Below are 288358 nucleotides of genomic sequence, written 5' to 3' on the forward strand. Positions count from 1 at the left end.
CTCTGCTAGTCATTCAGTGCTGCCCACACTAGCGATATAAAGGGCTCCAAGCAATCCCTAAGTCAGCTGGATTCACATTACCAAGGCTAAGTGAACCAGAAATCAAACTGCATGCAACATACGCTGCATGCCCATGACTACTACTCAGTCATAAAGTCATTTCCCAATTTATGGGGAAATTATCCCTTGCTCACCAAATACAGGAAACGGATCATATTTTATGGATGTTCCATGGCCAATTGCAGTGGTGACTCATGCAACGTTTCCTTTCTCCTAGCAGAGCTGGTCATGGAGAGTAACATTCACATTTGTTTTACAGTTAGTCATGAATAAATACTAACTGGTTCCTGGACCAATTGTTGCCGGTAAAGCCACACTCAGCCTGGGTAAAAAATTAGCAGCAAGATCAACCCCCACCTCACGCCCATGTCCACCCCCAGGTGGGAAAACTCACAGAAAGGGCACAGGCATGGGAAACTCTGGAAGGTTCCCTGGAGGGAGCAGAGTTCCCACCAATGGAACAGGCAGGGGTTTGGTCTCCAGAACTTGCAGGTTCTTGCTGAAGCCAGGGCCTGTGTGGGCTGAGGCCACGTGTCTCTCTACTGGTTCCAGGGCACCCTGGCGCTCTCTTGTGTTCGCTACAAGAATTGCTCCAAAGAAGCCATGCTGAGCGTACTTCCAGACACTGCTTCAGAGACTCCCGTTTAATGGGTAGGTCCCACTGTACAGAGGAGAGTTCCAAAAAGGGGTAGGGGACTATGTACATAGCATGGCTGTTCCCTTGGCATAGCCCCTGCCAGGCCCAGCCCACTCCCTGACTGTGAGCACTGGCAGACTCCTGATCCCACTGAGGAGCAGGCTGTGCTGTTGACTGACCACCAGCACTTCTGCTCAGGCAGGGGGAGATCTGCCTGCAGAGGGCCCCCTCTGAGCATGGCTCGGCACAGAACAATCTGGGCCCTGGGTGAGGCATGCTAGACCCTGTAGGTCTCAGCCTAAGGAAACCAAACAAAAAACTCCCATTGGATACTTCGTTCAGTGATGGAATGAGTCCTATCTTGTCATTGGAGGCCCCCAAATTCCCTGCAGCATTTATCTGGCAGTGGTTAAGAAGCAGATGGAAATTAACATCAGCCACAGGGCAGGTTTAAATCAGGAGCCCAATCCTATGTGGTTTTTATTGATACCTTGAACTGCTTTGCAATCTGAGTTTCCACCTTGTGCCAAGTGATCTTGAAAATTCCTGAGAGGCTCAGGACAGGCACTTCCAGGGAGTGCTTTTTTGGAGGGAGGTTGGGGGAGCAAGCAGGAAATTTCAAGGCACCTTTGGATGTAAGCCAGGGCATTGGGGATGGCACAAGACCTCCCAATGAAAATTCTTTCACAAGGGTGAATCAGTTTCACAGCAGAGTTTTCAGATAGATAAATTCAGGCTTAGAAAATGGAAAAACTGCCTCCTCAGTTCCTATTTGGATTTTGGGCTGCTGATCTATATATTTCCTTCCACAGATACTTAGGAAAAATCTCTGAAATTACAGCCATTCCTAGTGAGAGCTGAGTAGAAGTCGTGCCACTGGTTTCTCATGTCTGCTGATAGCGCCAACAAGGCCAGAGCTGTTAAAGACATCAGCGATTAGCACATTGTACATTTTCCATGCCATCTGATTCTGTCAATCTGCCTCCTCTTGCCTGGGAATCAGGCTGCAATGGCCATTTACTTTTTCGGCCCTTCAGAACAGGAGCATCATAGTGGTATAACGAGTGCTTACAGTGGGACCTGCGTGCTGGGAATCTACTCAGCACCGGAGTGGCTCAGGGTGCAGAAAAACTGGGAAAGGTGAATGTGAGCGTTACCAGGCACAGCAGGCAGAATGCTTTGAAAGTCTGGTCAGTTTGTCAGAGCCAGTTCAAGCCACTGCCCTGAACATCAGCGCAGTCAGTCGAACTATCAGTCAAAGCCTTCCTCAGATTAAGTTTCTACTCTTTTTCCTGGGTGACCTGGAGAGAATTTGAAGAGAAAAGCTGACAGGCCTGTTGTCGTGCTGGCGGAGGATATGGCTGTAAATCTCTCAAGTGCTCCCAAAATAAGCATCGTGTCTGAAAATGAGCACTGTATACTGGCAACATTACTAGGTTCACACTTCAGGGGCAATGCTGAGGGCAGGCTACCTCCAAGGCTCAATGCAGAAAATCAGAAAGATGTAATCTCGTCTGAATGTCTCTCACATGCTGCCATCACACACAGCAAGGAAAAGACGGGGGAGAAGAGAGAATCATTTAATGGGGTTGAACTGTCTGAGACCTCTTCAGCTGCTACTGTGAACTCCCCTAAACTTGCCTTATCTTGGCAAACAAGGCACTGCTGATCAATAGCCCAATACAGCTCCTATTAAAGTTAATTCAGAACTCTCGTAGACTTGGATGAGAGTAGGATCAGATCCCAGATATATACTACTGTAGCTGGGCCATCCTTTCTTGCAGTATGAATGCAGCCATAGGCAGTTTCTCTTGGTTGGTTTAGCGCTCCAGCTACGCCAGAACCCTGCCTCTTCCAGGGGAACCAAAATCCAAATTAACAAAAAAGTCCAAACAAACCCAGGTCTGCAACTCACCCTACCTCTCTGGGGTACTCCTGCACCACCCCTCAGACAAAAGGCAATGCTCACCCTTCCCTGCCCGGCGGCTCCAGCTTTGGGCCATGAGTGATGGAGCAGGTATCTGGTACAAACCTCAAAGTCACCCCATCCACCCCTCAGACCACTTCCTTCCTCTTGGAACAAGTCTATCAGGTTCTTGGGTCAAATGACAACTACTCCTCAGGATATGTTCCCCCAGTCATCTGGTGGTCTCTTCCTTGGCTCTTTCCCTTGCTTCTTCCAGAGCCATTCTTGGGTTCATTCCTGGGCCCCTTCTAGTCCCTACCCCAACAGCAGGTCCTATTCCCTTCAGGTCCCCCCTTCACCAAGCAAAGGGTGTTGCTCAAAACCCTGCCACCTTTCTCACTATGCTTTGTTGTGCCAGTTTCCAACGGCCAGTTGTTCCTTCAGACTACAAATGTGTTACTGTTGGAACAGAGTAGCGCTGGACCATAGGCCTGCTGTCCTGGGCCACTATACCTGCCTTAAAGGGCCCACTGTTATACCGCTCCTCTGTGTAGTCTGCAAAGCAAAATGATCTGATACATTTTAGTTTTTGGTACTGATTTAAAATAGAAACCTACCATAAATTGAATGAAAAGGATCGTTTGCTGTGTATAAAATGCACAAACATCATCTTGGATTTATAGCTACAGTAACATTTTTATACATCTTTTTCACTTTTGTGCACCCATTTAAAATCCATTTGACTGGTCTAGAGCCAGACCAAAAGCCCTTTGGAGACTGTGGGAACCCTTTCATTCATGTCAAGGAATTTGGATCAGGCTCTTAATTGTTAAATGGAAACTTTTTATTTCACCCCGTGCTGCCACCAGTACTATGAAAATGATGAATAAAAAGAAAAAAAAATTGAGGTTCAATAAAAATCTCACCCATATTTAGCAGCTCTCTCTGATGTGGCACCCTCTGCCAGTAGTGAAAAGCCAAGCTAAAGAGGACAAAATGCAAGAGCAGAGCAGAGCAATGATGTATGCTGCTAAAATTGATGGGTGCCTTATGCAGCCTCCCACAGTACCTGAACTAAACAGAATTCTTACTCAGCCTGGTCCTTAGATTGATTAAATTTGTTGTTGGAGCTATTAAGCAATAATAATAATGACAATTTAATTTTTAAACCACTCCTCTGACAAGGTACATGAACACGGTCTAAGTATTTAATAGAACAATAATAAACAAGCAATGATAATTTAAACATCACACACTGCACAGTCTAAAAGCAAAACAAAATATTAAAAGGCTAAACAAACCCACTGCAGTACTAAGAAGAACAGAAAGTTGTTTTTTAAATTGTCATAAAAATGATTTAAAGTTAAGACAAACAAGAGAAATCCTTTGAAGTTAAATGCATCATTCATTATAAGCATTGTCTTCCTCCATGGCAGTAGTGTTTACACTATGCCAAGGGAACAATGCTGAGTGTGGTCCATGAAAAAAGAAGAAAGAAGGAAGTCTGTGAAGTGGTGAAGTGTGTACACCTTTAAAATAAAAAGAAGGATGACAGGGGATTTGGAAAATACTTTCTTCCAGAAAATGAAGAGTATAAATTAAATTTTAAGTCAACTGTCAAAATAACTCTCCTCAGTTGCCATCTGTGCTGTGGTACATATCGTAGCTGAATCATAACACTTTTTAACCTGCAAGGGAGAGGGATGCTTATATTTGTGAAGCAAGAGGAAAATGCTTCTGAAATATGGGAGGGGGAGGCATGCTTGTTTGATTGTTTGTTTGCCCCCCTCAAGGATGGAATTTAATGATCAGAAATCAGTAGTGAAAGTAGATCAAAATAGAAAGTATGGTTATGTGCCATTGTGGGTGTTGACGTTTTGTGGTGGAATACTATTGCATCATCTTGTGTGACAATGCATCTGGAAAGGAGTAGAGACAACTGGCTAAATGTAGCCTAGAGGAGCCCATGTCTCCGAGAAGGCACCAAAAGAAGCCAAACAAAAGTAAGTGCGTGTGTGGTGGAGGGAGGATGGGTAAGGGAACAACACTTGTGCTCACAACTGCTCTCTCTGTCCCCACATCCATTGAGGAAATGCCAGGAGGGGAGAAGGAGCCAACTGGGCTGTTGTGTTTCCTCTGGATCCTGGCTTGGGCAGGGCAAATTTTTGGTAGGGTCTCTTTGCTCTGAAGGACAGGGTGGGCAGGAGAGCTGGAGGTAGCATCCTCTCTCTCTCTCTCTCTTTCCCTCCCCTGAAGGAAAAAGGAGGCCAGCACGGGACATCTTGTAGAAGAAAAGAGACATATTGAAGAAGCTGAGCTTGGACCATCCTTCTCCCATCAGGTGCTACTGCTGCTCCTCTTACTGGAAGTAGCTGAGAGCCCCCTAAATTCTCCAGCCAGACAACAGCTCCCCCTGCAGCTTTCACTTCAGATTCTGCTCCCTGAGTCCCTCAAGCCCAGCGTAATGCTCTCCCCAAAGTGACTGATACAAAGCACAGACCTTTGTGAGGTTGGTGGTTAAGAACTTCTATGGTAACATCAAGGCAGAGGCCTCTCTGAGGTTCTTGTCTCTGTCACACTGAGATGGTTATTAAAGTTCGACTCACTGTGTTGTCATGGTGTTTAGCAGGTAGAGATGGCTGGGACTGCTGTATCTACACCATTTAGCAGTTACAGATTTCTGGGTTGATGGCATCACTGTCTCAGCTTGCTGATCTGATGTCAGGAAATGGGCCAAGAGAGGCAGTGTGGTTTTAGTACAGTAGTTCTCAAACCTGGACCCCCCCCCCAAACCTCTTTTTCCATACTGGGACTGCCCTGGCACCATCTGCCTCTCTTGCTGGGGACCCCCTCACATACAGCAAGGACAGGGTGGCTGGAACTCACTGACAACTGTGTATGACCCTCCTGGGAATCACAACCCCCAGTTTGAGAACTCATCTCTTAGACTCTAAGACTTAGAGAGAAGCATTCAGAGCAAGCCAATGCTGGTCAGAGAGATATTCAGCAAGGGAAAACCCATATTCGGTGAGGAAATATTTGTCTTCTTTGAGCTCAAACAAGCAAAACTTTACCATGTGAAAGTCAATGAACTCAGGAGAGTAAGAGAAGCTGCCGATGCTGAGTGCCCAATTCTTCACATAAAATAGTGATGAGGTGTGTGCATTGGGCCATATTTTTGGAGTTTAATTTACCCATCCTACACAAATCCACATCATATATTATTTGAAAGCATATTTTACATGTGATTAGATCAGGTATGATGTGGAGCTTTCAAGTGGTCCTGTAAGCCTGTAGGTGAGGTGAAACAATGGTACCCAAAATGAGTATGATTTTTTTTGCACAGTTCCAGAAACACTGCACCATGACTACGACTACAGTGTTTGCAGTTTGTTAATTTCAATACCTTAATGTGGTGTTTATTGGTCAGAGCTACCAAACAATAATGTATTAACAAATTTTTATTGGTTTTGCATGGACAAGTATTTTTTTTTCAGAAATGATGAAGCTGGTTAGCATGTGACAAAAATGGCAAACAACAATATTTTTCTATATACTAACAGGAAATCTTTTCACATCGTATAGTCTTAATTGTCAAACTATTTGCTGGCCAGATCAGAAATTTGCTGGCCAGATCAGTCTCACGCTGAAGATTGTTCACCATTAGCAGTAGATTGCGTGCCCATAGTTTGTACTGCATAGTGGGTAGATAATCTAAATTCCTAATCCAATTCTTCTCCATTTGTCAGCTTCTATATATACAATGTAAAACATAAGAATGGCCATACTGGGTCAAACCAAAGGTCCATCCAGCCCAGTATCCTGTCTACTGACAGTGGTCAATGCCAGGTGCCCAAGAGGGAGTGAACCTAACAGGTAATGATCAAGTGATCTCTCTCCTGCCGTCCATCACCACCCTCTGACAAACAGAGGCTAGGGACACCATTCCTTACCCATCCTGGCTAATAGCCATTAATGGACTTAACCTCCATGAATTTATACAGTTCTCTTTTAAACCCTGTTATAGTCCTAGCCTTCACATCCTCCTCAGGCAAGGAGTTCCACAAGTTGACTGTGCGCTTTGTGAAGAAGAACTTCCTTTTATTTGTTTTAAACCTGCTGCCCATTAATTTCATTTGGTGGCCCCTAGCTCTTATATTATGGGAACAAGTAAATAACTTTTCCTTATTCACTTTCTCCACATCACTCATGATTTTAAATACCTCTATCATATCCCCCCTTAGTCTCCTCTTTTCCAAGCTGAAAAGTCCTAGCCTCTTTAATCTCTTCTCATATGGGTCCCGTTCCAAACCCCTAATAATTATAGTTGCCCTTCTCTGAACCTTCTCTGTAGCATCTAGTCTGCTTGGTTAGAAGGTTTTAATTTGTAATTGCCTATTTATGCAGGACTAGCCTTTGAAATATTCTAGAACCTAGCTTTTTAATTCAGTGACATTTATGCACAGGGCAGTATTAGTGTTAACAATGACAATACACAGCTTCATTCATATTGGGCTTCAGTCAAAGTGCTCACTAAACAAAAATGGCAATTTTGATACTAACATTAGATCTAATTTATATCACATTTAGCATAAGTCTGCATATTTGTACAAAATGAAAAGTGGTGGCAGTGGGGGTGGGAATGCTAACAACATACTTTGGGAATTTTACCTCTACAAGGAAGTTACAGTATATGAAGACATAGAGGATACAAGCCCCTTAAAGCTTGCATCCAATAGAAAAGTCACTCAATAAACTTTGAAAAATATGTTCTTTGTGAAGAAAATCAGAAGAATGCAAAACTGTCAAAGCCACCAGTGCTGGTCAGAATTCTGTGATCCTGGCAGCAGAACCCAGGAGAAATGAGTTGTATTGGCGGCTACTGGGTGAGTGTCCTAGTTTTGATGATGTGCTGCCAATACCCTAGCACAGGGGTTGCCTTCAGAACTACATAGGCAAGTCAAATTTACACGTCAAGAGTTGTATTGAACCCAGGAAAGAAAACAGAATCTGAGTCCATTAGCATCATGTTTGCCTGCTTCTATAGCCACCAGAGCAAGCACGTCCTCCAGCGACTGGTCCTAGTGAATTGTTCGCTTGAGAAAAGCACACAAAAAGGACAAGAAACTTCATAAAATAGAAACGTTTGAGAGAGCAACCATACAAGGGAGGCAGCACTTCAAAGAGGAGATGCTGATATGTTGTTCAGCATATCCGTGGAAGACTTGATTGCTAAGGATGCAGTTTATCAATCAACTTGCCTTGAGTAAAATGAATCTTAAAGCAAAACCATCTAGTTACACTGCAACGATAAGTCACCTTATGACATTTCATTTGATCAGCTGATTGAAAAGAGAGACAGTGATCTTGTGTACAAGACGTTCTTCTCCTCCTGTCCCTGCTGCTACAAAGGTATAAAGCCCACCTTCCCTCTGATGTAGAAACTATTCCAGTAGCAAATTACAGGCAAGATTAGAAAACACTGTGGTTCTGCAATTTCATTCCATGCACAGCAGGGACAAGGCAAGTCTACCATTGTTCTATGCAGCACAATAACATTAGCCAGTGCTATCCAAGCTGCTCGTAATCTGAAGCAGGAACTTAAATCAACCAAATGTTTTGTGGTTGTTCTTCTGCTGAGTGAGCCTGATAAACAGCTTTCAAATGAACAAGTGGTTTTGAATAATACCACTTCAATCCTTCGGTCTGAAATAGCCAAAATGAAAGCCTCAGAATATTATCCAAAGCCAGGTGATTGTAGTTTACAGAGGTCAGCTACTTATGTGCCCCAGTTGGTGCAGGAGTTTGTCCTTTGGTTGACAGATGGAGGCATATAATTCAGCCAGCAGTGAGTATCATCCTTCAGAAGACATTCAAAGAATGTGCCTCTCAATTACAGAATGCATAGTATTGAACAGTTCCAGAATTATCACACCACTGAAAGACTCCATGAGCTAAGAGCATGCAACAGAGAAACCACAGTGTACATCAGAGATGCCATGGCTGTCATACAAATGACGACTGGAGACAAATTCCACACATTTGATGAATTGGCTGCTGTGTACTTGAGGCAAGGCCCTAAAAGGAGTTGACAAAGCTAATTCTGTAATCTAAGTCTTTGACAGATATGACAACTATAACTCTGTGAAATTTGCAGAAAGCCAGCGCCGGACAGGATCTAAGGTTGGATGCAAGAAATGATTGCAAGTGATTGGTGGATGCCCTGTGCCTCCATTGTAAAAGTTTCTAAACATTGTATCCAACAGGCAGTCACTTGTAAAATTTCTCTGCGACTATATGGTTCAAAATGCATCTGAGAATGTAGAAGCCACCCAACACAAACACTCCTCTTTGCTGGAGGCTCTTCCAATGGTGAAGTAGAAAAGTCCCTCATCAACAGAGGTGTTAAAGAAGCACAAGAGTTGTACAGTACTCAAGAGGAAGCAGACACAAGGGTGTCTCTTCATCCTATACGTACTATTATGGCTTTGGGGTCTCTTTTTGTCAAAGGAACCATAGTAATTTGGTCACCAGATACAGATGTTTTGGTCCTTGCTGTTCACTACTTTCTAAAAAAATGGAACACATAGATAACATGTGATTTCAAATATACACCATTACAAGCACAACTGACAAGCATCACTTCATACCTGTGGATGCAATTTGTGATGCACTCACTCCCGATTTCTGCAACATACTTCCTGCTCTACACGCATTAACAGAATGTGACTCTGTCATCCCTATTTGATATTGGAAAAAATCTGTGTTTAATATTGTCAAAATGAAATGAATGTACTGCTGCAGAGATCTTGCCACATTGGAAGATAGTGCCGGACAAGCTGCAATTTCTGCAGCAAGGAAGTTGGTAGTTGTACTTTATGACCAGAGGGAGAAAGAACTAGAGAGACCAGAATTGCTTGTACCTCAATATAGCCATCAAAAAGGTCAAGTCACTGGCTAAACTCCCACTATGTGAGGACAGTCAAAAGAGCATTTTGGCAAACAAAGATTTGGGTGTGTTTGCACATTGGATAAACCAGATATTGGATCAACATTGCAACATGGATGGAAACATGTGGATGATGAATAACTTTCTGTATTCAAAGGCCCAATGGCATCTGAACTTCTACAAGACCTCATTTGTGCCTGTATCAATAGGGGTCATTGCACAATCAATTATGTGAGTAGTCGGAACAATCTTCCCTGCTCAGAACTGCGTAGGTGCCAGGGCAATGGAAACTGTGGTAACCCACGCAATCTCAACAGAGATCATAAGGATGAACAAGATGATGATAGTGATGTTGACTAGAAATGTCATCAGTGCTATTACATGTGAATGATACCTGTACAAATTTATTATTCATTTTTGTTTTACCTTTAGACTGTTGTTGTGGTGCTTTGAGGTCACAAATAAATCCAGTTGTATGTCTTTAAATAATACATAGAGTTGTTAAACTTACAGAAATGAATGCAAATATTTCAAAGTGGTCATTTTAACTTGTTGATGGTTCATTGTTCATCCCTATTTCTATGGTAACAGCATCCCTTGACTGCTCCACATCATACCACATCTTAAGTAGACATAATAAGCTCTTAAATGATGTATGATGTGCATGGGTAGAGAGGCTATATTAAGTTGACCAAATTGTTGATGTCTTCTGCTTGCATAGACTCATAAATTTTAAGGCCATAAGGGACCATCGTGATCATCTAGTCTGACCTCCTGCACATCGCAGAGCACAGAACTTCACCCACCCACTCCTGCAATAGACCCATAACCTCTGGCTAAGTTACTGAAGTCCTCAAATCATAATTTAAAGACTTCAAGTTACAGAGAATCATCCATTTACATTAGTTTAAATCTGCAAGTGACCTGTGCCGTATGCTGCAGAGGAAGTGGGGGTGGGAAACAATTTTCACGGCATCAAAAAGTCTCTTTTTTTTATTCTGACTGGTAACCTGTTTGCTGCCAAAGCTTCCCAGTGAATTACACTATGCACTCAAATGGCTGTGGATGCAACAGACTGGAATCTAGTCACAAGGGTCCTGGGTTTTCCTGTCCAAGCTCAGGCACCACCCTCAGTGCAAATACCACTACACTGGTGGCAATCAAACCCAACTGAAACAACTGATTGTTGGAAAGCTTCAGAGATTTTGTCCCCTATGTAGCACGTCCTGTCAGTGGAGAGTAAAACAGGAAGACCCCATCTATGGAGCCTTCCCACTCATACTGGACAAATGTTAAAAGTTGGCCAAAAGTAGACACTTCTTTAGTATCATCCAGTTGTATATTAAGTACTAGGTCTCCTGAATTCTTCCCAACAACTTTTGCAAAACATCTGCATCCACATAAATTAGCCAGCTGACTGCATCACTGGAGACAGGAATTTATTGGGCTTGGCTGGCAGCAATGGATCCTAAATACTAGTCTTCTCATTTTGTAAACCCATACTCTTTTTGCTTGAAGAGTTCACTAGGTTTCATTTGCAAAGAAAAGATAGATGCTTGGTTTCCAAATATTTCAGTGCCACCCTCCTTTTAATAGCCATATACATGCTGCAGAGTTTATTGCCACCTTCTGCAGTAACTCCTCTGAAGCACTGCCATAGCTGATGAGCATTCTGGTGTATGTGGTTTTGGTCTGAATCCACCAGAGAGGAAAATCAGTCTGAAGCCAATGAATCAATGAAGAAAGGGGAAGAAAGGGAGAGTAGTTGTGACTCCCTGGGTGCCAGGCTCCACAGAACAGTGCAAGAAGCATGCACAATAATCTAATTAACTTCCCTTCAAGAGATTGTGCTGACTGAAGCAGGTTACACTGCATCGGTTTGTGATTGGTTCACGTTTTCAAGGTTATCTCCCCAACTGTAAGCACTAGAAACATTATTCGTTACTTTAATGTAAATGGGTAAGAAAAAGAGCAAAAAGGTAAGGTAGTCTCAACCTACAGGCTGAGAGCCACTGCCTCAGTGCATAGGGTATAAGACTGGGAGTCAAAAGATGTGGCCTGGTTTGGCCATATACCCTGTGTGGCCTTGAGCAAGTCACTTCACCTTTCTGTGCCGCCGATTCCCCTCCAACTTCTTGTCATCTGCCTTGTCTGTTTATATTCTGAGCTCTTTGGGGCAGGGATTGTCTCTTATTATATGTCTGAGTGCCTAGCACTATGGTTCTTTAATCTTTGTTTGGGCCTGTAGGCCCTCAACAAATAACAATAAAACCTCTTCATTTTCTTGCACTCATAAGCCCCCTAGAAGCACTATACTTGCCCTAAATATGCTTGCTCTGTGCCTGAACAAAATAACTCTTGGTGTCCTGTATAAATATAGCCATAATTTTAGCATCATATTTCTTCCCTTGAGAGCTGTTGACGACGATGCACAAGCAAGTTGGTCAGTTTGCCAGGCATCTCTGGCATGAGCGTGAATGAGACAAATGTGTCTTGTAGCAACTGATTAAAAGGATCTGGGCCGAGGAAGTGGGGGGACATGCAACAAACAATGCGTGCGTACTCTGTGGAGTGTGCCTGGTGCTGAATGGTAAGAGTGTGAAGTGCCGCTGAAAGATAGGGTGAATAGGATCTGGAATGATTGGCAGGTGGGTGTCTTGGCAAGTTTAATTGGATTTGTTGAGGATGAAGACTATGATGTATTTCCTTTAATGAATTTCCCTCTCTCTCTTTCCATCTGTAGGATTGAAGTTCAATGAATATCCCTTTAATTGGCTGCATAGAATCGTATTCCCTCTTTTTTTCTGGATTTTTTTGCGGGGGTGGGGGAGGCAGGAGGATGGGGTGTAAAACAAATGTCAGTGGATTGTATTCATTACTTTTTTTTCATTTTCAGTAGGGTATAAGTGTCTTTTGGATGATGGAGAATTTCTGAGCCAAAATAAAATACTAATAGTTGGACAGATGCTGCTGTAATTTTGAATAAGTCCTCCTTGGGCTGTTGTTACCCACACTCTCTGACCAAACTTTCCTCAGTTTCTTTTTTGAGTGAGTGTGGATAACCATCCCCATTTGGGCTGGTGTGATGGGGTGTACCAACCCCACACTGGGTGAGAATTAAGGAGTTGCCCTGGATGCAGGAAGCCACCCCCCCACCCCCTGCTGGACATGCTCCCAGTGGAGGGAGCATTCAAAAGGAAGCAGCTCAGTTCAGTCTGGGTGGATGGAGCAGGAGAGCAGCTGGGTGCAGCAGCCTCCTGCAGAGAAGCCGACAGGGCTCCAAGCAGCTGGCACTGAGCCTCACAGCCAAGCCACTGCAGCCACTTCAACTGCAGGGACAGAGGGTGCCCAGTCACCACCGGCAAGGGAAGGGGCTCCGGATATTGACCTGAGAGAACGCCAAGAGGGAATCCCAAGGCAGACCTTTAGTACTGATGGAGGAACAGAAATTGGGGTAGGAAGTGACCCAGGGAACTGGAGTAAGGGGCCAGACCCTATGTCACATGTATGGACTATTGTTTTGAAAGGTCCTGGGTCAAAACCGGTGGAGCAGGGTGGGCCTGGGTTCCCCTACCCCCGCTTCCTCTCCCCTTCCCACCGACTGTAGCCACTAGGCAAGGCGGCCCTTGACTCTCACCAGTATAGTCCGGAGTATCACCACTAGGCTATACTGCTGGCCTTGGACACACAAACACCCCCAGATAGCTGACAGCAAGATTTTGAACCTGGGCCATCAAACTCCAAATGTATATCCTCTACTGCATCAGCTCCCCTTGGACTAGCAAACAGGCAAGGCCATGTCCACCAGGCCTCTTAGCCTCCTCCCCGCCATAACAAGCATGGTCAACCATTTCTTTTTCTTTCCCTGCCCAAGTGTCCCAGCCCAATTGCAGAACTTGGCCTAGCCACATTCCATGTATGAGCAGTCTCTTTTTACATGTCCCTGGCATCCACATTTGTAGCAGGAAATAGCACGAGCCCCGGACAGAGTTCTCCTGGGCTCTTCCTTTTTTCTATCCGGTTTTTTTCTGGTAGAAGTTTCCCCTGCCTGAGTTCCCTGGTTGCTCCTTGTTCCTAGAGAGGCCCGCCTCTATGAATTCTTCCATCATTTTAACAGCTGCATCCAGTGTGGCAGGCTGATGTCGCTTGACCCGTACTCGGGTGTTCTCAGAGAGGCTCTGTAGAAACCATTCAAGATCAGGGCGGCCATAATCTCCTCCACTCTTTGGGTGTCTGGGCTCAGCCCACACTGAGTGGCCTAGTCAGTCAGCCTCTAGACAAAAGCTCGGAGCCAGACTCCCACAGTCCATCTCACAGTTTGAAATTTCTGTTTATTTTTCAGTGGATAGCCCCACCCAATTCAAGCTGGTTGCCTTTACCAACTCATAGTTTCTCACTTTTCTCATTCATTAGGGCCATGTAGGCTGCCTGCACCTTCTTAGTCAAATAGGATGCTCGATGCAGGTCCCAGGTCTCTTTGTCCCAGCCTGTACCCACAGCTACCCTCTCAAAGGTGCCTACGAATGTGTCTGGGTCATCCGCAGGGCCCATCTTACACAGACCCATTCCCTGCACCTGGTTACCATTCCCTGTTGAGGGAATCACCATCCTTTTGACCAGCTTCTGCTGTATGTGTGGTTGCTCCCTTATAAAGTCTTGCAGGCTCTTTTGTTGCTCAGCCTGCTCAGGGGCTGGGTCGCTGAAAGGTTTGTAGAGCCTTTTGCATTTGTTTTTGCTGCTCAACCAGCCGTTGCAGGGTCTCCTCCATAGTCCAGGCCACCTGACCTTCACTGACTCCTTTGTGAGGTCCTCCGTCTGCGGGGGTAAAGGCAGATCCCAGATGAGCCCCCATGTGTGACAGGGTGATGTTCCTGAGGGGAATTAAATGGTGTTTAAATGACAAGGGTGCTGGCACAGCTGTTGGTTCCCAGCACTCTGACAACCAGCCACTTGAAGGGGGATAAAGACCCACCCAGAATCTAGTTTGAGTTATACGTGCAACTCTCAAGTGCCCTATACTGTTAAGCAGAACTGAAAGCTGATATGTTGAACCAACCATTTTCTGTCTAGGCCCCATTCTCCTCTCACTTACACTGGTGTAAATCAGAAATTCATTGATGTCAAAACCAGTGCAATGAAGCAGTAATGGGCTGTAATTGAATCCTGCAAAACATGGTGTTTTTTAAACAAATGGCTTTTATCACTTGTTTGATTCTGTTAGTGAACTTAGTGCTGGTAAAAAATCCTGGCCTGGCAGCTCTAGAGGGTGAAGTCCTCTAGCTTCCAAACAAGCACAGCATGGACAGCTGCTGTAAAAAGCATCCCTGACTCTGCCTGATATGTGACCCAGTCTTGGCCTAGAGGGACCCAACTCTAGTGATGAAAGGGCAGTTCAGTCACTATTTTCACTCAGTCCTTAGCCTTTCTGCTATGGCAAATTTGTGCGTATAGGAAGTCAGGACTTTCTGGAGTGCCCAGACAACTCTGAAGAGACTAGGCAGACTGTTTCTGATAGCAAGATATTTCTGGCACCATCGGTCTGTTTCCAACTAACAACCTTAATGTAATAATGTCATTGCATAGCTCCAAAAGCCAGGACCTGTTTTCACCGCAACACAACAGAAACCAAATTTTCAGTCAGACACCACATTTCCATTGTTGTAAAAGGCAGTGGCAGTGGCAGAAGAATTTCTGAATTCTCTTCAGTTACTATATTCTGGGCTGCTTTGGTAGGAGATGAATGTGTCTTCCTGAGACTGATTCAAAGAGTTCTGAAAAAGGCAGTGTACAGGAGCACATTCCTTGGTTGCTTTTTTGTTTGATCTGATTTGTTTCTATTAGTATATGTGCTAAATTCAATTTCTAAGAAAACATATTGATGCAAGAAACCTAGCATCATTTTTCTGCTATGGATGATGGATGTAGATTTTAATATGCCTCTTTCTCTATGGAAAATCTGAGTTTCAGAATAATAACTGAGAAAGTATTCACAAAGAGTCAACCAGCATCTTTATTACTCCTTCATTTACTGGTTGCTGTGAATCTGTCGCAGTATTCTAGGTATTAACTCTGGGGTCAATTCTGTTCAGTAATATTAGCAACCTCTGCTGTGGATATCTAGAATGTTTATTTCATTATTGTTGATTGATTTTATAATTATCAATATTTATACAGCCTCTTTTATATGGAAGGATCTGCAAATGCCACACAACTTGTATACAGACACCACCATGTAATTGCAGCTACCTCTGATGTGAAAGATGTCAGCCAAACAGTGCACAGAAGACTGCAAAGTGGTGGCAGGGGACATTTTGGCCAAGGAAACCAGATCTAATCCCTATTGACAGGAACTGCACCATGGCAGCTCTAACATCAATTCAGTGCAGAGAGACTTGGTTTTTAAGGACCAGCATCAGTATTTGTTGCACCATTGAAGGGAGGTACCTATTTTCAAGTGTTTTCTGATACTGTATGAATTGTCCTCAGACACTTTAAAGAGGTGATGTGTGAGGTACAAATAGTTTGACATGTTATAGATTAGAGAGGAGCTCAAACCAGACCCAATCTCCAAACTTCATGAAGGGGAGGGGGTCAGCTTGCAGTCTGAGGCTGGAGCCAACCCCCTAGGGATACACTGGCTTGAAAAGCCCTTGATATTCCACCAGCTGTGGATTGCTGCAATGAAGTGCTCTCCAGCCATACAGCTTCTAGCTTCTGGCATGCCCTGATGCTATAGGGAGTAGGAAATGGTGTCATAGAACTGCCTATGTCATCTTTACACCATCTATTGATTGCTGGCTCGTTGACTCAGGTCTCCATTTGTTTCAACAGAGCGAGGCCAGATCTGGACTATTATTTTTTTCTTAATAGTTGAGAGGTTGCAAAACACCAAAATAAATCAGAGATAAATATTGGAAAATACAAATCTGCCTAATTTACTGAGTTAAAGATTCCTGGAGTTATGCTCTAAAATAAATCTTTTTGTATTATTATTAGTTTAGTTTAGTTTAGTTTAGTTTAGTTTGTTACTAGTGTCAGGCTGAGTATCTGGATCTGTCCTTTGGGAGATGAGTCCTAGTTGTAATGCTAAATAAATAAAAGAATGAAACCCATAAATAAAAAAATGAAAGCATTACAAGCCATTCCAGTACAATTCATCCACATTAGTCTACAGAAAAAAGATTAATCTATCAACACCTTGCATGGTCATTGAAGGTTCTCACCACACAATATCTGAGGAGACCTCCAGCACCTATGCATCATTCAGTGTTGATAAATGCAAAGTAATGCACATTGGAAGACATAATCCCAACTATACATATAAAATAATGGGGTCTAAATTAGCTAAATTACCATTCAAGAAAGAGATCGTGGAGTCATTGTGGATAGTTCTCTAAAAACATCCATTCGATGTGCAGTGGCAATCAAAAAAGCGAACAGGATGTTGGAAATCATCAAATAAGGGATAGATAATAAGACAGAAAATATCATAGACTCATAGACTTTAAGGTCAGAAGGGACTATTATGATCATCTAGTCTGACCTCCCGCATCATGCAGGCCACAAAAGCTGACTCACCCCCTTTCCCTTGACTTAGCTGGAGTCAGATGGAGGAGACCCATGCTGCGGAGGAAGGCGAAAAACCTCCAGGGCCTCTGCCAATCTACCCTGGAGGAAAATTCCTTCCCGACCCCAAATATGGCGATCAGTAGAACCCCGAGCATGCAGGCAAGATTCTCCAGCCAGACCCTCATTGACTATTGATACTATTTACCAGCGATGGCACGCTGTTGATTAATTGACTAAAATCACGTTATCCCATCAAACCATTCCCTCCATAAACTTATCTAGCTTAATCTTAAAACCAGAGAGGTCTTTCGCCCCCACTGTTTCCCTCGGAAGGCTGTTCCAAAATTTCACCCCTCTGATGGTTAGAAACCTTCATCTAATTTCAAGCCTAAACTTCCCCACGGCCAGTTTATATCCATTCGTTCTCGTGTCCATTAGTACTGAGCTGAAATAATTCCTCTCCCTCCCTGGTATTTATCCCTCTGATATATTTAAAGAGAGCAATCATATCCCCCCTCAGCCTTCTTTTGGTTAGGGTAAACAAACCGAGCTCCTCGAGTCTCCTTTCATACGACAGGTTTTCCATTCCTCTGATCATCCTAGTGGCCCTTCTCTGTACCCGTTCCAGTTTGAGTTCATCCTTTTTAAACATGGGAGACCAGAACTGCACACAGTACTCCAAATGAGGTCTCACCAGTGTCTTGTATAATGGAAGCAGCACCTCCTTATCCCTACTAGATATACCTCGCCTAATGCATCCCAAGACCGCATTAGCTTTTTTCACGGCCACGTCACATTGCCGACTCATAGTCATCCTGCGGTCAACCAGGACTCCGAGGTCTTTCTCCTCCTCTGATGCGTCCCCAGCTTATAACTAAAATTCTTGTTAGTCATCCCTAAATGCATCACCTTACACTTTTCACTATAAAATTTCATCCTATTTCTATTACTCCAATTTACAAGGTCATCCAAGTCTCCCTGCAGAATATCCCGATCCTTCTCCGAATTGGCAATACCTCCCAACTTTGTGTCATCCGCAAACTTTATCAGCCCACTCCTACATTTGGTTCCGAGGTCAGTAATAAATAGATTAAATAAAATGGGACCCAAAACCGAACCTTGAGGAACTCCACTGGTGACCTCCCTCCAACCTGACAGTTCACCTTTCAGTACGACCCACTGCAGTCTCCCCTTTAACCAGTTCCTTATCCACCTCTGGATTTTCATATCGATCCCCAAGCACCCCAAGCACTATCCCAGGGGAGGCTCTAGTAGTTCTTTTATCCAGTGTGAGTATTGCCCAGACAGACTCCGTCTTATCCATTCCATCAGTTATTATTTCTTTACAGTTTACCTCATTATTGACATACAATGCTACCCCCCCACCTTTACCTTTGTTCCGGTCGTTCCTAAATAGCACATACGCTCCCATACCTGTACTCCAGTCATGACTACCGTTCCACCAGGTTTCGGTTATTCCTACGATATCCGGTTTCATTTCTTGGACCAGGAGCTCCAATTCCTCCATTTTGTTACCTAGGCTTCTCGCATTGGTGTATAAACATCTTAATATATGCCATTTAGCCTGTCTCCCATTAGTTATGCAATTTGGTACGGACCCCTTACTGTTCATCCCCCCCTCTCCTTCCTATGTCCAATCCCTTCCCCCCGGCTATATCTGTTCTTATCTCATCACCCTCCTTTTCAATGTTGGAATCTGGCGTGGAGATTAACTGGACATCTCCCAACCGTCTCCCCCAAATTCCTAGTTTAAAGCTCTTTTGATGAGATGAGCCAGCCTCCCTCCCAGAAGTCTATTTCCTTCCCTACTCAGGTGAAGTCCATCCCATGAGAACAGTTGTCTGTCCTCGAAAGCCTCCCAGTGGCCATACATCCCAAAGCCCTCCTTATAGCACCACTCCCTTAGCCAGCTATTTATCCTCACAATCCTGTCAGCCCTTTGCTGCCCTTCTCTAGGAACAGGCAGAATCCCACTGAAGAAGATCTGAGCCTCGATTTCCTTGAGCGTCTTCCCCAGTCTGGCATAATCTCCCTTGATTCTCTCTAATGAGAACCTAGCCGTGTCATTCGTTCCTACGTGAAGGATTATCAAGGGGTTCTTACCTGCTCCTTTTAGGATCCTTTTCAACCGTAGGTCCACATCCTGTATCTTAGCACCCGGTAGACAGCACACCCTTCTGTTCTCTGGGTCCGCCCTGGTCACAGGCCTGTCTAACCTCCTCAGTAAGGAGTCCCCAATCACGTAAACCTGCCTTTGCCTGGTGACAGTGCGATCTACTAATCTATCCTCTGTTCCCTCTAGTCGTAACCTGTGTCCGTTCCTATTTTCCCTTATACTCCCCCTTGTGCCATCCTGTATCCTCGCGGGGCCCAGATTTGGTGCTGTCTCCATCAACTCCTCCCCTCTCTCTATTGGACTAGCTGCTCTTCTCTTCTTCCTCACCCTCCCACCTTCAGTTACCACCTGCTGCCCCACCTCCTTGCTATCCAAACACCCAAACCTGTTCCTGAGTTCTATTTCCCCTTCACTAGCCCTCCTTTTCCTTGGCCTGCTTCTCACGGTCACATGCTTCCAGTGCCCTTGTTCTCCGTCTGATATTCCCCCCTCACAGACCTTAGCCCCTGCTTCCACCTGAACCCCTGAGCATTCCCCTTCAGCCCCTCCTTGCCTTTCCTCCATCAGTTGCTCGAACCCCCTTCTAAACTCTACCAGGGTATCTACCTGCATCTCCAACCCTCAGATCTTTTCTTCCAGCAGCTGTATTAGGCGGCACTTCATACAGACATACCTATGTTCAGGCTCCCCCGCTAGCACCATGTACATACCGCAGCTTCCACATGCAATCATCTGCATTGTGTCCCCCGCTGCTTGGCTCATGGCCGCTGTAGTCTCTGCCCACTGCACCTGGGGAAACACAGCACATGGGACACCGCGCCCTCCTGCCTCCCCTTCCACCTCCCCCTGTAAACTCCCACTCAAACTCCCCTGTTAGTAGCCCTGTTCGCTGGCTCCTGTGCCGCTGCTATCATATTGCCTCTAAATAAGTTCATGGTACGCCCACATCTTGAATACTGCGAACAGATGTGGTCGCCTTATCTCAAAAAAGATATATTGGAATTGGAACAGCTTCCATATGAGGAGAGATTAATAAGACTGGGACTTTTCAGCTTGGAAAAGAGATGACTAAGGGGGGATATGATAGAGGTCTATATAATCATGACTGGTGTGGAGAAAGTAAATAAGGAAATGTTGTTTACTCCTTCTCATAACACAAGAACTAGGGGTCACCAAATGAAATTAATAGGCAGCAGGTTTAAAACAAACAAAAGGAAGTATTTCTTCACACAATGCACAGTCAACCTGTGGAACTCCTTGCCAGAGGATGTTGTGAAGGCAAAGACTATAACAGGGTTAAAAAAAGAACTAGATAAATTCTTGGAGGATAGATCCATTAATGGCTATTAGCCAGGATGGGCAGGAATGGTGTCCCTAGCCTCGGTTTTGTCAAAAGCTGGGAATGGGCAACAGGGGATGGATCACTTGATGATTATCTGTTCTGTTCATTCCCTCTGAAGCACGTGGCATTGGCTGCTGTCGGAAAACAGGATACTGGGCTAGATGGACCTTTGGTCTAACCCAGTATGGCTGTTCTTATGTTCTTGTTCCTGTTTTCTCCCCACCATCCTCATCTTTCCTTTAGTACACAGAGCATCTTTGCCAGATGTGCCATTAGAACAAGAGGAACCCTGATAACATGACCACATTTCCAGAGAAACACCCTCACGACTAGCAATGATACCAGATAATCCATGAGAAGATCTCGGTGCTTGCAGTGTCCCTTTTGTAAGGGTTAGATGTTTACTATTCAGCCTCACTTGCATTGGCTATTTTGGCTTTTAAAAAGCAATATACCAGTAACAGCAGTGACAACACAAATCAGTCCGTTCCCTCTTTGCCCCTGCTGCTGAGCACACACATCAGATCTCACACAACAGAGCCACTCATGGGGATTGTCAAACTAGCATGCCAGATATTGAGAGCCTTCTTTATGAACTTCCAGGAGTGAATGGTAGCAGCGATGAGATTCAGGAGAGCTGAATATAAAATAGTAATGATCTAATAATGAATCTCAGAGCACTTTACAAACATTAGTGAATTGAGCTTCATAACACTGAGTGAGGTCTGTATGATTAAGCCTGTTTAGCAGAGGGCTAACCTGAGAAACAGAGAGGTTAAGTGATGTGACCAAGGTCAGTGTCAGGTTTCCTGATTTGCATTCCTGTGGCCCAAGACCATTCTTTCTCACAAAACTTTCACAATTAAACCTACAACTGTGAGAAACTCACCAGTTTGTGGTCTTGTTACAAGCTCAGAGCAGGGTTATGGAAAAGCTGGCTAAACTCAATGAGCTTTTTTAGTGTGTCCTTACCTGGTTTTGGCTGATGCTGGGCCAATTCTGAAAACAGCTGAAGCTGTGGTGTTGACTGAGTTTTCCTTTGAGATTTGGGCTCATATACTCTGTCCCTTTGGCATTGCTTTGGTGGCACAAAGTGGACAGAAAGCTTTCTTAACCAGTCAGATGGGAATTCCCCTTTCAAAGGGTAATCCCTGCATGGCATCCAGCTAGTGTCTTCTGCGCTACACCACCCTCCCCAGTGCAAAGTGAAGGAAAACATTTGCAAGGGCATGCACTCCAGTGATCCTAGCCAGTGTATTGAGCGTAGAGGGCTGGGACAGGTTAAAGCCAATGGAGCAACACTTGCATAAAACCAATGTAACTGAGTGGAGGATCAGGCCCACAGTATCTGAAATCATGTAGTGTTGTGCTGACCCAACCAGAGATGCTGGGCTTAAAACAGATGCCTCAGAGATCCTGAGATTTCCTTGGGAAGGTGTCCAAACTAAGGGCTATACTTACTCAATGGGTTTCATTAGAAAGAAAGGAAAGGAACTGAAAAAAACACACAGCTTAAAAGGAAACAACTTTGGCACAGTCTAAAAGTTTGTTCCACTTTAAATAAAAGAAGCAAATCCTGCCTTGAAATTCGGGTCCCATCAAAGTTCAAGGAGGCCCATATTGTTGGCCTGTTCAGTCAAAATGCTCCAGCCACTTATTATATGTGGATTGCACTCCAGGGATTGACTGAAAAAATATGATTTAGTGAAAGCTTGTACCCAAAACACATCATTGGCCTCTGATCTCTGAACATTTAAATATTTCAAGCTTACAAGCGGACTCTGTCACGAGGACAGACCCTGATCCCTAGCTGATTCTAGAACATCTGTTGAGGCATTTACCAAGTTAATAGATTAGCTCTGAGAATCAGGCAGGTGTTTTTCACCAAAGCCAGAAAACATCAAAATCAGATTGTCCTCCAAGTCTTTCAGCACAGGCAATCGAGTTAGAATGACTCATAGAGTCTAACAGATAATAAAACACACATAACATTTGCTTTAAGGTACAGGTGGGGCTATTTTGTACTGTGCTTAGGAGAAAGAAAAACTAACTCTATTTGGGAATAGAGTAATTGAATACAGATGGGAGGAGGCAAATGAAAGAATTTAGCAAATATCTCAGTGGAATAGCTAATGGGAATGAGACAGAATAGGAAATTAAAAATTATTCGAAGCAGATGGACCATTCTTTGAGTTTTTTAAAATTTATTAGGGCTGCGAAAAAAATGTGTCTGTTTATTTTCCACGGCCATGAAATTAATGACTTGGTGAGTTGTGCTTGTGCAATTTTATGACTGCCATGTCATTTGTCATAATTTGGGTGCTGTTTGATATGGATTTATGAATATTTCCTCTCCCCCCCCCAACATGATTTATGGGTGTTGGTCACATGTGAATTAGACTGTCAACTTTAGTCTGAAAAAGTACAAATGACAGATTATAAAAATACTCAAGCCTTTGGCACTGGAAAGCAGGGTTCACAATCACCCCCTCTGCTGCTTCTTTGGGAATTTTTGTTTGGCGCTGACAATAAAAGGTTTGGACTGGAGTCAGGCATATGGGAACGTTGAGAGGGCGTGAATAGATCTGAACTCATGTGAACTTCACCTGTAAAACTGAACTTGAGTCATCCTTTCACTGTACTGTGAAGCAAAAAGAACCATGTCAGACATCTTCCATAGGAACAAAGGACTTGCTATACTGGAGTAGGAGATTTGGTCCTGCAGGTTTGTTATCCCACTTCCAGTATGGCTAATACTGGATTATGCTTCAGTGGAGAGTGAAAACCACCATGATGCACCTATGCAATTATGCCAGGCTGTTCAGGGAGAAGGGATTCTTTCTGGTAACTTGCAAATATAATAATAATATCAGATGTTTAGATCCCAAAGCAATTTATGAATGGATCTGCAAACTAAACACTGGTATCACTTCACCTATCACTGCTGCTATGCAGTCAACACTGGCTGAGTGTTGCTTCCCAAGCTGGGGGCTGATAATATGCGGCACACTCAGCTCCTGGGATAATATGGATAACTTTAATTTCCTCAGCAATGACAATGGGCAACCAGGAACTGTGTTCACGGAGAGAGGAGACTAGTAATGCATTGACCAAGCTGGGGCGTTTACTTAAGGTGGGGAAATGGGGGAATCAAAAATCACATATAGTTAACAACGGGAAAAGTTGCTTTTCTTTGAGAAGACACAACTTAAACCAGACCACTGCTGCTGAGGCCCCAAGTTCATGATCCAAGCAGCTTGTCCCTGCTTGGGAGGGCCGTAGCTTGCAAGTGTTTTTTAACACAGCAGTAGAGCCAGATGGCAGTTGCACAGGGTTGGAGGGAATGCGCTGAGTCCAGCTGGTGATGGATGGGGTGGTGAAAATAGAAAACAGAAAAGGAAAAAGCCCCAAAGTTAAGCTCGCCTTGGAATGGCATTGAGCTGAACTTCTGAGCAATCAGAAATGGCTGTGGTCATTCTGTGCAGAGGGATGTTGCAAAGCATGGAAACACCAGTCCATAAGAACAGGTCGACGCATGGCACCATGTAGATGAAAGATCAGGACCCATATAGAGACATTAGAGAACTAGCCTGTTACTTCTGTGTGCATTAGATCCCATTTTGTATGGGTGTTACAGCATGAAACCACTTTAGCAAACCAGAAACTAGCACGTGTATTGTATGAAAGGCACCAATGCAATGTTTCCTGGGCATAGCACTGCTCCAGGGAAGTGAAGTTTCTTGCAACAATAAATCTTAACCCTTTCATCAGAGAGTTGAGTTCAGTAGTGACGTACTATGTGGCCTGAGCAGGGACTTCAGAGGACCAATGTCTGGGCAATCCTAGTCTGGTCTGACATCTCTGGTTGCGTATCCCAGCTATCAGCCACTGTAAATACGTTCATGGAACCCATGTGTTGATGGAACCCATTGCTTGTGAGAATGAAACATAGATCTTTTAAAATTTGAAAAGGGTATGCAATCAATTTATCCCCAGCTTCGGTTACCTCTCTATTTTCTTATCCGGTAGATACGAGTGCAGCTTTTTACTGTGTTCCTTTTTGAAATTACTAAACTAAAGATGAGATTCTTTGCACAAAAACAATTATAGTTGAGGTGGGGGGAGAGCTCTTGATGTTGGCTAAAAGTAGTCATCTCACTGGGCTTGGATCAAAGCGATTCTGATCATATCTGGCGTTTGAGAGACCAACCTGCTCAGACCTTGTTACCATAAAGAAATTTGCCAGGAAGGCAGGTGTCTAACTGTATAAGCAATCAGAATACAGAGCAAAGTCATCATGATTTCCTATTTTGAGCATGGCTCGACACATTAGTATATGTACTTTGGAAGAGAGGGAGAAGTAATCAGAGAAAGACGAGGACAGGGGCGGAGAATAACGGGGACAATGCAATTCTGTAACATGGTAGCCAGCCCCTTAAATGCAATTGGGCTCAGCTCTCCTGTTCCAGTCCAGGAGTTCAGAACCCCCAATGTCCAGATTCCTGTGAGACAGTCAGTGTGAAAGCTTTGAGGGAGAGTTTTAGAACCTAGAGTTAAGAAAAGAAACGAGTCCAGGGATCAGAGAGAGCTCAGAGGAGGATCAGAGCTGGGCTGGGAGCATCATCTCCCTGAATGAGAGAGCAGTGGGAGTCCTCTGTCAAGTTGTGGAGCCAGATCAGCCTGGTGAAAGTGGAAGGCAGTCATGGGGTACCTGCAAACGTCCCCAGGCCAGAGAGGGCTGACGGCTGAGAACAGTAGAGCGAGAGGCCTGCTAGCTGAATGAGACAGAGAGTTGAAAGGAGAGGGCTGAAGTGTGGGGAATGATGGAGGGGTGAGCCTGCTCATGTCTCCAGGCTAAGAGCTGGAGCCATACCTGGGAAGGAAACAGGGCAGGGAACATACCAGCTTAGGGAGCTGGGATGAGGTCTGCTGAAAGTTGCTGAAGCCATACCTGGGTACTGGCATGAGGCGTGAACCACCTGACCCATACGTGGTGTCGTACTGTTGGGATGAATATAGTGTTTGGACTGTGCTGGGGAGATTCTGGCTTATGGTAGTGGGATTGGGGTAATAAATTAACCCCACAAAAAGAGCTATATTTGCAGTTTGAACTGAGTTTATTTGCAGACTCAAGAGGGAAACTGAGGTAAGGAGCCACTTGCAAGGCTGCTGAGAGGCCACAAAGCAGTGGCCGGGAGGAGGCTGTGCATTTACAGTGGCATAGTCAGCAGGATGGTGTGACCTTCCCCACCCATCAAGGAGGGAAGCTAGGGAACTGAAGGCCAATTGAAGTGGAGATATCAATAGGCTCACCCCTCCATCATTCCCCAGCCTTCCCCCCTCTCTGCCTGTCCAGCTTGAGCTCTGCCTCTTGCAGAGCCCTCAGACATCTCTCTCTGCTGGGTCTCAGCCTTCAGCCCTCTGGTCTAAGCTCTCAGGCCAGGGAATGTTTGTAGGTGACCCCCTGACTGCCTTCTCCAGCCTGACCTAGCTCCACTGCTCAACCAGGAAACACTCACCACTCCGACCTTCAGAGTTATCCCTTCCCTGAAGCTCTCAGCCCAGCTCTTCCTCTGATCTCTCTTTGCTCTCAGGACTGTGGGTTTTGAACTTCTCATCTCAGGATTCTGAATTCTCATTTATAACTCCCAGGGGCAGCCTCTCCCTCCTCACTACACCAAACTAGGGCACACCTGGACTGGAACAAGAGAGCTGAGCCCAATTTCATTAAAGGGGCCAGCTGCCCCATGACAGATTCCAATCTACTAAGTTAATGTTGATTTTATTTAAATATTTTCTGTTTCCTTAAAAAAAATTGCAGTTCTGTTTAAAAAGGAGAAAATCCATAATTTTGCTTTCACATCCTGCTGATTTGTATTTGGGAGTTCTTGAAATGTAGTGCTGTGTTTCTCAGCAGGCACCAGTTGCACATGTCAGTGACTCTGAGCGAATCACAGCTGCAAAGGTTCTTTAAGGCATGCCTGCGTGGCTTTGACACCCTTCAATTTATGGGGAGCTTTACGTTTTTGTACCACTGGTGACGTTTCCTGAATGGTTTTCATCCAGATGGTCTTGAAGAGGAAAAGGTTTAGTAAGATTTATTCACTGAGGAGGGATGATGTGAAATAAAAATTACAAGGGGGTACTGCAGCTATGATATGCCTATCCCACTCACTCCTAGGACATAGGAAAATTCATCTTTTCTTCAAGTAAGAGAACTTAGAGCTTTCAGCATGAAATCTTTCTTCACTGAGCAGATATTATGGTCAGTCAGTCTTTGAGTGGCACAGTGCATCATGGGAACTGTTGGGAGAAACATCATGGCTTGAAGATCATCTCAAGAAGCAAAAGGAGATGCCAAATCCTCCAGTGGTGTAAATTGGCAAAGTCCGTGGGGCTATACTGATTTACACCAGCTGAGGATCTAGCCAAGGGAATTCAAACTCTGATCCTTATTTACTCACTACATTTGTGGAAGCTGGGAGTATTTGTCAAGCAAAAAACCAGGCACCACAGATCTTGTGAAGGCTCGATCCAGTGAGATGCTGAACACTCAGGCCTCAGTCCATCAAAGCAGTTACACACATGCTTGACTTTTAATGCATGTGAGTAATTCCCTTGAAGTCAACGAGGACTGCCCCTGTGCTTAAAGTTAAGCACATACTTAAGTGTGTTGCTGGCTCATGGTCAGAGTGCTCAGCACCTTACAGGGAACTGAGTCATAAAAAAGAACATCAAGCGAGTAACAGTGTGAATGCTACTGCATCAGGCTTATTTTAGTGCTACTTTTTAAAAAAGTGAAATTGGCTTTAATTGACGTGATCAGTTTCTTTGTTTGTTTTACTTTCAGATTGACTTTTCAGCTATCAAGTTACTAATCCATGTCCCTCAACTGTTAAAAATACTCAGATTTCTCTAGGAGAATCAAAGCTTTGACCTTGATCTTACTTGAACCAGGACTGAATCCCAGTTACAGAAGGTGAATTAATTTCCCCAGAGTACCATCTCTAGAGAACTTCACTAGCCTCAGTGACAACCAAACACTCACCATCTTATTACACTTCGGACTGAAGTACACCAGATGAGCATAATCAGTGATCGAGGTACTTTTCCCCTTTTGCATTTGACCTCATTTTATTTGTGTTTCCTTCACCAGTTGCCAGTTAAACTCTAGAGGCCACAACTGACAAAAGCAACTAGTGATTCAGGGTGCCTTGATTTCTGAGTGTCCAACTGGGGACCTCTTACAGGAGCCTCATTTTCAGAGGCTTGGTGAAATCAAACCCATCTCGAGTTGGTCACCCAGAAAGTGAAGCACCAAAAATCACTAGCCATTTTTGAAAATATCTGTCCTAGCATGCAGCACCTTCAAAATGGAACGAGTGAAGAGCATGTTGGTTGTCATTTATGGATAACAAGCGACAGAGCAAATAAAACATAAAAGGGTTAATTATGTAGTGAAACAGGGCTCGCTGTAGCGTTGCAAGTTAAAAATATGCCTGCTGCTTCAGGGCTTGCATTAATATTGTTTGAGGGGAGTAGCATCAACGTACTGTAATAGACTTGTATTAATAGGTCTAGCACAGTCATCAGTCTCCAAGGTGGTGGGATGGCTGTATACAACGAACGTGAGCATCTTGACAAGCAAGTAACAAAACCTATCCATCACTTTCAACACAGAGATGGTGTGATAATTATGCTTACAGTAGTAATAAAATAGAGACAAAGTGTTGAAACTCATGGAACTGTTATGGCCCAAGTGAAGATCATAAGAAATATAAAAGGTGACACCACTGTAAACTCAACTAACAATTTTCATTCTGAGATCATTGTTCCCTTGACCTGTTCTGGCCATTTTCAGAGTCAAATGTGTTTCATTCTCTATCCAACACTGTTCACTGGTAAAATAATTGTAAGTTTAAGGCCAGTCGTGCATTCCTTGCTCACTCAAATCACCTACAGAATTAGTCAGCCCTTGATGCACGTGTGCTGCTCCTATTGATGAGAATGGGACTGTCCTGCACTGAGGGGAGACTCTTTACTGTTTGTACTGCAGTAGGATCTAGAGGTCCCAATCAAGGATCGGGGCCCCAGTGTGCTAGGCAGTGCGCACACGCATAGAACAAGTGTCTTATCTTACAGAGAGCCATGCTAACATGAAATAGCTTGATTGCATCTAGCAGACCAATGTACATAGTTACCTTCAGTTGTCAGTGTTTCCTGTACAAATAGGTTTTGCTCCATTTACACTGATGTACATTTGTTCTTAACCCCATTTACTTCAGTGGAGTTACCTGGCTTTATGGTATAATGGAGAACAGATTCTGGCCCAATGGGTCAAATTCATGGGTTATAAAGTGGGTCAAGCCATAAAAGGTAGGACAAGAAGGGACCTGATTCTCAGTGACTCTAAAGCTACACCAGTCTGGCAGTGCAAAGGAGCCTTAAAGTTGGAGTCAATTATATTTACATTAAGCCCTTTCTATGCTGCTAGAGCAGTTTACACCTTAGTGTAAAGAGAATTGGGCCCAAGAGTCACCAGTGTGCTCTTCATTTGACAATTATTCTGCTGTGTGCACACTTGATAAAACTTTTCTAAAATGCCAGGTTTCAGAGTAGCAGCCGTGTTAGTCTGTATCTGCAAAAAGAACAGGAGTACTTGTGGCACCAAATTTGTTAGTCTCTAAGGTGCCACAAGTACTCCTGTTCGTTTTGCTAAAATGTCAGTGGATTTAGTGCCTGGGAAAGTTGCTATCTTCACACCCCAGAATAAATGTAACCCACGCAGTGGTGGTGGAACCTTCCCCTGCCAATGTGCCTCTCCTCTGGCCTCGGGGAAAGGGGAGAGAGAAGAGGTTAAAACAGTTCCCATAGTTCATTTAGTTCTTGGTCCCAATTGGGGCATGCATACTTACCTACTGAGGAGTGAGCCAAACCCATCAACCCATTTCACACAGGTACTAGCAGCAATGGGAAATCCTTTTGATTGGCATTTCACCTGAGCTGGATTTGAACTGAAGACCTAAAGGTGAAGGGTTTTGTATTTCAGGCTTAATGCCCTAATCCATCCAGTCCTCCTCATAAAATTTATTTTAAAACAAATATAAACCTGGTGTATAAATTGAAATCCAGGAGCAAAAAAAGAACCATGGTGAAGCCTGAGTCCATTTTCTTCTGGAGCAAGCTTCTTCACTAGTAGTGACCCTGGAAAAGTGTTCCCTGATTATTCTCTTGAGAAATTACTCTAATTTCTTGCTGCTATAGATGGCCATATGATCAATTGTCATCAGTCACTGCCTGATGATGGGTCATTACTTACCAGCACATACTTGGGGGAAAAGCACATGCGACTTCCATTAGGAGACAGAGTGCACCTACATCAAATATGAAGTATGCAGTAGTTTCTCATGAATAATATTTAAAGACAATCGTCCTAAAGATCTCTGCACAGAAGCTGTCTTTATAATGAAAGAACTATAATGCTGATACTTTAGAAAAGAGTTGCTGCTTATAGTCAGGAAAACTTGTTAATTTCATTTTTAATCATTCCGCCCAGTAGCAGAGATTTTTGCTATGAGACAGAAAAGGGAAGCATGATTCTTTCTGTACTTTGCAACCCCATCCAACCTTTAGAAAGCTCTTTCACTTGAAATTTGGATCACTTTAGTGTAAATGTTACATCCCTCTTATACAAAGTATTGAGCATGTGCCTATGGCACCGTGAAAACTCTTCACCATGTGGATTCTGTATTGATCTAGAGCTCCAAAATGTCTTCAAGAAACACAGACTGTCAATTTCTTGTGTTTTTTTTTTAATATATATTTTCTACATATCCTAGATGAGATCCAAATCATGGGATGGATCCTTAGTTCATGTAAATCAGCTTACTGACTGCAATCAAAGGAGCTATGCAGATTTAAACCAGCTGAGGATTTGGTCCCATGCTTTAAAGAGGTATGGTCTCTATGTAAGACAGGGACTTCTCTGTGGCCTACTGAATAAATTCTTTAGGGGGGTATTCCCTTTTCCAGAAAGGAGAAGGTGCTTTCAGTAGCTGTTTCCTCTTCCATGCTGAGCCAAAGGGCAGGGTTGGAGTTCTCCAAGTGAAGTCTGGTCAAATTGGAGGAAGGCACGTTAGACAAGAAGGGTGAAATGAAAAGAAGCTTGTGTTATGGGTGGTCCCCAGGGGATATATTTAGGAATTATTGGATGACATTGAACCTGATGGATATTTTTTCTCATTAAATATATTCCCTTTACAGATCTAGAGACTGATGTGGTCTGGATGCAGCTTTGGCATCAGTGCGTGTTACCCCCAGCACCAAGTCAATGCAGCTGAACTCTTCTGGAGAAGAAGGAGTAGTTCAGTTTCCATGGCATTTCCTTCAAGCCCATACCATTTTACTGTAGATTATCACAACCATAAAACACTATTATAACTAAAATAAAAAATGTACTCTTTGGAAGCATTTTATCAAAGCAAAATTCCTTTATAGCACCACCTAGTGATGCTGAGGGATCCACATTAGAACTAAGCTTCCAGCATCTAATGTATTACCATCGGACAGCAACAACTCTATTTTTCATTTGGCTACAGTTTACAACTTAGTTCAGTGCAAAAGCAGCACTCAGAAAATGAACTTGCTGTTAGTGCAATGGTGGTAAAGCCTGTTAGGAGAGTGGATTGTAGCATGGGTCTCCTACGAACAGTTTAGGTTCATACGTCAAGGCACAAAACTGCCCAAGCACATAAAAATAATGTGAAGATCTTGTCATAGATAGTTTATTATGGGAGACTCAAGCATGACTGGGAGATGGGGAGTGTCCCTTTTAGGATGGTCATAGTCTCTGAACATGTGCCATATTTCTAGTCCTGATAAAATATCTAAGGATAAAATGAGCACACTTACATTATAGAATGATTCAGGGCATCAGGTTGTTAATAATTTAGAGAAATGAGATATAAAAGCTCTCACTTGAACATACCCTAAAGCAAATTTAAGTAGAGCACACATCTATGATGCTGATTGTTTTCACAGGTGTTGGCACCATATGAATTAAATGAAGAAGAAAAAAAATGGTGAAATTTTTATGACTCATTAGAATTATGTGGTATTCTAGCCTGTCCTAACAACTGAAAGAAGGTGTAATTTACATCTGCAGCCAAACGGCATAAAGTAACGTTATATTTCATTGACATGAAGAAAAGAGACTTCCAGATGACTACTATGCTAAACTTCTGTAGCTCTCAAAACCTGGATTTTCCGTGTTTCATGTGACTTCTGAGAACTAAAATTATTGCCCCATAAAAACCAAAAGGATTATCGTAACTTTGAATATAGTCAGCATGTGGTTTCAAGGAGCTAAAACTATGCACTATAATGCACAGCACCTTCACATCCAGAATATTTCCAGTTTTCATTAAAGAGTACATTGGGTACAGACCGAGCCACTCCCGTCGTCTTTAGAAAATAATAAACCCCTGAATCTTCCTTTTCGTCTCTCCTTTTCAGAGTTTCAATTTTTTATTTCTGAACTGTTTTGTTGCAGATTTTAAATATTTACATGACAGAGGTATCCTGACAGGCTGATGGATAGCAGGAAAGTAACAAATAAACAAACCAACCCATGGCTACAACATTTCAGATTCCAGTTTCTTGAGCTGATTAAGTGTTTATTTTTCCTATTGTAAAAATCTACATTGAAATCCATTCAAAATGGAGTTCACATGGTAGCTTTCATGCAAAGTCTAATATTTTAACAAAGCCAAAGTGGGAGCCTCAGCTTCCCATATGCCACATAGTTGGCTATGAAAGAAAGCAGTTGATTTATTAGAACCCCTGTGCTATAGACCAGCCTTCAGAAAAAGAACATGTCGTACTTTTCATCTGAACCTCTTTTGCACACACCTAATAAACTAAAAAAAAAGAAAGTTTTACTGGGCTGCATGAGCACGTTTTTTCTCTTTTCACCAGAGCACCAAACGCAGTTTGCAATGCTGCATTCATTTATTTCATCTTCCCTGAAATTTCTCATAGCACAAGCCCAGGGTCAATTCTGGCTGGCTGATCTGCATCTCATGGCCTGCAGTATCTCTTTAGGAGGTGAACTATTAAAAATGCATTAGCCTGGTGTGGATGGTAACAGGCCAAATGCTGCCGATTTTGAAGACAATCTGGGAAGCCTTTTCCTCCCCCCCTCTCTGACTCTTGCTAGCTGTGTGTGTCAGTTGTTTGCTTTCACAATTGTCAGATTTTAAATGTGCTAATAACAGCTGGGGGTGAGGTGATTGTTCGGCTGAGGACCTGGATTGAGTGGGGCCCTTTTTTCTTGTCAAACTTGCTCTCAACTTTAAACTTACCCTTGTTTCCATCCTGCCAGAACTCAGGCCTTGAGCATCCAAAAATGTTACACAGAATTTTGGCTTGCTTACAAGAGATGATCCAAGCACTAACATTCGCCTTCTGCAGCTGAATGCTGAAAGAAGAAAAGTAATCGACATTTGAAATGTGAGACTTCGCTGCTGTCAATTTCTGGAGCTGATTATCAGGGCTGTGATTTTTATCTACTTGCTTGTCTAGTAATGATAAGCAATTCTCTCACCAGTTATCATCCTGTAAAGCCAGCTTTTAAACAGTGGTTGATGTGTGGTTTATTAACCTAAGCCTAAGTGGAAGGAAAGATGACATTGTTTAAAAAGTAAGAATGGGTGCATCATCTCAGGAGTGAAGAACAGAGTACAAAATAAATGGTAAACTAGTATAAATGGAAATGCGATTTTAATAGGTAGAGATAACAGTACTCACCTATTAGGCCAGGTTTAACCTCACTCTACCTAAACCAACAACATACTTAGCAGTAAATTTACAGGCTGTTGGGAGGTGACTAGCATGCATTTACAATAGCATGAAAGGGGAAGGATGTGACTGAATTGGGCAGGAACTCAGGAGATCCAGAGATCTACTGGAAAGAGCTCTGCACTGCGACTCAGGAGATTTTGGTTCTAGTCCCAGATCTTCTATAGGCCTGTTGGATGACCTTAGGCAAGTCACTTCACCTATCTATGCCTCAGTTTTTCCCGTCTGTAAAATGGGGCTAATGATACTGACCTCGTTTGTAAAGTACTTTGCCATCTACTGATGAAAAGCACTAAAGTATTATTATTTATTACTCCTGGCTCTGCCACAGGCCTCAGTCAAGACAATTATTCTTGCCATTGAAAACAGGGATAATAATTCCCTACTGCCCAAGATGGTGGTGAGGATAAATGTATTCGTGTATGTGAAGTGGTCCACCTAGTGGTGAGCGCCATATAAAAACCTATAAGTGAAGAAATATGTACTTCCCTTTGTTGTTACAAACAACAGAGTAACCTTTGGCATAATAGCCTGTGTGTGATGACTTGGAGAATCTATATACAACTTATGAATTCTGACCGATCTTATGAAATTACTGTGTCATTGAATGCCTCGGTCGATGTTGAGCCAGCCATTTGCTGTCAGGACTGTGTGACATGTATCAGGCCAGGGACAATGGAAAGTCATTAAACCTTGGTGGCTCCCAAGTATGAGGGTGCACTTTGGGAAAATGGGGTGTCTGAAGCAGGAGCAGTGCTAGGGGGTTTGCAGGAGATATAGCCACACCCAAATTTGCCTTAGCGTTCCCCCCAGCCACCCCTTCCAGCGCAAAGGTCAAAATAGTATGGCATTGCCACACTTACATCTATGCTGCTGTTGGCAGCAGCTGCTAGCCAGGCATCCAGCTCTGAAGGCAGTGCTGCCGCCAGCAGCAGTGCCAAACTGCAGAAGTAATAGTGGTGTGTTCCTACAAGATGTATAGCACAGTCTCCCTAATTTTCTGTCTAGCCTACCTCAGCCTCTCCACCGGGAAGAGGTTGGTGCTGCCCCTGGGCTGAAGTCTAGGGAAACCAGGCCAACCAAGTTTATAAGGCTGGGGTTTTACAGCAGTAGGATTTCCTTAGGAGCAGAGCAAAGAAATCAGGTGTTAACACTGGATCTTTAAAGCCACAGAGTGTGAGAGTCTTGGAGGAACTCAGAGGGATTCACAGAGACACACAGGAAGTTTGGGCAGGAGAGAAGAGCATGCTTTTGTAATAGAAGGGACCTTTTAAACTACAGCACCAGCCAAGGAAGAAGGAAACTGGCTTCAGAGGAGAGAGAGAGACTCCATGATTCAAAGAAGAAGAAGCCATGTGCAGGCTGGGGATCCTGTACGCCTTAGAGGACTCTGCCTTAAGCCCCAAAAACACTCAAGAGTGATGAGGAAAATAGAGGCAGGAAAATGTGTCTTGGTGTGTGATTGTTTTGTCTAGATTTGTATATTTCCTGTGCTAGATAGAGATTGGGTTTTGGAGCCTTTACAAACCCTCTGGGTCTGTTTGTTGCACTGTCATGTGTCCCTGAGAATTCTAATCCCTGAGTGCACACGAGGTTGGCGATCTGGGACAGTGTGTGCTTAAGCTACTGGGGAGTGTAGGTGGTCAGGACTAGTCCTGGAGTCCTATGGCAGCTGGGTCACAGGGGTCCCATGTCTGTGACAGGGGAACAGAAACAGAACCTGTGCTCAGGAAGTGTGCCAGAGAGGCCAGGGAAAGAAACAGTGATGTACTCTACTCAGACCTAGGGAAGCTTAAGAGCCTATGGGTCTAGCGTATTGGGATCTAGACACAGCAGGCTAGTGAGTGTCCAGCGGGGGAGCTCTACCAGGGCTATGGTCTGGGCCTTTAAGCCAGGCGACTGGTCTAGCACTGCAACTCACAGGTGGTCCTAGAATGGACTTCTGGGAAATCCCAGAGCCCAGGGGAGCTCTCAGCCTCCAAGACAGGCATGCTGGGAAGGAAAGCTGTGTACACCAGTGTGACGGGTTGGATCACAGAAATCCCCTTGGGGCTGCCAACTGATGTGCCAAGACTACTTCTGCCCCTGCCTTCCTGGCCAGCTTGGGACTCCAGAACCCTGCCTGGTTGTGCCAGACATGCTTGCCGGCCACAAACACAGACCCAGAGCTGAATCATGTCCCAAAAACAGCAAGCTTAACTGAAAGCAGCTTAAGAAGTGTTCCTATCTTTAACACTCAGATGCCCAACTCCCAGTGGATGTCCAAACCCCAAATAAATCCATTTTACCCTGTATAAAGCTCATAAATTGTTCACCCTCTATAACACTGATAGAGAGATATGCACAGCTGTTTCCCCGAACCCCCAGGTATTAATGCATACTCTGGGTTAAATAATAAGTAAAGAGTGATTTTATTAAATACAGAAAGTAGGATTTAAGTGGTTCCAAGTAGTAACAGACAGAACAAAGTGAATCACCAAGCAAAATAAAATAGAACATGCAAGTCTACACCAAATACAGTAAGAAAACTGAACACAGATAAAACCTCACCCTCAGAGGTGTTCCAGTAAGCTTCCTTTTACATACTAGTCTCCTTCTAGCCTGGGTCCAGGAATCACTCACGCCCCCTGTGGTTACTATCCTTTGTTCCAGTTTCTTTCAGGTCTCCTTTGGGGGTAGAGAGGTTATCTCTTGAGCCAGCTGAAGACATATGGAGAGGTCTCCCAGGGGTTTGAATAGACTGTCTCTTGTGTGTGGACACCTCTCCCTCCCCCTGTGTAGAATCCCAGCTACAAGATGGAGTTTTGGAGTCACATGGGCAAGTCACATGTCCATGCATGACTGAGTTCCTTACCAGCCAAGCCACATTCCTGGGAAAGCTCAGATGTGGATTGGCATCTCCAAGTTCATTGTTGGCTTTAGTGTTTCTTGACTGTGCACTTACTGAGAATAGTCTTTTCTCAGGAAGCTGACCAACTGCTTCACTGAGGCTATCTAAAATCAAGCAAGTACACAACCAATATTCATAACTTCGAGTACAAAAATGACACATATACAAATAGGAGGAATGTATTCAGTAGATCATAACCTTTACAGAGATAGGTTACACGGCAAAAGTAGCATAAAACATATTCCAGTTATGTCATATATACATTCATAAGCATATTCCCATAAAGCATTATGGGTTGCAATGTCACAACCAGATCCTTTTCTGCTGTGTAAGAGAGATCTGGCGGGGACAAGTTTTGCAGCAGGTCTGTCCAGGCAGATCCAGGAGAGGCTTTGAAAGAAGCTTAAAGAGACAACCAGCTGGCTGAGTACCCAAAGGAGGAAGCATGATTTGGCCTGACAGCCAGACATGGAGACATCCCAAGAAGAAAGTTAAGGGATAGTAGTAGATCCAAGGGAAATAGCCTTGGGGAGAGTTTGGGGGTGAACCTGAGTCCCACTTCACCTCCTGGGGGGGGGGGGGTCAACTCTGGAATTCCTGTTCGGCTTAGCTGAACACCTGGGGATTGCTGCTGTATCCTGAAGAGCTGGAGAAATAAACACCTTTCATTTGATCTCTTTTTTCATTTGGACTCCCCTTCACTAGATTGGGTGGAGTTTTTTTGTTTGGCTGGAGAGCTGAGACGGCGTGCCACAGGGAAAACTGAGGAAACTGCCACATTTCGCCTTGAGAAGGTAAGATCCAGTCACACCCTGCAACTTCAAATCTTTAATCATGCATGTACCTGTATAGCAGTACTGTATAGAAATATGCTTTGTATGTTTCAAATTGCTTTGGTTTCATTAGCATCATTCCTGTGAGAATCTCAAAGCACTGTATAAATGTTAGTTAAACCGCACAAATACCTGGCAAGAAATAACTGTGCCCGTCAGTAAAGTGCGGTCACCTCTGATGACTATTTAATATCATGCAGCAACCTGACATAACAGGTCAAGAAAGTGGAGTAATTTAGGGGATACATACTTTAACAGTGTTGTGTATATACTAGAGACGGTTTGGCATTTTTTGTCAGAAAATGCTGAATTGTTGAAACCAAAACTTTTTGCAGAAATATATCTGTTTAGATGAAACTTTCACTTGGAAAATTTTGCAGGTCCAGAGAGAGGGAGGGAAATCAGAATAGCCAATAGCCCAAATTTCTGCGCTGCTTGATTCTCCCTCTGGCCCTAAGTAGAATTCTTGTTTTCTGGTCTATCTTAATGTAGGCAGTGTTTCTGCTGAGCCAAATGGTTGAAGGTACCATTCAACTCACCACAACACCTCCTTTTTACATAGGGCTCCTTGCCTCTACCTTGCTGCCCAGTGGCACCTGTTGTCCTAGACAGCATGAAAGGAGCTGTGCTTTCACGTTCCTGAGCTCCAGGCCCAATCAGGGGAGGTTTCCCCAGTATATGGAGGAGGAAGCAACATAAGTTGCTGCAGGCTCCTTCCTCAGTATCTTGCTGCTTGGCCCCATGGGCGTGTTTCCCTCCCACAGCCAAGATCCCCAGGCCTCATCCCCCACCCGTTTGAGGAAGCAGTGACCTGCATGGGGTCCAAGTTAGAATCTTCAATTGGCCCAATTAAAATAATCAAAATTCTAATTGACTTCAATGGGATTGAGCTTGTATTCTTTGTATTTCTGCCAGCCCAATCTGGAGGAACAGTGTCTGTGTGTGGTTTATACACCAGGCTAGGATCTTCACAAATATGAATGCCAAATATCAGAGGGGTAGCCATGTTAGTCTGTATCCACAAAAACAATGAGGAGTCTGGTGGCACCTTAAAGACTAACAGATTTATTGGGCATAAGCTTTCGTGGGTAAAAAAACTCACTACTTCAGATGCATGGAGTGAAAATTACAGATGCAGACATAAATATACTGACACACGAAGAGAAGGGAGCTACCTTACAAGTGGAGAACCAGTGTTAACAAGGCCAATTTAGTCAGGGTGGATGTGATCCACTCCCAATAATATGAATATGTTGCACAAGCTTGAGTCTTTCCTATTAGTGGGCAAAACATCCTTTTAGTTCTGTTTTCATATCCTTTCACTTCTCATCTCTTTGGGAAGCAATTGAACATGGATTTTTTTTTTGACATCGTACCATAAAATTATATTGTGCTTGTGTAAAACAATGTGCAAGCCATTAAGTAGAATAATGAAATGCTGGAAGTTAAAACAATAAGCTCGGATGATTTAAGTCTTGTTATGTTTTAAATCTGCAGTATGTTTGCAAGAGTGAATTGGTCTTTGGGGCTGAATATATAGTGCAGATATTCAGACCATTTTGGAAAGAACAAATAATACCTGGGATCATAATTTAAACCACTGTTGTATTAGCTGATCATTTCACATCACCAGAGTTTTGGTCTTGGTGTTGTAGGTTTATAAATGTCCAGTATAATCTTTTCCTAATTATACTTGATGTTTTTAAAAAATATCTGTCTGTAGGAGGATCTTTCCTTTGGCAGAATAGCAAAGAGTAAATTACTTAGATGGATTATGTTGTGTGTTCCCCAGTAATACACTTTGGTAAGCCTAGTTAAAACCTCCAGGACTGGAAGCTGTGTTCCTTTTGCAGTACTGTTGAAATATCATAATTCTACCTGATTTCACTCCCCGAATGGGAAGGAAGTCAGAGTTTTCAATAAATCACAAACCATTACACACTCATTTGGTAAGTAATGCACATTTGTCCTGACTTGAGATGACCCAACTGTGTCCTTTGCAAGCACCTCTGTTGGTGCGACTCAGAAATAACTCAGTTGAAGTCCATGGAATTAGTTGATAGAGGTGAATCAGGCTTATTAGATAAAATCTGTGGAACTGGTCCGTCTGCCCCGGCACAGCTCAGGAGGTGGGCTGGAGGCTATCTTTGTGCCACCCTGATCCCAGGGCTGGTAGGTGGTGGTTCAGTCCTGAGATGTATGTTAGAGCTGTCCTAAGCTGCTATCAGTTTCACCAGCAGGTAACAGCCCCCAGTGGGGGCTATCATGGCAGCCAGAGTTCACAGAGATGTGACTGCTTCCCAACCACAACTCTCTTCTGCAGCTAAGCCCTCTATAACAAGGGCTGTCAGTGGGGTGTCATCAAGCTGCTGTGTCTGTTTGTCCCTTTACTAATGTGGGAATTTTCGTGTAGCTGCTCAAGCTGACTTTGTGTTCGCTTCACTCCTGTGGACCATTGCAAAGCTGCCACAGAGGAGGTCTAGGTTCCCAATATCTCTAGGGATTGTGCAGCAATGTAAAAGGATCTTCTGACTCACTAGCCATGGTTACATGCTAGGTTCCAAATGGAAACACCACAATGGAATCAAGTTTATATTAATCTTGTTTTGTAGATTTCATGACCATGTGTTTTCCTCCAGAGCAATTACAGCCTTCTGAATGCATTGATCTCAGCCCCTCTAAATAGCCTCGCCTTTTCACCCTCCCATAAATTAGAAAGGAAACCCATGGACTTTTGGTATCTTCTTGGCCTATTACCTTGAATGCAGGTCTGTGTTAATATTACATATTTCCTGTAACAAACATATAAAGGGGAATTAAAAGTTGGGGGTGAGAAATAAAGAACAGATAGCCTTGGATGTTGGAGAGAAAGAGTCAGATCTGCCATCTCCCCTTGAAGTCACCTAGGTGAGGCTTTTTGACACAATGGAGGCATCAAGGAAATGCTCTTGATTAAATGCTTGACAAGTTGACACTATCCCCGTGAACAGGAAGGCCTGGGTTGAAAGAAATTTTGAATACAAACAGAATTTCATTAATATCACAGTTTGCTGTAATGGGGGTGAGGTGTTTTTTTTTTTTTTAACTTCCCACTGATATTTTTTCCCAGTGGTGTCATTCCCTTTTTAAGGGGAAAAAGACTCTGGTTAAGTTTTGCCTTAGAAGAAGTGTCACACTAATAGAGTAGGGACTTTCAGAGAAAATGAGAAACATGCACGAAATAGTGCTGGTCCTTCAGGCAGCAAATAAACCCATTTAATGGCCTCTAGCCATCAAGCCTATGTTAAATTGGGGAAAAAGAACACTGGAATTCATTAAATAATATAAAATAATCAGTATAAATAGAATATCAAAAGGGCATTACACCTCCCAGGATCCAAAAATCTAGTTTCACTTCACTTTATTTATCTTCTGGGAGCGTTTTTCTAGTGTGGTGACTGTTAGAGTCTATCTGCTCTGTTCAATGTTAGGGCTGTCACGATGAAAGTGCATAAACAGTATAAATAATAGCTGTTGGCACATGAAAGGAACTTTGAGTGGATTGTTCTTTGGGAATTCAACCACCAGGTTTTTTTGTTTGTTTGTTTTTTGTTCCATCCACAAATTTCTTATAATCTCAAATTGATTCTGTGAAAACTGTAATTCTTTTAATATTTACACTGGAGTTTAATATTTATAGCTGGATGGCAGGCAAAGATTTATACAATTTGGTAAATATTTATTAAATCAGACTCACGTTTTGAGCCTTATAGTTTTGTAACTATTATTTAGAGCTAACACTCTTTGAAGTGGAATATCAGCCTGCACCAGTCAGTTTCTATTTGTCTTCCCATTTCTTGTCTGCAGTGATCCTTCGTGATTTCTTTTTGCTGCTGAATGGTTGTATGGTTCCATCTAGCCATAACTTCATAACATTGATGGTCATACAACCTCCTACTCCATATCCAATCATTACCTCCAAAAAAAGCATCTTACCGCTTTGCACGTGGCTAGCACTTCTCATTCAAGATTTTCAGAGGTCTTTGCACCCATTGATTAAACTTCAGAACCTACCTATTGGTGATGTATTTTTAACTTCATTTTGCAGGTAGGCAAATTATTTCTCAGAGAAGGTAATGCCAGCATTTTTCAGGAGTGTCTGTTAATTTGGGGGTTCCTCTGTTTTTGGTTACCCAACCTGAGACATGAAGCACCTGCTTTGCAGAAGTGTTGACCACCAGCAGGAGCTGCTGGTGCTTAGTACTCTTGAAAATGAAGCTATAGGGAGTGTCAAGGTGGGCACCCCAACATTGAGGTGCCTAAAATCAGGGAAAGCTATGGAAAATGTTGTCCTAAATGCCTTTCCCAGGATTACATGCTCATGGGAAGAACCAATCAAGGAATTCAGGTATCTGCTTCACATAAGCCTGCTTTCACTGTTAAGCCTTCTTCTTTCTCTAAAACAACAATGAAAGATTGAGGGGAAAATAGCGGCATGGTGGGGTGGAAAGGAGAATGCTGAAAACAAAACAATTCACAGGATTTTATTCTTTCCATTCAAGTCAATGGCAGGTGTTCTACATCTCATTACAGCATTGATGGTGTGTTATGTTGCATCATTTCAACTCACTTGCTTTCAGACTGGATACCTAATTTCAATTCAGATAGCAGGTATCCAATCCAAATGGTCCACAGTGGATGGTAGCAGGTGAACAGAGAAGTGTCCAGTTTAGGAGTGTTCACGGATACTTTATACATAAAAGGTTGCAAATACTCCAGGTTTTAGTTAATTGAAAGAAGCAGATGCAGGAAAATTTTCCTATGGTTTTTATCTTTCTTGCATGATCGATTATGAATCTGTAAGTTATGAAGAAGGAAACTCTACAGAATAAATATATATGAGCTGTCCCATTTATCCATCTTGCCGTCTATTGACATAAAATGGGCAACATAAACAAAAAATGTTTTGCCACATTACAAACCATTTCTTTGCTAAAACACCCATGAAATCAGCCTCTTGACATATTCTCCAGCAAGTTAATCTGATTGTGATTGGCTCTGAGTGAAATGGAAATGAGAAAATTCCACTAAGCATGTGAACATGCAAACTGATTTTCTATCCATTTTAAACACAGGTTGGCTGAAGACATTACTTGTATAGACCAGTAAGTGAAAAGCTGAAGTGCATCTGAATGTAAAAGCCAAAATCAATTTGATTTTAAATGATTTCCAACTGATTTTAAAAGGCAATGGTGTGGAACTTATGTGTAAGGTTAAAAGGCTTCAATTTTATTCCCGTCAGACGAAGGCAAGCTTATTTTTTCCCCTTTATTCAATTTGTTATTTTTTTATCCTGCTACTGTTTTCCAAGGCCCCTGGTATCACTTCAACAATTTTAGTCAGAGTTACTGGACCAGCAGTGCAAAGTATTTTTATATATGGAACTGAACACCAGATGGGACTTGATGAATATTGTATTTTTCAGTGCCATTAGATTAGCGGTGTCCTATGAAAAAAATATTTGGCCACTACAGTATGGTGCCAGCAGTTAACCTCCCACAAATATCCTCAGGTAACTTGTGCTCCCTCTCTGCCAACCTATTGAACCACCCAGTAGGGGCCAGATCCAGATTCCATTAAAATAGTGAGGCAAAATCTTTTCCATTGATTCTAATGCACATTGGATCGGGCCCTAGAATGTCAAGATTCATGGGGCTACAGAGCAAGGATGGCCAGGGGGTTAAGGAAATGGAGATCTCATTCAGTTCCTGGCCCTGCCATAGACTTGTGTGAGCTTGGGCAACTCACTTAAGACCAAATCCACAAGGGTATTTAGGCTCCCAACTTCTGGGCCTTAGTCTCTTTGGTATATCTACACTACAGCTGGGAACAGCCCGGTTAGACAGACTGAAGCTAACAAGCTAAAATTAGCAGCATGGACATTGGCTAGCTGTCTGAGTCCAAGCCCACCTGACCCCATGGGTCTGAGCTCAGGTGGCTAGTCCAAGCTGTCACCAGTGCTGCAACATCCACACTGCTATTTTTAGTGAGCTAACTTGAGCGAAGCTAGTGGGAGTCTGTCTGCCTAGACAGGCAGTGCAGACCTACCCTCTGTGTCTCAGTTGCTCAGCTGTAAAATGGAGATAATAATCCTTCCTTTCTTCCACATTTTATCTGCCTTGTCTATTAAGACTCTTTTGGGGGCAGGGACTCTCTCTTAGGCCTGGTCTACACTAGGCGTTTATGTCGAAGTTAGCGCCGTTAAATCGAATTAACCCTGCACCCGTCCACACTGCGATGCTATTTAGTTCGACATAGAGGTCTCTTTAATTCGACTTCTGTACTCCTCCCCGACGAGGGGAGTAGCGCTAAATTCGACATGGCCATGTCGAATTAGGCTAGGTGTGGATGGAAATCGACGCTAATAGCTCCGGGAGCTATCCCACAGTGCACCACTCTGTTGACGCTCTGGACAGCAGTGCGAGCTCGGATGCTCTGACCAGCCACACAGGAAAAGCCCCGGGAAAATTTGAATTTGAATTCCTTTTCCTGTCTGGCCAGTTTGAATCTCATTTCCTGTCTGGACATCGTGGCGAGCACAGCAGCACTGGCAACGATGCAGAGCTCTCCAGCAGTGATGGCCATGCAGTCTGGGAATAGAAAGAGAGCCCCAGCATGGACTGATCGTGAAGTCTTGGATCTCATCGCTGTGTGGGGCGATGAGTCCGTGCTTTCCGAGCTGCGATCCAAAAGAAGGAATGCAAAGATCTACGAGAAGATCTCTAAAGACATGGCAGAGAGAGGATACAGCCGGGATGCAACGCAGTGCCGCGTGAAAATCAAGGAGCTGAGACAAGGCTACCAGAAGACCAAAGAGGCAAACGGACGCTCCGGATCCCATCCCCAGACATCCCGTTTCTACGAGGCACTGCATTCCATCCTCGGTGCTGCCGCCACCACTACCCCACCAGTGACCGTGGACTCTGAGGATGGGATACTGTCCACGGCCGGTTCCTCAGACATGTTAGGGGACGGGGAAGATGAGGAAGGAGATGAGGAGGGCGAGGCAGTTGGCAGCTCTCACAACGCTGATTTCCCCGACAGCCAGGATCTCTTCATCACCCTTACAGAGATCCCCTACGAAGCGTCCCCAGCCATTACCCCGGACACAGAATCTGGTGAAGGATCAGCCAGTAAGTGTTGTAAACATCTAAACATTTATTTTTAACAAAACAGGAATATTAACAATTAAAAGAATGGGTTGTTCATGATTAGTGTGCCCTAGGCGCTTAACGGTTTAGTAAGGGGCAGTGCAAGTTTTGAAAAGAAATCTAGCAATGTCCGGTTTTCAGTGATTGTCCTGCACAAGCCGCTCTACTGTGTATTCCCTGCTACTGCAGCTACAGTAAAATGCGGTCTATATGTGCGGGGATAGAGCAGTAATCCTCCTGGGACATCTCGATGAAGCTCTCCTGGAGGTAACTTGAAAGCCGTTGCATGAGGTTCTTGGGGAGAGCGGCCTTATTGGGTCCTCCGAAGTACGACACGTTGCCGCGCCACGAGATTATCAGGTACTCGGGGATCATTGCTCTGCACAGCAGGGCGGCATACGGCCCTGGTCTTTGGAGGCTTTCCCGGAGCATTCTCTCTTTGTCGCTCTCGGAGATCCTCATCAGGGTGATGTCGGCCATGGTGACCTGCTTTTAATTAGGTAGGGGAATGTTAGTGTTGGGACTGCTTTCCCGTTCCTTTACAGAACTGTAACCGCTGGTTTGCAGCCACGCGGTGGAGGCGGGAGAGGGGCAGCCGAAAGGGATCGTTCCCGGGGACAGCCGCGAGGGGGTGGGACAGGGGCAGAGTTCCCGCTTGCCGGATTGCTGGCAGCAGGGACTGACATTGATTTAAATGTGAAATGAGGCCAGTGGTAATATAAAAGTTTTAAACTGCCACAAGTGTACGGCTTACCATGTCTGCCTGCAACAGAAATTCCGTTGTGCTGCCTCGCTTCTCAAATGTGCTGTTCAAGACCCCAGGCACAGAATGCGAAGGCCGAGAATTCGACCTTGTGCTGAGTGCGCATGTGAAAGGTGCTGTGCATGGTCTTGTTCACAGAGAAAGACTATGTTCTTTGTTCACAACTACATTTATCTTTCAGAGGAATTCACTCCCTTTTTCCCATTTCCACAGCCCCGTCTGCGACTGTCTCACAACCTAGCCTGGAATCACACTCCCAGAGGCTAGCGCGGATTAGGCGTAGGAAGAAGAGGACACGGGAGGACATGTTCTCTGAGCTTATGGCCTCTTCCCAAGCCCAGGCAGCACAGCAGACCCAGTGGCGGGAGAACTTGACCCGAATGCACCAAGCCAACATGGATCGGGAGGAGAGGTGGCGGCAGGAAGACCAGCAGGCGACTCTAACGCTGCTTGGACTACTGAGGGAGCAAACGGACACACTCCGGCGCCTTGTGGATGTTCTGCAGGAACGGAGGCAGGAGGACAGAGCCCCGCTGCAGTCCATCTCTAACCGCCCTCCCCCGCCACCAAGTCCCATACCCACCTCACCCAAAGTGCAAAGAAGGAGAGGCGGCAGAGTCCCTGCTAACTCTCACTCCACCCCTGCAGAGAGCTCTAGTAGCAGAAGGCTCTCATTTCCCAAAATTTGAAAAGTTCTTTCCTTCCCGCCTGACACAAGCCCACGTCCAAGTTTCACCTCCCAATGCCATGTGTAGTTGATAATAAAAAATTCGTTTCTGTTAACTACTGTTTCAATCATGTTCTTTTGGAGGAGGAGGGGAAAGGGGGTTGGAAATTGGACAGGACAGTCTCCTTTGGCAGGGTACATAGTCGGGGGCAGGCACAGCAGCAGGGCACATACACAGTGCAGTGATGCAGTGACTAGTTGCCCCGGTTAGTCTGGGAGGTTGTTTTGATGTAATGTTGGGGGGGGTGGGTTGCTCTGTGACTTTGTGGCGGGGGAGGGCAGTTACAGATCTTAAGCGCCGGTCCTTAGACAGGATCACAGAGCCACACAGCATGGGATCTGTAACCGTCCTCCCCCTGCCACAAAGTCAAATAGACCTCCCATACACACAGTCCCGATCAGGAGGGGTGACAGGCTCCGTTGAAACAAGCATCCCACCGCAGCGGAGCCTGTCAATCCTTGAGTTTAGAAGCTGCATTCGCATCACAACACTAGACCCGCCCCGCACCACAGTCTGCGTCCCAGTTTTAAAAAATTCCCGCTAAAACAGTATTAAAGAAAACGGTGTGCTTTAACAAAGTAGAACTATTTTTATTTCGACACGTGTGTTGGAGGGGGGGTGAAGGGGGTATGTAACTGGATAGGATAGTCAACATTACCTGGGTAAAGAAACGGGGGCAGGTTTAGCTTCTCAGTACACAAACTATAAAATCACAGGTTACCCTGCTCACTCAGGAACTTTGCTTTCAAAGCCTCCCGGATGCACAGCGCTTCCCGCTGGTCTCTTCTAATCGCCCGGCTGTCTGGCTGTGAGTAATCACCAGCCAGGCTATTTTCCTCAACCTCCCACCCCGCCATAAAGGTCTCCCCCTTGCTCTCACAGAGATTGTGGAGCACACAGCAAGCTGCTATAACAATGGGGATATTGGTTTCGCTGAGATCACAGCGAGTCAGTAAGCTTCTCCATCTCCCCTTGAGACGGCCAAAAGCACACTCCACCACCATTCTGCACTTGCTCAGCCGGTAGTTGAAGAGTTCTTTTTCAGTGTCCAGGGCGCCAGTATAGGGCTTCATGAGCCAGGGCATTAGCGGGTAGGCTGGGTCCCCGAGGATGACTATAGGCATCTCCACATCCCCAACAGTTATTTTGTGGTCCGGGAAGTAAATACCTTGTTGCAGCCGTCTAAACAGACCAGAGTTCCTGAAAACACGAGCGTCATGAACCTTGCCCGGCCATCCCACGTAGATGTTGGTAAAACGTCCCCTGTGGTCCACCAGTGCTTGCAGCACCATGGAAAAGTATCCCTTTCGGTTAATGTACTGGGTGGCCTGGTGGTCCGGTGCCAGGATAGGGATGTGAGTTCCATCTATGGCCCCACCGCAGTTTGGGAATCCCATCGCTGCGAAGCCATCTATGATCGCCTCCACGTTTCCCAGGGTCACTACCTTTGGCAGCAGTACATCAACGATTGCCTTCGCTACTTGCATCACAACAACCCCCACGGTAGATTTGCCCACCCCAAACTGGTTCGCGACTGACCGGTAGCTGTCTGGCGTTGCAAGCTTCCACAGGGCTATGGCCACTCGCTTCTGTACACTCAGTGCAGCTCGCAACCGGGTGTCACTGCGCTTCAGGGCAGGGGACAGCAACTCACAAAGTTCCAGGAAAGTTCCCTTCCGCATGCGAAAGTTTCGCAGCCACTGGGATTCATCCCAGACCTGCAGCACTATGCGGTCCCACCACTCAGTGCTTGTCTCCCGTGCCCAGAATCGCCGTTCCACGGCATCAACATGACCCATTGCCACTGTGATGTCCTCGGCGCTGGGTCGCCTGCTTTCTGACAGGTCTGTGCTACTCTCAGACTTCAGGACATCACCGCGGTGCCGTAGCCTCCTTGCCTGACTTTTCTGCATCTGCCTCAGGGAAACCTTTATGATAAGCTGCGAGACGTTGAGAGCGGCCACAACTGCAGCGATGGTCGCAGCGGGCTCCATGCTCGGAGTACAGTGGCGTCCGCGCTGTCAATGACTGGAAAAGCGCGCGAACTGTTTTCCCGCCGGCGCTTTCAGGGAGGGAGGGCGGGAGTGATGGACGGATGACGACAGTTTCCCAAAAGCACCCTCGACTCATTTTGTTACCCAGAAGGCATTGCCGGCTACACCCAGAATTCCAATGGGCAGAGGGGACTGCGGGAACTGTGGGATAGCTGACCACAGTGCACCGCTTCGAATGTCGACGCTATCACCGTTAGTGTGGACGCACAAAGTCGAATTACTGTCCTTAGTGTGGACACACACGTTCGACTTTGCAATATCGATTACAAAAATTCGATGCAAGTAAAATCGAACTACTCTCGTAGTGTAGACAAGGCCTTACTCTGTGCCAATACAGTCCCCAGTGTGGGCCCCTAGTTGATCCATCTGTAAGGTGTGTCTTATCATGCTTACAGTGCCAATCCTCCTGTGATGTTGTGATGCCTCACCGGTGTCTTCAAAAACATTTTGAGCTACCGGCATACTGAGTGATAGAGAAATACCGAGTATTATTAGAATAGATGGCCACATTATCTTTGAAAATGTTGCCTAATTTGGGGTCTGACCCTGACATGGTCAAACCTGGGGCCAAATTCCATTGGTGTAAACCCTCAGTAACTAATAGGGAGTTATTCAGGTGGAAAGAAAGCAGTATTTGGCCCCCTGAGAACTTTGCCCAAAAATCCCTGACAGGAGATGGTGACAAACTTATATCTAAAATTAATTTTAGAACTCCCTAGTGCAATCCAAGAGACACATTTTGCTCTCCCTGACAGCATTGTAAGTGGGGAGTAAATTTATAGGTCAGTTTCTGCTCTCATTTTCACCAGTGTAAATTAAGCTAGCCTTTGCCCTAGAAATAAGTCTATGTAGATTCTCAGCTAGTAGACTATTTGTAGCAACTCCTGCAATCTCTCTTCACTCCAACCATGCTAGCTTCCCTCCATAATAGTGTATGTTGTTTAGATGTTGGGTTTTTAGCTCTAGTATTTTTTGTCCAATTCAAATATAGAAGCAAAACACACTTGCAGAGTACAGAAAGTCTGAGCCAGTCCCTCAGCAGTCAGTACATCCGTAGCAAAGCAAAATGACAGATCCTATGCCTGGAGGGGTGAATTCAAGTCAAGCTTTTCAAAAGCAGGAGCCTGAGTTAGGCTCCTAAATTCATATTTTGCTATTAACTTCACTGGAAGCTCTTGGGTGCTCAGCACCCTGAAAATCAGCCTTCTTATTTAGGAGCCTAAAATCTCAGCCCAAATAAATATCCCCCTTTGGGAAGTCTGTTGGAGCTCAAAATATCAACTCAGCCATCTGTGCATTTTTGATTACTGGTTGTGAATGTATGCTATTGTTTTATACTATTCATTACTTTGATCACTTCTCTCTTTCTAGGTAATAGAAAAGGCCAGTTGAGAAAATAATATACTAGTGTTACCACCTTAGAAACCCAGCCTCCCACACAGGAACATGTCAATTCCAGCTTTCTTGATGATGTAAGTTTTGGTTAAAGTTAAATTTGGATTTTCATAATCTCCTATGCACAAATGCTCAGAGGTTTCTGAATAATTCTCCTTTAGGACTCAAACTTTGCTTGTTTGCTCTTAATGCCCACGGTGAATTTGCCTGGACAGTTGGTGGAAAAATCCTTTGAGTGAGTGGAGGATGCACTTTATTGCTTTTCAGGCTAGATACTTTGGGCCAGATTCTCAGCTAGAGTAAATAATCGTAGCTGAACTGACTTCAGTGGACCTACACTGATTCACACCAGCAGCAGATCTGGCCCAATACCATGTACAAAGTAGGTGAGTTAATGTGACTATTGCTCTTACTGATATTTTTGTGCATTTACTTCTAAATATAGAGTCTTCTTAATGTTGCATTAACTTTTTTGCACTTCACGGTGGTCATCCTTAGAAACTTGCCAGTTGTCTTAGAGCTTGTCTAGGGAAAAGCACAACAGTGTAACAACATCAATATAGTTACACCAGCGCAAACTCTAATGCAGGCACATTGCAGCAGGGCCCTGTGCTGCCCTCCTGTTCAATATGGTGGTTCAATCCACAGCGAGACCAAATGCCCCAGCGTGCAAACCAGCTACCTCAAGTTGAGCAGCATGTTGGGACCTGTCACGCTTACATATAATAAAGAGGAGAACATTAGAAATCTGTTTCGTTTTGTGGAAATGAGTAGTGTCCCTTGGCTGGGCAAAAGTTTGGACACTTGGAATAATGATACGCAACTTTGTTCTTGGTGCAGTTTATTGTGTTGCCTTGAAATCAAACTGATGCCCTGTCTGTCATGGCAGAACAGAATTAGTTATTCATTACTTGACTTTTTCCCAGGACCAGTTGGAGCTGGCAAGCCAAGCCGCCTGGCTCCATACCATCTTGCACACAGGTAGCAGAATTATTTAATCTATCCAGGCAGCTCACATTGAGAGACATGGTCAAACGTTTCCCCAAACCAACTCAGCCCATCTTTTACATTAGAAAGAGTTGACTGGCTGATCAGCCATGTAAGTGCCACTTGATCTCATGACTACTACTCTCTGTGCCCTGGCACTGTTTGTAAAACATTAGCTCAAAGAAGTAGCTGGGGGGAGACATTTGAGAGCCTTTTTAATTAATCTTCATGCTTCAAGTCAAACTGTCAGACTCTGGACATGCTTCATGAAACAACAGACTTCCATTGTGCCAGGTGGCCAGGAATGGGCTGCTGAAAGATGATAAACCTGAATGAAGCTGTTAAGCTGGTATCTCTTGTGTTTGGTTTTCTTAAGTAAAAATCATCAGCCTTGTCGGTCTGATTACCCACCCCCAACCCAGAGAGGACAACAGGCATTCCAATTAGCCAAGCCATCTTACTGAAATATTTTCATTAGCAGACTCAACAGCAACAATAATACATGGGAACCTTGTTCCATTTACACATACAGGAGGGGAACACTCAGAAGCCGAATGGTAAGCCGCAGTCTGCTTTCTTGCTTCATCTTTGAGTTCCCCTTTACTGTAGGTGAGCACCTGTAGAGGCCAACAGCATCTGGAAGTGATTGCCTGACTAAGCGGCACTCGTGAGTTCTAGGCTTTGAATCAAGGTGGGAAGTTTGGGTGCATAAATATGCTGAGAAAAAGCCTTTCTGTCAAATGAAATGTTCCTCTGCTTTATCACCATTATTTTTAGAGATATTTTGCATTATGGTACCTTGAGTTTTAAATTAAATGTCAAATATAATTTGGCACTACAAGGAATGAATTATGTGACTGCCCTTAGAGAAAATCAGAAAGCTTAGTCTGTGAGTTAAATTGGTATCTGCCTTCTAGTGAGCTGATGCAGGCTAATTGATTAGGATCTGACAGGATACCATATTGCAAATTCAGCACAATCACTCCTTTTTAAAACAATGGAGCTTGGATACCTTGAGAGAAAAGCAAAAATTCTTCTGTGAAACAAAATAGAGAGAGGAAAGGGAAAGCTCCTCCCTCAGACTGACTTTTGCATTTGTATTGTGGGGTCTCTTAAAAAATCCCAATTTCTATGTAGTGAATACAGGTATTAAAGGATCTCAGGTTACTTTTGGAACCACTTTGTGCACTTTGTCTTCTTCCTTAATTTTAAAGAGGAGGAAAATATCTTACAGGAGAGCTGGCTACATCTATATCCATAAGAAAGAAGATGACAAAGTGCCAATTTAGCCCATTGAAAGGAGGTGATACATTTTAATCAGCAGTAATATAAAGGACAAACCCAACGTTGAATTTGCAAAATGACCGACTCGTACAGCATTTGTGACACCCTCCCCTCCAAACAGCATGATGCCATTTCCTGGAAATATGGGCCTTAAAAACGATCATCAAGTGAGCAAGCCTTGTGTTTCTCACAGCCTACATGTCTGTGTAGTCTGGGTTTAATTTTCTGTTAAGTACGGGCAGTGTTGGGGGGAGGGTTGGAGAGAAACTAAGTTTGAAGTTCTAATGTAGTCAGGCTGGAATCTGTCACTCAGCTTATTGCATGTTGATGACTCAGTGCAGTTTCAGCTGTAAGCAGACCATGATTTATGGACACCAAGTGAACTCCTGCGGCAAAAACCAGCCATGAGATCAGAGCAGCAATAGGGCCCTTTTTTTTTTGGCAGGAGACAGCGCCTGCATTTTTCTCATTCATGCCAAACTGCTTTGCACGGCAATTAGCTCTGTCCTCATTTAGTCTCCAGTCCCAAAGGGTAATGAAAGTCATATATCATCTTCAAGGCTGCTAATTATCCAGCTCAGTTACAGGTAGGCTTTGGAACTGTGAGAAGGGCCTGTCGGCTTGATATTTATTGCTCTTCCAATAAGCAAGCAAAGAAGAAGGGGGGGGGGGATGGACTTTCTTGAAAGGTTGCCCATATCCCTTGCCTCAGATCCTTGACATACCTTCTGCAAATGTGCTAGTCAAAGGGGAAATGTCTTCATTCCACACATCCATTTTTCATGCTGTAACTAAACATTCTGCAAGAATGGAGCACAAGTGCTTGAAACATGAGACACCATCCATTTTGGGGGGTCAGCTTGTCTCTAATCATTCGCTTGCAGAAAGATGATACTTTGAATGCACAATAGCGAAAACGGGCAGAAACGGCAACAGGAGACAGAGAATGAGGTACTCCTTCCCCTTACATTCTCCCTCCACCTCCAGCAATCTTGTGGGAAGGCTAAGGGTTTGGAAACATGTGGCTACTTTTACTAAAGGTATGCTGGAGGGAGATTAAAATTAAAGGAAGTGGGGGAGCCTGAAACACAAGATCTGAACACTCTTGAAATATGATAACATTCAACTCTGGATCCAAAATTTGGGGCTGCCCTACTCTTCTATAATGGGCTGAATCAAAACCCTATCTCCCCCCCTCCCCCAAGCTTTGGGTAGTAGAGGTCTGGCAATGGGTGGATCTGAGTTTTGCAGTTCAGAGCCCTCTCACCTAGTTGTTGTTTCAATGTGAGGGCTGTAGCCATAAGCACAAGTAACCCAAAGGAGCCAGATCGAGTGTGCTAGGTGAGTGATGAAACTCTGCGCAGGCAGGAACAGAAGCCATTCTGGCCTTTGAAAATGTCTGGTGAGCGTTTATCCCTTAGTTTAGTCTCTTTGAGCCAGTGGGCATACAAGGTGCAGGGCTAGCGTGCAGTGATTTTGGAGGCATTCTGTTGGCATGCAGGCAGCTGGGAGAGGAGGAACAAGGGCAGTGAGTGCAGCTGGGCAAGCGAGAAGACCCTATGGTGGCCTATCTGCAGGAGGAGCAGAGCTGCATACTATGTATGCACCACGCAGCAGCAGTGTGCCAGCACAGGGAGACGGGAGAGCAGAGATGGGCCTGTTGGCAGTTCAGTCTTTGAGTTAAGGTGAGGCATTAGGCATTACAGGGCTCAGAATATAGGGAGGGGCAGATGCACAGAGTCTGTGGATATCTTCATTGGGTTGATCCCACTCTGATTATTTTTATTCTTTTCCCAGGTCTGGAAGTGCCCAAACATTCCAGAGAATCTGTTCTCCTCATGTTCCTTTTGGCCTGACGACAAGCACAGAGCACCAGAAAGCTGGGTCTTGGGACATCGCCAGCCCTGGTCCATAGACCCAGGAGGTTCGGCTAGTTAAGATTCGGAAGAGCATTCTAGACTGCCTGATGCTCAGCTGGTGTTAACTGGCAAACTCCCCTTATTTCAAGGGGCCTACACTGATTTATACCACCTGAGGATCTAACCTGCAGACTTGGGGGCATTTGTGCCAAATCTCCAAACCTTTTGACTTTTTCTATCAATAGCTGTCATTCCAAGTGTGTTAAGCCCTCTCTGCCCTGAAGTATCTGCCCAAGCAGCTCCTAATACTGGCTCTTGGAGTTATGAGGATATAGCTGATGGCAGAATGGAGTCCTATGTTTCTATCCAGTCTACATATAAGGCCAAGTCCTGAAGCTCTGACCCAGGCAAAATCCCACTAGTGCCAATGAGTGGGGCAGTGGGTTTGTCAGAGAGGAGGACATGCCACAGTGGATCAGACCAATCATCCATCTACTCTAGTATCTGGCCACTGACCTTGGCCTGTATCAGTTGCATTGGAAGACGATGCAAAAACCTCCTGGAGTAGATACTCCCTGACATTTAGGATCAGATCAGCTGGCTATCTAGAGGGGCTGTATTCAGGGTGAGGGAAGCACACTGCACTTGCTGGCCATGTTTGCAGGCCAAGCAGCCCATTGGAAAAGCTGTGCCAGATCCCCGTTGGTGGGGGGTAGGAGGTAAAGACATTTGCCACTCTGCTTTGCAAGGGGGGCAATGAATAAGGATCATCCAAGGGAAAGGATAATCAACATCTGTGGCAGGAGGAGTAGAACACTTCTGGTGGGAAAGTAATGGATTAGTCCTGCTTTTATTAAAACTTGCCATCACTCATCTGTGGGGTTCATATTTTCCCCCAGAATCATTGGTCACAAACTCACTGCTTGAACAAGGAGAGAGTGACATTTTTAAACTAGCAGCTAACAGAATTTTTAGAAAGCAAGGAAAAGTGGGTAGACAGAATCCGCTACTATGCTTGTCAGAAGTAAAGAAAGCCTGGCAAATTTTTCTCTGTAAAATTACTATTTTGATTGTGGCCTGAGTTGCACTTGACAATGTGTTAGGCACTTGTTATAGAAAATGCAGTGAAAAGGGAATTAAGAGTCTCCTATTTTTAAAAAAAATACAAAAGGATTTCTGATTTGGAGAAAGGTTCCTCTTACCCACACGCTGTCTACAGCCTCTGCTGGAAATGGTCGAAGGTTACCACATTCTGACTCCGGGTTCCTGGATTTAATCCTTGAAATCCAGTGAGTGGGGAGAAGGTAAGTGTGAAGAAAATTACCTGGACCTACCTCTTCTTCACAATGCTCCAGTGAGTAAAGTAGGGATGTCTCTTTGAAAACCCTATCCCATTACCTCACCTTGCAGCCCAGCAAATCTGGCTGCAGAAACAACTCCTACTTGCAGGTTTGCAGATTTGGGCACCAGCCCTGTGGCCCACGCATCTTTCTTCAGTTCTCGTGGCATGTACCAGTCACATTCTAAGAGCATATGTAGCCCAGTCCCACTGAGTCATCACAGGCCACCTCCACACCCAGCAGCATGTATCCTCCTTCTGCTGAATGGGGACACAGGCATCATAGAGCAAGAGACTCCAAAAAAGAATAGAGCAATTAAAAAAAGAGAGAGAGAGAAAAGCAAAGGGAAAAAGACAAAGAACAGAGACAATAGGAGAGAAAAGGGGCAGGGGAAAATGAGGGCAGCAGCTGTCTCAGGGCATGGCCCAAGGGAATGTAGGTGGGGAACGCCAATGTGCCAATCCATTGCAAGAAAACCTCCAGCAGATGTAGGGAGGACACTCTGTTTGAGCGAGGGTGGATTGTACAGTTAGGTCTCCCATTGAAAGGAGCCATCCCACTCTGCGTTTCCCACCTCCTGGTTGTGGCAAGGAGTTCTCTAGCTGAACAATGATGTTGTTTGGTTTGTATGCATAGGTCATGGGCGAGCTCACAGGTTATATGAAAATGGGTCTTTACTGATTTCTGTACAGTTTAGCTCTCCTTCAAATGCAAGCAGAATCGCTCAAAAATAACTAAGTGCCATGATAAATGTGGTGGCTCTTCCTTATTATGGGACACACATTAATGTCAGAGACCAATGGGAGGTCTACAGATCTGTTGGGTGAATTCCTCTAGCTTCATTCTTGTTTCCCATATTCTTATGGAACTAGAGCTGCTTCACACGGTATTTCTGTATTTGCCACCTTTTGACGTTTTTTAGAGCTGTTGTTCTGGACTCTTTCAGTCTGTCCTGGAGGGAGGTGAAAGAGAGAAGCATCAAGGTCAGGGGAAGAGTGGGTGGGGGGGAAGAGAAAAACACATTAGGGGCCTAGTCCTAAGCCCACTGAAGTTAGTGGAGTATATTCATTGATTCCAAGGGTATGTCTACACTGAAGCTGAGGGTGAACCTCTCTGCCCAGGAAGGCAGACTCGCACTAGCAGGGTGCAAACTAGCATGCTAAAAATATCGGTGTGGACGTTGCCGCTTGGGGCCTGAAGCCTCGGGCCTTGGGTGGGCTTGAGAGCCCAACCTTCTGCCTGAGCTGGATCATCCATGCTGCTGTTTTTAGCATGCTAGGGTGAGTCTGCCTGCCTGCCCTGGGAGGCTCACTCCCAGCTGCAGTGTAGACATACCCCAAGGGGTGTGGAACAGGCCCTAAAACCAGTTTTTCATGTAGCACTAATTGGCATGACACCAATATTAAATACAATCATGGAAGTATATTCTTTGAGGTGAAGTAGTGACTATAGTGAAAAATAAATGCCTGGCCCCGATGACTGTCCTCTCTACCCCCAGACAGTCAGAACTGACCTTTGAGTTTTATTTCACTAGGTTTAATTTTTCCTGTTTACTGCCCTGGCTTCAGAAAGACACATTTGTCTTACTTAAATCTATTGCAATTCATGCTGGGGATAACTGGGTTCCTGTAACAGCAGACATCCCAATGGCCAGTGCCTGCTGCCGGATGCTTGTTCTTTATCAGTAATGGGCTGTGTAGTGAAGCAGTGAAGAACGGCGAGGAGCTACATTCTTCCAACACCAAAGGAGAACAAAGGGTGGGTAGTGGCTAGATCCAGTTGCACTATCTCTGTAAATTCAGATCTATCGGTTTGCTAGATGACCTGTTCAGTTTGCTACATAGGTTGGCAGGTAGTAGAATGCAATACCTTTCCATCCATCACAGCACTCCATCTGCAAAAATGCTCCTGTTGTACACTTGGAAAGCAACCGATTGGTTCTGTTACAAATAGAACACCAAGATTCCCTTTGCCTCCAATGTGCTTTGGATCAAGTAGAGTTACCCTTAAAAGGGTAATACTAATTTAGTATTTGTAAGCAAAATAATTCATTAGGAAGTGGTAAGGTTGAAAGGGCATCTCAGTGGAGTCCACCTAGCTGCAATGACATAAAATCAATTACCATTTCCATAGAACAATTCTTCTACCTCAGACAAACTCCCCATCACCCCTTGCATACACTCCACACAATATATTCTGCACCCTACATGTCTCTCTCTAACCAAACCCTGAAAAGAGCTGTCAGAGAATTCAATCTTCATGGAATATTTTTTTCCTCTGATTTTGAGAGAGGCTAAAAAAGAAAATCAGAAACCTTTCCAGTGTGAATCCTGTATTAGGAGATAAAGGCCCAGATCCTCAAAGGCTCCTAACTCCCATTGATGTCATTGGGAAACCCTCTTGATTTCAATAGGAGTTAGGTACCTACATACCTTTGAGGATCTGGGCCAAAGTGGCTCTGTGCAGGAGTATTTATTTCTCAAATATACTTAGAGTCACTATCTCAGCAGATTCATTTAATTTAACAGAGCTAACTGTGTGGCAGTTAAATTGTGGATTTTCAAAACTGTTTCAGAGCAGGAGTTTATTAAATTGCCATGGGAAACTCACTATGCTCATTCCCTAAGGCAAACACAACTGCAATAAGTCTCCTTGTTAAACAGGTTGGACTGTAGGAGCCTTCCAAATGGCTCCTGGGGAATTCTCTGTTCAGCAGTGTGTGAAAGCTCACCCAGAGCCCTCAGTCTCACCAAAGAGGGAAAGTAAAACTTTCCTGGGTGTTAAATAGGAAGCATGGGGGAAAGTGTGTGTTTTGTGATCTCTTAAGAAGGTTCCTTTCTGTGAAGAAATTCTCAAAGCACCAACTGGCTCGTCACAAAACCTGGGAAACTGGGCTGGACGAAGCACTAAGCAATATACTCCAGGGGCCAATCATGCAATTGGCCGGGCTTGAGCATGGGGGGTTGAGGGGTGAAGGACAGAGAATTGTGGGCAAGAGGGACTATGACCTGAAAAGTATTTTCTGGCTCTCCTGATTCTACGCTCAGCACTAAGTGTTACTGCTCCTCTTCTTGTGGCTATATCTACACCAGGAGTCGGCAACCTTTCAGAAGTGTTGTGCCGAGTCTTCATTTATTCACTCTGATTTAAGGTTTCGCGTGCCAGTAATACATTTTAATGTTTTTAGAAGGTCTCTTTCTAGAAGTCTATAATATATAACTAAACTATTGTTGTATGTAAAGTAAATAAGGTTTTTAAAATGTTTAAGAAGCTTCATTTAAAATTAAATTAAAATGCAGAGCCCCCCAGATCGGTGGCCAGGGCCCGGGCAGTGTGAGTGCCACTGAAAATCAGCTCGTGTGCCGCCTTCGGCACGCGTGCCATAGGTTGCTTACCCCTGGACTAGCATATTAGAGAACAAACCCAGGTGCAGAGGAATGGGCTCCAATCAGACAAATCATACATAGTAAATGGTAAACTCAACTCTGACAGAATTCACCACATCTTTGGTGTGGGGGAGGTAATGTTTGATCCCGCCTGCTGTCTGGTACCCATCCACCATCCATTATGTGGAAAGCTGATTTTATTTGTAAGGCACTGGACTAGGACTCAGGAGAGCTGGGTTCAGCTGCTGCCTCTGCCACAGACTTCCTTGGTGATCTTAGGTAAATCCCTTCTTTTCTCTGTTCCTCAGTTCCTCATCTGCCAAATGGGGATAAAAAGGTTCATTTCTTCCACCCATTGTCTCTTTAGACTGGGAGAGGTTTGGGGCTGTCGCTCATTGTCTGTACAGCACCTAACACAGTGGGGCCTGGATCTTGACTTGAACATCTAGGAGCTCTTGTACCACTAAGACTAGAATTTCCCACCATTGCCCCAGACAGTAATCCTATAATAACTGCTTTCTTCTTTGGTGTGGTGGGGATGGGATGTTTGTGGGGGTAAAGTGGGCTGGGAGGTCTGTACAGAATGTCCATTTCTCCTGTGTGCTCTCCGCCCACCAGCCCCACAGAGAAGAGAGGACTGAGCCCCAGGCACAATCTCTTCTCCATTGCAAAACCCTTCCCACCACCATGTCTGTTAAACACACCAGCCTTTCGTGGAAGTGCATGTTATGTAAGGCTGTCTGAGGCCTTGCAAGACCTAGGGCAGAGCGCAGAGAAGAACTTGGCTATAGTCCTGCTGCAGGTGTCAGATTGTACCACTCACCCCACTCCCAAACTCCCTCCAAAAATGGTGGTAGCTAAAACAGTAGGGATACAGTTAGGAAAGCTAAGGCAAAACATTGGTGCTTTCATTGTGGCTGGGTGGCTCACAGGGCCAGCTCCAGGTTTTCTGCCACCCCAAGTGGCAAAAAAAAAAAAAAAAACCGATTGGCAGCACTTTGGCGACAGCTCAATCGTGCCACTCTATTCTTTGGTGGCAGTTTGGCAGCGGGTCCTTCACTCCCTCTCTTACTCTTCGGCAGCACTTTGGCGGCAGCTCAAAGAGGAAGAGAGGGACTGAGGGACCCGCCGCCGAATTCCCGCCGAAGACCCAGACATGCCGCCCCAATAGCGGACGGAGTGCCGCCCCAAGCACCTGCTTCTTTAGCTGATGCCTGGAGCCGGCCCTGGTGACTCAGCTTGGACTGAGCTTCTCAATTTGGGGCTTGATCCAAAGCCTGTTGAAGTCAGTTGAAAGACTCTGATCGACTTCAGTGTGCTTTGGATCACACCCTCAAATAATGCTGGTCCTATTTCTATGAATAATTGCTGCAAAGTCCAGGAAGAGATTCTACATCTGATCCTCCAGGAGAACAAGAAATGCTGAGTATAATTCCTACATATCTATGACTCTAGGATACATCTTTGCATGATAAGTTTGCCTACTTATTGGACAAGAGGGACTTTCATTGAGAGAGTTTTATTTACTATTGCAGTAAGTAAATTACCAACATATTTATCTGCTTAGTTGGTGGATCACAGGGGATATGGTTTTCTTTCAAACGCACAAGTTAATTATCACATTCCCAGAAAGAAGCAGTTCTTTTACTCTTTGCTAGCTTCATAGATCTGGAATCAGGGCAAGGCAAGGCAACCAGCTTGGTATCTCAATTTAGAGCAAATTGGAACGCCTCTGTAACAAGCAAATTGCAGTAGTTAGTCTGGTTTAGGCAGATTTTTATGTGGGGGGGAGAGGAAGGTTGGCTTTTTTGTTTTGGGGTTTTGGGATTTTAATACCATTGTTAAGAGAGGGACAAGCCTTGGAAAAGCTCCTATATGACACTGGAGTACCAGGATCTGATTTACCATGGCCCCACACCTTGTGTAGTCAACGAGGGACTATAAAAACACCACCAGGTCAGAATGGTCGCATCTGACAACCCACTTCTGTCATTAGCTACACAAGATGCAGGGCAATCGTGGATGAGGCCCTCGGTTGAATTGTGGCTTGCCAGAGGTAGGTGTTATAGAAGGGGGACAAAGTAAACAGAGCTCTTCTTTCCTCCCTTCTCCCTCCAAGTTTCCTCCAATACATACTTGTGATCCTGGTTTCTCTTTTCCCTGTGCCAGATATACCATCAAGGTTACAGCCAAAGGGAGGTGCTAGGCAGAAGTTATGCAATGAATCAGTGAGACTACGTGGCTGTAGGAATAATACTGATTTCCTTATTCTAATAATGTTCCTTGTTCTGTTATGCATGTGTGATGAGGTGCATTAGACATTTGCTGTCCCTTGCTGAAGGCCCTGCCACTTTGGCACACCATGCCCAAAGAAAATATCCTTTTGGAGAAAAAGAACAGTGAGTTCAGACTTCCAAAAGCTGCCCAGAGAAGTCACACAGGAGCAGGTACTGGCAGTACCAACAAGAATTGTTCCTCCAGCAGCTAGACAGGCTGGGAGCAAGCAGAAGCCAATGAAGTCTCAGCAGGCAAGATAAAAAGGGCTGGCGGCTTCTTCTAGAGACCAGTTCTGGGTGAAGTTTGGATAGAGGAGGAAGGATTTCCCTTGTCTTAGGCCCCTGACCAGGCCAGATTTATTGGGTTAAACTCTGACTGCACCTTTTTCATTGGACCAGGAAAGGACTGTTGTTTGGTATGGAATTTGAAGCCCAGATGGCCATTCGGAGTTAAATATCAGTTTATTGTCATAAAATTAAGGGAAGCTTGCTTTGCAAGATGCCCATGGGCTCAGGCAAGCCGGTGACAGCATAAAGTATCACTTTCTTTTAAACCCCTATCTCCAAGCCCCTTTAACATTGTTGTTGGTTTTTTCTGAATTCCGTCCAGTTTGGCTATACCTTTCTGGCATTCAGGTGCTCAGTGCTTTGTGAAATGTTTCCTTCACAATTTCATCAGCGCCATACAAAGGATTATCTCCTCCCTAGTCAATGCCATGTTGAGTATACAGTCTCAGACAGTCGATTTCATTGTAAACCCATATCTAGTTTGCTGCCGTCCTCGAAATCAGTGGGACTCTACTGATTTTATACCAGCTGAGGATCTGACTCTCTCGTTTGCAGCATTATGACTTCCTTGGTATTGCTAGTCTACTGAATGTGTATGTGTCAGGATTTCCTATAAGTGACAGACCGCAAGTTCAGCATCCTTCCTCCAAAATTAGCCAGTGCCTGATGCTCAAAGGAAGGAGAAAAACTCTTCATAATGTACCTTACCAGTGGAGTAGTGCTGCGTGGTGGTAAGGTGAAGGATTTCACTTCTTCTGCAGGCAAACGCTTTACACCTTGAAAAGCAAAATCTGATTACTCTTAGTGTTGAATTTTGAAATATTTCCTCCACACCTAATGGATGGTATGAAAGTAGGAATGAAGTCTGTCGTGAATAAAGGAGGCTATGGCACCCGACAAGGAAAACCTAGGTAGCTACTTAAAGAGCAGAAGGGCTGTAGGAAGTAATGAGGGAAGAGGTCTGAGGGCAGGGCTGCACAGAGCCAAGAGAGTAAGGACTAGTATTTTGAACTTGATGCAGAAGTAGTACAAGTCAAGGAACTGAGAAGGAAGAGAAGCCTCAAAGCAAGTGGAAAGGGAGAGAGGTTCTAAGTGGTTACTGGAAGAAGGGAGTAGTTTAGATATGAGGAGACCAAAGAAGAAGAGGATATTGTATCTGAGGCAACACATAACCAGTAGCGATGGAGAGAAAAGGAAGAGTTTTGAAGAAGTTTTCAGTCCCAGTTCCTGTGCTCTCATCTAAATCAATTTAAATGAATATTTCAAGTAAGTTTCCATGAGATCATGTATCAAATGCTTTACTAAAGTCTAAATACAGTACATCTAGTGTATTCCCCTGGATCCACTCATTTTGCAATTCAGTCATAAAAGTGCCTGGCATGTTGTCCAGCATCTTCTTTATAAAACCACACTCTTCATTGCTCATACCTTTGTCTCCCTCTAGGTGCTTACAGATTTCCCCTCGCTTTATTTGTTAGACTTTACCAGACATTTCTTACTGGACTAACTGACAGGGTTCTTCTTTCTCTCATTTTTTCATTAAAAAAAAACATTCTTCTATTGAAGCAAGACAGCTACACAAATAGCATATCCATTTCTCTGTGATATTCATCTTGTGTTTAGAGAGAAATCTACGCCTCCTTCGCTTTCCTTTTTATTATTTTCTACACATTTATGACATTGGAAACAATACAACATAAAGAGAGATTCCACTGGCATTTTCTAACCATAATATGAGCTATCTCTCAAAGTCTTGGGTGGTTTATTTTTGTTTGTTGTTTCGAAGATTATGTTAGACTGGGTTCCCAGTTACATCTTCTAGGTAATGGATCCGATTTTTACATTATTATTTATTATTTGCACTGCAGTAGTGCTTAGGAGCTCCCATCGTGGATTATGACCCTGTTGTGCTAGGCGCTGTGCAAACACACAACAAAAGATGGGCCCTGCCCCAAGGAACTTTCAATCTAACCTTTGCTCCACCCGTATGGCACAAATTGAGCTGTTAAATGTGCAGTGATAACCTTTATGAAAAGCAGTTAGTTCACTTTAGCGAACAAATTGCCTCAACCGTTTCACATCCACAGGGGAAGGAACCTAACTCAGCATTCACAACTGATAATGTCATGTGTTGAGGGTCACTTCGTGTTTTAAATTAAAGCCCCTCCAAACTGGAGATTGTAATGAATATGTAGTGGCAGATCTGACACAGAGTGGCTAAAGGGCACCTGGATAGTGAATTAAACTGAAACAAAAATTCTAGCCAGTAAGGAAACGGTTTAGGTGGGATGGCTGTGCCCAGTTAGCACTGGGTCCTGTGGATACTAGGGCTTATCATGGTATTGGAAACCATTTGCAGGTAGTGTTATAGCCAAACAACTGAATGTAAAACAGCTTGTGTCCATGTACACCAGGACTGTAAACCATGGGCCTCATTGTAAAGGCCCTTGCTAGAGAGTATGGCACTTGCTGTCATGAGAAGACACACCGACTTCAAAGGGACTGCTCACCACAGTAAGCACTACTCCATCCAGGAGTAACACTTTTATGGGTTAGACCCAATGCAGGAGAATCAATGTGTGTGTCGTTCAGGGTCAGATAACAGGCTTGTTTAATAAAATCTCTGTCCCACTGGGCTACAACTGTGCTAGCTACAATACAGCTGGAAGATGGGTAAGTACAATTCTGCTAGGACCATGCTCATCGTCTGGTTTTGAATATAACTGTAACTAGCTCATTTTAAGCCATACCCGGGGCAAAGCCTTAAAAGCACTCAGTCATGCCATGTGGTTTATAACAAATATTGCAGATCATTGATTTATTCCGTAATGGCTCCCTGTCATGTAAATGAGAATGTGTGACAGTGTGTGTGGATATTCATGTCACATGCACAGGTCCTGAGTCATGAGATGAAAGACCAACTGCCTACAGTCATACTTATGGTGTGTACATGACACTGACGCTGCACAAACATACCCCTGCCCCTTCCATCCCCGAGTGAATTGTGTAATGGTAATATGAATGTTTTATCGAATAAGATCAGAGCTGCTGGGTGGATATAATCTTATAATTAAATAATTTCGTATTTTCACCAGCTTCTCAGGTTGTCTCAGTAATTTTTAACATCTTCAGTAATTCTCCATTGGAAAAAAAACCTCAATTCATGGTGCTTTCTATACATATGCTCTAATCTATACAGATCTAAACTAAAAAAACCCACACAGTCTGAAAACGCCACTAATGGTACATCAGCAACATAGGCTGCAGAGTAACCTCATTCTATTTTCCCACAGCCAAGAGAAGGCCTCAAGGCCAAAATGTCACCTCAGCTCTCCTTTGATCTCAACATATTTTATTAACCCATTTTACACCACAGAGAGGTTGCAAGGAAACATGTATGTTCTCGTTCACATAAAACACATGTGGTTCTTACATCTTGCACACAACTCTGTGGACAATTTTCATACAAAGAGTATTTTAGATATAATTTGTATATCTTCTGAGTTAAAAGTAAGAAGGGGGCAGATAGGCAGGCAGCATTTATTGTGCAATGTTTATGATTTATTATTCCTCCTCCTCCTCCATATTTTCTCTTCAACTTCATTTAAAGACATTTATGAGAATCTAGTGAAATATAATAATACCGTGTTCCTCTAATGGCACTTTTTTCATCCCATAATTGCAAAGTGTTTTACAGAGTTTAATTAAGCTTCACAACACACCTGTGAGCTGGGTGTACATTTGCTGCAACCATGCTCTTTTTTTACATACATAATCTGGAAATTGAGGCAGGAAGAAGTGGTTTATCCAAGGGTACGTGGCAGAGCCTGGAATAGAACCCAGAAGTCCTGATTAGACCTGTGTGAATCCGGCAGGTTTGCTTCTCATGGGTTTCACCAAAGGACCATACAGGTGAAGTCTGCAGGAGCTGCCAGGGACCCTTGTGGATTCATTAGTTTCTCCCCAACAAGCCGCCAGACCCCTTCCTTCCTTTAGCTTTCTTTATGAAGGCCTTTTTGGGCAGCTCACTCCCCAGTCCATAGTTCTGGAGCCTCTCCGGACCTCAGGCATTCTGGGTGTCTGCTCCTCCCTCCCTTAAGGTCTTCGGGGAAAACAAATGGATGCTTCCCATCCACAGATTCTTCACCAGCATGATGAACCCCATGGTATGGTTGCTACAGAAATCGGGACAGGGAGTCCCGGACTAGCCAGCTACGCCAGCAAACTAGGGGCTGTTTAGGTGTTTCTCAGTCCCATCTGAATGGCTGGCAGTGGAAGCTCTACTGCTGCACTGTGTGGGACGGGAGGGCTTGTGCATCCTGCTGTCTCCTATCAAGACCCTTTTATGGAGTAAATCAGCAACTGTTTGTACCTGGAAGTGGTTCCCTGGAGATGCTGCAGAGTAGGAACAAGAGGCTATACCTCACCACCTGGAGTCTAGAGAAAATGCAGCGGGGGCCACTCAGCCCCTAGACTGGAGCAAAAGAGGGGCAGGCTGTAGTTCCTGAACCTTCAGTGACCATGGGCTGAGAATTATATATACACTGAACCTCTCCCCTCCCCTGCCCCGAAAGTGAATGGATAGGAAGCTCCCGATGAATACTTCCCACATCTCTAGTCCTGACTCCCTGCCTCGTGTGCTGATCCGCAGAACAGACACTATTGTCTAGTGTGTATAACAGCCCTGGAGCTGGGTAAGATGTGCATTGGAATTAAAAGGAAGGGTTTGACTGACAACAAGAATGATAATGTGCCTGAGAGCTGAGAATGCCACTCACCTGGTGGTATCCACTATGGTGAATACAAGTTCCTGGGCCAAGAAAGGGTCTCTGTAAGCAGAATCCAATGTGTCAATATTATGGTTATGAGAGCTCATCATTGGGAAGCCAGTGGCATGAATTTGTTCCTGAGCACTAGTGTTCAAAAGTTGCTACTTCTCCTCTGGGAGCCAATGCAAAATGACATGCTGGGCTCAGCCCCCTTCCTAGTGAACAGCTATTTATACCTCCGAAACAATCACCACAGCTGGTATGCCTCGACCTTTGTGGTGCAGAATATCCATACCCCAGAGGCAGCCGATCTACTGTTCCCTCCATTGTAGAGACAGGGCTCAGGTGTAATAGGCACAGAAGGGGCTGATTTACTTCACATGCTTGGAACATGCAGCACCTGTAGTTTTTTGGCTCTCTGCCTCACAGACTGAGACACAACTTGTACTTCATGAATGCCACCATGGATTAAGCAATCACAATTGCTGACTGCACTACCATCTCTCCAGGTTATGCACATTCCTCCAGTACATTCATAGGCTGGTGGGAAGCTGGCCATTGCTTCTGCTGTACCTGTTCATTAGCTAAAGAGAGGGTTTCAGTTGCCAGAGCTGTCAGTCTGGCCTCTCATGAACACTGAATCTGCTTGAAAATAAAATGGCTCCCTTTTTCTGTTTGCAATCTGGCAGAGGCAAATGCTCCCTTGCTATCATATGCCCCTCATCATGCCCCAGTATGGCTGCAAACTCTCATACAGGCTCTGCATGTTTGTCTTTTTACCAAAGAAATATAATTAGACCACAAATGAGGCATGCAATCTGAATGCTGAACAGTTTCTGCATTTTGCTGTTGCCTTCTTCCTAGTGCCTCTCCTCGCTCCTTTGCATTGCCCTCTTCCAGCAGTGAAATCAACAGCTGTGGCCACATGCACAGGACATGTTCTGACAGCAGCTGGACACAGATGCCGGACTCTGAAATATGTGACTTCAGCAGTGTCATCTGGGTCTATGACTGGCTTCTCTGCTCATTGTACTGGAGGTTTCAGGGCTGCTTTTGGGCTTGTTTCTGGGTCTGATTCTCCTTTGAACAAAGGACCTGTGATGAGGATGTACCTGGCCTTCATGGCTCCCTGCTGGAGGCCACCCCAGTCCTACTACACTCTAGGAAAGGAGCAGCAAAGGTGGGTCCTCCAGGCCTGCCTAGAGAGGCTGCAGGGAAGCAACCAATCAGAGCCCAGCTCGCTCAGATAAAAGGAGCTGCAGGACCTTAGTAGGTCAGTTTCTGGCTCAGATTAGAGAGAGAGGAAGGATATATTGTTGGCCATAGGTGATTGAGTGGGTAGTTGGAGTACGGTTCTGGCTGCATTTGGTTAAGCTGGGAAAGAGAGGACCTGAGAACCTTAATGCTGAGCTAAGGGGTAAAGCTAAAGGGGCTAGGTGCAAAGAGGCCCAGCAGCAATTAAAGTGAGCAGTATGTGGGTGCTATTTATAGGGTCTTTGGCTTAGAACCCAGAGTAGTGGGTAGGCCAGGTTTCCCCACTGGTGAAGTGGTGTAAACTCCAAGAAAGGGACCAGGATTGTTGGGAAGCCTGAGGGAAAGATGAATTGAAAGAGTCCAAAGCTGGGGTTGAAGACCCTGATGAGGGCAGATTGACAGTTTCTGTTGGACTCTGCTGTGTGACTTGGCTGGAGGACTCTTTGCTACTCTGTGTGATGTGGCTGGAAGGCCAAGGCACTTGAAGACCTGCCAGGAGTGGGAGAAGGACTGCAATACCACATGCAGGAGCAGGAGGTGCTCAAGCGGTGGGTGCCCCTCACTACAATACTGCTCTGGCATTGTGAAAGGGCTTGAAACTGAGTGTAGCAATCAGGCCCCAGTGCAAGACTTTGCTTCAGTCTTTGAAATCCAGCTCTTTTGATGAACTTTAGATTCAAAATGAGTTGTCAGTTCTTTTTTAGACCTAGCTGGTTCTGTGTAAGCCAGTTTTACTGCCTTGCCCTTGGGCTCTGCTCACACTTAAGTATAAGAGCTATGTTTTATTATTTATTTAGTACATGAGCTGTTTGCACCAGAGAGAGAGGATGTATTTTGTCATTATAGAAGCAAAAAATCAATGTCTGTGAAATCAGGCAGCCAAAGACCTGATCATGCACCTTTTGAAGTCTTGTTATTGACTCTAATGGTGCAGCATCAGGGCCCAAATGCTTGAGCACTTACTCAGGGCCAGAAATTGCTCTCCGTTACATTGGTATAAAACTGGAATGATTCTGGTGTGGGTGCAGTAACTCCACAGTTACACCAACGTGTCTGAGCATAATGTACTTTCAGTCTTCATTCAGGTGATCTCCCTAAAAGGTGCATAGCCCCCCTGCAGCCTCCTCCTCGACCCCTCTTGGGCTTTGCCTCATTGACTTGAGTCTTGAGGATTGAATACAATTTTGGCTCTGAGGTCCAATTCTCCCATCGCAAGTCACTCCCATTGACCTCATTGCTCATGTTCTGCAGCAATCAGGAGAACCATGGCACAGGGAATTAGAAGAGCAGCAAGCTCCAGAAAGTGGACCTGATCCTTCTTGCCCACTGGCAGAAATCAGCAGGAACTCCACAGTCAGTAAAGCCAGCATCTGAGAACAGACTTAGGCCCTGAGTTTTCATGCAGAGTGATTCCCAGTCGTGTCTAAGTGTTTGTGTTTCCAAAGGATGAGCTGCACCTTTCATTTGTCCTTTGAAGATTATTTTTGCTCTTTTGAAAGGATTTTTTATATATATAAAAAAAAAAGAAACACAAGGTTACAGAATGGAAGCTGAGATTCTATCTGTTTTACTGAATGATTCTGGAATACAATATAACAGGGACAGTTGCACACTTAATCATCTCACTCTCACAAGTGGAAAGGCTGCTTGACGGGAGAGTGCAAAGATATGAATGTAGGAGCTGGGGCAAAGGGAAAAAACCTCAGGAACAAAATAAGTATAAAATGTATACAAATTTCTGCTAGGAGTATTTGTAGTGACAGATGGTTGGGCAGATAGGGCAAAAAATATATATTCTCTTCTCCTAGAGGGAAATAGGTGGAAGTCCATCAAATAAACTTTGTCCTGGCATATTTTATATTCACATGGAGGAAAAGGAAAAGATCTTTTTCGTTGTGGGTTTTTCCCTCTGCTGTTTTTTCCCCTTCTCCCAGGCCAGAAATAAGATCATAGCAGATAAGCCAGGCACAAAAAAAAAAGGAAAGGGGGATGGGAGGGGGAAGGAAAAAAGGTTATTCCGAGTATCAGAGAGGGGGCTAATTGTCAAGGTTATATCTCCAAAGATGATTGATGTGAGGCTGGGTTTTTCTGTCAGCCTGTCACAAAGCAGGAATGTTTAATGTTCTCATTATTGGTTACGCTGTTGTGTATATTTCTCTGTCAGCACTGCGGACCCATCTGAACTGCCAAGGCACTTCAAAGCCCTGCAGGTCATTTATCATCCTCCTGACGCTGTGAATGTTCAGCCTCAGCTGAGTGCCAGGGATTTGTTATGACTTGAGAGCCAGCTGACAGACAGGTCTGCTGCAAAAAGAATTCCTTTTTGTCACACTGCGAAAACATCAATGTTCCTATAATGGCCTACAACTGTCAAAGGGGACTGCCACCTGACAGTTGTGTGGTCTCACTAATTTGCAGCCCGGTGACTTGTTTCCTTGAGTTTAGATTCAGTTACGGTGTCACATACAAACAGGTCACCATCTGTTGTCCTGTGCCAGGGGCCACATGGTATGGGGTGGAAGAGAGCGGAGAGGAGGAGGCAAAGTATACGTGCTTGAAGGAGGTGGGGGAAGCAGTGAAGAAAATCAAAATGGCTATGCCAATTGAAGCCACATCTTTATTTTGCAGCCCATCTTTCTGGCTTAATGCTATGTGAATCTCTGAAAGTTGTGATGAAAATCGAGACAGGGAAAGAAAGGAACTTGCAAACAGCCAGAGCTAGTGAGAGAGAAAATATCAGGGCTTTGTTTTCTTTCCCAGGCCATGACATGATTAATCGTTTTCTTCTGATCTAATTTTGGAACATGAAAAACAGCACATTTGTCTTGAAGAAAAATGATGTGCCGTACTGCGCAGATGGAAATTTCGAGCAATGAAAAAGATTAAAGTGAAATTCCACTCCTTAGACCTAATCATGAGTTGTAGATTATTCTGTCGTTCTAACCAGATGGTAGGCTTGATTCCACAACCCCCTTCTTATATTAATGAATACTAGACTGTTATATTTGACTTAGGTAAGTGAAATGTCTATCAAGCCTAATGGACTGCCAGCCAGCGTAACACATGTTGTACCACTGAGGGTCCTTGCTGCATTTTTCATGTTTTATACTAATGTAGAACATTTTGTTTCCTACTGTTTTCCATCATTGTCACTGTTTGCTAAATATTTTCACATGTAGGGGGGGAAAGTGGAAGGGGGGAAAAAAGCTTGTGTCCAGAGCTAATTTCCTCACGTTGGTCGCAGCTATAATTCTACAAGTAAAACAGTCACCTGAAGCAATGCATACAAGAACTCAATAGTAACTTGATTAAGTTCCCAGTCAACAAGCCTGCACTAGGCTGTATGTTAACAAACCTAATTATAGGCAGCATGGTGATAGATTGTGCAGAGTGCATGTAGCACATCTGAGGTCATGTCTAGAAAACAAGTTTTGCCCCAGGGGACAGGGATGGGGTGTCATTTCTAAATAAAATAAAATTGGGTTCACTGATGTTTTCCATTGGGTTTCCTTCCACTTACTGACAAACATTTTTTTTCCTAGGAGTATCCTGAGCGATCCTCAGGAGAATATAAGAATGGAGGAGCAGAAATTAGAGCAAATGGGGAATTCTCTTTAACCTTGTCAATTGCACAGTCCTGTGACTTACGTAATTTCTACCAATTTAGGCTTTGCAGAGCTATGGGTGCTGATAATTGTATGCTAGGATGGAGGTGGCTGTTCATGTTCAGAACCCAATATTTATCACTTCAAGGGTTTCGCTGCACTGGATTAGCACTTTTCATATATAGTGATTTGGATGAGAGTAATGGAACCCTCTTATACAGAAAGTAAAGGGTAAAAATCTCTGGTTTCTCCTCTTCTCAAAGCAATAGTTAGGCCATTGTTACACCCAGCATTTGTATTTGTGTATACAAATGAGTCTGTCCTAGAGAATGCTACCAGTCAAAAGAAACTCTTGTATACAGAGCTAATTTTAGCCTTGGAAAGAGTCAACAGGATGCACAGACCAGGTCGCTCTTTACCCAGAGAAGGAAAGAGTAGAAATTTAAGCAAGGTGGCAAGAATGATCCAGATCTGGACTTAGTCAAATGTGATATTTACAGTAAAATTGTAAACCTCAGAGATCCAGCTATGCTGAACAAATCTTCCTGAGCAAGAAAAGCAAGGAACAGAAAGGAGACCTTTTTAATCAGGTAACTAAGGTTTTATGGCTAAAGAAGAAAACTGTTGGAGACTCGAAAGAATTGCAGGCTTATTCCACTGTTTCAGGATTTTTCTTTCACTTTTCTTGTCTAGTACTATTTCTTAAGGGCCAAATCCTGAAGTTACCTACGCATTCCTTATGCAGCAAAAGTGCCACTGAAGCTAATGCTGAGTAAGGAACTTAGAAATAAACTCCAAGCAAAACCCCAGCTAAGAATAATCTGCACTGTGGAGCATTCAGACGCAGAGCCAAGTCTGAACGTTGTGGCATTCGCCTGCTGGTTATGGGCCTATTTATATTGGGGGACAGCATGAATCTTTGCCCATAAGGAATGTCTTCCAAACTCAAAGCAAATCTTCTGGGTGGGTCAAAAAAGTTCTTCTTGTGACATTGCTCTCTGTAATTAATGTTGTTCTCACCCCATGTCTTTGCACTACTTGGATCTATCCATGAATAGAAGCTGAAGACTTTCACCACACTTCCGGTTTGGCTGGATGTAGGTGCTTTCTTTAATCTCCCCCAAGCTTATTCTCAAGAGATGATCACTATCGCTGGTGACCATTTCTTTGCAAAGTTTTGCATGAATACTTTTGCTAATTCATTTGAGGCAAGGCTCTGACTTGCCCTGTGCCCTCAATCAGGGATATAAGAGGGAGCAAGACACCTTTTTACTTGTCTGTGCAGGCTACCTCTTTTTCCGGTCAATAGAAAGGGGAGAACATGTGTTTGTGGGAAGTTGCTCTCTCTCTGTATGGGGCAAGCTGAACTGGTTCAGCATGGAGGGGGAAGTGATCTGTATGGTGTATTGGAAACTATCACTTTAAGGGTACGTCTATACCCAGCCGCTAGTTCGGCGGCTGGCAATCGAACTTTTGGGTTCGACTTATCGCGTCTTGTCTGGACGCGATAAGTCGAACCCGGAAGTGCTCGCCGTCGACTGCGGTACTCCAGCTTGGCGAGAGGAGTACCGTGGAGTCGACGGGGGAGCCTGCCTGCCGCGTGTGGACCGAGGTAAGTTCGAACTAAGGTACTTCGAACTTCAGCTACGTTATTCACGTAGCTGAAGTTGCGTACCTTAGTTCGATTTGGGGGTTTAGTGTAGACCAAGCCTAAGTGTCAGGGGTTTCCTGGCCCTGCTTGCAAGATAGGGGGCTCTGTAGGGAAGTGTGCAATCTGTCTCCTCTGCAATCAAGCTGCAGAGAGCCAGCCTAGAGCAAGATGGGTTGAGTTAGAGCCTGGCAGCCCAACCCAAACCTGATGGAACCCAACTACAAGGGTTGCGTTCAGATCAGGTCAGAAAACAGCTTGACCCGCTTGGGACAGGGAGATGCTGATCACAACCTCCTGCCTGTGGGGCCACGCCAGTGGTGTAGTGGTTTTAAAAAAGTGAGTAAACTAACCAAAACTAAACTCCATGTTCCCCAAATGAAAATTAGTAAATTCTAGCTCAGGCGTAGGCAAACTTTTTGCCCGAGGGCCACATTTTGCCTCTCGCTCCTCGATGCATGCAGCAGCAAGATGGCAGTAGTCAGTGGGAACAGAACACGCAGCCCCTGCTGCGCCAACCCCCCAGGGCAGGAGATGGCTGGAGACAGATCCTGAGCATGTGATGTGGGGAGCGGGAAGCCCCCACCAGGATGAGTCCCAAGGACAAGGCAGCAGCACTGAAACAATTTCAGGGGGAAGGGAGGGTTCAGGTCAGGACTGGTCTGAAAATGAGGTTCAGATTTAAAATGAGCCCTGATCAGCTCTCTAGATTGAGTTGCACCTCTCTACTTTAGGGATCCACTTGCTTTTGGGTTCCTGTGTGGGTTCCTTTTGGGTTCCTGTCTTCCTGTTTTGGGGTTCTTGTGTGTTTGAGGTGCTGAATTCTAAGAAATAAAGTAGTGTTACATTGAAACCTTCCAGAAAGATAAAAACACAATACTCTGACATGCAGCACATGAACGTAACAATCTGCTCCGGTAAGGGCCAATGGCAGATTGTTTCCCCATTGGAGCAAAGCGGCAGAGAGGGAGGGAGTTGTGACTCTAGGAGCTCCTTCCCGGAACAGCTCCTTACTGTGGCCACGTTTCAGTCTCACCCTTAGCATGTTTCCTGAGCCTCAGGACTCTGCTTTCCCCAATTACAAAGAACCAGAACTTCCGCAGCTGTTCATAGCTTGTGAAATTCAATCCTTGTTCTGAAGTTCATGATGTCACAATTTTTGCATGAAAGTAGCACAGGAAACAGACCTGGATCCTGCCCCCGTAACTTGAGGAGGAGTTTAGCTTTAAACAAAGACTTTGGGGCAGTGGAAAGTGAGGGTAACAAGTTTGAAACTGAGGGCAAAATTTCTTGTTGGTGGCGCTTTAAAGTGACAGTAGATAAGCCAGCTGGTTTCCCACTAGTACACCCAAAGTATTACGGCACACTGTGGCTATACGCAAACCCCAGTATTAACCTAGCTAAACTACTCATAGAAGCACCTGGTGCAGTAGCCTTACTGTCCTATGATCAGGTAACTGTTACCCATGTCAGCTGATGGGACCAGGAAATGAAGCTCAGCACTCCTGTTGTTCACAGCCATGAGTTGTGTTGGGGTGGGGACCAAGCTATATGGAGCAGCAGATCAGAAAGTAACCTCACTACAAGCAAACTGAATATAAAGGTAAGATGTAAGCCAGCTTCCATGTGGCCAAACCCCATATGAATTTTGTGATGGGGAAATGTTAGAGGATTAGAGTTTGGAGGCTTATCTGAATTATCCAAACCTTTAAAAAAAATCCCACTAGGCTACACATCTTTCTAACCTGCACAGTCCCCCTTCACCTCTGTCTGATAACTTCTTGCCAGGAAGGACCAGCAACCTCCAGAGTCTCTCATATATGGACCACTCACCCATCAGGTGTCTAAAGGGTGCTGCCCCTAAAATCTGGATTCCACCCTCCTCCCCCTGCCACACACCCACTGCAACAGTCAGCAACACACTGGGCCACTCTTGCTTGCCTTCCTACTGAGAAGATGCCTCTAGTAACTATCCTGACCACGGGCTCCACCCGCTAAGTACCAGAACCATGATATCACTCAAACCAAAGGGAGAAAGGAACATAGTGTTTCTGGGTCACCCTGACAGTGCAAAATTTTTACATGGAATTTTTCATTGGAGGGGGAGAAAAAGTCAGCGTTTGAAAAGATGTTTCCGTTTGGCACACACTTTCTCCAACTCCAGACACAAGCATGATTGTCAATTTTCCATACACCACTTTCTCTCTGTATCTTGCATCAATTTTCTTTCATAGGCACTCATGCAGCAGCTCTATTTGGTGTGATCTAGGGCGAGGTCCCCCATTTACCATACTAAGGTAGTGCCCTGGATGTTCACTCCTATTCTGTCATCACATGCCAGCTATGGATGTGCTTATTTCCTCCAGGTCCTTCCCTCTGGTTTCACTTCCCCCAGGAACTAACCGTTTGAAAAGCCAACAAATCCTAAAATCCTGAAAACACTTGAGAATCAAGCTGATCTTGGGCACCAAAAGCAAACAGTAGCCAGAAAGTTTTATTCTCCCGTATTGTCAAGAGAACAGATTCTTGAAAGAAGCGTGTTTCTGTGTACATGCGAATTCTCTCTCATCAGGGTGCCAGCTAACTTCTAAATATTGAAGGATTCTTTCAGAAGCCATTGTCTTCGTTTACACTTCAGCTGCCGCTTACATTAATTACCCTGTAATCTGCCCATAAGTGACTTTCTTCCCATTTTTAATGGGAGCTAAGTGGGTTAGGGAGTAGCTTAATCCTGGGGGTAGCAAAATTCCAAATGAAAATTATTCTGTTTTGCGAGGGTTTTTTCTACTTTAAATATTTGGCTTTAACTTTCTCATAAAACTAGACATTCTAAAAAACAAAAACAAAACAAAACAAAAACCACCCAGAGCATGGATACCCAGTATGGTGGGGAAAGGAAAAACTCCCACCGGCTTCAGCAGTCATACCTCTCAAGCTTTGCTCACCAGCTCTAACATAAGTGGGTTTGGGTGGGGTCATTGTGGGTTGAAGACTTCTGTGCCAAACTAGTGTTGGTAACTCAGTAAGTGTCAGTCTTTCTGCTGGGTAAGCATTTCAGCATGATATTGGATATGGGGGGTGCCCTTTTCACTGTGACGTAAAACGAGCAGCACTTTTCACTAGAGATGGGTTGTAAAACCCCAAAGCCCTTCTCAAATTTATCAGATTGATCCTCCTTTTGGGCCAAGATCGCACAGACTCTGCCTCGTGCCCAGGTACAGCAGGGGGCAGAAAGCACCTTGCTCCTTCTCACTTTTGATTCTGTACAGACCTAAGCATGACTTAGCCCTCTGGATTTAACCCTTTAGTTACAGCTGGGTATGGAATTCTTCACTTGGCCTAAGTGGTGCTGATACAAAATAGCTTCACCATTTGCCAGTGAAGGAGGCAGAGTGTTCGTTTTTGCAGTGTTGAGTTTAGAAAGCATTTAGGGATCCTTCCAGATGCGATGCTGCAATGTATAAGCCATAATTTCATCATTATTTTATTTGGGATATGTAGCAATAAGTTGGCATCTGATAAAAGGGAATCTCGTTTGTAAATGAAACAGCTGAGACTAGCCAGTAGCTGAACGCTTTCTATGAAGAAGCACATGTTCCCAGCAAAACTCTTTAAAGAAGTTACCAGAAGAGGATTTGAAGGAAAGAAAGCCACATGATTATTAGTGAACCACTGACATTAGTTGGAAATAACAGAATTCATTGTTACATTTTTTTGTTGTTCTGAAAGCACCTAGTAGCTATTTGATTTACATCAGTGATTAACTTCATCCCTATAGTTTCATCACAGAACAGTCCTCTTTTTGGACTTGAACAGTAGCCATTGGATCTGGAGTCGGGTGCGGAGGGTGAGGTACTTGCTTACTTCTCTCATGTGGCATGGGTATTAGCCTTTAGTTAACTCTGGCCCGTATCAGGGACTGGGGCCAGGAAATAAAGCTCAGGGTTGAGATTTTCAAAGCCAACTAAAGGATTTAAACACATTCATCTCAATGGCAGTTGTGTGGCTAAATGCCGTAGTCATCTTTGAAAATACTAACCCAGAACCATGCCTTTACTGTAGGGACAAAGGCCCAGCTCCTCAAAGGCATTTAGTCTCATGACTTCCCCCTAAGCTGGTGTTGAAGTTAGCAGCCTAAATACCTTTGGGAATCTAGGCCAAATTTCCTAAAGCTGATTTTAACAAAACAAAAACACGTAGCCTGGTAGCCATGATGAATTTCAGTAAAAAGTTGGGAGGACAGTTGATTAGATTTTCCCGTAGTTGGACTATTTTCATACAAAATGCTCTCCAGTTTTTTGAACACAGTTTCCCCAGAAGAAATACAGTGGGTCTAAAATTCACATAATGATAAATCCATGAGTCTAATACTTGGTATTTCAGATTTGCTTACTTCCTTAAGTTAATGTGACTTCAACATGTTTCCAGTTCTTTAAACCTGAACTGATAGTCACACTTTAAAAGGTGATGATTTGCAAATGATGATTTCCTGCCTACAGTGCACTATGTATGTACAGCTGAATGTCCATCAAGGTGCCACTAGATGCCATTACAGTGTAACAGGTATCATTCAAAATGCAGTCTGACAGCATTTCAGTCAGGGCACTTTTCAGCACCAGACATCAAATATGTACATCATATACCCAGAACATGTTCTTCTCATGAGAAGAACACTAAGTAGGTTAGACCTAGGGCCTTGTGAATAGAACTTATAGACTACACTCTGGAAGTCCTGAGTTCCAGAAATGATGCTCCTGGACTCTAACACTCCATTGACAGTGCAGATCTCAACCTTCAATGTAGTGTAGCCCCTCTGTGGTTCCCCTCTGTGCTCAGTCTAGATGATGAGTCTGGGACAGTCTTCAGCTATAGAGGCAAGTGCTTTAGTTCAAGCTGTAGAGACTCTCATGTTTATAGCTGTGGAGGTTCTCGTTTGGTCGTGGGTGTTGTCCAAGATGGTGCTCTAATATAAACAAGAGCTTGACCACAGCAGCTCAAATCCTGGACCTCAGATGGTTGGGAAGAGCTTCCTCTGTCAACTTGCTGGTTAGTGTGTAATGTTCCCTCCTCCGTGAAAATAGGAGTCTGTTGCAGCCCTGGCTACAGAGCCTGACTCATGCTTAGGGATGTCCCCGGCTTGATCCCTAGTGTCTGCCTACATGGCAACTCTCACGCTAGCAAGTCCACCCTGCCCCCAGCTGAGGATTTAGATTCATAGCTCACATTGGACAGTGCCTTCTTCGTAGCATGGAAAGCACAGCAATTACGGCTGCCGTTACATGAGCCAGGGATGTGGCGTTTGGCGTGAGGGAAATGGTGGCTCATAATAAATGAGAGGATGAAAACCTTGACCTGCCACTTAGATTGGATAAATACATACTTTAGTCTCAGTTGTGGAGAGGTTAGGGCCTGCTTGTTATACATCTTTTTGCCAGTGCTAATTGGACATGGAAAAACCTACGTTGGAATGACAGGAGCCCTTTTGTCACAAAAATAGGCAGAAGGAAACATGGCGAGATTGTTCTCTGAGCAGTCTGGTGCAATGACTCTGCAATCCTGCCGTCTAGCTATCAGAGCAAGACTGTCCAGCCCTGCATGGATGCCCCAGGGGAGGAGAAGGCACCTCAAGCTCAGGGACTGCCTACAGTGGTACGACAGAGCTCCCCTGAGTGCAAGACTGTCTGAGATTATTGCTGCTGAAATTGAAGCCCCATTGTGCTAGGCGCTGTACAGGCACACAGAGATTGAAGTCCCTGCCCCCAAAGAACTCATAGCCCAAATAGACAGGACAGATTTTGGGAGGGAGGAGAGATAATCCCCATTTTACAGATGGGGAGTTGTGACAGTGAGACCCCACTGCACATCTGTGATGGAATTGAACCATATTTCCTGAATCCTAGCCCAGTGCTTTAATCACAAATTCAGCGTTCTGTCGGATCTACTTCCACTCCCATTGAGTTTAATGGGAGTTTTGTCACTGTGAAAGGAGGATTGGGACCATAAGAAGGTATATTAGAGCTCTAAGTATTATTAATAGCCTTGTCCCACCACCAATCAGGTAAAAGCTCTAATTACAAACACCAAGTTAAATAATTACTGGCTATTTACTAAGAATTGATGAAAATGAATAAATATTTTTGGAAATCACTTAGTGTTTAAATTACTCACACTAAATTAATACAAATATTTCTAAGTAAAGAGAATAGTCATAGAAAAGTACATTATTCAGTAAAAGAATTCATTAGTATTTAATTACAAGAAATGGCATCAATTATTAAACATTACTACAACTTGCTTGGAAAATTGATACATTCTTCTCACCACTATTAATAACTTCAATTACCAATGTGATGTACCAGTAACTCTTTTTCTTTGGGTGCTAATTTTCATATAGTGTCTATAATACAGTATTATGTTTGCTAGCCTTAAACATTTTTGCTTTGAGTTTCACTCTAGTGCAGATTACCTTAATTTTCCACAGTTTATTTCCTAGTTGAAATACACGCTCTGGGTGTCTCTTAATCAGTTAAGATCAGGCTCAGGATGGCTGGTGTGTTTCTTGTAGCACAATATACACTCCTCCAGAGTTTTCTAAATCATAACCAAAGAATGAAGACTCATTTAGGCCTGCATTCCCCCTGCCACTCTTTTTCATGTTCTTTCATGTTGTCACTAGAACACTCTTAATAGTGGCTTGTTTGCCACTACCTCCATCTCACTAACCCTTAACAGATAAGAGATCTTGCATTCTCTGGACAATGGAAAGCTACAGCCTCAGCTGTCAAATACTTTTACATGTAAAACAAATGCAGAATCTGAACACTGTGATGTTGTGCCTGGGTATGTCTACACAGGGATAAAAATCCCTTGCTGACCTCAGGCTTGCATGGCTTGGGACCGGAGGCTGAAAAATCGCTGTATAGATGTTTGGGCTGGAACCCAAGGTCTGGGACCCTCCACTCTTGCAGGGTCCCAGAGCTCGGGCTCCAGCCAAAGCCTGAATACTTGCATAGTAATTTTTTCCCCTGACCCAGGCCAGCCTCGGCTATGTCATGGATGTTTTATCCCTGAGTAGATAATGCTTGACGTCACCAGCCAAGCCGCCGAGTGGATGGGCCTCTGCTTCAACCCCAAAAAGTGCGCCTCCCTCCACATTGATGGTGGCGTAGGAACTGGTCCGGCCGTCATGGTTCCTGATCCAGGGGGAGCCCATGGCCTCCCTCGAAGAGGGAGAGGTATACCAACACCTCGGCACATCCACAGGACTCCGCGTCCGACAGACCCCCGAAGACACCATCGCAGAGATCCTGCGAGACGTGGCCCAAATTGACTCCTCCGTGCTCGCCCCCTGGCAAAAGATCAACGCCCTCAATACTTTCCTGATCCCCGCATCTCCTTTGTCCTCAGGGGATCGGCCATAGCCAAGGTGCCCCTGAACAAGGCCGACAGTACCATCAGGCAGTGGTGAGGAAATGGCTCTACCTTCCCCAGAGGGCCAGCACCAACATCATCTACATTTCCCACAGGCAGGGTGGTGCCAACGTACCTCGGATGGGTGACCTGTGCAACGTGGCAGTGATGACCCATGCTTTCCGCCTCCTGACGTGCCCCAACCCGATGGTGAGGAGCATCGCGCAGGAAGCCGTACGGGACGTGGTCAGGAAACGCATCGCCAGGGCCCCCTCCGAGCAGGACATCGCCACTTACCTCAGCGGCTCCCTGGAGGCTGAGTTTGGGAGAGAGGGGGGAGACCTGTCCTCTCTCTGGTCCCACACCCGCAACGCCTTGAGACGCCTAGAAAAGAGGATCAGCTGCTGCTGGAAGTGGTGCGAGGAGCGCCGGGAGCTACTGGTGCCACGCATAAAGACCCCAGACCACACCATCATCACCCCGACCGCCAGAACAAGCAAGTGGGACGCCAGCAACCACTTCCTCCCTGGGGGCAGCTTCACCAGGTTCGCTGACTGGCGGTTCGTCCACAGGGCCCGACTCAACTGCGTTCCCCTCAACGGAGCCATCCGCCACGGCAACCAGGACAAGCGCTGCAGGAAGTTCAGCTACTCAAACGAGACCCTGCCCCATGTCCTGTGTGGATGCAAACAGCACTCCGGAGCCTGGCGGCATCACCACAATGCCATCCAGAACTGGCTGGTGAAAGCCATCCCGCCATCCCTGTGGAAGATCACCCTCGACTTGGCCATCCCTGGGACAGACAGCAGACTGCGACCCGACATCGTCGTGACAGACGCAGAAAAGAAGAAGTACTCATGGTAGACGTCACAGTGCCATTTGAAAACAGGTCACCAGCCTTCCACGAGGCCCGAGCACAGAAGGTGTTGAAGTACACCCCACTGGCCGAGACCCTGAGAACCCAGGGCTATGAGGTCCAGATACACACCCTGATCATGTGAGCGCTGGGCTCGTGGAACCCCCACAACGAGCCAGTTCTGAGAGCGTGCAGATTCGGTCGACGCTACGCCTGGCTCATGAGACAGCTCATGGTGTCCGATACCATCAGGTAGTCCAGAGACATTTATACAGAACACATCACAGGACACCATCAATACTACATTTAATAATTGAGACCACCAACTCAATTTCCCTGAGAAAGAAATAACCCACTTTCTTCCCTGACGAACCAAGGGATGCACCCCACCCATGTACTTATTCACTACACCGATACTGACTTGGACTCTTTATACATTCCATGGGTGGCGTACTTATCCACTGACACTTTAAAAACTCTTGCATCCCAATCTGGGTCTATGCTGGTTATGCGATATGTATGTATCTCTTCATCCTTGCAACCGATACCTGTAATCCCTCATAACTCAAGCCTGACCCCAGATGTACAGTACTTTCCCTCTTAACTTGTGTATATTTAATTTTAAACATTAACTTTAATAAAAATGTTATACCTTCTGTGACCAGATAGCATTTCAGAGGATTTTACCTAGTGGATCCTGGCTTGCTGTACGAACAGGCACAACCACAATCAATCATTGACCGGTACACTGGAAATATACCACGCTCTCAAACAGTTGTAAAAACCTTTGGTGCTTCTCTCCCCATTTCCCAAACTGTGTATATGGCCTGCCACAAATATATGCAGCAACCCATAAAGGGCTTCAAGCCTGATCTAACCACACAGTTGCAGGTTTCACTGAAGGTGTGACTTTTTTTTTATAAGCCAATTTAGTTAAGCTGGTACAAACCTCTGTGTGAGACACTAAGGCATTCCAGAACCAGTAAGAACTTGTTTAAACATCTTTTTGCCATATTCATCCCTGAATTCCTCACTGACTTAATGGGGTAACATCAGGGAGGAATCTGACACCTTATTTCTGGTGAGGGCCATGACCAGTTACAATGGAAACCTATTAAATTAATCAGCTTTATTTTTTCTTGCATTCTGAGTATAGGGAAGTAAATGCATTGCTTGTGGGAAAGTGTATGCATGCAGCTGGACAATCCTTAGAGACCACTCTAGTTAGCCACAGTACAGGAGTGGCAGGAGAGCAACAATGCAAGCTTTCCTGGTCTGGCCTCACCCCTGGCCTCTCATCTCTTGGCATGAGAAGGTAGCTCAGGCTCCATCCATACTAGTTCTCTCCCACACTCCTCTGTACAGGCAGCTAGCTAGTTGCAGCAGGGTTTTTTGCATAAGCAATCCTGGACACTGGGTAGAGACTACCAAATCATGTCCTAGAAGTTAGAGAACAGCCATCGAATGTCAATGACTTTTGCTAATTAACAAATTCTGAATTTCAACTGATGCTATAATAATCTTTTTTGCACCAAAATATTATTCTATTAATTGGGATTTGTATAAAAGCTCCAGGAATTTACTGTAATGAGTTGTGGATTGGTGAACAATATGCATTGATTCATCAGACAGCCACACAGATTCAGCAGACAGCGGCACAGGAGCCAGCAAATGGAGCTGTAAACAGGGGAGTTGGAGTGGGACTTTGTAAGGGGAATTTGGGGGAAAGTCTAGGAGAATCAGGCAGAGGAACAGACAGGCTACTGAAGGGAGTGTGTGGTGCTTTTTGGGGGTTTGTTTTGCTGTGGGTGGTGGTGTTTTGGTTTGGTTTGGGTTTCCCGGACTAACAGGATTTAGGTGGGAAGGCTATGACAAATATAGAGGCAGCAGTGGTAGTGACCCAAGCAGTGGAAGACACAATGAAGATGACTGGATGTGGAAACTGCGGTATGTACATGATCCTGGAGGGGGTACCTGAAAAGAGTTTCGTCTGCATGAAGTGCCACCTGATAGAGCTGATGGAAGAAAAGATCCGAGACTGGAGATGCAGGTGGAAACTCTGGTTGAGTTTAGAAGGGGGTTCGAGCAGATGATGGAGCAAAGACATGAGGAGGCTAAAGGGAAAAGCTCAGACTTGCAGATGGAAGCAGGACCAAAGAACTCTTTGCTGGGTGAGGAAAGTGGACAGTGGAAGCATGTGATTAAGAGAACCAGGCAGAAGAAAAGACGGGCTAGTGAAGGAGAAATAGAGTTCAGGAACAGGTTTGCGGAGTCGGAAAATGAAGAAGGGGCACAGCAGGTGGTCACTGAAGGTGGGAGGGCAAGGAAGAAGAGAAGAGCAGCTAGTTCTATAGGAAGAGGGGAAAAGTCAATGGAGATAACACCAAATATGAGCGCCAGGAGGATATGGGATGGGTTGCAGAGGATTGCAAGGGTGAATAGGAATCGAGAGGACTTGCAGCCAGAGAGAACAGGGGATAGACTGGAGAATCACACCATCACCAGGAAAAGGCAGGTCTACATGATTGGGGACTCCTTACTGAGGAGAATAGGAGCCTGTAACCAGAGCTGATCCAGAGAACAGAAGGGTGTGCTGTCTGCCGGGTGCTAAGATATGAGATCTGGACTTGAGGTTGAAGAGGATCCTAACAGGAGCGGGAAAGAATCCACTGATTGTCCTTCATGTGGGAACAAATGATACGGCTAGACTCTCGCTGGAACATATCAAGGGAGACTATACCAGGCTGGGGAAGACGCTTAAGGAAATCAAGGCTCAGGTGATCTTCAGTGGGATTCTGCCTGTTCCTAGAGAAGGGCAACAAAGGTGTGACAAGATTATGACGATCAACAGATGGCTTAGGCAGTGGTGCTATAAGGAGGGCTTTGGGATGGATGGCCACTGGGAGGCATTCATGGACAGAGGACTGTTCTCTCGGGATGGACTTCACTGAGTAGGGAGGGAAATAGACTTCTAGGATGGAGGCTGGCACAACTGATTGAGAGCTTTAAACTAGGAATTTGGGGGAGATGGTTGGGAGATGTCCAGGTAATCTCCACGCCAGATTTTAACATTGAGAGGGAAGAAAACAAAGTAAGAAAGGATACAGCCATGGGTAGGAGAATGGACATAACGAGGAAGGGTAGTGTAGATACCAGTCTAATAGGTGATACTGGCGTTAGAATGTCTGTGCCTAATCGGGTAAAGGATGTCAGTGAAGCCAAACAGCAAAAATTAAGATGTTTGTACACCAATGCGAGGAGCCTAGGTAACAAAATGGAGGAACTAGAGTTACTGGTGCAGGAAGTGAAACCAGATATTATAAGGATAACAGAAACATGGTGGCATAGTAGTCATGACTGGAGTACAGGTATTGAAGGGTATGTGCTGTTTAGGAAAGACAGAAATAAAGCCAAAGGTGGTGGAGTAGCATTGTATATCAATGATGAGGTAGACTGTAAAGAAATAAGAAGAGATGGAATGGATAAGACAGAGTCTGTCTGGGCAAAAATCATATTGGGGAAGAAAGCTACTAGAGCCTTTCCTGGGATAGTGCTTGGGGTGTGCTACAGATCACCGGGATCTGATTTGGATATGGATAGAGACCTCTTTAATGTTTTCAGTGAAGTAAATACTAATGGGAATTGTGTGATCATAGGAGACTTTAACTTCCCAGATATAGACTGGAGGACAAGTGCTAGTAATAATAATAGGGCTCAGATTTTCCTGGATGCGATAACTGATGGATTCCTTCACCAAGTAGTTGCTGAACCAACAAGAGGGAATGCCATTTTAGATTTGGTTTTGGTGAGTAGTGAAGACCTCATAGAAGAAATGGTTGTAGGGGACAACCTTGGTTCGAGCAATCATGACCTAAACCAGCTTAATGGGACTAAATAGGGGGGCCCAGATAATCTTCATCCAAGAATATTAAAGGAACTGGCACATGAAATTGCAAGCCTATTATCAAGAATTTTTAATGAATCTGTAAACTCAGGGGTTGTACTGTATGACTGGAGAATTGCTAACATAGTTCCTATTTTTAAGAAAGGGAAAAAAGGTGATCCGGGTAACTACAGGCCTGTTAGTTTGACATCTGTAATATGCAAGGTCTTGGAAAAAATTTTGAAGGAGAAAGTAGTTAAGGACGTTGAGGTCAATGGTACTTGGTACAAAATACAACATGGTTTTACAAAAGGTAGATCGTGCCAAACCAACCTGATCTCCTTCTTTGACAAAATACAACATGGTTTTACAAAAGGTAGATCGTGCCAAACCTCCTTCTTTGAGATGGTAACAGATTTTTTAGACAAAGGAAATGCAGTGGATCTAATTTACCTCAATTTCAGCAAGGCATTTGATATGGTTCCACATGGGGAATTATTAGTTAAATTGGAAAAGATGGGGATCAATATGAAAATGAAAGGTGGAAAGGAACTGGTTAAAGGAGACTGTAACAGGTCATACTGAAAGGTGAACTGTCAAGCTGGAGGGAGGTTACTAGTGGAGTTCCTCAGGGATCGGTTTTGGGACCAGTTTTATTTAATCTTTTTATTACTGACCTTTGCACAAAAAGTGGGAGTGTGCTAATAAAGTTTGCGGATGACACAAAGCTGGGAGGTATTGCCAATACAGAGAAGGACCGGGATATCATACAGGAAGATCTGGAAGACCTTGTAAACTGGAGTAATAGTAATAGGATGAAATTTAATAGTGAAAAGTGCAAGGTCATGCATTTAGGGATTAATAACAAGAATTTTTGTTAAAAGCTGGGGACTCATCAGTTGGAAGTAACAGAGGAGAAGGACCTTGGAGTAGTGGTTGATCACAGGATGACTATGAGCCACCAATGCGATATGGCCGTGAAAAAAGCTAATGCGGTCTTGGAATGCATCAGGCAAGGTATTTCCAGTAGAGATAAGGAAATGTTAGTACCATTATACAAGGCACTGGTGAGACCTCATCTGGAATACTGTGTGCAGTTCTGGTCTCCCATGTTTAAGAAGGATGAATTCAAACTGGAACAGGTACAGAGAAGGGCTACTAGGATGAACCGAGGAATGGAAAACCTGTCTTATGAAAGGAGACTCAAAGAGCTTGGCTTGTTTAGCCTAACCAAAAGAAGGCTGAGGGGAGATATGATTGTTCTCTATAAATATATCAGAGGGTTAAATACCAGGAAGGGAGAGGAATTATTTAAGCTCAGTACCAATGTGGAAACAAGAACAACTGGATATAAACTGGCCATCAGGAAGTTTAGACTTGAAATTAGATGAAGGTTTCTAACCATGAGAGGAGTGAAGTTCTGGAACAGCCTTCCAAGGGGAGCAGTGGGAGAAAAAGACATATCTGGCTTCAAGACTAAGCTTGATACGTTTATGGAGGGGATGGTATGATGGGATAGCCTAATTTTGGCAATTAATTATCTTTGACTATTAGCGGTAAATATGCCCAATGGCTTGTGATGGGATGCTAGATGGGGTGGGATCTGAGTTACTACAGAGAATTCTTTCCTGGGTGTCTGGCTGGTGAGTCTTGCCCACATGCTCAGGGTTTAGCTGATCGCCATATTTAGGGTTGGGAAGGAATTTTCCTCTAGGGCAGAATGGCAGAGGCCCTGGGGATTTTTTGCCTTCCTCTGCAGCATGGGGCACGGTCACTTGCTGGAGGATTCTCTGCACCTTGAAGTCTTTAAACCATGATTTGAGGACTTCAATAGCTCAGACTAAGTTAGGGGTTTATTACAGGAGTGGGTGGGTGAGATTCTGTGGCCTGCATTGTGCAGGAGATCAGACTAGATGATCATAATGGTCCCTTCTGACCTTAAAGTCTATGACTCTATCAGCAGATCTGTTAATTTACACAATAAGTTTTTTTGTTGTGCTCTTAGTTTTGATACATCTGCAATACTGTTTTCCATCTAGCAGGGCTTCATTGAGATGGGATCCATTGCCATCCTTTGTAGTAATTAAATTAACCACTTATTTTAATGTATTCCCTTTGTAAATCTAACACTAATTACTTTTTGTGAAGCACTTTGATCTGCTCAGATGGAAGATGCTAAAGATCGTTGCTTAGTAGATGCTACAAAGTTTTCTGTGAGTAATCACTTGAATTAGAAATCAGTTTGCTTCAGCTGTGTTCATGGCCATTATTTTATTGTTTGTATTGTGGTAGTGCCTGGGAGCCCCAGTTATGGACTGGGAGCCTATGGTGCTAAACAACAAAGCTGGAGTTGTTGGTGTGTTTTATTTTGGTTTTTTCCTGAATGCTCATGGGAAACCAACTTGGAACTCACCTGAGTATTCACTGATTGAGGTTCTAGGTTACAATATCTCAGGTGTCAAAATCTCGTTGAAGCCAGTGGAAGTCCAGCCATTGATTTCAATGAGCTTTGGATCAAGCTCTCAGTCCTCTGCTACCATTGACTCTTTTTTCTTCACTGTGGTCTCAATCCATTTAAGCATGTGCTTAAAGGCTTGGCTGAATCTGACTGAGGCCAAAGAGCTGATGACCAGTAAAGGCAAATAGTATTTTCTATGGAACTCTGCTTCGCACAGCGTGAGGAGTGTGGCAGACACCTATTGAGCCCTAGCACAGAAGGGTTCAAATGAGCCAGAAAAGGATGTGGCCGCACCCTTCACAGCTAGGACGGGGCTTGTACATGCAGATACTTTGTGTCAGTGACTTTGGTGGCCATATCAGGAAAACTACAGTATTCTACTCACCATAATTCCTTTTACAGAAACACCCAGCAGCTCCAGTCAGGGTCCAAGACCCATTGTTCTAGGCACTGTACAAACCAATAGGAAGAAACGGTCCCTGTCCTGAGGAATTTATATGCAGCACATCTTGTAGGGATACTGTACATGTTCTAAGACACTGCTTCCAGGCACAACAGGGGGCCAGGGACCCCAAGCCCTTTTGCCAGAGCTCTGGTGTGGAGGCGGCTAAGGGTTTGATCCTGCACCACTGCAGTCAATGGGAGTTTCGCCATTCACTTCAGTGGGAGCAGGATTGGAGCCTCAAGGAGCTAAAACCTTTTCCAGCGAGGACTACGCACACTTCCACAATTATTAGCTGTGGATGTGACAGGAGCCAGCCAACTAATTAAAACAGTTTAGTTTGGTTTTGTTTTGTTTAAGAGAAGCATTTAACTTCTTGAACTCCCTAATCCTGCTTCCCTTCCCTAAACAGCTTCCTCTCCCTGAAAGCTTCAATAGCTACCTCAATCAGTGACAATACCCTCTGCTTTGTGACCAGTCATAAGTAGCCAAAAAAGCTCGAATAGTGGTGACCATTCACTATCAATCCAGGAAGTAAGATAGATATAGATATCTATATATATAGATATATAGATATATATATAGATACAGATACTGATTTAAAAACAATTGCACAAGAGCTCTTGCGTTGTGAAGGAGCCATGATCTGCTTGCAGACATTTTAGGAGCCGTAAAAGAATCCAAATCTTAGCAACTTAATGCATTTGGATTGCATGTTTTCTTCCCCCTATAGCAGGGACCAATTTACAAAGTTTTGAAGATGTTAGGATGCAAGGATTTTGCTCATCTCATTATGGCATTGAATACTACTGAATTACTGGAGTAAATTATTTGTTGAGAAATCTACACACAGCAGTAATCTGTTTTGGTTCAATGCACAGAAAATGTATTCCACTGAACAAATCTATCCCTGCAACATATGTTTCATTGGGTTCCACTGTATTTTCTTTCACCCATATCCTTTAAAATTAAACAAAGTAAAATAATGCGTCAGTCCCCTAATGTTCTTGTGACCTAACCTATCTCTTTGAATTTCCTTCCCTTAATGGTACTGCAGGTGGATAAAGCTTTCATTTAATCCTTTAGCCACCCAAGCTAGGCACTAAGACCTCCACTAGTCCCAAGCTTTGTTTTTGTTTTTAACTTAAGTGTGAACAGATTTCATGCCTTACAAGTAAATACATAGCAGCTGCAGAGGCCTAGGGTATAAAAGGAGGAGCAGAAAATAAGAGAAAAGACGATGAAGCTGATGAATTACAGAAGGAGGATAAGGTAGCATTATCAGTGATGTTACTGAAACATGAGAGTGAGAGAGACTCTCAGCTTCAGAGTCAATTTTATTCACTTTGCCCTGGCCCAGGCTATGATTCCACCTGTTGCTTTCTGCATCCTGTGGAACCCTTTCCCCAATGCTGGCCTGCATATAATCTAAGCTCTATGTAGTCTGTGGGTAATATTTCAGCCTTGAATTCTTGGAGAGGCTTGTTGTTGTTGTTGTTGTTATTAATTTTGTGATTTCACTTTTTGGTGGGTTTGTACAGATGGTGAGATAGGGCTAAGACAGATTTATGCTTAGATTTATTAGGTCTATTTTCTGCAGGCCAGTTGACATCAATAGAGTTGTGTTCCATTTATTCAGAAAGTGCACCCTGAGAAAGTATGAAGTGGGTCCTGATTGCAGATCTTAGTTCTTACAGGTCACAATTCTATTGTTCTTGAACAATAGAGACTTATAAACAAAGTCTGACTAGAATCATTGTGAATTATGACACTGCTAAGAGCCATTTCAGAAAACAAAATGGGCCAGAAGAGTCTTACACAGGCATTTGAATCTTTGAAAAGCACTGGGTTAAATCCAGGTCTAATGTGAGGCAGAGATCCATTCACTGCAGTGGAGATATGCCCCCTGCATCAGAGATGAATTTGGCCTGTCAGGTTGTTTTTCCTCCTCATACAGCAAATAGTCTTAGTGATGACTGAGAAAAATAAATTTGCATGCACAGAGAGTGAATGATGTGACTTGTTACTGATTAAGGCCCTGATTACTGTTGACTTCAACAGGCCTACTCCCATGCTTCAAGTTAGGCATGTGCTAAAGTATCTTGATTTAGGGCCTAAAAGATGCAGTGGATGGCCTAATCCCATCTGGTGTGCTAGGACTCCTACTTACAATGTAAATCATTTTCATCTCGTGGTTATCTTGCTCTCCCTGGGTCAGTCTATCTGTATCCATCTGTTGTCTGCCTTCAAAAACTTAGGCCCTGATCCTGCAAACTCATATACATGTAATTCTAGTGGGACTACTAATGGTAGTAAACCTAAGCATAAGTGCATTTTTGCAGGACTGGGGCCTTGAATGTAAACTCTCTTGAGCAGGAACTGCCTTTTCATTATGTATATGCAGCACCTAGAGGCCCCAGTCAGCGATCAAGGGCCTATTGTGCTACAAATGAATAACAATGTGTTGCATATCATGGGGTTCAAAAGAAAGCCCCTCAAAGTCTAAAAACCAACCGATATTTGGAAGGATTTAGATGAACGGAATAAATTTGTTTAGGGAAAATTAAAAAGGTCACTAGGATAATCTTTGGTTAACTTATTATTTGTGCACACATACAGGATGTGTACATGTTTACACAGTCTCTTGATATAAAGATTATTCAGTGCATTTGTTATCAGCACTCTAATCCCACCTCTTTGAAAACAAGAAACCTCCCCTACATGGAGCTATTCTGCAGGTTTTTTCCACCCCCTTGGAACTGCAGATCTCCTAAAACAGCAGACTCATATTACTTCGTTATATGAGCTGTTAAGGTTTTTAATTTTGGCTGCTTGTGCCCAGAGGACAAGTAATCAGCTATTAAGTTAATAAGCATTATGCTGTAGTACATCAGACTGATGAGGTTAGTGTTAAAAATCTGGCATATGTAGGTATTTGGAAACTTCCTATGTTAGTGGAATGAATGCTTTTCCATGAGAAGATCAACTTAACAAGCCAATTAATCCTATGGGGGGAGTGGGAATGGAAACTTTCTAAGTATTAGACCTCCACCTCTGTAATAATGGCCTATAACTTACATAAAATGCGGGATTTGAGTTTCTTACAGTTAAACAGGTGGTCAAAAGCAATAACAATTTAGAAGTTGAGAATCTTCTGCTCTTTTTTAATGCATCTATAACGAGCATCTAAAAAGTCTGTGTGCAACTATTTAGAGAATTATAATTAACTGTCTCATTTGTTAATGATTACGTAAAATATAAAAGTATTGACTAGCTGGTTGGGGTTTTTATACCAAGTGAATGCAGACAGGGACTTGAAAAATTAGTTAGTATGCAAAGTCTGCTCACAAATGTGCCAAACATGTTTTTAAACAAAAAGCAGAAAACCTTGTTAGGATTTTAAAAATATATTGTACTGAGCAGAAAAATACTACAGTACAGGCCTGTGCTTCAGCAGAGCCAATGCCAAATGAAGTAGTCATTTGGGAGTACATTAATTCTTGCTGAGAATTTGTCCGGTGTTTCCAAAAAAAGTGGATGTCAAAGTTTCCACATGCCGAGTTTGTACTGGTGCGGGGAGTGGAGGGGAAGTTCGGGTTTATCAAGCTAAAGTTTGCCTTCTGCGTCCTTAATCAGTCTGAAGCTAATTAGCAGCCTCCACACAATAAGGCCACAAGTCATTAATCATAGGAGATGCAAGCAGTCAGCCTACCCTCCCCCTGTGCGTGACATTTCAAGAAAAGTTTTGGTTTTTTTTTTTTTTTTTTTTGATGGGGCTTCAGAAGTCACAAGGATTGCTTTTCATGGTCACTAGTGTGTGAAGTATAAGCCATGTCTGGATGTGACAGACAAGGGACCACTGTTCAAGTACCCAATGGACACTTTTTTTAAAGCTGTCCTCTCGTAGAGTGGAATTAACTGACTTGATTTGCTTTGAGTTGAAGCATAGTTCAGCTGAGAATAAAAAAAGTTTTAACAAGTATGATTTTTGTTAAAGGAACATTTTGTAGTTTTGGGGCAGAAGGGGTTTACAATCCTTTCTTAAGCACAGCTAATTAGGAATGAAAGTCCTTTCACATGCCTAATACAGTTTAGTACAGTGTGTCTTTTTAAATCTAATGCTAACAGCCACAGATTAAACAGTATTAAAGTCCTGGAAAAATATAGTTTTCATGAGATTATCAATCAAATTTCTTCCAAACAATTTTGATTGATGTTAAATGCAAATAGTCTCAAGTGACATTTAAAAAATTGATTAAGCATTTCACTTTATTTTATTTTAATCTGTTTAGGTTCCTATAATCATGCCTATCTCCACAGTATCTGAGCATCTAGATCTGCTAGTGTCTTCTGACAAACATTCTCCTTGGAGACCATTCTGTTTTCTGTATTTCTCTTTCTTTGGTTTTATTACTAGGGATATCTATATGAAAGCTCCGAAGTAGTTCACATGATCCTACTTCTTATTCATCATTTGTGGCCAAACTCCATTGTTGATGGTGTCAAAGTTAGAGGCTGGGTAAATTTTAATGATGGCAGAAACAAGATTATGATCTCTGGTAGGGAACAGTCAGCAGGAGGAGATGAATGTCTAAGTAACAATGATATTAAATTCAGGCAATGTCTCTTTTTTAGAAAAGTTGATGTACAGTACAAGCGCAATTGTTTTAGTGAGATTTCCTGAAGGCATCACTCTACAATAACCACATGGATGTCATTTTGGCCTGTATAGTTTTAGATTTTGTCTTTTAGCATTATAAAATACGTTAGCACTTGAAACTGATAATTGATAGCCCTTCTGTCTCTCTTCAGTCCCTCACAAGTTCTCCACATGCTACACTGCAGCTGCTACTGCCCACAAACCCACTCCCAATAGGGGTCAACACTTAGAGGGAGACATGGAGAGAGAGAGAGAGAGAGACCATCTAGGCTTAGCTAGCATGACCTAGTCAGGTAATTCACATAGCTTTCTGGTTAGACAGTGCTTCAGAGCAGCCAGCAGCCCATGTGAATGCTGACCTCTCCCCTCCTGACCTTTGGAGTTCAGTTCCCACAATGCATGTTCATAGGGGTTACTGAGGGAGTTCAAGTGAACAAGCTGCTTTTAAAAAGTAGAGCTGGGCCAGCCCCATTCAAGACTTCACAAACCATTCAAGTGTTGGGGGAGGGAGGGTTGTTGGGCTTTTTGATTTTATATTGGTTTCTTCGTGGGTTTTTTTTTTTTTTTTTTTGTCTTATGGTATTTGGGGATGGGGGGAGTGCTATAGATTTGCAAACTTAATTTGTGCCTACAAACCACTTTCCTCTGTAATTTAAACCCATTATGCTTCTCAGCGTGATCCTGTTTATATATTAAAAAAGGAAAGGAAGAGAAAGCCATTAGCTAATAGATGGAAACAAAGGAAGCCAGTGCTCTATACTAGGAAGGAAGTAGTGTGTCCTGTATATGGTAGTTTGATACATGTATTTCCTTAAAAGCACTCTGGACGGGGATGAGACCATCCAATAAGAGTCTGACCCCCCCCATCCCCCAAATCCTCCATCTTCTATGCTTGTTGGAAGGATTTAGGGCAGGGGTGGGCAAACTTTTTGGCCTGAGGGCCACATCGGGGTAGTGTATTAAATTGCTCCACGTAGGAATGTGCTACTTACAGTGTACTATTTAAGGCTGCCAGTCCTGCTGCTCTGAGCAGCATGGTAAGGGGGCGGGGTGTGTGGGGGGGGTTGGATAAGGGACAGGAGACCCTGGGGGAAGTCAGGGGACAGGGAGCAGTGGGGGATTGGATGAGTCAGGGGTTCTGAGGGGGGCAGTCAGGGGGCGGGAAGTGAGGAGAGCAGATGGAGGCGGGGGCCAGGCTGTTTGGGGAGGCACAGCCTTCCCTACCTAGGCTGTAGTATATTAAATTGCTCCCCGTAGGAATGCGCTACTTACGGTGTACTACAAGGCTGCCAGTCCTGGTGCTCCATAGGTAGCACATTCCTACGGAGAGCAATTTAATACACTACACCCGGCGGCCCTTGCAGGTGCACTGCCCAGCAGGAGCTCACAGCCCCACTGCCCAGAGCACTGGCGGCACAGCAAGCTGAGGCTGTGGGGGACGGGGGGACGGCAGGGGAGAGGCCAGGGGCTAGCCTTCCCAGCCAGGAGCTCAAGGACTGGGCAGGACAGTCCTGCGGCCCGCAGGCCATAGTTTGCCCGCCTCTGATTTAGGGACTAGCCAGGAAAGGTTAAAGGCTTGTGAGGGCAAGTCAGCTGAAGATCATTGAGCAACCAGAGTTTTATATGGCAGGTAGAAAAAGGATGCTTTTGTGTCAGAGTGGGGATGAGGCTGACCTGATGACAGGAGAAGGTGTCTGGGTTAGCAACTCAGTGAGGTCTATTTTTGTTTATTTTGGGACTTGGAGTGAAGACTTCATTTGGAAACCATGTTTGTTTCTGGGAGGAGCGTCTGGGAAGCTGGGCCGGCTCAGGCGTTTTTGCCGCCCCAAGCAGCGAAGGAGAAAAAAACAAAAAACAAAAAGCCGCGCCGCTTCATTCCTTGGCAGCAATTCGGCAGCGGGTCCTTCGGTCCAAGAGGGACTGAGGGACCCGCCGCCGAATTGCTGCCAAAGACCCGGACGTGCCGCCCCTTCCCATTGGCTGCCCGAAGCACCTGCTTGGTTAGCTGGTGCCTGGAGCCGGCCCTGCTGGGAAGGTGAGCATGGAGGCCTGTAAGCACCGTTTTCCTACTGGCTTTTCTCCTCTCTGCTCCTTTCCTCATAGCTTCCTTTATGTGGAAGGTAAACCCCATAACGGTTCAGTTGAAATGGAGCTTTCAACATCAGGGTCTGAGTGGGTTTCAGAATTAGACAAAACAAGTTCATGCATCTGTAATATAAAGCCCCCACATATAGACTTCTACAAGAAGCCTTAGGAACACTGAAAGAGCCATTAAGTTCCTTCTGTTATGTCGATGTAATAAGACACTTCAAAAAGTCGTCCCCCCCCCCATATATCTTTAAACCACAGATCATAACAACTCTGAAAATGGTGGTTGTGGTCTATTGTGTTAACTCATACGTTTCAATGAGGGGATATTCTTTCTCTTTCCTTTTTTCAATGCTTCTGAGGGGGTGAAAAAAGATGACATGCAAACCACACACAAAAAATGTAATGAAATAGCATTCAGGGTATGACTAAGCTCACACAAGCACGGAAACAGCGTTAAGACTGAAACACCATCATTACTTCAGCTCATTACCTCTTGGTGTTGTTACTCATATAGTCTATTAGATCATCCATTGTCTGGGAAGCCTTGTATTACCTGGCCACAAAGAGATGTGTTCTGCTTCAGCTTTTAAGTCTGTATTTCCTTGTTTTACCAGGTTAATGCAAAACCTTCCTCCATGTTACTGTAAAAGTTTTTGGTGACTTATGTGTATTAATGGCATTAATTAAACTATCAACACAACTCGATGGGAGAAAATGTGTCTTCTGAACTTGTTTCTTGAATAGGAGTAAATGCCTCATTAATCTTAAACATCAACCCAAGAACACTGTTTGTTAGCTAGAATAATAAACGACTTTACAGGAAATACACAATAGCAGATGCTGGAATGCATCCATTCATTAGTCACTCTGCATAAATATGCCCTTATTTCCATGAAGAGAGAGTTAATGGAGAACCAGACTGACAAACATGCACAAGCCTTCTCTCGCTTACTGGCAAATGGAAGGGAGAAAATGTCATACACATTTCCCTGCTGTATTCAAAGCATCACACACCTTATCACATGTGTGTATTCTGTGTTGCTTGTCTTGCTTTCATCAGGTTGAAATGCAGAGAGGGTAAAACTGCCAGTCACTGGTGTTTGTGGTTTAGAAACCCATTAAGGCATTCTAGTTATTCCTGTCTTTTGGCTACAAAGTCTATCTCTGTCACCTCAAAGTTAGGGAATCACCAAGTAACCTCACAGTGCTGCAGATTTAGGACCATTGATGCCAAGTGAGCTTTGGATCCATTACTTAAAGATATAGTACTATATATTTCCCGATAGTGGTAGGTGATGATTCTAGCCAGCATCTCCTGACACAGTTACATTCTGTTTTCAATGGATTTTTAAAATAAAATAGTTTCACGTGTATTCATTTTTCCCCTCTCTTCTGTGGACTTTTATGTCTGTCTATTTAGTTTATAAAAGAACAAGAAGAACCTACCTGAACAATCTAAGCACCTCTAACAAATACAATCAGTCAAAAACAAAGAGAGAGGAAAAAGAAACAGCAACTCAAGAATGTCTAATAGCAAGAAAACAGGCACCACAATGACCAGCCAAATTCCTCATTTCTCTCTGAACATCACTCCTGCAGCACCTCTGTTAAGAAGTCTTTCAGGAATATTGAGAGAATTTAGTTTGTGTGGATACTGCCTATCACTTGTGATAGTATGTGTTAGTGAAGTTGGATTGAACTATTAAACTTCAAGAAAAATATCCATATCAAGAGTTCTCACACAGTTTCAGCAGGTCATGATACACCCTTTTGAGTCTATCTGCATTCTTGGGCCAAGATTACTGATGAGAACAAGGAAACTTTCATGCCTTAACCAAGTTCCTAGGCTCACTTGATAGCACTGGTACATAATTCAATCAATCTTCCCACAACTCTTCCCATTATGGAGGATAACGAACTACCACTCTCTAAACATGCTTGCCGTTAAATTATAATGTTGATACATTCTTCAAAGGTGTCATTTGGCCTTTTGTGTTTTCTTAATGCATTACTGTTTTGCCACAATAAACCAATCAAGTCTTTGTGCTTGTCAAGCAGTCCAATTTACAGTGTGTGGGAAAACAAAGTTTGATTTCCTACCATTGGTTTCTCTGAAAAATTAGAGAGATTATATGCTAACTTTTGGGAATGGGGGGTAAGGGGTGAATCATGGAATTGTAGGAATGGAAGGGACGTTGAGAGGTCATCTAGTCCAGTCCCCTGAACTCATGGCAGCACTAAGTATTATCTAGACCATCCCTAACAGGTGTTTGTCTAAGTCCTGCTTCATTCTGTGGTGAATGTTCCTAGCAGAGTTAAGAATGTATCCCTCCCTTTTGTGATCATGTCAAATTTAAATGTTGTTATTAAAATTAAGCAATGGCAGAGAAAAACCAACCTGAGTGACACTGAAAGTAGTACTTTTTTCTCTATGGACCTAATTCTGCAACCTGAAGCAGACCTGTTGAGTGGGCAATGTGAATAAGTACTACTCAGGTTGCAGCATTGGGGCCCAGGTTGGCAGTGAAACAGTATGACAACATTGTGCATGGAAAGCAGAATATGCTTCAGAAAACATAAGAATACTTGATGATAATGGCCTACATTTTCAAAATGACTAGTGATTTTTTTTTATGCCTCTATTTGAGCGCCCAGATATCTGAAAAGCACTTGACTTTTGCATGTGCTGAGCAGCTGCCCTCTGTAAACCAGGCCCCTTTAGTGATTTTGGATGCCCAGGTCAGGACACCATAGACACATTTCTAAATATTTAGTCTGATAGTTTATTATTAGTGACAGATAATAGTAAAATCTTTGCCTAGTAAAATGGGATGCAAATCCAAGTGTCTAATGATTAAAGATCCTGTGGCACTTTTTGGAAAACTACGGGTGTTAATCCTTGTCATAGCCAAATTTCATTTTTATGGGTTGACTTACATTCAACCTGCTCAAATTTCCAGTGTGGTTTCAAGTCGGGAAGGTGCTCAGATACTGTGGTAGTGGGTATAAGAACCTAAATACACAGCTGTTTGTCTTAAAATCCCTGTACTATAATATCATGGGCACATGATAGCTACATTTGTATCCTGGGGTGACTGCATTTCAGTGATGGATTGAGACCTCTCAGTATATACTGATCCAAACTCTTCACTGACTTACACCCTGTGCAATTCTTCTGAAGTCAGTTGGATGGCCCACAGTTAATATTCCCCAGTGTGATCCTTTGGGGGTGAAAAGTGCAATGCAGAACAGTAACGAGAAAGGATCACTTCTACTGCTTGTTCTGTCTAGTCCTCCACTACTTGAGGCAGAAAGCTGCTTTGGAAAAAGAGGACTGAGTCGGGCTTTAAAAATGGAACATAGGGTTGGGAATCCCCAGCACACCCTCTGCATCAGTTTTGGCCAAACAAAGAACTTGCATCCGCTTTCAATAAAATCAAAGGGAATTTTGCCATGAGAGCAGGATTTAGGCCTCAAATGTGTGTATAAAATAAGACACACACAAGCTGCCAGCAAAATTAGCAAATAATTCTGTAAATATTTGTCCTGTTGCTTTTTACCCTCCTTTTTTAAAGAAGCCTTTCTCCTGTCAAGAGTGAGAACTAGCAGTAGTTCCAACTAGGACCTAGATTCTCTGCTGTTTCTCAGGAAACAGCTCAAGAAAAGGGGTGGGTGAAGGTGGCTTTAAGCCAGTTTTGCACCTTCCAGTAGGGTGACCAGATAGCAAGTGTGAAAAATCGGGATGGAGGAGTTATAGGGTCCTCTATGAGACCAGTATATTGGGATGGTCCTGACTATATTGGGACATCTGATCACCCTACCGACCATATTCTGAGCTGCCTGAGGAATAGTGGTATAATTTAGATCATCCCCAAGAGTTTCTCCTGCAGCCAAGAATTGCTGGAATATAGAGTCCTCTGGCTGCTCCTTTTCCTGCTACCAGCATGCTCCTGTGCCAGGGGCTGCTCAGGGAGCAGCATAGGGCTATTTATGCCAGCTGCCCCTGCAATAGGGGAATTCCCTTGGGACCATTCAGCTCTTTTCATGGCCCATGCATATCCCTGGAATAGTCTCTGCAAAAGAATGGTACTAAGAAGGCACAGTGGGGGGTCAGAATCTAGATCTAGGGTCATCTAAATAACTGTGCATGCTCTCATAGGCCCCCTCTAATGATAGCTTCTGAGCAATGGAAAAATCTCTCTAGCACTTAGTATCCTGACACGTCCACTCTTGAGTTCTGACCATGTGCCTTAGCTGCTAGCGTGCCAATATTTTACTTCCTCTAGGGAATATGCTCAAATTATTCTTCTTAAACTGTTTTTCATGAACTAGCTTTGCAAATCAGAATAGCCTCAAGCTAACAGTCAGGAAGAAGATGACAAAGTAGACTTCTGAGGCTAAATTCTTTGCTTCTTAAACAGTAGATTCTCTGGGACCCATGCTGTGGCTTCCTGTATGTTTGGACGGCATGTGTAGACCATTGTGGATTCCAACTGGAATAAATAATAGGAGAAGGGTAGGAAGAATTGACTGACTGCAAAAGAACTTTCCTGAAAACAAAGAATGAAGTGTGTAGACAGGAGGCAGTGGACAGATCTGCTTAGTGAAAAGAATTAATAGAATAGTAAAAGCATGGAAATCCTAGTATTAAACACATCCTACAACTTTAGGGGCCATTCTTCGCTATTGGTGTCAGTGGGAGCAACACCAGGTTCTCAAGGTGTTTTGCCATAAGCATAAGAGGAATAGTGTACAAAACAAACCTACAATATAGTAGAGGGATTGGCTTGAATGGATCCTTCTGAAACAAGAATAGCAAAGACCTCTATGCTTTATAATCTCCTTATGCAAGTAACCCTTCTATGCTGACCACAATCAGAAAGTCTGAGTTTGGGAAGTGGAATTGGTGCTTCATGCTCAGTCATGTGAAGAGTGATATTTGTCCATTTAATGTATAAGAAGCTGTCTGGGTAGAATATGTCATCCTGAGTGTGTGGCATTGTCAGAGCAGTCCAAAGACCGTTTAGGATCATGCAAAGGTTTTACAGAAGAAAGCCAAAAGGTGAAACTAAACTTTGGATCTTCCCTCTCATGGCTCAAAGTATATTCCAAGGGAAATGCAAGCACTCAAATGGCTGTTGGAGGTGCAGAAAGCAGCATTATTAGAAAGGCAGATTAAATTTGGCTGGTTTCTAATTCTATAAAAGGGAAGAAGAGAATTGTAGAAATTAGGAGCCAGAGTCTCCATTGCCATGTGCAGCCATTTATTTACACTCATGGAAACTAGAACAATATAATACTAACATGGCGCACGTTAGATGGATTAAAAGATGGCTAATTGAATGGTCTCAGAGTGTAATTGTAAATGGGGAATCGTCAAGCGGGTGTGTTCTAGCGGGAAACCACAGGGATTCGTTCTTGGTCCTATGCTATTTAACTTTACCAATTACCTGGAAGAAAACATAAAATCATCACTGACAAAGTTTGCACGTGACCCAAAAATTACAGGGGAGTGATAAATAATGAAGAGGACAGGATTCTGATTCACAGCAATCTGAATTGCTTGGTAAACTGGGCACAAGCAAACAATATGCATTTTAATATGGCTAAATAGATACATCTAGGAACAAAGAAGGCAGCTCAGGTTTACAGGATAGGGGACTGTACCCTAGGAAACTGATTCTGAAAAAGATTGGGGAGTCGTGATGAATAATCAGCTGAATGCGAATGGCCAAATGAGCTAATGTGATCCTGGGATGCATAAACATGAGTCTCAGGTAGGAGTAGCAAGGTTGTTTTATCTCGTATTAGGCATTGATGTGACCACTGCTGGAATCCTGTGTCCAGTTCTGGTGCCCACAATTGAAGAAGGATATTGATTATTTGGAGAGAGTTCAGAGAAGAGCCATGAGGATTAGAAAGGATTAGAAAACCTACCTTATTGTGAAAGAGCTCAAGGAGCTCAAAAAGAGAAGGCTAAGGGGTGACTTGATTACAGTCTATAAGTATCTACATGGACAACAAATATTTAATAATGGGTTCTTTAATCTAGCAGAAACAGGTCTAACATCCAGTGGCTGGCAGTTGAAGCTAGAAAAATTCAGATTGGAAATAAGGCATAAATTTTTAACATTGAGAGTAGTTAACCATTGGAACAATTTACCAAAGGTTGTGGTGGATTGTCCATGATGGAGAATCCACCACCCTTTTTTTTTTTAAATCAAGATTGGATGTTTCTGTAAAAGACGTTCTAGGAATTATTTTGAGGAAGTTCTATGGCCTGTGCTATATAGAAGGTTAGACTAGGTTATTGCAATGGCCTTGGAATCTATGCATCTATAGAATGTGGGTGTAAAACACTATAATTCAAGTAGGCTTTACACCAACTTTGCATTCACTTTTCACTGGTACGAATGATGCCACAAGTGGCAGGGCAAAGGAATATATATCCCCATCCCTATTACTATTAGATCATCTAGTCCCTCCCCTCAGTGCCAGTGCAGGATTGTTCAGTGCACGAAAGTTTGATGTGGAGTTGGCGAAGGTCTCCATAAATATGGAATAAACTTCATGAAGTAGGGGAAGGGCGTTTGCTGATTCATTCATCTATCCTCCCCCTGTTGTCTGAGCAGAAGATTGTATTTGCTACTTTCATATATAAAACATTTGATTAATGAGACCAAACAAGTTTGACATTCATTACTCTGTGGATCCTTTTCAGTACAAGTGTCAGGGCACCCGGAGAAACCCGCCTGTGGAGTGATGAAGTGAAAGATCTGGGACTGTACTATTGACTTTAGCCTTGTTTATTAGTAAACTGTAGAACATGAGATCCATGTATAGTGCCTGCAGGCACTGGGATGAACATAGGTTTCGCACTGTTCCTGTTTACAGTTATTATGGGAGTGTTTAACTATTTTCCAAGTGGCTGAAATGGATGTTCGTTGCTTGGATGTATCTGGGAGTGCTTTAAGAGACAATGGATGGAGCGGAGGTCTAGGAGTCACGTTTCCTGGCTTCCACTTCTGGATCTCCACTGTGACTCATTGTGTGACTTTGATCACCTGATATGGAGCCACATTTTCAAACCTGCATGTATGCAAATGTGCATTCAGATAGGGTACACATTTGTGTGTCCCGTTTGCATGGTCCAACAGCATACCATTTTGATGACTTCACATGTGTGACCATAGAAATGACCAGTTATTGCAACTGTCCTTGGAATGACTTTTGACAGTGGGTGCAACTGCAGCCATTGCACATGTTTATCCACACACAGTTCTGAAAATCTGGCCCTGGCCCTCTCCAAACCTTACAACCCGAGCCCACGGACTAGGGGCTTCTCCTGCTTAAGTTGTGGCCGAGCTCCATTGTTTGCTATATAGTGACATAGCCATGGCCCTGCTCCCCTTGCTCCTCTCCCCGCCCTGGTGTTAAAGCCCCCTGTCCTTGAGCTTTGGTTATACAAGGACTGGCCCTCTACCTACTCCCCATACTACAAGGGGCGATGCTTCTTGGTCACCCCCCTCCTCCACCCTTGTAGATCCACACAAGGCTGACAAGCTAAGCCTCTGTTTGACTGTAATTCAGCAAAGTACTTAAGCACAGGATTTACCTTAAGCATGTGAATAATACCATCCCTATTCAGAAAAGCACTTAAACGCATTGTCTTCAATTTAAGCATGTATTTGAATGTCTGGCTGAATCAGTGCCTTTAATAGTAAAATAAGCTTGTCCCTGATTAAAAGTATGAACAAATGCTTTACCTACATGGTTAATGAGGCTGCAGCCATTACTGTGCATCCTTGCAGCTGTACATCAAAGTGTGATCTTAATTAGAGTCTAATTATCTTTTCATTTATTTTCTTCAGCATGTGAATTTATACCTTGCTAGAAGTTTTCTTGGGACTGTAAATTACGCTAGCATTAATAATATTACATGGGTCCTAATTTGTGTATCTGCACTTATTTATCTGGTTTTTATTAGTCATAATGAAGTAAGTTTGGAGGAATCAGGCAACTAATCTATTTGTGGAGGGAACTAATGTTAGCTAATACTATTATAATAAACAGAGATTGCTGTTTCTGATTTATTGAATAGGAATAATTATGCCATATACATCGTGGTTAGGGTGCTTTTTTATACAAAAATAATGGTTGTTTTTTGAAAGCTCCCTTTGTAACAAAGGATTGAGGAGAAAAGTCTGTACTTGACACTGGAAATGGAATTGTTCATAAATGAACACATGCACTCTCTGTTCAAGTATCACTTATTAATGGGGTTGTGCAGACACCTCATCAGCTTAATTTACAGTTCATTAATGCTTTGCTTCATTATAACAATTCATCTTCTTTGAAAACTTTAGCTGGAAAAAGGTTTATTTTTAAGCTTATAGAAGTTTGTATTGTCCAAAATCTGATGATGACATGCACTATTTGTGGTGTATTTGTCACAGAGTACATATCATCAGAATAACTTGCACCTATTCTGGTATACCTTCCTTCCATCCCAATAAATGTGTGCTTTAAAATCATTAATTAATCCCTGCAACATCCTTGTGAAGTAGAGAAATATTATTAACCCCATTGTATAGATGGGGAAATTCAGGTGTAGACGACTAGTTCTACAAAGGGGCTTCCAGCTGCCACTGTAAGTCCAACATTTAAATACCACTGAGATCCTCAAAAACTAATCTGCTGCCTAATTCTAGCCATGCTGATGTTTCTGCCAGAAAAGGTTCCTGAGGCAACTAAGTTTCAACCGGTGAACATGCACGAAGCCACCTAAGTCCTTATGCTACCAAGCTGCTTGGTGTCTAGCTCCACCTGATCCCTAGGAGAAGGAATGCTTATTGTTAGGATTGTGGTATCTTGCCTAAGAGGCTGATCCAGTAGACGTTCTCAGAGCATGCCTACCATTTGGGGTCTTGCACACAAGACAGCCAGATGGGGTGGGGGTTCCCAATACCCAGTAACACAGCTAGGGTTAGGGTATTTACATGAGATGTGGGGGAAATTGTTTTTTCTAATCCCCTCTCTGACTGATTTGAAGCAAGAACTTGAACTCAGGTGTCCCTACATCCCAGGTGAGTCTCCTTACCAGCACACTATCTTGTATTCTGGACTGGGTTTTTTCTCGCTCGCTCCTGTTTGAAGCTGTTCCACTTTGTATTAAATATTCACTGGGTCAAGGAGAGAGCGATTGGATCTATAACTTGGTGGTTAAGGCACTCTCTGGGCTGTGAGACCCCACAATTCAAATCTCTGAGCTAATGAATATTGATTCCCAAAATGAGGGAGGTGCTTCCCTCTGGCCTGGCGTTAAGTGCCAGGTCATGCCCCTTTCTTTGGCCTTTCCTACTAGCTAGCTCAGCTCTCCACTCAGCTTGCTGGCTTATGTGAATTTCTTACTAGACTAACTCTCCCCGCACATTGTAAAGGGAGCCATGGTGTCTAACTCGGAGCTGAAGATGCCATTGAGTGGGGAGGCACCTTTATTTAAAAACAAAAAGGCATGGAAATGCTGAGCCCACGTCCCTTTGGGAGCTAGCACAGAAGGATTAGCTAGGATGAGATTTTCAGACATGACTGGTAATTTGGAATGCACCAGTTTTTGGGGCTTCACTTGACACATTAAAGGGGACTGGTTATCAGGTGTTCAGCTATCTCTGAAACTCCTACTCCTTTTAGGGTGCCTTATGTGGAGCACCCAAAAATTAATCCACTCCAAAGAACTCATCTTTTTTGTAAATCTCCACCTTAGTCATCTCTGGCAGAGCTGGAAATGGAGCCGAGGTCCAGGACTCTGAAATGTCTTCCATTTCAAGTGTCATTCATTTTAGTCCCGAAATTACAGTGCTCCACACAAAATAGGCGTACCCTCTCTTTTATTATTGACTGTCAGAAATAAAGAATCCTAAAACTGAAGCTCTACAAAGTTATCTACATTGCAAGGGTAAATCCCACTGCATTTAAAGTTTCCTTCATGATATATATATTACATCTCTCACTTTGGACCTTAGTTACACATTGTGTCTCACATTTGGGCTTGGCAGGATAGCAGGTATGCCAAGGACTCTTGACTCCCCACCCTGTACCTTAACAAAAGGACCCATCCTTCTTACCCTTTTCCTTACTTGCTTCTGAACCTTCCTTTTCCTCTTTTCCTTTATTTTATTTGGGGTAAGGAAATGATTTGGAATGGGAGCATAGATGGAGAATGCATTGTTCTGTCAGGTGGTACTGATATACGTAGTTTTCCAGTCCTTTCTCTTAGTGTGCCCAGCAGAAGTTCAGGCCTGCTGGGGGTATTAGCTGTATTATGCAGAGTTCTCGGTAGAGGGAGCTGTGTGAGCTGCAGCGGAGTTTGTTCTCTGCCTTGCTCTCAGATTGGAGTCAATTCTTGAGGCAGAGTTGCTCCCTGGGAACCAGGCATTGGCATTTGGGCTGAGAACCCAGGAAGGGGATTGACTGCATGTTGTCTGTGGTCACTTCTGTTCCAGGTCTAGTGTATGTGTGTAAATAAAACTAGCTACACTTCAGCTATGTCTACACTATGGACCTTACAGCAACACAGTTGTACTGCTGCAGCTGCGCCACTGTAAGGTCTCCTGTGTAGCCGCTCTCTGTCGGCAGCAGAGAGCTCTGCCACCAACATAATTAAACCACCCCCCAGGAGCAGTGGTAGCTACGTCGGCAGGAGATGCTTTCCCACCGACAGTGCTGCCCACATCGGCGCTTTTGTTGGTGAAACTTATGTCGGTCAAACTGCGAGGCCCCAGACTAATGCTACCATGCCTGACTAACCTAATTGCCTTCTATGAGGAGATAACTGGGTCTGTGGATGAGGGGAAAGCAGTGGATGTGTTATTCTGTGACTTTAGCAAAAGCTTTTGATACGGTCTCCCACAGTATTCTTGCCAGCAAGTTAAAGAAGTATGGGCTGGATGAATGGACTATAAGGTGGATAGAAAGCTGGCTAGATCGTTGGGCTCAATGGGTAGTGATCAATGGCTCTGTCACGGAGTCCCCGGGCAATGCTCTGAAACTGCTCCCCACAAAGCCAGTTGGGACTTTGGGGAGCCTCCTCTCCCTCGGAGCAGACTGTCTTCAGGGCAAGAAGCTCAAACGGCTTCACCTCCTGGGTCTGATCTTGGAGCATTCAGCATATGCCCCTCCGTGCGCTTCTCACAGCGAGTCCACCCAGGCGGGGTCCTGGGGAAGCCAGAGAGTCCTGCATGCACCCCCACTTCGCAGTCAGACGTGACTCTCAGCCAGCCAGTAAAACAGAGGTTTATTAGATGACAGGAACACGGTCTAAAACAGAGCTTGTAGATACATAGAATGGGATCCCTCAGCCGGGTCCATTCTGGGGCCCAGCGAGTCAAACACCCACGTCTGCACTCACTTCCCGTCCCCAGCCAGCTCCAAACTCAAAACCCCCTCCAGCCCCTCCTTTCTGGCCTTTGTCTCTTTCCTGGGCCAGGAGGTCACCTGATCTCTTTGTTCACCTTTAGCTATCCCCTTGCAAGGGAGAAGAGCCCTGGTCATTTGTTGTTAGGAGACAGATTGTCAGCCATTTATGCACACTGGAGACTTAAGAAATGCATAGGGGAAACTGAGGCACCCACACAGTATTCAGAGGAAACATTAAGAACAGTCCCACTTCATCACAGGCTCCATGTCTAGTTGGCAGCTGGTATCAAGTGGAGTGCCCCAAGGGTTGGACCTGGGGCCGGTTTTGTTCAATATCTTCATTAATGATCTGGAGGATGGCATGGACTGCACCCTCAGCAAGTTTGCAGATGACACTAAACTGGGAGGAGTGGTAGATACGCTGGAGGGTAGGAATAGGATACAGAGAGACCTAAACAAATTAGAGGATTGGGCCAAAAGAAACCTGATGAGGTTCAACAAGGACAAGTGCAGAGTTCTGCACTTAGGATGGAAGAATCCCATGCACTGCTACAGACTAGGGACTGAATGGCTAGGCAGCAGTTCTAAAGAGAAGGACCTGCGGGTTACAGTGGATGAGAAGCTGGATATGAGACGACAGTGTGCCCTTGTTGCCAAGAAGGCTAACGGCATTTTGGGTTGTATAAGTAGGGGCATTGCCAGCAGATTGAAGGACGTGATCATTCCCCTCTATTCGACACTGGTGAGGCCTCATCTGGAGTACTGTGTCCAGTTTTGGGCCCCCCACTACAAGAAGGATGTGGAAAAATTGGAAAGAGTCCAACGGAGGGCAACAAAAATGATTAGGGGTCTGGAGCACATGACTTATGAGGAGAGGCTGAAGGAACTGGGATTGTTTAGTCTGCAGAAGAGAAGAATGAGGGGGGATTTGATAGCTGCTTTCAACTACCTGAAAGGGGGTTCCAAAGAGGATGGATCTAGACTGTTCTCAGTGGTACCAGATGACAGAACAAGGAGTAATGGTCTCAAGTTGCAGTGGAGGAGGTTTAGGTTGGATATTAGGAAAATGTTTTTCACTGGAAGGGTGGTGAAGCACTGGAATGGGTTACCTAGGGTGATGGTGAAATCTCCTTCCTTAGAGGTTTTTAAAGTCAGGCTTTAAAGTCAAGCCCTGGCTGGGATGATTTAGTTGGGAATTGGTCCTGCTTTGAGCAGGGGGTTGGACTAGATGACCTCCTGAGGTCCCTTCCAACCCTGATATTCTATGATTCTATGATTCTATTTCAGTAGGGCTACATCTGGAGTAAAGTGGTACCCAGCATGAGAACACACATTGCAGCGTGGCCCAAAGTGACTGCCTTCGGGCAAGCAATGCTAGATGAGAAGGGTGCAGTCAGATCCTGCTCTGCTTCCTTTAATTGCCTCGTGCCAGGGTTGGCAGAGGTTGGGGAACTCTGTACCCCTGCTGTGTTAAACAGAGTCTCATCCCATGTGAAATGTAGCAAGTGCATTAGATTGACTTGTCTGCAAGTTTGTGTCATTAACCCAAAATAATGTGTACACGCAGAGCTATGCCTTCTCTGGCTTAATGGCCTCTATGCCAGGGCCCTGGCTTTTGGAAACTGTCCTCATCTGCCAGCCAGTGTCCTATCCCATATTAAATAGGGAACATGGGGGTTTAAAATTCATAAGCACCTGAGTGGGCCGGGCTGTGCCTTGAAGACACTGGCTGTGCCAGAGGAGGGGGCCATGCAGTGGCCTGAACATGGCTAGACAGAGGGTATGTCATGGAGTGGCTGGCCCCTGTCACTGAAGTAGATCCAGCTCCTCTGTGCTGAAGCTGGTGCTCCCAGATGGGCCACTTAAAGGGGCGGGACTGCACGTGGCTTATAAAGGGTCAGAGAGTGGTGCAGTGAGAACAGCACTGGATGGGAGTAGGACCAATTGGGAAAAGGAGCTGGCTGAGGGGGAGTGAGCCACAGAGCTGCAGGAGCAGTGGGACTACCAGAGTCCCCTGGGAGGAGAGGCAGGGAGAGCCAGAGATGTGAAGGATGAGCTGTGGACCTGTTTTTGTTAGTTTTATTGTCCAACTTAGCCTCAGAGACTGTGGGCATGGCAGTGAGTCATTTAGCAGCTGAGAAGAAGGCCTGCCTTATCATAGGGTGTATATGCATGGATGGAGAAGAGTAATAGCAGAGCCTCTCTGGGAACTAGCACAGTGCCTGGATTTCCCTACCCAGATTGAGGTCAGACCTTATGCAAGGCTGGAGGCTGCTTGTACCTTCTCCTTTATCTGTGCATGCATGTTGAGCCAGTCATAACATTATCCTGCGTCTTAAAATATTTCACTTCCCATTTGCATGGTCCATGGATCTGTGTCTTTGCAAGAGGACTAAGTGAGGGAATGTACAGGTTTTGCAATGGACACAGCCTAAGGCACTGGAGAAGCACCCTTCTCCCAGATTTAAGATCCTGCACTGAAATAGCAGCATCACTTTAATGATCAGAAACCATGCTCTCATGGCCAGAATGAATGATACCACCTCAAAAGCCCAGGTGCTCTTATGATTCTAAACTAGTTACTGCTGCCTGCCAGCCCACACATAAGTACCCTGTACAGCATTTTCCTATTTGTTAATGAGTGATTTCAATGTGCTGGGCAACTGACTGCATCTGCTCTGCAACCCACATAGGAAAAGATCGCAACAGCATTCAAGGCAGTCTCATCTGATGGGGCCATAAGCCCAGAGCTGCCTGCTGCACTGCTAACCTTGTCGCCTTTCCATGGAATGGTTCTCTGAAATCAGCCCCTCAGTTTGTTTACCCCACAGAATTAGCTCAGAGAGCAGCAGGACATTCTAATGCAATTGAAAACATGAAGGATCCTTCAAACCGGGGCCAGGGGAGGACTGTTTGTAACCTCACTGTGTGGCTCTTCTGCACTTGAGATGCTTTATACAAAGATCTTATCATATATAATCTGCTCGCCTCTAAGATTTATTCAGTTCAGGTGGCTTAAAGTAAGTAAAACTGTGTTCTCTGTACCTAATTCTTTTCCTTTTGTCTTCCTGTGCAAATACAAATAACTAATGGAGGCGAACAGTAAATTGCAGCGAGCAGTGGAAGTGCTAAATGGTAGCAACACTTAAAACATTGCTGAAATTCAAAAGAGCAGCTGTTAGACATTTAAACCTATCATTCTATTCTGCACATAGATCAAATTTACTTCATAGCACTGTCATAAAAATGTATGAGAATGTAAATGCTTGAGTGACCCATTAATCTTTCAAGTAGTAAACATAAAATCTTCTTAACCCCGGTGATGATATAACCATACTTTATTTTGAATGAAGGCTTTATCATTGAAGTGAAGATGTTCTGTGTCTTTCTGTAGTATATAAATAAGAACAAATTAATATTAAAGTCTGATGTCTATGAAAAGTATATACCGTTATATTGATTGCAATATGAAGATATATGTAGTGAACTGAGCGACACTCAATTTCTGATGAGCACAGAAAAATCTAATAATAAATACAAAAATATGTAAGGTTATTTACTGAAAATAACCACCAGTAGTGGGATCATTATTATTTAACAACTATTCAATAATGACTGTTTGTTCTTACAAAACTGTCCAGAACACCTTTCTTTTTTGTGTCAAATTATGAACTGGTTTCTGAGTTGTCTTGGGAGAGTGGCGGAATTAAATATCAGAATGTTGGTCATTCAGTTCCACTTATAGGGCACAGTCCTATTGTCTTTATTCAGGCAAAACTCACATTGCTATAGACAGGATATCTGATGGGATAAGGATTGTGGAAACATTTCTTTTTGGTCCAATTTTGGTTTGAGTGTATGGTGAAACGTTCTGCATTATTCTCTTATTCCCAAATTCCCAGTTTCTGTCATTTACCTTCCACTGCCCCTTGAAAGCCTCCTTTGAAAAACATTGTGTCATGTTAATTTATACTTTCTAAGGCAAGAAATGTAGCTGTCAATGGACAACCAATTCCCTTATTCTCATAGAGCCAAATTCAGCTTTGGTATAAACAGGAACAACTCCATTTGACTTCTGTGAAGTTGTCCAGTTGAAAGCAGTGCATCCATGGAGGTATAGAATTAGAAGTCAGAGTTGGAAAAGATCTATTAGCTCATCAGTTCTATCCTCTCATCCAATGCAGGATTGTTCCTGGCTGTCCATTGAGACGTCTCAAGCAATGGGGATTTTATAAAGGGACGAAATTCCCCACATATGAAATTAATTGGAACATGCCCAAATAAACATGAGAAGAATTAAATTAATCTTTTTTTCAATGAGATTTGGAATTGTTAAAGACCATAGGGGAGTAAAGTCAACATCATTAAAAACAAATCAGTTAACCTAAACTAACACAGCTCATCTAGTCCACCTGTTTAACATTGGAGAAACCAACCTCCAATATAAACTGTCTCAGTATTGGCTAGTACATAGAGTAAAGGCCTTAATGATCAGTTGCAAAGCTGTACAAGTAAAGAAGCCAAGTCATAAGACAGTTGACAGGAGCAATAGGTTAGTAAATGGGATCAACTTAGGCTCATGTGTTTTGAATGATCTGTACATGACTGGTGAAGAAAACAGACCAAAATATAATTCATGTTATGTACAGTATGTGATGATCCAGGATTTGACAGCTTTCTTCAGTTATAATACGGATAAATATTGAGTGCTTCATGACTTGGAGGGCATATGAACCCTAGCAAAACGGAATTTCAGGAAAAGAGAGTTTGTTTGTTTTTATTTCACGGGACATTTCCAAATGTCAGATAACCTGATTTCAAGATAATTTAAGTTTGCCTGCACACACCCTTAATGCCCTTTTGTATCCTACTAATGTGTCAATGCATGACCTGTTTAGGGGAGAAATGAAGGTGTACAGATTAGGTTACGTGCTGGGAGCAGGGGTTCTATATTTTAAACATCTCCCCAAAACTCAATGTTTTTAACTTCATTTTTAAATAGATAACAAATATTAATTTTAATACAGCCCGAAGACTGCCTGCAGAATGGGGTGCAGTCCAAGTTGCAGATGTACAGTATTAGGAACTTGTACTCATGCCTGGAGACCTGACTGTTGCATAGCCCTTCTGAGTTCAATGGGAACTAGTCACATGAGGGAGTTTGCTGGATAAAGCCCAAAGATAGTAGAACATCCTGCTAATAAGTAGTGTGACTGGCTGAACATCCTACCCCCAGTCCTGCAATGAACTCTACACAGGAGCTCTGCACTGAGACCTCAGCATAGGATTAGGACCTAGTTTGCCAAGGACTAGGCCTCATAAGATCTGTATTTGGCATAAGTTAGTACTGCTTAAGTGTTTAAAATCTTGCCTTGCCTGCAGAGCTAGTATTTTCGTTGAAAACAAAGCTGGATCTAAGACCACAGCCGGAGTTTTGTTTTATCTTGTGAGAGCTCCATTAAAATTCTTGGTATTGTTCCAAAGAGATCCGTAGGCTCTAACTGGTAATATTGTGATCACCAAGTAAAAGCAAAGAATGGTGATTGAGGGTATCAAAATAGATCTGCTCTAATGAACCTTAGCAAGTAGGGTCACATTAATAAATGGTAGTTCTGTGTGAAATGTTTGTATTAAGGCTTAGACACACTGCAATGGAGACATACAGGTTCAAGACCTAATGCTTCCAAGAGCCTCAGCCTATTTTCATGAATGCTCATGTAACCTTTCATAATAGACCTCCTTGATGAGCATTTATTAGAGATGGGTGAATACTAGTGTGTTGCAAGATATTGGGGTATCTCAAGGAACATTTCTCTTTAACAAGATCAAAAGGAGAACTTTAGCTAAACAAAAAAACCCATGATGCATTGGAAAGAGTCCCCTGAGTTAATATGGGTTTTCAGAGTAGCAGCCGTGTTAGTCTGTATCCGCAAAAAGAAGAACAGGAGGACTTGTGGCACCTTAGAGACTAACAAATTTATTAGAGCATAAGCTTTCGTGGACTACAGCCCACTTCTTCGGATGCATCCGAAGAAGTGGGCTGTAGTCCACGAAAGCTTATGCTCTAATAAATTTGTTAGTCTCTAAGGTGCCACAAGTCCTCCTGTTCTTCTTTTTATGGGTTTTCACTGTCCCTCCAGCAGTGCCCGAGTTCTACGGGCAGAAAGCTCTGTGGCTGTTCACATCAGCACACTACACACATGCAAGTGCGCACACAGTGACCCAAATCCCTCAACAAAAGAATTAAGAGCTACTCCCTGCATTCAGAAATTGATCCTTTTACTAACATGATGACAATAGACCAGCTAAATCATTGTCTACTTTGAATATAAACACACACCTTTTCAAGTCCTACTACAATTCCAGTTAAACTCGCCTGTGACAAAATTGCCATTCACTTACTAGATTACATGTCCCAGAACACCAAATCTAGGGTTGGCGGTCACACCCTGTTGCTAGGTGTATACGCTCTATGCTAGGCAGTGCTCCATGACAGGAAGCTCATGCTGCAAGATGGACACCTAGTGCAGGTAACTGTGCATGAGTTCTCTCAGAAAATTCTGTCACATAATCACACAAGTGATTAAAACAACACTATAAGGTACCTGTTTTGAGCATCAATATATAGTTTGGGTTACTTCATAAGGTACCTAAAGGACCTATTCAATATTTACTTCTCCTAAAGATAACTCCTGAAATATCTTCTTTGAAACTCAAACAGCCATAGAAATATAGGTTTTTCTTGCATCTCTGTCCATCCCCACTATATTGCCAGTCTCTAGATAAGACCTGTGTGTTTTAGGATTACCCTATATCACACCAAAGCAAAAGAAATTAACTGTTCAAGAAGAAGGAAAGGAAAAGCACAAAAACAAGCCAACCCCATACACACTCACACATATTAGCAGCAACCTCTTTTGTCTCATGCCTTTCTACTAGTCCATCTAGGCAGTTATTGAATGTATTGATTATAGCCACCCTTAAATCCCTAATAAATATTGCACAGCTAATTAGAGGCTCCCGTGCCCCACTCCTGAATAGTAATTCAATCTTTTAAATCTACTTCATTTTCATTGTATTTGGTTGACTTTTGTATTCTTTCCACAGTTATAGCAGCCAATGAATTTTCTGTCAGGAAAACAGAAACAGAAAATAGAAGCAGAATATTTTAATCAGTTATTGGAGAATGTTGGCTGAAAATAAAATATAAATCTGAAAACATGAGAATTGAGAACCAGGTTTCTGGTGTGAAAAGTTATGCTTGTCCACTCAAAGGGCAAAAGCATATCTTGTGTCCAATTCAAACTACCCAAACACAGCTCAAACTTTTGAATATAGAATGTTGCAAACAAGCTATCCATAGACCAATAATTCTTCAGAGAAAGTACTTAGTGGGGAAAAAATTGCATTACAAGTAAATTAGAGAAAATCACTATCTGCCAGTGGGCCATTTGCTAGAATAAAAAGAGGTGAAAAGTATTGAATAAGTTATTCGTTGTGAATTATTTGCTCATTACGAATTGAGCCCCCTGTTCTTCTCATGAATGTGAGCCACACACAATTTCGCTCTCACTACGTAGTTTATTAGTATTCAGTTTTGTTTGAATCATCTCATACACTATTTCTCCTAATATGCCAGCCCTCCTCAACAGCTGAAACAACTATGTCTATAAAGATTACTCACAGTCGAACATTTGCAACTTTTTAGGTGGCAGAGAAGTGAAGTTACTATAAAAATAGTAGCTGGAGGTCAAAATTGCACTACATTAAATGCTGCAAAATTCAGAAATGTCAGATACAAGACTAGGAAATTACAGGGACTTAGACTATAAGGTAAACAGAGGCTGCTAACCAGCATCTTAAAGCCTCAGAACCCTGACTAGTTAGATAGCAGCAAACTGTTTTCCTCTAACTTGCTATTGGGAATGCATTTTTAAGTAATCTTTCCCATGCTTATTTGTGTACATCATTTTTTGGGCTACAGCAAGCATGCACAGATAAATATATCCTTCTCCAAACTTAAAAAGAGAGAATAAGAACATGAGGTACACTTCTGTGCATATTAGAGAGTGTCCCAAGATGAGTGCAGTGGGGAAGGAGGTAATGTTCCGCTTTGTTCAGAAGCCATATACAGAGCTGAACACTGAGTTTCCCATCCTTACTGCTTACAAATTGTGGTTGAAATTTTCAAAGCTGACATAAGGATTTAGCTACACAACTGTTAGGATGAGATTTTCAATGACTGCAACTAAAAGGTAATTTTTGCTCAGTAGCACCAAATGTAGAGCACTGGTATGTTGGAAATATTAATACTAGAGAGGGGTATTATCAAGAACTTCCAAATATCATTGACATGGCTTTAAGGAGGCAGCATTTCAGTGTGTTGTATGTTGACTGAGATAATTCAGTAGGTTGCTGCCAGACTTGCCTTGATCAGGATCTCCTGAGGAAAATTCATGCTAGATAATGAGAACTTCAGATCAGAAGCTCTTTCACAGATGGTGAAATTCTCCTCTGATCAGAGGGCCAGCACAAAGTGTCCTGTTTAAGTCCTTGTGCTGCCTCCCTGACCAGAGGTGAATTTCACCCAAATGCACAAAACCTAATATTTATGGAGAGGGTCTCACACCGCAAAATGTGGATCTGGATCCAGATTCTGAACACCCTGAAGCATGAAAAGGAACAAGAAGTCCAACTGGAAGTTCTAATTCAGCTCACTTCTAGTATTTTTAGAGTCTGAGTCTCTGCTGTTCTGAGAGCATCGGACAGAGTGCTGAGACTTTAATTTGCAAGAAAGTCACTTTGTCTCTTGCAAGATCAAACCATTACTTTGGTAGTGAAAATCCCTTTTTACTTGCCTCTGTTTGTTCTATTTTGGGGGGCTTGGCAGAAAGATGTGGTTTGTATCAGCTTGGGGAATGGAGATATACTGAGAACAATACAGTTACAATAGGACCCACTTCTCCCCATTCCCTTTGCTCAGCTTAGTGCCCTTTGCTCAGTGGCACTAACCCTATGAAGTCACTGCAAAATCTCTCTCTGCAGGGGAGGAGGGTGCAGGGTGGTGGAGAGGCTCCTTGTGCACTCAGGCAGATGTCAGTCACAATCTGGTCCACACACTTAGCAAACACACTTATAAACTATGACCCTTATCCTGCAAATGGCTCCGTGTGGGCAGAACCTGGCTTCCGTGTGGAGCCCCATCAACTTCAGAGGGGGTCCCTGCAGACACAGGATTTGCCCACATGTAACTACTTGCAGGATTGGGGCCTATGTCTGAATCCTTTCCTCACCCACAGAAATGCAGCCCACTGCAAGCCAGCTCTTTAATTGCTCATAGTTGCACTACAGAACCATTTTGGACAGCAAATGAAAAATTCCTTATCCAACTGGCAATAAAGGGAGAATTTTAAGTAAATAGAACGTAATTTCCCCAAACCGGAACTTGTCCAAGACATTGGAGCTAACACCTCTTGCAAAAGCACAATGGAATTCAGTGACCCTAGTAATCAGAACTTCAGTTTCATATCTTAGTCAAAAGACGGCACTTCCTCTGGAAATAGGGCATGGTTTTTCATACTGCTTGAGAGGGAAAGAGTACCACCAAATAAATAACTTCAGCTACATCCTGGATTTTCCTTGGAAGTGTCCCAATCAAATATACTAACCATCTAACCCTGCTTAGCTTGTAATAGCTCAGGGTAGTCTGACTACTCTTTGGGGTGGTGTTCTCCTCTATGGAGGTAGCATGCCTTAGAGATTTCTTAGGGCAGGTCTTCACTACGGGGGGAGGGGGGGTCGATTTAAGATACGCAAATTCAGCTACGCGAATAGCGTAGCTGAATTCAACGTATCGGAGCCGACTTATCCCGCTGTGAGGACGGCGGCAAAATCGACCTCCACGGCTCCCCATCGACGGCGCTTACTCCTACCTCCGCTGGTGGAGTAAGCGTGTCGATTCGGGGATCGATTGTCGCGTCCCAACGAGACGTGATAATTCGATCCCCGAGAGATCGATTTCTACCCGCCGATTCAGGTGGGTAGTGTAGACCTAGCCTTAGTTAAGGTTTTAGTTGGATTTACCTGTGCAATATTTCTGTGAACTGGAGCTGCAAATTAAAGGCCTCTGAGCCCAAATACGTTGATATCTGTTGGAGACTTTGGCTCATGCTGCTGCTTCTTGGAAGACATATTTATAAGGAGGAAATGTGATTGTGGGTTGTATCTTGCTGTATGAGATATTCTGCATGTTGTCAGATTAGGTCACAATCTGAGACTTCTTACTCTGTGATCAACAATTTCTGAAAACTAATATCTGAAAGGGAACACATAGCTGGAAGGACGTCACCATGAAAATGAGCTCTTAGCAATAATTTCTCCCCTCTAGAGAAATCTGTATTAAAGCCTGTATTTCCTTAAAATTTACTGTAATCTTCAAGCAACCAAATTCCTTCTCAGTGGTCAGACTGAATCAGTCTTGTACCTGCACTTTTTAGTGGCTCCATCAGCTTCTACCAAATTGAAGCTTCCATTAAAACAAAAAAAACCTATCCTTTATGGTTATGAAGACAGCCTACTAACTGATCCAATGCAGACCTGTTGTCTTGAGTCTGTGACAGAAATCATAGCTCTAAGAGGTGAAAACTGAACCCACTCATCTCAGTGGGGTTACTAACTCTGAAATGTAATGATTGTGATTATATAAATTTGAACATAACTATTTTACTACTCATCACATTACCAGAATAATCCAGCTACTCTGTGATTGTGGGTGGGGCATGAGAAAAGTGCTATTTTAATTTCTTTTCCCCCATCAATACTCTCCTGCATTCTGGGTCATTAGAAGAAATGCAGGCAAAATCTAGAAGGTCCACAATTTGTCATCTTTCAATATATTGTACTACACTGAATGTAGATCAGTTAAATGGCATGAAAACTTTGTTGGCCACCTTAAAGTCACCTCTTTCCTCTGAGATCTTCTTTTCTTCTGGCTCCCCGAAGTAGCAATTGGCTTTGGAGGATGCCTGAGGACCACTTTCTCCCCTACTCCACAGAACTGAGAGGTTCTCAAGAGAATAAGCTGCTAACCAGGTTTATGGGGACTCAGAACAAATTTCCCTCTATCAAAAAAAGAATTACACAATTCTCAGGTGTATCATAGTGGCTCAGCACTTGTCTGGTGTTATAGGCCATGCCAGAGACAGGATCCAAGATTACCTGTATGACTGGCCTGTCCCAGTTGGCATTATTAAGCAAATAATTAATAAGCAACTGTCCCTCGTCCCTGTCCCAAGTTTATTTCCATCTCACACAGTACTGGAGTGTTACCTTTTATTATTATAAGTTATATTGTAAAGTAGGAAATTGATGTTACAGGCAACATACTAACAAAATTAATTCCATTACCACCTGCACTGTTGTTTTTCTTTGCTTTGTTTGGGTCTCTGTCTCAGAAATGAATATGACTGTTTGATTACTGGCCTAGTGACCCAGTGATAGCTTTTAGTGCTTGTACAAGAGAATCGAATCTGCTTTAAGTAGCTCTTAATTTTGTCCTCCTTGCAACGATGGAAGAGGCAAGGAAAGACTGTTTCCACATGAGATGACGCTGACCGCACCACAACCTCCTACCAGTTAGGTCTAAAGGTGTAATTGTTTGTGTCTGAAGAGAAGGTACTTTATACGTTCCCCTCTCTGCCAGAACAAAAGAGTGACATGTAACAGGCGGAAGGTGCTGAGACAAATGTTGCAGAAATAATCCTAAAATGAAGAGCTGAGCCAAAACAGCCTCCTCTTTGGTTCTGAGAGAGTGAGTCACCAACAAAACAAAAACATGTGAAACATCTAGGATTCCTTGAGATGCTCTAGATATGGAGTAAAATGGCATAAAAGAAATATGCTGAATCACTCACTGGCCATTAATAAACCACTCTATTGAAGGGCTCTGTGCCTAGACCCACCAATGCCTTCATTTTACAAGCAAGCAATTAGCAGAAAGGAAAACTGTAAAGCATGTCTCTCCTGTTCCACCTTTGTACATTACTGCATTCTCAGGATGATATAAAAAACCTGACTCAGAATAATTCATTAGCATTTTAAGTGTTATACAGCAGATATATAATGTTAACAATTGGGTGAATCAATGCATGGAGAAATGTTGTTCCATATCATTTTTTATATGGTGACTTGCCAAGATGTTCTAATACATGGCTGATACTCTAAGATCCTAACTTGACTAAACCCCACCATGTTATACTACTTCACTGGAAATGTGTTCAAATAACAAAAAAAATCTGGTAGAGCCATAAAAATAACAATGGTACCCTACTGACTTCTCAGTCATAACAGTGAAATAGCGGTGCCTTCCTTTGTATACAGCCTAGCCCCATCAAGCTGTGTTCTTTTGTAAACGCCAATGTTAAACAGAATTGGGTCTGAGCAGCATTGTGCTGGAAGATGGTAAGGAATCTGCAGTAAGTGATGCTGGTGACACAAGGGTGGTCCAGCACCTTCCAGGGATCTGATTCTCAGTCCCTTTGGCTTCAGTAGTTTTATTCGTATGAGTAATTACTACCTGGTGTAAATAGGGGTTGTGGAATCAGGCCCTCATCAGTACTGAACCAATGGGCCTGATTGTCAGACAAACCAAGCACTCACATCACTGAAATCAATGGGAGTCTCTCTATTGATTTCAACGGGAGCAGGATCAAGGCCAAAACTAGACCCAGTGATCAAGATTGTCTAAAGTGACTAGTGGCTTGGGGTGCCTCAACTTTTGGATGCCCAACTTCAAACACCTTGAAGGGGCCTGGTTTTCAGAAAGTGCTAAAAACCTGTTCTCTCAAAATCAGGCCCTTTTGGGCACCCCAAAATGCAGACACTCAAACTTGCTAGACATTAGTCGAGGCTTTAAAAAATGACTGAGTAGCATTAGGGTGAGTATATTGACTTAGTTTTAAAGTACTGTGGAAACAGGAAGATACATCTTATCTCTTGCAGGTGAATCATACTTATCTTGCCTGGTAGGTTTTTTAATATTGAGGCATTAATGCAATGTAGAGTACAGGCAACTTTAAGTTGTATTGTAAAAGCAGCAAAGCTACAAGTTTTGTTTTGTTTTTAATGGAAATTGGACAGAACTTCTTTCCACCTAACTTCACTGTATCTTTTTTTTTTCTATCCAGTATTTTAATTGGTCCATACTAATTAAATTTTAACTTGTATAATTTCATCCTAGTCACTGGTAAGGAACCAGAATATGAGCCAGCCTTCCTTACCAGACCAAAGAGAGGGGACCCATAAGTAACTTTCATTATTGCTTTCGCACCTAAAAAACCATGCAAGTTTAGCATATCACTTAGCAAAGGTTAATGTTGAATGTCGCTGGAATGAGCTGATGAAGTAAAGATTAATATACTCAGTGTTTGCAAATGTAATTCCCTGATAAAATACAAATAAACTGAACGATTTGTTAGGATAATTACATTAAATTTCACAGTTGACAAAGCACACACAAAATTGCCTATTTTTCCTCACTATTTGTAAACATTTTCCAAACCTTTCTTTCTCCTTCCAGCCCAGGAAAGAGTGCAGCAAAAATTTGTCTTGAGTTGCTCATATAATTTTTAAAAACTAAGAAAAAAATCCAGTCCAGGAAAAATGACTTTGTTCATTTATATAACCACAGGGATTCCATGATTAGTTAATTTATATGGAGGACGGGTTTATAACTGCTAACTTAGCATCGTGTCTTACAACAATTATTTAAAAAAATCTTACAAAAGTGGGCAGTAAATTTAAGTGCTTTTCAACAGCTGTCTTCAAAGGGCTTCACCCCGTACCAGATATTCAATAAATCCTCTGCCAAGACAGTGAGTGGTTACATCACGCCAAAGACTATTTTAATTATTCAATTTGGAAATAAAATGCCAGGTGTTAATTGATTTTTTTTCCCTGATAGCTTTTAGCATTGTAGCTAATAAAGTTTTGGACTCACTAGCCAAATACTGAGTTACTAATATTCAGAATCATAGTGACCTAGGCTCTGATGCCACAGACACACAATCACAGGAAACTACTGTGTGTAAAGTAAAAACATGAGTGTAACCATTTGTAGGCTCAGCATCAGCTTCTATACACAAGACCAGGGTTCAGATTTCCACTCCAACAGTGAGGATAAGGCACTAGGAGAGAGCCAATCATAGCATGGTCATAGAGCCCCTTTGCACGTGCTAGAACTGAAAATACAGAAAATACAGTATAGGAATACTTAGTAAAAACTCCTTTATATTGTGCAATAGAATGAAAAACTTGAATGGCTTCAACGTACCAACTACAGTGATGCTCTACTGCAAGTAAAAGGCCCAGATGCTTGACTATTGCTTGGGAGTACAGTGCACAGCTCCCCACCAATAAAAACCTGATCTTGCTTACCCTACTCTGTTACAATTCCCAGAGTTCCTGGGAGACATGCTTCAGCGGGGAGTGCAGACTTGGACCCCAAGTGTTAAATGTACAGAGAAAGCTTTAGGAAAGGAGTGTCCAAGACCTACATCCTTGGCCAGTGACAAAATGAAAGGAAACTTTCTCTTCTTTCCTCCTTGCTCTCCCCAAGGTTCTTAAACAACACTCTCATGTCTTAGATAAGTGTTTTTACCACAATTAAGTACTACTGTGTGACTCTTCTTTCTCATTTTGGCTTCCTTCTCTAATGCAGAGTAATAGGTCTGAACCTGCTCTTCTAAAGGAGTCCTATTTCAACAGCACCCCCAGGCTGTGTGTATAACCAGCGGGTTCTCCTCTGTTTCTGTGTGGAAATTGTGTGGTGGTTTTGTCTTGCTCAGAATATTTTCTTTCCGGTTTCTCCGGTCTTTGTTTTCATTGTTCCATTGTAGCATTTTGGCCATATTGCCTAAATAAAGGCAATCCCACCTCTAACATTCCACATCCCATAATGGGAACCAGAATGCGGCGACAGACTGTGCCTACTCAACCAGAGACAATGTTACTTGAGGACCCCTCTTGATTTTGTTCTCATGTTTCTGACCCTCCAGGCCAATGAGGCCTCTTCCCCCCTGGAAGTATTCAGTCAGCACAACAATAGTGTTTGCATGACCATCAGGAGCACTAAAATACAATGCATAAGTCTCAAGAGTAGATTGAGGCTTCCTAATGCCATAGGCCAAACATGCTCTAGTGTGACTGCTCTGACATCAGTGGAGTTACATCAAGGATGAATTTGGCTCATTGAGTTTTTCTTCTCTTGGTGGATGACTGACAACAGGATTAGAAGGAAGCCTTCTGCTAAAGGGTCTGATCCAAAAGCCAATTGGAGTCTTTCCATTGACTTGAGTGGACTTCAGATTAGGCCTTAAATGCTTTTAATCAGAAATCAGCATGGAAGCTGACCCTGCAGTTCTCAATCATGTAAATAGTGCATTGAATTCACTGGGACTATCACTTTGAGTGACACCTACTCAGCTGAGTAAAGAGCTCTAGGACTTTAAAATCTGTGTTACTAAATGTATTTGTGATGCATTTCACAGGCTGGCTCCTTTCTCCAACCTCCCTGTTCCCCCTGACCCAGAATGCCCAGCAATAATTCTGTAAGTAATCTTGCACAGACCCAACCACATTCAAAACTTCATCTTTAGAGTGGAACGAGTAAGCTGCGTGTCTATGGAGCACAGGCTAAGTCGTGCTGACGTGAACAATGAGACATTTGGCTGGTCAGCATCCAAATGGCCTTGCTGTTGTATGGTTACAGCATGTTGTAGTTATTCAGGACTCTAGGCAGAGTTTCATGAGCAGGAGTCACTAAGAAACTGTTCCCATCCATTCACCTTTAACTGTGAGTGTCCCTACACTTTAGGACTTTCTTATCAGTCATGAACATCTACTAGGACTCTGCCCTATAATACAATTTACTCTCTCTGTGACTGCATTTCTACCTGAGAAACACAGCAATGAATGAACATGAAGCTCTCTATTAGATTGGACCAAAAGCACTGCACAGCAACAGGAAATAAGGTAAGGATGAAATAAAACCATTTCTTAGGGGCAGATAAAATGGTTTACAGAGGTTTCACAGACTAATCCAGTCGACTGGCATTGCGATTACTGGAACCGTTACCATTTAGTTTGACATGTTATGAAATAGCAAGAACCTTGAAGTTCATCTTTATTATTAAGGTTGGTTCAACTGCTATATTAAAAATTATTCCTAGAATACATCAGATTTCTTAATATAATAATACATAATTCTAGTGATGCTGGAGAAATTCCTTACCCTATACCTATTAAAATCTCTTGCATTAATGCTGCCATATATTTCTAAAGCAAATTTAAGTAAAATAATGCATTGGTATTCAAAGAGGTAAATGTAATTAGAAATAAAAATGGAAGATATCTACAGTCACCTCCCCAAAAAGAGATTTACTTTAAAGAACAAGATGGAAACATTTGCCCTAAAAGCATTTACCAGATGATTTCTCAAGAGCTAAAATACAAAACAGACTCTCTTCCTGCTGTTCTTAGCTATCCCAAACCAGGTAGGACTGTGTTTATCTTCAATTCTGAATTTCTGGACTAGCACGATCATTCAGCAGCTCTTCTTGGACAAAATACATCGTCATTTACTCTATTAGAAAATAAATGTATGGATGTATTATGGAATTTGCATTCCATTACCTTGGTTTGCATGCCATAAAACATTTATTACACCCTTGGGCTACAGTCTTAATAATGACTGGGTGAAATGCACTAATGTGATCTTGGCCTTGCTATAGAACAAAAGATTAATGCTCTTTGATGTCACCCAGCTAATAGTTGTGCTCGCCAATTTGCCCCTTCAAAAGACATTACAGTCACACAGACAATCCCTATAAGACTGAAGGGAGCAAAAAATGTTTAAGCCTAACCACAAGCTGAAGTCCAGTTAACCACATAAAACCCAATGTAATGCTTAGCTCTAAAAATAAAGGGGTGCGTGGGTTTCCTCCACTGGAAGGGGGGAGATGCTCCACGTTTTATTCTCTCCTTTCCTTTTTTGATTATCCCCCACTGACATTCAGTTTTTAAAAGCCATCAATATTTCCTTATATTTTATGGCAGATACAAAATAACATTTTAGTTAAGCTCCTGGAAGACATATATCAATAGAGCCTACAATTCCAGGCCTCTCAAGTTCTTTTCATGTAATAAATTTCACTTGCCTCTGATTAAACTATTGAATTTTTTATCTACCTGCCTCTCTTTAGAGAGAAGAAAAGGAGGAAGTCTTGCATTTAATTTAATAGGCAACTTTGAAATTTGTAAGTTGGTATAGCAAATACATAATTAATGCCAGTGACATTTACAGAAAACTGAGATTGCAATTAAATTATGTTGTCATAACATCACAAGCTGTGGTCTTGTCAGATATCAAAAGCTGAGCGGGACTGGGCTGGATCAATATGTGGCTGGAACCCATCTAGGAAAAACCTACAAGTGAGTGATTGCCACCTAGAGAATCACTATCTTCTTTTGGGCCAATAGCCCATTATGGCAAGGGGGGACACTTGTGCTGCTGGATATGCCCAGGTTCTATTGAGATATTAGATGAAAATAACAGGAATAAGGGAGCCAGCTCCTCACCTAGTGTTAATCAGCATTGAAAATAATGGAACTATGCTGATCTACACCAGCTGAGGAGCCGTTCCAGGTAGCATTAATTATCATGTCCTTGCACATTCTAGTTTTGCAAATCTATTTAAATTTCTCCTGCCGTTTCAACTGTATTCTTCATTTCCTCTTCCATGAAATGTTGTGCAGTGTTGCTTTCCACTAACAGTGTTTTTAACCTACTGGTGGCTGCACTTGAGTGTTGAGAGAGAGAGAGAGAGAGAAGTGACTTCTGTCTCAGTTAGTAAAGCTATTTGGTAACCACCTGGTTAAAAGGAACTAGATATATGATTGTTATCATTAAAACCCTTTGTAAAATCCAGTGTGCTGCCAGACAGATAGACATTCTGAAGGCTCTCAGCTAGCATACAGAACTTCATAAATCTTGAAGAAAAAATGTGCTAAAGATGTTAGTGAGTCAGCCCTTTGTAAACAATGTGGTAGGCATAGCAGATTGTTTGTGCAGAGTAGAACACCTCATTTTTGTGTTGTAAGGGAGAGAAGAGTGATCATTATAAAAGTCCCAGGAGAATTTGAAACCTAGCAAGCAAAATAAGATTGTGTGTGAGATCTTGTAATGAATATGGCATAGAAAAGACTGATGGATTGATGCTCACTGAATGTTGGATTTAAAATACCTATTTTCAGGTTAAGTATAGCCCAGACAAATGTAGCAAATCCAATGTTCCTTGGATTGACCCTTATGAGCTTTCCTTCCAGTGAGGTAATACAGACTATGGACTTTTTTCCACATGACTTGTTTTGAAGTAAACTTTTTCAGATCTATGGAAAATCTGTAATAACATTTCTGCAATGGAGCATGTTATACTGTAGCTTCCCCACATGGAACATGAATAGTCATTCACAGTAGTGAGAGTTAGGTGTATTTATCAGGAGAAATCAACTTATATTGACAATATTAATATAGAACTTTGGAAGCCTCAAAATTCTTTACAGAATTATCATTTACACATTACGTATCTAGGAATAGACATTTAAAATGGAATTATGTTTAATTTTATTACATCCATATCTTCACTTCATCTAATTCCCAAAGTCTGCAGCAAAATGCAATAATACATCTATTGTATTAGGGCCAGTAACGCTACAGATTTGGGGCACGAAATGGAGAACACCAGATGCAATTTAGGTGAAATAAAATTATCCATAACGGAAGATTTCTAAGGCCTTGGGATGACCTTCTTTACTCTTTTCCAAAGTGCCATGGGGTGTTTAATGGCCAGATAAGATCTGAGCCTCAGTTTTAAGACCTACACTCAGGACGGCACATCCAGGATCTGCTATAACACCACGATGAGATATTTTGTTCAAAACTGATATGGAGCAAATTGCAAATACAGCTTCCTGTAGCTTCCTGGTTCTGCCTTGGCCATCTCTCATCCAAATACCAGCCTGACCCAACTCTCCATGCCCTGAGTTCTAACAAGGCCATGATCTGATGAGACATGGTTACAAGCTGCAGGAGAAATGTCTCTGTTTCTGTTGAACTCTATCAGCTTGCCAAATGATAGACTTGGGGCAGACAAGTGTTTGCGTATCCATCAGGGGAGTATCTACAAGTGGGCCAGGTCCTTCACAGCTCTTTCCCACAACAGCATGACTCTCTCAGAAGCTACATTTACAATGCTTTTCTGCCTATGTTTTTGTCCATTCCTGCTCTCTGAGAAGGTAGAGGTCATAGTGCGTGTTGAGAGTAATGCTCTCCACTTCTGCTTTACAGAATTTCCAACAGAAATTCTGCAGGTTTATTATGATGCTCATGGTTCCCAGCTCTGCTCGCTTCTGGCTGACTCCAATCCCTCAACAAATTGCACACACTGTGCTCTGCAAAGTCCACTTTGCAGTGATTGCAGAGGCTTGGGGAATGGGATGAGGGAGGCCTTGCCTTTTGTGGTCTGTTCCACCAACCCTTCCTAGCTTGGTAGTCGGATGTGGCCACTATTTATGTGAGTTTGCTACACAACAGTGTGATACTATGGCTCAAAGATCACAAAGCAGCTGCCATGAGATAAGGTACTCACCAATTTTATCCCCAGTCATCTTGGTTAGCATATCCGTTACACCTGTCAACCAGACTTGATCTGCCAACAAACACATGCATACCTTCCACAAGCAGGCCAAAAACCCTGTAGAACACATTTTAAGAATTAATGAATAAACTACCAGCAACACAAACCCAGTTAGGGCTTTCCCACTCTTGATCCAAATTCATGTGACCATCCCAGAACATGGAATTCAGGTTCCTCAGGAAACAACGTCTGCTTGTTGTGTGTATTACCACTGATGCCCCCAAATTACTTCAGGCAACAGAATATAGAGAAATATTTGGATACATAATGTTTCTTTTAAGTTTTTTTTTAAATGTAAAGGTTGTGAAAGTTAGGAAATGCCAAAATCAAGGTTGCCAATGTGGTATGGTGCAGTCTTTAATTACATGATCACATTACAGTTTTTCCACAGGACACTTGCCTTTTTCAATGAGTGGGTAGCAATTCAATATTTTTAATCCTCCACATTCATTTACTGCCCCCATCCAAACCTAGCACAGAATACAAAATCATTAATTTCCTCCTGCAAGTTTCTGTCACTGTAGTATCTGAGTGATTTACAAACGTAAATGAATTTATTTTCATACCTAGGGAATGAAGGCACAGAGAAAAAAAGGCCAAAAGTGCCAGTGAACTTTGGGTGTCCAATGTAAGACACCAAGGATCAGATCTACAAAGGTATTTAGTCCTCTACCATCCCACTGGGCCTTGATCTTTCCAGATTACTTAGTTTTACTAAAACATATATGTTCAAAGCGCAGCTCCAATCAACTTCAGGTAATCTGGAGTGCCCATCATCCCTGCAAATCTGTCCCACGTGTCTCTCACTGGGCACCCAGAAAATGAAATACACAATTAGTGATTACCTGTTTAAAAAAATTGGAAGTGACTTGCTCAGCATCCCCTAGGAACTCCTATGACAGAGGCAGAGATAAAACATAAAACATAATTCTGCAGCATGGCATTCAACTTTCTTAACCAAAAAACTATCCTTTCTCTTCCTGTAATCCCCTGCTTCATTCACTACACACTTTCCAATGGTGAGCCAGCTTGTACTCCACTCTGGTTTCATGACCCGCTGGCACTATTAGTTGGCAGCTTGTCCATAGGGTCTTGAGCACAGCCATGTACCTAGTGCAGTTCATGAACTCCCCCAAAACTTGTCCCATTTGCAGCAAGAGGGAGACCCTGGCACACGTCTATGTAGGGTACATCAGGTTGCAGCCCTTCTTCTGTCTCCTGTAGAACCTCTTACTGTGATTCTTGTTGCTCTTTTCCCCATATCTCCTGATCTGTGCACACCCCATCCACGGTTCCACAAAGTCACGGGACATCATTGTCAACCTCCTCCTGGCACTGGCCAAAATGGCTATCCATCACTCCAGGAGGATGAAACTGGGGAGGGGGGTACTTTGTGATTGTGGGGCCTATTTCTGGTCCCTTGGCCCCTCACATCTCTGGGCAGAGTTCCCCTGAGCAGTGTCCACTGACTCCATGGATGCCTTTGAGGAGCAGTGGGTGTTGTCTGGGGTTCTCTGCTTTGGATCCAAGATTCATTACTCCTGTTTTTTCATTTGTTGTCCCCAGCAATCAATTGTAGCCTAGGCCCTTACCTGAAGGGTGGGCCTTTAGTTATGGGCAGGGCTAGACCTGCCTTCCCCAGTATTACAAATAGGACACACTTTCCAACTTCTGCAACAAATAAAGCAAGAGACCTTTAGACAACAGCCGAATCCACTGCACAACCCTTATTCATTGCCACCACACCCTCCAAACTGTGCTCTGAAGAAATAGTATGTGACCAGGTAATTAAAGACTGTATCATAACGCATATGCACAATGAGGCTGAATTAGGGTTGCACAGACAGCTTCATTCTGGCACTTCCTACTGAGTGCTTGACTTTGTAACCTTCATATTCTTTTTATGTAGCATTTTTGGATGTAATTTCCTAATTTAAAATAAAAATTAATTTTCCTTGTGTGGAATCACCAGAAAATCCATGCCTCAGACCTCTACCACTTGAACTAATGGAGTAAATGGTGGTAGTAGTAGTAGACAGTTCTCCTCTATGTAGACCAGTCACTGGAGGGGAATGAGACAAATTTTGCCAGTGGGTTTCAGACATTTGTTGGTGGCAGAGGAGTGCAAAGAATCAGAATTCAAGGGTTCAGTTCCAGGCTCTGTAGGAGATTGTGCTGTATGATAATCCTTCTGCCCAAATACTCCTAGCCTATCTCTGTCACCCTCTGTTCCTATCCACCCCAGTTTCTGACCCCCTTCCACTCAGCCATAGTGGTCCCTTGGCAGCCACTAGGAGCAATTGCAGGGAAAGTCTTGCTCACCCTGGACTGGAGCACAGTCAGTCTGTCTATGGGAATGGTGCATGTGCATGCCAATTGGCACGTGGGAGCTGTGAGGAAATGGAATGTGGTCAGTGCAGATGAAATCTTCAGAGAATTCAGCTGCCAGTCTCTACTGAGCGTGTGCAATCTCTGATTTTTCAGAAATTATAACTTTGGGCAAATTGTCATGGGAATGGCAAAAAAGCATGCCCCTTTAGTGGGGATAAGTTCACCCCTGTAACCCCTGCATTTTGTGGCTTTTCTTCTAGTGATAATAACAATGTTTCTGGCAGTATATTGTGCACCAGTGTGCAACTTAAAATTAACAAATGTCCCATTTACTTGCAGCTTGATTGTCCATTCATCCTGCATCAGTGTCCATTGCTTCTTTGAAAAATTTGTCTGGCCTAGTGGTGCTGCTGTTGTCCTATTTGTCCATGCTGTATCCACTCTGCTGGTGCTTGCCAACTCTTGCAAAAGGATGTAATGCATTGCATTTCTTGTATCTTTTCCCATATGCCAGCCATTGTCCTGTCTCGCGCTGGTTGGCACTGCCTGGAAAGCTCCATGTCCTGTTCTTGCTTGACTCTTACTTTGAGCTCTACATGCTTTTCTGCTTCACATCCGTTTTCTTGTAGTATCTTGGATTCTCTATCATGTCTACAGTGTCAGAGCACTGTCCAGCCCTCCATAAGCTTCATTCTGGGCTGGGTGACTTTTGTTACTTGGCAAATTCTTGTCAAGGGTTAACTCTGGGTCTTCCAGTAGTCTGGGATCAGGAACCAAAAAAAAAAAAACCTCAATCACAATCTGATCTCTTATCAGCCCCCCAAAATTGCAAGATTGGCTCTTCAGCCTCAGCTCAGTCACAAACTCTCATATAATTTCACCTTTTTATTTATTTATTTTCGGCCCTCTAAATACATGTTTTTCAGATGTTTTGTTTTTACGGGAGTGCGGTATGCCTCAATCTTTTGTAATATAGTTTCATAGCCTCCTTTGCCTGGGCTAACTGAAAACTGTTCAACATATCAAATGCATCAGAATCTGCTATTGTCAGAAATAAGATGATCTAATTGTCTTCCTTTTCACTGGCACCCATTGCTTGCAGATACAGAGGGAAGTGCTGTTTAAATCTCTTCCAGTTGTCTTCCATATTGCCAGGGAGTATCAGCTCTGGTGGAGCTTTTCATTGCTCCATTCTTCCCCTCAGGTTATTTTCTTTAATTTCTATTTACTCCTGGGCCCAAGGTGCTTGAAAGAGATCCTCTTTATTCAGTGACCAGTTCCGGCTGCCTGGGCATAGCAGAATATGCAATTCTGCAACACCCACCCACCAGACTTCTCATCTGGGAAACTAAACCACATAAAGGTCCAGTTCTCAATACCACACTTGCTATGTCTCAGCTCCCTGTCTGTAAATGGGGATAATACCACTCTCTTACCTCACAGGGGTATTGTGAAAATGAATTAATTCACGTAAAGCACTCAGCAACTATAGTGATGAGTGACACAGAAAAACCCAGGAGGAAATTAATAATTCTGCCTTCAGAGCAGGGATTTTATGCCTATGGCCACACAATGAACTAGGAGAAAACAAAATATTGAATTAAAGGGTCCTGCGGGTGGGGAAAGTATTATATGCATATGCACTAGGGAACCGAATGAAGGGTGTACAGGCCATCTTATTTCTGGCATTGCTTAACTTTTGAGTGCTTGACTTTGCCAATTTACTAATGCTCTTTTAGCATGGAGGGGTGGGGAGGAGGAGGGCTGTGGGGGGGGGTGTAAGTACTATATATAAAGTAGGTGCCTTCCCTGCTGCAATACCAAGTTCCATAGGCAGAACATCCATCTCCCTAGCCAAGCCACTAGGTTTCCCTATCCCCAAGTAAGGAGCTCTGCAGAACTTAGAGGAATCCTAGATTGTCAGCTCAGAAATTATCAGCATATTTTAAGCCTTCTAAATGAAGCTCTTATTTATGCATCACCTATGGAATTTATTATAAACTCACTCACGCTAATGTCACCCAGTCAGGGTCTGCCTTAAAAGTCAACCTCTTTTTGGAAGCCTTTAACACTATTTTCTCAGTCACCCTTAGTGCAATTTTAAAATCAGTCTCTGGTCTCATCAACTGGAACGTCTGCTGTAAATGTTCTTGGTTTTTTGGGGCGGGGGAGGATTAAATATTTGAAATTTTATTACAAAGCATTTTACTCCACTTGTACCCTGCTTTTGTTTGAACAAATATTGTATACTCCTCCTGCAACTGATGTTTTATTCCTACCCCCCGCCATGTATTTTAATGACTTTCAAGTCACCAACATAAAGCAGTAATTCAGTTTTAGAGGATTCATATCCATGTTATAGCATTCATTGTGACCAAAAATGGAGGCCTGTTTCACATGAGAGAGCATCTGTCTGACACTCACTCATGACTTTTAAAACAGGAAATTCTAAAAGTTGGATGATTTACTAAACTTTTTCTGTTTGGGTTATCTGAATGAAAATAAGTCATGCAGTTCTGCCCTCATGGCATAGTTCAATCAGAGAATAGTAACGTTGTATCTATTCATAGCCAACAATGGTCATCTGTGAGCATTAGTCTTGCTTCTGAGTTCCATAAGTGCTGGTTTTGTGTCACTGCAGAGCATAGTGTGTTAATAGTGGTAGCACTGTTCTGAAATGAAAACAAAAATCTGCATGGTGGGCCCATGTTTGGCATAAACTTTGGCCTCTGGGTTCATGGAGCCCAGGTGTGTTGGGAAGGTGACATGGGAAAAGATAAGATGCTGCAAGGGTGTCTTCTGCTAATCAGTTCCTGGACTCTAGAATCAGTGTTGGCAGGAGGGTGAGCGCCATGGTTGCAGACCTCTAGACAGTCTAGTCTATCTTTCCTTGCTGGGGAGTATTTTCAAAGTACTTTGCAGATTAAATCCACTGTGTTCAGACTGGACTGCCCAGCTGTGAGTGAACAGGGTCTTATTCAGAAGGGACAATTGCACCACGTCGTCTTGATGACGTTTGACCTTTCTCGTGTATGGAGATTAGACACCTTAGAGTCATTGTAGCCTACAGCCTGCAAGATAGAGGCTTGTCCCACATGACTGGAGAAAGGCAGTGGGGGTTGATTCATTATCTGATGTGTCAGAGCCTTCCTGTTGGCATGTTAGTTGCCTTAGATGAGGCCCTTTCTCAAAAATACATCTCTAAAACTGGCAACTGGAATCTCCTGGTATTCTAGACATATATCCATTTGGTTTTAAGCATGGTATAGATACCAGACTTGGGGAATGATTCTGCAAGGTGCTGAAGATCCTGAACTTTCATAGAAGTCAATGGCAGCTGAGCACACTTGCACCTTGCAGAAAATGACAAGCATCTTGCAGGAAGTGATCCTTGTTCCTTTGGTTGGCAGCTGTACATTCTGGTCATGTTTGATCTTTCCACTGACTTTGAGATCATTGATTCCAAGATGTTTTTGGCTTGCCTAGGGTCTCTGGTAAGAACGATTGTGGTTGCTGCTTGCTAACTCTGATCCTCCATGTCCAATAAGACCTAGAGGGTATGGAGCTCTGCATATCCAGTTTTGTCACCTCTTCTCCTATTCAATGTGTATGTGAGACACTTGGGAAGATGGACAGGGCTCCTCAATATGCTGATGACACTCAAGTGTCTCTTTCCCATCAGACTCAGATGATGCAGTCTCTGCTCTTGCAGTGCCTGACTTCTTGGAAGGATAAAGGCAAGTTGGCTTAAAATGGAGTTTTGATATATACAGAGAAGTCTCTGAAGGTTGTAGCTGAAGTAGTGTCTGCTCCCTCTTATGACGTGGTGTGATTACATGTGTGGTCATTTGGCAACGTAGTACTTGTGACTTTCTGACCCCTGTCTAGTTCTGTCCGCTTCCTTGGGCAGACCACCAGAACTGGTCTTTTTCCTTGACATGAAAGGAACACTCCTGCCTCAAATTGCAGGAGGTAAGTTCATTGCAAGGGCAAACATTACATGCCTAACTTCCCATTCAATTCCATTCTACGTGCTGTGTGTGGCCACTTATAGGTGTATAGAGCCAGAAATCATCTAGGATAACCCCACAGTTGCTAGAGTCCGGGTCTTGGGTCAGTCCGGAAGAGCCAGCATCTGCCAGAACATTGAAATAATTGAGCATTATTTGTTTTGGCATCTCCACCACCATCTCACTGAGTAACCTTGGAAACTCAGAGTGCCCGCTACTTGCAGTGGAGCAATCTCTGTGCCAGCATTAAACCTATCTTTACCCCCATCCCAGCATTCACATTAGATACAGTGAATTAGAACCAATTTTGGAGCAAGTAGAAAGTATGGGCCAGATCCTCAGCCGGTGTAAATCTGTGTAGCTCCATTGTAGCCAAAGGCATTATGTTGACGTACACCAACTGACAATCTGGCTTTCTGCTTTTATTGATGCAAGTGCATGCAGAGGCTTAGGTGATGGGTTCATATTTCTAAAAATACACTAAGGAATTAATTGAGTTCAAGGAGGAAATTGGTGACCAGAATGAAAGAACAGAGGATTCTGAAGGTAGTTCTCCTCCTGTCTTGCTTCTTCCTCCATTATAGATCATCCATCACAGATGCATGCAGAGAAAGAGGAACCACCGCCTGCAGAACTGCAGCCTCCCATTAACAATTATTGCCATTTACAGTTCCTGGCAGAATAAGGAAATATAGCGTCTTTCATTTGATTTTGATGTTGTTTCCTCTAATGGTTTTGTTAAAATGCTGAATGCACAGTTTGTTTTCTCGCGACCATTGGGATTTATGAGTTGCTGCTTCTGGAGACATTACTGTTTGTCATTCATTTTCCTCCTGATTTCCTCCATTTATCCCCTGCCTTCAAACTGCTTTGAAGTCTTTCCCTTGCTGATTCTCCCTCTGGTACTAACCAGTAGTACTAGAACCTTGTGCAGCTGTGCCACTGTAGTTTCCCTCTGGATAGTGCTGATCAGAGTCTCAGCAGCATGTGCTAGCTCAGCACATCTTGATAACTCATAATCCCCGCCATCAGTTTTTATAGTTTGCCTTGTCTATTGTAAATCTCTAACTCACTGTCATCAGGACAGCTCTTGACCTAATTCATGAGACGAGGAATTAAGCTACTGTCTCACTCTGTTAAGAGAAGGTACCATTTATGGGTATGGTTTTATAAAAACAAAAATAGATCCCCTTGGAAACAATTAATTATAGGGCAGCATCAAAGGTCAAATTATATTATCTAGAATTTCTTTTATTTAAGCAATGTAAACAAACTTTTACCCCAAATATCAATCATTTAGAAATGCAGGCAAGTTGTTGCCTATCCTCATTCCACTGCTATTATGATGGAGAATCCAATATTGCTTGAGAAGAAATTTTTATGTACTTTTGACCCCTAAAAGAAGGGATTTGCAGCTTTGCAAATTCTAAATTATTTATACAAGCATTATTATGAATACATATCCGGTAATTTATTGGTAACTAATCATCAGTGACCGCATTGGTGGTTCACAGACTGGCACAGTTAAAGCCAGATTCTGGCCCTCTAAAGAAAAAAAATCTAGAAACAAAACAAAAATTGATAGACCTATGAACCCTGTGTAAGCAGCAAAAACTCTACCAGATTCTGCTCTTAAAGGAGTCTTGTCCAGTTCTCACTAACTTATCATTAGAAATCACCTTTATGAGGCAAATGACACGCAGAGTGTTCCAGTGGTTATAGAACTCGACTGGGTGTGTCAAGAGATCAGGAATCTATTCCAGCCACTGACCTGCTGTTGGATCTTAGGCAAGTCAAATCACCTTTCTGTGCATCTATTTCTTTGTCTGTCTTGTCTACTTATAGTGTAAGGTCTTTGGGGCAGGGACTGTCTCATCCTGTGCATATGAACAACACTTAGCACAGGGGTTCTCAAACTTCATTGCACAGCGACCACTTTCTGACAACAAAAATTACTACACGACCCCAGGAGGGATGATCAAAGACTGAGCCCACCTGAGCCCCACCGCCCTGTGTGGGGAGGCGAAAGCCAAAGCCCGAGCCCCATCGTCCCAGGTGGTGGGACCAAAGCCGAAGCCCAAGGGCTTCAGCTGCAGGCAGGGGGGCTGTAACCTGAGCCCTGCTGCCCAGAGCTGAAGCTCTCTGGCTTTGTCTTTTCGGCTCCGGGTGGCGGGGCTCGAGCTTCTGCTTTGGCCCCAGGGTCCAGCAAGTCTAAGCCAGCCCTGGTGACCCCGTTAAAATGGGGTCGTGACCCACTTTGGGGTCCCGACCCACAGTTTGAGAACCACTGACTAGCACAATGGGTCCCTAATGTCAGTTGAGGTCTGTAAGTGCTACAATAAAACAGATATTAATATTCTGATATTTTTGCTGGTCCCTTAGATTGTAACATAAGATAGATTCCAGAGTAATTATTTTTGCAACATCATATATCTCAAAAATGGATGAACTGATTTTATTCAAACTCTTCAGAAAATTTCACTTTTGCACTGTGACCAAACATGGAAAATTTCATCTGAGAAGGAACAATTTTTAGAAAGTTACAGGATGTGAAAATAAGCAAGTTTTAATGGAAATCTAAAGATATCCTTAATTGTACCATTTGCCAGCAAGAAACCCTTTGATAAATAGTAGATTCATTGACACTTCATAACACTAGCCAAATCTTCCTAATGCAGAAATGTAATTTGATGACAGAGCTATAGTTTAACAGGGAACACACTTATTTTTGAGAATTGGACAGGTAAGGTACTTGTTCTACATCTTTCATGCCCTAGGCGAAACTTCCACCTTGCGCCCCCCCCAGCCCTGCGGCAGCTCCCCGCCCCCCACCAGCCTGAGGCGCCCCCCCCGTGGCAGCTCCCCCCCACCCTGAGACCCCCCCCCCCCCCGCGCGGCAGCTCACCCCCTCAGGGAGCCGTGCGGCAGCTCCCCCACCCCAGCTCACCTCTGCTCCGCCTCCTCCCCGAGCACGCCACCCCTGCTCTAATTCTCCTCCCCTTCCAGGCTTGTGGCGCCAAACAGCTGATTGGCGCCGCAAGCCTGGGAGGCGGGAGAAGTGGAGCAGTGACGGCGTGCTCAGGGAGGGGGCGTAGCAGAGGTGAGCTGGGGTAGGGAGCCCTGCAGCAGCTTCCTCCCCCCCGCCCTGAGGCACCCCCGCGGCAGCTCCCCACCCCAGCTCACCTCTGCTCTGCCTCCTCCCTGAGCACACCGCCCCCGCTTTAATTCTCCTCCCAGACTTGCGGTTCAACTGTCAGTAGTCACCATGTGAGAACTATTTTGGTGAAATAAATTAGTGGTTTTGGTTCATCTGTCAGTGCGTGCGGGGAATGGGAGGGAATATCTCCCAGTCATGACTGGCATTAATTGACGTCTTGCAAGCAGCCTCCACACAAAGGCTAAGGACTGACTGGACACACAAGATGAACTATCCGCTAATCCCAGAGGACTTGCTCCTACTGGTCAGGGTCCAGGCACATTGACACATAGGGAGTTTGGCACTGCTTTTCCTGGTATTGTATCTGTTGTGTGGATAAGTCCAAGGGTGTCAATCTAGGTTCTTTCATTAGTGCTAAATTCACTTTACATTTATTTAAAGGTTGAATTATAAAGGACTATTTTGTTGTCATTTGGGGTTTATACATTATGGGGCAGATTTTCGAATGAGTTCACCTCTCATTTAAGCACCAAAATAAGTGGTCAGGATTTTTCCAGGGCTCAGCACATTGGGTGTACTTTGGATGTTGACCTCTCGAAAATATGGCCATAGGTGTCACAATGGGAGCTGCTGGGTGCTGAGCGTATTTTGAAAATCTGGCCCCATTAATTGTTTTGCATAATAGTGTCAAGATAAGATGATTAAGCATTTTAATTTGTAATATACAATGTCTGAACAATATGTGCAAAAACTTCAGTATATTGTATCATAATGCAGTGTCCAGAATTCAGTGACTATAATGGTGTGATATATCTAATCTGTATCTATAGTTCCTGTGCACAGAGAGGAGTCTGTGCCCATTGATCCTGACTAGGGAGTGTAAACAGGATGTATAAACTCCTCACTGGACAGGAGCGGGTTAAGGAGTAACTGTGAGCTAAGGAGACCCCACCCCTCTGCCTGTGCCAAACATGCTTGGGTTGGAGGTGAGTTTAAAAGGCAGTCAGACAGCTGAGTCGGGTCGGGACTGGCATGTCAGGGAGAAGGATGTACTCCGGGAGCTCAAGGGAAGGAGGTGACCCCATCCTGCAGCAAGCCAGGGAATAGGGGAGCAGCAGCAGCCAGAGGTTGGGACTAGGGCAGGAAGACCAGAAGGCAGCGCTCACCAGGAATGGATGGTGGCTAGTGGGGATGCAGAAAGAGGTAGGAAGTGACCCAGGGAAGCTGACTTGAAGCTGACATAAGGAACCACCAGGGGAGGGAAGCCAAATCAGCCTCCCAGGCCCCTGGGTCAGAACCCAGTGGAGTAGGAGGGCCTGGTTTTCCCCATCTGAAAACTATGCCCATTAAACAGCTCTACCACTCACGAACTGAATCCACTAGGCAGGGTTGCTGCCAAGAACTGTGCCCAATAGGCAGAGCTGGAGTCCTAAGCACTAGGTGAGGGATGCTGCCCTGCCACCCATAGGGAGACTCAGAAAGGAAACTGTCACTGGATGCTTCTCCCTTACCCATAATATGACAGAAGACTTCGGGAGCTCTGTAGCCTTCTGATTCCACAACTTAAAAGGTAGCAGGGCCAGGAGCCCTCTGGTAGTTTCTTCTCCACCCCCAAGCCAATGCAAGCCAGTACTGGTTCCAGGGCAGCTGCAATCAAGGAAGTCCCTGATAGCATAGCTGCTGCAGGGGTATGCTGGCTCAGGACACTGGAGGCTAGGCATGCTGGTTAGTATTGCAGTGGCAAAAGCCCTCAATGTGGCTGGTCCTTGCTTTGACAGATCTGAAGGTTTCAGGGTGGGGTGGGCAAACCCCCAGCCAGTTCCACAGGAGACAAACCTTGGCCCTTCTCAGTAGAATTGAAAGAAAACTGTGAGTCCACTTTCCCGTCCCCTCCATAGGAATAACCCATGCAGGGCAGAATAAGGAGGATATAGGTATACAAATTGTAGCTATAACATTGTTTCCATAGCCAAATACAAAGCCTTGATTCCATAGTCATGCACTGGTGTGACTGTGACAGCAACCATTAGAGCCAGTGGACATTGACCCCTGCCATATGACAAGAGTACTAAACTTTTCGTAAGCCTGACCCATATCACATGACCAGGAACTAAAGATGGATATCTTCCCAGCAACACTGTATCCTACCTTGCTTATAGCAATAAATACAAATTAATTTAATCAATTAAACTTCTAAGTAGGTTAACCTAGGTAATGCTCAACCCTTGTTCTGCTCTATAATAGAGGGGCTATCTGATGATAATTTCCAAACTCTAGTGTGTTTCTCCGTGCTTCCTGATTTGATATTGCAGTAGGCTGTCACTTGAAATTAATTGCAACTAATTAAAAATGATCCAGTTAGGACAGTTGGACAATAGTGCTCTAGAGATTGCTTCATTCCCAGAGGCTTTAGGGGCTTGCTGCTGAGGTGGTTCAAGCCTTCAGAAAGGTGCTATACATCATAATGTCATTTTACATTGTTATTTCTCTGAAAGCAGCAATTTAAGAGTCTCCAGTGAACCTTGAGCAACTTTGCACTAAAAAGAAAAATGTTACTGTTCAAGATCTGTAAAATATAAAATATAGATTCAAAGAAATCACTTGACATGAATAGTGGTATTAAATTTGTGCCATTATTTGCATGTAATATATGATGTTGTAGTAAAAAGCTAACAAAGCATTTAGGCTACTCTGGGGCTCATTGATTTTCTGCACCTTTGTTCAAACTAGGTCAAAAACAATGTTGGTCTTATTTTATCACGCACGTTTTTTCTCACGTTTCAGACGTGTGTGTTAAAGTGACATGACGCACTATATGGCCTATGGCACCTATTTAGAGTGAAGCAACAGCCTCCTCTTGGTTTAAATTTTCTTAGCTGTGCAGCAACTTCAAAATGTACACAGGGCCAATTTTTTGAGTAACTTGGGTGAGCAGAGGGCCTAATGGAATCTCGAAAATATGGCCATAGGTGTCACAATGGAAGCTGTGTGTAATGGAAGCTTTTCACTTTGGGAGGAAGGCCAGTCGTTTGAGGAATTATGAAAATGATCCTTGTAACCAATGCAAACATGTGGCTCACGCACTGCTAATCAGCTCATTTGATATTATGCCTCACAGCTATAAGCAGAAGCTTAGACCCTCTTAAAATTAGTTTTTTTGTCCCAAGTCCCAAAGCAACAAATCTTGGTGACTGTGTAACCCAAACTTAGCAAACTTTATTCTACAAAGATGTAGACCAATATAGCTTTGAAGGATGGCCTAAAAATGCAGACTAGAGGCTATTTTTAGACCATTACGGAGCTTTTAAGAAGACCTTGTATATCCCTGACATTTCACGTAATCTCTTCCCTGTGAAACGTGTTTTGTCACCAATAACAGCTTGTCTGTTAAATTGTGTGATCCTCCCACAACAGCACAGCTGGAACATCACCTCCTATCATCCTCTTTTGCTTTTCTTATTCATCTAGCTGCTGAGCAGTATGATCAGTCAGTGGATCAGGTTGATTCCCCACTGTTACTCTATTTTTACACTGGCTTAACAGCATAGAAATCAATGGACTTACACTTTGTGATGGGGTCACAGATCCCACACTGAACCAGGGCAAGGAATAGAGCAATACTAGGTTAGGCAGGCCCCACCTGCCTACAGGTCCTAATGGTGAAGGAATAGTTTGAAAGGACACTGGTAGCCCAGGAAGAAGTGGGGGAAGGAGTTGAAGGCTGCACCAAGAAGCAAGGCTGGTGCTAGGAGCTATGCTAGGAATGACTACAGCTTTGGTAAGGCTGCTCCAGCAGCGGGGATCTGGATTTACTTACACACTCACTTTTTTTTACTTTGGGGTAACAGAGACTGCTAAGATAATGACCATGCCCCAAACAGAGGAGCACAAGTCTGGCAGGAAGTGACCCAAGGGAAAGTCTAACTTGGGGTAGATCAGTAACTGGCCTGGACACTTTGACAACCCTGTAGGGCCCTGGGTTGAGACCTGGTGGAGTGGCTGGGCCTGGGTCCCCCTGCCTTGACCTCTCCCTTTCCCCTGTAATGGCAGAATCTCCAGGTGAGTGATAGCAGCATTCTGGAGGGATTGTGGCCTCCTGCATGCAATTTGGCCAGGTCTCCCTTTGGAACAACTAGGGTTCAAACACTCCACCTTTCTGGGGTCCTGAGCCTGTGTCTGGGAGATTTGTGTGTAGATGGAAGTGGGCTTTAGACTCAAGACAGAGTCTGAGCCTGGGTTTACACTGAAGTGTAGACATACGCAGTGGCACAGGAAAAAAAAATCACTAAAACAAATAAAAAGCTTGGTGCAGTTCATTATTCATATGAGGCCATATGTGACCACTGTGATAAGCTAGACTGACCTCCTGTATAACACAGGGCTTCTTGAATTAATTCCTCTTTGAACTAGAGCACATCTTTTAGACGTTCTGTAGAGCAGAAGTAGTCAATTATTTTTGTCAAGATATAATTAAAGTCAGACTTCAGAGAAAATAATAATAAAAAGGTAAATAAAAAGATTTTGGGGTCTGTTCAAAAGCATCTGGTGATCCGGATTTGGCCTGTGGTCCACCTATTGACTACCCCACCTTAGAGATGCCTCATGTATTACCCTTTATTTTATTGGCAGATAAACTGATAACAGATCATATAATTAGAGAGTGAGAGTCTTTTGGCTCTAGGTCGTTGGTGTGAATCTGGCTTAGGGTGCTCATGAGTAAAAGTTGTTACCCTCTGAATCATTTGTTGTTTTGGTTGACATTAATAAATCTTTATCTAAAGCTTTGAGCTAGAGCTTGCTAAGTTTTCTTCATGGCACTGGAGGTACCTATAAGCTAGTTCTAAATGACTAGCTGATAATTCACAGAGCTTTATGTGACCCACTCCACCCATTTCTGGCCTTGATTGGAGGTAGGGAGGAGGCATATAGGGGCAGGAAGGGGCAGGGCTGAATTCCTCTGTGACTTGATTCAGTGGAAGTTTTGCCAGAATAAGATCTGCTGGATTCAGTCTTCTGTTATGGAATTGTCTAATAGCATTACAGCATTAAATAATCATTCATGAGTAATACAGGATTTAGAATAATCTGATACAGTTACATATACTACAGCTACAGTAACAGAAAGGTATAGAGATGTTGAATTGCTGCTATTGACTATAAGACTGTTGTGGGGGTTAGTACATTTAAAAAAGAAAGAAAAGTGTATGATACACTCTTTGGTGAGTTGGACAAAAATTGTAAATCTGCTGGCTGTATTTTTTGGCTAGCCACAGACTTGGATTTCTCAGAACACTTTAAGGGCCCTATTCCATGTTCTCCAACACCTGGTGTATCTCAGCTTTTGGCGTAATTTAAACAAACAGGCCATGTAACACATCTCTCTTTCAGTCAAATAAAGCCGAGTTGGTGTTCTGCCAATTCTGTTCTCATTTATTTGCTCACCCTGGGTTCTATTTATTCCCTGTATCTTCAAACTTGTTACAGAGAGAATGACAGAAGCAGACAATATTACATCTAATAGTCTTATAATGATGTAAATAAAATATGCTAAATCATCAGATACTACATTTGCCCATTTTAACTGTCCCACTTCATTTTATGCACATGAACTAAATGTACAGTAAATGAAAAAGCTTTTTGCATGGCACAGATTAAGAAAGAATGTACTCATTGGATATTGGAGCCCTATCATTTACATTAAATGAAAAGTAGCTTTTACATTAAAAATACAGTCACCGGATGTATTGCAATATATGTTGCATGGTCTTGGTCCTCCACTTACTGATGTCAATGGCAAAGCACCCATTGACTTTAGTTGTACAGGGATGAAAGCCTATGATAAATGCAGTCCAGTACAGCACAACTTAAGGACACAATCCTGAGAACTCTTGCTTAAAGGAGAATCAGGCCCTGTATCCCAAAATTAAATAAAAGTTACTGAGATAAAATGCACAGAAACAGATGGAGAGAGGAATTAAGGGGGAACAGCTTTGTTTCTCCAATCAAATCTGAAACAGACAATGGACCAATGAAGTGGAAAAACACAGGAAGGCTGATACAGAGGTGAGGAGCTTTGGTGGAGATGGTTGCACTCCTCTGGAGAAGACACATAAAGGCACAGAGAAGAGGTGGGAATTGTACAAGCAGTGGGAGTGAGGGAGGAGACAATGAAACATTCTAAATGTTATGATCTTTTGGGTAAGGTCTATGATTAGCTTATTATAAGATAATCCTTGACTAGAATGCTACAGTATGGGCATTGTCTGTGCCTAATAGGTATCTTTCAGCACTGTTACAACCCTAAATACTGAAATGCATCATTAAAATACGCATGTCTGTATTACCACTATTAAAATCCATTTCTGAAAACAAACCCCATGCCGAGTTTTCAAGACCAGTGTCTGCACGCTGAGGGGAAATGACTTCCTGAAGACTCTGTATAGTATTCACTTGCCTTCTTGTGTTTATTTCTTGGCTGCTCCTGCAAAGATAATATTGGAACCGTGTGGAACGTGCCGTACTTGGGGTTGTACCTTGACCACAGAAGCAGAAAAGTGGATGATTTCCCCATGACCATACATAGAATCTGTGCCAAAATGACTGGGGTTCCATTCAAAAATCCCTTCTCATGAGTCACTTCATAGCAGTGCGTGCTAAAAGACATGGCAGAATACCAGGAGTAAAATAATCAGCGCACCTCAGGTGCTTCTCCGGCTGAAGTTGATGATGTCTCTGAAGAGGTGCCAGACTCTTTCATGGGAAGCTCACACAAGTCCAGGGATGAATCTGGCCCAAGGTGTTTTTAATTTTTTTCTTAAGACTTGAAAATCCAGAGCTCAGATCATCTCCCTTGTGCCTTAAAACACAAAGATCTCCAACTCCTTGGCTGCTCCCACTGCATGGCAGTATCCCCTTGGAGAGATGGGGCCTGCTGTGAAATGGACCTGAGGAGAGAGGGGGGCAAAGCACAGCTGCAGAGGCTGGAATATATAGGGGACAAATCTATGAATTACTGGGCTTACGTGCTCTGGGCTCAGCCTCTACACCCTTCCTGTCATCCACCTCCATTTCAAGATATTTATTCCTGCTCCATCTAGCCCACCTCCACGTATGAATGATGTTTAAAAGACCCAGAGGAGAGTTAATGCTGTTCTAAACAGCAGCAAAGTACTGTAAGTCCCACTGGAATTCAAGGGGAACATGCAACATAAAGCAACTGTCGCTGACTCCCCACCGCCACCAGTCACACCCTCCCAGCAGTTGTGGTGAAGAGAGAGGACAAGGTACCATGTAAGGATTCAGCTCCCCTCTGCACTGAATGGGCAAAGCAAAGTATATGCACCTAAATTAAAACTGAAACCTTAAAGAGCCCATGCCATCTAAAATTGCCGAGTTTCATACGGCCCCAGCTGTGATAGAGTTTGGGCATCACTGGTATGAAACATAAGAAAATAAGCATGGCCATATTGGGTCAGACCAATGCTCCATCTAGCCCAGTATCCTGTCTTCTGACAGTCCCAGGTTCTGGCAGTCAGAGGCTTTCGGAGCAGAGCGTTGCATCCCTGACTATTCTGGTTAATACCCATTGATGGACTTATTCTCCATGAATTTATCTAGTTCTTTTTGAACATAGTTATACTTTTGGCCTTCACAACATCCCCGGGCAACAAGTTGAACAGATTGACTGTGCGTTGTGTGAAGAAGTACTTCCTTATATTTGTTCTAAACCTGCTACCTATTCATTTCATTGGGCAACCCCTGGTTCTAGTGTTATGTGAAGGATTAAATAACACTTCCTCATTCACTTTCTCCATCTCATTGATGATTTTATAGACCTCTATCATATCCCTCCCTATTCGTCTCTTCTAGAACCAGAATAGTCCCAATCTCTTTAATCTCCCCTAATATGGAAGCTGTTGCATACCTCTAATAATTTTTTTGCACTTCTCTGTACCATTTCCAATTCTAACAAATATTTTTTTAAATGGGGTGACCAGAACTGCACGTGGTATTCCAGGTGTGGGTGTACCATGGATTTATATAGTAATATTATGATATTTTCTGTCTTATTATCTATCCCTTGCCTAATGATTCCTAACACTCTGTTAGCTTTGACTGCTGCTGCACGTAGAGCAGCTGTTTTCAGAGAAGTATCCATGATGACTCCATGATCTCTTTCTCAAGTTGTAAGGGCTAATTTGACCCCAACGTTTTGTATTTGCAGTTGGGATCATATTTTCCATGTGCATTACTTTGCACTTGTCAACGTTGAATTTCATCTGCCATTTTCTTGGCCTGTCACCCAGTTTTGTGAGAGCCCAGCCCTTTGTAACTCTTTGCAGTCTGCTCTGGACATAGCTATCTTGAATAATTTTGTATCATCTGCAAATTTTGCCACCTCACCATTTACCCCCCTTTCCAGATCATTTAAGAATGTGTTGAATAGAATCATAGAAGTATAGGACTGGAAGAGACCTCAAGAGATCATCTAGTCCAGTCTCCTGAGCTCAAAGCAGGACTAAGTAATAACTAGACCATTCCTGATAGGTGTTTGTCTAACCTGTTCTTAAAAACCTCCGATGATGGGAGTTCCACAACCTCCCTAGGCAACCTGTTCCAATGCTTAACTACCCTGACAGTTAGGAAGTTTTTCCTAATGTCCAACCTAAATGTCCCTTGCTGAAATTTAAGTCCATTGCTTCTTGTCCTATGCTCAGAGGTTAAGGAGAACAGTTTTTCATCTTGTAACAAACTTTTAGATACTTGAAAATTATCTGTCTCTTCTCTAGACTAAACAAACCCAATTTTTTCAATCTTCCCTTATAGGTCATGTTTTCTAGACCTTTAATCATTTTTGTTGCTCTCCTCTGGACTTTCTCCAATTTGTCCACATCTTTCCGGAAATGTGGTGCCCAGAATTACACAAAATATCTAGTTGAAGCCTTATCGCGGAATAGAGTGGAAGAATTACTTCTTGTGTCTTGCTTACAATGCTCCTGCTGATAAATCCCAGAATGATGTTCGCTTTTTTTGCAACAGTGCTACACTGTTGACCCATAGGAATAGCACAGGTTCCAGTACAGATCCTTGAAGGGCCTCACTATCTGCTACTCTCCATTGTGAAAACTGACCATTTATTCCTACCCTTTGTTTCCTATCTTTTAATTAGTTACTGATCCATAAAAGGACTTTCCCTCTTATCCCATGACCACTTACTTTGCTTAAGATTCTTCGTTATGGGACCTTGTCAAAGGTTTTCTGAAAGTCCATTATATCAACTGGATCACCCTTGACCACACCCTCAAAGAATTCTAATAGATTGGTGAGGTATGATTTCCCTTTACAGAAGCCATGTTGACTCTTCCCCAGCATGTGGTGTTCATCTGTGTCTGATAATTCTGTTCTTTACTATAATTTCAATCAAATTGCCCGGTGCTGAAGTTAGGCTAACCATCCTGTAATGGCCAGAATTGCCTCTGGAGTCTTTTTTTTTAAATGTGTGTCATATTAGGTATCCTCCAGTCATATGATAGAGGGGCTGATTTAAGCAATAGGTTACATACCACAGTCATTAGTTCTGCAATTTTATATTTGATCTCCCTCAGAACTTTTGGGTGAATATCATCTGGTCCTGGAGTCTTGTTATTGTTTAATTTATCAATTTGTTCCAAAACCTATTCTACTGACACCTCAATCTGGGACAGTTCCTCAGATTTATCACCTAAAAATAATGGCTCAGCACCCTGGAGAATTCTGCAACAAAGCCCAACTCACTAGTTTATATGCTCCCAGGGCCGGCTCCAGGCACCAGCCCAGCAAGCAGGTGCTTGGGGCGGCCAAGGGGAAGGGACGGCACGTTGGGCTGTTCGGCGGCAATTCGGTGGCGGGTCCCTCTCGGGGGGAAGCACCTGCCGCCGAATTCCCGCAGAAGAACAAAGCAACGCTGTGGAGCTGCCGCTGGAGTGCCGCCGATTGCGATCGTGGCTTTTTTTTTTTTCCACCGCTTGGGGCGGCAAAAACCCTGGAGCCGGTCCTGTATGCTCCCATTAAAGCATGTTTTTTTTTCTCTCTGAAACAAGACATTAAAAATGGCATTGTGGAGCTACATGTATATTGCGTCTTAGTGGCTTTAAGTTTTCTCCATTTACAAGGAAAAGGATGATTGTTCTACATGTCAACCCTGCAAATTCACAGTAGGATCTCCAAGTCAAACGGGGCTCTTTCTGGGTTGGGCTCTGGGCTGGATAGTGCTTTTAGCCATCATTTGATCAGTGCAATATGTACTCTTCACTTCCATGCTTGGCAGCTCTCCTGGCTGGTGAAAAGACAGACCTGTATCATAGCCCCAGCCTCAGGAACTGGAGCTAGCTGGAAGAAATGACTCCATTCCTCAGCCACATTGTGGTGGCTCCTGTGCAGATGGAAAGAGTTTAGGAGCCTTCCCCCTTTTACCATCCAGCACCACCGCCTTGTGCTGTCAGAAGAACCAAATACAGTCTTGCCACTGGAACTTAGTTAATGATGCTCTTGATTATGTCAGACCTCAAAAAATCAAGCTGACTCTCCAAAGCTGTTTGGCACTGGAGCACTGAGAAAAAGAGTAAACTTACTCCAGCAACTAATGTGAACCAATCTGATTCACAGGAAAAGAACTAATGGGTAAGAAGGTGCCATTTTGACAGACACTTTTTGGAGGAGAACCTCACTTTAAAATTATGAGCCTGAGCCTTGTCTTTGTAAGTCATGGAGCTATTTCCTTGTAGGATTGCGACGTTTGATTTCTTATGGCTTAATCATCTATTGAAGTCAGTGATTCTCAACCTTTCCCATCCCACATCTCCATGTTAAAGCAAAATAAAGTTTAGGGACTCATCACCCATTTCACTCATAAATAAAGGGAGAGTGTTCCTGACATACACACATCTGTGTGGGGTAAAGGAATTATTAATCCTCTTCTCTTTTTATTTATGAAGCTAGAATGAGTTGAGAAACTTGAATTTTCTTGGTTGGTTTTGAGAGTAGTTGGCATACAATTACAGAAAAAAAAACCCCACAACAACCACCAACCCCCCAAAACCTATCTATTTATTTTTAAAATAAAAATGCAAAAATTAATTTAGCTTATGGCAGTAAAGATTAATAAAACCACAAGTCACAAAGGGTCCAATTCGATTCCCATTGGTCTCAGGGAGTGCTGGATCTGAGTGTGTATCTTTTTCACTCACAACTCAAATTAAGTATGACAACCCCAGTGTCGCATGGGGAATCTGCTGCTCCTTTGACATAGAGAACTTAGAAGTGCACAATGCCACAATGAACATTTGTGTCATGTAAAGTGTTTTTATTGTAATATGGTTTTTACAAAAGGTAGATTTTTCTCTTCTGCTTGACTTAGTTTTCCTCATTTATACCCAGAGAAATCTAAAGCTGAAAGATTAGATATGGCACTTCTCTCTTATGTGATTATTAAGTGTAGATGATAGAACACAAGAAAGAGTGGCTAATACAATTTTGCTGAATAACGACCCACATAAATTCTACTTGTTGACTTGGACCTCAATGAGCATAAAGGAATGTTTCCTTGTTTTCTTATAAGATTTTAACTTGCAGATTTAGTTGAGCATTCACCTTGCTATCATGCATAATGAACTTTTCCCTGATATCTCTCTAATTTAGAGGATCCAAATTCTTCAGTGATGTAAATGGAGGTATAAGTTGCAAATCAGGATTCAGTTCAGCAGTGACACCAACAATGGTGGTGCCAATTACACATTGGATGTATGCTGGTTAGATAAGTAGTGTAAATCATTAAAGTAGGCAGTTTGTACCAATTGGACACTCATTGGGCAGGTAAATTTAATGTAATGTACATGCTAAATGGTCAGAAAGGGATAGCATATTGGGAAAAGCAGCTAGCAGAAATTTTCAGCTACTCTCACCTCTTCTATTTCCTGGGTACCTATATTCCTTGGCACCTACATACAGCTGTGTAAATGTATACATCTAGGAACAAAGCACATACTATCATGGGAAACTGTGACTCTGAAGAAATTTGGGGGTTTTGGTGGATAATCAGCTGCACATGAACTTCCAATGTGATGCTATGGCTAAAAGGGCTCATGAAATCTTTGGGTGCATAAACAAGGTAATTTCAAGTAGGAGTAGAGGTGTTATTTTAACTCTGTATTTGGCACTGGTACAACTGCTGCTGGAATGCTGTGTGCAGTTCTGGTGACCACAGTTCAGGAAGGATGTTGAAAAATTAGAGAGGGTTAAGAGAAGAGACACAAGAATGATTAAAGGATTAGAAAACATAAGAATGGCCATACTGGCTCAGATGAATGGTCCATCTAACCCAGTATCCTGTCTTGCCAATGCCAGGTGTCCCAGAGAGAATGAACAGAACAGGTAATCATCAAGCGATCCATTCCCTGTTGCCCATTTCCCAGCTTCTGGCAAAGAGAGGCTAGGGACACCATCCCTGCCCATCCTGTCTAATAACCATTGATGGACCTATCCTCCATGAACTTATTAAGTTCCCCCGGATCCCCTGGATTCCCCTTGTCCACATGCTTGTTGACCCACTCATAAGGCATGATTTCCCTTTACAAAAACCATGTTGACTTTTCCCCAACAAATCATGTTCATCTCACAATTCTGTTCTTTACTATAGTTTCAACCAGCCTGGTACTGAAGTTAAGCTTACTTGCCTGTAATTGCTGGGATCACCTCTGGAACCTTTTAAAAAAAAATTGGCATCACATTAGCTATCCTCCAGTCATTTGGTACAAAAGCTGATCTTAAATTATAGGTTACATACCACAGTTAGTACTTCTGCCATTTCATATTTGAATTCCTTCAAAACTCTTAGGTGAATACCATCTGGTCCAGGTGACTTATTGCTGTTTAATTTATCAATTTGTTCCAAAACCTCCTCTAATGACACCTCAATCTGGGACAGTTCCTCAGATTTGTCACCTAAAAAGAATGGCTCAGGTTTGGGAATCTCCCTCACATACTCAGCTGTGAAGATCGATGCAAAAAATTTATTTAGTGTATCTGCAATGGCCTTATCATCCTTGAGTGCGCCTTTAGCATCTTGATCATCCAGTGGCCCCACTGATTGTTTAGCAGGCTTCCTGCTTCTAGTGGCCTTGAAAAAAATGTGCTGTTACTTTTTGAGTCTTTGACTAGCTGTTTTTCAAATTCTTTTTTAACCTGCCTGATTATATTTTTACACTTCACTTGCCAGAGTTAATGCTTCTTCCTATTTTCCCTAATAGGATTTAACTTCCACTTTTTAAAGGATGCCTTTTTGCCTCTCACTGCTTCTTTTACTTTGTTGTTTAGCCACAGTGGCACTTTTTTGTAAAAGACTCAAGGAGCAAAATCTATTTAGCTTAACTAAAAGGTTAAGGGTTGATTACAGTCTATAAGTACCTAAATGGGGAAAACTATTTAATAATGTGCTCTTCAGTCTAGCAGAGAAAGATATGACATGATCCAATGGCTGGAAGTTGAAGCCACACAAATTCAGACTGAAAACCAGGAGTACATTTTTAACAGTAAGAAAATTTAACCCCGAAACAATTTACCAATGATCATGGTGGATTCTCCATCCCTGACCATTTTTAATTCAAGATTGGATGCTTTTCTAAAAGATCTGCTCTAGAAATTGTTTAGGGGAAGTTCTATGACCTGTATGGTTCCTTCTGGCCTGAGAATCTACGAATCTGTGAATATCGTACTCCTATTGCCACCCCACTGAGTACTTGATTGGATCAAGCTCCATACTTTACCACTTACTCTCTTTCACCATTTTAGTGGCGCAACCAAGAGCAGACTCTGTGTGTATCTCATGTTCCCACAGCATATCTGAGTGCTGTATCTCATGCCACAAATATGACATGTAGTTTAATTATTGCTTCACCCTGTATCTTTTACAGTGACCTTTTAAAGGCATTTCCAAACTCTAGGTTGGGTCAAACAGCTAGGCTGAGACCACCAACACCCGCTGGCCAATAGCTCAGATAGCAAACATTTTTGTCATTAGTCTTTACAAACCTGGGCCAAATCCAAATTGAGAAGCTACAGGTGAGAGGTTTAGGGTCTGATTCTATATTGCTTGGGCACATGGTGTCATCCTTTATACCTGTCAACAGTGGGGGTAAAATGCTACCATTCTGATCTGGTCGTGAGTTATGGCCAATCTGCACAAGGGCAAATGTCTACACAGTGCTCAGTCAAGCCCTTCCTGTCTTATTGCAAGCCCCCTGTATCCTCCATTTGCCTATGATTGTGAAAGATGATTACCATGCTATTTTAGTGGTGCCTTTTCTTAATAGTCAGCTGTTAAATTGATGTTAGTAGTGTGTATAAACACTTTGTTTTGCAGCCTGTGCTTATGGACTGATTTATTTTATAAAATTGCCCTAAACACAAAACAACAATCAACATGTATGTATAAAAAATTCAGATGCTTTATATGCTAAACCCTCCTTTTTTCTCCCCCCAGCAATTTTTTGGCCATGTTTTTTTTAATCATGTTTTTGACTTGTCTCCCTTCAAATAGCTCCTAAATAATGCAGTTTATTTTGGATGATTGATTACAGGAATCTGGCTCATGCAACCAAAGCATGACATTTTAAATCACATCTTCTTTTCATTTTTAAGGAATGAAATGATAAATCATGTCAAGATTCAAAGATCATTTTGAGGCTGAAGCGAGTTATCTACATGGGTTCCCTCTATAGCTCCTTCAACTGATAGAATAGTATCATGACTTATTAAAATCATGCCTGGCTTCCTATTATAGCTATATCTCAAAAGGAAAACAAATAGAGTCACTAGTTCTCTTTATAATGTTATCACTAAATTAATGATACATTTAATAAGTCTCTTGCTAAAAAGGCTACAGATGATGCAGAATTGTACTACAGGTAAACCGTGGCTCCTGTGGGTTTCACTTCCAAATCCCTTTAGGCACAAGTCTAAGAGGATGTTTTTTGTTTTATTCATATATATTTTTTTATGCATTGATTAAAAACGTGTTCCTTGGTGAGGGCCAAAAAAGAATGGCTACATTATTGCTAGGTGTTAATTTGTTCCATGGAATTATGTCTCTTTATTCTTGCAAAAGCCGCCATCCTCTTAATCCATATGTTTAAAGGCACACAGTTAAAATGAGTGTTTAGAAACATTCCTACTGTCTGTTAGCCATGTTACGAAATCTAACTGACTTCAGTCAAAGGTTTCCATTCATCTCAATTTGCCCAGTTACAACAGAACCTGCCTGCATAATTTTCTTTTGGAATTGATACTCGGGTGACAATCTTGGTGGCATCACCCACTTTTAGTGCAAATAAGTGGGATGGGTCATCAGGGATCCAGTTACAGCTCCCTGATTCTGTGTGCTGTTTTGTGCTGGGTCGAATGTGCGTTGGGGCAATTTAGGGGCTTCTCTAAACTTTGCCAACTGAGTAAAGTCAATAAGGGACCTAGCTGAGATTTGGAGTACCACAGTTATGATCTGTTCCATGCCCTACAATAGGGTGGGTGGTGGCTAACACAGGAGCTGGCTTTGCCAGTTGACGGCTCCCTAAGGAATTCTCAGCTGGCCAGCTAGGGCTGTATTCCAACTAAAAGTAGCAAAGATGGGGCTGTCAATGGCACTGGATTAGGGATGATGATTTGGATAGATCTGAAATTTGGCCCAGGTGAAATTTGGATACTTAATAAAACAAGCCATGATATTTTCAAAGGTCAGTGTGGGACAGAGTCATTGCATATCTGATACAAAATACAAAGTTATTACTATGAAACTATATTTTTAATCATCCTGTCATATTTAGCCACAATATTTTGTAATTTGAAAACAGCTTTTTAAAATGAGACCAAGATAATTTTATACTGATATTTTATAACCATCTGCATGTGTGTTCATACAATTTGTGAAAATCAAAAGCATCATCAGTCTCAAGTGAAAAAAACTTCATTTGATTTCATGTCCAAATGTCAAAATGCAAAATGTAGATGAATGAGCCAGTATACTGGCTCAGTGTTAATTCTTTACATTGCAATGCTGGTAGCCTGAGCTGGGTAGCTTGTAGCAATCTCTTGCTCCTTGGGTTGGGAGATGATCTTGCAGTTAAGGCCCTGGATTGGGACTTGAATTTGAGGTCAATTCCGGGCTCTACCACAGAGTTCCTGTATGCCCTTGGGCAAATCACTGAATCTCTGTGCCTACAGTTTTCCATCTGTAAAATGGGGATAATGTTTTTCTTGTCTGTCTCATCTATTTGGATTATAAGATGTTTTTGGCAGGGGCTATATCTTACTATGTGTTTATACAACACCTAGAACAATGGGGCTCTGATCTCACTTGAGACATCTGATATGCTACCCTAATACAAATAATTAATAATAAAAATTGCCATGACAGTGTGATTACTTAATGGGGGAGAGAGTATTTATTGCCCAGCAGTGATCTCCTGGGTCAATTAAGACAGAGCATTGATGAGCTCCATAGGCACGCCCATCCAGTCAAAAGACAATAATGATCTCAAAGGTGAAGTGACATGAAGAGGGAATACTAGGGGGAAACATGGTAACTCCAACCTGGGCACAGAGGACCCCTGTGTATCAAGCACACAACAGAGAGAAAAAATAGACTTTTAAGGAATCTCAAAGTATTATGACAATCTAAGTCAGGGATCAGCAACCTTTCAGAAGTGGTGTGCCAAGTCTTCATTTATTCACTCTAATTTAAGGGTTTGCGTGCCAGTAATACATTTTAACGGTTTTAGAAGGTCTCTTTCTATAAGTCTATAATATATAACTAAACTATTGTTGTATGTAAAGTAAATAAGGTTTTTAAAATGTTTAAGAAGCTTCATTTAAAATTAAATTAAAATGCAGAGCCCTCCGGACCGCTGACCAGGACCTGGGCAGTGTGAGTGCCACTGAAAATCAACTTGCATGCCGCGTTTGGCATGCGTGCCATAGGTTGCCTACCCCTGATCTAAGTCATACAATCTTTTTGAGTTCAGTGGATTCCAGTAAACTTGACCCTGGTACTTTTTAAGCTTTGAAATTAATGTACTTACTGCAACATTTTATTAATTGTCTAATTGATAGATAAGATTTTACAAAGAGAAAAAATCTTTGTGGTGTAGCTTTTCAGGCTACCATTATGTCTATTAAAAAAAGAAAAAAAAACCCAGTCCACGCAATAAATTATTTTGGCAAATAAATGATACACATTTATATTTAGTTTACTCTGTTGTTAAAGCATCAGCACAATCCAGAGAGTATGTTGCCTTCTCTTTTAACCAAATTCACTGATTAGCCTGTGTCAACCCTATTTGGTCTGTAAATTTAATATCAAGCTTTTGCTTTGCCCTCATACTTTTTTTCAGATGTCTTAGTCTCCGTTTGCTTAAAAACAGTTGCATAAGGCTGTGGTTCTTTTAAAAATTGTACCTCAGACATTTCATTAGTGAAATATAAATACATATTTTAAATAAACATGGTATTAATAATTGCATAAAGAGAATGTCTAAAAAAATTGTTGGTCTCAGGAGAGAATAAACCATTAATGAATTACTACATTAGTGAAGTAGTTTGGGTAATAGTTGAGATGTTTGTACTAAGTTGATAAATGCTGCACTAGTAAATCACTTGCATATATCTTCTTTCCTAGCCTTAGTTCAGACTGCTTTAGATCTACAAAGGTTGTAGATAATTTTTGCACTCACTCAGTCAATGACTGGCAATGCGGCATGTAGCCGCAGTCATTCATTCTGTCAGTCAGCAGCCCTTGATAATGTGCCTGTCAATATAATTCAGTGCCTGTTCAAGGAAAGTGACGTTTTGAATAGTGGACACTTTTCAAAAGCATTCATACAGGGTCAGTCTCATGATAAATAAATATATTTTGTGTTGGAAGCAAATATGCAATACACAAGAGCTGAAGAGTGAGCAGAAATATACAATAGTTCTTTAGGACACAGTGAGCTTCAATATTGAGAGAATGTCATAAGTGCATAGGCATGTTCTTTCTCAGTATATTAATTAAGCAGATATGGGCAATAAGCCTTAGCACAATGGGACCCTGATCCACGATTGAGGCCCCCAGCATTTCCGCATTGCAAATAATAAATTAGAATGGCAATATTGATTATTCTCTAAATCCTGTAAAAAAGGGGCGCATATTTCCATTGCCGAATGGAAAAAAACAGGCAGAAATCTTTAATTACTCCTAACAGCATGCTAAACAAAGTATTTGTAAGGCCTACAATGTTTGGCTTCCAGTTTATATTAATACCGTCTGAGAATGTGAAGGAGAAATATGTAATAGTGACAGGATGTTTAATGGTACCTCACCTTAAATGCATTTTAAAATATGTAAATCAATAAAAAAATTATTTGTAATAGCAGACTAAGAGTGCTGGTTAGCCCTACTGCTGAATGAAATGTATGCTCCAAGCCCTATTACCATACATCGTGGGAGCTGTAGTTAGGATTAATCTGTCAAAAGGGATGGTTTAGTGTTGATGAATATGACATGTGACCATTAATGATGTTGATTTTATCTCCTGAGATTAGCATGATTTACTTCGGATGGATAATAATGTCATTTGCTTGATGCAGTAGATCTGTTTACGAGCTGATTAAATTGTAAAGCCTTGCTTCATTTCATGCTATTTGGTTTACAGCTTCATTACTGCAATCACAAAAGCTGTGGAAATGTCCCACATCCCATGTCACAATAAATCATTGTTTAAGATTGCAGCTATGTATTTTAGCATTTCAGTTTTGCATGGACCATGCATTCCTTAACAAATATGTGATTGGGAATACATTAACAAGATCTTCTGGAACATACTGCTGCAGAAATATAGAAAATCAGCCTGAATCTTTTAATTGAGATTAAGGAAGCACTTGAGTAATTAGCTGTAACAAATTACCTTATTATTTAAACAGTGAAGTAAACGTTTTTGTTGCAAGAATGATTATCATAAATCTGCAGAGAAGTGACAGTCAAACAGCCATAAAGGAAACTTGTAAGCAAACTACATTTTCTGCCTATTACCTTTTACATTTGAATAAAATTTATCAGAGGCATACTTTAAAAAGAATGTAGTTGTTGCTCTATAAGTATGGGAATGGTATGTATAACAAGCTATACCATCTGTAACTACTGCACTAGTCAGAGTACATCTGTGTAAATTACAAAGAAAGAGGAGTCTGTTAACAATTACAGCATGTAGTAATGGTGAAGATTGTGTCCACGTTTTCATTATAAACCCCATTTTAAGGGAAGGCGGAGGGAGGGTGGTAATTGGCCATCAAATTCTGGACTGTGCTGAAATTTTGCATGCAAAGGGCCAAATTTGGCTCTCGCTTCCACCCTGCAAATGTGGAGTAACCCCTGTGTCATCAGAGGAATGACACTCCCCAATGGCAGTGAGAAGAGAATCTTAGCTGGAGGGTGGTCTGATTCATTGTAATGAATTTTTCACATTCACTCAACTATATAAGCTGTTTTTTTATAGTATAAATATAAAAACATTTTACATTTGTCAGTTCATGGTGCTTTTCTGACCTTGTGGCTGTGTTAGAGAATTAAAAGTGATCATCAGTTAGGCCCCAGTTCAGCATGTTTAATATTAATGGGAATACTCATATGCTTAAAGTTAGGCACATGCTTTATGTATCTTGCTCAATTGCTTAATCCGTCATATGCTTAGAATGCCTTTCCCTTCTTTTAAAATAAGTGTTCCATTCCTTATTCATAAAAAGGTCTCATCCAGCTGCCATTAAAGTGCCTGGGAAAAATCCCAATGAGGTCAAGGGGAATTGAATTGAGTCACAATGCATTAAAAAGTGGATTTACTTTGCCTCAGATTCCATCCATCTCCCCAGCTCCTCTGCCCATCTCTCTGGCTACCTCAGAGTTTTTTTTGTTTTGGGGCTCTGAAGAACTTGGAGGGTTCATGAAACTGCAAATGAAGTTAATGGGGGTTGCACAGATTTGGGCCTAGGCTCAGTTTGGCCCCAACACTCAAAGTGAAACTCAATGTGTCCAAGGATTTCCAAATGTATCCAGGCAAGGACAATGGCCACAGTTTTCTAAAGGGGCCAGTGATGGTGGATGCTCCATTTTGGGGCAGCCAATTTGAGACACATTAGAGGGGCCTGATATTCAGAGGGTTCATGCTCAGAACTTTCTAAAAATCAGACCCTTTTACGGTATCTCAACGTAGGCACCCCAAAATCATTAGTCACGTTTGAAAATTGGCCATACTTGTCTTCCTATTTCTACAGTCTAGCAGAGCTCCAGTCCTGATTAAGGCCTCTGGACACTAGAACCCTCTAATAGGGGATGAACTGTCTGTATTGTTGTCCATTGTTTAGCACTGAGCAACTTTTCAGTACTTAACAAATTATAATAGCTGTTTCACTTCACCTGGCTTTGCATTGAGCCTACATCATAACTAGATTCAAACTGGATCCGGTGGATTCAAACTGGATCCGGATCCTGACCTGAACTTCACATTTCCAGCCGATCTCAAAATCAGCCCAGGTCTGCTTACACTTTCTTAAACCTTCCTATTGTTGGCTGCCTTCCCTGCTACAACCCACAACCCCCTTCAGCAGGAGGTTATACCCCATGCTGACTTATGATGAACAACATACACCATGATTTATATTACCTCTCAGTTTAGCTCAGAGTATAATTCATGACTAAAAGTCCTTCCATTTACCAGTTTGTGTCACAACCCTAATGTTGTTTAACCATTTCTTAATCATAAGTTTGTACCCCTTTATCTGAACTGCTTTAGTTCTGTCTCAGTCTAAGCACTGATAATGCACTCATCAGTGGAGTGTCTTGGACCACTTTCCAGAAACACAGGGTCAGCATTAAGTCCCTAGGTTTTTCAGTGTTTGCCAGAGGCTAATACCACATGTGAGGGATTGATTGTATCTGTGCCATCTCTTACACTTGTCCAAAGTGAGTATAAAAACTGCCATGTGAGATTATCCAGACTAGGAAAAGTGGTTGCAGTTAGCTATCACATTTTAACTAACCAGGACCTTTCCCACATTTTAGATGCAGGTTAACACCTTTCACCTCAATTTAGCTAGGCGGGAGTCTAGTGTCATCTTCAACCAGCTAAGTCAAGGTAAAATATGTTAACCTGCATCTAAGCTAGGGAAAGGTCAGGGTTCTCACACACTTGATCACTTTCCCTAGTCTGGACAAACCCTGAGTGAGTGAAGAATTCTTTTTTTTTTAGTGTGTGTTAACCTTACTTTGCACAACTATGAATAACTACACAAGGCCCAAAGCAGTGAAGAATCAAGTCTAATGGCTTTCCTGCAGCCTTGCCTTCTCTCAGCCCAGTCATGTACCTCCCTAACCCCACAGAGCACCAAATGTATGCAATTCACCTGAAGGAACTTCTGTGGGATAGGAAGGAGGGGCAGATGCTGCTGCATGGGGCTCACCTCCCTTCCATCTGAGCATTTGGGGACTGTGTTAGCAGACTGTGTTGGCCCATGGCGTGAAGTGGTTTGCATGTACATCATAGTGGGCCTCCGCTCCACCACCCTTTATTTTTTCAGAGCTTAACCCCTACAGAGTTGGTCAAAGTGTTTCAACTTTTTAAATTCTGATTTTTTTATATTGAAATATCAAGTAAAAGAGAATGAAAAATTTTGATTAACATGTTTGTGAAGGTTTTGTTCTGTTTTTTGACCAGCTGTGAGTCAAGGAAAACATTTCCTTGAAGATAACCTGAGGTATGGATGCATTTTAATTTTCATTGATGATAATTAAAATGCTGAAAAAGAAAAGAACTTATCTGTTCAAACACACATGAAACTGCACCTCCCAAAGAAACACTTGGCAATACAGTATTCCTCTGCTGCTAGCTGAAGTTTTACTACCTCCGTTTTGCAGATTTATGGGGTTTATAACTTGAAAATTAAACAAAACAAAAGCTTGTTCGTTTAGCCAGGCAGCACCTTTAGACAGAACTTCATTATACTAAATTCCCCAGTGAGTCCATTAAAAATATGAAAATTAACAACCCACCCACCAATGACAGGTAATTTAATTTACACATTACGGTGCCCAAAACAAGTAGCAGGGGTAGATGCCAGGCATCCTCCCTGTAGATGATGGACTGGTAGCAAAGTTCTGGAGAGAGAGACTACTTCAGTCTAATGGCTGGTGTAGGCCCCATAGAATTAACACCCTCTATCTCTCTGTGGGGAGGGAAGGACTGAAGGATCTAAACAATGCATAATTTTTTAGCCTCGCCCCTTGCTGGTCTGCCCCCACTCTGCCCCCAAACACTCTTTGCACATACATATACTGTGCAGGCACCACACACACGGATTGTACCTCAGCTTACACAGTGGAACTACACTGGGGGCCTGAGCTAAAACCCATTGAAGTCAAAATAAATACTCCCATTGTATCCAATGGGCATTGGGTCAGTCCCTTGTTTTCCTTCCACACCCAGGCTCTGATTCAGGAAAACAAATAAGCACATGCTTGTCCTGAATAGAGATGCTTTCCCCAATCAGGGCCTTATGGAGAAAACAGGATTTGTCCCCAGGAGTCAATCTCAGACCATTCACAAATTCATTGATGTCAGCAGAGTTGCACCATGGCCAAATTTGTCACTAACTGGTTCTAAGTCTAACCTTCAGTGCTGTTCATAAGCAGGAGTTCTTGGCACGGTGTCTTCTGTGATGGGCCCTGGAATTTGGAATTCACTCCCCACATGGTAAGAAATAGCCCAAATCTGTTGACTTTCCAAGTATGCTGCAAAGCCCTTCTATTCAGATGGCTGTTGAGGGAGAGCTGAAGTAGACAGGTGAAGAGGAATAGAGGCCGGGGGGGCGGGGGCGAGATCTGTAGACGTTATCTTCAATGCATTCATCATTGTAGTATCCAGGCATTGCAGTTGGACTGTGATGTGAACACCTCTGATAATTAGGCCTATAGGTGCTTTGAATGTTGAAAGACAGTAGGAAGATGTAGTGATAGATGCCAAGCATTATGGTCCTTGACTCTGACCTCCTGTATAACATAGTTTGGCCACAGAATTTCACCCTGTAGTTAGTTTTCTGCATTGTGTTCAATAACTTTTGGCAGAACTAGCTAGGCAACATGAAAAATACTGAGACAGATCATTTCTCAGCTTCCGCCTTAACAAAGCTCAAAAATGGTCTTTGCAAAGAGCAAATGTAGCTCATTCGCTTGTTGTCTTCCCAGTAGTGCAGAGACTATGGTAGAGTCCTTTAAATGCACAAAGTATTCTAGAATTTTGACGTTCTGAACTGCAATGCTGCAAGAAGAATCTAACGCTTAATGTGCAAACCTAAAACAATATGAACAGTACGTTGCTTGCTTGCTTTCTGCCAAAGTTGGCATGTAGTAGAATGTAATACTTTTTCTTTTACTTAATTCAAAATTAAATTGAGTCATCCAATTAAAGAAGCAACTGGAGTCTGAAACTGTAAAAGCCATTGAAACCTTCTTTGTATTTTAGAGAATATGTACCACTTACTAATGGAAGAGTTACCCTAAGTGATTGGCAACTGGTCAGCTATTATGCTCTGTTTTAGCAGGGCTTTTTTCCCTGCCCCCACCCTCCCACATCAGAAGAGTTTGTGGAAAGGATTGAAAACTATTGAAAGGCTTTACTTAGGCTTTTATCTTTTAAATCAGTGTCATACTAACAAAAAGATGTTTTGAAGTCCTTAACAGCTAATTGACTAACTGGTTTTCTTTGAACATAAAACTTGTCAAGGCCTTGATTGTTGCGAATCCATGGAGATAGATTTTGGCTGGCTGCCTAAGCAGCAGGTCTCTGAACACTAGGATAACACTTTCCAGAATCATTCAGCCTTATCCCCACTAATGTTATTTAAACAAACTTAATTGACTAAACCCCTCATTTTTGTGCATTCTGTATGAGGTGCTACTTGAGAGAAGAGGCCCTCTAGGAATATAGCAAAAATGACAAAAGCCTGACCCTTATTCAACCTTTGATTTCTCGATCCATGTTTATTTACATTCAATAACTAACACTAGCTGCATTAATATTCTACTCCCCGTAAACAGAAAAATCTGTGAAAGCCCCTCAGTCCTTTGGTAACTGACCTTTAGTATGGCTCGAAACTTAAACTCTCAAAATAGTGTAAAATTACTGGCACCCCATTGCAGTAACATTAATCATTATCTTCAGATAATTGACCATGCATGTCACTCAAGAAGCTGTTCCAACATGGAGGCGGGGGGAGTAGTTTCAAACTGAAAGTTACATCTTGATGTTTTTCATTTCAGTGAAATTCTACTGAGGTGATGCCCTCAGGATAATTCTGTTAAATTCAGCATGCTGGACATAGTAAAAATATATAACTACAGAATTACAGAATTATCATGAATAGCACTGCCAACTACTTTTCCACTATGATAAAACAGTTCCATACTGAGTGGAAGTGATTTATCAAATTAAAAACCCATATTGAAATAATATTTATACTGGAGACCAATATTAGAATGATATTAAATGATAAAACTGCTTTTCCAGGGACTTGATGGTTCATGAATGGATAGAGCCTCTAGATGTCTGTTCACATCAGTCAAGCTCAGTAGTAAAATAAAGTTGTTAGCCCATGCAAAACTCATTGGATGCTATCTTCAATGAGTTGGTGATCTCCATCCAGTGCCTAATGCAAAAGGGTTGACATTTCACTTGGACTCTGTGTAAATTACCAACTGCATGGGCTGGTTTGAGCGAGATGACAATGTAGAGCTGGGGTCGCCCACATACTCAGGGTAGAACCTGAAGAAGAGCCCTGTGTAAGCTCAAAAGCTTGTCTCTCTCACGAACAGAAGTTGGTCCAATAAAATATATTACCTCACCCACCTTGTCTGTCTACTTAGGGTATGTCTACATTGCAGTCAGGGGTGTATGACTGCAGCACAGGTGGGCATAGCCTTGCTAGCTTTAATCTAGCTAACTTGGGTACCAATAGCAGGGAAGCTGCAGCTTGATGGGTTTCGGCATAGGCTGTACAAGCCCACCCAGGAACCTGGGTATGTACTTGAGCAGCTCACCCATACTGCTGTGGCTTCACTGCTTTAGCTGAGCTAGCTTGGGGATATATATACACATGTCAAAATTACACCTTAGATTACTGGATAAGCATATCCACAGAGTCTGACACCTGCTAACTAACTTTACTGGCAGTACAATTTATATATTGGACAGAAGAGGTGACGGAAAGTGATGAATAACTCCCCAGGATCCTCTTCTCTCAAAAAGAAGCCACTCAAGAGTGACTCCAGTCTCGTCTATACACAAATTCGCACCAGTTTAGTTAAACCAGGTTAGTTGAACTAGTAGTACAAACTCTATTGTGGACCCCCTTATTTTGATTTAAAGCAGTTTTATTTAATTTTAGCTTAAACCTGTTCATAATCAATTTAAGACAAACCAAAATAGCCTTGTTTAAATCTAAATAGAATGTCAACATGGGGCTGCAATTGGGCTTAATTGGTTTTAAAATCACAACTTTTGTTAAACCAGTGCAACTGCATTTGTAGACAAACTCTGTCTACCCCTGCTAAGGTTTACATGTGTATACCTGACCTTGTTATTGATGTTACTGAATGCAGCTGACAGATGTAAAAGGATCACCCTTGTTTACAGTGTATGTATAGCTCTCTCTCTCAACCCCCATTTATTTACTTACTCTTTGTAAAGCACTGGTTTCCAGAGCTCAGTGAGCCACAGATCCTTCATATTTTGTGTTCAGTGTCACTTATAGATTAAGTGCTACAGATAGGAGAAGAACCGTGGTTATTTTTCCTTTGCCAAACAGACAGGCAGTTGTTGGTGTGACAGCACTCTATCAAGTTCAGACATAAAACCATGGGAGGAAAAATTTGCCTTTTTTTTTTTTTTAAATCTTTGATAGGGTATTTTTCATCATAGAAAAAAATAAAATTAAGCCCTTTTAAATATAAAGTCTTTCTTTGGAGTCATTGTGGATATCTCTGAAACCATCTACTCAATGTGCAGTGGCAGTCAAAAAAAATGGTAGGAACCATTAGAAAAGGGATAGATATTAAGACAGGAAAATAGCACAATGCCACTAGATAAATCCACGGTACGTCCACACCTTGAATACTGTGTGCACTTCTGGACGTTCCAGCTCAAAAAGATAGTGTAGAATTGGATAAAGTACAGAGAAAGGCACCAAAAATTAGTAGGGTTATGGAACAGCTTCCAGATGAGGAGACATGAAAAAAGTCTGGGACTGTTCAGCATAGAAAAGAGATGACCACTGGGGGGGGGGGGGGGGAGAGAAAGTAAATAAGGAAGTTCTATTTACCCCTTCACATAACACATGAATCAGGACTCATCCAATTAAATGTGGAACTCATTGCCAGGGCATGTTGTGAAGGCCAAAAGTATAACTGGGTTCAAAAATAATTAGATAAGTTCATAGAAGATAGATACATTGATGGCTATTAGCCAAGATGGTCAGGGATGCAACCCCATGCTCTGAGTGTCCTTAAACCTCTGACTGCCAGAAGCTGGGACTGGACAACAGGGGATGGATCAGTTGATAAATTGCCCTGTTCTGTTCATTCCCTCTGAAGCATCTGGCACTAGCCACTGTTGGAAGATAGAATCCTGGGCTAGATTGACCATGGGACTGACCCAGTATGGCCATTTGTATGTTCTTATGGTCTAAATATTTGTGTTTGTCCCTTGTATTTTCCTGGACCTGCCTCTTAAAAACCTTAAACGTCCAGGATTTCCACTATTACATTTCTATCATGTATCCCTGTTGTTGGCTTTAGCAGTTACTATAAAAAATAAAACAGCAGCCTATAAATTAAAGTGCATTATGAGATCAACAAATAAACACAAACAGTTCAAAATATGAGGGGAAGGATAGACCCAATAGCCTTAACTAAAGGCAGAGGGCCAGAGCATCAGCTAGTGTAGATCAGCATATCACCACCAAAGCAATGAAGCTATTACACTAGCACAGGATCTAGCCCAGAGAGATCTTTTCTCTCACCAGTACATTGTCCAATCACTTGTATAAACCTCATTGACACCAATGGTTAATTAACCCCCATCCACTCACTATCAATAAGAGAGTGTCCCTATTAACTGGTTTAAACTTTTGATTTTCTGCCTTTTGCAGCTCTTTGTGCCACCCCCTTTAATATTTTTTTTCTATTCACAGTTTGCTTTAAAATTCAGTTTCCATGGGGTAGATGTCCCCCCTCTCTCCCGAGTAGAGAAACCTGAAAGAGGAATCAAGGGAGAGGAAAATTCCATGAGGCTCCCACTTTTCCATCAGCTTACTCCATTGGGCATGGGGTTTTGCCTGCCCCCACCTGTGAAAGGAGCAGGTGTTCAGCACTCAGCACACATGGATCTCCCAGAGTTCTGCTGGTGGCTAGTGTAACCCATGCTGATGACTACATGGCTTTTGGTGCCTCCAAGTATCCGTCACCTGCTTCAAGGCCACCTGTATTGAAGCCATGCTACTAGGGACACACACACACCCACATTCACTGCTGCCCTTGGGATCACTGTAGAGTGGGGAGGAGAATTCCACAGCACAGAGAGGCTCTGTGGGAACATTAATACACCCTCAGGCAGTATTAATGTTTCAAACGATTCACTTTGGGGTTGGTGAGGGCAGCAATACACAGCACACATTTCCACCCAGTGCTGTCCACTGCCCACCTGTTCCCCACATGCAAATCCCTGATCCCAAAGAGGGCTCTCAGTGTAGTTGCTGGGAACAGTGCTGCAGAGACACCAACATGGACAACCTGTATGAAGAAGACCTTCCATGCACAGAAGGATGGGGGCTTGATCAGAGCCCATGTTTTCCAAGTAACCAAATCCGCTCAGGTCAATAGTGACTGAAAAGTGCCATCACCTGATGGCTGGGTGCTCACAGTTCCACCACATTGAGCATGAGCTGGCGCCTGTTGGCATTCTGAGCAGCGAGACCAGCCACTGAATGGGCCATAAAGACTGAACTGCCTCCTTACCCCTAACAGCGATTCTTGCAAACCAGGTTCTTTATCTCCTGACTGGGTAGCCTGGGGAGGTTAGCACTGCTACTGCCCTTTCTGTACCTATGCTGTCACTGAACAGACATCTGTGTCCCAGGGCCCCAGCACTAAATTCACATCCATATATAGATCTTGTACATTACATCAAAATCCAATAAAAAGCTCTTTTTAAAACATACACACCCAAGAGGGATGAGCAGCTCCTCTTTGGAGCCATTCTGGCTTTCCAGGTTAAAATACAAAATTGAGCAAATGAGATGCTTTCTCTGCTTCAGATTTGCAGTCCCTCAGGTAAATATGTAATTAGATTTTTTTTAATGTGTATCATATGTCTCATACACCAGAGCTATTTGAATCCATTGTATAATGTTGTATTTAGGGACCATACAATCCATAGCTGTGTAACTATATTGGCCTGGTTTCAATATAAACTCCAGAGAGCTTGAGCACTGCAGAAATCCAGGTAAGTGCTGGGAGGGGAGGGGAAAACCACCAGGGTCCGGTTCTCTTTACACTGGGATAACGCTATTAACTTCAAACTGGCATAATTCCATTGCTCCTGATTGACACTCATGTACGTTAGCTTTTCTCAAACTATAGGGCTAGGTCCTACTGGTGGGACCTGGACAGTGGCTGGGGTTTGGGGGGATTAATATTCTGTTTTACATTTATACGTTTTTTTAAATGTAAATAAAATTCAAGTCACTGCCTGGGATTTTCTGTTACAGTGTTTCCAAACCTTTTCAGATTGGGGACTCTTATTCAAAGTCATAAACTTTTTCAACTATAGAAGTAAGAGTTAAAAATGTACTGAGGATAACACTGAGACTATATAATTTGTCTGTGTGTGTTTTGGGGGACTGACAAAGAATGCTTGACCTTAAAGGGTAAGGGGAATGAGATTTTTCTTTAGAGTTACTGTAATAAAAGTATCAGTACATCACCGTCCCTTTTTCCCCATGGGTCAGAAACCACCAATTGAAAAACACATTTCCCTCTGTGTTTGAGCCACTCTCTTCCAAGACCCGGCACTGACTCCTCCAGGACACCAGGGATTACTGTGGTGTTGATGCTGAGAATAGGAAGACTATCTCTCTACTTCTGCTCTCAGTGTTCCCCCTGCTGGTGCCTAGTCAATGTGCAGTAGAGAGCGGGAAGACCTGGTCACCTTCAGACTTCTTATCCTTGTTCTGTCCCAGTAGCTTGCCCCCTCTGAGCTCCATATGCCCCCTCTACAGCCTGTTCCCCTACCAAGTCCTGTCTCCAGGGAACTGCCCAATTAAACTAAATGGATATAAACCAGTTGTAAACCAATCTAGTGTATGCACCTGTTAAATGAATTTCAGAACCCAATTGAGTTAAACCCGTGCAAGTCTGGGGTGTAGACATACAGCCTGACTTCAAAGATCCTGAAACAGCAGCTGTCTGGGAGGTGTGAACTTTGTTATGTTAATGGTAGTTAATTCTGAAGACTTTCTCTGGATGACAAATCAAGGCCAAGATTTTTTTTAAAATAGGAGCCTAAATGTAGGCTGATTTGTGCTCTTTAAGTAGGTTCAGCATTTTGAAAATCAGCTCACTTATTGAAATCATGATTCCATAAACACTTAAGCATGTGAATAACTTTACTCCTACAAGTAACCCCATTGAACTGGAACTACCTATGTGATTAAAGTTACTGAGGTGTATGAATTCTTGCAGAAGTGGAGCTATAGAAACCAAGATGAGTATTTAGAAGCCTAACTTTAGGCTCCTGTTTTTTAAAATCTTGGCCATAAATGTCAATGTAGACAAATGTCAACTATGTATGGAATGATTTGGGGATAGGGATGTCCTTCAAATCTCAGCAGGACTGGGAACAAGAAATCAGCCTGAAGATGTGGAGAGATCAGTTGAAAACTTGGCTCACTTGCTCTCTTCCCCTGGCCTTAGCTACGCAGGAGTAGCAGCACTGCCAAACCCTGTGGATTTCAAGCAAAGAATTCCAGAAGATCAGTGATTCACAAGGAAAAAGTAAGGTTTCTCTGGAGAATGTCCTTTGATATTAAGGACTTTTTAAATAATATGTTCTGAAAACCCTTTCACGGATCTTTCCATAGATTGTTAACTTTTGTTTGGTTAAGCTATTGTTGTTCCCTTTTCCTCTTGCAAACAAAATTTTCATTATAAAGAACTGCATTTCCTTTCCCTTCAAACAAGAAATTTTAATTTGGTGCCTACTTGACTTTGACTATTTGCAGCTTTGCAGCATGGTTTTTCATTTTAAAAGGGAAATTGTTAGTTGGTAGGGTTGTTCTTTTATTTGAAATTTTAAAATTTGGTTGGCTTTAGGTGGGATTTTGTTTGTTTTGTCTTTGTTTTATAAAGACAAAATTTGTAGTTTGCTAGGATGGCTTTACATTTCAAAAAGGAAATTCTCAATGTTTTGTTTTCATTTGTTTTCATTCTAACTGGTTTGTTTGTGATTTGCTTTTCTTTTAGGAAGAGAAGCAGAATTTGTTGTTGGGGTTTTTTTAAGGAAAAACATTTAGTTCTTGCGTGAAATGTTTATTACCATGCAGTTCAGTCTTTCATAAAAATGTAACTAATCTGTCTGTATATTGGCCCCACTCAGCAGTTCCCCATTGCAAAATCCTAGATTTGCTATTGCAAACCACATCCCTGGGCCCCACTCCAGAAAGCCAGAGTGTCACTCCAGACAGAGGATCTTTTTTTGGGAGGTGCCAGAATATGGGCACAGAATTTGTGTCCCATGCGCCCTCATACAGTATTCCTATTAGGAATGAACCTGTATTAATACAACCACCAAAGTTGAACTGATTTTTGGAGGTTATGAGCACATGCAGTTCAGATCCTTTGAAAATAAGTTTTAAACTATAATATATATATTAGTTTCTAGCCAGTCTTTGACTTGTTTTCAGGTAGATATGGATATGCCACACAGTGTTCACCATGGTATGTGTCCCCCTCTGCATCTGGCCAATTGTGGATAGGAGTCTGCTATAGCTACTTGCTAGGGAATTTAAATCAAGGTGTAGAGACTCATGCTTTAGCTCTGGAGGTCCCAGGCAATGACTGAGGTTATGGTTATGACTTCATATTCGGAATTATATGTATTCATATGCTGATAGAAAGAGTGATGCTTTTAAGCATTCTGGAAAGAAAAATATTCATTTTTTTTCTACAAGTCTACACAATTTATTTTTTTCCAGAATTATTAAAATATTACAAACTGAATCAAGAAAAAAATGCTTGTTGAAATATGTATGAAATATTTTAATGTGGGATACAAAAAGACTTGGATAATGCTGGGTGAAGGAGTATAGCATTTAACAGACAATGACATAATAGATGTTTAAGTTATGATGCAGTAATTGTTATAAAACCTATGAGGAGCAAAACTTCCCCCTCCCCCCACCATAGTATTCAAGTTTGTGGTTTAGACTGGAGTGTGTGTGTTTATATTTGCATATAATGGACATTGAGCTACACCTTTAATGATAACTTATATTTATTCTGATACTTCACCAGGATGACAAGCTATAGATACAGAAGAGAAAAGGTATTTGTCAGAGGTGTCTTCCATTATTAGCATTGTTGTCCTTCATGTGTAGAACCCTTCATTTCTCCCCTTCACTATTTGTTTTACTTGTTTACAATTTAGAGGATTTGTTTCCCTTCAGTAATATTTGTCTTATGGTTTATATTCTGATTCTGCAGTGCCCTGAATACCTGGGGCGGGGAGGGTATGTAAAAATATTTACACGTACATACACACATATCACCCACCACTGAAACGTAGCCATCTCTGGAGTGAAACATGATGGCTGTCTAACTCTGCATAGAAAAGCTGCACAACTTTCTGTCTCAAATTTTAAATTTACTCTGTTTCAGTTAAATGTGAGTACAATTCTGCTGAGCCTGTGGACAACATGTCCGGTGTCGTCTGTAGACCACAGAAACATAGATAACATGAGACAAGCACTTATGTGAGGGTAGGCTCTTCAAAAAAGTGATGTCAGATAAAAAAAACTGGGTATGTTGAGTGTTAAGGAAACACATGCATACTTTGTGGTTTGCGGAGCCAGCACAACCCAAGAAAAGCATGGTGGTAGTAGAAGTCATGGTCAGAGATGGGTTAACTGTTGAAATACAGTTGAGTGGGTTGTTTTACAGTGAGCTCTGTGGGCACAGCAGAAGGAACACCAACCTGGATTAAAGACCAAACCCTGTAGTCCAGCACAGAGCCCAGTTAACAACCTGTGTGGTGTTGGACTGCTCCGGGGAAAGTGGGAGGAAGGAATCCTCACCCACGTTGTCCCAGCACTAACATACCCCCTCCATGTATGGGAGGAGCTGCATAGCAGTTTTTCATAGGTAATCTCTGTAAGTGGGTATGGGAAAACCAGAAGCAAGCTACTATCCTGGACTGCTAACCATCACTTTCTCCAAGATAATATTGGAACCCCCTGGTCTCCAGGCAAGAAGCAACAGCTAGAATGGTTTGCTCCCAGAAACTCAGAGACCTAGTCAGATATTAAAATTCCAGTGCAGGCAACTCATCCCCATCAAAAGTCCATGAAATAAACAACCTTATGATGTCTGTCTAGTTATCATTACAAATTTTGATTCTAAACAATGTAAGTTTTTCTTGTTTTTTCTAAGTAAGGGTGAAATCCTGGACCCATAAAGGTCAGTGACAGATTTCAATATGGCCAGGATTCACACTAAGTTTTTGGCTCTGAGGTTTGCAAAGATAAACCATCTGAATGTGAAGTGATGTTGTACTGATTTAGTCTGAAACAACTTAGGCCTGATATACTCACAATTTTCGTACAGATTTAGCTATTTTGGTTAAGGGGGGTAATTTTGGTGAAATAGTTAAATTGGTACAATCCCTAGTGTGAACAGTTATATCAGCATATGGGTCCCTTCCCTAATGGGAATAAACTATCCCATTATAAACACCTTTTTGCGATGTAACTGCATCCATACTAGGGAATTGTACAGTTTTAACTATATCGGTTTAGAAACCATTATAGGCTAGGTCTACACTACCCGCCTGAATCGGCGGGTAGAAATCGACCTCTCGGGGATCGATTTATCGCGTCCCATCGGGACGCGACAATCGATCCCCGAATCGACGCTCTTACTCCACCAGCGGAGGTGGGAGTAAGCGCCGTCGACAGAAAGCCGCAGAAGTCGATTTTGCCGCCGTCCTCACAGCGGGGTAAGTCGGCTGCGATACGTCGAATTCAGCTACGCTATTCACGTAGCTGAATTTGCGTATCTTAAATCGACTCCCCCCTGTAGTGTAGATGTACCCATAGTTAGTGTTATAAACACTATGAATAGACAAGCCCTCAGGTATAAACTGCTTTAATTCATCTACAATAGGTACTAACACTAAAATGTAATGATGGTACTCTGAGGGGCCGGATTTTCAGTAATTTAAAGTCTCTCAACTGTGTGTGTATATTCTCCCGCTGAATGCAACAGTGACTCTGTTAAGTACATTGTTGGTTGCTTCATCTAGTCCATATTCCTCCCTCAATCTGTGCAAACTTCCTATTGCTGTCAGTGGGCTATCTGCTTTTGATCAAGTGTAACATTTTACCCTAATTTTGTAGACCCAGCCTGCAGACCATAATTAAAAATGTAACTCAGTCCTCTCCACATAATATGTTTGAAACCCCTGTAGTAATATATTTAAGACAAAAAGACACTGCAGTTGAAAGATTTAAATTTAACTTGTTTGACACTCATTGTAGCATCTTGGATGCATTCCTGCCTGCTGATGCAGTTTGTATTTGTTAGGAACACAATAACCATGCTTGGGTATGATTTTGTTTATTTTAAAATGCGGGGGGGAGGCATAAAGAAAAACTATAAATAATAATAACAGGAACTTAATCTCACCCCTAGAGAGAGCCACAAGCAGAGATGCTTGGTGACTAAAACCTGTTGGGAAATTATTTTTTCCCTATGGGGAAAGAAGTTCAACAAAAATGAAGAAATGCAATGTTTGTTCAAGTAAAATCCCAAAATATAAAAATTGACTTTTTTTTTTTTTTGCAAAAAAATTCTATTTAGTTTAGAAAAAAAAAATTCTGCCTCCCCCAGAAGGAAAACTCTTGACCAGCTATACAGCAATCCTGGGTGAACTTGAGCTCTGTGCTGCAGAACCCTCTATAGTACCCTGCCAACGAGCAGGGGTCAGAGCTAGCTGTGCTTCCAGCCTAATGTGCCAGAACAGACAGGAGCAAGAGGAATAGGCTAGGAGATGGAGCCTTTGTATCTGCACTTACGTAGATCCAGGGGCTGAGAAGGCCTGCATGGAGAGCATAGAAAGAAAGCAGTTATGACTCCTGTTCACAGGAACAGCAGCTGTGGAAGGGCTGGGCTACAACTTGCCTTCCAGTTGGGGAAGTGACTTTCATCAGAAGTTTTCCATAAGACCAGTTGCATACTCAGTGTCTACTTGGAGGCCAGTCCTGAAGACCTCACTGAACACTTGAACAGGCAAAACTCATGTGGATATCAGTAAAGACTTCCAGATGGGAACTATACTGTGCCATTCATTGGACACTGCGCCATTGGTTGCCTTTGTTATAAAAATGTAGTGTTCCAATACTTATTACCTTGATTGAAAATCTGATTATTTTTTTTAATTGAAGCTCTTGGACATCTAGATAAAATTTTCTTGTCACAAATAGTAATTCTGTGTGTATGTGTACGTAAATATTTAAAATAGATAAATACATATATGGCACCTATTACCATAGAATCAAAACCCCTCCCAGTCTTTACTGTATTTATTTTAACACCATCCCAGTAATCCCCATTTTACCAATGGGGAATGGAGAAACTAAGCCCTGGTCTACACTACAGAGTTAGGTCGACATAAGGCAGCTTACATCGACCTAACTCTGTAAGCATCTAAACTAAAATGTAGCTCCCGCAGATGTAATTTGCCCACTACATCGGCTTAATAATTCCACCTCCACAAGAGGTGTAGCAGTTAGGTTGATGCCATGTCAGTGTAGACACTGCGTTACTTATGTTGACTGTTGCTGCCTTTCAGAAGCCATCACATAATGCTCCACCCTGATAGTTAAATTGGTGCAAGCGCTCTTCATGAGAGTGCATACCGCCAACACAAGGAGCATAGTGTGGACATGCAAAAGCAATTTAATTAGTAGAGTGGCTGTATGCCAACTTAACTTTGGTAGACTTAATTTTGTAGTGTAGACTTGCCCTGAGAGACCAAGGTCCTCAGCTGCTGTAAACTGCCGTTGGCTTCAGTGGAGCTATACCAATTTACTCCATCTGAGGTGACTTGCCCCAATATCTCAAAGGAAGTCTACGGCATAGAAGGGTATTGAGGTCATCTCCCAAGTCCCAAGCTAGCACCTTCACTTCTGGACCACCTTTCCCATCCAAAACTGATCTCCTCCAAAATTATAACTTGTAAAGCACTTATTCAGAGCCAAGCACTTCCCCAATACAGGACACCTCTCTTGATCTTCTGTTCAAAGCAGCTGATCTGCCAGGCCACATTCACAGAAAATTCCTCCCTCCCACCCTTCTTAAAACGACAGCTTACCAGTGTAGCCCTAACTAACCACAGCCCTGAAGGAGACTTCTGCCCTTGGCTTTGAAAGAATTCAGATGCAAACTAGCTGTCTGTTTCCCCATTCCACTGAAACAGGGGAAAGAGAAAAGAAGTGAGGAACCTTTTTTAACCACTTCCTTGCTGCCCATGACCCACCCCATAAGTGGAGCCAACTAGGCATCAACAATTTGTAGCGGGTACCAGCAGCAGTACAGTGAAGGCCAGCAAGAGTCCAAAAGTCAGAAGCAAAAAAGGGTTAATTCTAGACTGGAAAGCTGCGGAGTGCGGTCCCCAGTGAAAGGCCAGTGGGGAATAGATTGCTTTTCACTCCGGAGGGATGAGTTATAGCTTCCACTCTCGCTGGTGAACAATGAAGTTAAATACGGAGTGTTCCCCCAACGCCTCTCCCCGCCGCTGTGTATATTACATTGTACAGGAGTCCTGCATTTGGCACCAGGGGCTATATCACAAGGAGGGGCACAAACTGATAATGCTCTTTTATTTTTGATTCCCGCCCCCCCCCCCCAAAATCCCACATGAGTGGCAATTGCCAGGTATTTTCATGCGTGTTGCTTTAAAAAAACAAATAACCAGCTGTATAATGTATACTATGCGTGTGTATATATATATACACACACACAGTATATATTAATATAAACACTGTATGTAATATAAAGTGTATTATAGTTTTATTCGTATTTATAGGTAGCTAAGCTGACCTGTTTATAAATAGCAAATCCTACATGTCTTTCCTATGATATACAGTAATTATTCCTATTCACTTTATGTGCCTCGTGCGGCACTGAAATATCTTGAAGTTAATCCGTACAAAACTCCTATCAGGGAGAAACCTTAATAGTTAGGTCTGAAAGAAACCCCTCTGCATGCAAATATCTTGGACATGAAAGACATCTTTTGGGGTCAAAGGCGCTTCTTGCTTGTTAGGGTCCCTTTTTAACTGACCCAGGGTTCCTTTTTGCTGAGAAGTGAATTGGTTTAGCTACACAACATTGCATATTCTTGTGTGAAATATGTATAACACATTAGCGAGATCTTTAAAGACAAGCAAAACCACAGCTAAATAATTATCGCTCTTTGAAACCTTGATGGGTTGCAGTCTAAAGGAACTAAAAAATGAGTAGGTTTGGAAAGTGACATAAAATTCTTAATCCACCCAAATACAGTTGCGCTCAATTTTGTTTAGATGACTGAGACAGCAAAGAGGTACGAGGAGCCTTGAGAGGATGTACGTTTAAAATTGAATTAAACCTCTCCTTATACCAGTATGCCTTCCCTAAAATGATTGCTGTCCATTCAGTAACGTAAATCAACCACAAACTGAATGTTTCTCGAATCTAATCTTAACACCAAATCGCATTTTCATTCTTTCTTCCTCCCTCCCATTAAAAATTGGGAAAGTGTCTTCTTGTGTTTAGATTTATAGTCATTTTTCACCAACTATGAAATTCTGTTTAAAAACAGTCTAGATTATTAGAAGCCTGCAAATTACAGCTCACATTCTCCAGGAAGATCGCGGTAGGAAAAAAACAAACCACAGTCTACTGTAGCGCTAGGAATTCTGCTTCACAGGTTTCATACGACGACGACGGAAAACAAAAAGAATAATACTGCCAACGCAAACTCGCCGGGGTGTAATATACAGCGACTTCGGGAAGTGTAATAAAATCAATTAATGTTGCAAAAGCATTGGCCGAAGAAGGAGCGGCTTGAGGATGTATGGAAATGCAATGGATTTGCAAGCATTTATCTTGCAAACTTGATAAACAGCATCGGGAAGCCGAGACAGTGGACATAATTAGTCGTGTGTGTGTGTGTGTGTGTGTGTGTGTGTGTGTGTGTGTGTGTGTGTGTGTGTGTGTGTGTGTGCAATTTATTGTTATACTTTTATTCTTTCGGTAATTATTCAAATTTATTTTTTAATTTCGTGATCTGGATCGCAGAAGGATTAATCTGAAGTTAGGACATAGTTTTTCCCGATGGCTGAGTTTATTCTTTTATTTTTTAAAGCAAGTCCTGTCATTTGCCATGACTTCCTGTACACATTTTACATATATTTTTAGGGCTGTTATCACTGACCTCCGTGGTCTTTATAACGAAGATTAGGGAGGGGGAAATCAATCATTTTGTCTCCCTAACGCCAGCATTTTCGTCTCTATATTTTAATTTTCTGAAGCCTTTCCACTTCAACTTTAGAACAGCTGTCTTTCTGGAGGAAACATAAGAAAGGCTTGTGTAACAGCGCTGGTCTTGAAAACTTTCATAGTTGCTCACAAAAGTTTGCAGCCTGTTATTACAGTTAAAAAAAAAACGAGACAACATCTAATATCGACTAAAGATTACAATTTCCAGAAGTCAGAATTTATTACAGTTAAACTCTGATAAGATCCCATCTGTTATGAACACATGTAGGGCCAATTGTTTTTGATATAACTGCAATTTATTTACCCTTCAGAGTGGATGAGATTACAAGTGTGATTAACAACAACACGTTTTTTATTTAGTCCGACCTATCTGTTTTTATCTGGCTAAATCCATTTATACTGCAATACTTCCCTTTGGATTAGATCAAAGATTCCTCCTGTCCCAAACAAGTGATTTTTATCAGGGAGCAGGACTTGCGTCCTAAGTGTCTGTGCACGCTAATGGAATGTTCGTTTTCTTCCCTGTTAAAAATTGGAAGCAGTGAGCCTCGCAGAGGCGGTTCCAGGCTAAACCTTGGGGGGGGGGGGGGGATTAAAAACTTAATGGGTGGCAGATCTTCAAAGCAAAATAAGTTCGCTTTGCTCTTTTTTTCTCTTTTGTTGAGGGACTCAGCAACGCCGCCTGGCGGCAGGAAAAGCAGGTAGTTCAGACCCGACCGACACCCCCCCCAAAATACACACCAAAGAAACAAATTCATATATTTTCCCCATAGATGTGTACCTGTAAATGTCTGTCTGTAAATGTCTCACCTGGGGCTCAGTATTAAATGTGACACAATCTAGGTTACACTTTAAAGAAATGAAAAAACCTTGATGATTAACTGCAAACCGGACTTGAATCATCATGTTTTTTCTTTGATTTTTGTAATACTTTGGATCTACTGAATGTGCTCGTTCATTAAATTATTATTATTTTCACAGAAGTATTTTTGATCCGCCAACTAGACTTTGCACAGACTAAAACACTGAAGACGAAATACAGTCGTTTTATTTAAAAATAATAATAAAGGTTCTTAGTGCAGTATCCCGCGGTTAGTCTAATTTTGTTCTCTTTCAAGCTGTTTCGAGGCTTTTTTTATATCTTCGAGGTTTCAGTGGGCGTCTTTCTGCTGCTCTGTTATCATTATTTCTTGCCTTGATGTGACATTGAAGACAGATGACAGCATTGTCAGGTTGTCTCTAATTCATTTGGAGATAGAGGGGGGTGGGGGAAATACACACCAGGATTTCTACACTATTCAAAACTAAAATGGATTTACCTTTTTCACTGTGGGGGGAGGACAGTTGATGGACTTAAGACATGAAGAAAGAACAAAGTCTCTGTGAATTACTGTTTGTTTCAGTTAAAAACAAAAACTATCCAATCACAGGCACAACCCGGAAAGCCCTCTCCACCCCCCCACCCCCCTCAATACTTGAGCGGTTTCTGTGTGGAAACGCCCAGGTTTAATGAAATTTCTTTTAATTTCTGTGTTTAAAGCCCAAATCTCTCAGTTTTCCCGAATTTTTCCCTCTCTCTGGCTCTGTTGTCAAAGCATTCGGTGGTCGAGGGAGAGTCGAACGAAGAAAGGTTTCTTATCCCTTCCCCCTGACACCTTCACATTTCATTGCAAGAGACTTTTTTTTTTTTTTTTTTTTTTTGGTTTAGTTTAGTTTAAAAAAAAAAAATCCTGAGCCATCTGGCCTTAACTTTCTGGGACTGAGCTGTGAGGGATATTTAGCAAGAATTAAACACCTCCCATTCATGAGTGATCGTCTTGTCTGCGGTAATGCTGAACAGTCAGAATCTCAACATTCGATGTTACACAAAGAACAGAAACGTGTGTGATTTCAACGTTAGAAATGTTTAAAATTATCCGCATTTAAAAAAAAACCCAAATGGACAGAAGTTTTGATGCTGATGACGTCACTGATTTTTCTAACTTAAAAAAATAAAGGACTGAATCCAAATAAACTAAATGGCGTGTTCATTGTCACCTTTAATACACGCTTTTCTCTACGTCTTTCGTGCATTAAAAATACGAAGTTCGATCAGTTACTTTCTTCAGGTGCGTCTTTTTCTTGAGCCCTGAAAGTTGGGCTTTTCTTCTACCTGGGTGGCTTTCTCCGATTCTAAACGTGGACAGTTTACTCAAACCCAGAATGGAGGAAAGAAAGGGTCAGACCTGGTACCACACTGCATGAGTCTTTGTATGCTATATGAAAAGTAGTTCAGATATATCTCCTCTCAGAAAATGTGGTCGCCTATTACTTGCATAAAACGAAAATCCAGTCGTTATAGATGCAGCCTTATATTTGAGTTCCAAAACATTTGTTTCTATACTAACGACAGAAAAGCAAACTGAGGTGTATGTTGCGTGGATGTATGCGCATATATAGGGGCAAATATAATCTATGTACTCCTTTGCTGACTGTGGCTTATGCTGTTCTATTGTTTTATAAAGCTGGCTTAATTACACAGCTAAAATCAACGGAACCCTCCTTTTCCCACCCTCCTTTTCCCAGGCATGCTTGTTATCAGAAGGATTGTGTTGAAGTGGCAGGCAGCGTAACCCTTCAGGAGTGGAAGGAAAATCATTAATTTGTATTTTGGTTCTTCAGTTGTACTTAGCATCCGACCAGAGGTGATTTAAATATTACATGAGTTTATCGTTAATGTTCAGAAAAGATTTGCGAGGAAAACCAAACTGTTTAATTTAAATTAATGTATGTCTGACTCTGGTCAGATTGATCTGAGGTTGGGCTTTTGATGAGTCTTGCCCTTCTGTTGCTTGTCCTCTCGAGCTGGTTTTCCACTGTGAAATTATTTTAGTTCGGTGGCATGGACCAGCGGCTGCTGTCAACTCCACAACCCATCCAGTTAGCAAGAACAGGGGGAAAAATACCAAATGCATCCCTTTTACCTAAAAAGATTAATGCCCCTAAGTCGGTGTCCATTAGAAAAAGCACATTTCCTAGCTTACTATCAAAATCCTAGGTGACACTTGCCAGGTCAAATATGTAACACCCCCTTACCATCTCCATGGAAATAAAATAAGCGATTTAAATTTTCATTAATACCAAGTACAGGATCCGAGCAAAATGGTGATAAATAAAACAATGGGAAAGGTTCGTTGTAATACTTTACATCTAAAATGCTTCAGCTTTAAGCGTACTTGTAACTTTGATAGAGCTGAAATCCACGAAAATAAAATTAACCTTTTGGAACCAGAAGACATGTTAAAAATAGCTTTAGAAACACCCGTTTAAAGATTTTTAGATCGATCATTTAAAGATAATATGTGGTAGGAATGTGTGTGAGAGAGAAATTAAAGATATCTACAGAGAAAGAAAAGGCAGGGTTTTTTTTTTCAATCGTGGTAAATCTGCAATAAACTTTGTCCAAATCCAGATGGGAGCCTGAAATATATTTTTTAATCTAAATTAAGTAGTGGTTAAAAATAAAGCCGTGGTTAAACTACCCTGGTAGAATTAGCATGAGAGTGCCCTTACAATCAAGGTGCACCAGAGGATAAAAAAAGTCAAATTATTTTTTTTCTTTTGTGTAAATCCAACTCAGTGGCTGAACCCTGCACCCAACAACGACTCCCTTCCTTCTCTTGATTGTTAGCTGCGCTTGTGTCAATTTCATTGCACAGAATTATGCTTTTAAGTTACTTCGTGTAATTACCCTGGGCTTTAAAAGAAACGTACATAGCCCTTCCCCCATCATTTCACAACGGAAAGCTCGTTTGAAATCCCCCAAAGCCGGACTATTTTTAATAGTCCCGTTTTTACTAAAGTAGGTTGCATTTCTAGTGCCTATTTCATATTGACGCCTGTAAAGAACCATAGACGGGCCCAGCGCCGCGCGTCTTGGCATTTCCCTGTATAGATCTTGTCTCTCTCCTACAGAAACGTCCCAAAGCCCTCATCATACGAGGCAAAGCCGGGCAGCAAAGAGGGCTGGGCGAATGCAGAGACTTCATTAACTTGTTTCTTTTCTCCACTTTATACATTAACTCTAACTTCTACTAATTATCTCGAGTAAATGCATTGGGCTAATTAGCAGCTAGGCACCACGGGAAACTTTGAGCAGTAATTATATTGTGGGGGATATAAGGGGAGGCAGAAAAATAAGTAATTTTCAAGCCAAAGTCGCCACTTGCAACTCTAGTACGTTTCAGTTCAAGTTGGGGGAAGAGGGGAGTTGTAGAAGGAAGATCAATGAGCAGATAGGGGCTGTATCACGCAACCCCCTGCGAAAGAGGCTGCAAAAGCAGAGATCCTATGTAAATTCGTTAATCGTTCTGTTTGCATTTGTTTGTTCCCTACTTCTCCCATCGTACTGGAGTTTACAAAGGAGAACTGGGTACAACTGCTTCTCTTAACGGGTGGTTAGGTAAAGACTTACGATGCAAAGTCACATGCAAGCCTTGCTGGGGCATGCAGCAGTAGCGTTTTATATTTTTTCACTTCAATGAATATAAACTCATAGCAGGTTTATTCTACCTTGAGAGATTCGGTTTTGTCTTAAAAAAAAAACACTTACGGGGAAGGAGGAGAGAATGGAAGACACTGGAAGTGTCTGGTTAGTTATTTTAACGGGACAATCGTCTGCCCTGCGCTGCGACAATCCTACAGTAATGGGGTTGAGACAAAGTAGTGCTCTGATTTTTTCATGTCGTGCTTAGAGGGGAAGAGATGGGTCGTTCTCTCTGTGCAGTTTACAAGCTTTTCAAGTTAAGTCTATTTTCCATCTCAGAACCAAAGCCTCCCCGGACCCTTCTTTAAAAAAAAATGTTTTAAACACTGGCTTCCCCCGTTCACATCAGCAATAATTCAAGAACTGGTTTCTTAAAACACCTAGGAAAAACACACTCAACCCGTTCCTTAGTTTTCTAGTTTCATTCATACACAGCTGTTAAGGGGGGGGAAATACAACATGCATCGTCTGTTTTTGTTTTGTTTTTTTTAGAGAGAGCCCGGGGGTTATAATAAAGCTGGGGCTTTTTTTATTTTAATTAAAATTGAATAAATGCTTAAGGAGAAATTAGTAATCCTCTGCAACCCAGCCCCAGTTGTGTTTGTAACAGACTCAAAGCGTATTAAAAAAAAAAAGTAAAAGCTTTTAATACATCAAATATACGGAATTTTAATCTTTAAAGCGATACATTGTCTATTATTTTAGTACATGACGTAAACCTTACCCCCTTTTACAGGGTGGACTTAAAAATTAAAAATAGTTAAGTGTTCCTTTTAAAGAACAAAATAAGGCAAATGAGGTTTTTGGAATAGAATTGTTTTTTTGTTTTTTTTTCCTTCTTCCAGATTACATACAAAAAAATACCAATTCTCTTTCAATTGTATACACCGTAAAAATAATTGCAATTTGAAGTTATAATTGACAAATTGCGAGTTGGTTTTTTAGTAACAAACATGCATGTAACTTTTTTTTGTTTCAAGGAGACATTAAATAAGAACGTACAATACAATCATAGCAATTTTAAAGTAACATTAAAGAGAAGACCTCTATTTCCTTTTTATTTATATTCTACAATGGGTGTTCAACTTTTACCTATTGAGCTCAGTTAAGTAATGCACTTTATGATTCATTGTCCCGCTTGAAGCTAACATAAATAAATACAGTGCTCACGGATCCAGTCCTCAAATGAACACTATTTTATAAAAAGTCAGATTTCAGCTTGTATAAAGTGTGGGTTTCTTTCCCACCCCTTTTCCCCCTAGGTCGTTTGCAATCCTTACCCCACCCCACACTCACTGGTAGCCCAGAGCGGAGGCTGTGGTAAGTCTCTGCCCGTACAGTGCATAGGGGGAGTAGTAAGGTCCCGTGGCCGCAGGGACTGGCACTGGGGTTCCTGGGGTGGGCAAAGGGCTCTTGGAATAGGGGTGGTAGCGGCTGCTCAGTCCCAAGGCGTGGTGCGGGCTGCGGAGGGCCAGCGTGCCGGGGCTGCCCGGCGCCCCGGTGGTGGGGATGTGCATGTGGCAGGCCATGGCCGCGGCGGCGGCGCTGGCCAGCGAAGAGGAGCTGGGATAGCTGGAGAGGAGTTTATCGGTGCCCGGGAAGGCAGTATGGGTCCGCAAGTGGCTCAGCAGCTCCTCGGAGGTGGCAAAGCGCTTGTCGCAGGGTCCGTTGGCCGACACCCAGTTACAGATGTGGGGCTGGGGGTCGTTGGGGAGCATGAAGCCATAGGGGTACAAGGGGTGGCCGGCCAGCGAGGGCGGGGTGGCCCCCGTCAGGGAGGAGTGGACGCTGTGCAGCGGGTGCGTGGGGTAGACCAGCGGGTATCCGGACTTGAGGGCCTGGTCGTGGGCGCAGGAGGCGCTGGCGGCGCCGGCCAGGTGGCTGGCGCAGTGGTAGCTCAGGCAGTAGGGGTCGCGGCACAGGCTGGCCGTCATGACAGAGGGCGGCGAGGCGCCGGCCAGCGGGCTCGATCCCGCCGGCTTGCTGCAGCCCAGGCTGCCAGCGGCGGCCAGCTGGGCCCCGACCAGGCTGCCGGACTTGGTGGGGTCCAGGGCCACTCCGTGCGGCAGGAACTGCGGCGGGTAGCCGGCGTAGGCGCCCGCCAGCGTGCCCGGGTAGCTCATGCCCGCCGGCGGCAGGGGGAACACAGTCTGACCCGGTTTGTAGGGCGAGACCGGGGCCACCAGGCCGGAGCCCAGCACCGAGGCGGACGAGGTGGCGGTGGTGCTGCTGCTGCAGGAGGACGAGTCCGAGGAGATAGGCTTGGAGCCTGGCGCGCCCTCCGGGTGCTGGCCGCCCTCCACGTTAATCCCGCCACAGCTCACGCTAATCCGGCTGTGGCTGAGGCTGGCGGCGCCCGGGCCCCCGTCCGAGCTGGCGCTGCCCCCTTTGCCGCAGCCCTCCGCGTCTTTCTTGTCCTCTCCTGCCTTGCCCTCGGCCGGCAGCAGCCCCGGCGAGCAGGCGGAGGCGCTGGAGTTGGGGCTGCCTGTCCTTGGCGTGAACGGCTGGCAGGTGGCGCTCGGCACCCGGAATCCCGATTTCTCCCCGCTGGAGACTCCCCCCGAGGCGGCGCCACCGCAGCCCGCGGGGCCCGGCTCCTTCTTCTCGGCGCCCGGCTTGGAGTAGGGCTTGAAACTCGACTTGTCCTCCACGCCGATGTCGCTGAGTTTCAAGGGGCCCGACTTGGAGTCCTTGTCCCCGCCCGCGCCGTTCGAGGTGACCGAGGAGAGTTTGGAGGATGGGGAAGGGTCCGGCTTCCCGATCTGGGAGCACGTCTGAGCCAACAGGGCAAGCGGGCTCTTCTTAGCATCCAGCTGCAGAAATCAGAGGACACACAAAGGCAAACGTTTAATCAGATGTTTAAAAAAAAAGGCAAAAGCAAAGGAAGTCGGCATTTGCCGACGTTTCTTGCAGAGAACGGCCTGAAAAGGATCAACAATTTTGTGCACATTCATCATCCTGACAGCCGCCCCCCCCATGCACCATTTTCCACAATGCCTTTTAAAAGGCAACGGTTTCTTATACCGCGGCGAGACAAACCCCGTCTCTACTGCCTAGGCAAAGCAGCACCCACCCCGGGGGCTTTACAAAGTTCAGCTCCCCCCACACACACACACACACATACACACTTTGGCTTTGCCTTGTTCCCACCGCACGCGCGCACAAACGCCCGTAAAGTAGAGCGACTGCACCATTTCTGGCTGGCCACACTATTTAGAAACAGATCGGGAGTTAGCAGGAGAGCCGGGCTCCGGGAAATCTATGGCTTCCCTTTGAACCGACTTTAATGAAAGCATTCATTCACCCAGCCCCAGCCTCCACACCATCCCTCTTTCAGAGTGGAGATCCCTAAAAATATCCTGCCAGCGTAACGCGGAAAAGTTGGACTCAAAACAACACACAAATACCCCACCACAAGCAGGTTATCTTCCGAAGTGAGACTAAGATCAGAAAGCTGTGATCAGCCGCACCCACATTCTCCCCCCCCCCCCCCATATTTTCAGCCAACAAGACTATTTCGCACGTTGTGACTAGTGGGTCCCTAGTCCTTAAGGAGAACAGGCTCCTTCCATCTCTCCCTCCCCAAAAGGGGTGTAAAAAAACAAATAAATTAAACTTTTCATGAAAGAAGGAATGCTAAAATCAGCCACGCTGGAGCTCGCAAACCCAGCCTTAGCTACAGCCGAGAAAGAAGGGATGCGGTTCCTGGTCTAATCGCCTTTCAAAGAGAAGGGAGAGGACGCCATGCAATGATCGTGAAGAGAGACCGCTTGAGCAGGAGGGGGGGGGGGCGGGAAGGGAAGGTATCCGGTTCCTTACCTCTATGGGGCTGACGGGGGTGGAAGGCAAAGGCTGCAGATACTCGGGGTGTAAAATGTGTCCCGTCCGAGCCGTGAGCATTTTCAAGACTTTGATGGGAAGCCGATTCGCTTGGCGTAAAGGGTCCGAAGGAGGGACGGAGTGGAAGAAGGGCTTGGTGCAGCTAGTAGTATTCCCAGAGTGCCCGTTCTGCCAGGCGAGATCAGCGGCGCTGCTGAGGCTGAGGCTGCTGCTGCCGCCAATGTCTCTACCGCTGCTGCTGTGCTTACTACTTCTTACAGCAGAAAGCGAGGGCGATGTGATCATGACCCAAAACCTCGCATGAAAACTGGGACGAGTCGCGCTGATCAGCCTCGGAAACCTTCTCTCTTTGGCGAGGGAGGGGGGTGCCAGCCACACACCCCCAAAAGCAAACTAGCAAGAACAACAAACAAAAAAAGGCAGAAAACGTCTCTGGCTTTGCCTAGTGGAGGCGGGGGGAGCCCGGAGAGAAGGGGAAGAAGGAGGAAAAAAAAGCAGAATAATCCCGGGGTGGGGGCTGGGGGGGGATGGTGAACGTGTCTCGCTTGGTCCCCGGCTGCTGCGCTCTCCCTCCTCCTCCTCCACTCAGCTGTGCTGCTGCGAGCCGCTGCTCGTCCAGCCCGGGATCTGGCAAAGAAACTCACTTCAAAAGCAGCTGAGTTAGTCTGAGATTAAAGCCTTTGCCGCCTTCCAATCAAATGGGACCCCGAGGTGATTGGAGGGTCAAGGGGATGTGACGTTCCCCGGGCTGGGGCTTTCTTTTTTTTTTCCTACGGTTTTCATGGGTTCTCCCTCTCTCACACTCTCCCCCCTTCTCTCCCTCCCCTTCTTGTTTTTGTTCCTAGGACGGGATGGGCGTTAATTTTGTGTTTCACATCCCGCGCTTTGAAGTCGTTCTCCCGATGCTCCTCACTGCCTCCAGCCTCTGCCAATACATACAAAAAGCACGCTGCGCAACATCAAGGGGAAGCGCGCTCTTTCAAGGGCGCGCCAGGTGGGTAGCCAATACGGTGTGCTAGGTATATTTAAGAGCCCCTGGCCCTCATGACACAGCACAGACTATAACAGCCTTTAAATACTCCATAGTGAATGTGTTTATACAGTTATGTATACAAATATTTATACGTATGCATATATACATCCATGTATTTATATTGTAGGTTGCTTATTCGTTCGCTCCAACCCCTCTATGATGGTTTCACCCGTGGCATTTTTGTAACCTTGCCCCACTAAAGCAAGGGCTAGTGTTGATCAGGTTGGATAATGTCCTGCCTCGTGCTGGAGGAAAAGGGGGAGTAGAAAGCTTTTTTCCCCCCCTACTGCTTCATATTTCAAAGTGGTCTTTGACGTGAAACTAAATAAAGTCGCCGTCTCCCCCCCGCCAAGTACGAGCAGAAGCTCTCCAATCAGGCCTACGATGACACTGGGTGCCCAATGCAGAGATTGGGGGATGTGACTGTCACATGTTTTCAATGTTACACACACCGCCCTCCTCCACTCGCTCCCTCTCTTTTTGGATCTCTCCACCCCTCCATCAATTGTCAATGCTCCCCAACCGCAATCAATCAGTTATTTGTCAGCCCCTGTCAATCCGCCCTTGATTTATGTCAGCTTTTGTTGCTGATTACAAGCCTGGTGTGACTTGAAGGAAGAGAGGGAGGGGAAGCGAAAAACGCGGGGAGAGAGACGGGCTCCTTTGAGAAAGAGCCATTCAATGTAAGGAATAAATCGTTCCCCGAGTAAACTCAATTTGTATGCCAACAAAAGGGAGAGTGACTTCTGTTCGCCGCGACGCCACAATATATACCTTGGCGGAGCAGTTTTAATTAACGGGGGTGGCTCTGCTTTGTGTGTGTGCGTTTTAAAGGCGATCCCCCTTCCTTTTCTCCTGCCTCGGTTATTATACCCGTTCTTTGGCGGATGAGGATGAGGATGGGGATGAGGGAGAGGAAGGAGGGCTGAGCTGGGCGAAGAAGACGACTCATGGCTGGGCTTTTTCTCGCCATCCCGTCACTCAAGCGCTTGGCACGGCGGAATGTAGAGGAGATTAAGATTGACATCTTGAGCGGCCGCAGAATGCCAGTACTGACTCGGACAGGCTCAGCAAACGATTACCCGGCATCAAAGGACAGGCTGGGGTGGGCGATGAGTATTTGTTCCCAGTTACCGGAGTTTTCACTTTACATAGCATATGGACTCGCCATTTGTATATGTGCTAAACTGTAACTGGAGCTAGCTGGGGGGGGGGGCGGTGCGCCTATAATCTACCTGCCTACCTATCTCCGTGTGTATGTAATATACATATGTGTTTGTATACACAGCCAAAGAGTCTCTAGTATGCACACACGTACTTGGTCCCCTTTTTAAAGATTTCAGTGTTACATGTCTACGAGAAATGCCCCGTGAGTAGGAGGTCATAGGTTGAGGGCACCTCACCTTCCAATGTTGGTAAATTCTTGATCGACTTCCCACCCCCTTTTTGGTGCTCTGGGTTGGATTTAAAAAAAACAACACAACACCAACTTCCCTATCCAGCCTCTTCATCCACTAACATTTTTTCACAGGCAAAATGTGTTAATCAATCTCTTACTTTTGTTTCCGGATCTGACATGGTGGCCCACACGATCTACAACATTAACAAAAAGGTCACTTGGAGAGATAAAACACGTTTGACAAGTGAAGAACAAGGCAAGTGCTTTAGAGGTCGCGTCCAATTCCTGACCTGGACTCCCGCTAGAACAAGGACTGATCCTGGAAAAGGGATTGCTGGGGGGACAGGAAAGAACTTTCACTTTCTTTTGTGGTTGAGTCTGCTGAACCTACCAACATGTGTATGTTTGAAACACAGTCCCCACCCCCAAACTAATGTGTCAGTGTCAGTTCATGCTCTAATATTAGTAGCTCGGGTTGGCATTTTCTCCTAGATCTTTTCCCTTCAAACCAGTCCCTTTTTAAATTCTGAAGTCACAGAAATATATGCAAGGTCTCTTTTAAAAGCCACTTTTCTCTTTGAAATGCGGTGCATGGATCAACCCACCACCATCCTTGAGCCGTGTGTGTGTAGAGGATAAAGTTAAAATGAACAATGTTTTAAATTCCTTGTGTTTGCTATTTTGCCCTAAAACATTTCTGTATTTCTCAAAATGTGATTACTGAAATTGGAAGGGGAGAAAAGTCTTTGTTCGTGTATTTCCCCGAAAAGATGTTAAAACCAGTGGGGTCATTTTATGCAAGAGTGAAAATTAGAGGACCGGGGAAACCCTGCCCAAGAAAATGATCTTGCAGCAGGATTGACGAGACCCGCAACTTGTCCGTAAGGTCTCTTGGAAATGACTTAAATCTGCCCCAGGTTTTCCCCCGGTTCTTTCTTTTGTTGTCAAGTCCAATTGATAAATGGAGTGCAGTAAAACTCTGGAATAAAAAAAAAGCTGAAACCTTCATTTGTGTTCATTTGCATTAAAGTGCTTGGAACAGCTGTTTTCCTTACAGGACCAGAGAGACTCCTATCTGTTTTCTCGTCGTATTTGTCCTGCCTCCCAGGGTGAAAGACTAAAGATTAATTGCCTTAAGGTAGAGTCAGCTGTGGGAATGCTTTTTGGGGGAGAAGGTGAGGGTGGAGGAAGGCCCGGGAGGGGTCTCTTGCACGTCTAAACCGAGGAATCAAAGGTGATAACCCGGTACATGTGTAAAACAAGTAGCGTATTGACATAGAAAGAGAGAAAAGTTTAGAGGCGGGTGAGGAGAAAAAGCCCTCCACCTCAAATAAAAGCTACAGAAGGTAGTTTAATTAGCAACTTCAGAAGACAGCACTTTTAGCACTGTGCCTTTGATGCGCAGTTTAAATCACTCAGGTACAAGTTTACGGTGCTTTTTTTTTTTTAAGTAGACGCTTGTAAAAAAGAAAAATCCACCTGAGAACCCTCCTAAAACATTTCCTTAGCCTTGATGACTCATTCACGTTGCTTAGTACACACGGGAAACGGTTAAAAGATGACTGTCCTAGGGTTTAGACGCACAAAAGTAGCAAGCGATGGGGCTAGCGTGGTGCCCACTTTTGGTGTTGCTTTCTTGCTTGTTGTTTGTTTGTTTGAATGGACTGAAAATGATGGTTTCCATCCTGCCTAGGGCATGGACTGCAAGGGCTCCTTCTTTAATGATCCCATGAAGCCGGTTTTCTATTTGGCATTTACTAGTTTAAATGTTGTTATAATTATCAATTTAAAAACAAAAGTAGGGTTTGGAACTGGGCTTCTTTCCCTTCCAAAGGAAAACTGTAAATAAATAATAATGGGGAGAGCAGGAGCGAATTAATTAACAAGTGCCAGTCCCCACTTTCCTTTACCTACCAGCTATTGCAAGGATGTCAAGTCGATTTTATTTGCACACAATGGAAATGATTTATTTTCTCTTAAAAGGGAGTGGGCTGGCAGATATTTGAGGAGGAGAAGGGAGCGAGCGAGCGAGAGAAAAGTTTGAAAATGCCTTGAACTATTCACTGTCGAGATGGCTAATCAGTATTGAGGCTCGAGGGCACTCGGGCAGCTTTTCAATGCGGTTTTCCTTTCATCTCAAGCTGGATGGAGGCGCTCAATTAAAAGCCTATCAGTTTGTAAGTAAATCAACGCCTATCAAAGTTGTCACATCAAACAAAACGATTATTATTGCAGCCCGCCTCCCCTATTAATCTCCCTCTAAAATAATCCGCTTGACAGGTCAGGCTGGTGAGCTGCAAACCCTGGTCAGGATCACCCAAAAACCCGGACTGACTCTTTCCCCTCGGGAGATGCAATCGCAGAAACCTCCGCCACAGCGTGCCTGGGTTGAAATCTCACTCTTTCTCTTGGCATATAGGTGTCAGGTTGCGTAGATCATTTTGCTAAAGGATGTTTAGTCTTTTGAACTGAACAACCACAACTCATCAGGCCTCTAATTATTAAAAAAAAAACCAAAACAGCTCTTAGCTTTTAATGTGAGTTGTCTGAGTTGTGTCCCCAGCCGTAATACATTTCTCCTCTCCGAAGAAGTGAGGTTTTTACCCACGAAAGCTTATGCCCAAATAAATCTGTTAGTCTTTAAGGTGCCACCAGACTCCTTGTTGTTTTTGTAGATACAGACTAACAAGGCTACCCCCTGATATTTCTCCTCTCTGTAACTCCACTGTTTAAATTTCATTGTGCCTGGAGAGTGCTTCCCTTCACCCACGCAAGGGAGTTTAAAAGATTTGCATTGCTCGAAATATTTATAAACTATGCATTTCCCAGCTTTGTTTGAATGCAAACACGTTAACTAAAAGAGATGGCCCATCAGAAATATTGCATGTGGACCTTGGAGAAAGAAAAACTTTTTGTAAAAAAAGAGAGAGACTGCGCTCATACTGTAATTGATCCATCTGCACAGGTACCCGGCCGTAGGGAGGAGGGCATTTATTTTAAATGCCGTGCATGTTAATAAAAGAACATATTTTGAATGCTTGCCAACAGAGGATTAGATTTCTAAACCCGTCCTCTGTTTGTATTGACTAATTCTGCAAAAATATTTAGCATCAGGATGGTACTTGCGTTCTTAAAATATACAAGCAAGACCTATTTGAATACGTTCTTCGCCTCTTCTGCAGGAGATACAATTATGTTCTTATAAATAATGGTCATTTTAGAGCCATCTGCAAGATAATAGTCATGTTTAAGTTAATATGCGCGTCACTTGTCAGTGATCTGTTGAACCAACTAGCAGAAATGCACATTTTGCCCATTGTTTTAGATAATACATTTTCCTAAAATGTTTCTTAAAGTGGGTTTTCTGTTCCCCTTCCCCTTTGTTACGCTGGGAGATAAGAACCTAATGCTACCAATAAAATTAAACTTTTCTCTATTAAACCCTCTGCCAGATTCGCCTATTGCTGTTGTAAGAGTTTCTTCTTTTGAGCATGAAGATTTTACTCCTAGGTTGGAATCTATTTACTAAACAGCTGTTTTCCAAAAGTATCCTGCCTTTTTATATTCAACGTGGTTTTAGTACACGAATCAATTTTATTTTAAATAAGTTTTAAGGTAACTTTTAAGGTAGTTAGGGGTTGCAAAGCAAACGAGTTTGATGACACAAAAAGGTTGTGCACGTTTCCTATTAAATGCATGTAGATTTATGATCCAGGTGATACTACTACTAAATGTACTAAGGCTAAACTCCCAATCGTAAAATAATTCATCATTCAAATTTCAGACTCTTTTAACAAATTAATATTTAGTACTACGATTGTAAGAGCGAAAAAAACACTTTTAGCAGTAACACGTTGGGCTGATCATAGAATCGCAGAAATCTCAAAAGCTTTTAAGCTTTCTTTGTAACTCTACTGTACAAGCCTTGGGAGTATGAGAATAATATTAAGCACATATTTAGTTACAGTAATCCTTCATAAATAAACTATGTCACGCAAATGGAGACAATCTTGGAGAATCTTTACTTGGATCCAGGACCCAGACATGATTTACTGATAAGTTTGTTATGGAAACTGTGCAGATCTAACAGATGTATGTTACCAGTATTGAGAATGATGTCCATTTAAATCTAAAGAAAAGCTGTAAAGCTACATATACAATGGACGCTTACAACCCAGGTACCTTTGCTAAATACACAAATGACAAGTTATCAATACTACTTGAAGTAATTACAGGCTAGCTGTGGAGGGTGTGTGTGTGTGTGTATTGTGGAGGGGGAGGAAGAGGAAGCATAGAAATATATATCTATCCCCATAGATATATATTTATAGTCTAGGTCCATGATCTGAAAATGTTAAAAGAAAATTTTAGTAATATTTAGTAAATTTGTTTCCAAGCCCCCCAATGATACTTTTAGATTTCTTTCCTAATCCCTGCTACTTTCATCTTTATTTTTACACCCTAAAATTAATTCCACCTAAAGTACATTTTTCATTTTGTACTGTACTAGTGACGTGCAAATAATTTACATCAGCGTTCATCAGGACTGTCCTGAAGTGATGGATCATTTTGTTGAGTTGCAGTAAAAGTGCAGAATGATCTATAATGATGTAATATATACATTAAAAGGGTGTCTGGATGATCCGAGTTTTGCTAAAAATGTAAAAGGGCTTTTTGATTGATAACAGGGTTGCTGTTTTTCTGCAAAGGCTGTCACAGGCTGACACAATGCTTGAGTTATTAGGGCAGAGAAGGGCAACCATAAATTTCCAACGTCAGGCAAAAACTCTCTTTATTGTCTATATGATGGATGGGCCTCCGTACTAGACACCAAATACTTCGTATCACCCTTAAATGGGAACACATTTTTCGTGGCCATAATTCATGTTTTTTAAATAGAAAGTTTGAAATGCCTGCCTATATTTCACAACCCTGACATATTTATGAATCACTCCCTGCATGCAAATATAATTATTTAAAGCACTGAGGTGACATATGGGTTAGAAATGTACCAAATGCTGTTAGTGGAGTGATTTTTTTTAATTCCCTAAATTGAACACCATAGAAAACTCTGCCTGTCTGTTCAGATCAATAAAGTCGAAGGTGAAGTTTTACTGATTTTGTCAGTGCCACATACAGATATTCGGTTTTGATTAGGTGAAACTGACAAAAGGGGAGTCTTTTTGCAATTACCATTAGGTTAATGAAAAAAACACTCATCTTCGTCCCTGGCTCATTATTTCTTTAAAGAATAATTGGTTTTTAAAAAATGAACCAGCCAGAGGAAAAGCTCATAGATATCGTTTTGCAGAATATATTTTTCGTCCTGGCTCGCAGGAAACATATGCAATCATTTTCATCGGACAAAAGGATGTTTCATAAAATAGTATTTAAGTTTTTCTATCTAGCCGGAACGAAGGACGAAAGCCGATCCTAGTGAGTGCAAAAGCTAAAAGCAGTTTTGCAATGGACAAATAATCAAATGTACTTTGTAAATGAAATATACTGACTCAATGCTGCTTGCATTTCCTAGTTGCAGACCAGTTTATTGCTTTTTCCCTGGCTGTATTGTAACATTTCACTTAACCACGAAGCTATTTATTTGCCTGTATAACACACACACACACACATACACACACACATACACACGTATATATACACAGAGAGTGAGATTTGCACTGATGGACGCAAGTCAATTTTTCGTGGATTTTGCCCAATGTCTGCAATTTGGAAAACACATGGGTTGGTTATCAACAGATAAAACACCTTCTAATATTGTTATCGTCATCCGTCCCCATTTAGCTTGTAACCCAGCCACCGAATTGCTAGATTCATCCGGAGCTCCCCGCCGCAAAAATGATCTTTCCAACCCCTATAGATAAATGCAGCCCTGCTTTCTTATGTTAGCCAGCAATATAATCTTACAGATCTGTTGCAGCTACTACGTTCGCAATTCCAAAAACAAACATCCGACACATCTCTACGTTACCTGTTAATTTATACAGTGCGGTCGGTTCAAACACACTGACCCCCAGTTATAGTAAGAATTATGCGGCCATTCTGGTCTTTTTTAATAAAGGAGCCTTGGTGGGGGAGCTTTAGCTACAGTTCTTAAAAAAAAAAAAAGACAAGTTACCCAACAAATCGGAAGGAGTAAGGCAGACATTGCTCTGTGACTAGATCTCTGTGCAGTGTAATGTATCATCGCAATGCGAGAGACTGCACACAAGGAAAAAAAAAAAAACCACCACTACTGGCCGGGCAGACCTAGGAGGTGCTGCGGGGAGCGAGACTTCCGCCAGGGGAGGGGCTTGTTGGTGACGCTTTCAATGGGCCCTACAGATCCAGTTGTCTGCCTCCCCCTACTTCTCTAGCTTTGTACAGCCCATCCTAAAAGCCCCTCTGCAAAACAGAAGGCATTGGTGCTGCTGCTAGTGGTCCACAGAGCGAGCGAGCGAGAGAGTGTACAGCTCCAGCGAAGACGAACTGGGATGGCAGACGGCTAAAGGAAAACTGTTTGTATAAAGAATAATTGGTAATATAATATAATAATAGGATCAGGGAATAGTAAAAAACCTCGCAACTTTTGCCCAGATTCAGATCTCAGACCTGGCTGGGTTGGAGATGTTAAAAAAAAATGTCCTAGTGGTCTAATAATGATTGGCTATCACTGCTATTTATGATGTACCATATATAGCACCACTACCTGCAAAGTGTTTTTACAATGTTGCAAATGATATGTAAGGGGAGGCTATTTACATTAGCTGAGGATTTGACCCATAATTTACTACTTCATCTTATTTTTAAAGTTCATCCCATGTAGATATATGGCAATGTTTTCAACAGAGCCTGGGTGACTGAAGAGCCTACCTCACATTGCCTTTCAGTGTGACTTAAGCTCCCAAATCACCTAGGTGCTTTTGACAGTTTTGCCTGTAGATTCCTGCACAAATATTTAGCATAGACAAATTGAGCAAAGCATGATTGCCCCAGCTAGATTGACCTTCATCCCACCAAAATGTTAAAGCAATCACAATAGGACAATAACCTCCCCTTGTCAACTATCCCTTCCCCGCCAAACAAACCAAGCTACCACAAGCCCTGAGAAGAGAGGAACGTTGCTAAGTGCTCTGCAGGTCAATACACTGGGCTGTATTTCACCAAGGTGAGGGGAGTCAGTTACAGAGTTAAGGGTGCTTCGTGCACAATGACCCTGCGATCATCCCCCTCCTTTTTTGAATCAGGGCTGTCAGCCTAAGTGCCTCTGCAGCAATGTCACATGAGATGGGGCAGGTTCTCACACAGACAAGGTTCTATCCATTTAGGACTTAACGGATAAAGACCAAGGGTGGGATTTTCAAAAGCACCCAAGTGATTTAGGAGTACAAGTCCTGTTGCTATCCAATGAAACATGCTCCTAAATCACTTGATGCTTTGAAAACACCACCTCATCCCATTGAAACCGGTAGGCAGCTAGTGCAGACTGTAGTGCATCGGGGTAACATGCTCTTAGCATGAAGTGTCACTTATTAATATGTGGGCAGCCACATTCTGCTTTCATGTAAATTTCCAAATCATCCCAAACTGTAGCCCAATGTAGAGCACAGTTCTGAAGTCTCAAGGTGACAAAGGCATGGATAGCAATGCAACAACTGTACTCAGAAAGAAAAGTTGCACTCTTCTTGCCAAACACAGAGGCAAGACCAGCTGGGCCACAGCTTCTACCTAGATGTACAGAGGCAGGGGAGGATCTAACACAACCACAAAGGGTACAGCTTGGTGACAGACAGTGGGGGAACTCCTTAATTCAAGGGACCCGATAGAAACATTGCCATTTTCCCATTGGCTTGCCCAAAACCACCCCCAATACCTCCATTGTTTCTGTGCAGCACCTCATTCAGCTAGCCCTCATCCAAGCTTAGTGTAGACATGGTCATCTCACGCAGTGTAGACATGGTCGTCTCACCCAGACACTATGATTTACATGTTTGCACCACTTGGGTCAAATGAGATGAGGCACAGCGCAACAGACTGGAAGCGTAACAGACCATCCCTCTTCACTGACCATCCTAATGGCTTTATATTAGGGCTGTCAAGCAATTAAAAAAGTTAATACATGATTAATTGCACGATTAAAGAATAATGAATACCAGGCGTTCTCATGGAACAGTTGTAGCTGGCATTGCAAGATATTTACGTGCCAGATGCTCTAAAGATTCATATATCCCTTCATGCTTCAACCACCCTTCCAGAGGACATGCATCCATGCCGATCACGGGTTCTGCTCGATAATGATCCAAAGCAGTGCAGAGCAACGCATATTCATTTTCATCATCTGAGTCAGATTCCACCAGCAGAAGGTTGATTTTCTTTTTTGGTGGTTCGGGTTCTGTAGTTTCCGCATCAGAGTGTTGCTCTTTTAAGACTTCTGAAAGCATGCTCTACACCTCGTCCCTCTCAGATTTTGGAAGGCACTTCAGATTCTTACATCTTGGGTTGAGTGCTGTAGCTATCTTTAGAAATTTCACATTGGTACCTTCTTTGCGTTTTGTCAAATCTGAAGTGAAAGTGTTCTTAAAACAAACAACATGTGCTGGGTCATCATCCGAGACTGCTATAATATGAAATATATGGCAGAATGCGGGTAAAAGAGAACAGGAGACATACAATTCTCCCCCACGGAGTGCAGTTACAAATTTAATTAATGCATTTTTTTAAACGATCGTCATCAGCATGGAAGTATGTCCTCTGGAATGGTGGCTGAAGCATGAAGGGGCATACAAATGTTTAGCTTATCTGGCATGTAAATTATTGCAATTCCGGCTACAAAAGTGCCATGTAAATGCCTGGTCTCACTTTCAGGAAACATTGTAAATAAGAAGCAGGCATCATTATGTCCCATAAATGTAAACAAACTTGTTTGTCTTAGCAATTGGCTGAACAAGAAGTAGAACTGAGTGGGCTTGTAGGCTCTAAAGTTTTACATTGTTTTGTTTTTTTGAATGCAGTTACGTAACAAAAAAAAATCTACATTTGTAAGTTGCACTTTCATAATAAAGATATTGCATTATGGTACTTGTATGAGGTGAATTGAAAAACACTATTTCTTTGATTATCATTTTTACAGTGCAAATATTTGTAATAAAAATAATATAACGTGAGCACTGTACACTTTGTATTCTGTGTTGTAATTGAAATCAATATATTTGAAAATATTTAATAAATTTCAGTTGGTATTCTATTGTTTAACAGTGCGATTAATCACAATTCACTTTTAAAATCGCGATTCATTTTTTTAATTTAATCGTGTGAGTTAACTGCGATTAATCAACAGCCACACTTTGTATACATGTTGGTTTGATGTTTGACAAGAAAGAGCCATGCGATCCACTGCATGAGAGCGGCCTCAGAGCAGAAGAGCCATTACCCAGCACTATTTTCCAGAACCTCTCAGAGTGGTTCTGTTGCTGTCCATTTGGAGAAGTGACCAAGGGCTGACCCAGGAGCTGCATGAGTGTGAAGGTTCAACTTTCTGCTCTACAGCATTTCAATAGGACTGTCACCTATCTGCTCATTGTTGTGGATCCAAACTATGTGGATTACCTGGAGGTAGCGAGAGAACACAAATTATTGCAGATTCAGCTCACCAATGTACAACCACCCTGACAAAGCCATGGCTGGGATGATTTAGTTGGGGATTGGTCCTGCTTTGAGCAGGGGGTTGGACTAGATGGCCTTCTGAGGTCCCTTCCAACCCTGATATTCTATTCTATGTCCTGTATTTCAGTGAAAGATGGGTGGGCCACAGGAGCTGCGATAGGGAAAGGATAGCTTAAAATTCTACATCATGGCAAAGGGAAGAGAGGAGGAGGGACTAGAACAAGTTGAACTTTCCCAGATATGCGCCTGTAGTTTCCTGATCAAAAAGCAGAAGTTTAAAATACATATCTGTGGTGGCATTTCCTCTCACTCAGCACTCTCTATCTGTGAACTAGGACTGGGCAAAACTGATGAGAAGCTTTCCTTAAAAATTCATGCAACATAGTGTAACAGTTCCTTTTGTGTGGTTTTGCTCAGCCTGTTCTTTTGTGCAATGCAAGGCACTGAAAAAGAGGGAGGCATGCAAATATGTTAAAAGACACTTTTTTGCAAAATTTCCCACGTGTGCATAGAACAAGTTTTTGAGGAGAACTGCAAAACGTTCTAGTGGTGAGGCACCCTATTTCTCTAAAAGTCCCACAGATTGGAAAGATTTCCCATCAGAGGAGGCAACTCCCCTTTCCCCTCCATGACTATCCTTTTTCTTCTTCTGTATTTATGGTAAGTTTGCATGCTGAATGGTTGGGGAAAGAATTGGGCAGAGGGAGGTAAGTAAGAAGTCTGTTCAAGTAATCTCCTTGAAAAAGCAATATAGTCATGGAGAACAGAACACTGGCTTGAGAGTCAAGAACTCCTGAATTCTATATCTGCAACTGACTAACTCTGTGTCACTTAACTTTATTGCCTCAGTTTCCTTATCAGTAAAATGGGGGTAATAATACTGAGTTACCTACCTCAAAGGGGTTGAATAAGGATTAAATACTTAATGTTTGGGTAGTACTTTGAATGTGCCAGGTCAAATTCTGTTGTCAATTAGACTGATGTAACTAACAGGAGAATTTGGTCCCTCAAGAACTATATGAGTGCTAAATGTACCCATAGGGAGCCAGCCTCCATTTTCTTGGTATCAGAGTACTTCAGTATTTCGGATTCAGGGAAAGATCCCAAGAGTTAAACCTCTAGTGTGATGGCACATCTGCCTCACACTGCCCTATAAGGGGTTAATAGAGCCTTGGGGAGGCCGCATGAAAAGTAGCGAATAGGAGGGGAGGTTGCAAGGAGCAGTCAATCAGGGCCTAGCAGCCCCATATAAGAAGAGTCGCATGGCAGAGCATGGTCAGTTGCTCCCTGGAGCTCAAGGAGGGAGGATTGGTTGCCTTGCAGGCAGAAGAAAGCAAGCACCCTGGACAGAGTAGTGCAACTATTAGAGACTGGGGAAGCTAGAGAGAATTCCTGGCTGGCTGCTAAGACTGGCCTGCTGAGGCCCTGAGGTAAGAGTGAAGAAGGTGCTGGGGGTGAGAGGTTGGAAGGGATGCAGCATGTGGCTGCCAGCTACAGAGCGTCTGGGCTGGGACCTGGAGTAGGGGGAGGCCTGGGTCCCTCTTCTGCCCCCACTTGCCACTGAGGAAGTGGTTGGTCAGTTGGACTGTGGTACTGGCCCCCAGAAAGGGGGAGCACAGATTGTGGCATGGCCGGAGGGCAGTGTCGTGAAGAGAACACTGGTCCTTGGAGTGATGTAGGTCCGGGAGCAGAAGTGACAGTGCAGAAGGGATGGAATGAATTAAGCATTGCACCCCAAACAAGAATAGCACCCTCTAGATTTGAATATGGTATTTTGCAGCATGATCAAGTGTATAACTACATGTGATGGGGTTCCACTCACCACACTGCTGGTTGTCTTGCGGATTAACTCTGCTGGTCGGTATGCCCACTTCCGGTGGTGTCTCACCTGTTGTCACTTCTGCTCCCGGACCTACATCACTCCAAGGATCAGTGTCCTCTTCATGCACTGCCCTCTGAGCACTCACATTTCTCCACCTAAGCAATTTCTCTCCCACAACCAAATGCACTAAAATATATATGATATACCAAAATACATATGTAATAAATATATACAAACTCCTTCTGGACCTTTGGGAGTTGGCATTTATACCATATGTTCTTTCAAATCTTATTTACCCTAGATGTGCAGTAAGGTACTGGATTTGACCCAGGACCTTTATGTCATGAAGTATCGCCATACTTGTGAGAAATAGGTTCTACTACTGTCTGTTTCTGGTAGACTTGTTTGAATTTTATTAATATACAAGGATAAAATCAATGATCAGACTACAATTTCTAAAATGTAATTTATTCACATTAAATAAACTTATTCTCTGGTTGGATAGCTCCAAGATGGAGAGAGAAAATATATTAGTGTAAAGGTTACCTCAGTTAGGGTCTGATCCTCCTCCCATAGAAATAAAAGGCAAAACTTCTCAATTATTTTGGTGAGGATGGAATTGGGCCTTGGTAATGAATTGCCCTGGTTCAGTAACCACCCTTGTTCAGTGGCCACACTTTTATCATGCAAGCCACATGGGAAAACACTGATTATTTACATAAAATGCCCTCACAATTTATTACACTGCTCTACAGCCAAAATGCTTCTGAAATAAATGTAGTCAAACTTTACTAATTCTGGGTCACTGAGAACGAAAATGATGCTTAAAATTGTTGATTGGCTCTAGTTTTCAAGATATGCTATTGGGTCAGTATATACGACCCTTGACTTGAGAATGGCGGAGGATAAGTGAGTTATAAAGGGAAGGGATCTCAATTTAAACCAGAAATGACTAAAATACATCTTTGACTGAATCTATGAATAAATCTATGATTGGGTTTGGACAGTACTTGCTTTTTAGGCAAAACAATGAATGATGCAATCTGAAGCTGGTATTGCGTCATACATAATATGAATTGCATCATGTTATTCCTAGAAGTCATGGATGATGCAATCATAACAAAGCTTACATCACTCTGCTGAACACTCACTCTCACTCATGCCCGTCACCCCAGTCGGGGTATGGGCCACCAACCACAGATCTCCAGAGTCCTCTATCCTGGGCCATTTGCTGTAGCTGGTTCCAGGTATAGCCCATTTTTATGCTATCAGCCTGAAGGTTGCGTCGCCACATGTTTCTTGGACGGCCTCTTTTCTGCTTGCCTTGGGGGTTCCACCGCAATGCCTGTCTAGTGATGTTGGTTGGCTGCTTGCGTAGTGTGTGTCCTATCCAGCCCCACCTTTTCCTTCTAATTTCTTCCTCTGCTGGAAGTTGACAGGTCCTCTCCAAGAGGTAGATGTTGCTGATGGTGTCTGGCCAGCGGATCTGGAGAATTCTTTTAAGGCAACTATTTATGAAGGTCTGGATCTTCCTGGTGGTTGTTTTAGTTGTCCTCCAGGTTTCAACTCCATACAATAAGACTGATTTCACGTTGGAATTGAACAGTCTAATCTTTGTTGCCAAAAACAGCTCTCTGGAGCTCCAGATGTTCTTGAGCTGTAAGAAAGCTGCTCTTGCCTTACCGATCCTTGCTTTGATGTCTGCATCCGTGCCACCCTGTTGGTCAATGCTGCTGCCTAGGTAGGTGAAGGACTGTACTTCTTCCAGTGGGCTTCCATTCAGTGTGACTGGGTCATTACTGATGGAGTTAATCTTAAGGATCTTGGTCTTGTCCTTGTGGATGTTGAGGCCACCCTGTGATGACGTGGCTGCCACTACATTAGTCTTCTCTTGCATCTGCTGTTTGCTATGCGAAAGGAGTGCAAGGTCATCGGCAAAGTCCAGGTCATCAAGCTGGGTCCACAACGTCCACTAGATTCCGTTCCTGCGCTCATAAGTGGATGTCTTCATAATCCAATCAATGACAAGGAGAAAGAGAAATGGTGACAACAAACATCCTTGTCAGACTCCGGTTGGCACCTGGAAGCTGTTTGTAAGCTGCCCTCCATGGATCACTCTACAGTGTATGCCTTCATATAAGTTCTTAATCAAGTTAACCACCTTTGCTAGGATGCCATAGTGCCAAAGGAGCTTCCAGAGAGTCTCTTGATCCATGCTATCGAATGCTTTCTCATAGTCAACAAAGTTGATGTACAACGAGGAGTTCCATTCCATAAACTGCTCGACTATGATGCGGAGCGTTGCTATCTGGTCCGTGCATGATCTATTTTGCCGGAAACCTGCCTGCTCATCTCGTAGCTGTGGATCGACGGCATCCTTCATTCTCTCTAAGAGAACTCGGTTGAAGACCTTCCCTGGCACCGACAGAAGTGTGATTCCTCTGTAGTTAGCACAATTGCTGAGGTCTCCTTTCTTGGGGAATTTTAATAAGGTATCCCTCTTTCCAGTCTGCCGGAATCACTTCTTCTTCCCATATCTTCTCAAAAAGGGGGTACAGCATTTCCACTGAAGCATCCAGATCTACTTTCAGGGCCTCTGCTGAAATATCGTCAGGTCCAGGCGCCTTCCTGTTCTTCATCATAGTGATGGCTTTTCTGATCTCATCTCTGGTAGGTCTATCACAATTGATTGGAAGGTCTTCATTGGCTGGGTCAATGTCTGATGGATTTAGTGGTGCTGGTCTATTTAGGAGTTCCTCAAAGTCCTCCGTCCATCTATTCATCTGTTGTTCTATTTCTGTTATAGACTTTCCCTGCTTGTCTTTGACAGGGCGTTCTGGCTTGCTGAACTTTCCAGACAGTCGCTTGGTGATGTCATACAGCTGTTACCATTGTATGCTGCCTGTTCCGCTTTTGCTGCCAGTCCATCCACATAATCTCTCTTATCCTTCCTAATATTCCTCTTCACTACTTTATGGGCTTCAGCATACTCTTCTTGCGCTTTAGCCTTTGCTGCTCTAGTCCTGCTGTTATTAACTACTGTCTTCTTCTTCTTTCTATCTTCTATCTCAGGGCAGGTCTTCACTACGGGGGAGTCGATTTAAGATACGCAAATTCAGCTACGCGAATAGCGTAGCTGAATTCGACGTATCGCAGCCGACTTACCCCGCTGTAGGGACGGCGGCAAAATCGACCTCTGCGGCTTCCCGTCGACGGTGCTTACTCCCACCTCCGCTGGTGGAGTAAGAGCGTCGATTCGGGGATCGATTGTCGCGTCCCGACGAGACCCGATAAATCGATCCCCGAGAGGTCGATTTCTACCCGCCGATTCAGGCGGGTAGTGTAGACCTAGCCTTAGTCAAGGTCTCTGCTGTGATCCACTCTTTCTGCTGGTATTTTCTGATTCCAAGCACTTCCTGGCATGCTGACCTAAGTGTCTCTCTCACTTTCTGCCATCTGTTGGGTACACTGTCTTCCTCTTCCTCAGACCGATCCTGTAGTACTGAAAACTTATTCTTCAGCGTCAGTCCAAAATCTTCCTTGATCTTATGATCCTTCAAAAGGCTGACATTGTACTTTGCTCTTCTATCTGATGCGTCTATCCAGTTCTTCTTCAGCTTCAGCTTCAGTCTGGCCACCACTAAGTGATGGTCGGACGCTACGTCTGCTCCTCTTCTAACTCTAACGTCCTGCAAAGATCGTCTGAACTTCTTACTAATACAGACATGATCAGTCTGGTTTTCTATCGTGCCTGCTGGCGATACCCAGGTACTATTTTCTGAAGTCTGTTGTAAAAATAGTCTTTGTCCCCCTCTTCACTGTCATTGGTTGGAGCATAGCACTGTACAACATTCATCTTAATCCTCTTCATTTTAGTTCTGAAGGATGCTGTGATGATCCTGGAACCATGTGCCTCCCAACCAATCAGTGCTCTCTGTGCCTGCTTGGACAACACGAAGCCTACTCCCTGTGTGTGGGGTGCGTCACTCTCTTCATGTCCGGAATACAGCAACAGCTCTCCTGTCAACAATCATCTCTGTCCAGCTTGCGTCCAGCTTGTCTCGCTAATGCCTAGTAGGGACAGGTTGTTGCTCCTCATGTCTGCTGCGACCTGCGCCATCTTTCTTGACTCATACATGGTCCTCACGTTCCATGTACCGATGGTAATCCTCCTAGTTGCAAGAAGGGTAATCGGGTTAGTGGCTTCCTCACGACTTTCACCACCCAGCGTCATGCGTCTTTGAGTTGAAGGCCCTTCTTTTTCCAGGCTAAAAGTCTCTGTTATCTCTATTGTTGGCGTTTCTGTAGCAAATTAATTTTTTTTTACGGGGTGGAGTTGCTAGCCCCACGCCCAACCCTCCTCCTTTATCCTGACTTGGGACAGGCAGATGGCCCCAAAGGACCTCTCTGGTGGAGTTTCTGCTGAACAAATTGCCCTATATCAGCTCTAGAAATCATACAGTGTCATGCTCTCTTATTTGTCAGTGTTTGATTTTGCAAAGGGACACATTTCTGTTTAGCCAAAGTGAGCAGAGATGCCTCGTACTTGTGTGAACAGTGCAGATAACTTCTGCTATGTTTGTGGTGAAGTGACTTTTGCATCACAAAAGTGCAGTATAACCACTATGGTTAAGAAAGCCTATCACCTTTATTTTGGCTGCAAAATTGGAGATCAGGACAAGAGGTGGGCCCCACACATATGCTGCAACACTTGTGCAACAAAGCTTTGCCAGTGGTTGAACAGGAAAAGGAAATCTATGCCTTTTGCAGTGCCAATGATTTGGAGAGAGCCAACAGATCATACCAGCAATTGTTACTTCTGCATGGTGCCTCCAGTTTGGAAAGGTGTGTCAAAGAAGAAAAAGTGGACAGTGCATTATCCAAACATTCCAGCAGCTATACGCCCAGTATGCCACGGAGAAGGACTGCCGGTTCCTGATGCACCAGAATCATTCTCACTTGAGTCAGACGAGGAAGAGGATGAAACTTCTGGTCCTGAACCATCAATGTCACAGGACCCACATTTTCTCCCATCCTCCTCCTCCTCTGAACCACACCTCATAACACAAGGTGAACTGAATGACCTTGTCAGGGATTTGGAACTACCCAAGAGTAAGGCAGAGCTGTTGGGCTCCAGACTACAGCAGTGGAATCTCCTGGCAGGTGATGTTAGGGTTTCCATGTTCCGTGACCGTCAAAAGGAACTTGTCCCATTCTTCTTCATGGAAGGTGATCTTGTAGCCTGCAACAACATCGATGGTGTGATGGCAGCCCTCAACATCGTTCACGATCCAGATGAGTGGAGACTGTTCATTGATTCATCGAAGATGAGTCTTAAATATGTTTTACTGCATAATGGCAATGTTTTGCCATCAATTCCAGTTGGTCATGCAGTCCATATGAAGGAAACCTATGACAACATGAAATAACTTTTGAAGTGCATAAAGTATGACCAACATCAGTGGCAGCTTTGTGGCGATTTGAAGGTTGTTGCTCTCTTGATTGGTCTGCAGACTGGATACACAAAGTACTGCTGTTTTCTCTGCAAATGGGATAGTTATGCAAGAGATTCCCACTACATCAAGAAAGATTGCCCACTCCGACAGTCATTGGAGCCTGGGAGGAAAAGTGTTCAGCATCCACCACTTGTTGAATCAAGGAAGATTTTGTTACCACCCTTACACATCAAGCTGGGTCTGATGAAGAACTTTGTCAAGGCCATTGACAAAACACAAGCAGCTTTCAAGAACCTCCGTGGAAAATTTCCAAGGTTAAGTGAAGCTAAGATAAAGGAAGGTGTCTTTGTTGGTCCTCAGATTCGTGAACTTCTTCGAGCTTTGACCATGCACTGCGTGGCAAGGAAAAGATGGCATGGAAAGCCTTCCAGTTAGTGGCAATAAATTTTCTCGGAAACAAGGCAGACAACTACAGGTTGTTGGTGGAAAACCTCTTCAAGGCATACAAAAGCCTTGGTTGCAACATGTCACTAAAGATACATTTTTTGCACTCTCATCTAGATTTTTTTCCACCGAACTGCGGAACAGTGAGCGACGAGCACAGTGAGCGATTTCACCAGGACATTGCAACAATGGAGAAACGCTATCAGGGCAAATGGAGCCCATCAATGCTTGTAGACTATTGCTGGACAGTGACAAGAGATGCTCCATTTAATGAATACAAGAGACAAGCCAAGAAGCGCCGAGTAGACACTGAATAGGACTAAACTATGTACATAATAGTTTTTTGCCTTTTGTTTCATAATAAATTTTATTTATATAACCCTTTTGCTGATTTTTAAAGTGTTCCATAAACAGGACAGGTGAAATATTATCATGTAAAGCAACCATACACACAGGAAAAGACCTAGGTTTACAATTTATGATTAAAACTCTACTATCTACACAATATACATAGACATAAAATGTAAAAACTTAAATATCTTAGAAACAGTAGCCAATCAGTTGTTTTAATTGTCATATTTGAATTCGGCACAACAAAATACATAATAAATAGCACATTTTATCTCTGAAGCAGACGACTTCTCAAAAATTGTAGACCAGTGTTATTGGTTTAAAATGTCTAGCCAAAACAAGTCCAGAAAGAGAACTGTTCCCTCCCAAATTATAACAAGCAAGGAAAACAGTAAGAATATAGTATGTTATACACAACACTGTTGAGACTCCTCTTCAAAGCCCACAGCTTTGAAGTCCAGTCTCTGTGTGTCTGCAATTGTTTCAGCCTATCTGTTATTAACAATACATACGTTTTATAAACTAGGGAGAAAAAAACCCAACAATCTGGTATCAGAACCCCTTTTGCTTAGTAGCATGGAAGGTCAGAGTAAGCCACTTAAAATTAGAGCAAAGAATATGTTTGGAAAAGAGTATATTTCCAACCATGGCATCAGGTTAAGCAAACAGAGAGAATGGTTACAGGGCTGGACAGACCTTTATAGCTGGAGCAGAAACTCATCTTGGTCGACAACAGCTTGTTCTTGTTATGCTTTTTAAAAACACCTGCAGGACAGGGGATGTGATCCATTAGCGTGAAGAAGCTGCTTTGGGGACCAGTCCGGAATGTTTAAACAAGCCCATGTTGCTGACCCTGATTTTAGGCCAAGGTTCCATGAGCTGGGTGGGCTGCAGCTCCCCTCTTCCCTTAGCAGTTAAAGACAAGGCTAGCTCAGGCTGGTTCCAAGCTGACCTCTCTTAGTGGCCAAGGAGAAAAGAGGGTTGCTAAGAAAAATAGTCCCTTCAGTTGCTATGTTGTTGTCCTATTTGTATATTTATTGCCGGAGTGGGATGAGCAGCCAATTCATATATGTGAAAATTAAATTATCTAGGGATGCCCAGAGCATGGGTTGCATGCTTGTTTATATTTTATACATATAAATAATAAGAATCCACCATTTCTATTATGCAAACAACAATAGCTGTGGTGGAGTGCCCCATACACAGTGTGGCCACCGGATCATGTAATTACAGTGGTTATGCACTTGTTCCTTCTCCAGCTTGACCCCAAAAAGCCACTTGTACTGCCTGTTGTGGAGCTGGTTCAATCCTAAACTCTGTAATGTGCCAGGGGATAGAATAACCCTGTTCCACAACAGCTTACTCTTTAAGCCAACATGGTTCTGCTGAGTTGGGGTCTTCCATAGCCACTATGATGCTGGGTGAATTTCACCCGTACAGCTTTAAGGACTGAGACAGGCATCTTAACTAAAGAAAAGTTAATTTAGTCCTCATGAAAGGTGCCAGATAGGTGATACCAGAGAGTGAAGGCCGAAATGCAGCACTGTGAGAAGCGGTGAAAATGTCCTCACACTGCTCTGCCAATGTGATTAGAGAACAGGTCAGTCATGCTGATTCTGCAAAGGCCCTAGTTGTGGGGGTGGATTTTGCAATGGAAATACCTGATAGCTAAGAAATGCATTAAGACTATCAATTGATTTCACATAGGTTGCCTAACAGCCACTCCATGGGAACAACTTTGACCTGGGCCAGACTTGAGTTTCAGATAGATAAGACAGATAGTTGTTGTTTTTAAATGTGGAAGTATTTTTAATTTGTAGCTCTGCCCATATATTATGTTGCTGAGTTGGGTTCTTTTATTTTATTTACAAAATCCTTTTTTTTCTAGTTTACCTTTAACTGACAGGTTCAGCTCTGAATGTCATTACTCTTATCAGTTTAGGTCAAATCCTGACCAGCGTGTGTGGGGGTTGGTGTTTTTTTGTTTGTTTTTAGTAAAACTGCTTAGGCTTCCAGTTAACCACTTTATATAAAATAAAATTACCTGGAGAAATCCACTGTATTCTAATCTAAGATATTCTGATGCACACCATACACTGTGAACTATTAAAGAGCTGTGAACATAAACTGAATAGTGGCTTCCATTACTATTTAATAAAAATGGATTCAAATAGTTGGAAGAAATATTAAATGCATAATGCATATTAGTGACTGAGATATCATTGTCATCAATGGTACTTTTTTAGAGATGAGGAAAAACTTTTGGGTCATTTATAAAACCAGAATGTAAGATCAAGGCATCTGGGAATGGTTAATATTTTTAGCCTGGCATTTTCTAACCCTAACCTTTTTATGTCATAATATGTTTATAAATGATTTTATCTTCATTCAGACTATGCTTACTGGTAGCCTAACTCAAGTGCTTTTTCTCACCATTTGCAATGTTAAAACTGTCTTCAATTTTAGAAATATATAAAGAACCTAAATAATTTTTTTTTGGCTTAAAATCAAATAACAGAGCATATCTCAAAGCTGTGCTGATTAAAAATGAAGGGACAGATCCTCAGCCCTTTTTCCTTCCGTGTTGTGCAACTCCTGTGGCATTAAGGAGATGGAGAGCCACCCTATGGTTGTAGCTGGAGAATTCTCTTTATATTAAGGAACACCAGAGTGTCAAAGATTTGGCTCTGTTACCAACTCCCATCCTCTCCCTTCCCCCTCAGTGTACTAGAGGGGTATCTCAAGGGCAGGTGGGGGCTTAGCTGGAGCATACCTCCAGCAATACTGGGTATGGAGGCTGCTTAACTGCGCTGCTGGGAGGCTGAACCTAGCAGATTGGGCATGGCTAGGTGGAAAGGTGATAGAAAACCACCTACCTCCTGCTCTATCACTACTATCCTTATATGTGCTGTAATAGGGTGACTGAGCCCTTTAAGGGTAGCAGGAACTAGGAGTCAGTCGACCTCTGTCCCACTTCATCCGATGAAATGGGCTGTAGCCCACGAAAGCTTATGCTCAAATAAATTTGTTAGTCTCTAAGGTGCCACAAGTACTCCTGTTCTTTTTAAGGTTCTTGGGACTTTTTGAGTGGATGAAGACCTAGGAAGGTCAGAGGCAGGTTTGGGGGGCGGGAGGAGAGAGAGAGGAAGATGATCCCATGGTGGGGTGGGGTGGTTAGTGATTGGGGAAAACCCAGGCTACTATTTCAGTAAGGTTTCAGGACCAGGGGCCTTGTATTGCGGGATGGGGCTATTAATCCTGCAACGTTAACTACGATGGTGAGGATGATATAGGCCAGCTATACCTTGCAGGTAATTAGCAGGATCTTGGACCCTTATCCAGTATCTACCCCCCCAGGGGCTAGAAGGGAAAGAGAGTGTACCTCCCTATCCCATGGTGCAAATGGATAAAGAAGAGAGAAGAATAAAATATACAGATCTTTTATTTAAACAGATAACTTAATAAGAAACAACAGTCAGATGGGGTTTGACAATTCTGATTTAAAATCCAAGCCCAACCGAACAGCAATAAACCAATAAACCTAAAACAAAAATACCCCAGATACTACACCGTTTCTAGGTGTTGATAGGCAGTAGATGGTATGAATCCATTGTCACAGGCAACTGATGGACCCTGGGTCTCAACCGCTTCTTAACGGGAGATCAACAGGATCTGCTGATGCTAAAGAGGCCTGGCTCTGTGATCACCCGAGGGTGAGCGATCAACAGGACCTCTATACCTTTCTCCGAAAATGATGTGGAATTCAGTGATTGGTAAGCACAGTCACAGTTCTTAATGCTGATGTCTTCCTTTACTTTGCAGGTGATGATCTTCTGATCTACTGGTGCACGTCGCCGCAAAAACATAATGGTACCATGGCTGCCTCTAGGACGGACAGCAGCTAAGCAGCTGGCGCTCAGAGTTTATATAGGCACATGCGCGCCAAAGTTCTGAGGTAAAACTGGCAACTTCCCTGCTGGAACCTGTTTGAACCAGTTCTATGCTGACTGTTAACTGCTTTTCCCACCAAAGTTCCAAAAGGGTGCGAAAACTTCAACAAGAAGCTAAACAAAGATGGAGTTAATCTGTTGTTTAGCAGGCACGCCATTTTGAATTTTAGGCTCCATATCTAATACATGGTCAAATACCTTAACCAAATGTAAAGGCATAAAGTATAACCTATTCCAAAGCACAAACAAGTTATATTCTCTTTTTCATATAAAAAACATGTTACAGAGCAAAGCTCCCTCTTTCCCAACCCACCAGGAGGAGCCCTGGGAAACAGTGTGGTATATATACTGCTTTCTCTGACATAGTAGGGAGATGCCAGTAGGAGACAGAGTGGTGCTGGCTGCTCTTTCCTAGCTCAGGGAGGGTAAAGACAGGCTAGCCAGGAGAAATGCTTTAGGGCTGCAGCTGGCTTGAATCAGCACAGTCTCAACAAGGAGGGCTCTGGGACTTCTGAAGCAGGGAGAAGGAGGATTGGAAGTATGGGGCTAAGGACAGAGTAATAAATCAGACTCCACAAAAGGGGGAATCTTGCTTTTAGGTCTGAGTCAAGTATTGCAGTGAATGCAGGGGGAGCTGAGGGCTGGGTGCCAATGGAGCCATTCCAGGCCATGGGGGTGGCACTCTAGAGGTGGCAACCCTGTTATATACACCTAAGTATCTGACCCAGACTCTCAATGTCAAGCATTCATGCTTTCTGCTAAGCCGGAGAATGAAAGCATTCTGAATCACACACACCCCTCCCCTATGTTAAAAGAACATCAAGTTGCAAAATCAAACAGTTGAAAACTAGGAAATTTTGGCACTGAGGTTGCGTGTGCAACTTTAAATGGGAATCCTTGTGTGTGCATTATGATACAGTTTTTAATTTCGTGATCATATACTATTTTTTTCCAGAGGACCCTGGTCTCATTCAATGCACAGGCCTCAAGGGAGGCATGCTAGCTGGGGATATGCTCTGGCTATAATCTGGCCCTGCCCCTATGGGTGAGTGGCTGCAGTGCAGGAACAAATTGCATCAGGACGAAGACTGTACCAAACAAGAGTGAGAGTGGTAGATAGCTCTTAGAAACAGAAAAAATAATAAAGCTGGCTACTGTCATTATGTTTTGCATGCACATGTAGCTAGTACGTTAGGCTGGTATATCGTAGCAAGTACATTTTCCAAGGAGACTAAGGGAGTGAGGAGCCCAACTGCCATTGACAGTCAAAGGGAGCTGGGTGCTTCATTTCCATAGGAGCCTTTAACAAATTGCAGGGCCAGGTCCTCCACTTGTGTAAATCATTATAGTGCCATTGAAGTCAGTGGAGTTGCAGAAGCTCATACCAAGTAAGGATATGAACCCCAGTGTTATCTTTGTGCAGACAGGTAGCATAGTACACTACCACCCCGCTGGGGTGTACAGGTGTCAGCAAATCAACACAAATTGTAATGGCTATTGAATCAGATCAACAGTCTGCAAACAAAAATTAGTTTGGTGCTCTTTTAGATTATTTTTAAAAACTCACTTTTTATACAAATGGCAATATTGGATTTTTTGTATTCCCAGCTCTGTGTGACCTTGGATAAGTCACCTAATCTCTCCTCTCATAATCTATCCATAAAATGAGACTATTAATGTCTAACCATATGGGTATTGTGAAGTTTAATTAAATAATAAAGGTAAAATGCTTTGAGATCCTCTGATGAAAGGCACTGTACAAATGCCAAGTATTTTCTGTATTTTAAAGTAACCAGTATAAATAATAAACATGGATCATTATGAGCACATACTTTTATTTTTAGGAGCACATTTATTCATAATCTTTCCACTGGTAGACAAATTATAGCATTGAACAGTGAATACAATTTGAAAACAAGCAATAAAAGTAGAAAGGAAATTAATATCTATTTCCATGCACTAAAAGGAAAAGAGAAACATTAATAACCATTTCCCTGTAGATATAACCTTGCAGATGTTATTTCTAATCTGTCAACATATGGGTCTGTGAAAATGGCTACAATCATGTAAGAAGCCATTAAACATATAATGGAATCTCTTAAAATCTTCCAGTAGGCTTGTCAACTCTTCTGTTTGGTCACTTCTGTTTATACGTTTGGTGGTAGTTGAATGATTTGCTGTTTGCCTTTCTATTTAAAGCTTAGCTGATTTTTTAAATAACTTATGGTTTAGAACAGATGCTGTCAGCTTTTTTATATTGTGGAATTTTGATGAGATGTGCAAACCTCACACTGGGAAGCAGAGGGTTAAGGAGTACTCGGGGCCCAGTAAACTCCACCCAGCCACATCTGCTGGACATGCTCATAGTGGAGGTGGAGTTTAAAAGGGCACCACCCAGATCAGTCAGGGTGGTCAGTGCAAGGGAGTAGGCCTGCACTGGTAGCTCCTGGAGGGATAGAGTAGGAGTCCCACTCTGCCCCAGAACAGATGGTAATACAGAGCTGCAGTCTGCTGCTGAAGAGACAGCAAAGTCCCTGCCTGCAGGTGTGGGGAAGAACCTTTGGACCCCTTTCAGTTGAGTATGCATTGCAAGCCAATAGCTAGGCCTGCACTGGGCCTCCGGAGAGGTAGGGGGTGCAGTACCATTGTTCAGGCAACACCCCTAAACTGCCAGCTCCAGCGCTTGGGTGGAACCTGGTGCAATAGGAGGGCCTGGATTTCCCTACTGCCAGTAGAAGACTTGAGCTACTAGGTGCTACTGTAAGTTGCAGACTTGAACCAATAGGGCATGTAGGGAGCTAGTGCTCTGACCACTGGGGGATCCTTTCTACTCTTTGAAATTGAATTGAAAAAAAAATTCAAAACAGAAATTGTCTTGTGAATACCTTCCTCCCATGTGTAGTCAGGTGGACCACCTGTCAACCCATTTGCCAATGCATGTGCTCTGGTGGAAAAATAACATTAGGGAGGTATTAATGTTTAAGGCTATTTGTTACTGGGATTTGGCATCTGGAAATAAAGAGGAGGACTTAAGCACTGTGACACCAGACAGTTCTCCATGGATTATCATCCAGTTCTCTATAGACATGTGACAGGGTGGACTCAGGGTGCTACCACACTTGTCCCAGGAAAGGAACAGTAGAAGAGATTCCAAGCAGCCTAGAGTGGCTGCAGGGGAAGCAAGCAATCAAAGAGGATGCAGGGAGCAGCCAATCAGGGCTCAGGAGGCCATATAGAAAGGCGCTGCAGCAGCATAGACAGTCAGTGCTGTACTGGAGCTAGAGGAGTATAGATGGTGCTCCTGGCCAGCCAAAGGAAACTACAGCACCACAGTGAATAAAGTCATTTCAGGGTCAGTGCCAGATTTGAAAGAGTATTTTAAGTGACTCCTTTGTCTTATTTTTCTGTTCTGTAGTCCTGCTCCATGATGATATTTGTGGTGATGGTTTTGCACTTACTGGGTCCTGTCACATAAATTGTTTGCTTTTATTAGAGCAATTCAATGTTTTACTTAGCATACAATAAAGATAAAGCAATTAATGCACAAAAGTGTTACCAATCACAATATTTTTATTTTAAGTTTCCTGTCTTATTTGGATTGGAACCTTTTGTGGCATTGCTGTGGCTTTGGTTTTCAATAGTACATCTGTGACTGTCACTTTTAACTTTCCCTTTTCATTACAAAACTATGGCTGTGATCCTGCATTAACTTAAGTGGGGCTCTGCATGAGTACAGGATCTGCAGTAATTGATCCTAATGTAGCACCAGAGCCTAAATGAGTAATAACTAAGTGGACTACTGTGCCACTGACTCTATTTGTGTGACCTTGACTCCAGATAATAATAATCTAACCATAACCATTTTGTCATCAAATTAATGGTAATGAAAGGTGCTGCAATGTCAGCTTTGAAACTAAATACCTCAAGCCACCAAACAAGGTCAATATCAGTCATGTCCTTGCCAGCATACCCCCTGCCAATCAACCTCAGCTCCGATCTGGAAACATTACCTCTAGGCATCAAGGTTATTTTAACTTCTAAGCCCATTCAATCATTGCCCTTTCTGCAGAGCATGCCAACAGGGGTAGCCCGCTGGTGCTGACTGTGGGATGTGGCCACCTGTCCAGTGGGAACTACCTGAGTAGTGACCAATCAACTTCACATAGGATCCCTTTGGTCCTTACCAGTCTGGCCTGGATTCAAACAAGGAACCTAGAAGTGAAAACCTCTGTATTGAATCATCAACAGTCTCCTTCACCTTTACTTAGAAAACAAGAATCAGAAACAAATCTGCAGCTCTGAACTCTCTTCCTTTCTGTGATATTATAAATTGTCCTCAGTACACCAGCCAGGTATCACAACCTTTCCAGATATCTTCATACATATGGAGCCACAAAGACAATTCCACTGTTAAGCTGCTAAAACTCTTACATGGAAAATGGATATTGACCCCTCTCTAACTTCCAAATAAAGCAAAAAAAAATTCCTTTTACCTAAGAGATGAGGTAGCTGAGGTAGTATCTTTTATTGGACTAACTTCTGTTGGTGGAAGGTACAAGCTTTTGAGCTACACTGAGTTCTTCCTGAGGTCTGGGGAAGGAAGCAGTGTGTCTGAGCTAAATACAAGTTAGGACAGATGTGGGAGGTTGTCACTTGAAATGAAGTGGGCAATTGGGGGTTAGATTGTTCTAGTCCTTTTTACCTGACATTTCCTTTGTGTGAACTCTATCCAGAGGTCTCATCTGTATAGTTTTGTGACTATGTGGATAAAGCATAGCTGAGAGATGGAGTTTGAAACATGAGGTATACAGCCAGGGATACTATCTGGCTCCCAGTGAACAAGAGGTTAACTTCAACTCAGCTTCCCTTTCTTTTCCCCCATTAGAGTATGGGGAAGGCCTATAACAGCAAGCCCTGGGAAAGGAGGGAGCAGGCTGCCTTTGGGAAGGTTGGACTGACTTCACGCTTAGGGTCCTAAGACTGGGTTGAAGCACAAATGGGGATTTTTCTGTTTACTTTCTGCAGAGGTTAATTTAACTAATTTTAGTTTCTTGTTAAAGCACTAGCCCTTGGGGGAAATTCCTTGCTGACTGCTACTGGTTTTCCCTTTTCTGCTGAGTCATTCCACTCGCTTATAGGGGGGTTTCATGAAAAGTCTAACTTTCTTTTTCCACCCTGATCCTTAGGTGTGGCTGAGCGGTATTAGGTGCAGGACTGAAGAAGTGGGGGCAAAGGTTATTATGGGATAGCCATCAGACTGGGGAATCAGCACCCTCCTTTCAGTGGGTCTTCCTGCTTTACCCATCCCTTGCATGTGGAGTTGCCTTCTGAATCTGTGGGAGTTCAGTGATATCTAAGCTAGTAGAACTGTGTGTGCTAAGGGATCAGAAGCGATGCGTGAAGCATGAAAAGTCACTAACAAGAAGATGCATGAAGAGATAAATTAAAGTAAGCCACCCTCTTCCAACCCCAAGAGGTATTGCCTGTTATAGTCAGATTCACACCCACTCAGACTTGGAATTTACATGGCTATACACTTCACCTCCTGAATTTGTCTACTGTGTTCATCTCTTCCATCATTTGTGTGCGTGCATGCTCTCTCTAGTGCCTCCCTGGGTGATTTGGAATAATCTCTCCTTAGCCAGAAGGATTGCTGACTGAAAGTGGGTATGTAGGGAGTAAAGACGTAAGGTACTGGGGACTTGGAGAACACTCCTCCCTAAAAATCTACCTCTCAGTGTTGCTAATCCAGGCCCTGAACCTGAAATTTTGTGAGTGCCGTACTTGACTAGATGTGCTTTGAATTATTATTTGACACCTTCAACAGAAGTAAAAGCAAGTTTCTTTCTAAGACCCCTTAAGAAGTCTTTTTAACATTATTAAATACTCAGACATGCTACCCTTCATTCACCGTTTCTGGGACATTGATGGGAAAACCTCTTCAGTCATGAAGAAGTCAGCACATAGATCAGTGAGGTGAAGATGACTTTTAATGATGCAGTGTGAGCAAATGGTGCTCTTTGCTCCATAAAAAGCTCCAGAAGTTCAGACTATTATTTTGAATTCTACTCTTGTTTTACACTAAGTAGCTCCATAGATTTCAGTGGAACTGTTCCAGGTTGACAGATGTAGGGACAAATTCTACTCTTGTTTACAACTGCAAGATGAGGAACTAAAACTAGTTTCTTAAAGAGCTTAAGTTATACAGTGTCACATACACTAGTGACTTGTTCCTTGGTCTTTCTTCAGCAGTAGTAATATGCAACAGTCACTTGTGTGGGAGGCTGTAGTTCTGCATCTAACCAGCACAAAATAAGCCTCCTTTGTAGGCTCAAAGATGAGGCCTTGGGTGTAGAATCGAAACTGGGTTGGAATCAGTTTGCTAAGTTTAGGTACTTCCAGAGCTTGACCTAAACTCCTCCCTGCCTCATTCTAGCTTTTGCCTGAGTGAACTAGGGCATAGGGCCCTTTTTTAGTGGGAAGAACTCCTGGGTGAAGTTGCAGCAGTGCAAGGTGGCTGCAACTTCCACTCCATTGTGGGATCCTTAGGCATCCAGTGCAGTCTGAAAAGTGGGTGCCGTGGGCTAGGGAGCCGACATGATCAGGGGAGTAGGGAAATCTAGCCCATAATTGATGCAGACTCCTATGGAAAATAGAGTTACCTTATCTCTTGGAGGTTCCACCAGGAGAGTAGCAGTAGATAGGTGGCCTGGTCTCTCCTGGAGTACAGTGATGTTGACACATGAAGCTGCTGATTGTGTCTCCTTGGAAGTGTGGGTGTCAACCTGACTCCTTGTGCTATACAGCTCTGGCTTGTCCAATAGTTAGTGAACTAACATCGGCAGGGCTAGACGAATAGAGGTCTCACTTTGTGCTCAAGCACAAGTTCCCTTTCTGTTCAAGTACAAGCTGACCCCAGAAGCCACTTCCTTTGTTGCTTGATTTATTTATTTTTTTTAAACTTTTTTTTGTACGCTATCTGGGCATTACTGGAAACCATTTCATTTTGTGTCTGATTGTGAGACAGGCAGCCTCAGAGACTGGGGGAAGGAGGAAGAAATCAGAAAACATCTCACAATGAAAACTAAACCCCACCCCCACAGCCTATTATTTACAAGGGAACTGTGAAGGCTTAAAATTAGACCTCATCCCAGCTTTAATTTTTTGTAGCTCTGCCTCTCTGTTGCGTTCTTGTGAGCCAGCAGACATAAATGCAGACGAATCTGTTGCTTCAGTATTGCAATTTTCCTGCTCACAACAATGTAGCAGCCAATCTGGTATACACAAGTGTGTCATTCCTCACAGTGAAAGTCTGAACTTTGGGGTTGTTGTGAGTAGGTCATCTATGTAGAGAAACAGATCTGTATGTGTGTGTGTGTATACATATTCAATATATAATTATAATATAAATGGCCCCTAAATAATAGTTGCTGAACACTTTTCAATATAAAAAAATCTTTGACTTTTTTAAAGTGTTCCGAGGCCCACACAGTTAGCAACAAGCATTTGAAATTTGGCAGGGGGATAGTCCTGGCATCTGTTTTGCTGGCCTTGGGAAAATCTCTTTGGTTTTGGCTAAATTGTAAGCTGTTGGAAATCACCATTTCACCTTTGTGGTTTGTGTACTACAGTTGGTTTGGGCAGCATGCCAAAACCCCTGAACCTTCCAGAGCATTGTGTAGGCCCATCTCTGTGTCTGTCTTCAGCATTCTTCACACATTTGAACTACCAAATTGGGCTCAGACAAAATGGATCCTTCTCCTCCACTTTAGCATATCCTTTACAGATGGGAGTGTGCACTGCACTGGGAACCAAAGGACCATGAGTTCTAGAATTACTTCTGTTGACTGGGTTTAATCATTCTGTGCCCTTCATAATCTTTCTTTAAATTAAAGAGCCCCACTGAGGGGCTGCTCAGGATGGGACTAGAAAGAGGTACAATAAAGAGAAAGCATGTGTCAAGCTGTCTGGAGTGACTCTCGGATGTGAATTCCAGCCCCAGACCACAAACCCCGACAGAAAGGGCTACTTTTCTATAGTATTGCAAGTGTTGGTGGATCACTGGGAATATTTTAGCGACATCAACACAGGATGGTAAGGGAAAGTGCATGATGCATGCATCTTTAAGAACATGGGCCTGTTCAGAAAGCTGCGAGCGGGGACTTTCTTTCCAGACCAGAGGATTACCACTGGGGAGGTTGAAACACCAATATTGATTCTGGGAGACCCAGTCTATCACTTACTCCCATGGCCCATGAAGCCGTATACCAGCCACCTTGACAACAGCAAGGAGTGCTTCAACTATAGGCTCACCAGGTGCAGAATGACCGTTCAATGTGCTTTTGACTGTTTGAAAGGCTGCTGGTGCGGTCTACTCATAAGATTAGACCTCACTGTGTGTGTGGGGGGGAAATTCCCACTGGTTATAGCTGCCTGCTTGGTGCTTCATAATATCTGTGAAGCAAAGGGGGAACAGTTTCCACCAGGGTGGAGGGTAGAGTTGTCTGCTGATTTTTGAACAGCCAGATACCAGGGAGTAGCGAGGCAGTGGGCTACCCCACAGCCCCGCTGAGGGCCGAACCTCCCCTACTACCAATGTGGGCGGAGCCACCGGGTCCGGCGCCCGCCCCTCTGCGGGCCCCGACCCGGAAGTATAAAAGCCCGCCTGCAGAGCTCAGTGGAGCCTGGGCCGGTGGAGAGAGTAGATGTCCCTGGCCGAGCTCCCGCTTGGGAAACAGCCGCAGGCCGCGAGCAGCCTGCTGACTCACCGGGCCGGTCGAGCCTACCTCTCGCCAGGTACCCCGAGGAGGACTGGCCAAGCCTGCCCCGTGCCAGGTACCCCAAGGAGGACTGGCCAAGCCTGCCCCGTGCCAGGTACCCCAAGGAGGACTGGCCAAGCCTGCCCCGTGCCAGGTACCCCAAGGAGGACTGGCCAAGCCTGCCCCGTGCCAGCTACCCCGAGGAGGAGCCGAGCCGAGCCTGCCCCATGCCAGCTACCCCGAGGAGGAGCCAATGCTGGTGGAGAGCACCGATGACACTAAGACGGCCCAGGTACCATATGAGGGGGAGTGTGGAAGTAGCCCGGGGGCAGCCGACCCCAGTCTGGCTGCTGCACCGCCAGAGCCAATGTCAGCGTGTTGCGGCCAGGATCCCCACTGACAGCAGCGAGTTTCTGCCGCTGCTAGGGCCCTGGGCTGGGACGCAGTGGAGTGGGAAGGCCTGCGTCCCCCCTGCCACCCACTCCTTGGGTGGCAGACTCCCCCTCTTTCCCCTGGCCTAGAGAGGCTGGGTACCTGATTGACTATTTGCTACTGACCCAGCCCCTGCTACAAGGCCTGGGCTGCTGTTTGACTATTTGTTTGCTGCCCCGCCCTGACCTAGGTCCTGGGCCGCCCCAAACTGACCCAGCCCCTGCTTAAGGGCCTGGGCCGCTGCTTGACTATTGGTTTGCTGCCCTGCCCTGACCTAGGGCCTGGGCCGCCCCAAACTGACCCAGCCCCTGCTTAAGGGCCTGGGCCGCTGCTTGACTATTGGTTTGCTGCCCTGCCCTGACCTAGGGCCTGGGCCGCCCCAAACTGACCCAGCCCCTGCTTAAGGGCCTGGGCCGCTGCTTGACTATTGGTTTGCTGCCCTGCCCTGCCCTAGGGCCTGGGCTGCTACAAACTCTGACCCAGCCCCTGCTTAAAGGCCTGGGTATTTGCCTGACTGTGTGATTACTGCCCCACCCTGATTGAGGGCTCGGGGCTCTTTTCTGAGTGCAGCGAGGTGGTGGGCTACCCCACAGCCCCGCTGAGGGCCGAACCACAGCCCAAAACTACTACACAGGGCTATTAGAAAAGCTCAATGGGGAGCTATATGGCTCAAGAAGGCTTTGAAAGCCCAGTTTAATACTAAGCCAGAGTAACGTGTGTTGCTGTAATGTATCCTGCCTGGCATAGGTTTTGTTTTTGTTTTTGCACCCCGGTATGAACCTTGTAATGTGTGTAATGATATAACATTGCAAATGCACTTACTGCTATTGACTGTAAATGACGTCAGCCCCAGACAGCATATGCTGTGAACTAATAAAGATGATTTTTTTTCCCCATAAATAGACTTTTTTCCCCCAAACACATGCAAACAGACATATTTATAATTGAATGAAACTTTACAAATATAGGGAAGAGAATGTTTGAAGAGGAAAGAACAGTCATTTCCATTTCACAAATGCTGACCTGTGAGACACACAGTTGGTGCATGTGCAGCTGTGACTGCCTGTACTCTCCCCCGGGGTGGAGTGGTTAGGGGTACTGCAGCATCCCCAGACACCACACCGAGTGTGTGTGTGGGGGGGGCGGCAGGGATATGGAAACCTTGGAATGCATTTCTCTATGGGCTGCAGAGGGACGCAAGCACAGGTCTGTTGAACCTGAAGGTCAACAAAAGTCTCCAGCATGTCTGTTTGCCACTTGAGAGGCGCTAGCATCTTCTGCTTCACATCTCTCTCCTTTTCCTGTGCTTTTCTCCTCTCTGCATTATCCCTGTCCATTCTGTTTGCAAGGGTGATCCTCCAAACCCTGTGCTCAGAGTCTGAAGCACCAGAGCCTTGCAGGAGCTCTTGAAACATGTCATCCCACATCCTCTTCCTTCTTCTTAACTGGCTGAGCTGCCCTGATGGGGTGGATGCCCAGAGGTACTATTGTGGGTGTATTCATAGGATAAATAGAAACTTGGTATACTGAACTCACTGCCCTTGATCCCCACAAGTTACAAGCACTAAGTCTCTAAAGTGCCACAAGGACTCCTCGTTCTTTTTGCTGATACAGACTAACACGGCTACCACTCTGAAACCAAGCACTACATTCTCACTTCTCCTTGGGATTCATAGAGCATGGTAGCAGTGCAAGCTACAGTGAGAACGGCCTGGTGGGAGGGGGCAACTTGGGACAATAAGGGTGGGGGTAGCTCACAGGCATGAGTATATGCAGATAGGGCAATTGAAATGAATCCTGGCACTGTTGTCTACAGATGGTGGTAGTGGTGGTGATTTTAACTGATCGTTACCCTCATGAGTGAGCTGAAGCTCCTGCACTCGGCCGGCTGCAGACTGAGTCCATATTACTCCTGGGGGGAATTCTGTGCTGCAGAGCATATGCAGAATTCATGTCATCTGCAATTGAGGATGGAAATGACGGGACAGACAGAGCAGGGCACATGTGGCTGCTGGGGGGGCACAGACTGGGGTTCAGAAGAGCTAGTGGGAGGACACACTGGGGTGGGGCACAGGAGCTAGTGGGGTGACAGCATTGATCCAGGGGCTGAATGGGAGGGAGTACAGGGCAATAGGGGGTGTGGAGTTACTGAGTGAGGGGGTGCAGGGACACATGGGGATGGATGTGTCTGACTGAATGGGAGAGGCTAGGGGCCAGCCAGAGTCTGCATGGGGGAAACTCCTAACAATCCCCACCCACACCCAACACCACTTCCAGGATCACTCACAGGCTCTATCCCAGCAATTTCTTTCCTCTCCCTCAGCTCCTCCATTATCCCTGATTCCCTAAAGCCTTTGCACTGCTTCTGAGGGGTGCAGGAAACACACTTCTGTATTGTAGTTTAAATGAACGATTACTCAAAATTCTGTATTAAATGCCTAGTAAGAAATCTATTTGTCCAACATTTCACTAATCTTTTTTGTTGTCTGTATAGTTACAAACATACTTGCTGATAGGTATTTTGAAATAAATTACCAGAAGAATTGAAACTGGGAGGATTATATTGTGTTATCTTGACAAATAAAATATAGAATTTCTCAGAATTTTAAAATATGGTGTGCAGAATTTTTAATTTTGGGCCATAGAATTCCCTGGGAGTAGTCTGTGTGCTGCACTGGTGCCTGCTGAAGTAATTGAGTGGTATGGGAAAGTGTCCTACCATGGTGGAAGAAATAAGGCAGCTCTCCCCAGAAACCTGTGGCTGAGGATTGCAGATTACCTCCAGGAAAGTTTCCTCGAGATCTCGATGGAGGATTCACAGGACATCCTGGTGCACATAAACAAAGTGTTCTGCAGGGCCCCGTCTGCCTAACTGTACAAGGGAATGAGAAGCAGATAACTCTACCTCTATTGCCTATTCCCTTACCTCCTCTGGCATAATTTAAAAAGAGTAAATGAACAGATATTTTCTTGCACTATCAAAGCAAACAGCATACTTACCAGAGGTTCCTTCCCTGTATCAGACTTGCCAATTCTGGGCTGTAGAGACTCTGGAGTCAGGAACAGGTCCTGGCTCACTGCGCCACTGGATTCCACAGTCACCTGTCCCCCGTACTCCTCTTTCTCATTCAGCACCTCCTTTTCAATGTTCATTCTAGGGCCTGTGACTCTGACTCCTCCAAAGTATCCACAGGACTCTTGAAGGTGGTGGTGGTGAGTCTCAGCCAAGGATGGCTTGCAGCTCTTTGTAAAAGTATCCTGTCTGTGGCTCTGCATCAGAGTGACTGTTAGCCTCCCTTACCTTCTGGTACGCTTGCTGCAGCTCCTTGGCTTTCATGAGCCATCCATGCAGGTCTCTCTTGAGGCCCTTCTCCCCCATGCGCCAAGCAATCTGCTCATAGATATCAATGTATCTACAGCTGGATCGGAGCTGTGCCTATACAAACACGTGCGGGACGTCCCGTCGCTGGATAAATACGCCAAGGGGAGGTGATCCTGCATTTCATGGTGGGCTCCCCCAGTGCCGTGGTCAGCCAGGATCTAGCCCAGCTCCTCATCCAAGCCGGGCTGATGAAGAACAGTGAACCCGGAGAGCCCCCCTGCATGACCTCCACCGGCTTCCAGTTCCTGCTGCTGGACACATCCTCCCAGCTCTGGTACTTCATGCTGCAGTACCTGCAGTCCACTGAGACCCGGGGCATGGACCTAGTGGAGATCCTGTCCTTCCTCTTCCAGCTCAGCTTCTCCACCCTTGGAGAGGATTACTCGGTGGTGGGAATGAGTGACTCGCTGCTCAATTTTCTTCAGCTTCTTCTCCCCACTGACCCAGGATATCCACCACCTCCTGTGTACTCCAGGCAGGAGCACATCTGCATCGTGTAGCAGGCTTGATCAGCTGGACAGTTGCTAGGTGAGCTAACAGGAAATAGAATTTGAAAAGTTTGCAGGGATTTAATGGGGAGGAGCATGTACCTGGCTGCCGGGCGGTGTTCCCTCTAATTTTTTACATCCATGTGCAGAATGAATTTTGTTATGTGCACCAATATGGAGATGATGTGTGGCGGAAGTGGGGGTTGAGGGGTTCAGAGTGTGGGAAGGGGCTTGGGGCTGGGACAGAGGTTTGGGGTGCAGGGGGGGTGAGGACTCTGGCTGGGTGTGTGGGCTCTGGGGTGGGGCTGGGATGAGAGGATTGGGGTGCAGGACGGGGCTCAGGACTAGGGAAGCGGGTTGGGGTGGGGGGATTAGGGGTTTGGGCTGTCTGTCTCAGGGCTGAGGTGAGAGGACTCCCCCCAGCCCTCTCTCGCCACAGCAGCTTGGGACCAGGTGAGAGGTGCTTCTCCCGGCTGCAGCAGCTCGAGCAGGGCTTGGCTGGGCTGGGGGAGGGACTTCTCTCCCTGCCTGCCTGCACAGCCCTTGAGAGCCTGCTGCGCAACCGCACAGCTTACAGGGAACATAGCTGCCAGGCAGTGAAGTTCAAAATGGTGATCAAATCAGTCACCGTGGGGCATTGTGGGACACTTCCTGGAGGCCATTAAAGTCCATAAAAGTAATACAGTAGCTACACTGACACTGCATTGACCTAAGTACTAGACCTCTCACAGAGGTGGAGTTATTAAGTCAGCATAGTGGGTGAGTTATGTAGGCGGGAGTAATATTTTAATGTGGACACTTATAGAGTTAGGTCGACATAAGCTGCCTCTCATCGACCTAACTCTGTGGTGTAGACCCGGCCTTGGCAATGCTGCTCTCCTGACTGGGGCGGTGGGAGGGAGTGTTACAGTTTCAGAGCAAACACTTAAATATGACCTTATAAAATGGGATATAGATATAAGCAAGATAAATGCATGCAGCGACTCACAAGCATTTCATAAAGTCTAAACACATTTTTATATCTCTAATACCTATTTTAACAATACTAACACACAGGTGAGCCAGACTGGTGTCCAGCTATGCATTTGTCAGTGTTCAGTGTGGCCTAGGGGCCTTGGCATGAGCTGGCACCTGGTCTGCTAGCATCACTGCATGGTCTAATGGCTAGGGCATTACCAGGCTGGGGGACAGTCTCTGTGCCTTAATTCCCCATCAGTAGAAAGGGGATCACTTAACTTCCTCTGAGTGGTGAGTGTGAAGTGCTCAGATACCATTGTAATGGGGCTATATAAATAGAGTGAGAGTGAGTGATTCATTATACCAGCGGTTTTCAACTTTTTTTCATTTGCAGACCCCTAATAACTTTCAGATGGAGGTACAGACCCCTTTGGAAACATTAGACATAGTCTGCAGTCCTCCAGGGGTCTGTGGACCACAGGTTGAAAACCACTGCATTATACAATCAGGTTACATTTCCTTAGCACTATTTATCCTGTGTGCTGAATGAGGCAGGGGTCCTGTGGGGGAAGGGAATCCGTGTGTGATCATGTAATTAAAGACTATATCATAATGCATATTCACAAAGAGACAGAATTAAGTTGCACAGACAACCTTAATTCTGGCATTTCTTAATTGTCAAGCTCTTGACTTTGCTGCCTAAATTATCTTTTTTACATCAATTTTTTAAAATGTAGTAATACGTAGATGTATACAACATCACTACATGTGGTAGCAAGAGGAAGGACTTTGTATCCTGACATCTTTCAAAGCACTCAGCTCATGCTATACAGTACTGCATTATTTGTGAGCGGTAAAGATATATGTTCTATACCAAAATGCTACATTAAAAGAATGTTAGTAGAGTTACAAAGCCAAGCGCTCAAAAGAAGTTGGAAAGTGCTCAAATTAAGGTTGCCATGGAAGAAAATAGTGATCTGTGCTTGATAGCAAGCTTGATCTGTGCACTCAGACACCATCCACATGCTGATATCACATTGCACGCCATCTGATATGAAGAAATAATAAAAACCTGGCAAGGAAGGTTGTTTTTTTTTTTTATGTGGAGGCACTTGAGCCCTAACCAGATATGCAGAAAAATGTAGAGTCATATTGTGACTCAGGTAGGGTGACCAGATAGCAAGTATGAAAAATTGGAATAGAATGTGGGGGGTAATAGGCACCTACATAAGAAAAATACCCAAATATCAGGACTGTCCCTATAAAATCGGGACATCTGGTCACCCTAGACTCAGGGCAGAGTATATTCAAACAGTGAATTTGTTTAGAAGAGGCAGCAAATTAGACATCTCTCTAGCATCTATGTGATCTTCCTTCCCTGTGCTATCTGTAAATGAAATGTGAAATCCTTCTGTATTTAAGATAGGTGCATCGCTATTGAGCTATCTGCAATTCATATCACATGCCAGTTTCTTTATTTACAGTGGAGTGGAGGAGGAATTAATTAAAGATGCTAAAGAGAATCAACTTAATTAATTAGGAAATGCTTCAGCCAAGACAAGCCGCCACCCTGTTGTGGGAAAGGGTAAAAATCTGATTGAGATTCGAACTCAGAGTGAAAGTGAAAGCATCGATTTCTTTCTCTCTGCAGGCGAATATTTTGTGCTCTAGAAAAATGGAGAAGGATAAGGCAGGGCCATTGACTAAGGGTGTCCTATTCACACCAATGCAGAGGCATTATATACGCCAGTGCTTGGATGGTATATTACATATCCATCACTTCTCATTGGCTGTTTTTCCAGTTTGACAGCAGCTTTGTTCTAGAGTTGATAAACAGGCAGGCATGTGCATTCAATGTTTTGAAAAAGATCACACTGCAGTCATCTTAATCCCGTGAGTGCAAAAAACAAACCAAACAAAAAAACCCAGACCAAACCAAAAAACCTCCCAACAACAAACACCACACTACACATCCAGTTTGGATGTTCTTAGCCCCAAGTGTCATAGCACTAATATATCACACTGTCATACCAACATAGTCCATGTAATAAGGTGTATTGTCTGTACATGCATTAAAGGTTTTTCATACTGCTTAAACTTGGTTATCAATGACTGGTACACTGCATGTAAGTGGGGATAGTAACAATAGATTAGAGACTGGGAGGGAGAATTTACTTCCACCCAATGCAGATTGAGGGAGCTGTAGATAAGGCCATTATTCTCCTTTCTGGCCTGCTCAGTACACTTGAACAGCATATTTTGTTGTACTTTTATCTTGCTTTCATCATATTTATTTCCCCCTCTCCCAACTTCACAGCAGTGGTACTGAAAGGTGGTGTTGCTATCCCAAGGGAGACATTTTAAGTTAATTAGTTTGGACATCAAGCACCATCCAAGATGTCCATTTTTCTGTTCAAAAGACCTTCTCCTTTTTGAAGTTTAAAATTGATTCTCCAGTCCAGGGATTTTGTCTACATATACCAAATGGCCTATGGTACTCTACAAATAAAATTGATAATGGGCCACGTTTTGCTCTCTATTTTATCAGTGTAAAGAAAGAGGTTAAAAGAGGTGGGAGATAAAGGGAGGGTAAAAAGTAGGATATTTGCTCTGTTTTCACAATAATCCTGATAGAATTTGTTGTTCTTGTCATATGTAATTCGCTGACTTTGTATAATCCAAAAATAAGTACATGTACACTTTGTCAAAAGCATGCTGAGTGGTTGATTGGACTAGCAAATAGGCCTTGATGCAGAAATTCTTACTTAGTGCGTGATAGATAAAAATACTGTATCTAGAAGTGTTTATTCACCATAACTGAAGGGGCCTAACTACACAAGATACAAAGCAAGGGAGAATCAATTACACCTGTGCAAAGTGACTGCACTGTAGAAACATCACGTACTTGGGCAACACCATCAGCCAGGACATCTGGAACAAAATCAGTAAAGCCAGGAACACCTTCAGGAGCTTAAATACAGTCTGGAAATCATCAAAAACCAACACCAAAACCAAACTCAAGATTTATCAGCCCTGAATACTTTCAACACTACTTTATAGTGCAGAATTCTGGGAAATGAGAAAGTATGACATATCCAAACTGTCTTCATTCCATACAACCTGCCTCAGAAAAATCTCAAACCAAGATCTATTGACACAGTGCATCCAAGAGGATCTGAGCACCATCATTGCCAGGAGGTGTTGGAGATGGATCGGTCATGTGCTTCAGAGGGAAACTGATTCCATCACCAGAATAGCAATAAGATGGACACCTGAAGGCAAGCGAAAACGAAGCCACTCAAAAACAACATGGCAAAGAGCTGTGGAAGCCGAGCTGAAAAACCTGGAGCACAGCTGGGGAACCATTGAAAGACTTGCCAGAAACTGACAGGAGTGGAGGACCTTCGTCACTGCCCTAAGCACCAGAGGTGTAATAGGAACATGATGATGAAAGTGACTGAGAAGGGTAGTTAAATGTTATCATTTTATTTAACCATACTTGACTAGTGAAGGACCTGAGAGGGAGACTTTAAATTACCTGATCAGCTTGCTGTTTGGGGGCCGGTTTGGCCCCTGGTGAAAATTAGAGAAGTCTGAGGGCTCCTTTAACTTCCGGCCTCTTGCGCTGGCTCCTAAAGGACTGTTCCAGCTGATTCACTGGAGAGGTTTTGGGCTCTAGTCATTCTCTCTCATCCTCAGGCATATCCCTGATCTGACCTCTATGCTGGAGGGGCAAGAGTGGGTGGTATAGAGCTACCCTATGCCATTGAGGGGATTCTCTTCACACTGGGAGAATAAATTAAGACTCCAGTTAGCAAGGTACTTAAGCATGTGCCTAATTTTAAGCATGACTTCAAATGGACTACTCATGTGGTTAAAGTTACTCGTAGGCTTGGATCAACCAAATTGCACTTGCACAGGGACCCCATCTCAGGGGGGCCCCAGCCACTGAGGGGAGATACACTTGGCCAGGGTAGGGATGGGCTGGAGCATCATGCACAGTGGGCCAGAGTCAACAGCCCAGAAAGGGGAGCTGAACCAGCCCTGTGGGACAAGAGCCACTGTGGGGTGGGCTCCCTATCCTCACCCACTGGGATTTGCCAGGGGCAGGACCTGCTCCTCCTCCCCTCCACAGGGCTTCCATCCTTGGGGACAGGGAGTATGGAAGCAGGAGGGAGAAATTGCCATAGTTTTGTGGGGCCCCTAAATTCTTTAATTGGGTACTGGTTGGGTGTGTGCTTAAGTACTGGCTTGGGGGGCTGCTTTCCATCAGTGGCTCCTGATTTGGCAGTGTTTGGCAGGCACTTAGGGCAAATTACACAAAGGGCAAGGCAATAGAAAAGCAGGCCAGAAGTGATTTGTTGATTAGTTATGTATATTCTTGTTCTTAACATGTTAAATACAAATGCACTGGGAAAAATAAAAAAGATAAATAAAAGTGTTTAAATTGTCCTTAACCTATTTGTTTTCAGTTCCCTCCAGAAGAGCCAGAGAAAAAGGAGAGAATGAGACTGTAGTGAAGAAACGAGGCCACAGCTGTATCTACTATACTTCCTGATGGGGTTAAGAGACAGAGTAGCAAATACATTATTAGTTTTTCACTGTTTCATTGAATGAACTACAAAGACAGTTTTTCAGAGTAGCGTATATCCACCTAAAGAGGTGCACACAAAACTTATATCCCCTCTGAAACTTCCCATGGTTTCTGCAGAAATGATCTGTATCACAGTTTCAGGGCAACTGCACCTGGCTCCCCATCTGTGGTCACATTCAGGCTTCTGCCTCCCAGCCATCACTTCTCTTGAGCAAAGACCTGTTCCTCACTCCTTCGTGACTGGGGAATCTTTAAGGCTGCATAGTTCTCTACCTACACCTCCAGCAAGTCAGACTGCGTAAACATCCCAAGACTGCTCTTTGCTTTCTCTTTGAAGCCTATGAACAGCGCAATTGCCAGCAGTTACAAATGACCACACTGCTCTTTCTAAGCAACTTCATTTATTCTTAAGGTGAAAGCATTACACAGTAAGCTTATTACAAACAATAAAATAACTTACATGTATGCTAACAACCTTTCTAGAGACCACCCCAACTTCATCCTTGGGCTTGGGTAGGTGTCAGTCCTTCAAATCCACAGTTGGGTTTTCCTTCTGGATACAAGTTCATAGCAGGACACAGTCTGGGCAATTTAGCTATTTCTTCATATAGCTTGGACTTTTGATCTCCAGGCACAGGAACAGGTTACCAGCAGACAGTCACTTTCTCCTCAGGGCATAGCTTCAACTGGCTAGGTTTTTGCATAACTAGAAGTGGGGACTTTTCCTTAACCTCTCCCCAGGGATTCCCCAGGAAATTAATTTAAGATTGGTTGTCCCCAAAGTCCATTCTTCTCTGGCACATTTTCAATATAGTCCTGTTAACTCCCAGGCCTCACATCTGTCGTATCTCCTTCCTAGAGAGGTTACATACATTCCTGGCCTACAATAATACATAAACTTGTCATTTAATACAGTGGACTCCAAAGAAACTTAAACTTATTTCAATAAGGTTTTTCAAAGGATATAGTAGGACCTTGCTATAGCTGTCACACTCTGAACTATAGATTATCAATAGGGAGTCAGAAGGGAGTAGGTTTTTAAAGGTATTTAGGCACCTAAAGATTAGATAGGTGCTGAGTGGTATTTCAAAAGTACTTATGTGTCTATGGGCATTAGTTGCCTACGCACTTTTAAAATTCCCAATAGGAATCTTTAGGTCTGCAGCTTTAGGTACCTAATTGCCTTGAAAAATCTGGTTTGAGATCCTTACAGGAAGCCTTCAATATCACTATTCCATCCAACCCATTTTTAGCGATGCCATCCATCTATACGGGTAGCCCAGATTTTTCGTGGGTCGGTTTCTGTAAGGACTAATTTGCTATGCCTTTACGAGAGAATTCTAAATGTATTTCTGGTAGGATCTTATTGAATGCAAACAAACAAGTGTTCTCCAAGAACTAGCTCCAAACTCTATCTATGATTAACATCACTACAGTGGCATAGGATTTTACTGTGAAATACAGTGGGATTTTTCAAAACTTTCAAAACCATCTTGATGTTTTGGGGCCCCAAATTACTGAATTGGCTGGGAGTGCCCACTTCTGCTGGTGAAGGAGGTAGGGGAAGGAATTTGATTCTATGACAACTGTCCATTGTCTCTGCTACCATAGTGGGAGAACAAACCAACGCTGGACAATGGGGACTTAAGCAGTCACTTACAGTACTTCTTTCTCAGACCAGTCCTGGGGATGGTTTTTGTGTGTGTAAAGCAGTTATTTAAAACATTTTTGCTAACAAGTAGCTAGCCCTGGGATGCTGGGACCCCTGTTGTTGTTGATGGTGGGGTGGCTAGTAGCTGATTTTTGGCAGTAGGGGAGAGTGGCTGTTTTGGGGTGGGGGAGAGAATGGCTGGGTTCTTCTGCATTTTGAAGGTGGCAACCCAAAGGAAGCCCCTATACCCCCTGCCGGGGGCTCTGTGTGGGAAGCCCCCATCTCCCTCAGCTCAGCCCAGGCCCGGGGGGAGGGGCAGCCCTACCACCCCCGGCTCCACCTCCCAGTAGAGGTCCTGTCGGGGCGAGCCTACCAGCAGGTTGCGGGCAGACCCTGTGAACAGAGCCGGGCTTTGCATTGCAGCGCCGGTTCGCAAGTGGAAGCAGGCAGCTGTATTAGCAGAGCCGAGCCATGCTTCCGCTCGGGATCAGCTGACGAGTGAGGAAGTAGCAGCTGCAGCTGCTGAGCCCTTAATAGAGGCAGAGAGAGGAGCGCTGAGTGACTGACCCCCCCCCCCCCAAAAGCAGAGCCCCCCCCCCCGACTGAACCCAAACCAGCTAGCTACATTTCCCCCCCTCCCAAGAGGGTTGCAGCTGAGGGGGCATAGCCCAGGCCGTGTGTAGTGTGCAGAGATGGCAGGGGTCGTGGGAAATGGAGCTCAAGTAAGTGTCTGTGTCCAGCTGTTTGCAAATCCAGCAGTAGCACTTTTGGCGGGACTTTCCTTTCTCTTCTACAGCGTGCGTGTGTCTGGTCCGTCTCTTCAGGGCATGTTTTATTTGTAGTTGGAGATAGCCCCGTGCTTGGGGTTGTTTTTACTTGTATCCCCTCCCCGGAAAGAGCCCGATTTATTTATTTATTCTTCCTCTCCTTGCGCAGAGAATTGCCCCTCTTCCACACCTTGTCTTTCCTTTAACGTGGAGAGTCTGTCTGGTGGTGGTACTAGGCCTGCCTGGCTATTTTTCAGTAACTTTAAAAAAAAAAAAAAAAAAAAAAAAACCCAACCAACCAAACAAAAAACCAACCCTATCCCTTCTTAGTTGCAATTAATGGTGCAAAGGGCATGTGGGGGCTGGGAGAAGCTATTCTAGAGAGGTTAAAGGTGAATCAAACCTCTAGAGTTTAGTTTTTACTTGTTCAGTGTTCATGCACGTTAAGTTACTGGAGGGGAAAAAAACTGCACTGAAAAATTGCTTTAGTCACTTGCTTTTGCTGGGGTTAGACTCATGAAGTTTACCTTCACTTTATACTCCAATAAAATGTATCACTTACTTTAAATAAACTCTTATGAACATAATTGTCTGTCCAGGTGTAAATACAAAATGCTTTTACTCCTGAGAGGTTGTTATTAGTATGTTTCTCTTACATGAAAGACCCATAATCTACTAATGGTACAAACTCCAGCTTCTCTTCCCCCTCCCAAGCGGTAGTGCATTGTTTCTTTAATTGTATTTACAATGGATATGTTTTTAAATGTGTTTCCATGGGGAGCACTTAGAATGTGTTTCAGATCCGATGTTGCTCACACAATGGTAGGAGAAAGTTGTGATTTATTTATTTTATTTATTTTTACAAACATCACATGCAGCTGTTGTGAAATTAATACAGTGAATTATTGCTTCTAAAGACAGTTTACTGGCCACACCTATGGAGTTAAGTATAATTGTTAACCACTTCAGTACAGCTGTATGTTTTGCTGAGGCATTCCCACAGTCTGTCTGTACCTAGATATACAATATGTATCCATAGTGCATACAAGATTTGAAAAGGAAATAACTTTTTATTGCCTTTGTGTTTCTGTAAAACCCCTGATAGTTGTCATTTTACCTGAAATAGAAGCTTCCCTTTCTGTGGCTTGTGTCAGGCGTTGTAATGATATATTGTCTGGAGAGCTCAAGAGTTGGGAATGAGTTTATGGAGCTTTTCAGATAATAGAAAAGCCTATAAATAAATAGGTCATGGGTCAAATTTCACCCACGTTGGTAGTGCTTGAATGTCTTTAGCTTGTGAGGGCATCTTTTGAGATCTTCAGCTGGTGTAAATTGTCATCTTCTCCATTAGCTTCAGTGACAATTTACACTTGTTGAGAGAAACCACGATCACCCTTGTCACTAATAGGACCCAGACTGTCAGCTAAGTTTGAATGAGCCACGGAGAGTGCATAGTCCTTTGACCTTTTCGAGGACGAGGTGTACAAAGAAGATAAATCCTACCGCAAGGGCTGTGTGCATGGAGGGAGAAAGCTCATATTATTATTGATTGATCTGTATAATTTTTTTTTATGGATGATTAGAGGACTCCCCTTTCCAAAGGTTTTCACCTGTTCCAAAATCACTAATTTCTTTAAAGAATAAATGAAAATATGAGGGGGGAGGGGAATAAAATGTGTTCACTGTGCTTACTTTTAGCAGAGAAACACATGTTCTTCATATTATAATGTCATTTGCTTATGGGGAGACTTTCAAAGGGGAGTAAAGAACCCAACTTCCATTGCTTTTCTGTGGGAGTCAGGCACCGAACTCACTCCTTTGGCTTTAAATTTCCCACTTAAGAATTAGTGTGTGCCCTGTTTTTTGATCTGACCTTTGAAAAACAAAACACCTTTTATATGAAAATACTACATCATTGTACCAAGAGTGCTTCACAGCTAAACATTTCTCTAATAGGATCATTCCTTTTACAGATATTTTAGTCAAGTGAATTCCATGTATTGCTTCTAGAAATGGTGATTATGCAGGCAATTGGCTAACTTTGCAGCCGTTGTAAGAAACTGCTTCTGTGGTCATTGTGGTGTGCTGTGGCATGGAATGGATGATTCTTCCTTCCCTAGAGACTGATCATATCCCTTCTAAACTAAATATTTTCTTAATTTGAATGTGTTCTGAGTTGTCTGAAGTTTGTTTCAAAACATGACTCTCTTTCTGACATATGAATATTAGCTACAAAGTATTTTTAATATCTGATTCTCTCTTCACAATACTCAATTAACGGGAGAACACGTGAGCTTCTAGCAGTATGGAGGATAATGCTCAACTGACTAGTAATACTCTCCAAATGTATATTTCTGTGGCAGTGAGAGTGCATCAGTCTTAGTATATAACATCTGTACATTTTATGAAAAATCCTATTTGGAAACATTCTTCATGGAATTAATGACACTGTATTGAGTGTAACCACACTGCTCACAATGCAATGTCATTGTAAAATGGTCACAATAAAGGTAACTTGCGTTATGCTCTCCAGTACAGAAACTATGTGAGGAAAGTGAAGCTAGTGAAAGTGACAATGTCAATTTAAAATGTGTGTTTAAAAAACCCCAAATTCTTCCCTAACTTATCAATAACTATAATGGTGTGAAACATTCACAATAAAACCTGAAATATCACACAACCCACCTTATTTGGGGTTTTATTATAAACTTTCTAAACTTGGTCCAGGTTGGTTACCCCATATAGGGCACCAAACAGCTGTCAGATAGCAACAACTTTTGGTTACTACCAACCCTGATTTGGATTTGAACTAGAAAACTAGATATGGAAGGTTCTAGACCCAATTACTGATCCTTGGCATTTTCCAATCCCCTCAACCTTGTGAGTTTATAGGATATCTGGGGAGCAGTTTTATTGACCATAAAAAGAAGTCTTGTATCCAAAAGAGCAAAGGACTGAGACTTGGTCATTATGGTGCTCCACTCTACCTAGGTATTGCAGTGGGCTGGACAGCCACCATTCATTTCAGTATCTATGAGCAATGGGAATGTTGAGGGACCAGTACTTGAAGGCTGATCCTTGCTATGAAGGAAGTGGGGCAGGGGAGGGGGGATATGGCAGGGACAATAGCTTGTATTGATTCCTGGTAAATTGCTTTGAGCTGGAAGTAAAAACAATTTTGAAGAAATCTTATTAATACATTACTGGCATTACCATAGCACCTGGGAGTTCTAATGATGGATGAGGATCCTATTATCAAGGTGTTGCCTTTCTCCATAAGAAGCTTAATCTATAGTAGTACTACTGTAATCTGGATTCTTATAGTGAATGTCAATACTGCCTTTCGAGTGGTTTGAAAAGTCTTTTCAGGAAGCATTCTTCCCCTGATGTTGAGTCCTACTGCAATGTGTGGCACTCAGGTTGGGCAGACACTGATACCCAACTAAAATTAAGTTGGGGAGGGGGGTCGGGGGGGAGAAGGGAAATTCCTCATTGAAAAAGTAAGTTTTAAATTTAAAAAAAAAAAATGAATGCAAGACGCTGCTTTCACTATGAATTCACTTTTCTGTCTCGGGTATGGAATTTCACCCTTGCCCTGAGAAGCTGGTGGAAATGTAAGAAATTTCACCTGCAATCAGATTTGTGAATAACTTCTTATAAAGCAAAAATTGAAAGTTTTCTGCAGGTCTGTGGGGTTCCATGCGGAGCAGATAAAGCACACGACCACTGTGGTTGCAGGCTGAATCCGAATTCTGTTTATTGCAAGCTTTCTTTTATAGTTTTTCTCTACGTTACATAACACAATTAGGCTATAATAACGCATCTACGGATTGGACAAGAAGGAGAATCATGTGTTTATCACATGTATAGCCCCACACCGATTGGTTCAACCGTTCCTTACATAAGGCCATGATTTGTTTACCTCATCTTATATAATCCTAGACCACCAGGGGGTCTTACATAAGGCCATGATCATCTTATATAATTCCTAGACCACCAGGGGGTCTTACATAAGGCCATGATCATCTTATATAATCCTAGACCACCAGGGGGCCTTACATAAGGCCATGATTTATTACCTGGCAAGTGTCCCATCGTGACTCTTACCTCCTCATGGAACTTTTCATTAGGTTGGTGTAGGGATGATACATCCCCACACAGGTCTGTGAACCAAAGTTTCATGGAGATAATACCTTATAAAGGTGCTGAGAGGCTTTAATTAACGTTCTTAAATCCTTGGTAAAACACTGTGTTAATAGTATAATACTTTGCATTAGCATAATTTGAGCAGAATGTGTTGTCTTTACCCAAGCTGGATTTGACTAGGATACCGAAGTTTAAGATCCCTTCTGTTTTAGAAAGAATGCCAGCTGATCCTGAAGGAAGTACAAGTGCTCAGGAGTTCATCATTCTTGAGGTACCTTGCTCCCCCCCCCTGCAAAAAATGACAGGAAGAGGAAGGGCAGAGTCTAAATGACATGTATTCCCATTAATTTTAGGAACCCATCTGGTTACCAATACAGAGGCTAAAGAATATGGAAATGTCACCACGCTTTGGGAGCATGCACTCGGCCTGGTCAGAGAGAGGTCAAGAGTCGAATCTTCAGATGGGTTGAGCAAATTAGGCCTTTAGTGATTTGACTGAGGCCACACAGTGAATTGATGCTAGAGCTGGGATTAAAATAGATATCTTCTGACTCCCAGTCTTTTACTGTGTCCCCTAGACTTGAGACCACCAAATTCCCCTTTTATTTCTACTACTGAAATTATCCTTCACTTGCTGTCCCGATCTCTTTTGTGATCTTGGGGGCAAAATCGTAGTGTACATTTCACCTCAGAGGTGGCTGCGTTTCAGTGGTGGATTGACTGAATCATCTATTTATTAAAATAGATACATGCATATGCACAGACATCTAGTAAAGTGCTTTATGGTCCTTTGGGATGAAAGGCATACAAGTAAGACATATGCATGTAAGATGATATTTATTGTGGGTTTTTTTTTTTTGTTTTTTTTTTTTAAAAGAGGGCTTCCAATATTTCCAAGTTAATAGGATGTCAGCTATCCAAAGAAATCCCTTTTCTTCTTCCTCCTTGTAGTTCTAAAAGGCAAGTCTGTGTCTTGGTACTAGAATTTATTGCAAGAGCCATGATGAAAGATGTCATGAAGAAGAGGGAAGAAATTGCTAGGCTGAACTTTGAGGTCTCTATTGTTCAGCTCATGTATTCAAAGTAAAAAATTACTTCACTGTAGTCAGCTATCTTTCTCAGTTGAAGTTACTGAATAAGAATGAATTAAAGGGGATGCAATATTGTTTTCTCAGATTGCAGGCATTTTAAGACTGGATGAAACACAGGGATGATTTGTAAAGGTGAAGAATACATTGGCAAGTTGTCCCATAGGGTTGATTATATTTCAGAGAACATGAAATATTATCAAAACAGAACATGAATTACTTTTGTTGTTAATTTGTTCCTTATCTGGAATTTTAATGGTTGGGCATTTTGTAGACCAAGTGTAAAGGGGACTCTAACTTAGCATTTCAATTGGTTAGAATTAAATATTGTGAGACCCAACTAAGCAGCAAGTTGTCATAAAAGGCAGGATTCCTGCAGTGCAAAACTTACAAATGTCAGCTTTTATTTTTTTCATAATTCTATTGATTTTTAGTAGCTAGTCAGGATTGCCATTTCCTCAGTGTAAGTGGCTTACTGGAGAGATGATCCAGCCTAGATCTAGAATTCATTACAGCTACTGTCTGGCATTCCTGCTCTTTGTTTTAGGTCTCATTCCTTCCAAGACTCCCCACTAAGACTTCAACCACAATTTTTGGAGTGTAGCAGGATATATAAACATTGCCATCCTACCGTGTGGGGATATTGTGGAGGTATCATTGGCCACTTCATCCTGGCTCAGAGACAAATCCTAGTAGCCTACGTACTTTGCTACCAACAGTTTCCCTAAAAAATATTATAAACAAGGGCACGGTATTGTCTGAGCACAGGACTGTGAACCAGGAACTTCTGAGGGGTTAGCTTAGTTTTGGAGCTGATTTGCTATGATGTTAGCTTCGTTACTGGTAATTGGCAATTTACTTGGCCTTTCTGATGTTTCACGGTTATACAAATGGGGATAATATCTGCCTCAGGGATGTTGTGAGGACTGACTGACCGTACAGTGCTTTGAAATTCTGGGCTAAATTTTCAGAAGTAACAATGATTTTGGTTCATCACATTTTGGGAGCCTGACCTCAGATGCATCAAAGGGTTTAGAAAGTGTTGAGCCTTCTGAAAATCAGGTCTATCTAAGGTGCCTCAAATTGGGCACCCAAAAATCCTTATTCACTTTTGACCAGTATTAATGGGAAATATTATATTCTAAATTAAATTACTAACATGTCAGCAAACATAGATTTCCCCAAGGTAGGAAATCCCAACCCAATTTACATTCGGCTATGAATTAATGATTGTTAAGCTGATCATAGCGGGAGAAAAATGAGACTCTGGGTGGAGTCCATAGCATTGAAGCTGATGTAGCTTGGAAGGTAGTAGTGACTGTTGTTGTTTTATTTGCCATGTCATTAGATCAATGAGAAGAAGCAGTATGAGAAACTATAAATTGTTCATTTATTAAATAGTTCCTCTTTTTAATTTGCAGGTGTCCTTCATTAGTCAAGATTGCAAAGAAATTCCAGAATTTCTAGGAAGAAAATACGGAGGTATTGCAAAAAGGCTAGACCTCAGTTTCAACTTGTTAAGGTATGTGACAATGTTTGGTTTCTCAAGTGCAGTATGAGCAGAATTATACTGTGCTGCCAAAAGTGAAATATTTTCCACCTTTTCATATTTTCAGTTGCTATATGCATGTCCTTTCTATTGGATAAGGATAAAAAAAGTATATCAAATTGTCTTAATTGTTATCAAATTATATTGCTATTTTAAAATAGTGGTACTGTTTTTATAGACATTTATCTTCTATTTAACACATTTGGTATGCATGGAGGAATAATGAACAGGTAAGTCTATCGAAAGCTTTTAGCATCAATCCAAATAATACACAATGCAAAGTTTGCATTGTTTTTATTTGCTCTTTGCTGGAAAACAAGCAAAACAACATTTTTCTGTGGGGAGAAAAAATGGAGAATGAGTCCAACAGTGCTTCACCAATAGCAAAGTTACAAGTAAGTGTGCTCTCCTTTACCCCATCTTCCTTGCATGTTTACAGTTGTGATCTTCAAAGTTCTGGGATATTATCTTCCCAGATGGTGTGTTAAAATGAATTAATACAATCTAGGCATAAATTTTTTTTTTTAACTCTTAAAACAAAACTCTTCTTATGAAGAAGGCCTCTAAAATTTAATTCAACATAAAGAATTCCATAGGATTGTGCAAAAAACCTATTGAAAAGAGACATTTTTCTTTAACCTGCATTGAATTTTACAGCAGTTTTGAATAGAACCGATTGACTTCATCCTTAAGTTTTACTGGGCTGTTGTATAAGGGTTACACTTTCCAAATTTGGAATTCCACAGTTTACTTTGGCATAAGCAGGTTTTTTTCTCCAAATGTGGTAATGGTCTTATTTTCATGGGCTTCAATTGGAGCAGACCCTAAGCCTACTTCTAAAAATTTTCAGTTGAAAGCAAGACTGTAGAATCTTGTTCTTCTAATAAGTGTTAGCTACTGTTTGTAATTTATTATAGATGATATCCTGTTTCACTGTAAACTCTGAAGGACTGATTATGATCTCAGATACGCAAGAGATAGAGGAGCAAAGTAGGCATTGAAGAACAGTCTGTGCATTGCAAATACTAATGACTCTTATCTAACATTCTACTTACTTTCACTGAGAAGGATGTCCTCTAAACCAAAACAAACTGTGAACATGAAACACAAATTTGTTAATGGGATTGTACAGAAACTGCTGTTGCTTCTCAAAACACTTCTAGTGTTCCTCATGTATGCGTGTTTAATGCTTAAACAACAGGATTACTCTTCTGTTCTTGGATTTACCGAAGTAATGGACCTGGGCAAAGACTTTGTTCTTTGTGTTTTGTAGATTTTTGAAGAGTAATTCCTTTCAAACATTTCAGTTTATTCCTGACATATTTAAGCAGCACTCATTTGTAATATAATCTTAAAGAAGATTTTAACAGGCACAAAGTGCACTGAAGTTGCCAATGCATTGGGGGGGGGGACCCCCTCGCAATACTCTTGAATAGTATCCTCGCTAGGAGGGAAATCCTCTTAGGGAAGAGGGAGAAAATAGATAGTGGACCTCAAATGGACTATGAGGTAAGTACGTTACCCTAAAATCTACCCATTTATCTCCTTGCTCACCTTCGATCTAGGATAGTGACACTTTGTGATACCATTCAAAAGGCTTAATCCTGCAGTGGATGGAATGAAACTGTAATCGCTAAAACTGTGAGGACAGTTGGCTGCTTGCAATGGTGGAAATTAAGGCTTACGTTGAGAAGGAAAATGGCTTCTCCTAGTCACTTTTGGCATTTAGTTTATTTTAACAAGAGAAGCAAAAGAATAAGGTCCCCTTGTTTATTGCTGTTTGAGCCACGATAGAAATACATATTCACATACAATCAACACTTGCGGTGTGATGTGTCAAGTATTACTGTACTCTGAAAACCTAGTGTATCATTGGTTATAGCATAAGACCGAAAACAAGTTTGTGAAAGTTCATAGCCTTAAGTGATGTGCGTTTGGTGGGGATATCATGGGCTTTGGCTGAAGTAGTTTTCAACAGTGAAATCTTTTTCTTTCTTAAACAAATTTCATTTGCTTGAACTGACAGTGCTGTAGTATAATGAGGAATTTTCTGATTTAATAATAGTGATTTTATTAGAAAATGTAAAAAGCCTGATTTGGTCTCCTTAAAAGCCATTTTTGGGGAAATGAGGAAGGAATGCTAAGATACAGAAAGTTTCTTTATTGAGATTTAGCTTGATGGGAGAAAATCAGTCAGTCCACAGAAGACTGGAATGGTATTGCATCCTGTCAAGGGGTCATAATGAAGATCAGGGGAGTTTTGTGTTCTGCTGGCAGTTTAATTTTATTTCTGTCTTGTAATTTATGGCAGGGTGCTTTCATTTGGGATAATCCTCCTTTCTTTTGTATTCAAATCTAAATAACAGTTCTTGAACTTTGCATTTTGACCATTGAGAGATTATTGTATCAGAAAAGGAAACATCCCATATCTCATATAGAAATGGCTGATATAACCGGAATGGTGGTTACCATCTGCTAGACAGTTAACTACTTGAATGCTTGCAAATTTATAGATTTTTTTTTTTTTAGCATTTGGTGTGCATTAAAGATTATAGGATGGGGAGAAAACAAGAAAGAGATCTGATAGAAGAAAGCTGTTAATTCAGTTTATATTGCGAATGAAACAAATGGTAGTATGTGATTGTTTAGGGCCCAGTCCTATTTTTATTGATGTCCATGGAAGCAAGGCAAGGTGTAGCTTGCTAAGGGATCATCCTCACACAGTAGACAAGATGCCTTAAGAGTTACATGGCCAAAAAGGGTGATAAAAGATGTCTCTCAATCTAGCAATAAAAGTAAGACAACTTAATTGATGCATTACAATAGGAAGCTTTGTTTTTTAAAACTAAATTACTTGCAATCACATCTTATTTAACATCACTATGATAAAACTAGTCAGTGAAAAATAGCATTAAGAGAAAAATATCTATTAAACATAATGATGCTTGCAGCTATTTTCTGCTTTATCCTCTGAGAGGATTATACACTGCTGTTTGACCAGGTGACATTCGATTGCCAGAAGCAATGGTGCAGATTCCAGACTTGTGATTTCTGGCATTGGATTCTCCTCCAGTCTCTTACATTCATCCAGGAAATATAACTTTTTTGTAGGAAGCTAGATTTCTAATATACTGTGTAGATATTGCAAAATGGCTTCTATTATGGTGAATGTGATGCATTAGATGACTTGTTTCTTAATAGAGAATATTGTGGCTTCTTGAACAGTTTTTTTTATCAGTGAATTGTGTAGGTACTGACTGGCAATATACGGTAAATAACTTCACAGCAGACATGAAGACACCAGGTAGGTGAGTACCTCAGTTAATTATTCTTGAGGCCTTTGACGAAGTAAATACAGCGTCTGTGCTGTCAGTGGAAAGTAGGTGAAAAGCAAGTGGTGTTTGGTGATAGACTGACAAACATGATACATTCAAGGAAGTAGGGAAGGATCAGACAAGCATGCTGGTTTGTAATAAAGAACGGTAACTCGGAAAGTAGCTGTGAACAGAACTTGCCGCTATCATGTCTGTTGTGCACGTCTCTTGGAAATAATTGTTAATGAGATGGAAAATGAAGTTACTTTCCATTCGTTTCTTTGGTTCTTCTCAATTCTGGTTGGGATGACAGTCCCGTTTAGGTCATAACTTAAAAAACAAAAAAAAAATTCAGATCAGTTCAGCTGACTCTAGAATGTTTTTAAGAATGAGATATAACACATTATTAAAGATCCTTCTGGTGCTTGGCTGGAAATAAGCTTTTAACTCTAGGTGGTGTTTCTTTTTGTTGTTATGATATTGGGTTTTTAAATTTCCTATATGTTCATCTGGACTTGAAATTCATAAACTTAGAGTTGGGAATGACAGTTTTTCTTGTTAGATATGTTTACCGCTAGATTGGTGTGGGCATCTTCTGTCATATAACCTGAGTGTGACAGCCATTTTGAATCTCTGTTGGGGTGGAGGTGGGAGTGGTAGAAGGATTCTTCAATTTCTAGCCTTAGAAATGAGCTATTTTCCCCCACAGTAATGTTTAAATACTCCATTTGGCAGCAAAACATGTGTGTTAGTCATGGCTGCTGAATGAGAGCACAATAAACTGTTCAGTCCATAGTTCTCATAATATGTAGAAAGCAAGTGTACTAGTCTTTATTTGAGACAAACAATGTAGGGGGCAACAGCTGAAATGCAAAAGTAATGAGGCATTGTTTTGTTGAAGAGATGACCGCTGGCAAGCTTCACTGAAGTGGGTTTGAAGGAGGGTAGTTAATTGGAGGAGCTGGAAGCCGGAAGTTGCCCCTTGTGTAGGGGTTTTCCTGTAAGGAGATAGTAACTAAGAGCTGAGAATGAGACAAAGTAGCAAATAAGCAGAGAGGAGACAATGAGAAGGAAGATGAGAAGCAGAGAGGATACAGGAAGATGAGATGTAGGATGAAGTGCAGAGACCTGTAGATAGTAACCATCCATCGGGTACGTTTTATCAGCTTGAAGAGAGGGAAAAAAATTGGAAGTTTGATTTACTGTTTCAGCTGAGTCTGTCTGTGCTAGTTTTCTCTTTTCACACTAATGATTAAATGGATTCTGGTGTTTGGGTGACATGATCTGTATGGGTGCCATGTTAAGTTAAATAATATTGCTGATAAGCCAGTCTAATTCTTTGCTCAGTGTTTGAAATTTGTGGATTTCCTCCCTTTTTCCTTTCAGAAATTCCCTCTGGTTTTAATTGCTGAAGAGGAGGGAAGGGTATTTCTCAGCTCTTTGCCAATGAAGGAAGATTAATCCAATAATTGGGCTTATTGAGATATATCTATATCTTCCCCACCTCCCCAAGGTGCAGATTTTCTGCTAGGAGTATGAATAATTTATGCTGCCAATAGCCACTGTTGTGCTGGGTGGGCATGTATGCAAAAATATAGCCCTGAACCCTAGTTCTTACTCTGGAATGCTCCTCCATGACTCTTGTGGCTTTTGGGCCTGTGGAGTGTTGTGTCCGTGGGTTATGGTGGGGAGCAGGAAATTCTTTGCCTCTGTGCTCCTCTTGCCTGCATGTATGTGAAAGTTCAAGATAGAATCTGTCCCCCATTTTAGAGGGCATGTTCTTCTTAGCTCCAAGGAGAGTTTTATATTTATTTCTGCCTTTTTCCATCCTGCCATTGTTGCTGAAATAAGACGCAGAACAGGGAGATGAACAACATAAGTTTAATAATAATAAAAAAAAATCAAGATAAAGCATGACTTGAGACTGATCTTTATAGCGTTTAGAAATGTTTAAGAAAATGCACTATTGTTAATACTTTTTGATGGGTTTATTTATAAGGTAGAGAAATATTTTCACTGTAATTGGGTAACTCTTAATAGTAGCAATTGCATATTTATCAGTGTGAGGGGCTGTTATTAATGTAGCTGTCATGCACAAACACATTTCTTCATTAAATCCATTTAGTATGTGCATTATTCGGTCTAGAATGTCACCAGGACATCAAAGCCCCTTTAGGCATAAGAGCACAGTGCCCTGCTGTGGCTGCAGAAAGGGCTTGATCAATAAATGTAACATGTTAATGCAGAGCAAATAGAATAAAAGATTTCTTTGACAAGACATGAAAAATCACCTTGTGGCAGCTGGCATGGTGATGCCATTTCAGCAGAGACACTAGCAAAGTTGATCTGACAAGTAAAGAGGAGAGATGATGGTTATAAGGTGCTTTTGTTTCAAACTTCTTTCTTGACCTGTCAGGATTTGAAGGAGCCTGAATGGCCCTTTTTTGTCATGTGAAAATTGTAGACTTAGGCAGTTATGAAGCAGTTATCTCTTCTCAAATTGTGAATGCTGCTGTTTAATTGATTCACTTAGCATTTGAAACTGTCATGCATTAATAATTGCTAAATCCTGTAGATACTGCTCCAGTGTGTCATGCTTAAATGTGTAGTTATCAGAAAATTAATATCCTTAATGAACCGGTGCTTTCAAACTAGCATTGCATGAAATCTCTTATGCCCTTTCATTTGCTGAAGGTAGATCAGCCAGTTTTCAGAAAAACTCCTGACACTTTGCGCCCTTATTTTTGATGCCCAACAAATGCCAGCTTTGCTTTGGGTACATAGTGTGCTCAATGACAATAAATATAGTAATTATACTGGAGTTAGTAATTAACATAATTATAGTCAATTACGACAAATACAGTGCAGAGCTAAATAAATGAGAGGGGAGAAATTAGCAAGCTAATTGATTTATCTTACATGCTGCTGCTTTTGCAACTGGCAGTTGCAGATTTTTCTGAAGGAAAAAAGTATTGTTTACAAATACCTGATTTGTGTTTTGAAGTTATTCTGTCTTGCATCTCTTTCCCACTCCTTTCACATGTTTAAGTGAAAAAGATTGAAATTGGAGAAGGGGAAATTGCTGTTTATCTGCATCAGACTGAATATTGAATCTAAAACAAAACATGCGTGCCTTAATTTTTAAAGTTGATGGTTTATAATTTTTCTGAGTATTAAAGGAAAAAAACATGACCTCTGTATCTACACAGAAGAAAATGCAGCTATGCTTATTGCTATGGTAGCAATTGGTGGTGGATTATTTTCGTCCTTTAGGTGTGGCTTGAATTTAGATGTACACTTTTGCTCTGGGTTTGTTACTTTTTGGTTCTCTCTGATCAGTACTGCACAACACAGAGTAGCTAAAGAGAGAACTTGAATCTTTATTCAAACAGTCAAAATGTGCTGGTACAATATGCTCTCATTTATCCGTTCTTCAAATAAAATGTTGTTCAGACAACCATTTGGACCACAACAGACACACAGTATTTCAATTTATTCACATTATAATTGCCTATTTATAGACTGTGTTGGCTGAAATAAGAATAATGGAGATTGGTGGTTAATGTATTCCACTTTCCTCTTTTTCTTTCAAGCAGTTTATTATAAGAGAACGAATGTATTTAAGTATTGAAGATTGTGTATCACTGTTCTGATTTTTCAAATACTTAATAGTAACAGGATTTTTGTTTTAAAATACCTTGTTTAGAAGTTTTAAGCTTAAAACTGTACAGCTCTTTAAAAATTGACTCATATACACTGACCCCACCAAAGAGATTACGTAACACTAGAAAAGTAATCTTAGTTATGCAAAAACTAAGTAGCATCAGAAACATATTGTGCAATCTGTCCAATTTAAATGTGTGAGTTTTCATTTAGAAGTGTGGGCAGTTACTTAAAGTTTATTCTTGTGCAAATATTGCATGATCTCCTGAAGTATTATGTTTTTAAAAAGCATTAAAGTGCTGTCAGTGTCTTGGAATCATTAAATGTACAATAGCAATGTATAGCATGGTCCTTCTTTACATTCAATTCATTGGGAAATCAATTTTCTAAATGAAATATTTAGTCATAACATTTTATTTTGTTTATATACAAGGAGTCATTTACATTTAATAAACATGTGAGACTTTATCTGAGAAACCATTAAGTGTGTAAATTTTAAACAGTATAGATGCAGAAAGTCTCTCTATTAAGAATAATTATGAACTAGTCTTACCCTATTGGATGGGACTAAAGACCAATCTGGTGATGGTTCACACTTGTATGTTAAGGTGAAGAGAGAGCTGTTTAGGATAGAACTTAATATGCACAAACTTGATAAAGTATATGCATCTGTTGGAGAAGTGGAGGGAAAGAACTTCCAGGCTTTTCAATAACTTGTATAATTTTGATCTGCAATATTTATTCCAATATTACTGATAGATCTAGATAGAACATATCATGTGATGTGTCCTCTTTATTTTTGTCTTTTTTTCCCCCTTCCTCTTTCTGATAAGCAGCATTTCACGAGGGAGTAGATGTGATCTGGATAATGTATAAGGGAAGTCTCATCTTTTAAGTTGGACCATATAGTAAAAATAATTAAATAAAAATAAGATTACTTTCTTAATATTTGGTAGCTTTAGAAGTAATGGCCAGTTAAATACTATGTATGTGTTCTAATATTTGGTAAACTTAAAACTTAACTACGAAAGTTGTCTTTTGGAAAGATTTTTTGCTTGAATATAATAGACTTTGCAAATATCTGCATGTAGCTTATGCGCTTGTGTGTGTCGTCTTCCACCCCCCACCGGCTGTGGATTACTTCTAATTAGTGTACTGTTGAGCCACAAAGCAACAACAAGTAAACTAATTGCACAATACAGTGCAAGTTGTATTTTTATATCTAACTTTAATTTCAGTTGACCACTCCAGGGACATAAATTCTTCCTCCCAGCTCTCAAAATATGCATAATGAATAGGTAAAGAAATAAGACTTAGTCTAAAATATTTGATTTCTATTTGATTAAATGTCACTATATCACATGTATCTTTTGAAATACCAATAGAAGCTCTTCTTGTCCATTGATCCTTGCTTGCCTTTTTATGGCCACACAGTCAGTAACTGGCAACAGACTGTGAAAATGCTGTAGTTTATATATCACCGACCCCACCCCAGTGCTGGCCATTATCCATTGTTTTAGTGTGTGTGTCAGATCAGAAGCAAAGAATTATATTCTGTCCTATATTCTCTCAAGAAGGTTTAACGTTGTGGAAAGAGTCATCTTGAAGCATATCACATTCCAGAGTTGGGGTGAAAACTGCTTTTGGAGATTTTTGGTTGACTGTGGATTTTACAGGTTTTAGTAGAGAATTCTTGGGAGGATTATTAGGGCTTTAGGTTTGTCATAGCAAAAATGTTAACCCCCCCCCCCCCGACATATACACACAGTTCTGACATTTTAAAAACTAAAATAATGAAAGGTAATGGAACCGAACCACGGTCTCCTTAAATTCAATAATAACACTTCATATATGGAGGACTGGATTGTTTTGGGGATATAGAGCTTTCATCTCTAGGTTGTTGGTTCAAATTTGAAGTAATGGTAAAATCATGGTCCCCGTTGAAGTTGAAAGTAAAACTCACATATGACTTCACGGGGGGCCCAGGACTTAACGCTAGAACTGTAACGACCAAAAGCTGTTGAGATGGCTGTTTGATGGCCTTTGTGAAATGACAACAGTTCCTAGTGGACAACTGTCCACCACAAAACTACCACTTCATTTGTCAATAATCAGCAACTGTATTGGTTGGCATTCTCAGAGGTGCCAAGTACTAAATGGGCCATCAAAGACTGAATGACCTCTTTATCTCGATCTAGTCCCCTGAGGTTGTGATCAAAGTATGTTGCTAGAGTGATGTTGGGAAGTTCACAGTGCTGGTACTGGACCTGTTCTTTGGCTAAACGGAGACCACCTCTCTCTAGAGCTCTCTCATGTCTGGCACCTGCCATGAGTGCTAAAACTAATAAACGTCAAACAAAAAACATCAAAACCTACAAGCTTTTTTTTAGGATAGGGTTTATGAAATTCTTTTTTCAAGAATGCTTGAAGAGGAACAGAATCCATGACTCCTTTTAGTGATGTTTACTGTGGAATATTGGTGAATGTGGTGAGATGCACACCGGTTAAACTGATAGTGTATTACCACCTATAGGGAAACATGGGCACTTGTAGTTGTGTGTGTATTTGGTTTGGTTTTGTCATTGTTTTAGGAGTGATGTCAGACTCTAAAGTAGCATCTTGACTGCTCTTGCTTGGTTGGCTGGTGGTTGTGAGGCTAAAGAGGTGTTTTTTTAAAATATCTGGTACAGATCATTAAAATCATTAGTGTAGACAAGATACAAAATTTGGGCCCATTCTAGAATTACATGACCTATGTTTCTAATTTCTTCCCCTTTTGGCCCTCCCAAAAAGCCCCATCACTCTTCCATCACTGCTGTCCTGTAACAAAGGTGAAGAATAGCTGAGGGAGTTGCAATCTAACACTGAACAAGAAACTTCACTAGAAGGAGGAAAACTGCGTTATCCCTAAAGCCTCTCTCTTTCTTTCTCCGCTTCACTGCAGAGCTTCTGCCCATATCCTTCCCCTGCCACATGCTTGCCTAGGTTCCTGCTGCAGATTTAAAGAAATAGTACACACGTTTTCACCACCAGTAGGAGGAGGAAGGAATTCTTTTACCCCCCTCCCCCACTCCCCGCCCAATAGCCCACTGAATGATTTCAATATGAAAACAATTTGTTGGCATTTGGCATATAAACTCCAGTACAGCTTCTGTCGATGTGGTGTTTGTGCTCTTTATCCATGTGGTTTTGTCTGGTTGATAATACTGTTTTTGCAGTCTTGTATATTACATAAGTCATGTTGGGGAATATTCTTTTGTAGATTAAAAATCCCCGCCTAAGGGAAAAAGTATAGGAAAACCTGTATCTTGGACGTGCGAAAGGCCAATGCATTTTTCAGACTAAAAAGGAGTCAGCATGTGCGATGACGTGTATATACCTATCTTTTAGGGTCATAGTTAATGCAGTGTTATAGCTCAGTGCTGAGCTTTCACTGACCAGATGCTGCCAGTCATGTGAAGTTCTGTGCTTTTAAATTAGTTCTCTGACCAAAAAATGAAACAAATCAGAGCTTGAGTTGAGACTCTTAAACTCATTTTATATCTGGGCGGCTGTTATTTCAGAAAGGACTGTCTTTGGCAGAGTTGGAAAATCAACTGTCTACTTATCTAGATATCTCCTTTCCTTTATAATAGTTGTTTTTTCTCCATGTTAACTCTTATACCTGCTGGAGGAAGCGTAACTGACATGCTTTATACAACAGAGCCCAGAAAGCTGCTGCATTTTCAGATTGACAGTTTGGTAGCTGGCATTTGATTTTGTGGTATGCTTAAAAGAGGCAAAAGCAACTTTAAAAGCATAAAAGTTAATCAGAAGTTAAATAATGCAAACTATTGGATATTAGGAAAAAACTATTTTACTAGGAGGATGGGGAAGCATTGGAATGGGTTACCATCCTTAAAGGTTTTTAAGGCCCGGCTTGACAAAGCATGGCTGGGATGATTTAGTTGGGGTTGGTCCTGCTTTGAGCAGGGGATTGGACTAGATGACCTCCTGAGGTCTCTTCCAACCCTAATCTTCTATGATACTATGAACTACACAATGGAGAGGGTCTCATCCAAATCCCATTGAAATCAAATAGACTCCTCCTGACTTCAGTGGGCCCTCTTCTTTCTCTCCCTTCCTCCCCCCTCCCCTCCCCCCAGCCGGTCCCCCTGCACCCGCGCTCCAGCTGTGCTGCAGGTTTTGTTTTGTTTTTTTGGTTTTGTTTTGTTTTGGCTTGGGGCGGCCAATAAGCCAGAACCGGTCCTGGTCACCAGAGCCGTAGGTTTGAGAGTGGGTTAAAATAGTCGTAATGTTAAAACACAATGTAGCTGCTCAGGCCCAGGGTTCCTTAGTATGGGTCAGCACACTCAAGTCCCACCAACCCTGGGCTTACATTGCAGTGTAGACATGCCCACAGTGACTTCCATACTCTGCTAATAGAAGCTGGCATTTGGAAGTGTGACCCTCTTCAGTTAAGAGCCTGTACTTATAGAAAATTTGAGGGATAAGGTGGAGCATTAAACTGGCAATTTGAATAAAGGACAACTTTAATTATACTTGTTCCACGTAATCTAACATTGGACCACAACACGTTTTGACAGAGTGCCTGAATGCAGTTTTGACTGCAGTAACCAATTCATACCACTGTAGAAAGATGGAAAATGGTACCTAGGCCCGACCACCAAAAAGGAAGGCACCATATGTATGACAGACAATTAAGAGGTGATGGATTGGACTTGTGAGAATGGTACCAGAAATATTAGCAAAGACCAAAAGAGGAAAACCAGTAACTCTTGGTTTGGTGTGTTTCTTTTTAATTAAACAGTGATTTGAAAACTGTTGTTTCCTGTGATGGATGGAACATTAGTGGGTGTGGTGTGTTTTTTTTTTTTTTTTTTTTTTTTTTAACAAACAAACACACTAAACAAAACAATCCATGAGAGGGATTTTTAGAAATAGTCAGTGTTGGCTGAACTCTCTGCTCCTATTCAAGTCAATCTGCCAACACTGAGCGCTTTTGAAAATCCTACCCATTTCTAAACCGTGACTAGCAGCATACCCCTTTTATGGGTCAAATTCTGCTATGATGTAGTTACACTGTATAACTGGAGTGGGTTTGTGTAGGATACAAGTGAGTCCTTGTTCTCATCTGCGGCTGTTTCGCTGTAGATTAGAACTTTTATGAATGGCTTATTTTGCATTGAGTGGTGTATTGATTTGTAAAATCAAAAATGAGTTCCAGCAGCATTTTCTGGTGTTATGTATATACTCAACTCTTCTCACAATTTGTCCATATATGTTACTGTATACACCATTATGAAAGTTTAATTTGTACCTGTACAGTAGTTAAATACCTGTACTATGGGAGCAGAGAGATGTGGGATGAATTTAAAGAAATTATGTCAGAAAGAATGTTTCTTTAGATGTTTAAAGATTTCCACTCCCCCTGCCCCCATTAAGTCCAGTCCCTGCAGATATGTCTTTGCCTCCATTTGGCAGATGGAATAGTTTTGAAGGTATATGTTGCACGTTAATGTATACCATACCAAGACATCATCACCTTTAAGGGTAGACATTAATTTTAAAAAATGTGAACAGCGTTTACCACAGAATGTTAGTCTATGATTGGACTTGTTGACAGGGAACTCAATGTATAAATTTAACTGAAAATCTAACTTCTATTATCTGCTTTTAACAAATTTTTAATAATCATTAAGGTCTGTTAATTCAAAGGCTGATTATTGTACATATTTTTTTTCCTGAGATCTGTGCACTTGTGGTGATCATAAGTCAGTGTCTCACAATCTACCAAAGTGTTTTTATGTATTATTTCACTGTGAGTATGGTTTTATGTGACTTCAAAAACAAACTTTTTAAAAAATCATAAGTCCTTGGGAGTATCCAACCACTCTTTTGGAGTAACGAGAATTTTTTGCTGATCATACAGTATTCAATATTGGAAACATCTTTTATAGTGGTGTGTTTTTTTGTTTAAATGGGAGTGAAGGAGTCTCTGCTGTTGGGCCTAAAATTTTTTAAAGCATACAGAATACAAATGGCAGAGTTGTAGTCAAACCATTTTAGACATGAAAGGTCCAAGATTGATTGTCCTGTTCCTCTCCCGGGCCAGATTTAACAGTAGCATTATAATCTCATGTGTTAGGGCCCTGGGTCTTGGAGTCAAAAGATCACATTGGAATATTAACTTAAAAAGAACAAAACAAACAAAAAAAACTTTTTAGTCCTCTTGGTTGTGAGAAAAAGGTTGAAAATATAACTGGGATGTAACTGATGCAGAGAGATCTACCTGCTTCTGTAGATAACTTGGAACAATAACGCTGAGGTGTAAACTGCACCATGCATCTCAATTGGGGGTTGAATCCAAGACCCCTTGCTCTGAGGCAGAGGTGATGTGCATATGGGGGGGGGCACGTGGGGTTGTGTCCTGTCTCCTCTTCCCCCCCCCCCCCCCCCAAGATTTCTGCTAGGGTGGGAGTTGGGCTGAGCATGGCTGAGGTGAATGTGCCTGGGAAAAGCACTGGCACCTAGTGTTCCCGCTGAGCCCTGGTTGGAGGTGTCCGGAACAGGGAAGAGAGACTGGTCTGGCAGCACAGCAGTCCACCAGAGGGGCACATTGCCTGCGCTGTACCCTCAGAGGAGAGGCAATGTAGGAAGTAAGTGGGGGGGGGGAAGGAACTGTGAGGGGCAAAATGGCAAGGTGGTGCCAACTTAGAGCGGGTGTTGGAGATGCAGGGGGAGTGGGAAAGGCCAGACAACAAGCATGGGGCAGTTGTGTGTCCCACACTATCAAGAGTTACTTGTCACCTCTGCTCTGATGGCCCTGCCAGTACTACCCCAGCAGAAGACTGTGCCTGGCTGTAGGAGACTAGTCTGACTCATCCATCCAAGCACAAACACTCCAGCTGCCAGGGTAAGTACTAGGGGCACAGATGCTGTCTCTCTGAAGAGGAGCCCCCTTCTGGGGAAGGTAGGCCCCACCACCCTACATGGTGGGGGCAGGGCCATGCCGTGGGAATGGCGCTATGGGAGTGTGAAAGTACAGGAAAGGGTATATTATGGTGTACCTGGGGTCCTGATTCAACTATGTAGCATTAAATCATAGGAGAAATGTTGCCTAGTGGTTAGAGTATGGTAGGTCATGGGAGCCAAGATTCCTGTGTTCTATTCCTATCTCTGTATCTGACTACATTACCCTGGACAGTGAACTTAACCTTTACCCACCTGCAAAATGGCAACAATGCTTGTCTACCTCTCAGAATAATTATTTGTAAACATGGCAAGGCTGAGTGAAAGGCATTATAGAAGAGCAAATATATAGACCGTGTTTTAACACTTTTCTTTTTCCCCCCAGTGATGCAATTGGAGGCTTAAATTACCGTAATTTGACGGTTCAGAATTCCCAAACCAGTTGTTAGTTTTCTTTTGCCATAGGATTTCAACACTGTTTCTATACCTACATATTATTTTACATTGTAAACAGTTCAGTATCTGTCTCGGACTGTGTGGAGTTCTCATATGCAGAAATTTAGGTGTTTGGACACATGTCCATCTATGTTACTAAGAGCTATTGTAATGTGCTCTGTCAAATATCTGCTTATAGTCTCTTGCTACCAACAGCTTATTTTAGTCACTATTTGAGGGGCCTCATGTCTCTTAAAGTTAGCATTCAATAGAAAATGAAAGTCCAATACTAAAACCCTGTTAGAGTCAATGAAGGTTCTGTCTTAAATCAACCGTAACCAAGCATAGGTGCTGGAACTACGGGTGCGGGAGTTGCTGCAGCATCCCCTGGTTTGAAGTGGTTTCCGTTATATACAGGGTGTCAAGTATCGGGGGTAGCCGTGTTAGTCTGTAGCCACAAAAACAACAAGGAGTCCGGTGGCACCCTAAAGACTAACAGATTTATTTGGGCATAAGCTTTTACCCAGGAAAGCTTATGCCCAAATAAATCTGTTAGTCTTTAGGGTGCCACCAGACCCCTTGCTGTCATTATATATAGAGCTTACAGTTTGGTTCAATGTCTCTCAGCACCCTCAGTATAAAAATTGTTCCAGCACCTCTGCAACCAAGGTGTGGGGTTTGTGTGTGGGTTTTTGTTGTTGTTGTTGTGGGTTAAAAGGTTCTTGCTTTGTCCTACCGATTGGTGCCCAGTTGATGCAACACATGTGGGTATAGAGCTTCAAACCACAGACTTTTTTTCTGATCTGTGTGAAACTCTGTACCTAGGCAAATGGATAAACTCGTCTGAATTTTCTTGGTGTAGAAATTGTAACTCAAATGTTAATGTTGTTGTTTAAATGTACGAAAGTGTATTTTGTATGAAACTGCAGGCACTGCTACACTTCTATCAGAGCATAGTAATACTTTCCTTGAAAAGCTTTGTGGCTAGTGAAAGAGTTAAGCGAAGCAGCCGGAAACCATTTTCAGCTTTTACTTTGCAGATACAACCTTTTAAGCATACCTACATTTACCTGCAATGGCAATCGTTTTGCATTTTAATGACAAATCAAGTACGCTAACTTGCATTTGAAACGAAAGTGCCTTAAATGTCTCTGGCTGTCAGAATGAGATGTTAGGAGCTTGATGAAAAGAGAACAAAGAAGACAAAGTATGAAGCCTAGATACAGTGCAAAATGAAATAAAACCTTGTATGGCCTGTCAGGGGTGTCAGTTGATATTCCTATCTAAAGCACATTATAGTATTACTTTGCAGCTCATAGCTTACTCATCTGTCTTTTTTAATTCATCACATTCTAGCCCACATCTTTTAAGTCCCATGTGTCAACAATGGAAGAAATCTGTTAATTGACAAATGAGTGTCACAAATGTGAATTGGTGCCTTTACATCAGAGGCAGGTAGTCTCTGTTGTTTTTTGTCGGCTCTATTATTGGCATAAGCCAGTGTAAGACATCTGTCTTTGCCAGAATGAGAGATGACAGCCAAAGAAGGGCTGTCATTGTTTTAGTGCATGTTCATTCTGCTGAGATACTGTATAAAGATAAAGTGTCAGTTAAAAGAATATGAAAAACTATGTGGAGGAAGTCCTTAAATTACTCGGGAAGGGGATTCGGGAATTGGTGCCAGAATTGAAATCTGAACATTTCAGTTTGCATCTATCACATCTGAGTAAAAATAATATTTTCTGAGTAACTGGATCAGTTTATAAGGCATTTAGGAAAATGTTATGTTGTGTTGGCATAATTAGCCTTAGAAAGTATATTTTTCTTCCATTTTATAAAGCTATGGTTTGCTTATTACATGTTTATTATTCAGACAAGTATAGAATTGTCTCAGTAAAAATATGCTGTGTAGCATCCTTGGTGTTGATTTGCATCTGTTTTGAAATATTGAAATTGCTCCTCTCCAATTTCTTTTTCTGTTTTCAGATGAGTAAGGTGAAATAAAATATATAGCCAACTGTGGGTTATTCCATTAATAGAAAGAAAATTTATTAATAAATATGAGTACCTGGAGGATTGTATAATACATTAAGGTTACCCCAAATCACTAAACCTCTTTGTTGTAATAAAGGGCTTTGAGAATGCCAAAGAGGATGTAGTCTAATTTATAATTATGGGTTATCCTTGACTGTTTGATCTCCCAAAGTTAGATATAGATGACTGTGACGTTCCCCTCTGGTGTTATCTGGACCAGTGATCTGCTAGGTCACTCCAATCCTTGACTCTGAGAGCCACCCTGCTCTGCTGTGAGAACCGCCATTTCTGGGCTGTTCATGCACAGCCTCTGGCATGTAAGCTGCTTGCAACCGAATGATACTAGCCAATATCTCTGGTCCCAGATACAACCCTAGGACCTCCGTCTTGCAGTGTCCAGTTATGCCTGCTTGATGCTGCAAGCTTATGAGGTTTGTCAGTTTAACAAAGAAATGTATATGTACCAGGCTTGTTATCCCAAGGGGAGTCTCTGACACGCTTCAAACCAAATGCACTGCTTCAGGTAGAATAAACAAACAAATGTATTAACTATAAAGATTTTTTTTTAACTGATTATAAGTCAAAACATAAGTAAGATTTGGTCAAATGAAATAAAAGCAAAAAGCATTCTAAGCTGATCTTAACACTTTCAGTGTCTTTACAAACTTAGATGCTTCTCACCGCAGGCTGGCTGGTTACTCTTCAGCCAAGCTCTCCCCTTTGATCAGTGCTTCAGTCACTTGGTGTGGTGTCTGTAGATGTAGGTGGGAGAGAGAGAGCATGGCAAATGTCTCTCCCTTTTATCATGTCCTTTCTTCCCTCTTGGCTTTATCTCGACCCCTTTAGAGTCAGGTGGGCATTACCTCATTGCAGTTCCAAACTGACCAAGGGAAGGGGGGTGACTCCCTCAAGAGTCCAACAGATTCTTTTGCGGCTGCCTAGGCCAGTGCCCTTTGTTCTATGAGGCTGGACTGGGTTTGTCCCATCCACGCCCTAATGAGTTGTGAATTGCCCCTCTACTTCTGGAGAGTTGTTTTTTTCTGGGCTTGCTTTAAGCCATGAGGATACATTTTCAGCCTCATAACTATATACATGAAATTATAACCTAAAATATCACTATAACAACAATGCTCAGTACATCATGAGCCTTCCGAAGATACCCGACATGACAAACTTTGCATTGCATACCACACAATCATTTTACAAGGATGAACATAGAAGTGTAGGGTGTTCCTTCGAGGTACAGAGTGTCACAATGACCATATTATAATTTATAAGCATTCATCCTCCAGATCAGAATGATGACCCTGAAATGAACAACTGGGACAATACACTGCTTTCTGTAATTTAATACATTTATTAGACAGCCAAACAACACTACACACTCTGAAATCTAGCACGGAAGAGAGAAATAATACAAAACGGCCAGCTCTTGCATTACTCATGCCATCTTGGTAAAGATACTCGAGAGTCAGTGAGTGGTAATTATCCTGGCATCTCACACGGTACTTATGCCAGTAATGTATTTTGCTAACAACCACTTTCTTATGCGTATTCATAATGGTTTCCTTATCTGAACTTTCACCCCGCACTTCTGCAAGAGTCGCCACTTCTTATAAGTTAATTATCCATTTTCCTCGCAATCACTTACATAAATTAGTTGCGATGACATTACTGCAGTCAATGCTTGAGAGTTTTGATTACAATAGTCCTTTCAACTAAAATACCTGTAACCTGTTTGTGTTTTATTGCTTTATACTGGTGATATTACTTGCTATACTTGTTTACTACTACACTTTCTCTTGTAAATGTGTAGTAGTAAATCACAGGCAAGTGACCTTTTGTTAAACTCCAACCTAGACCTTGATTAGTTATGCTAAGCAAACTACCTTGCAGGTCCTAGGCCTGTGGAGTCTCTACTTTCAGTAGAGCGCCAGTCAATACTTACATGTATATGTATATGGCTACAAAGGAGAGGGAGAAAATGAGTTCCGAGTCATTAGGATGGGGGGGTCGGGGGGAAACAAATAAAGGAGCAATGTGTGGAATAAGAGTGATACTTGCAGAGACCCTTTGTGCTTCAGTCCAAGAATCATAACGCACTTCAACATCCTTATTACTAACCATACAGGTATGGTGTTTACACACTAGGTTAATTCTTTGAAATGTGGCTATTACTATTACTTGCAGACTGTGCCTGATCCTTCAGTGGGACTGTACACAGGCATTGGAACAGCACTAGCAGATCCCAAGGAAGGACTGTGGCCTTGATCTGTAAATAAATTTTGCAATGTTGCTGGCGTTAAGCTGAGCTGTAAAACTTGCACTGTATATGGTAATTCAGAAATATCTTGTATAGTTGAACCCATGGAAACATATGTTTAGTCAACTTCAATTTAAAGACAATAAAAAGATTAAATTAAAAGTAAATGGAAGTTTTGAAATAAAACTATTAATATGATCCTCGAATATAGGTCTTGGTTTTGGCTTTTATTTGGTAGTATGAATTGAATTATGGTTAATTTCTTTTGGCTGCGTGGCTTTTTTACACTGGCTTACAGCAAAATAGCTAAGCAGTAGAATAAAAATCTAATTGACACATTAAAATATTTATTTTTTCCTTTTTCTATTGCTAACTTTGAGCACAATAGTTGTTTGTCTCTGATAAATATGTTTTGCTTCTGAGGCATCAACCACTGATTGCAATACATCAGCTAGTAAAAACTGATTGCAATGTTGGTTTTAATTCTTGAGCCGGGTGGCAAAGTTAACCAATGCGAGTGAGTGCTAGCAAATACCCATAAAGTTAGTGTCCTAGGATCAAAAAAGATCAAAGAATGAATAGCCTCTAGCTTAACTTTTTTTACCTTTTTAGCTACAACTATGGCAGCTTGTAAATAAACTCCCTCCGCCTCTCCCCCCGCTAAATAGCATTTAGTAAAGTAGACTAAGGAAGAAGCTTTGCTTTTTTTTCTTAAAAGCAAAGAAAAAACCTTTGTGAAGGAGCTACTGTCGTCTTGCCAGGCATCATTTTATAAGGCCAGATTTAGTAACAAATAAGGGTGAGCTAGAGAGGAAGCTACCATGAATTGTATGTGTCTAAATTGAGTAAACGTGTATTCATATTTCTGTAAGCTGCCACTTTCTCCCCATTCCATTCCCATTGCTCATCATCCCAACTTGAGTCAACTAAATGTTAGATGGCAAGCAATTTTGGCAGGAACCCTGTACTTGTTTGTATTCTGTGAAGTGCCTACCACACCTATAGGTGCAGTAATAAATTATACTTCCCGCTAGTTGAGTCCATTTCCTTGTCAGGTGTCAATATGCTTTATGGAAGTAAACAAGTGTAACCTCCATTACAGATGGCAAAGCTGAAGTATGGAGATGCAAAAACCTTGATGGGAATCAGCAATAAGTGTCCAGTGTAATTTAGCAGCGAGTGGAGACAGAGAAGCCATTTCCATGCAGTTTCAGAAACTGTGGTGAAAACTTGCTCCGTCGATGCTTCTGAAATGGTGCTAAATGTGGTTTGTCTTTGTCTGCTGTTTCGAGCTAAGCCATGCTCCGCACCGGTTTTCAACTGGTGTTTGGCAATGGATCTTCCATTTAGAGTAGACAAACCCTAAGTGAATTGCCCTAGGTATGACAGCGATGGTAAAGCTAAGAATAGCATCGGGATGAAATCCTGGCCATATTGAAGTCTGTGGCAAAATGCCTGTTGACTTAAATTGGGCCAGGATTTCACCCCAGGTCTCCTGATTCCTAGTTTGGTGCCCCATGTGTAGTAATGAAAATGAAATTGTGGGGTAGTCATCTTTGTTTTAGAGAATTTAAAGAGAGATCAATCTATATGGTGTAAGCAACACACAAACCCTTAATGAAATATCTATATAAGAATATCTATATATCCACAGGCAGGAAATAGTTATTTGGGGCCTGTCCTGCTTGGTACAGTGCCTAATGTGAAGTACTAAGGAGCCTCAAATATGATTGACTGACTCAGTGGGAGTTGAGCCCTCAATACCTTGCAAGATTAGAGCCTGGGAGAATCATCTAGAATTATGATGAAGTACACATTTGAACTGTTGCTAGAATAGAAGGGGTGTATGTCTTTCATGGAGGTGGAGTATAGTGTGGTGGGGTGTGGGTTTTTTTTTGTTTTGTTAGCCACTTGACATTCCATTTGTTCTAAAATAGCAAGTAATGGAACTGCATACGAAAGAACTTCTCTATGTATGCGCATGCACACACACACTCTTGATTTTGCACTGCCAGCTGTCATATAGAATCCAAAACAGACAAAAATTTATTGGGTAGTATTTAGAAACATGTCGGTGGTAATGACTGGAGCTCTGATTTCAATTATCACCCACTAAATTTAGGCTAAAGTAATGCATTTGTAGACCTGTTGAATGAGCTTGACATCATGTTTCAAAAATTTGAAACTGCACTGTTTTTTAATATTATATGCTGACCCCTGCTTTCCTTTTTTCCACACATCTGGCACATGGCAGTGAATCTCCCATGTGAACAGTAAAAACTTTAGCTTTCTCTAGGTTTTAGATTCATTTTTTAAAATGAACATCAGGAGAATGATACAGTTTAAAGTTGTAGTATAAACTTTTGCTTAATGAAGTCCTACTTTAAGAGCCAGAATTCATTGTTCTCTTTCCCCCCCCCCCCTTCTTTTGTAACTAGTGTGAAAGTAGTACTGGAAATTATGGTTAATTTTCAAATGTGCCTTAGTGATTTAGAAGCCCAAGTCCTATTGACTGACTTTCAATGTGATTTAAGCTCCCAAGTCACTTTGGAACTCTTGAAAATTTGACCATAAAAGATTATCTATAGTTATTACCCTTCTGTGGTGGGAAAGAAGTTTTTTGTTTTGAATTTAGTGTTTATTTAAAAAAAAAAAATTTTTTTTTAACCAACTTGGTCTGAGGGCTTGGAAGGGCGTGTGTCATGATTTGTGATGTAGTTGCACTAGTACTTAGGTTATGAGCCATTATTAACACATTCCAAAAAACAATAGCATTTATTTAATAGTCAAAACTTTGATTTCTGGAACTGAGAGATTGAGAGGTAAAAATTTGAAAACTGATTGCTTCATTTTAGTAGCACATAATAGCATCTGCCAGTCATAGAATTTCTCTCCCAGTTTGTTTTTGTTTTTATTTATTTTTTGCACTCATGTATATCATCCAAATTCTGTCTTTAATTACTGGGCTAATAATGTTGGGAGAAGATAGGATGTGTTAGTAACATTTTGAGTAGTAATGAATAAGTTTTGATCTGTTTATATCATATGGGTATGCAAATCACCATTCCTTCTTTTAAACTTAAAACAAGTTACTCTATTTTGTATTTTACTAACTGTCCTAATTCTTGTTTTTTGTAAAAATACAGACCATCACTCAAAGAAGGTATGTGTATTCCACACATGGGTGTGCATGCGTGCCATGTGTCTGAAACTAGAAACGTTTCCAAGCAGTGTCCGTTGACTCTCACGTGCATGGTGTGTCCCCTCATGCTCCTGGCCGAAGGTGTAAGGGGCAGTGCAAGTTGATGCCACTCCAGTTCCCTCTTACTGCCACGTGGCCTGAGTCGGAACGCCTATTCCTTTTTGCTCTAAGCCCGCTAAGCGTTAGTTATTCCTTGCTTTGTACTTCGTTGGTAGATTATAGAGTAGTGTAGTGTATCAGATCTCTTCCCTGGTCAGAGGGATTGCACCCCTTACCACCCAGGGACTATGCCCAGGATCCTGGGCTTCAAAAACTGTTTCCTGCCCTCACTCCTCCTGCTTCTCTGTGAGTGATGAGCATCGATGGTGTCTCTACTGCCTAGGTGAGGCGAATATCTCAGCAAGGTGCGCTATCTGTAAATCCTTCTCTCTCAGAACCAGAGAGGTCCATGAACTCTGCCTCTGCATGTATCTCATGGAGGAAGCAATACGGCCTTGAGCACACTTGGATCCAGCACACAAGACCCTATTATACAGTGGCCACCGGCCACCCTGAGTTCCCCTCTGATCACCACTCATAGTGTGGAAATTCTGGCACCGAAGTCCAAAGACAAGCCCCATCATGAGAGCAAGAAGCACTGTCATGGGCACAAGAGCAGGTCCCCGCAGAGGATGGCTCATAAGTACAGAATTCCCTCCTGGAGCTGCCTCTGGTTGGGTAAGATGTTGCATGTGGGTCCCGCAGTTCCGGCACTGAAGAATGTCCAGCTGGAGGGTAAAGCCAAGCAAAAGCGGAATCCTCTGGTACTGAAGCATTCAGACCACCTGGCTGCGAGGAAGATCCTGACTGCTCCGATGGTACCGTCTCACCTACTGGACAGACCAACTCTGCTGACTCCAGCAGGTTCCTCTGGAGTTTCGATGGGTGCCCCATGGATCCCTGACCACACAGAGATGTTCCTCACAGAAGAGGAGGTGATTCTCCCATACCCACAGTCTCCACTTCTCTCAGGCCCTACCCTCATCTGGGAAATTCCCACACCTGAAGATGAAACTTGGTTCCTCCTCCCAGAGAAGCTTATGTCTCATGAGCTGCTCGACATCCACCTGGCACTGACTGTCCGGCCACTGACAGAACCATCCTTGGACTCGAAGGAGTTCTCGGACATGACACCACTACCACCACCTCTGTTGCCATGCAGGAACCCGGACATATCACCCTTATCCTCCTGCTTACGACCCACCCATGGATGCCTGGTACCACTTCCCATGCCCAGACTGGTGGACCCCTTCTTCTGGCCCTATTGGAGGGTGGAGAGCCATGAGACCCCTACCAGAGTTGCCCAGAGCTGTATCAAGAGTCCTATAGTGCAGGAGGGTGTATGGGGAAGCACAATCTGGGTACTGTGACAAAGTTCCTCCTCTATCTTGGTGGGTCCTGCGCTTATTGGCGGATTTTCTTGCCTCAGAGATTCACCATGTGGGTTGGAGAACAGCCCAGAGACCTTCCCCTCTGGGAGAACCCACAGTCTAGGTCAATTGGGAGGTTTGGGGGGAACCCGGGCCTGCCCTCTACTCCAGGTTCCAGCCCAGGGCCCTGTGGACTGCAGCTGTCTATAGTGCCTCCTGTAACAGCTGCATGACAGCTACAACTCCCTGGGCTACTTCCCCATGGCCTCCTCCAAACACCTTCCTTATTCTCACCACAGGACCTTCCTCCCGGTGTCTGATAACGCTTGTGCTCCTCAGTCCTCCAGCAGCACACCCTCTCACTCTCAGCTCCTTGCACCTCTTGCTCCCAGCTCCTCACACCCCCACCACAAACTGAAGTGAGCTCCTTTTTAAAATCCAGGTGCCCTGATTAGCCTGCCTTAATTGATTCTAGAAGCTTCCTGATTACTCTAGTGCAGCCCCTGCTCTGGTCACTCAGGGAACAGAAAACTACTCATCCAGTGACCAGTATATTTGCCTTCTACCAGACTCCTGTACCCCACTGGTCTGGGTCTGTCACAGTACGAAGAGAAGGAGGTTGAGTTGGTACCACCAACACCGCAGGTCCTGACTGGAGCCGCCTCATTGCTGGATAAAGCAATCATCTCTCTCCTGTGAATGATCACCGGCAGTATCAAGACCTGCTGCAGAGGGTAGCTGCAGACTTGCAGCTTCTGTTGGAGGAAGTCCAGGACCCACAACACTGTCTTTGGACCCAGGGAGCTCCAAAATACTACTGAGGACCTCCCTTTCGATGAGACCAACCTCTTCAGTGAGCAGATGGTTGAGTCCCTGTGCTATCTCAAAGATTCCACGCTATGATCCCTGGGCATATGCACTTCAACCCTCAGACACAGGCACAGACATTACCCTTTCTACTGTGGTCTCCACAGGAGTCCCTGTGAAAGCATCTGCAGTCCCAGAGACCTCGATTCCCAGCTTCTGTTGCTGCCACCTCCTTAACCTTCTCCCAACCACAGGCCAAGGATCAATTTTGATGTCCAGATCGAGAACCACGAACCTCCTTTGATGCCAAGTGCTGCGCCGCATGTCCTCTTAGGTGGCCATCTTGCCCTACTTGCCCGTAATCGGGGCAAGATCACCACCCGATCACCTCCAGGGGATCCTTCCCAATAACAGATTCTTCAACAAGAAGCAGATGCTCTGCTCCTCAAGGATGTGCTAGAATGTGTGCCTCCCCAGTATCCAAGGAGAGGTTTTACTCACCATACTTGGTCATCCTAAAAAAGGATGGCGCACCATCTTCAATCTTCTATTACTATGTTTATCAAGAAGTCCATGTTCCAGATGATAAAGCTGGCATCCATCATCCTCTCCCTCCACCAGGGTGCATGCTTCATGGCTTTCAACATGAAAGACACTTCTTTGAATGTGGACATTCACCCATTGCACAAGAAGTTTCTCTATTTCAGGGTGGGATGCTAACCATTTCAAGTTCTCCCGTTCAGCATTGCAGCAGCACAGAAAGTATTAACAAAGGTCTTTTGCAGTGGTATCGGCCCCGATACAGCACCTAGGTCACTGAGTATTTCCCTGTCTGGACAACTGACTCCTCATAGCACAATTGCAGAGAGGGCTTCCTGCTTCAATCTGCTGTCTTCGAAGCCTCTTGGTGACCCTGGGTATCTGTGTCAATGAAGACAAGTCTGTTTTTGACACCCACACAAACCATAAACTTCATGGAGCCGAGGCTGGCGTTGATCGCTGCAAAAGCCTCTCCCCTCCTCCCCCTGGTGGACCATTTTTCTGTGATGAATGCCCTCATTGCTAGTTTTTGCTACAGGCCCTGCACCACGGTCTGCCAGTGCCTGTCTCCTAGGGCATATGGCAGTCTGCTCTTTCGTGATACCTCATGCACATCTCCACCTGTGATGTCTACAGGCTTGGCTTCTCTTTTGCCTGCAAAGTGACCAGGGACCATATCGACTCCATGGTCACCATCCCAGCACCTATCCTGGCCTCCTTCACTTGGTGGTCCGATCCATCCAAGATCATGATCAGCATCCCCTTCAACTCTCCTCCAGCACAAGCCACCATCATGACAGATGCCTCCATTGTTCGTGTGGGCGGGTGCCCACTTAGATGATCACACAGTGCAGGATATGTGGACGTCACGGGAAGCCAGGTTGCACATAAATAACTTGGGGGCAGTCCATCTTGCCTGCAAAGCCTTCTTTCCACTCCTACGGTCCCTTCACATTCCGCTTCTCTCTGACAACATCCCACTGCAGTGGGATGCCAGGTCCACCTCCCTCTGCTCTGAGTCTGTTCAGCTATGGAACTGGTGCATCAGGAACCAGGTGACAATTCAGGTTGCATACCTACTGAGTGCCCTGAATTCCCTAGCTGACATGCTCAGCAGCACTCTATATCTAGACCACAAAAGAAAACTGCACAATGCAGCCCTCAATGACCTCTTTGCCCAGTGGGCACCCTTCATTGGGACCATTTCACCTCTCAAGCAAATCAAAAACTCCATTGCTCCAGAGGGAATCTAGGTGCAGGAGCTCTCGAAGCGATGCTTTTTTCCTCTTGTGGATGGGCAACCTCCACTATGCCTTTTGCCCCGGATTCTTGGGAAGGTTCGCCAGCACTCTACTGGCCCTAGTAGTTCTGGTTCACCGCTCTCCTGAGGCTCTTCACCTGACCACCACTCAGGTGTCAGTCATTCCTGGATCATCTTATGCAAGATTGGGGCAGATCCTACCATCCCAACCCAGCTCCTCTTCACTTCACAGCCTGGTATTTGGGTGGGTGTCTGAGTATAGACCATGCATGCTCTGCCCCAGTATGGCAGATCCTCACCCAGAGCAGGAAAGAGTCCACCAGAATGTGCTACCGTGCTAAGTGGTGGTGCTTCCTAGAGTGGGCCCACCACCGCCACCACCATCACTCTGTGGATGTGGTTACTATCCCACTCGTCCTGGACTACTTCCTCGCCCTCAGAACATTGGGCTTTGCTCTCAACTCTATCAGAGTACACTTGGTGAAACCTTAGTGCCTTCCTCCCACCAGTGAAGGGCACCTCCATCTTTACACACCTTACAACTGTGTGCTTTGTGAAGGGCTTCGTGAAGGGCCTGCTCAACATCTTTCCACTGGTTATCATGTCCATACCTCCATGGAACCTTTAACCTTGTTCTCTTTCCCTCTTCACTAGACCACCCTTTGAACCTATGCTTCATGACCTACCTCTCTCTATGAAAGTATCAAGTATCAGAGCCTCTGATTCAGAGGGTAGCTGTGTGTGTTGTATCCACAAAAACAACAAGGATTCTGGTGGCACCTTAAAGACTAACAGATGCATCCAAAGAAGTGAGATTTTTTTTTTTTTTAACCCACAAAAGCTTATGCCCAAATAAATCTATTAGTCTTTAAGGTGCCACCGGGCTCCTTGTTGTTCCTATGAAAGTGGTGTTCCTGGTTGCCGTCACCTTGGCTAGATGGGTCAGTGAGCTCACTGGCAGACCCTTCCTATGTGGTATTTCAAAAGGACAAGATTTCCTTAAGATTACCCCCAAATTCCTTCCTAAGGTGGTGTCTGAATTCCACCTCAATCAATCCATCCAATTACCTGTGTTCCTTCCAGAATCACATGCTTCCCCCACTGACAGAGTACTGCACTCCCTTGGCATTTGCTGCATCCTGGCATTCTACTTAGGCAGGACTAGACCCTTTTGGAGGTCGGCAAGACTCTTCGTCGTCATTGCAGAGAGAGCAAAGGGACAAGCCACGTCTTCCCAAAGGATCTCTAACTGGGTCTCTGGTTCTTACTGGAATGCTATAAATACTCTAACCAACCCCCTCCTGGCGGTGTGACAGTGTATTCTGCACAAGCCACCTCCTTGACTTCACTAGCGGAAATCCCATGGCAAGACATGTGTGGGGCTGACATATGGCACTCTACTCACATGTTTATGGCACACTATGCCATAACACACATGGCAACAGTGGATGTGGCTGTGGGCCGCGCTGTATTCCAGTCAGTGATTCCAATAGCATCCTTTTACCCACCTCCGCACTGATTACTGCTTGTACATCACCCATGTGAGGAATACACATTGTGCCCATCCCTCGAAGAAAAAGAGGCAGTTACTCACCTGTAACTGGAGATTCTTTGAGATGTGTGGTCCCTATCTGTATTCCACTACCCGCCCTCCTTCTCCTCTGCTTTGGACTCATTCTGCAGTGGTAAGAGGGGAAACCTGGAGTGGTGTGAACCTGCACTGCCCCAGTGTGAACCTGCACTGCCCCATATATCCTTGGCTGGGAACATGAGGGGGGATATTATGCATGTGTGGGTCAACAGACACTGCTTGAAAACACTTCTGGACTCCACTCATGGTGTGCATGTGCACTCGTGTGGAATACAGATAGGGACAGCACATCTCAAAGAACTTCCAGTTACAGATGAGTAACCTGCTCTTCTCAGAAACCTTAGCTGCTTCTTACCAGATTTGTTGTCTGCATCTCACTAGGTTTATCGACAGATACCGGTGGGATTCTCCAAAGTGCCCAGAGAATTTAAAAGCACACGTCCCATTTTATTTGTTACTCATTTGGCTTTCCTGATTTCTCCTTGGCCTGGGCCATCATTTTCATCAGTGCTTTCCTAGTTTGGATTCTTATTTCCCCCAACCCACTCTTTTTTTTTAAAAAACACTTCTATCTATTTTTTCCAAAGTGTCTTTGCAATCTTTAAAATTATTAGCTACATCAAGTGTTTTATCCACCACTGAAATGCTGTCACTTCTGGGCCGGAATAGCAATAGTTATTCAACAGTGCCTTGAAAACTTACAACTGTTTAGCACAGGAACTACATAATATTATTTAAAGTTGCAACTGCAGGGAAAATTAGGAAAGCAGGCTACAGTTAGCTATGTAGAATTTGGCAAGAATGGGTGGTCAGTGTTTTTGGCTTTTGTTGTTTTTTGCTCTTTTCAAAAGTGAAAGCTAAACATATCTTACACAAGTGAAGCCCAGCAGTAATGTTCTCCATTCCTACTTTTGTTTAGGGGTGGAGCTCTAGTATGAGTTTCCAAATTAATAACAATTCTGCAAAAAATTAATCCTAATAGAATTGGGTCCTATGTTGGAAAAGATGTGTAGGTACCATGGTAGTACCTAGATACTGTAGTGATGGGAACATTAGAAAACTCCAAATATAAACATTTTGCTTGTTGTCTTGAAAATTAAATTTTGACCTCGATCTTCAGGTCTACCCACAATGAGCTCAACCCATTGGGTCTGATTTTTATAGGTCTAAATCTAGTTATCAATGAATGGCAGCAATGGGTTACTGGGGACATAGTACTACCAGTATACAGGTGTAATGGCTATAGTGACATGCTTTTTTTTTTTTTTTTTTCCCCCGCCCCCCTTCCCCCCCATATAGTAGCTTAATTTTGAATAGAGAGGTCCTTTAGCAGGAGTTGTGGTTTGTTTGGATATGTACATAGTTAAAGGGCCCTATCCACAGCTTTAGGAGTTCCTGCCATTAAATAAATTGTCAGCAGAACTCTCCTTCCTTTTTTCATGTTTGGTTTGATTTGAAACAAATTGGGACTTCTTGATAAGTGGTTTCTGTTGCAAACTATTAGCTCTACTGGATTTTGTTGTCACTGCCAATGTTTTGAGATGGCTTTGGCTGGGGCTGTTCTACCTGTCGCAGTTGGTGTTCCAATTGTAGCATATTGGCCTACCGGTATTTGTGTAAACCTCTTTTTTGCCTCTCAGAAATTCTAATGCTGCTCTGCTCCATACTCAGTCCCTCTCAAAGTATTTTTGTACTGCCTAGCTTCCACCTTCATATGACCTGCTCTTGTTTTGAGGTCTGGCGGCTTCCACTCTATATTCCAGCAAACCTATCCTGTTCTGTTCAGTCTCAAAGCAGTTTCTTCTGTTGCTGAAATTCCTCTCCAACTTGGGACTGCTCTTAAATTACATTGCCTGCCAGTCACATGTTTCCAAAACACTGAACTGCGGTTTTGGCTTTTTAAGCTAGAAGTAACTTTTTTTTTCTTTTCTCCCCAATAGGAGAGTGGCACTCCCCTTGACGAACATGGATTAATTTTATTGCCAGTGTTAGGTAAATTATGCATCTGTTGTCCACTCCTCAAATAAAAGGAATCCACCTGGAGGGAAAATGCGACTACACCTCTACACCTATATAATGCTGTCCTTGGGAGCCAAAAAAATCTTACCGCATTATAGGTGAAACCGCGTTATATTGAACTTGCTTTGATCCGCCGGAGTGCGCAGCCCTGCCCCCCCCGGAGCGCTGTTTTACCGTGTTATATCCAAATTCGTGTTATATCGGGGTAGAGGTGTACTTGCAAACCAAAGAAAGTCTTTCAAATGTCACTTTTTTTTTTTTTTTTAGGCCTGTCAACCTTGACAAGTTTCCTTTTAGAGACGAGATATTGCATACATCAACTCTTTTTTTTTTAAAAACTAGGCTGAAGATGAGCACTATATCTACATGGCATAGATATATAGATAAAGTATGCATAATTGTAGAGGTGGCCTCATCTTTTCAGTCTTCTTGTAATGTTTCTTCATATCTCAATCGTGACATTTACCATGATCTGTCTATGACCTAGACAAAGAATATCTTTTTTTCAGATAGACTATAAGGATTATAAATTTACTAACAGTAAGACTCTTAGGTATTTTCCCCACTTTTCCCCAAAACACACTCTCTCTCTCTCATGGTAGTCCTCTTAAATATTTTTCTTCTAATGATTATAGTTCTGAAGAGATTTCTTTTCTTTGAGAACTTTATTCAAAATAGATGTCTTCAAGTTTTTGTTAAAATATAAAAAACACAAACTGTTTGCTTTTTTTTTTTTTTTTCTTGGCTAAGAATTTTCATGAAAGCCAGAATAAAACGCCAACAAAAACAGAAGGGTAAATCATCATCTGTGTTATTAGTATATGGCTTACTTTCAGTTCATGGCCTCCATCACACAATGCCATCCTTCTGATTAATGGCCCTCTGTGTGTGAGGCATGGATTAGAGTAGACTTTGTTTTCAAAGTGATACAACTATACATTTACTCCCCCTGGAAGGAAACCAGGATGCAACCAAAAGGAATTCATATTTGGAAGGAGTAGAAAAGAAAGTTTTATTCGTGCTGGCTTCGTGGCTTTATGTGCTGTGTGATGCTTTGTCTTCACATAGCTTGTACAGGAGAACAAGAGGGAAAAAGTGAAGACCAAAATCTTGGGAATGCAAATGCATTTTTCTGCCAAAACTAGGAGATGGTTCTGGCTCCTTGTGCCTTTTTTTTTTTTTTAACTCCAAGAAAACATGCTTTATAATCACATGTTGCACAAGCAAATCTGTTTTGAGGAGAATCATTTTTTATGGTATGTGTTGCAATAAAGAAACTGAATTATCTTTGCATTGTTGTCAGTTGAAATGTATATAATTTTTTTAAAATCAGAACTATTGGAGGTCTTTGTGATTAATGTTTGATGCACCGGAGTGTTGGTAAGAGACTAGTCTTTTAATCCCTAGCCCCAGTCACCTGATGTGGGTCAGCATTATGCAAGATTATATCCCCGTCATATAACAGTGGACAATATCCAGCAGCAACTGTTACAGCTTTTATAGCACTCTGTCAGATGATCCATGTTGATCTTGGCTCTACTTGGTTAAATTTCCCTGCAGTTTCAGTTGAACGTGGTATGCTTTGTTTACTTCTCTGAAATGCTATGTTATGCCTAAGCCATGTCTACACTAAGAAGTTGCTTGTTGTTGACAATGGATGCAGCTGACTGTGCTAACCACATGTTTATAAAATGGTGCTGAACCTGAGGTGTCCTGAGCTATAATTACATCATTCACAGCATTTGTTCATCAGCCCCCACTGTCAGCAACGAATAACTTTTGCTAGAGGAGAGCGGCCTTAAGGACATTCTGACAAAGGGATAATAGGCAGGGATATTGCATACAAGTAAGTGGTAAGAGTAAATGACTAGCACACAGCTTTGTTTCATGGAATATATTTGGGGGAATTGAGTAATGGGGTAACAAGGAGTCAAGGGATGAAAGGTGGGGAGGTGTGTGGGGACAGAACAAGCGTCAGGCATGTGATTAGAGCAGAATTCCTAGTCCAGAAATCAGTATCAACTGTATTATGCTTCCTCTTTGTTGTTTAACTGAGGTGATGGCTGGTGGCACTTTCTATTAACGTGATATTTTGCGCTACTAGTTTAACAAACCCCCAAAATTCATTGTTATTTAAAATAACTCTGTATACCACACCTTCAAAGAAGCAAAAACAAAAGCTGTTCTTTCCTACCACTGGAAGCAACAGCTCCTTCGCTTTAGCACTGCAAAATCAAGATTAAGGGCTTGTCTTCATGTACAGCACTGCTTAGGTGCAGGTGCACTGCTGTAGTGCCTTAGTGAAGACTTTTGCTATGCTGACAGGAGAGCTTCTCCTGTGTTGATGGGAGAGCTTTTCCTGCTAACATCGTGCTGCCTAAATAGGGGGTTAGGTCCGTATAACTATGTCACTTGAGGTGTGGATTTTTCACACCTCTGAGCGACATAGTTTATGCCGATATAGGCCTGAAGTGTAGACCCGGCCTCACTCACAAATTGTGTCTTCACTAAGGAATCTTGTAACAAAATTGCCAGTGGTAGCACTCTGTGGAAAATAGATGGCCCATGCTGAGCTAGATCTCTTGTTTGTTTTGTTCAATCTGTTCCTTTGGTGTCGAACCCACAAGTTTGAAAGGTATCATTTTGTTCTGAAGATATTATAACAAAATTAGACTTTCACACAAAGGAGCAGAAATTATTCTAATGCCACAAAAATGAATGTAGATACAGCCTTCTTTATGGTTGACCTTTTATATAAGCCATCTCCACAGTGGATATTATGACTGTTCGTAATGAAATGACATTTTTGGCAAATAATGTTGCCTGAACTGGATTTATTAACTCAAATGTTAACCGAAACCAAAGTTTTCTTCGCCAGTTTTCAATTGTGAGGGTTTAGGTTTGTTTGTATTTTTTTAAAATGTCTGACTTCTTAGTTCTTCCAACCACTGGAAAACAATTACTTCATACAAAGAAATTTTTAATGACTATTCAGAGGAATTTATTGTTTTAAGCAATTGTGGTCTAGATTTAAAAGAAACTTCCATAATGTGTACAAGTCATTGGAATAGTATAGGCTTGTTTTTCACTTTTATAAATGGAGTTTTTATAATTCAAGAATGGTGCACCAGGTTGAAAAAGAGAAACAAAACATTTTATAACAGGGTAGGTGGGATTTCTTAAAATTGACCCTGACAGGATGTCCTGGAACTAGTGTTTGGCAAATTTATGCAGAATAAAAAAAGCAAATACATTTTTTTCAACAGATGGAGGAAAACTGAAATGTGGGTTGAAAGCAATTTTTTTTCTTTTCCAAAGGGATTGAAAGACATGCATTTTAAGACCCTTAGGTTCTTTGCCATGTTGCTGAAACAGGCATGAACTTAAATTTTAGACACACTTTGTCACATCCAGAAGAATATATGATGCCAAATATTGCCACGTAGCAAGTGGAAAAATCTAAGAATCTCCTCCCCTTCCCCCTATCTCTCTCCCCCCCCCCCCCCCCCCCCCAAGCAGCCATTTTAGTTGCCCTTTAGCAAACAATTCTTGGTATTTGACAGTATTATGTAAAACAAAATGAAGAAAGGGAATGAATCTCTCTACTTCTCAAAGACTTCACCAGTGATAGCATTTGAAAACAGTTCAGACTTTGGTCTGATAAAACTGTTGGACAGTGAAAAGTAGCATTTGGTGCCATGAATCCTAGTTCTCGTCAGTGGTGTTAACTCTTCTCTTTACGTAGGACTGTGTTAAGGCCGGTGCTCCACCTATGTTTCGTGTAAGCCCTATTTTGTGGATGTAAGTAGTGTCTTCTGGGCAAGGTTGAATTTTGTCCATTTTATAATATTGTGAATGCTTTTAAATTGGAAAAGTGACTTTTTAGCAGTCTGTGTTAAATCTCCTTTCATTCTAAGGCCATGTCAGCCATCTGGCATTGGCATACCTTGAAGTTGGAAGGGCAGTGCTGTAGTTGAAAGTTGGCTATACTGCTATTATCCTTGTAAAATGTTCTGTGGAAGGATTAATGTTTTAAAAACAGGCTGAAACTGGGCATGTTGCTCAGCAGTAGGGATAGGACCAAGAATACTTTTTGATGGTTTTGGAGGAAAAGTACTTCATTTGCTATTTATTCATTTAAAAAAAAAAGCCAAGTAACTTTAAAAAGTGTTGTGAAAATGTGCTGCATTAGCTCTTCTCTATCACTTTTTTCTGCATTACAGTATTAATTTCAATTTAATATGTCTGTAGCATGGATATACAAAATCCCATTGGTTTAAATAGGCCTTCATGTGCAAAGTTTTACACTGCAACAATTCCACTGATGTTCCAATGAAGGCCTAATTAATGTTACCTAGGATGACTGCATTTCCCAAAGGGAAAATGGGACACCATGCGGGGCTGGGCCGAGTCCTCTCCCCCGCCTGCAGGGCTGGCCTGAGCTGCCGCACAACCCTCCCTCCCCCATATAGGGGATAGGCAGGGCTCGGGCGAGCAGCGATGGATGGACTAGATAGAATAACTATATTTCACAAAGGCTGGGACTGGCGTCGCTGCTTGCCCGAGCCCTGCCTGCCCCCTGTCAGAGCCCTGCTTCCCCCTTGCAGGGCTGGCATCGCCATTCACCCACCTCCGTGTGTTCTTCTGCACTTCATTTTTTGGACAAAAGTGGGCATTTTTCCTATTTGCTCTTACCAACTGATCAAGTCGATTAGTTGGCAAGAGCAAACAGGACAAATGCCCACTTTTGCCAAAAAAAAAGTCAGGATAGTTGGGACAGGGCTTAAAAAAGGGACTATCTGGACCAAAATGGGACATACGGTCACCCTAATGTTACCAGACGTTTATGAAGTGTTTTATGAGCACTAGCCAACTGCACTTTACCTCACCCCTGTGCGGGAAGTCTCACTTCCAATGTCCTAAAGTAGGAAATGAGCCACTGATTAATCTACTTGCTTAAGGCCTCAGGGCTGAGAAAATCCTGTCTGTTAATACTAAATGAATATATAGATTTAGATTGTAATACCTTTACTGACATTGAGTAACGACTTACTTCACAAGTTATTCCGTTGATTTGTATGGGATTATTCATGGCGTAAGGTACCGTAGATGACAATATGGTCCTTAGTTTTATTTTCAGAGTATTTTGCAGGCATTGACTTAATGGTTCCCCCCCCATTTCAATTAAAGATGTCACTTAAACCGTTTAAAGTAACGACATACATTTCTGCCTAAAATTTGGCTACACAATATGGATCTTTGAGGCTGGATAAATTTTGAGGCCGGTCAGCAACAGCTTAGGTGAAGAAATGGAGGATAGAGGGGAATGAAAAAGAAAAGCAAGGGGAGAAACCACTCTCTCTGATCCTTTCGGGATGAGTGAAATGTATTTTATTTGTATTTATCCTGTCTCTTGTGTTAGGGATAGTTGTCAGGCTGGCAATAGTTGTGGTAGGGTAGATGGTGTGTGCCAAAAACTCTTTGGCTTGGGCATCCCTATACTGAATAGTAGCTCTGATGTTAGAGGGTAAATGATGTGTGCCTTCTTCAGGAACTACCTTCCCCTTGGTTGAGTTCTACTGAAGCCTTATTAATCATTTTTACTTTGTACGGGTGTATAGTCCAATGTTCTAAATCCTGGACACACATGCGTGTGCACAGACACATTAAGCATATAAAAACAAACTCAAATTAGCATGCCATACTGACCTGTTAATGTTAGATTTGTGCATGTCGGTATGGTTTGCAATAGAAAATGGTCCTATGTGTAAAGGCAACATGAGTTCCTTTCAAATATTCAAATGTGCCTTCAGTATTGTTACCACTTTGAAGAGGCAGAACTTTAACACAACATGAATCCTGTGTTCCTAGCAACTCTGATGAAGGCATAATCAGATTGAGGACTGTGTACAACATCATTAATGAACAGTATAATTCATGAGGAATACATTGTAATTGCCTAGTTGCTAATTTCTAAGAATTATTGACTTTGACAGACCTCTCTTATATTGCAGTCTGCGTTGTCATGTTTGAAGTAATTATTATTCCTTTTTTCTAATTGCGTATCCCACCTATGATGTGTTAGTTCATTATTGTAACAAACTAGGCCAGCCATTCAGTAGGGAGAGACTATCCTCTCCCCCAATTGAAAATGATGCTGTTCCTATTATTGTATCTTATTCCCTTCATTTCTCTCCCAATCTCTCGGTTGTTGGCAATTGGCATTTAAATAGGAGCAGTTGTTAGTTTCGTGTGCATTATATTTTCTTTACAAATATTGAACTGACAATAACTCAAGAAAAATATTTTCCTCTTGATGGATCAGTAATGTGTGAGACTCTTGACGTGTGCACATCTTGTCAAAAAGACAGGTCAAAATTTTTTTCACTCTTGGCATCTATTTATCACAAAATTATAAACTGCTCTTGAAACTAGGTTAAAAAAATAGTGAAGGCAACATCATATTTAAGAGTCTAAATGTGCTGATTGGGGTCTTTGAAAATCTAACCCCAGGCAAAAGGTCTTCAGATTAGTCTTTGTGACTGATGTGGTATGTTCCACGGTTAATAATTTATTTTTGAGACCTAATAATCAAGAGATAGGATACCCACTGCATCAGTATCTTTTTCTGTCTTCACTAGAAAGCTCCTATTTTGATGCTGGCTTTTTTCTCTCCAGTTTAACTGCTTCCTGTTTGCATGTATTATACCCTTATTTATTTTTTGGTGATCAGTGGTTTAGTAGTTTGGAGGTAGTTCCTTTTTTTTTTTTTTTCAGGATGCTCTATTTGTGTCATAATTAAAAATGTCAAAGGTAGGCAATAAGACTTGGTCATCAGCTGTCCTGTATGGACAGTTTCTGAACAGCACTGTGTATAATCTGCCAAAATCAGTATGTCAGATGACTGCAAAGAGAATAAATGAAGCGCAAAATAATAATGTGAAAGAGGAAGCACAGAATAATGTGTAGATTAAATGTAGTTTATCTAAAATACATTAACTCCTCACTTAAAGTCCTGGTTAACATTGTTACATTGCTGATCAATTAGGGAACATGCTCGTTTAAAGTTGTGCAATGCTCCCTTCTAACGTCATTTGGCAGCCGCCTGCTTTGTCCACTGCTTGCAGGAAGAGCAGCCCGTTGCAGCTAGCTGGTGGGGGCTTGGAACCAGGGTGGACCGGCAGCCGCCCAGCAGGCTATCAATCGGCAGTTCAGCTGTCCCTCCGCCCCATTGCCATGTGCTGCTCCTGCCCTCTGCCTTGGAGCTGCTCCCAAAGACTCCTGCTTGCTGTGGGGGTGGGGGGGGGGAAAGAGGGGAGAGGGCTAATTTCAGGGTGTCCCCCTGCTCCTGCACCCCGCTTACCCCTTCTCCATGTAGAGCAGGGAGGCGACACGGACGGAGAGAGACAGAGAGAGCTTGGGGCAGCAGCTGCTGTCTCAACTTCCTGATCCACTTAAAATGACAATGCACTTAAGAGTAGGTCAGCTTACTTAAAGGGGCAGTGTGCATCTCTCTCTCTTCTCCCTCCCCCCCCCCCACACACAAACAAGGTGTGTCTGTCTCTGTCTGCCATGCTGTCTCCCCTGCCTTGTGTGAGAGGCTACATTAACAACAATGTGTTAACTCTTGAGGGCTCAGCCGAGTGCTAGTTCATCATTTAACAGCAAGGCATTCCATGGGAAATATCCCTCCCTCTTCCATGCTTTAACTTGACCACCTTAACCAAGCTTCACAATCATCATAGCTGTGAACAGTATTAAATTGTTTGTTTAAAACATATACTGTGTGTATATCTATATCATATATAGTTTTTTGTCTGGTGGAAAAAAATTTCTCTGGAACCTAACCTCCCCCCCCATTTACATTTAATTCTTATGGGGAAATTGGATTTGCTTAACATCCTTTTGCTTAAAGTCGCATTTTTCAGGAACATAACTACAACGTTAAGCAAGAACAAATGGTGGCCTTAGTTTGAGAACCACTGGTCTAAAGGGTGGGTGGGTGGGGAAGGTATTTCCTTGGGTAAGTGCTGAAATCGCCATCTTTCAACTTCATTGGGTGCCGCTACTTTTCACATTATGAGAAAAGATTAACAGATGTTCCTGCTGATAGAATCATAGATTCATAGATTCTAGGACTGGAAGGGACCTCGAGAGGTCATCGAGTCCAGTCCCCTGCCCGCATGGCAGGACCAAATACTGTCTAGACCATCCCTGATAGATATTTATCTAACCTACTCTTAAATATCTCCAGAGATGGAGATTCCACAACCTCCCGAGGCAATTTATTCCAGTGTTTAACCACCCTGACAGTTAGGAACTTTTTCCTAATGTCCAACCTAGACCTCCCTTGCTGCAGTTTAAACCCATTGCTTCTTGTTCTATCCTTAGAGGCTAAGGTGAACAAGTTTTCTCCCTCCTCCTTATGACACCCTTTTAAATACCTGAAAACTGCTATCATGTCCCCTCTCAGTCTTCTCTTTTCCAAACTAAACAAACCCAATTCTTTCAGCCTTCCTTCATAGGTCATGTTCTGAAGACCTTTAATCATTCTTGTTGCTCTTCTCTGGACCCGCTCCAATTTCTCCACATCTTTCTTGAAATGCGGTGCCCAGAACTGGACACAATACTCCAGCTGAGGCCTAACCAGAGCAGAGTAGAGCGGAAGAATGACTTCTCGTGTCTTGCTCACAACACACCTGTTAATACATCCCAGAATCATGTTTGCTTTTTTTGCAACAGCATCACACTGTTGACTCATATTTAGCTTGTGGTCCACTATAACCCCTAGATCCCTTTCTGCCGTACTCCTTCCTAGACAGTCTCTTCCCATTCTGTATGTGTGAAACTGATTTTTTTTCTTCCTAGGTGGAGCACTTTGCATTTGTCTTTGTTAAACTTCATCCTGTTTACCTCAGCCCATTTCTCCAATTTGTCCAGATCATTTTGAATTATGACCCTGTCCTCCAAAGCAGTTGCAATCCCTCCCAGTTTGGTATCATCCGCAAACTTAATAAGCGTACTTTCTATGCCAATATCTAAGTCGTTGATGAAGATATTGAACAGCACCGGTCCCAAAACAGACCCTGCGGTACCCCACTCGTTATGCCTTTCCAGCCGGATTGGGAACCATTAATAACAACTCTCTGAGTACGGTTATCCAGCCAGTTATGCACCCACCTTATAGTAGCCCCATCTAAATTGTATTTGCCTAGTTTATCGATAAGAATGTCATGCGAGACTGTATCAAATGCCTTACTAAAGTCTAGGTATACCACATCCACAGCTTCACCCTTATCCACAAGGCTCGTTATCCTATCAAAGAAAGCTATCAGATTGGTTTGACATGATTTGTTCTTCACAAATCCATGCTGGCTGTTCCCTATCACCTTACCACCTTCCAAGTGTTTGCAGATGATTTCCTTAATTACTTGCTCCATTATCTTCCCTGGCACAGAAGTTAAACTAACTGGTCTGTAGTTTCCTGGATTGTTTTTATTTCCCTTTTTATAGATGGGCACTATATTTGCCCTTTTCCAGTCTTCTGGAATCTCTCCCGTCTCCCATGATTTTCCAAAGATAATAGCTAGAGGCTCAGATACCTCCTCTGTTAGCTCCTTGAGTATTCTAGGATGCATTTCATCAGGCCCTGGTGACTTGCAGGCACCTAACTTTTCTAAGTGAATTTTAACTTGTTCTTTTTTTATTTTATCTGCTAAACCTACCCCCTTCCCATTAGCATTCACTATGTTAGGCATTCCTTCAGACTTCTCGGTGAAGACCGAAACAAAGAAGTCATTAAGCATCTCTGCCATTTCCAAGTTTCCTGTTACTGTTTCTCCCTCTTCACTAAGCAGTGGGCCTACCCTGTCTTTGGTCTTCCTCTTGCTTCTAATGTATTGATAAAAAGTCTTCTTGTTTCCCTTTATTCCCGTAGCTAGTTTGAGCTCATTTTGTGCCTTTGCCTTTCTAATCTTGCCCCTGCATTCCTGTGTTGTTTGCCTATATTCATCCTTTGTAATCTGTCCTAGTTTCCATTTTTTATATGACTCCTTTTTATTTTTTAGATCATGCAAGATCTCGTGGTTAAGCCAAGGTGGTCTTTTGCCACATTTTCTATCTTTCCTAACCAGCGGAATAGCTTGCTTTTGGGCCCGTAATAGTGTCCCTTTGAAAAACTGCCAACTCTCCTCAGTTGTTTTTCCCCTCAGTCTTGATTCCCATGGGACCTTACCTATCAGCTCTCTGAGCTTACCAAAATCTGCCTTCATAGAATATCAGGGACCTCGAGGTCATCTAGTCCAACTCCCTGCTAAAAGCAGGACCAATCCCTAGACAGATTTTTTGCCCCAAATCCCTAAACAGCTCCCTCAAGGATTGAACTCACAACCCTGGGTTTAGCAGGCCAATGCTCAAACCACTGAGCGATCCTTCCCCCCCCTCACCCCCTCTCTACCATTAGTAATTTTGTATACCTTTATCATGTCCCCTGAAGGCTTGTGATGGAGGTGACGCAGGGCTAAAATTCTGGCATACAGTGTGTAAAATGGAGGTATGACTGTGCATAGTTTTTGAGAAATTAAATTTTGTTGTAACTTAAAGCAGGAACGTCTGGGCTATATCCTCTGTGTGCATCTGTATAACTCTCACACCAGAGTGTCTTTCTGGTAACTGTTCATTTGGTATGTAGACATGGTAGGATAGTGGGGGCCCCCCCCTTTTTAAATTTTGTGTCCATGTCATAATAACTCAATATTTGTGTTTGAAACACACAGGGTACACACCTTATTACATAAATATAACTCCAAAGACTTCTCAGTGTCTGCCAGGATATTGCTTTAATTATTGCAGGCAGTCCAAATAAGTTTGGCTTTTTGTACAAGAAGTAACTTGCTTTAATTTTTTTAAAACAGTTGTTACGTTATTTTTATTTAAGGCCATCTTTCCCCAGAGCTAGTGCAGGAGAGTTCAGAGTTACTTGGCAGGGCTTTTGAAATGTATTACTGGTGTTTAATGAATATTATTTGAAATCTGACTCTTAAAATGTGACTTCCCTATGAGCTTTTTTGCACAATGTGAAAAGATGAAATCTACTATGTCACATTAAGACATACTTTGAAATGACTAAACATTTCATGTTAAAATTCCAAATATCTATTGCACTTTCAAGGAATGTCTCCTCTTCTCCCTCTTCCCCCCCCCCCCCCAAAAAGTACATGCATAGAGCAAAGCTAAGTCAATCCTTTCTTCTTCAAGATGCAGTAACAGCCAGAAAAGCGTCTGTGTGTGTGTGTGTGTCTCTGTGTGTGTTTAAAAAGTCCTCTGGTGACAACCATGTCAAATTTGCATAATTCACAAATCTAAGTCTGATCACCTGTATTGTTTTTGCACTGGTCACCACCTAAAGATGACTTGACTGACTTCTGCAAACTCCACCTATTGTGTTTGTGCCTCTGCTTTCCTTACCAGTAATAAAGATTGTTCTTTGGAACTTGACTAACAAATTTATTAATGATACATGAAGCAGAATAGAAACTAGTATGCCTTGTCCACAGCTTTAGTGGCCTTGCAGTGCTAACAGGATCAAAATCTTGTTTCAGTAACAAAGCAAAGTACATACGACTCAGACACACAAAGAAGTGGTATGTTGCATAAGTAGGTGCCATTTTTGCATTCCCATTTTCCAGGCTACAGTTGTATTTTAGGAAATGCTCTGCTCTTTATCAAAGAAATTCTGCTGCATTTGGGAGTAGTGTGTTTTTTGTTTTGTTTTTGTTTTTTAAATATACAGTCATTAACGTGCTGCAATATTTGCCTACGTTTGCCCTTTTCCAGTCTTCTGGAATTTCTCCAAGACTTCTCAAAGATAATTGCTAATGGCTACAAGCTCTCCTCAGTCAGCTCCTTGAGTATTCTAGGATGCATTTCGTCAGGCCCTGGTGACTTGAATACATCTAATTTGTCCAAGTAATTTTTAACTTGTTCTTTCTCTATTTTAGCCTCTTCTGTTCCTAACTTATTTTCACGGGTATTCACTATGTTAGAGGTGCAATCACCATAAACCTTCTTGGTGAAAACTGAAGCAAAGAAGTCATTAAGCACCTCTACCGTTTGTACATTTTCTGTTGTTGTTCTCCTCCCCCCCCCCCATTGAGTAACGGGCCTACCATGTCCTTGGTTTTCCTCTTGCTTCTAATGTATTTGTAGAATATTTTTTTGGTTACCCTTTATGTCTCTGGTTAGTTTGATCTCATTTTGTGCCTTGGCCTTTCTAATTTTGTCCCTACATACACCTCTACCCCAATATAACATGAATTTGGATATAACGTAGTAAAGCAGCGCTCTGGGGTGGGGGTGGGGCTGCGCACTCCGGTGGATCAAAGCAAGTTCAATATAATGCGGTTTCACATATAACGTGGTAAGATTTTTTTTTTTTTTTTTTTGGCTCCCGAGGACAGCGTTCTATCGAGGTAGAGGTGTACTTGTGTTGTTTGTTTATATTCATCCTTTGTAATTTGACCTCATTTCCACTTTTTGTAGGACTTTTTTTTATTTTTTATTTTTAGATCATTGAAGATCTCCTGGTTAAGCCAGGGAGGTCTCGTGCCATACATCCTAGCTGTCCTACGCAGTGGAATAGTTTGCTCTTGTGCCCTTAATAATGTCTCTTTAAAAAATTGCCAACTGTATTCTATTGTTTGATTGGATGTGATTGATTGATCTGGTCTTTTTTTTTTTTTTTTTTTTTTTTTTAATTTTATTAATTTTTTTAATTTCGTACCTTGGATCCATTTTTTTGTTTTAAATGTTACTAGTGGGCAGGGGTGCTAGAACAGTTTATATAATGGGCGTTCTGAGAGCCATTCAACCAAGCTGTAAACCCTTTTTATGAGGGAAAACATTTCAAGTCATGGGGTGCAGCAATAACCCTACTTTCAGCACCTATGCTATTTGGTATAATAAATCACAAGACTTAAACTCACTACAGTGTTTAATAGACCTTTTTGGAAACGAATGGGGTTTTTGGTAACCACTGTAACCCCACATACAGTTTCCTACAGTATTCACAAAAATGTACAGATTTCAGTGTGAGTGTTTGCTTTTTTTTTGAGTGGCTTTTGTAACAAATATTCATTAACCATCTTGGTAGCTATGTACATCTATAGATTCTGCGGTTGCTATTAGGAGCACTTGTTGCACAAATAATAGAGGGGGAGGGAAGTTTAGTCATAACAGAGTAAAATTCTAGTAAAATATATCTAGTTTGGCTCCATGAGGTGATATGTTGTGTTTTTTTTTCAGACTATAAAAGCAAGGCCCTTTTTATTGTAAGGGAGAGTCCAGCAGTGTTTTCCTTTCTAATCCATTTTGGAGACTGTATTACCGGTACATAGTGTACAGTGATCTCTTATTAAATGTGACAAAATTTGCTCTGTGTTTCTGAGTTATAAAGAAAGTACACTGAACATCTCCAGTTTTAATTCTTCGTCATTGTCTCCTGAAACCTGTTTCTCTGCAGCAGCCCTTAATTGCTGCACTTTTGGGATTTTTTTTATTCTATATGTTGTTCTGCTTTGTATGAAATAGCAGGTTTAATTACAAAATTTTAGTAGACAAAGAAATGCACTCAAATTTCTGGACAGCTACACCAGTTCCCACTACCTCCCACCCCAAGTCTCCACTGCATTATTAGTTAGTTCTGCTCATTTGCACTCCTGTCTTCCTTTCTGAAATGGACATTACTGCCATATGAAACTCTTCAGGTTTTTCCCATAAAACTTATAAATGAGATTCTATCACGAAAAATACTTTCCCACATCAGTGTACCAGGCTTTTTAAAGCTGGGTAGCTGTGTGATTTGCTTAGCCCAATGGGCACTTTTAAAGAACTTTTAAAAAGTGTACCCAATATTTATTTTTTAATAATGCTTTGGGGAGGGGGAGTCAGTAATATGATGCTTACATTAATGTTGGAACCATAGTATACCTCTCACTATGACTATGGGGAAGTTCTAAAATGAGAGGAATCCAGGAAAGGCTGAAGCCCACCAACACACTTTGCCTGTATTTCCTTCTCCTAGATAGTAAGAGGAAATTGATTGTGTGGGATGTGCCTATCTAGTCTTATTAGGTGATTCTTGTTCAGTGCTCCAGAAAAAAGCACACCACCTTGTCTCTAGGTTCCTGGCATTGTGCCTGCAAATTGGCAAGAGGGGTGGGCGAATGGAGGGAAATTATTTCCTTACTTGAATTTGACAGTTGATTTCACTTTGTATGCATACATAAAAATCTTCTTAATAAAGCATTTAGCTATGTTCCAGACTTACCAATTATATAATTTACAGTTTATAATACCAGTTTTATTTCAAATGATGTCTTGCTCTGAAAAGGTGAGCCACTAGCTTGTATGCAAACCAAGACACTTGTGCCTAAATAAGATGGCAACAAACAAACAATAATTCCTAAGCATAAAAGTGCCACTTAATACCTGTGAGGACTCATCAATGGCAAAGTTTTTATTTCAATCTGGGTGATATTCCCTTCACCAGACTTTGATGTATGGCATGGACCGTTTGCTTGGCACTATGCAAGATGCAAAGGAAGATAATCCCCACCCCAAGGAGTTTTATAATCTAAACAGAAAACACTTGGATGTGAACATAAGGCCTCAAATAGGCTCAGCTATGATTGTTTTTAAAAAAACAAATCCCCAAATCTAATTTGGAAAGGTGGTGCCTGCCAATATCTTAACATTACACATGTTTATATGTTTGGAAGTTGAGAGTATAAATTAGTGTTTCCATTTAGTTAAATCACCTCTCGCTTCTTGGCAACACTGCCTTGAGGATGTATATCCAGATAGATTATTGGAAGTTAATATCTATCCTTTCCCAGAATTTATTAATACTTCCTGCTTCCATTTGTTCTTGAGCAGGGTATTTCAACTAGCAGTGACATAAGTATTACTGCCTGATAATCTATCTTGAACCTTTCCTTCCTTGGCTTCCAGTCATGATCATGCAAGCCTTTTTAACCATAAGGCTGCTCAGGATACTTGATGATTAGGAAAACTTGGACCTTGACTAAATTATCTAGTTTCTCATGCCTTGTAAAATGGATATGGAAATACCTAACCCTATAGAGCTCTGAGGTGTAATTAGTGTGTTAAACTGGTTAAACTATTCAGAGTTGTCAAGGGTGCTATAGAAGTGCTGTATCATGCCACTGTTTGGTAAAGATACAGAATCAAATGAGTTCTTGCTCATGATGCTGAATTTATGGTTTACCATATTGTTTTGGTCTGTGATGTTACAGCAAGCTATAGTTGGCAACAGTCTAAATTTTGATAGCATTAGTGCAGCATTTGATGATTAATCAAAGGGACATAAACATTTCTAGCAGAAGAATTACAAAGCATGATGTGTACTTGCTACGTGGAGTTGTTTTTCTCTCTCCTTGCCTCCCAAGAAAATTACAAATTATTAACACTGATAATAAATCCTATTGTAGGCAGTTGGTAGGAAGTGAAAGTATTTAAATAATTAAGTAGTTCTTTCCAGAGCCCTATTTTATATTATGATTTTCTAGACTTAAAATCAGTATGTCTCATACAGGCTGCCTATAATATATAGTTTGTTTCAAATCAGCTTTACTTACTGAGCTTTTTCTAGTTAATGGAGCTCTGTCAGCAAAAAGTGTATGCACTGGCAAATGATGAACGATGGACTTCTGTCAAATGGAAGCTTGAAAGGTGCAGTCTATTGTGTAATTGTTTCAGAGAAAAGGTATGCCTGAGCTTGGGGGGGGGGGAAGGGGAAGGAGGGGAATATTTTTATCACTACAATGTTTGTTACTAATCCAACAGCAAACACTACAGATATTGTTGTGACAGCTGATTGCTTTAATTTTAACTGATACTTTTGTTTATATTTTTCAATAATACAAATGTTTTTCTAAATATTTAGTTTCATGTCTGATTCACATACTGATCTAGTTCTGCATATTGTTCAAAATGTAAGAAAAAAATCACTTTTAGTTCTAGGTGAGCTTTGACCACAACCCATTTCAAAATCCGTACTATTTATTCACGTTCAACTATTTGGTATTTGCTCATTTAGTCTGAACTAGTATTCTAATTTAGCTTAAGATGTAGTATATTTTGTCCATTTTGTAGGTTAGCTTTAAGAGTGGAATATTTCACTGGGAAGTTGTCATAGAAATTAAACAATTTTAATGAATTGTGTAAGATTTTAATTTCAAACTGAAACAAAATGTATTTTCTAGGCATATACATTTAGCCATATCCTCAGTGTAAATGCTGTATAATTTTTATAGGGAGGGTAAGTGAGTGTGCAAAAGGCTATAGAACAAAAGAAGAACTATCAACCAGGAGGCTTTCAATGTTTCTCAGTCCTTGCACTGTCATTTTTTTTTTTCTTATTTCTCTTTTTCCTTTTTGCAATTGTTAGCCTTCATGTGAACTGAAAGCTACTTCAAAACACTGGAAGAAAATAGTCTGAAAGCTTCATGCGCATTTACTTCATAGTAAAGAGAAGTAAAGAAGTTGAAGACTTTTTCCACTGACAGGTGTTTGTGTGTCAGAGCAATGAATGCTTTTGATGGCAAACCCTCCAATTTTTCTTCATTGTACCATCTTTCTAAAACTAATAGTTGGAACAACAACAACAAAAAAAAGGCTGGATAATAGAAAGTTTGCATTTATTTTTCAGATGAATTTAAAATGAAGCTTGTGGCTATTCACTTGCACTGTCTCTGTGTGACAAAAATTAGGGGTTGAGGCATCTCTGGAAAGGTTATGGCACTCATAAATTTGTTTGTCATTATGTGGTGGTGGTTGGAACATCAAGATGTTTTTTGATGTAATATCACATCATGATGCACATTGCAAGTGCAGCATCTCTGAGGCTCTCTTCAGCAGACAAAACCCTGTCTTATTTAGTACGGTGGAGCTGCACAAAAAACGTTGATTTCTCCCCCCCCCCCCCAATATTTTCATGTCATTAAGACACGTAATACTGTACATATATTTTAGTATGGCAAATGGTTGTTTCCTATTTCGGCATCCTCAATTATGGCTGTTGGCCAGAATGTAAGAGTGCAGTAGTAAAACTTGTGACCTACCCACCAAACTATCATATTGTACCTACTTTATATAAAATACATATCTGTGATAAGTACCATATATATGTGGCTGAAAGGTATATAAATAACATGTATATGGATGGATATATTAGTAGTGTATTTGGACAGGGGTCATTGATTGGAATTGAGGCAATTAAAGGGGACTATAAGTAATTTTTAAGACATTATGTTGTATCAACCAGGCAAGGTACTAACAAACTTCAACAGGACTTTATTTTTACAATGGAAACCTCTTTACCAAGCTGTAACTCTCTCAGCCTCCTCAACTCCTCCCCCCTCCTTCCTGTTTCCTGTCCTTTCAGATTCTCAACAGCCAGTGCTCCCAGTTCTAATAATCACAAGCAGCATCTAAACACCACATTCCCTCCTTTCTTAAGAAACTTTCCCAATTAAAATAAACATTGTTGTTCTAACCACTGGAACAAATATGAAACAAGACACTATACTGTTGGCAGAAATATTACACTGAAAACACTGTAGATACTACATAACATAGTCTCTAGTCCAGGCAGGTGGTTGTCTGGGTCTGACAGGCCGTCTCTCAAGCCCCGGTTCCAGTGCAATGTTTTGTGGTGGTGGTTCTACGGTGAAGTCATCCAATGCAGATTGGGCGTTGGCATAATCTCCTCTTGGTGCATAGGCAGGTACAAGATAAGAAGCATTTCATACCCGCCCATCAGAAAGTTGATAGGTGTAAGGTCCCTTCTTCTCTATGATTTTAAGAGGAGCTGTGAATTTATGGTCCCCTTTGCGTAAGATTCCAGGTTTTCGTATTCTAACGAAGGAACCACACTCAAACTTTGGTTCTTTAGCACCCTGCCGCTTGTCTATGAGAGCCTTAGACTTTGCTTGGTTCTGTTCAACTGTTTTTCTCACAACATCCTCATTTGGGGCATCAGGTTGTGCCTTTAACAATCCAGCGATGTTCAGTTTAGTATTCATCTGTTTCCCATGCAGTAACTCTGCGGGTGATCTTTGCGTTTTGGCATGTCGTGTAGCCCGGTATGCTTGCAAGACTTCAGTAGTGAAGGGTATCCACAATCGCCCTTCCAGTTTAGCTGCTTGCAAACTTTCTTTCAAACTTCTGTTAAACCGTTCAATTTCCCCATTGGCTTGAGGGTAATATAGGGATGACCTTCTGTGTAAAATGTTCCTCTCTGCTAGAAAAGTTTCAAACTCCAGGGAAGTAAATTGACTACCATTATCAGAAACCAGTTCTTTGAGGTTACCTTCCCTGCTAAAAACTGAAGAGAGGAACTTAATTACCTTAGCAGAAGAGATTTGCGATGTAAACGCTACCTCAGGCCATTTACTGAGATAATCTTCTAAAGTGATGGCATAACGACAGTCAATTGGAGCAGTATCAAAGGGTCCTACAATGTCAATCGCCACTTTTTCCCATGCAGATTCAGGAAGAGGAACAGGCTGTAATGGAGGGGTACATGTCACTGCTGTCTTATCATGCATTTGGCAAGTGACAGGATTTTATGAGTGCTTCAGTTTGAGAGTCCATCCCTAGTCACCAATACAGATCCTGTAGTTGTTTGGTTCTGACAATTCCTTGATGAGTATCATGTGCCACGTGTATGAGTTTTGACTGTAATTCTTCTGGCACAAATACCTCATAGCACACAGCCATCGAGCAAAGAAAGTTCATCCTGAACTCTAAAATAAGGCAGCAAAACTGGGTCAAGGTTTTTAGGGTTACTGGGCCATCTTTGTCAGAAATTCCCATCGTTTTTGTTGAATTGGACGTGCTGAACAAGCAGCTTGAAATTGTTCTCTTGTAACTGCAGTAAGAGTGCTTGTAATAAGTGCAACTACTACATCCTCATCCTCCAGTGGACTATCTGGTGAAGGCAAAGGCAGGCAAGAAAGGCAATCGGCTACAACATTTTTGTTTCCAGGCTTATATTCCAGTTCATAATTGCTAGATGGTCTGCAAGACTACTCTCTTTCAATACGATATCCTGCTCTTCCCAGTCCTTTTGTGGTGAGCAACATAGTCAAAGGGCTGTGGACTGTGCGCAACTTAAACGTGTGGCCCCACAGGTAAGTTCTCCATTTTTCAGTAGCCCAGACACAAGCAAGTGCTTCTTTTTCGACTGTAGAATATTTTCTCTCAGCATTACTTAGTGTCCTTGAAGCAAATGCAACAATCCTCTCTGTGTTGTCCTCATGAAGTTGTGTGAGGACAGCCCCAAGTCCATAATCGGAAGCATCAGTAGTTACAATTGTGAACAATGCAGGACTGAATAGTGCAAGTACTGGACTATGTACAATCAAGTCTTTCACCATTTCGAAACTAGCTTGTGCATCCGTTGTCCACACTAAGGTTGAACTTCTCCGTAGTAATTCTCGTAACGGTTCAATGACAGAAGCATAATTGGGAATGAATTTTGCATACCAGGAGGTAAGACCCAAGAAGGAACGTAAGATTTGCAAATCTGTTGGAGGAGGAGCATTTAAAATTGCCAGGATATGGTCTGGATCAGGTTTTAGTCCAGCCTGTGAAATTGTATGCCCCAGAAAGGAGAGTTCAGTTTGTCTAAATTTGCATTTGGACCTATTGAGCTTGAGGCCTGCTTTGCTGATGCAGTTTAGTACAGACTGCAGGTTATTGTCATGCTCCTCAGTAGTATTTCCAAATACGATAATATCATCCAAATAGCACTGAACTCCATGTTGATTCTTCAGAATCAATGACATGATTTTTTGGAAGGCACTTGGGGCTGATGTGAGACTGTATGGAACATGTTTAAAACTAAATAGTTCCTCATGTGTAATAAATGCTGTGAAGTCTCTGCTATCTTCATGCAACATAACCTGGTGGTATGTGCTCTGCAAATCAAGATTAGAAAACATCTTTGCTCCACGGAGTTCTGCAAATACTACTTCTATGTGAGGAAGAGGATGGCTGTCAATCACAATAGCTTTATTTGGCTCCCTTAAGTCCACACAAAGGCGAATGTCTCCACCCTTCTTCTGCATAACTACTATAGGTGAAACCCATTCCGAGGAGTTAATCTCTTCAGTGCCCTTTTGAACAAGTTTTCTAAGTCCCTCCGAAACCGCTTCCCTGACTGAAAATGGTAAGCGCCGTAATTTCTGTCATACAGGCATTATTCTGCATTTTAACTTTATACAGAAACCCATAAGCACAGCTGAGTTTCTCCTCAACCTGGTGTTGGGTCCCAGATGAAATTGGTGTGTGTACCGCAAGAGTGCTTTGCTGAAGATGATCAATTCCTCCATTAACTACCCTGAGATTTAAAGCAGCCAACAAATCTCTGCCAAGGATAGGAGTGCCTTTGTGGACAATGTAGAACTCTGCTGTTACACAGCAATCACCAAAAGTAACTATTGCTGGCAGGCAGCCATGTACTGGAATATGGTTTTTCAAATAACATATCAACTGAAGTTTGTTTTCAGTAAGAGGCACATCTTTAAAGTAATGCAAATAGATGGAATCAGGTAGTATTGATACTGCTGAACCAGTGTCCAACATTAGCTGAATAGAGTGTGATTTGCCTGAGGGTATGGTGGAAACGTTTACAGTGCACTTTATCTGTTCTGGAATATGTGCAGTAGTGATTTTGTCCACACTCAGCACAGTAACATCTGGTATTGTAACTGCATGCACCTGTTGATTGAACTGGCTACTGTGGGCATTTTGCTAAAGTATGTCGATCTTTTTGCAATGATTGCACTGAGCTACTTTTGCCTGGACATCCTGTGTAGCTTGCAAGATGATGTGGGGATCCACAGCGAAAGCATGCTTTTACTGTATTTTGAATTTGCTGATTCAGTGGCTTTTCATTAGTTTTCCTCTTGCCATTATTTGTCTGCAGCGATAGTGAACTGCTCTGCAAAGGTTTCAGAGTAGCAGCCGTGTTAGTCTGTATCCGCAAAAAGAAGAACAGGAGGACTTGTGGCACCTTAGAGACTAACAAATTTATTAGAGCATAAGCTTTCGTGGACTACAGCATCCGAAGAAGTGGGCTGTAGTCCACGAAAGCTTATGCGCTAATAAATTTGTTAGTCTCTAAGGTGCCACAAGTCCTCCTGTTCTTCTTTTTGCTCTGCAAAGGAGTCACAGCCTGGACTGTGTCTTCTGTATCTCTGCTCATTATTTTGGCTTCAGCTGTAGCTGATTCAATCTGAGTAGCAATGGCTATTGCTTTTTCTAGTGAGAGTTGTGGTTCTAGAAGTAAGCGTTCTCTTACACAAAGCATGGTTATTTTCTCAATTAGCTGGTCTCTAATAATCTCATCTACCATATTCCCAAAGTCACAAGTTACAATCAGACTCCTCAGGGAAGCAATATACTGCATTATGGTCTCCTCTGGTTTCTGCTCACGCTGGCGAAATCTGTAGCGATTAGCTACTACATTCACTTTTGGCACAAAAAAGTTCTTTAATGCAGTGAGTGCAGTCTCATATTTATCATCTGCAAGGGCAAAAGTGTAAAATATGTGCTGCCCTTTTGCTCCAAGGCAGTGGATTAGCAGAGCACGCTTTCTTATTTCAGAAATCTCTGTAGCAGTGATCGCAAGCAGATAAGTCTCCAACATATGGATCCAGACAGTAAACGCAATTGGAGGCTCACCTGGGCTTTGCAGAAAAGGTGCAGGTGGGTTCAGAGGCAGAAGATCCATCCTTGTCGCCAAAATGTTGTATCAACCAGGCAAGGTACTAACAAACTTGAACAGGACTTTATTTTTACAGTGGAAACCTCTTTACCAAGCTGCTGCTGCACCGTCTGTAACTCACCCAGCCTCCTCAACTCCTCCCCCGTCTTTCCTGTTTCCTGTCCTTTCAAGTATCAGAGGGGTAGCCGTGTTAGTCTGGATCTGTAAAAAGCAACAGAGTCCTGTGGCATCTTTAAGACTAACAGATTTATTGGAGCATAAGCTTTCGTGGGCGAATACCCACTTCATCAGACGCATGTAATGGAAATTTCCAGAGGCAGGTATAAATATGCAGGCAAGAATCAATCTGGAGATAACGAGGTTAGTTCAATCAGGGAGGGTGAGGTCCTCTGCTAGCAGTTGAGGTGTCCCCTGTCCTTTCAGGCTCCCAACAGCCAATGCTCCCAGTTCTAATAATCACAAGCAGCATCTAAACGCCACACATTAGGGGGAAAATTGATAATAAGAAAATAAGACTGTTTTGTATAGGTCAGAAACCAAAGAGAAAATGCAAAAACGTGTGTATACTTGCTACAGTTCTAAAATGATTTTATTTTGATCATGTCTGAGCAACTTTTCTGTTTTCTTTCTGTAAACAGTGTGAGCAATTTGAGTTTTACTGGTAAAACATTAGTGCAGTGATTCTCAAACTGGGATCCACAGGCCCTTCTGATCAACTTCTCCCCCTCCCTCCCAGCGCCTCCTGCATGCTGGGGAACAGCTATTCCATGATGTGCAGGAGGCGCTGGGAGGGAGGGGGGAGGAGGGAGGACAGGGGTGCTTGGGGGAGGGGGTGGGAAGAGGAGGAGCAGGGGTGGAGCGGGCGTGGGAAGAAGTGGGGTGGGGCCTGGGGCTGAGCAGGGGTTTTGGGGGTCTGCGATAAAATTTTAAATCAAAATGGGGGTTCTCTGGTTCCTAAAGTTTGAGAACCGCTGCATTAGTGGAAACTGAATTTTTAAATTTGAATGTGCAGGCATTCTTGTTGGAAGTGTTTGTGCGTGAGCATCCACGTAGAAAACGCGAAAGGATGGCCTTACCAACCAAAACTAAGCCAGCAACACATCTTGATTTCAGAATATTCATAATCAAACCATAGAGGAAGAAATTGAAAATTCAAAGTAACTCTCATAACTACTCAATTTTAAGGAAATGGTAATATGCTTGTGGATATTCTGAGAGCAGAACTCAGAGTTACTGAGTAAGTTGTTAATTCCAAACTACTTGCTCATTTTGGCCCCAAAACACTCTAACCTCTGTTCCAAAATACTTGTATGTTCTATTTTTTTAAAATATGCAATTTTTATTAATGATTGTTGGAAACAACCCATCACTTTTGAACTGGGACTAGTGTCGCTCCAATATCTCTGTAATTTATTTGGTTGCTCTTAAGCTCCTCTTTGAGTAAAATATCTGAGGTTACTTAGATTGACCCTCTGTCACAGACACAAGTTGGATGAGGTAATATATTTTATTGTACCAACTTCTGTTGGTGAGAGCGGTGAGCTTTTAAGCTTACACAGAGCTCTTCTTTAGGTCATAGAAACATATTCAGAGGGTCACCACTAAATACAAGGTGGAACAGTTTGTTTAGCATAAATGGTTAATGCATATTTCAAGGTGAAATGGCCCATTAATATCCCTGCAGTTATAGGGAGGAAAGAAAGGAGGAAGGGGGTGGGGGAGAGACAGTGTGGAAGGGTATTTGTGGGTTATAGATTGAATTAATGGTTTATTAGAATAGTGTCTCTATTCAGTCCATTATTTTTTAGTGTCTAGCAAAGTTATGAATTTAAGCTCCCAAACTTGGTCTTTTGAAAATGTTGTGCAGTTTCCTTTGAGGATGAGGACTGATAAGTCAGATATAAAGTGATGGCTTAGACAGGTGATAGGTATGTTTGTCTTTATCTTTTTCCTGTGTGAGTTCATTTGAGAGCATAGTGATTGTCTGTCTGGTTTCACCTGCCTAGTTGCTATTGGGGCATTTAGTGCACTGGATGAAGTACACCCCATGTTGTGATAGGCCCATGTAGGACTCATGGGTCCTCGGTCACAGATCAGTTATAGAATCAAAGTAAAATATTTTCTAGAGACCAAATTTTTTCCATATAACTTTGTCTTCATTTGCCTCATTGGTATGTTCATAGAACATGTTTTTGAGCTGTGATTTATTGCAAGATTTGTGTGGGGGATAGTGTACTAGTAGTGAAATTCTGGAAATGAAAGAACACCCTGTGTAAACCATATGTGCACGAGGCCGAGGAATGGAACTGCCAATTGCAACTTGAACTAACCAGAACTGCTCCACTGATCTGAGCAGCATAGAGCAATAAAGATAGGCCAGTAGCAAGTCAGCGATTATCCATGCTATCTTACCTTATCCCATGCTACCACAGAGCTATTGAGTCCAATTTCTTCATAACCTGCTGTGGAAACATGGCATTTTGGTCCTCCTATGGCTGTAGTGAGAAGAGATCAAAGGGATTGCACCTCTAAATTACCTTGCAGTTGTCCTTGGAAAAGTTGTTTGAGACAACTTTTCCAAATTAGTGTGAAGCTGGCAGACCAGGTGCTAGCTCATGCCCAGGCCTTACTGAACATTTACAAAGGAATAGCTAAAATCAGTCTTGCTTACCTTTGGGTTAGTATTATCAAAATAAATGTTATATGTTCAGTTGATAAGAATGTGTTTAGACTTTATAAAATGCTTGTTAGGACGCTGCATGTATTAATCTCACTTATCTCTGTTGCTTCTGGTATAAAGTTATATTGAGTGTTTGCATTGTAAACCTCTGTAATTGTGCAACTCACCACACAGGACAAGGAGCATTAATTAAGATAAAATGCTTGCCCTGCATATAAGAATGGCCCACTGAAGGCAAATGAGGTACTGTGTAGCATCAAAGGACAGAGGCACTGTTGACTGCATTCCTAAGGCCTGGTCTACACTGGGGGTGGGGCGTCAATCTAAGTTAAGCAACTTCAGCTACGTGAATAACGTAGCTGAAGTTGACCTACTTAGATCCACTCACCGTGGTGTCTTCACTGCAGTGAGTCAACTGCTGCCGCTCCCCCGTCGACTCCGCCTGCGCCTCTCGCGGCAGTGGAGTATAGGAGTCGACGGCAGAGTTCCCAGGGGACCATTTATCGTATCTAGACTAGAGGTGATAAATCGACCCCCACTAGATTGATCGCTGCCCGCCAATCCAGGGAGTAGTATAGACATACCCGATCTCTCTCCAGGAAGGAGAGACCTACCCATGAACTCATCCCATCTGTTTTTGACTTTGGAGTGGAGGGGATAAATATCCCTGACAAAGAGAAACCAAATCTCTTTTTTCTGCTGTCTGGATTCTGAGGGGCAAAGATTCCTGGACATAAGCACAGAGATCCCCATGCTGCTGGGCATGGATTAACCCTGAAAAAATATCCAGTGCTGACAGATTACTCCATCTGTCACCTTTTGAAATTATAGACTGAACTCACTTGTGTGTGTGTATATGTTGTCTACTTTAACTTTAACTTTTTCATTTCTTTTTCTAGTTAATAAACCTTTAGTAAGTTTATTACTAAATGGGTTACTAGCATTGTTTTTGGTTTGAGATCTATGGTACAAATTGGTCTGGATAAGTGACTGGTCTCTTGGGACTGGAAGCAACCTGATTTTTTTTTTGAGTAAGCAACCATTTATCACGTAATCCAGCTTGCTTGGGTGGCAAGATAGACTGGAGTGTCTATGGAGTCTGTCTGTGACTCCATGATGATACTATTGTAGTACTTTGGGAGTTCCAGTTTGTTACTGGGTTGGTGAAATCTAATTATAGAGTATACCACCGGTTCGGGGTGTCTGCCCTGCTTTTTGACAATCTGCCCTGGTTGGCACACAGTCGGGAACCACTCTGACACCGTGACAAATAGTTCAGGTTGTCAAAATTTATCACTTTGACTCTGAACGTTGTATTTCTCTGAATGCGCTATGATTTCTATGCCTTGGGCACGGTTGGAGAAAAATAATCCTTTCTGATGTCATATAGAAAATCCGTTCTGGCCCTAGGCATTGGCAAGCTCTTTGAGTGGGGATACTTCTCCAATATCTTCTGGTGGTTGTTATAATTCCATGAGTAGTGCACAGAAGCTAAGATAACAAAAGGAGGCTACTCAGAGTGATGGAAAAAAGTGTACTGTCAAGCAGTGAAAACTGCAGAAGTTCCAAGAAGAGTAATAAAAGACCTTGGCAGTGGGGTGTTCTGTAGCTAAGGTTCATCACAGGGTATGTTGTTTGGGGCACTGCTTTTGGTGAATACAATAAACCATGC

General features: G+C 42.7%; 3 protein-coding genes and 1 long non-coding RNA gene across 7 annotated transcripts in view; 3 read left to right on the forward strand and 1 right to left on the reverse strand.

Annotated features, from left to right (window-relative positions):
- The first annotated feature begins 43648 nt into the window (after positions 1–43648).
- LOC135972710 (uncharacterized) lies at positions 43649–45917 on the forward strand. Its single transcript, XM_065551693.1, has 2 exons — positions 43649–44353; positions 45348–45917. Exons 1-2 carry the CDS (start codon positions 43777–43779, stop codon positions 45821–45823), a joined length of 1053 nt encoding a protein of 350 aa, XP_065407765.1. The 5' UTR covers positions 43649–43776; the 3' UTR covers positions 45824–45917.
- Positions 45918–70604: 24687 nt separating this feature from the next.
- Positions 70605–184192, forward strand: LOC122174273 (uncharacterized). Its single transcript, XR_006175881.2, has 4 exons — positions 70605–70949; positions 73526–73610; positions 181600–181748; positions 183400–184192. It is a non-coding gene; the product is annotated as an uncharacterized LOC122174273 (long non-coding RNA).
- On the reverse strand, positions 177537–181449 carry ZNF503 (zinc finger protein 503). Its single transcript, XM_005278763.5, has 2 exons — positions 180734–181449; positions 177537–179727 (listed from the first exon to the last, which is right to left on the reverse strand). The coding sequence occupies exons 1-2, from the start codon at positions 181037–181039 to the stop codon at positions 178207–178209; spliced, it is 1827 nt and encodes a 608-aa protein (XP_005278820.1). The 5' UTR covers positions 181040–181449; the 3' UTR covers positions 177537–178206.
- A 41357-nt stretch (positions 184193–225549) lies between the features above and the next one.
- LRMDA (leucine rich melanocyte differentiation associated) overlaps positions 225550–288358 on the forward strand; it is a 936738-nt gene continuing 873929 nt past the window's right edge. For 2 of the 4 annotated variants that reach the window (XM_042856147.2, XM_065551697.1), the window contains exons 1-2: positions 225550–225854; positions 232555–232655. In XM_042856147.2, coding sequence (XP_042712081.1) covers positions 225825–225854; positions 232555–232655 — 131 coding nt within the window. In that variant the 5' untranslated portion in view covers positions 225550–225824. Of the gene's footprint in view, positions 225855–232554; positions 232656–288358 lie in introns of those variants that run through there. The other 2 variants (XM_065551696.1, XM_065551698.1) reach the window with 2 other exon arrangements.

The sequence above is a fragment of the Chrysemys picta genome, chromosome 7, assembly GCF_011386835.1.
Source record: "Chrysemys picta bellii isolate R12L10 chromosome 7, ASM1138683v2, whole genome shotgun sequence".
Classification (NCBI taxonomy): Eukaryota; Metazoa; Chordata; order Testudines; family Emydidae; genus Chrysemys; species Chrysemys picta.

What these genes read in the sequence shown, in the direction of transcription:
- LOC135972710 (XM_065551693.1), top strand. Translation starts at nt 43,777, where the DNA reads ATGCAGAGCTCTCCAGCAGTGATGGCCATGCAGTCTGGGAATAGAAAG. An exon ending in ATCTGGTGAAGGATCAGCCA is followed by an intron (nt 44,354 to 45,347) that starts GTAAGTGTTGTA and finishes CCATTTCCACAG; the next exon opens with CCCCGTCTGCGACTGTCTCA.
- ZNF503 (XM_005278763.5), bottom strand. Translation starts at nt 181,039, where the DNA reads ATGATCACATCGCCCTCGCTTTCTGCTGTAAGAAGTAGTAAGCACAGC. An exon ending in CCCCCGTCAGCCCCATAGAG is followed by an intron (nt 179,728 to 180,733) that starts GTAAGGAACCGG and finishes TGATTTCTGCAG; the next exon opens with CTGGATGCTAAGAAGAGCCC.